Source organism: Corvus moneduloides, chromosome 1, assembly GCF_009650955.1.
Source record: "Corvus moneduloides isolate bCorMon1 chromosome 1, bCorMon1.pri, whole genome shotgun sequence".
In the NCBI taxonomy this organism is placed as follows: domain Eukaryota; kingdom Metazoa; phylum Chordata; class Aves; order Passeriformes; family Corvidae; genus Corvus; species Corvus moneduloides.
Window position 1 is genome coordinate 26,468,303 of NC_045476.1, and position 288,358 is coordinate 26,756,660.

Sequence of the window (288,358 nt, forward strand, 5' to 3'; positions counted from 1 at the left end):
TAATAAAAACCAATCCAACCAATATGTCAGCTCTTAATAATATGATACATCTAATTATAGATAAAATAATAGCATAATGAGATCTGTGCCAAAGGAAAAAAACCTGCTGTTTTAAAGAGAGGCTGCTTTGTTGTCTGAAGTTTTTTATGTGAGATTAATAGGCGCGGACACATCTCTCTGATAATTTTCATGTAATGTATGCACATTCAGAAAATGAGGCAAAATCATCTCTTTATTGCTGGTAATAAATGTTAGTGAGTGCATTTTAAGAATTGTCATTATATCAAACAAGTGTCCAAAGATTAATGAACTCTAATTTTTCCTTCCTTTCACTGAATAGCTCATAGTACATTTATGAAAGCAGACAGTAAAAGTGGCATAAATCATGTTGCACATTATTCTACTTGTCTCTGACCCATCCCAGCAGAGATCTATACCCCTTTCTCTGTATTGCCCTACCTATAAACATAGATTTTAGATCACTGCTTCTGGTAAAGGTATGGGTGCCTATGAATTAATAGAAACAGGAAGCATTTTTGGAAACCGGGAAAGTGACATTGAACTAGATATGCAAGCTGAGATAATGGGCTGAGTGGCTTTTGTGGCATTCTGAAAATGCACATTTTTTATATTGAAGGAGTGCAGAGAAAGATCAGGCAGTGGCCCACCACTACATGTGAAATCACAGATTAATTTTAAAAATCATTTCCCTATATCCAAAACTTAAATTGAAGTTAATTACTTCCATGGTATAAGTTAAATAAAGGTTTTCCCTGTGTAAGGTGACTTAGGGGAGAGGATTTTAAGATATCTTTTATTCACAGGTTTTCCTTATTCACACTTAACAGGTGCTATTGGGAAAGCCATTGCTCTTCCCAGGGTTTTAGTTTATCCATATTAGGAGAAGATTGTTTACCTTTCAGAACGCTGGATTCTTAAAAGCATGATTGATATTTTTCAGTTTGTTCTTGTCTTCTTAAGCTGAGTTGCTAAGGAATAAAGTGCAAAATCATTGCAATTATAAGAATATATCATAAGAAATTCTTCAATCAGAAGCATAGAGAGCAAAGTAATGGTATTGAGAGTGTTTTAACAAAACTGATACACTGGTTTTAGTTCCCTGTAGTTTGGTTTCTTCAGTATCTGAAAAAGACCATAGTCTCTAAGTCTTTCCTCATTCACATATCAATTGACCATAGTGAGACCAGACTTGACTGGATGACTTAGTTCAGTGTGTTTATGGCAAACCTCACTCTTACTTAGTAGTTCTAGCTTATGATTTTCATTAACTTTACCATCAGTACTTGGCTCCAAACAGCATAGACATGGAAAAAAGGAAGGCAGGTTATTTGAAATCCCTTTTTCTTCCTTTTTTTTTTTCTTTTTTTAAAAAAAATCAATTGTTTAACAGAATCTTTCTTTAGACTCTTACTAGCTGCGGCAAACTAATAAGGGGCAACTTAAGGAGGAAATAGTGTTGGAACATTTAGACAGCATTATTTAAAGTACATTGAAGTATGTATGACCTAAGTTTACTCTAACCACTTGCTCACATCTCTGTATTCTGGCTTTTCATTATGTGTGACAAGATTTATAGACCCTGTCTGCTGCCATTAGGCTCTGGCGAATTGTTTTACCAGCTATAACACAAACAGCATATTGATGATTTTTATCTTTGGGTTTTTTTCCTTTATAGTCTGTTATTTTGTAGTTCAAAATCCTGCAAAGAAAAGTAAAATTGCTATCACTAGAGCCTCGCTCAGCAACCACCACTTCAAATCCAGGGAAAACTCAGTGCACTTCATTGTGATTTATATCTGCTAATTTCCATCTATTATACTTTTTCCTTAAAAGGAATGCCTTTCTGAAACACAGGTGCCTCAGATAATATAAAGTAAAGTAATTTTTTGCTTTACTAGCTGGGAGACTCGTATTCCTTTATCACAGGTTTAGCTTGTTTTCTTTTAGCACATACAGCCAAACATTTTTGTTATTCATGAGACACTTCCTGGTTGTTTTCTGTGTTTGCTACCTTTGCAGTTCCAGTGTTTCCTACTCTTTCAAAGTTCAAACCCAGTATTTTTTAAAGGTATAACGCACACTTTCACACAATATCAATGTGTGAAATATCATCACATAATATTTTTTTCTATAACTATGCTGTCATCATAGCTACAATATAGATGATACCTAAGAGGGGGAAGGAAGAAAAAACATCTGTATGCAAAAGCTATTTAGCCACCATTACCAAGGGATGATTGAGCAAATCAAGGAGATTTTGAAAGTGAAACTGTCTCTGCTTTGGTCTGCAGGTGAACTTTGAGCCCTGAGTATTCTGCCTGTCTTTTTCTTGAGTCAGTGAGAAGATGAGGTGGACGATTCAAGCTGTTTATAAGTTGGACAGGAAAACTTTATTATGAGGTAAGAGTACTGTATCAACAGGAAGAACAATCAGAGGAGATAACTCAGCTCTTTGACTTTGACCAAGTAACCCCCTGTAGCAAAGTCAGTTCTAAACGTGAAGGTAATAGAGCAACTAAAAGCTAGGATTTTTCTTCAAGGAGCTGTGAAAAGAAAGCCCAAAATATATTTGCTGAGACAACAGACAAGGTTTTATGTCTGATGGGTGATGATTGCATGGAGATCTGTGTTTTTTCTGAAGAAATCTTTACTTATGTCCTTGTAAGAAATGCAAAAACCGTTTGTGGGTATTTGACACAAAATGCCCATTGTTCTCCTTATCTCCTCAAATTCCACAACACAGTGACCACCAGTCACTCCTGAATGCTACTTACCATCTAGCTGAAGTCTACTTTAGTTAAAAGACGTAATTAAAATACTTTCAGTGATGCAGCTGTCTGCTTTAGGAATAAATTTGACTCCAAATATGTACACAAATGCTTTCAAAAGTCAGAGTATTTTTCCTTGGAATTTCATCTACCAGCCATTAGCACACTGCAAACAGGATCCTCCAGTGTATATATGTATCTATATGAAAAATACTTTTTAATCATATATTCTGGAAGTCAGTAGTGTCCTGTCTTTGATTCTTGTTCCATGGCTTCATACATATTTTACAGAACTGTTTTTCTTGAAATCCCTTTGTTTTCAGAAGAACTTTTTTTCTGCTTTCAATTTCAAACCAATTTTTATTCCAGCTGAGAGAAATCTTTTCCAATGGTTTAAAGTTAACTGTGACTTTCATATCTTTCAAAACTACTCAGTCTTTGTGCATAATTTCTTCCCTAATTCTGAAACCTTTTGGTTAACTTCCTAATGTGCATCCTTCTGATGTTCTGAATTTACTTGAGAAGGTATTGGCCTGCCAACTTCTTTAGATCTTTCTAGAAATCTTTCTAAACTACCGAAAGCATTTCCAAAGAAATCTTCCTGTTCTTCCTGACTTCTTTACAGTTTCATGGAAATTTCAGTTTTGCATAGATTGTGCATGTTTTAGGCCTTGAAGGCTGTCCACCTGTGTTTTAGGCTGTGTTGGTTGCTGGTTTGCTTAGTATTAGAGATATTGAGAAGTTTTTTCATAATTTCTTTGCAAGCCACTTGTTGCTCAAAGGATGAGGACCTTTCTCTTTTCTCTAAAGATAACTAGACCTTGCAAGTACATTTTTCTGTATCAAAATGGCAGAACAACAGATATAAACCTCAGAGATGGGGATTTATGTGCAGTTGAAATTGAAAAATTCAGTGCATTCTTTTCTGACATGGGTGTTAGTACAACTGTTTTTGTCCACGTAGTTATTGCAATAACACTGGCAGTCTCTCAGTTCAAAAGCTACTGAAATGTTGATCTCAAATAAGGCTTTGTGTACCATTTGTGTCAACCTTTCTCAAAGTAGTACTGATAAACTGAAAATAGAAGAAGGTAAATAGATGAGGGTTAAAGTAGAAGAGATAAGCAATTTTAGTATATATTGCAAATAAATCTTTGCTGAAGGGAAAGGTTGGTCTTGGTGAGGGCTGAGCAGTAACAGAAAGAGGTTAAATCAGACCACTTTCAAAAATCCTGTTACTCAATTTTGCTTATGTAGACTTTAAAATCTATGCTTTGAGGATCCACCATACTGCTTCAGTACTGAGTGAGTGTTGGTGCTACATACATTGCTATACTTCTTTCTTTATGTTTATGGGCCATTCACTGTTAGTTGAAAAGTAGTGCTTTTAGATGAGATATAACCGTACCCAGTGCAATAAGCAGGAAAGCTATAAGTAACTACTAACTCAGTCAGTATCTTTTTCAACTGTGATATAGCTATTTCACCAATTAGTACTTCTGATAAATCAAAACTGGATGGCTTCACAACGAGCGCTTAGTCGTCGTATGTGCAGTCTTCCAGGATGCTACTCGTTACCAAGCAGAAGTACAAGAGGTGAAAATGTGTGGTTAAATAGAATGAAAATAAGATTAAATTTGGGATTTTAAAACAGACTGTATAAATGTTCTTATAGTAGACATTTTTTACAATGAGAATGGTGAAACACAGGAACAGGTTTCCCCAAGAGTTGGTAGATGTCCCATCCCTTGAAATATTAGGTTAGGTGGGGCTGTGAGCAACCTCATCTAGCAGAAGACGTCCCTGCTCACTGCAGAGGGAGCGTTGGACTAGATGACCTTTAAAGGTCTCTTCCAACCCAAACCCTCTTCTAATTCTATGATTCTGTGGTATTAATTTTGGTATTACTAAAGTACAAGTAATTAATCTTAAAAATGAATATCTGCAATAATGTCATTGTCTAATGGTAACATTTTTGTATGAGTAAACAGCATTCTACATGATTTTTGTTGAGACTGAAAAATAAAAATCATTATTGCTACATTTCAAACTTCACATCATTCTTATGAAGCTATGACTTTTTTTTTAACCTTTACATTTCATTAGTTCTGGATGTAGACGCTAAGAAGTAAAGGAATGCCACCATTTCACCACTTTGAACTAGTAGCTTATTGTTATGAGTCCTTTGTGTATTTCATATGGGTGACAGTTGCAATGTCTTAAGGTGGATTGTGGAAAGGAATATATGCTTTTACCTGCCTTAAAAAATCTACAAATGAACCTACAAATAGATCCGTGTAAGCAACAAAATAGCCAGGAGGGAGTTTAATGGGCCGTTAAAATATATCTTTTGGTCCCAAACCTAGCTACAAGAAACAGATGCAAGCTCTAGTGATTCACAAATGATTAGCACAATACCATTTAGCAACCACATTAAATATACATAAGGTTGTTTGTTGCAGTGGGGATACTGCAACACGCATATATCAAACCAGGAGTCCCGTGGAAAGGAAATATATATGGACAGACAGATTCTTGCTAGATGTTTCAGAGATGTTTATTTCTCCAGCCGCATGGCCGGGGCTCTGCTGAGGAACTGTTCCAGTCACGGGACCAAGGGTCCTTCTGCCCGCGCAGGGAACACAAACCAACCAATGGGAACGAGGCTGAGCAGGGGCAGGGAAGCCCCGCGCCTGTCCCCTCAGGGCCCCTCTCCCAGGACAACATGGCAGGGGAGGGACCCCAACACCTCACCCGTTTTATTTTAATAAAAGGAGAATGAAAACAACTGGATAAACATTACAAGAACAGTTTCAAGACAAAACAAGCCACCCTCCTGAGTCTTTAAATGTCCAAACAGATTCTGTGGAACATCTTAGGGCTGACAGAAGGGAGACAGAACTCTCTGAGCATGCTTTGTGGGGAAACTGAGGCAGGAGAGGGTTTAACTTCTTCCCTCCCCCTTTTCATCCCCCACTCGGCATTGGAAAGGGATTTCTGGGGAAACAATTGGCAAAAGCATGGTTTTGTGAGGGAAACCATGGATGAAAAAACGGATTGGGAATACACTGGGGGTAATAGGACATAGGGTAAAAGGGAAAGGTGGGATTAGGAAAGGGAAACTGTAGGGGGGGCTTACAATGGAGATATTGTCTAACATGACTACGATTTTTTGCATATATACTGCCTTTCACAGAAACACCATCAGGCCCAGTGACCTGCGATGCTTGTAACCCTTTTCTCCCTAGTACAATATTAAATTCCACCACCTCTCCATCTCCCAAGCTTGGGATGCATTTTTCAGGGTTATTCTTTTTAATAGCAGTTCTATGCACGAATATGTCTTGCTGGTTGTCACACCTTGTTATAAAACCATAATTTTGCTTAACATTATACCATTTTACTATCCCTAAGGTCTTAGTTACTATGATCTTTTTCCGAGTGGCTGCTGTTTTTTGTCTCGCTGCGTCTTTGCTCTCTCCTTCGGTCGCTCCCGTGTTGGAATTGTCGGGGCTGCTCGTGCCTGCGCGCTCTTCCCGGGGTCGCGTTCGGGGCTGCGCGGGCCGGGCCGGGCCGCGCCGCTCAGTTCTCCGTGCGTCGCCTCCTCTGGTCGCAGCTTCGCTGCCAATGCCGGGCGCTGCACCCACGTCTCGGCCGGGCCCCCGAGCGATGACCCCCCCGCGCCCTGCTCCAGCGCGCGTCTCGGCTGGGCGCGGCTCCGCTCCACCGCCATCGCCGCCCGCCGCCGCCCGCGCGCCGCCCCTCTCGGCCGGGCATTCCCGGGGCTCGCTCCACCACGCGCTGCACAGGACCGGGCGGGCACCGCCGGGTCCCACCGCTCCCGCCGCGCCTCGCTCCGCCACCGACATTGCAGCTCGCGTGGCTCCGCCCGCACGCGGGAACTGCCTCGCTGCTGCTCGCAGAGCGCTCGGCGCACGTGGCCTGGGCCGCACAGTCCCTGAGCCAGGCTTCCCTTCGCCAGGACACAGCTGACATTGCTCAGCAGTCTCGGTAACTAAATAATATTCACGAAAATATTCTTCCATCGGCATATATTTTGACTCAAATATTAACTGTGTCCAAACGGTTTTCCAAAAGCCCTTGGTAAGAATTAAATCCCAAGAAACATAGAAAAAGTTCTTAAACAACCATGCCAGGAAGTGTTTCAGTTCTTTCTGAGCTTGAATCAAGCTAAAATTTACAAATCGTTGTTCAAGAATCGTTTTAAGTTTAAGATAAATGTCCATATGCGGCTCTGAGAGCCAAGAGTCTTCCCACGGTTCCTCCATAGTTTAGATACGGAATAGCAAAGCAAAACCAAGAAGAGGAATCCAAAGTTTCCAGGGTTTACTCACACAAATCAGTCGCTTAGGGATCGGGGATCGTTCTGCTCTCAATTCTCCACCATTTGTTGCAGTGGGGATCCTGCAACACGCATATATCAAACCAGGAGTCCCGTGGAAAGGAAATATATATGGACAGACAGATTCTTGCTAGATGTTTCAGAGATGTTTATTTCTCCAGCCGCATGGCCGGGGCTCAGCGGAGGAACTCTTCCAGTCACGGGACCAAGGGTCCTTCTGCCCGCGCAGGGAACACAAACCAACCAATGGGAACGAGGCTGAGCAGGGGCAGGGAAGCCCCGCGCCTGTCCCCTCAGGGCCCCTCTCCCAGGACAACATGGCAGGGGAGGGACCCCAACAGTTGTTCCTCTGGCAAAAGCTCCCAACAGACTATTCTAGTTTCTTATGGGAGACAGCAATGATACCAAAGCAGAAGGTAAAAAAAGAGCTTTGTTTCCTTTATTGACATGTTACATCTTTGTGAATCAAATGTGTTTTTCTGTTCCTGTCCAAGACTATGGAGTTAAGTGAGCAATAAATGGAGACATCTAAGAAGGCAACCAAAAGGCTCCTCAACTTATTTTATCTTGACTCAGGTAAAATTAAATTTTATGATTAATCTAGCCATATGAACTTTATAAACACAAGAAAACTGGAAGAGCAAAGGACAAATAAAAAAGGAAGTGCTTTTGGAGCAATCTACTAGTTTCTATACATGTTTTACATTTCCCTCCACCCAATTCTGCCATGGTTCAGAATACCAATTATACCTATTATTCTCATCTTTGGATACAGGATACCAAGTTTGATATTGTCTGTACTTACTAGAATCATCAGCTGGAACATACAATCAAGAAGTCATAAAATAGTTAGGGTTGGAAGGGACTTTCAAAGATAATCTACCCCCCTGCCATGGGCAGGGACATATTCAGCTAGATCAGGCTGATCAAAGCCATGTCCAAGACTGCACCCTGATTGCAGTCTCCTGGGACATGTAGTATGTATGAATCCTCACATAAATTGCGTCTACACTGTGTCAGAAGAACTTGTTCCACACTGCAGGCAACTAAGCTGATCTAGTTAAATTATGTTTAAAAGGCAGAGAAGAAAAAATTAGCAGGTTTTTTATTCTAGTGATCTTTAAACCTGAGTTTAACCTGATAACTTCAAAATAAAGTCCAAGTGTTGCATGTCCACTTATATTTTAACAAAGTTTATTTAGATGAAGGTCACATAGGTTTTCCCTTTTTTTAATGACTCTACTATAATACTCCTAGCCTACACTGTAGGTGTGCTAGCTTTTAAATATTTATGAAAATAATACCAGCTGATCTGCTTTGTATTATGGCAGGCATAATAGCTTTTACTCATTACCATAAATATATGCATAAAACTCCTTAGGTTAAAAAAAGTTCTCCTGGATGATAAATAGGTTTTTCAAATCTGTTCAAAAGCCACATGATGCCATGAAGATTTTTGCCTTTTCTTTTATACCCCTGTTATACCTTTTACAACTTCTGTATTCCTAGTGCTTTTTGCCTACATTCTTAGACTTGTTTGTCAAGCTAAGAGACTAAACATTTTAGAAGCTTCGTAGTTAGGGATCAGTGTGCCTCAGACCCCAAGAACATATTCTGTAAACCAAGATAAACCATCCAGGGGAAGGTTCCTTGGGGAGGGGGGCTCACTTGAGCCTCTCATTGAGGAATCTTTGATAGATATGCTAATTACTAAAACCTATAATGTTATACCCAATGTTGGGGGGGACACGGAGACACAGAGACACAGAGACACAGGGAAAGACTCAGTGGGGTGCATCTCTGTGCATATGACGTGGACGTGTACACCTAAGGATCCTTAAAAATAAATACCAAGGTAAAATCCCTTTTCCCCTTCTAACCGTGTATGCCTCTTGATTTTAAGACCAAGAAAAGGCATCAACATAGATCCATTTCAAATACTGAAATTTTAGAAGGGCATTTCATCTACTGTGTATAATGGAGATAGTATAAAAGGTGAAAAGAAACATTAAATATAAAGGAGTTTGTGAAAAATTTTACCGAAATCATAGGAACACAGTAATATGAGGTAAAAACAAGGATGTTTACTGAAACAAAAAAAAAATTTGTTCAGACATGGTGAGGGAATATGTCTAAAGTTGTTCACATTTCATTTCTTTTAATTGTTTTCTTAGTTTAATCGTGGGGATGAATAAAGATGGGGGGGAGAAGAAATATTGAAAATCTACAAGTGCCATATATCACAATATATTTAAAAGAGAAATAATACTCACTTCTGTGTAAAATGCAAGGGCTACAAAATAAGATCATTGCACATTAAAACTTTTGAAAGCTATGCCGTGGAATAATTTCCAGGCAGGATATTTCAAAATTCAAGGTTAGCTTGATAGTGCTCAGTTCTATTATTTCTCTGCTCATGAACACAAATTTTCACACTCTAGGTCAGATCCTGTGAGTGATTTGGCAACCAAAGTAACCTAAAAACAAGTTACAGTCCTCAAATCTTCCATTCAACTGATGTGTGAACTTGGAGTGCTAAAGTAGTATTTCCATACCTCTTCTGGCATATTTTCTAGGGACCTGGGGTTTTCACCTGTTTTCTTGGAACTACAGATTCCAAGAAAACCAATTTCGATAGAGTATTTTTCTGTCAGTGAAGCTATGGATATGAATGGCTAGCACCTTTAAAGTTATTGGTACTTTAATTGTTCTTTAATCTCATGAGAAGCTTGTAATACAGATAGCCCTGCAGGATCAGGTGTATTAGAAAATGCAGCTGTACTTCTATATTTTACAATCATTAGTTGTGTTCTTTAGGACAGATCGTGCATTGTCAAGTCTGCTTTTTCTTTAACAGATTGACTTATTTTAATTTTTCTTTTTAATATGATGTAGAAAATATAGGAGACACTTCTTGCGCATACTAATAGCCTACCACTTAAATGGGGCTGCACCAGAGTGATTAACAGTCCCTTCCCCACATACGTCACAGAATTGCGGCATCACAGAAGATTGGAAGGGAATTCTGGAGGTCATACAGTCCAACTTGCTTGTCAAGCAGGGCCACCTAGAGCCAGTTACCCAGTACTATGTCCACATGGCATTTGAATATCTCCAAGGACAGAGATGTCACCATCTCCCAGGGCCATATGTGCCTGTGGTCAGTCATACAGTAAAAAAAGTGTTTCCTGGTGTTCGGAGGGAACCTGTTGTGTTTCAGTTTGTGTCCATTGACTCTAGTCCTGTCAGTGGGCACCACTGGAAGAGCCTGGCTCCCTCTTCTTTGCACCTCCTTTCAGGTATTTATAGACATTGATAAGATACCCCTGGAGCCTTCTCTTCTCAAGGCTGAACAGTCTCAGGTCTCTCAGCCTTTTCTCACAGTCCCTTAACCATCTGTGTGACCCTTCACTAGACTCTCTTCCATACATCCTTGTCTCCCTTGTACTGTGGAGCCCAGAACTGAACACAGGTGTCCAGATGAGACCTCACCAGTGCTGAGAAGAGGGAAAGGATCACCTCCGTTGAACTGCTGACAGAAGTTTTTCCAGTTCATTCCAGGATACTGTTAGCCACCTTTGCCATAAGGCCACATCACTGGCTTATGGACAACTTGGTGTCCAACAGTACTCCCAGGTCCATTTCTGCCAAGCTGCTTTCCATCAGGGGAGTCCCCAGCATATACTGTTTGTGAGATGGTGCATGAAAGCTCTGTACCATCAGGGATGGTACTTGAGTTATCTACATCCTCAGAAAGTGCTATCTTCACTTTTTGGATTATTGCTTCTGCTTCTCCCCATCAGGTCCTTGGAAAAATTCCCCTGGTGCTCTTGCAGAAAAAAAACCCCAAAATCTGCAGGTGAGAATTTTGCTTGGTCAATAGGGCATTTTTCTTCGATGTTTCCATGTTGGGTAAATCTGTCTTTGGACACACAGACCTCTGCAAGCACCTTGCTAACTGCAGGGGGAAATCTCAATGAAGTCCATCAGTCATAAATATACGATGCACAAATGCACAAATACGAATGCAAAGGCCCAAAACTTACAAGCTAGGCATAAAACCCTATAGAGCTTTTTCCATAGAGTTGACGGAAAATATCTAGTCAGCTTCCTTAACCTCTGGATTCAGCCTTGTAGGGTAAGTTACCACTGAAATCAGGGGAATTTTTCTTCAGGCAGTGCAATGAGCAGAGCTGGCCACCATGAGGCCATTCATTGCTGGGCACTGGGGAGCAGCACCTGGGGCTAAAGGAAGTGGCAGTTTCCCATCAGCTTTCAGCTTTGGTGAGTTTGGTGCGAGGCCAAGAGACTATGTCAGTGCTGGGAAAAAAATGTAAAAGGTACTTGCAAAAATAAACACAAGTTTTAATGCTGCAATGGCAGTTGGAAATTTGTAGATATTTTTTATTTTAATGTTAGTTGACTTGCCTTCCCTAAAATCCTTTGGAAACCCTTTAGGAAATCCTTTGGAAAACTGCATTTACCCTTTAGCACCCTGATACCTTTTCAGTAATCTTGCAGTGACCTTTCTCCCACCTAACTGGAATACTTAAACTGTCCAGACTACCCGTTGACTTCCTAAACAGGATTAGGGGAAGAAAAATAGCATTTAACCTTGTTTAGAGAAGTGAGATGTATTTCAGACAATAGGATAAGACCCAATCTATAATGGATGTAGTCAGGCTTGTACTACTCAGTCTTGAGTTAAAAAAACTAGTAAGCTCTCCTTAGAGTAATGCCTCTCTCTGCTTTAAAGTGCTATCAGAGCTGAGGAGAGGAAGCTGTCTCAGGGATTTAGCTGCTAAGGTGCTACAAAATTAGCTTCATTAAATATAAAATTATTTTTTTTAGGCAAGCAGATCTATATTTAAACTGCTGTATTTTTTTACGATTTTTTCAAAAAAAAGTTGTGAGTAAAATGTCTACTTTTAACTAAAATATAAGTATTGTTTTTATTTCCTTATGAGTCCTATCCAACTAGAGATATTCCATATTCAATGAGATTTTTAATTTCACCTCTGGTTTTTTAAAGAAATAACCTAATTTTCAAATATAAACTTGACTGCTAAGCAAACAGATTGTTAAGCAAATAAATGATAACACAAAGAAAAAGCAAGACTGTATGAAATGTATGAGATGTACTGTTAATAACATCAGCACCTGATGACTAGATAACTCTCAACTTGTCTCACAGGAAAATGTAAAATATTTTTTGTCTTTTTTTTTAAAAAAAGAAAAAATCCTGCTTCTCATTTACAATCACACACACTCATGTGCACACACACAGGTATACACACATATACTGGAATTCCTGTGATATTTGGGATTGTTCTTGTGGCTCCTACTCTTGCATCAATTTAGAAAATTTTGTTTCCTCCAATAATTAATAACGACAATAACATTTATAATTTAAAATTCCTTTTGAGTACATGATCTCTCTTTCATACCTTCTTGCACACAAGCATATGCACAGTGTGTAGGCAGGAAGAAAGAAGGGAACAGGAAAATAATTAAGTTGCTTTACTAAGCTGAATTTCCAGTTCATCTATATATAGTAGCAGTGAGGCATAAGCTAAATAGCATTATGCAGGCTTATGCAAATTGTTTAGGATGGAAGGGGAGCACAGGTGATAAGAAAATTAATATAGCACTGAAGTCCACCAGAAATGTCTTAATGTTGAGCTAGCCTCTGACCAAAGGAGTAGTAAACACACCACAACATAAAGTTGTCTTTTTACTTGTAACACCCAGCAGTTGTTACCTTAAAGAGGAGGGTAGCTCCATCTTGAGGATTTAAACTCAAAATAGATCCAGTAACATATGTCCTGTTAATTTGACCTAATTAGTTGCTGCTAGTTGCAGGATTTACGTGAAGAATCTCATTACATAGATTAGAAATAAAATAGAGAGAATCTTGGCCCTTGGTGGAGATCAGCTGGAACAGCAGTTTAATGCCTGATACATGCTGTTTCTGGGTACTCTGTTCTTTGCAAGGGAGTGTTAGAGGAGGTGAATCTCTAATAAGTATCTTCTGTGACTTAGCCTTCTGTAACAAGCTTATCTTTATCTGAAAAGCATCATTAAGAATTTTTTTTTAATTCCACTGGATTTGGGGATGGTTTCCTTGGGCTTATGAAAAACAGCAAAGTGCTATATCTATATTCCATTCAGTGATGAAGTACAAGTATTAACTGGCAGAGAACACTCTGGTTGTCTGTAGTATGCTATGTCTTGAAACTATTGTTAGCTTTATAGTTATCATCAGAAAGCAATAAAACTAGTATAAAGGAGCAATTGTTTCCTCCAGTAGGAACTGACTACAAACTTATTTATTTCTATTGTTATTGTAAAATTCATATTGTCAGTGTACCTTTCACTCTTTGACTGGAGGCTCTGCAAATGAAAATATGCAGGCTTTTAGAACACTTACTCAAGAAAAAATCCCAAATGAAACTAGTGTGAAGTTTTGCCCAAATCAGAAGTCCAGAAGGGAGCCTCATGTCTGGCACTTGAGACAGCTATTTACAGAACTTCTAATGAGTGAACTGTGATGGAAAGTCATAGCAGAGCTATTCTGAATATTACCAATAGTGAAAACTTGACACAATGAAAATATACATGGGATTAAAAAAATCTTGAGCAACTGATAGGCTTCATTAAAAGAAAAAGAAAGAAAAAGAAAAAAAATGTTTACTAAACTTTCAGTTCCTAAATTATAATACCATGCTTTAGCCTAAGTGATTCAAGAATATGTGTGCCACATAACCTAGAGATAAGTAAAATAGGAGGAGAACATATCTGCTGAATATGAATTACTATTTAATATATTTTTTAGAAAATGGATGTAGCAGAAATATGGCTAGGAGTAAAATGTGTATTACAAACAGCTACCATTTCTGTCTTTATTTTTGCATGCATCTTGTCTTTTTCTTTCAAGAGATTCAAGGGATTACACTAACCAAAATGTTTGTCCTCATACACATTCTAAAATACATCTAAACTACATTTCATTAGGAAAACAAGAACACTATAGGCTCTGAACAGAGCCATGCTCTTACCTTAGGCAATGGCAGTATTAATACAAAGAGGAACAGAAGCCTTCCTTGGGAAATAAGCACAGCTATAATACCAGGGCTAATATAGCTGCAGTGAATATCAAAACTTTCTTTGATTTCATGGAACAGGATCAGATTTGTGTAATGTTATTAAACACTGCCAGCACCCTGATGCTAGACATTTGCAGAACTCCTAAAATGAGAATGGAATGTTTGACCTTGATCTGAATTTTACTGAGTTTGTTTTACAGCTAAAGGACTTTTAAGAATGCTTTGGTCAATCAGATCACCTGCATAACAGAAATTTCCATCAAATCTGCTAACTGGTTTGGAAAATCTTCATTGTTCTACTGCAGAGACAAATACTAAAATGTTGGGGAAGAAGGTTCAATTTTGTTTTCTTTTCTTGGTTTTTCTGAAAGGATTTGCAAAAGGAAGTCTCTGGGAACTGAAAAACATTTGTATTTTGGCTGACAACTGGTCCAGCTTCATGTAATTTTGGGGGTTGGGTTTTTTTGTTTGGGTTTTTTTTAATATATTGACTGTGAAGTTGGCTCAGAAAAAGTCTGTTAACCAAGCTGACTGGGGAAAATAAAATAAGAGCCTTACTGGAGGAAATAATCCAACACAACTGTTTGGGTAATTTCTTAGCCTGGGATGGGAATGTGATTCTGAAGATAACCAATATATTGAAAGATCCACCTTACTGAAAGGAAACCAGGGAAAAGGTTGTCAGCTGCTGAAGACTAACTTGATATTTCTAGTGTCCAGACTGCTGTGCAAAGATCCCATGGCAGCCCTGAGCAAGCTGTCTCCAAACCTGGTTACTGCAGAAACATGTAAATATAGTATGAAGCCTGAGCTGTCAAGCTCTGATACAAGTGTGATGGGTTGGCAACATGGGTTTCAGTAACTGAGCTGTTACCGCTCTGCATGGAGTTCCATGGCACCATGAGGGTGTACCAGAACATTCACAGCCAACTGAGAAGCTGCACTATGCCATCTTGCACACTATACTCTGAAAAAGAGTATGCTCTAACTTACACATCTAAAATGGAATAACGAAAGCAGATGCTGTAAGTGCTGTGTAGGTTTTGCACCTGGTTTGTGATTTCTTGTTTTGCTGATGTTTTTTAATCAATATATATCACTATTGTATACCCCTTGGCAAAGTGCACAGCAAATTGTTTTGAAGGAGCTTTGAAACCTTTCCTAAGTAATTTCCATGCTCCTTACCATCCACAGGCTCATGAAGGAAAAGTCCTGACATTTCTCTTGAGGTAGCAGGGAGGATAAAGTAGGAAGTGGTGAGACAGAAGCATGGCCAGATGGGGTGTGGTATTTGGGAAAGCTCCTGAGAACTGTGGCTTACTAGAGAACATAACAGAAACAGTGAATGAGTTCCTCATAAAAATGCATCGACCTTCTTTCCTGAAATTTTGCCTATATAATAGTTATTAGATGACTCTAACTTTAGATGAAGAATAAATAAATCAGAGTTGATACAGTATTGATGGAAAAAAATGAATGACTAGTCAAAAGCTGGAAGGATCTGGCTGACCTGCTATGCGTCCATTTTGGCTGGAAAGCACATTGCTTGCTCACTGAAGAGATTCATTAGTATTAATACAGAAGTTCAGTAGGTCACAGAAGTCTCATGCTCTCCTGGAAGGCTTAAAATAGAAGAGAGAGGTAAAGGATTAAAATGCTCTTAGTGTCGATACTTTCTGCCCAGCAGAGGTCTGGAGAAAACCCATCCCCTTTTTCTGCTGGCAAATTAGCCACTTTAGCCATATTATTTTTTGGTCAAATGTCCTAATTGCTTCAGCAGCAGTCTTGTCTGACAAGTGACTTGAGGCCAAGGCCTTAATGTAATTTTGTTCTCATCTGATTTTTTTTCTCTCCAATAGATTACACAATTAGATAGACTTCTATACAGATAGAATAGTGATTAAAATAATCAGAGTGAAAAAACACTGTGCAGTCCAACGGAAACAGAGTGAACAAAACTGCTATTGTTAGACCTGAGCAGAAGTTAAAACACAGGTTTGTCACTGAGTGATTAGTATTACAGCCTGAGTTTACCCTTGAAGGACTCATCTCTGTTCTCTTAAGACTGGTTCTTGTATGAAGAAGCACAAAGAAAAAGATAAAACCAAAAAGTGATTTTGGAGAACAGTGCTGAGGCTAGAGCCAATGTCTCCTAATAACTGAACTTGTAGGTGTTGCAAGGTTTTCACTTACTGTAGGTGGGCAAAGTTTATTTCAGCTCTGTAGTAGAAGTGCTCTAGTTAGGTGAATTCAAACTTGCAGATAAAGTTGTTTAACTGTGGAAGTGATAGGTATCAGAATGGTGTCTTTTATTTCTTCTCCATCAGAATGCATGTAACATAAATCAAACTTTAAAATCACGAGTTTTAAGGAACAGTCATTATAATGCTTATGAGACCTGCTCAGACAATTTTTCAGCAGCCTCACAGAAATCTATTCTACATTTCTTGAAATAAGACTGTGAATGGAGTCCCCAGATAGATTTCAAATGAAATCTGTGCATAATTTGGAAAAACATACTTTCACTTTTTCAAATCTTTCCTCAAAATCTAGAAGTTGGGAATCTATTTCAGAGATCCATGAGAGAAGGAAAACACTGTTGAATTTTTATATTTAAACCTGGCCATTCCTACCATTTTGTGCTGGACCTTTTCTATCCTGCCGTTTTCTGTCCTGCCTATCACTGCTTTTCTCTCTCTAGATAGATTTCTGTGGTGGCATTAACAAGCTGTGCCTGCTAGAATGAGTCTGCAGAAATTTCTCAACAGCTTTATGCAGAGTCTTTAGTCTTCCTGTCAGAGACAGTGAGAAGAAAAAGTGATTTCTATCCCTGTTTCAGATGATTGAGCATGGCATTCTGTTACAGGTAAGCAATACTAATTATGGATAAAAGATGAAAATCCTTGGAATCCTTACTCAGATAAAAATTACCACAAGAAAAAAAATTCTATTGATGCAAAACTTTCATTATGCTTAATTCTAAAATTGTCATGAATCTGAAGAGCTCTAGCTTTATGAAAGGTATTGCTTTTAAAGATGATCTCCACCCAATGCATCAAGCAGAGAATGCTTGAAACTGTTACAGAAGATGAGATACAAAAAGCAAGTACTGAGTTCAGTAAAGTAAAACAAGATTACAGTGAAAAATAATTACTGAATGGAGAATCTACAAGCACAAAGGAAATAAAAATAGATTAGGGGACTGAGTGGGAACTGAAAGTCTGAGTAGCTTTTTAATTTGAGACTATGCTCCAAGTAAAAAGTAGTGAGACTTGTGCTTAGTGTAACCCAGATCCATAAAGAGCCTGACTCTCCATAAAAATTGTTTTTCACTTCCTTGATTGTTTGAGTGACTCAAACAACCAAGAAAGTTTGCCTCTTAGAAAAAAAAATGAAGAAACAGATAGGTTTTGCAGTTCTAAAGATGATAAAGCTGGGTTCTAATCACTCTTTCCTGTCAATAGTACTTTCATTCCCAGAGTAGTCTCTGATTACAAATGCAAGGGGGCATTCAATAGAAAGAACTGACTTGGTTCTGGCCAACATCCAGAATGTTGGGGGCAATAACTACCAAAACCAACCTCATATCTTTCTTAGAAATGAGCCAGAAGTGTACTACAGTCCACAAAGTGTTGTTTATAGTTCAAAAAAACAGAGAAGACTGTCATTTCCAGCAGATAAGTCAGAAAATATGGTCCTGTGTCAAGTGCATTCCAGCAGTTTTATAGCTGGTTATTTGCTTTAACAATATATTTCTCAGACAAAGGCTTTGAGGTTTCCTCTTTGTGGCATCAGGTGCTAAAAATTGGGCACTTCACTATGGATGGTATGGTGAAGTATTTGCCCTGTGATGTGAAACAGTGTATAAAGGATGGCAGAGTTTCATTAATCACCATGTGGCATTTCCATACTCCTACAGTGTCTAAGAAAGATGAAGTTTCAACAGTTCACTGCTTCCCCTTGACCTAGCAAGAATGAAGATGTATATGTTTCATACGCATCATCTTGCTCTGCTTTATGCATGCACTAACTAACCCAACCTTAGGCCGTAAGAAGCATGAAAATAATCTAAACCACAGGGTGCCTTGTAAGGAATTACCTTCCACTTCCTCAGCAGCAAGCTGAGAGCCAGAAGAAAGAAATGATAACTGCTAGCGTAACAACTCTTCCAGTGAATAGTTCCTAGAGCTGGGCAACTAGGTGCCACCTCTTATGCTTTGTGAGATGTGAAATATTAGTTTATCCCTCAGGATATATGAGCTCAGAATAAAGCTGAGGACAGGTGAAAACTGTGTGTGTTTGTCTAATATACGTGTGACCAAAGTGAATTTATGCACCAAAGTGAATAAGGAGATTAATTTTGTTAAGATTTTCAAACACACTAGAGGTACCACAAAACAAAGGAAGTCTCTTTTTGTTTGTTTGTCAGATTTAATTTCATTTCAGCTAAACATTTCTTCCTGTTTCCAGTGCTCAGGCCAGCAAATCCAACTCCTTTACTTTCTTCTGGAAGGAAGTTGCAGAAGTCTAAATACCAGCTGTATTTACAGTTCTGCAGTGTTTGAGGGTCTAAGTAATAGTCTAGGAAATCACCATGAGCTGCATCCTGTGAACACAGAGTAAGTAATAGCCATTTTCTTAAGTGTGGAATATTTTGAATCTGTAATACACAAACTCCAGCAATGTTGATTAATTCTATTTTCCTGATGAGGTCTGTTCAGATTCAAAAGAATAACTGCATACTGAGTCTGTAGGGCATGGACTAACCACAAATACTAAAATATTAATATAAAAATACGTTGCCTTAGATTATGTATCAGAGAATTTTTTAATGCTCCTTTACTATCCAGAAGGGAAGTATCAACATCATTCACAGCCATAACAAATCTTAAAGAATCCCTGCCTACTGTTGATCTTGACACTCTTCAGCCCAAATCTGGAACCAGAATCTGACATCACTGACACAAAAATCAGTGATTAGATATTCAACCTACCCATGATAGTAGGATTCTGCTTTGATTCTGAAAAGTATCCCTACCCTGCCTTTGAAAAGCCGAATGTTCATAACCTTAGTCTTCTATTTTGACATTTTCCTAGACCTGACTCTTACAAATGCTTGATCCAAACCTAAAAGAAACACTGGAGTCCTTTCCCTAGTCTTTGGTGAGTTTGGAATCAGTCTCATAGTCCCAAAATTAGATGCAGTGGTTACAAAACAGCATACTGCAGTGTATTCTTTTGTGGCAACGTGGTAATAGTGGTATGTGATAGCAGCATTATAGGCAGAACTAGAGGGCTTTTTCTAAAACAACACATCCAAGTTCTTGATGAGGCACCAAGTACAATTTTGAGTGGGATGATATTTAACTCCTGTCACAAGAGTAACCCTCTACAGCCACTGACTGATTTGTACTCCCAGACAGGCAGAACTGCTCACAGAAATGTGTTTTCTTGAAAAATTTCTCATTCACTACACTTTCTCCAACTGCTTCAGAGCTAGGAGGAAAAACAAGTAACATCATAATGTTTATTCAGTCAGATACTACTTTATTTCTGAAAGGAAGCCGGATTCATCTATACAAACATATATATATATTTACTTATTTACAAATATACTTATATTTACATGTATTTCTATGTTTTTATATGTAGATTTTGTGTGTGTGTATATATGTGTATATCTCTCTATATATAGCTATATGTGTACCTATACCTCTCTGTACCTTAATACATATATGAATAGCTGCCAGGGCAGGTGGGCAGCACGGGGCTATCAGCCCTCGGGCGATGCCGGATGCACCTGGAGGGCCGGAGGGCCGGCGGGCCCCGGGTGCCCGGCAGGGGGAACGCGGGGCGCTCTGCAGGGGCGGCGGGTCCCCCCGCCGTTCCCGAGTCGCGGAGCCCCGGCGGGGACGTGTTCGGCTTCCCAAGCGATCGGCGCGCAGGCGCCTCTCAATCCTCAGCTCCGGTGAGATGCTCTCGGACCTGGGAAGGGGATCGCCCTTCCATTCTCTGCCTCCTGCTTTCTTTCCGGCCCCCCTGCCGCACTTTTTCTCCAGACCCCTGGCTCGGATTAATTTTTTTTCCCCCTAATCGCTATTTTATTTTGTAATGTTGCCCACCTCACGGGAGCCCATTTGCTTTCCTCTGTAGCTCCCGCTCCTCCAAATAGCGTTATCTGAAAGGAGACCCGCCTGTTGATTATCCCCGTCTCCCCTAATCTGAGCTTCCACCCATCCTTTGCCCCCATCCCTCCCTCTGTTTGATTCCAAACCTTTGGATCGTGTTTTGGTGTCATTAGGAGATTAACATCCCTGGAGCACCAGGGGAGGAGGAGTAGGAGGAGGAGGAGGAGGGTGGAGGGGAAAGCGAGACTGCAGGCAGGAAGGTTGGCACATTAACACGAGTGAGACTCTCCTCCCGCCGTCCCAGCCACCCCCGGCTCCTGGGTGGCAGCGGAGGGGGCGTTTGCCGGCGCGGCGGGTTGCGGACGGCGGCTGGCGGTCCCGCGGAGCGGCGGGGGCTGCCGGCGGGCGAGCGGCCGCGGCTCCTGCGCGCAGCCCCCCTCTCTTTTATGAGCAGCGAAGCGGCAAAGCGGCAGCGGGGGACACCTGGAGGAGCATTTCTTCTCCGGGTTTATGAATGGCACTGACATGGAGGAAATACCGTTTCAGAAAGTCAAGACCAAAAGGAAGAAGTGCTGCCACTGCTGCTGCTCCCCGCCGGCTGCCGCGGCGTCGGGAGCGGGAGCCGGGTTGGGGGACTCCCCTCCCTTGCTGCTGCTGGATGCCATCGCCTGCGAGGACGAGTTTGACTGCAAGGAGCTGGAGGCTCTCTTCCAGAGCTACAACCTAAAGCTGGAGCAGACGTCCACCCTCAAGGCGCTGGCCGTCCTCATCGTGCTCACGGCCAGCCTAGCCCTGGTGGAGCTCCTCTCCGGCCCCAGCCTGACCATCTCCAAAGGTTCGCACCCGGTGCACTGCATCATCTTCCTCTCCCTCTTCATCGTCACCAATGTCAAGTACCTGCAGGTCACCCAGCTGCAGCAGATTGTCAAGCTCACCTTGCTCTTCAGCTTCACCTTCTCCTTCCTCTGCTGCCCCTTCTCTCTCGGCGCCTACGGCATGGAGCCGCCCAGCGCCCCCGAGCAGGGCATGTGGCAGCTCATGCTGGTAACCTTCGTCTCCTACTCGCTGCTTCCCGTCCGGACGCTGCTGGCCATCGTCTTCGGGCTGGTGGTGTCTGTCTCCCACCTCATCGTCACCGCCACCTCCGTCAGTGCCAAGCGGCAGCGGCTCTGGAGGACGGTGAGAGAGGCCGGGCCGGGCCGGGCACTGCAGCACCTCACAGCCGCGCGGTGCCAGCCCTCCGGGGGGGTGGGTGGGTGGGGGGCGACCGCGGAGAGGCGCGGAGCGGCCCCGGGCGGCGGCGGAGGCTGCGCGCCCCTCGCCCAACCAGCCCGGGAGGCGGCTGAGGAGTGCCCGGGGTATATCCGGCGGGGAAGGGGCCAGCGCGCCCCTGTGCCTCAGGCGGCTGTGTCTGTAGTTCCCGAAAGTTTCCGGGAGACAGAGGGGGATAGGGCGGCTCTGGGGAGACGGAACCTCTCGGCTTTGTCTCTCCAAGGAAAACGGGGGAGAGGGCAGGGAAGCCAGCGCTACCGTGCCCCACGCGTGGGGCAAGTTCAGAGCACCACATGCACAGTGCAATACAGCACCCATCAGTAACACGACCTGGCTCTGTACAAACTTGGCACAGACAATAAGCTGAGTGTGGTAATAACACGTCCACCGAGTTGGTTCGTATCCTCGCTGTCTGTCTCAGCCGTGGGGCCTTCGTGCCTATACACAGCCCACCTGCGGAGGTGCTCTGAGGAAACTATTTGAAATAGGTGTGACACTCAGAGGGAACCCCACGTCGCTGCTCTCCCAGCAAGCGGGGCATTCCCCCTTCAGCTTCCCCAGGGCAGCTGCTGCCCCCTGTCCACAGACATTACCTGCTATGGCAGTGAACTTCCTAGCGGTTCCCTTTCCCCTCTGAATTAATCCTGCAAAACCTCCCTCTGCACCAAGCATCTTTAGAAACGTGCTGCTGCACTCTCCCCTCCTCCCCCGAGGAGCTATTTATATCCCTGCAGGGTTTTCTCCGGCTCCAGTGGCCTGATGGGCCGCACTGACGAGGAGGAGGATGAGGAGATGCACATATAGGAAACGTGTGGGCTGGCAGTCGGGGTTTGCTACTGAAGGCTCTGTTACGTGGTGTGTCTGAACCACTGGGAAAGAGGAATTGAAAAATTTTTGTGTCCTTACTTGCGAGCATTGATTATGCCTGCCCTCGGGAGAAGCACACGGGTTCCGTGGTCCAGATTGGTGTTAAAGAACAATTTAATGCATAATTGAAGTACTTAGTACATCACTTCTGCAAAATCCTGGTGTTATTCTCTATGATTGTGTAAGGCTGTGTTATGGTGCTAGGACATACACAGTTGACATGGGCATAAACACTAGCATAAGCAGGATTGTACACCTTTGTGCCCAGAACTGTGAATTCCTGGATCCTTCTTCCGTGCTCACACAGGCACACACACCCCAGTGTGACATACATGCACAGAATAGAGATACACAGGGACAATCACTGAGTGGGGTTGCTGAGACAAACAGGATTGTTGATGGCTTCATGCTACTGACCTGGTGGACAAAATAAATTATATATTTTGAAGGGGAAGAGAGAGATAAGCTGAGCTTTATGATTTACCCAGATAATCTGATGGTCTATTTTTAAATATGTGATTTAGAGTTTCCATGAGAGGGAGAGCTGATGAAATGCAGGAACACCAAGAGAAGCCTTCCTAAAAAGCATCCAGAAGGATGCAAAAAACACTAGAATATTCTCTTTGAATAGGGCTGAAGATAGCTTTTTTACTGGTGTACCAATTAGTCCTTATGGAAGTCCAGGCTATCCTAACTCCCCTGACACACAGGCAGACTTTCCTTGATGCCAAGCTGCAGTTCAGTGTGGCATCTGCTCTTCTAGATGAATAACATAAAGAAGCTGACAATAACGTCTGCTCGCTAAATAATCTAACCAAGGTCGTGAATGTGAAACATTTTGAAGAGAAAAAATCTGCTAGCTCTCTCCCTTCACACTAGTTTAACTTAGTTATTCAACAGGCAAGAAACTGGCTTAAAAATGCAGAGAAATAGTTGACTAACATCTGATGTAACGTGTATGTTTCTTCTTCATCACCATCTCCCCTCACCAGAGTAATTTCAGTGGTTTGTATGCAGTCCCTAAAGCAGTATGCTTTGCTGATAACAGGAGGCAGAAACCAGCTAAAAGTCAAGCAAAATAACTGGTCTGTGAACTTGTGTCACACAGAAATGCACACTGATTTGTGGCATGTTTGCAAGGAGTAAGTCTTCTGATATGAAGACCATCTCCATGTATGGAAGGGACTTTTCCCTTACCAATAAGTTTTTTTTTTCCTTTTCCAAAGAACAACTTTGCAATGGTTGGAAATTTAAAAATATGTAAAGGCTGCATCATCTGAATTTTATTTGCTTGGCCTGAGAGTAGCTGAGCCTTTTTTGTAAAGGCTAGAATGGACCTTTCCTTGCAACTGGGATCTGTTTCCCAGACACTGGATATTATCAAGATGGCCCCAGTGCTCATAGACACAGCATGCAGTTGGCGTGTCAGGGAAGCAGGACTGCTCTGTGCAGAGCTGCAATAGCATGAAAGGCTCTGTTCTCTCTCCCAACCCCTTGCTCCCTAGCCCCAAGCAAGCAGATGAATTTAAATTTTTAAACAGAAATCTGAAGTATCCAAAAATGCAAACACCTGCATCAATCACTGAGACTGGTATTCTGTTAAAGAACTCTTTGATTTTTTTTTGTGATTCGGGCAGGGAACCACCTTGGGTTTCAATTTTATTTTTGCTTAGCCTGAGCTTTAGGAGACTGCAGATCTAGTAACTTCCATTAAAGTTAAACTGGAAGGGTGTCAGCAAGACCAAGCAGCTCATGTTGTTTCAAGTTCAACCCATTAAAAAAAGAGCTAAGTTAAGGGATTTTTTCTGAAGTGAGCTTTTAGTTGTGCATCTCTATTTCATGCAGTCTGAGGAATCCCCATTTGCAAAAGTCTCACTACCTTCAGTAGTGCCAAATCAGAACCTGAGTGGGCCCCATGGCATGCTTAAGACTTTCTTCCTTTTAAATGTACAAATTCTCTATGTGATAAAACTAACGCACTTTGTGGCAGAAGTTTGTCATGACGTCTATTGAGTAAAGCACATGTAATTTGCAAGTGATAGTTTTTTGACAGCACAGTATTGTCTGTGGAGATCACGCCGTGCCACGCTGTGCCATGCCATGCCATGTCATGGGTGAGACACAGGGAGAGCAGGAAAGCAAGTACAGGGAGGTAATGAGAGTCAGGAGTAATGTGACAGAACTTGAGCTTCATCTTTCCATTCAATAGATGGTTTGTTCATCAAATGAAAGATTCCAATCTACTAGTATGTCCTGCTCAATTCTTAATAGAAATATAGTAATAGATTTTATATATATATATGTGCACTATCAGAAATATGCAAAGTACTTGAGGGCAACCTTGATCCCATTTGGGATCATGTCAAAAGACATGCTGACTTCACAGCTGATATTGCATGTCTTATCTGACATTGTGATAAGGATGTAAATGGTGTATATAACAAATATTGTATTGATCATGTTTGTTGGACTCTCTCCTTTCCTTCGGAATCATGGAACAAAATGCTCCTGCCATATAAGGTGACAAAGTATCCACAGATGGCTGAACCTACAAACGAAGTTTAAAAGCTTGGACTCTTGTCTTTTTATTTCTTTTTCTTTTTTTTCCCTCTAGAGATTCCAGATATATGTTAGGTGTTTCAGAGCCCTTACAAAAATACAGAACTCTGCCTGAAGGAGCTTAGTATAATTTTTGTTGTAATGCAGTGAGTGGGTGTTAGAGACATGAGAACCAGATGGGGTAAGGAAGGCAAAGGCTGCTCACAGAAATTACTCAGTGGTGGCATGTGCACCATTTCATGTCTTACCGTTAAAAAACTTTTTTTGTCTCTCTAAATATTTTTGTCTCCTTTTAAAAAAAGTATGCTTATTTCCAGAAAATTCAAAACCAAATCATACACCAACAAAGTGCCCTCACACATCACAGAAGTCTTTGTGAAAGAGCAAATCTTTCATGAAAACCAGAATTGCAGCATGAGTAACAAAGAGCAGAAGAAAGAATGGTGCTATCACAAACTAGCACAATTTTTTTTTCAGACATGGTGAAACAAATACAGGTTTTGATAGTTTGCTTGGGGTTTTTTTGCCTGCATTTCAAACTGATTTTATGTGTGTATTTATTTATTTGTATGATAGCACTTTTATTGATTCAGCAAGTACCAAAAATTGTAGTTGGGATTAGACAGACTGTGTAAAGGATAATGTGGGGGAAATTGATGTAATTAATTAAAATAATTAATTTATTACCTAAAAGTTTATTTTATCTTAAGTCTTTGCAGGTTAGTGTAATAGTATAGAATATCACAAGGAATTGTCATGCCAAAGATAATCGTATTTCTGCTAGTGTTTAAAAGGTAATTAATGAACATATCACTGACAGAAATGTTAATCTCCACACCTTTGTCTCTCACATAGAAGGCAGAGTCTAATAAAACGGGTTGTAAATCAAAGACAGCTCAGCTCCATTGTCATTATTATTCAGTGCAAAACTCCAGTTTTCTCCTTCATGCATATAAAAAACTGGTGAGGGACTGTACTAGTTCGTTCTTTCTGATGCTTTTCAAATATTAGTATCAAGAATATCTCTAGTATTGCAAACATACCTATGCAGTAGTAATCTGCTTGAATTCACTATTTTCCTCTCTTTCCAAAGATGGGGAACACTGTTTTTAGAGTTTTTCAATATCTGCATGTAACTCTAATTTTCATTTCATATTTAGTCCTTATTGAAAGATTGTTAAAAGTTTGGGGGCTTGGGGTTTTTTTTCGTTCCTAGTCGAGGTGGTATCTTAATTTGTGGCATTAGGCTTTGCCAGGTATTGACCACGGTCCTTTTATCTACGGGCTGAAGTAAAGGATTTTCTATGGAATGTAGACTTCAGGGTCTTTTTTCACATAGAGATTCGTATGCTCTTGGCTTCCTGAGTCTACAGACTGCTGACACTGGCACTCTTCATGGGTTTCCAAAAATTAACAGCATGCTGATGGTTCTGCATCGTTGAGAAACAAGAAGCCTTTGAGAAACTGTCAAGAATCATACGACTTGGAGACATAGTCAATAAAATTTTATCTGAGAAGTTTAGTTGTAATTAATAGGCAAGGTCCCATTATTGCTGAAGAAAAAGAGGGCTTCTATTCAAAAAATGTTTTAATAATAATAAAAAACCAAGTTAATACTGTTATACACTCAGTTTCTACCCACTTTCCTTGATGTTAGGCTGTCCCTTCCCTTGCTTTTCCAAGTTCTAATGGTGGTGGCTTTCATTCTGCTGGTGGCGTTGCCTATATTGGCAGCATCTGGAGTCTTTCACAGGAAGGAAGGGGATGTTCATGTTAATGTTGCTAATATGCATTTCTCTTCTTTTATTGGTCTACAGCTCCATGTTTCATCCAAATTTTTAAAATATGTTTTATGTATATTAGATACTTGTTCTATGTTCTCTTTGTTACAGCTAATACCAGACCTGTGCATCTTCACATTTCTTTAACCGACCATTGGGGAGTCTTTTTATAACTGTGGGTGTTATCTTCAATGCCAAGTCTATGCTGCACCTTTTGTAATCCCATGCTTATACTCTACACCATCTCCTGTGTTTCTATAGGCCTACATTTCTGCATAGCACAGCATTATGTTTTAGTCATAAAACTGTTCTGCTAACATACAAAGCAAAATTAACATAAATTAACTACAGAGATCTGGTCAATTAGGGAAAAAATGTTTAAACCAGGTAAAACAATGTGCACAGAAGTAAAAAAAAAGAAAAGCCCAGAACAAGCCTGACATGGCTCAGTTTGGAGACCTTGCGAAATCAGTGCATAACTTAAGGCTTTCTATATAGCAGTGGCGATACAGTATTACAGGTCTATATGGTTGCATTCCTTTTTAACATTTGTGGTTTAGACTGTCTCCACATGTTTTGTTACTGCTTTTATTTTAATGCTATCAAAGCATTGTTTTCATTTCAAAATGGTAAAATGTTATTGCCTAGACCCTGGTTGACAGCAAAACATTGCATGTAATATTAGTAATTAGGTACTGTATTTAATTTATGTACTTACTCTGTGGAAAAATAATTTTCATGTGTGTTTGTGCAGCTCTACCAATTTGGGTTTAAAGATTTTTGATGGTTCTATGGGATAAGTTCTCAAGGGTTTCTTTTCTTTTCTGCCTTAATTTCTTTCTTTCTGAACATGTAAGTTTGGATATTTTCAGAGCTAAGCCCCCATGAGAAAATGTTGATTATAGGGAGTAGTTGTTCTTAATATGTTTTGCCATTCAGGCTGTTCTGGATTCACGCTTCTAAATATTTTCCCCATCTTTTTTTCCCCACTTATTAGAATAGTGCAGTGCTTTGCTACACAGAACCAGCGTAATACAACAACTAGGTAGTGCAGATTTCAGTTTCTTTTCATCTACTTTAAGCACAGCCCTGAATGTGTGCTTGTGTATACATGGGCCTTACTAACTAGAGCAGAAGTGTTCTTTCCAGCATCTTATTCTGTCAGTTTAGATCCAGTGCATTCCTTCTCTTCTCTTGCCATTCCAGAAAACATTAGCTAGCATAAAATAATGTTTTCTATCATGGTTAGTTATTGTCTTTAACTTTCTCAGATGCAAAAGGCGATATACTCCTGTCTTTACATCTCTTTTCTGTGTTACCATAAAGTGGTATGAACATAACTAAATGCAGGTGGCATGTATGGAAAACCAGAGATGAGACAGAAAGGCATTGTTTCTTGTTGCTTGTAAGCTCTTGGTGGTGCCAAGAGGGAATACTTGTTAGAAAGTCTATTATGAATATGGGAAGGCATGGCTTCACACAGACTTCATGCTCTGATTAATTCATAATGTTATAAGAAAGTTTCATCTAGGACTTGAAATGTTCATGGTTTATGACAGGAAGAAGTCAGACAGACTAGTAAGACTCTTGCTGTTCGGAAGGTGCCAAAGAGTGCAAGCAGAAGAGACTGATTCAAGTTTTGGAGCTGAGCTTTGTCTTTGGCCTGCTATGATGGATGGGTCTGAGGGACTATCAGTGAGTAGAATGTAATAGATTTTTTTTTTCTAAATTGCCAAATTATGTGATTTTCTTTCTTACTTTCTTCCTCTGGCAAACTTTTCATGTTTCAAAAAGAAATTTGCTTTGCTTCAAAATTTTAAGATACATACCTAGAGGAATTTGAGGAAACAACATAGGTACCACTTTGTCCAGCTGTTTTTATTCTGCATGAATTTACCACATGAGCTGATTCCTGAAATAGAATCACCAAGCACATTATATAAACAGAAAATCTGTTTCCTCCATCAGTATTTGAAATAGTGAAAAATCCCAGAAATGTGGATATAGTGTGTGGTTCTAAGGCAAGCAATAAAATGCAGCAAAACCACAAGAAAGATGGTTACTTCTTTAGCTGTGGTTCAGGAACTACAGAAATCCTTTGTCATCCAGAGATGTGTGTTGCAAGAAACCACCTACACGTGGCTAGTATGAAAAATGTTATAGAACAATATTTCACTTTAACAACACCTTTCAGATATTTGTTCTGGAGCAAGATGTTAATTATTGGGTTCAGTTACAAATGGTTGTGCATCCTCCTGTACAGCTTCATAGAAATAAACAAAATTAACTTTTTACAGTGGTTAGCACATAAAATTGCGGAGTGCTAAACTTGGCAGTTGTGGGTTTTTTTCATAGGTTACTCATTCATACACTACAATGTAACAAAGAAATAGTTGTTAATTGCCATAAATCTGCTTATGATTACCTCTTAGAAGATGAAAGCAATTATCCACCCACACAAAATTAGAAAATGAAATAACACTAATAAACCTAGTTTTAAAAAGAGATGTACATAAAGTATATCCTTAATTTGAGCATCATCAGGCTGAGAGCAGAACTTGTGAAATTTTTTCACAAGAAGTTAAAAAGAGGCCTATGCCTTCTAAGGAGTTTCTTTCTTTCTCTTTCTTTCTTTCTTTCTTTCTTTCTCTTTCTTTCTTTCTTTCTTTCTTTCTTTCTTTCTTTCTTTCTTTCTTTCTTTCTTTCTCTCTCTCTCTTTCTTTCTTTCTTTCTTTCTTTCTTTCTCTCTCTCTCTTTCTTTCTTTCTTTCTTTTCTTTTTCTCTCTTTCTCTCTTTCTCTCTTTCTTTCTCTTTCTTTCTCTTTCTTTCTCTTTCTTTCTTCTTAATCTGTATGCAAATACAATGTAGCGAAATGAAGTTCGAGGTAAATTGATCACTGTTCGTTCAAAGGCGGAGGATGTTGGCCTGAGCCTCATTTCACTTTTAAAAGCCAAAAACTATTTTACACGGATTCAGGGATGTGCTAAAAATTATCCTTGCCTTTAATAAATTCTTCCCAGGATGTTTTAGCTAAACAGGTACACCATTTATTGTGAACTATATAGAAAGTCAATATCTGCTTGTTTATGAAATGACATGGGAGTTGTAATGGCAGTGTAAAGTTGTGACCAAGCAAGCAAACAGACAGAAGCCGTACCAGGATCAAATTTCCACTGTTGCAGGTTGTCTCTGGAGTCTGCTCTGCAGACTCCTGGTCACTGCTCTCATGGCTGTCAAAGATTTGAATGCTACTCTCACCTGGTATTATGGATCCCAGAGCTGTGGTGCTGTGCTCTGGAAAGTGAGGATTACCCCTCGTGGATGTCCTGTGTGATTCCTGGTGCTGCACCCTGCAAGCTGTTGTGCTGATCTCTCTGCTGATCCATGCTGGTTTAGTCTAAATCAGCTGTCACTGCAGGGGCTGTGGGAGTTGAAGAAGCCTAATTTTAAGTTCATGGTTGGATTATCTATGATAAATTTTCTGCCATTCCTATATGCTTTGAAATATAAGGAATAATGATGCTTTTCAAAACAGAGGAACAAACTGAGCACTATCTCCATGTTCAGTTTCCTCTTTGTACCGCCAGTTATGTAAATGACAGTGGTGAATGATAGCTGCTTGAGTTCCCCCAGATGGTAAGATTACAGCAGCTTATTTGGCCTTCTCCATGCAGCTCTCTCTATTTTAGGCAGCAGTAGATTGAGGAGATTGCAGCTGAGTTAATTTGCCTCGTCTGTCAGTAAAAATAAACTGCTTTATCAATAGTCCATTTCTTCTTGCTTGCACTATTAAAAAGATTAGTCTGGTTTTTGCCTTTGAAGAGATCACAGCCTGAAGAGGGGTTTCCTATTCTAAACTGCACTCCACAGTACCGATTAATGTTAACACAATGGCTGAAATGGCTTTGGCAGGAGAGCAGTGTGATTTTCTACCTGAGAGTGCATACTTTTCTTATAATAGCTTCTGGAATATCCATCACTGAAAAGGATAGTGATGATTAAGAGGAAAGAGTGGGCTTCATGTGCTGGATTTGCTTAGCTTGCCTGTGGGCAATGAAAAATGCACTTTTCTTACTCTTGAGTCTTAGAAAAATACTCTGAAAAGATTAAGTTTGTATTTTACAGTTAGGATGAACAGAAGTACTGAAATGGGCAATGTCTGCTTGTAAAGCTATGAATTATTCTCTATCCTTAACTGGTATTTTCATAGCAGTGCTAGTGTATCATCAGAGGATGTAATAATTCAAATATTTATTTTGCTTGCTTGCTTTTTTTCTTTTCCTGCTGCTGCTTTTGTGCAACCAGTGCTGTCAGGTTGTTGCTGATTACTGTGGTTCTTGGTGCAGTATCCTCTACTGAATTTCCCTCAAAAAGGAGCATCAACCAGATACAAAAGAGAGAACATTCTTCTGGGGTGGAGATTACTGCAGAAAGGAGGATAATCTTTCCTAATTCCCCTAAGGGTACACAATATTCAGCCCCAAGACTTGGTCACTCTTGTCTGTTAGCGAGTTTGCTGCCATGTATCTTTGTTCCAAATCTCTTTGCCATCATTTGCAAAAGTCCCATTTCTTCAGCACATTTGTATACTGAAAAACTGAGCTTAGCTACTGATCATAAAGATTTTTCATTCTCTTAGGAAAAAATGTAATACCTAAGGTAGGGAGAAATTGTCTTTCCTACAAAATGTCTTACATGTCCCTAAAGATGTCTTTGAAGTTTACTAAGAGTTTTGGATCCTCTGTAAATGTAAGGATTTGACATATAAATAAACCATTATCTAACATTCTCAAAGAAATTCTCTTCACAGGGGTATATCAGCTATCTCAGCTCCTTTTCCCTTGTGTGTGATAGTTGCTGCCATTCCACTCATAAAAATAGAATAAAACTGAAAAATGAAAGATTTACAGCTACTTTGTACAGCTGAAAACCTTTTCCTGAAGTTGTAATTAAAACAAATGCATTTCTAAAGCTGATATGCTGCTGAGTTACAGTGACCTTACTGTGCACAGTCCTAAACAGAGATGGCTGTATTCAACTGTACAAACCTTGGAAAAGAGATTTTTTTCTTCCTTATTGCAAATAAGAGGTTCAAGAGTGGAGGTTTATGAGGGAAAGGTCTTTTCTTCTTTAGAGCCACATTTCATATTTAGGTTTGTAAAGTTCAAGTGTCTTTAATATCTAAAGATGTTTTGATGATCTACCAAAACGTGTAAGCAAGACTGATGCCACTAGTCCAGTTTCTGATATGAGAATGTGAGTTATCTATATGCCATCACTGTTGGTAACTCAGGAAGCCTGGCAAACTTAAAGTTGTTTCCTTGGTCTGTGGGCAAACGTGAATGTTGTTTTGCTAAGATTGCTTATGAGGTAGTATGTATGTCTTATGTGGAATTGTAATGAAAGTTCACAGGGCCTCTGCACCGATGGAATTGGCACATATAACAACAGAAAGCGAGGCAATCCTACTTCAGGGCATTACAGAGTCTGCTGCCATATTTGATTTTTAACAAGTTGGGTAAATACCATTATTTTTACAGTAGCAAAAGTCACATTGACCTTAGAGCAGTCCCGAAGAAGACCCAAGGGCTTTGACTTGTCAACAAATGCCAGCAGTGCAACATGTAAGTAGGTGCTGGGTACAGTATGAGCTAATTCTTTGTAACATGGCAATAAATGCAGAGTATTTTGAGGATGTGGGCTTTTTTCTTCAAGGAATGCTTAAGCTATCTGGAAACTACCAGCTATAGTAGTTCAAAAGTTGGCACGAAGCAGGCTGTATGGGAGTAGATGAAGAAGGGAAAAACCATTAGGAGTCAGATTACTAATCCTCAGGAGAAATATTTCTCTCTCTAGCATCTGAAAATCTCTCAGTTGTTTTCAGAGTTGGTTAAACTATCCAACTGAAAACCTTCTTGGGATCAGTGTAGATGTCAGAGGGCTACTGGTGGCCTGGACATAATACTGTATCACTCAATCACATAGCTGTTGCAATATTAAAAACAATTGTATATGCTGATTGGTATTATCAGTCTGAGCAGTTTCTGGGTTCAGCTTTGGAGAGTTTCATGTGACAAAGGAGTACCATAGGAAAAATAGAATCTAGTTAGCTTTCTCAGTCTTTGTCCAGCAGATAGAATGCTTCATTTCTTACACCTCTCCTGCCCTCTCTGAATGAGTGAATTTCTAGTCCAGTACCCAAAGAATGGAGGAAATTCTTTTCAAGACAAAATTACTGACATGTAAATGGCTAGTCCATTTAACAATTAGTAAACAGCAGAGTCATGGTTCCACTATCCCTTTTAAGGATTAATTTAGTCCTTGGACACATTGGAATGTCAGTGTCAGTCAAACATAATGCCAAAGACAAGAAACAAATTGCATTTTGCACCAGCCTGTTGATGATGCTTTTGGCATCTGAAGCACACTGTACCAATGTTGGGTGCTCCATGTACAAACTGTGCCAGTTTTATAGTGTGTGCAAACAGAACAGGAACTCCAGCTAATACATTTTCTCCTCTGACTCAAGCAAAACTGCAGCACAATCCTTTACGTTCAGAAGAGGAGAGACGTGGTGACAGACCTTGGTGCACTCACTTTCTGCACTGTGGAGTCACTCCTATTCTAGGTCAGTTGTGCCTGTGCCTTTCCGAAGAGTGGGTAGCACTCTGTACTGTCCCACCTAAGGTGTTTCTGGGAATCTGTCAATCAAGCTTAGTTACGTGAGTTTAGAAACTCTGTAATACAGCCAGGTATACTTTGTCAATACAGCCTTCTATATTGTAGTCTCATCTCTGTGTGGATCATAAAGTGTCATTAAAGTGCTAACACACAGATCAGATAAAAGGAGAGGTCATGAAGTTGGTGGTAACTGGTGATGTAGTAAACTTGGAAACCATTAGAAGGTGTGATGACGTGATGCTCAAGTAATGTCCTCTGAATAAGAATCAGAAATCTCTAACATTGAAAGACAGTGTCTAGATTTTGCTTAGACTCCAGGAATATCAGATATCCAGAATCTAGTAGGAAGTCTCATTGGTGAATGATTTGGGTTAAACAATAGTTAAAAGACCAGCTGTTTCTTTATGGGTTTCAAGAAACCAGCTTTTAACGGCCTAATTTTACTCTGTATCCATATTTTAAATCACTAAAACAAGTAGTCTCATGCATGTGGGTACACCTCCTTATTCACCAGTTTTTACCACGCAGTAACAGTTGAATCCCTGCACCAAGTGGAGTGGGAGGCTGCTAATGTGAATTAGAAACAGCCAGGTAGGATGGGCTTCCAGATGGATGCCTTCTCCAGTTGTCTTCACACCTTCATTGGGTTCTGTGCTGGCATGAAGAGACTGGGAATAGTAATGAGCAACCAGTGGAAAAAAAAGGCCGAGAAATGCTTTTTTTTTTCTGTTCTGTCAGTTCATGTTCTCATGTAACAACAGCTATGTTGTATGTACTGCTACATGAACTTCAGCAGGAATAGTGTTAGCCTGATTACATCTTTTGTAAATGCAGCCTAACTTTTCACTTTATACCTAATTATATGTGCCTTAATTTCGATATGGATTTTTGGAAAATACTTAAAACTAGTGTTATAACTAAATGTTGGTTGATTTAGTATAGGTGTTAAAACAGTGGCTTTCATTGATGGATCCTGGAACAGTTTTCATCATATGTTCCAAACATTATTATGCAATCTGAAAACAAATTTCTGTTAAGGATCAAAGGTTATATTTTCTTTTGTTTCAAAAATACTTGAAAAGTAATTCAAGGATCTCCACTGAAACCATGTATATAGAGGGACTAATTTGCTAAATTATACTGAAAAAAAGAGGTTACATTTTAAAATAGAAGCAAATTAAGTTGTGTAAACAATTTGGATTCCTACAAGATGCGATCTTTAAACACCTCAAAACTTCAAAAATTGCATCAGTGTCCATAAAGAAGTGGACCATTTATAACCAGTATGTTGGCCTCAGTGAATGAGTCATGGAATGCATTAGTTCTGGGGCAGGTAATATGCCTGGTATCGAGTACAGAAGATACTATATGGAATTTTGATATGAGAAATCAGTGGGCTTTGCATGTTATCTTGGAAATGTTATGTGAATATGTTGTTTCTTTCAGAATGGACAGAAACTATCTTCTCCACATACAAAATAGGCTGGTTCTGTCTTACACTATTACTTTGGCTATATTTGTTTCTAAATACCTGAGTTACAAAGCCGACCCTCAAAGAAGGCCTTAATTTTGATAGCAAAATGTAGTAATCTATGCTTTTCAGCACTGTTGCATGCAGTGACATCAAGAGCTGAAGATTTACAATCTATTTAAATTTGTCTTTGTGGTGTCTTTCAGGAAGAGGTCTTGCACTGTTTTTGAAGGTATTCAAATAAAGATGTCTTGCAGAAAATTCACTGAAAGCACAAAGGAGTGCTTGCTGAAAATTAGTGATACAATGCTATAAAAAACACTAGTATTGTATTCTGAAACTAGTCTCACTTTGCAGTTGTGTTTCAGGAAAGATCTACTTGCTTAAGTGGCTTCTTTCCCCGGGACTGTTTTCTCATTGCTACTGAGAAAACACTAACACAAAGCAAAAAGGTATTGCTCACACAAGCCTTACGTATCCAATTCTAGGCTGAAATTCACCTTGTCTTATTATTATTTACCACTGATGTTATGGTAATATCTGCAAGTGTCAACTCTGATGAGCTTCTCAACTTACTGCTTGCTGAGTAGAGGCAATTCGTATTTCTCTGCTAGACATAGCAAAGAACAGGAAGAAGTCTAAGAGACAGAGAAGTGAGACGATTTTCCAAAGCTCAGAGGTCAATCAGAATAGGCTGGAAGTGTCCTGACTTCAGCTGCAGTTGACTGGGACAAGAATTTAATAAGTAACGACTTCATCTTAAGCATCATAAAGCCCCAAAGAATAGTTTAAAATATTTCCATTTCCTCTGGGCTAAGCTATACTGTCATGTTTTCTTTTCGATTACTTTGAGATAAACCTTTTCCTCTGGTCTGCATGACTTGGGGCAGGATGTTCATAAAAGAGTGAGGAGTTTCATGTTACAGTTAAATGGAGCATGTTTATGAGCCACTTAATCTTTTTTTTCAATGTATTTGCTTCAGTGACTTTGTTATTAACTGCATAAGATGTAAATGAAAGGTTGAATTTGTTTACCCAAAGAAATGACATGATTGTACATTCATCTGTATATTTTCCAAAAACAATTGAAATTTTTTCATTTAAATTTTTTGTCTCTTGGAAACTACAAATATATTTTTGAATAAATTTCCATCTTAGTTCTAGAACAAAACATCCATAATTTGTACCTTTGAATGGCTATCTATTATAATTCTGCTTACAAGATATGGTGTGATAAAGATGAATTGCATTATGCCAGAGCATATTGTGTTTTAGTTATGATAATGGTAAGAAACTTACATTAAGCAATGGAAAATCAGAATTAAAATGCCCCTTAAAAGCTCATTATTTTATTTTCTGTTTGTCATTTCTAAAGAATTATTAGCAGGCTTTTTGGAGGCAGTACTCTGGTTTGTCTGCAGAGGATTTGGGCTTCATTTTGTTCCACAACATTAAAGAAGTAGATATAAAATGGGTGTACTTGAGAGGAAGCTTGATGGAGTCACTGTTTAGTCAAATACAAAAGAAAAGGCAAACTGTTCTGTAACCCATTGCTAACAGATTATTATTCCCAGGAGCAGCTTCACAAGTCTTGTGAGTTAGAAGAACTTTGCCATGTACGTTATAGACTCTTACCTGTGTCAGTATGCTTGGCAGCACATGGTTGAAGCATACTTTAACACAAAAATCAAAATGATCAAAGAATAGATAAAAAGTTTATGATGTGAGGAATATAAGTGACTTTGTTTTATAAAATATTGTGAAAAAATACCATTTTCCTCTCTTTGTTGGATTTAATTTGTGAAAATTTCACTGTACTTGCTTTTTGCTATTTGAATAATACATTTGAATATTGCAAATGATCTGTAGTGCACAATCGCCTACACAAAGACAAAGCATATTTATTCTGAAAGTTATTGAAAGAAATATCCTGCCTGGTTTTTATCTTTTCTTTCCTCATTCAGTTTTTCCCTCCCGAAGGAAATGAGTCAGAGGACTCTCAATTTCTCATTCTGTCTGTCTCTTTTCCTTGTTAGTGTTCTTGCACAGACTTCATAAAAATTTTCCCTCAACTCATCTCTAAGCATCTCTATGACCAGGGAAAGGTCTCTCTTTTTGATATATTTTTGGATTTTTTATTATGCAAGTCATAAATATAAATTTCTGCATCTTGTCCTCAACTCCTGCTTGTGCAAGACCCTCAAAAGAGGATTTATCTTGGGGCAGCTTCCATTCCTAACAGTTTTCAGGAATAGAAATGGATGCAGAAATGAGAAAAATCAAACTATCTCTCTGACTGTTCCATTTCATTCTTGAACAAGCATTTCACCCAGTGGCTTCAGTGGTGGGTTTGCTTGAGTGTGAGCATCAAGACTCCCTTATAAACTGCTTTTAAGTTCAGAAAACAATAGGAAATGTACTGGCACTTTCTGCAGTGTGTTTTGTACAAGATAAATTTGTGAACCTTTGATAACAACTGAAAGGCTGGGGTTTTTTCATAGTTCTTGGAAAACAAAAAGCTCTTCCTGGGCCTAAAACAAAGATCATTTTGTCACTAAGTATTTGAACTAAACTATTTAATTTTAGCTTTCTACATCTTATATTTTTTCTAAGGATATCTTCTTTAGTCTGTGATTACAGAGTATGTCCTAATCTGATGGAGGTTTCTGGATGCAACCTGAGGGTCATTACTGAACAGCAGTAAACAGAAAATGCTGAAAATATTTAAACTGTTGTTATTCCTTTTAGGAATTCTTTTTGCCTTCTATTTGGTTTGAAGTTCTCTGTGTAACCCTGACCAGCAAGTGCAATATCCTAAGTGTGTTGCTTGTGACTTTCTGTAAACATATCAAACTTCTTGAGTTTTTTGTTTTCCTTCTTGAAAGATCATTTATCATTTGCTGGGGAAAAAAAAAATACACCACTCAACATTCTTAAAGTGAAGTTTGCATTTTTTGTGAATAAATACTCTCTGACAGTTCTTGTCCTCTGAATCTTTGATGCAAATGTTAAAAGCCTCCAGGACAATATAAATTATGGCCCTTTACAAATAGAGTTTCCAAGGCAACTAAAGGGCCTGCTGTCTCATAAACACTGTTCTCTCAAGCAGAAGCATTTGTCTGTCTGCTGGAAGATTATTTTACACTTAAACATATGAATTTCAAAATCATATTCCCCCTGTGAAAAAATACCACTATCATCTTAATTCAAGTCTGGACTATCTGAAAATAAGGCATGAAAGTATATTGTACAACTGCATTTGTAAGTAAGGTTTGGGCTATAAATATGACTGGTGTGATATAAGAAATCTGGCAGAGTTCCTTGTGTGGTGCAGCAGTATCCTTCCTTTACCACCCAGCCAGGGACTGATACACAGCTCCTTCTCAGTACAATGTGCTTTGCCACTCCTGTCTGTTGGGAGATCACTGCTGAATCTCAGATCAGGCTTTTATTGCTGTTCAGTTGTGGAAAGGGGTTAACAGAATGTATCTGGGCTTTGGCTATGAAAAAGTGTATACTTTGAGATTGAATTCAATGTGTATACTTTCTGTGTGAAAAAAGGTGATTGTGGTAATGACCTTTTCTCACAATCGCCGTGTGCACTCGTACACCACTTTACTAACATCCTCTTTGAACAATTTAATTGTTTGCAATAACCAGCAGTGTTTTCAACCTTTGGGCTCTGAATTCTTTATTGTTGTTCTGCCTTTTTGTGACATACTCCTCCATGTAATAACAGCATTACAGGCTTGACTTTTGCATGGCCTAATTAAATATTAATATGGCACCAACAGACAGTGTGTAAATTCTACCGTTCCTATATGGTGCAATCAATGTAGTATATGAGCTGCATATTAATTGACTTGACTGGGCTTTAATGATAGACTAAAGGGCGATAGATTAAAAGTCAAGACCAAAAAAAAGATGAAAGACACTATTTGAGTGACTTTCTAATTGTGCTTTGGGTAACGTACTTCCAGTACTTGCAGAGTGATTAGTCTTGGGAAGATTTAGAGAACATGGTAAAAACTGTGGTAACTTTATTATTTTTCTTGTGCAGAATTTGTGAAATGAAGCAGATCTTGTCCTCGGCTATATTTGTGTAAGTCTTCCTGATTTCTGCACCAAAGGCATTCATGCATATCCAAGTACTATACAAAACAATGACCTAGATTAGAAGGTTGTTTTAATTTTTTATACTTATTAGTACATTTTAAAGAATTACTCTTTTTACTAATTTTGAAATGAGAACTTCTGCTTATTTGTTAAGACAACTGTCTCAAATGAAGTTAGTTCACACAGGTTTAGAGACGCCATTATTTTCTAATTATTTTCTATCTGTCTGTCCATTCATTTCTTGCTTTCTTCAGTTCTTTCCTTTTTTTTTTATCTTTCTTCCTCCTCACTTCTTCTTACTTTGATTCCCCCTTTCCGTATTTATCTTATCTCCTCCCCCTACCCTCACCTGATGATACAAGACAGAAAAAACCCATTAGCTATTGTCTTCATTTATTTTCTTCCCTCAGTACAAATGTTGATTTCAGTCTGTTCATGCAGACTGCTCAGATGATGATTAACACAAGACTAGCACATTGGAAAATCTGTAGAAAAGTGTGCAGGGTCTGTAACCTTCTGTAAGAATGTTTTCTGTGTCATGGATTTTGACTAGAAAAGCCTAAGGAAAAGTAAAGTACAGATTTCAATAATTGCTCTTCTGGCTGCTTGTAGTGTTTCACAGATTAAAGCATTTTCATTTCTGAGGCTTGAAACAAATTCTTTGGTTCTTTTCTCACAGAGAGGCAGTGCCCTGCTCAGGTTTTATCACCAAACTAGTCAGTAAATGTAAAAACATTTAAGCATAAATTTGTAAAAGTATCTTCTACTCACTCTTATGAAGGCTAAATATCCCTTTAGAAATAACTTAAGACATGACAGTGAATTTATCATATACTGAATACTACATTATCCATATATTCAATGAGACTTAGACTACAAGGCACAGGTTAAGGCCCCTACATGCTTTTGGAGACAATTAGGCACCCAAAAGCATGTGTGGTTTTGCACCCAAGTCAGCACATAGCTGACTGCTTTCAGCTGGTTCATACAGCTTCTCCATAATCAGATCTTCACTAGCAGACACTTGAGAAAACCTTGGATACTGAGGGAAACTGGTTCACATGGAAGCAAATGCTAAGAATAGGCAGGAAATAACTTTTTTATCAGAAAAGCTTAGTTTGATAAATGTCAACTCAGGAATCACTTGCTGTTTCTTGGACTTCACATCAGGAGGGACACATAAAAGCTGTGAAGTACGAATGGATGAGGATAGAAATGGTCCAGTGTCCCTATTATAGAGGGCATATAATGGGCACAGCAAAGCAGCAGTGGTTAAACTCTGACAAATGGCTTTCATTGCCTTTCCACTGCAGAAGGAGATCCAACTCTCCCTGTTCCATGCCAAAAGGAAGTTGGGCTTCCTGCTTGCACCTGAGGTGGATACCCATGGATCACTTGTGCCGCAGAAGCTGTGTTACAATAATGCTCCAGCTGTGCCAGGAGCACCTTTCAGCACTGCACACTGAAGATACCTTAGTTGTTGAATTCAATTAGGCCAAAACATCGAAAAGGTACCCCATCATGCGTCTCCCCATCAACTCGGTAGAATTAAGCCTTTAACTTTAGGCATCAGTTCTTGAAATTGGATAGAAAGATCCAGAAGGAACTTTATGAGCCTGAGGTCTTGTTTTGCATAGGAAGTTCATGGCAGCTTCATGGGACTGAGTTCCTGCTGCATTGCCATTTGGGCCACACTGCAGTTCTGCAGGTGTCTCTGTGAGCACCAAAGGCTGGTGATTCCCTTAATGTGAACATGAACACTGGCTGCACACTGCAGAACTAGTGAGTTTGTGTTTGGCCTTGGTTAATTATTAGATTATAGTAAGATGTGTTTCAAAGGTCAAGACAGGAAACACTGGTACCAAACAATCAGACATATATACTAAAATGGTACCAGCATAATTGTGAAACTGTATGCTCAGTCAGTGGCAGTAAAAACATAGTGATAGGTGCTTCAATAATTATGAGACCCAATTGAAACAGGAGAGAAAGGTTTATTTATGCATTCTGTAATGAAGGATTTAACTTTATTCCCTGATCCAGAGTACACTTACCACCATAGCTCCGTGTTTGATTATAACTATTTATCAAATATCCCCAGAATACATTGAATTAGTACACTGAAAATATTTTAAAAGACTTTTTTTTCTGGACATATATTCAGTAGCAAGAATAATATATTTTTCTATGATGAGGTTATACAGAGAGGAAAGAAAGATTTTATCAAACAGAATCACGCAGATAAGTACTATCTTTGCTACCAGGAGGAGTTGTGACTGGGCTATCATGTGGTTGCAACTGTGCAGCTTATGCTTTTGTTCTTAATCACACTGATGAGCACAAGCAATACAGCATCAGGGCCAAGGATTTCCAGAGCATTAGCAACGGACTGAAGACAGAGCATATGAGAAGTACATGCTAAGTTTTCATGCTAAAAATCTGACACTACTGTGGGAACTGAAGGTCTGGATGAGTTAAATTGGTGTGAAGATGTTTTCTCTTTAGAAAAAGAGAAAAATTTATTCGGCTCCACATGGAAGCAGCATTAGAGCCTGTATGCTCCTGAAAGGAGAAGGTTTCTCAAACTGTGATAGAGGAAAGACAACATGGACTGTAGTTTATTTTAAAATAAATAGAGGCTGTTTCTTAGTTGTCTCCCACTCAACTGTATATAGCACCACCCTTATTTAATAACCCCTATGCAAATAAATGCCAGGAGGACAAATAAAGGGGAAGAGAAAGTCAGACTTAATTAAACAAAAGCTTAATTAAACAGAAAAATCAATCCCCAAAAAAACCTTCCACTCTCCTTTTTTCAGTACCTCTTCAGCACTTTTGCCCAGAAAACTAAATTTAATGAAAGAAATTTTTTAAATTCCCCAGCAAAGATTTGCATCAGGATTTTTTTTAACTGGGTTGTGTGTTGGTGAAAACCAGAAACATGGTCCTTGACCTTTCCTAGATATCTCTGCCTCCTCACAGATAAATGTCTTATTCTTGTGCTTAGTGATAAACAGTAATTATTAAGGCTCTGAAGTAGGATAACAAATTATCATGGTAATTGTATCATTAATGCATCCATGTTTCCTTAAGGTACATGTACGCACATTTAGAATGGAACTGACTTCACGGAAGTAAGGAACTGTTCCATCTGTTTAAAAGCTTCCTCTGTCTCCTGGAAATAATCCTTTTTTTATTATTAGTCACCGTGACACCATGTCCCTCACCTTCTTCTGAAGGTATGCTTTTGGTAGTGAGCACTTCAGTGGAGTACTGCTAGTTCTGCTGAAGGGTTTGCTGCATGTGTCTCTCTCCAGCACTGATCTGTGCCAGGAAAAGAACTTCTCTTTGTGGCTCATGGAATGGTCATGGCTGCCTAAGTACCAACATTTATGCAGCAGAAAGTGAGGCAAAATAGAGTGCAGAAGGATTGTAGCAGAAAGAAGGAAAGCTGATCTCAAACTGAGTGGTGTAAGGGAAGCATCCAATAAACCAGCTGATTTAGAGGATGACTGCAGTGCACTGCTGTTTTTCTGTTTGGAATGAAGTGAACTTCACCTCAAGTATTTAAACTGTATGCAACAGCTGAGGGACATCTTTACTGGTGTCTCAGAGAACGGGAAGCTGTACTTTCTCTTTGTGTCAGTATTCTTTGGGTACGTGTCTGGATATCTAGAATTTAATATCACAGTCACCTTCATGGAGATTATGGTTAAGAATATGGTACATTTAACTATCAAAGAAACTCTTACTTTGTGGCCTGTTGCCCACTCACAATTTTGTGCTTGCTTCACTGTGCCTAGTACGGGGTGAATGTTCAATGTTGTTTTCAATAGAGCTTTTTCCTAGGTATTTTACTGATATCCATACTCTCGGTAGCGGGTTTTGGAAATTGCTTCCTACTCCCTTTCTTTTTTTTCTCTTTTCCTCTTCTCTCTACATCATAGTGGGATGATTTGCCAATGAAATTAATTCAGGTCCTTGGAATTATGTCAGGGTGTGGCAAACCTTGCACTTTGATCTACTACAGCAGCAAAAATTAGATGCATTTATGGTTCTGCATATTTAATAGTAAGAAATTAAACTATTAATAGGTTTACTGATAATCTTGCCCATAGTCATCACCAAATGACCACATGCTGTGTATGTATGTATGACTGTATGCACTGGCCATACAGTTCAGTAATTAAAATGAACTGTCATTCTCCTCGCAGACTGGCCACACTGGTGCTGGTAGTGGCAGGGTGAGCAGGGCAGCGCATGCCTATAGAAGGCTGCATCAAAAGCAGTATGGCCAGCATGTCAAGGGAGGTGATTCTGCCCCTCTGCTCTGCTCTGCTCTGGTGAGGCCCCACCTACAGAACAGCATCCAGCTCTGGGGTCCCCAGCACAGGAAGGACATTGGCATGTTGGAGTGAGTCCAGAGGAGGCCACCAAGATGATTAGAAGGATAGAGCATGTCTCCTATGTGGAAAGGCTGAGAAAATTGGGACTAGAGAAGAGAAGGCTTCTGGGTAAACTAATTTCAGCCTTCCAGTTCCTGAGCAGAGCCTACAAGAAAGATGGAGAGAAACTTTTTCCAAGGGCATGTAGTGATAGGACAAGGGGCAATGGCTTTAAACTGAAGAAAGGCAGATTTAGATTAGATGTTAGGAAGAAATTCTTTACTGTGAGGGTGGTAAGACTGGAACAAGATTGCCCAGAGAAGCTGTAGATGCCTGTCATGGTTTAGGAATGGTGCTCTCCAATTTAGTACTCCCACTAAAAAAACCACAAGGTGCTCCCCTCCCACATCCCTCCAATAGGAGGCACATAAAGCAAAGATCACAAGTTGACATAAGAACAAGTTACTGGAAACAGCAATGAGGTAAGAAAACAAACAGCAACAATATTAATAACAAAATGCGTAAGACAAAGAAATAATTTAATGCAAAATAAAACATTACTGAACTGTTCCACCTGCCATGTTTTCTCCTATGAGAAGGAATGCCCTTCTCCTCTGAAGCCAGAGATAAGTCCCTTTCCCCTGCCCCTGGTAATGATGTGAGGCGGTATCAGATAACATCTGGGTCCTGGCCATGCCCCCTCTCCCATGCCCCCCTCCCAGCTACTGCAAAAAATTAACCCTGTCCTGAACAAAACTAGGACAATTCCCAGAAGTGTTCAAAGTCAGTTTTGACGGGGCTCTGACCAACCTGGTCTAGTGAAAGGTCTCCCTGCCCACTGCAGGGCTTGGAAGTAGATGTTGTTTGACGTCCCTTCCAACCCAAGCCATTCTGTGATTCTGTGATTCCATGATTCTGTGATTCCATGATTCTGTGATTCTATGATTAGACCCATGGTGCCACATTGCTCACCACAGTCATTACTGCCCCTGAGATGGGAGGTCAACGGTGGGGTAGATACTGTCTGTGCCCTGTAGTGGTTCAGCTTCAAGGACTATCAAACCAGCTCGTATTTTCAACATTCTGTGAACTTAGGTTTTTGCACTGTGAATTGTATTCTGTTCTAATTCAGAAGTCCTTACAAGGACCAACACCACGTGCAACAACCTCAAACTGGATAGTCCACTGTAGACAATTCTGCAATACTACTATCTTCACCCTGACTAGACATCCTCTGGTTTCTGATGTTAGAAACAAGGGTAGAACTTAAAAGTCATGGTTCATTAGAGTGAGTGGATGGTTGCTGTATAAAAATTGGACTTTATTTAATGATAAATAAATCATAAATCCCTTGGCAATGGGTGTATTTTTGAGTAACTGTTTATAGCAGAATTGTGTAAAAATCGTAGATTTATATTTCTTCTGCTTCTAGTTTGGCAAAAACTGCCATTATTTTGCCTATTTTTTAATTAATACTTAATAAAGAAGCATGTTGACAAAAATGTTAAATCCCTGTTGTAAACATTTCAATCCTTTCTGATTAATACCATCTGCATTTGGAAGCATAGCATATGTATTTCCAGGAAGGTGAGAGTCATTTGCAGGAGTAGAGAATCATGATGTTCACTCACATTAACATATTACATGTGTTCCTACTGCTGCATGGGTTGGCTAAGCACTTAAATAGAAAACCAAATAAAGCATGTCAAGGTATATTGTTTATGAATGCATTAGCATCTCTCACTCGCAAATCTGTGAAACACTGGGTAATGTGGCAGGGCAGCATGAAAATTTGTGTTGAATTGTAATTAAAAATTATTAGAAGTAATCAAGGGCTATTGCACTGATGTTTTGTATTTTACATGTTTTGATTTTATAGTAATATTTGGAATGTCATGCTAAATTGGATTTAGGAACATACATGTATATATATATACATGTATAACACATAGATGTATATATGACATACACAGAACACAGAGTCACACACACATATCACTTTGCAATGGATGACTTTGGGAGTAAGTTTAAATTTAAACTCCTTTAAGTAGGTTAAGATATTCCAGTTATCTGATCAGTGAAATACAGTGACTGACCTACATTTGTGAGGAAATAATTTTTCTGAAAATGCTGTTCTGACTTTAAAAGAATCATTAGTGGAACATATCTGGCAGTCTAATTTCCATTTTAGATAACTCAGAATTATTAATTAACATATTATACCCAGGCAGACTTCTAATTTCTGCAGAGAAGTGTCTAGGCCTTCACAGCTTGAAAGGTGATAGCCAAAACCAACTACGTAACAAGGGACAACTGTACGGGATGAAAGGGATTTGGTCTCCTATTTCCTACTGTGCTATTTCAAATCTCTTGACACGGTTACAGGGCTGGCCTCATTTTTTTCTCCCTGATCTCTTTTTGGTGTTGGTCTTTGTCCTTTCCCATGTAGTATCTCACAGTGGCATTTCAGGATTCTATCATATATTTGTAAATATGAAAACATCAGGTTGGTTGTACAAAACACTGTGAAACCACCCTTGTTTTTTCAGAGGTAGTGTCCCACACCTCTCTGTGCAGTGACACACAGGCCGGATGTGTTCAGCTACCAGTGTGCATCAGCCACTATTGGCATCACCAGATCAGCCAACAGCTTGTGCAATAGCTCTAATGCCACAGTTGATGGACCTGACGTTACCATTCTTAATGGTTCCAAGCCAGGCTCTGTTTCACGACACATCTGAATTTCTCACCAGGTTTGCCAGGGTGCCACTGCAGGGTAAAAATTTACAGAGCAAACTGCTGTTTGACAAAGAAAGCTGGAGATCTGGAAAAAAGTGAGGATTTTTTTTTAATAAAAGTTGTGCAGGAGTTAAATCAAATATTGCTGAATTGGAACTGTGTGACATATCTTTGCAAGAGACATATGATTTTTGTACTCTTCTCCTGGGGTGCAGTATTTAAATAGAAAAATGTCATCAAAATACTGCATGATGCTCATAACCTTCAGCAACTGCTAAAAACATTAATTTTGAGTTTTGATCTTTTGTGAAGAATTACTCCATCTGGGAACTGTGGGTTTGACTGTTTCACTTCTTAACTCTTTGTGTGATCTCTGCAGTGATGAGGCCGCTGTCGAAATGTACTGCAGTTAGCTGGTCTTCTGTTCAGTTCTGTCAGTCCTAGAAAGGGGTGGCTGGCTTGCCCTGTTTCCTAGCTGGCTCATACTAATACTGTTTCCATCATCTACATTGGATGGTTGATTTATGAGTTTTGGATTTTAGTTACCTGATCGGGTTTTTTTTTTCAAATGAACACTATCTAACTGCAGTATCTCTCTTGTCCACCCATCTTTAGATTTAGGAGTAGGCAGGCTGTCTACTGCTTGTCTATCTATGCTTAGAGCATGGACAGGAACATTTTTTGTTTGTAACCATCTCTTTTTTACTTGTGACTTCATGACTGCAGTCTTGATGGTAATCTCTGTAGCTTTCAAATACTTTGGGCCCAACTGTATTCTCCGTTGAAATCCAGTAATAAAATTCCCTTTGCTTTCAGCTAGGGATGAAAGGAAAAAAAAACCAAAAAACCCCTGAACAAACCAACAAAAAAACCCCCACAGACTGAAAACCTAACATTCTTCTCAGAGCTTCTTTCCCAGAAACATCTACGTTTTTGTAAGGAAATACTAAGTTTTTCTCCCTTGTGCCCTTAATTCCATGTCATTTCCCAAAGCTTTCTGCTGTAGCGTTCAGACTGCACCTCTGGTACAAATTGTTCTTTCTCTTTGTAGTTATCTATTTTCTGTTCTGTGATTCCTGTATACTAGGGTCTTTCAGGAGAGCCTTTAGAACTTTTCAGAATGTGGATCCAGTGCAGTGGGTCCAAAACTTTCCCAGTCCACAGACAACATAGTAGCAGGAGAGAGTTACTGCACTTAGTCCATAGCTGGTGTCTCTTTGGAGGCTGGAGGTACCTGCCATACCTTTTTCTACATGGGCAGCATGGATGAGAGCTGTGTGATCAGGGGACCAAATGTTTAAGAAGTCACTGCCGGCTTCAGAATGTAGTTGTATTATTCATTCAAGACACTCTGGACTATTCTGTTGAAGAGGACCTTCTTGAAAGTCGAGGCTTAGCAAAGGCTATTCATTACACCTTTCTGTTTTGCACCTGTACTGTTAAATAAACCAGACATTTGAAGCCCTTTTCTGGGTTCTTTTACAACTTAAATAAACTAAGCATCTTTAAAGTCAGCATCTTCATAACTGTTACCAGCCTCCCTGTGGAAATAATCAGGGCCAACATTTTATGACTTAATAGCAATATCTGTGGCATCTTGCTTAATTCATTTTATTTAGCTGGAACATATTTTCATGCAGTGGTGATTCTCATGTTGCTAAGTGTTGAAAAGCATGTAATCTCTCAAGGGGTACAACTTTAAAAAATAAGATTATTTGTACATAGTAGGTTATTTGTAGTCAGGTGAGTTCCCTGAGCCAGTTAAACTTGTGATTGCTGACTCAGGACAGAAACTAGAGTCAGCAGAAAGTAGCATCAGGGCAGTCTCTGCTTCAGATGGCTCATATTGCCTTTGTGCCTCCCCCCACCCACTCCCCATTTGATGTGTTCATAGCAGCACTAATGAGGATGTAGCAAACAGCTTAAAGAATCTGTTCAAACACTGAAACCAGAAGCAATGTGAGCACGGCATTGCACCTGGAAGGATAAACTCTCATAAGAGTGAGTTTCAAGTCTCTCAGGCAGAGAGACTGCATTTCTGTGGATAAAGAGTTTTTCAGAGCTCAGCAGGTATTGTTTTTGCAGCACTGTGCTGTCCTCAAGAGACATACAAGCACTGGTCAACCTTACGACATGCACCTTTGAAGGGTGTTGGTGACTGGCTCTCTATTGTAACTGTGCAAAGAAGTCATAACTCCCTGAATAAACTGACTCATTTTTGCTAAAATGTTGGTTTGGTAGATCAACTTATTGTTCCACTTATACTTGTATCCTACTTCTATCAGTAGTCTTGTCTTGATTACTCAAAATACTATGCCATACTGTACATTCACTGTTTACTAAAAAACCCTGAAAACTCATGGTCTTCCCTGCCTCAAAGAGTGGCAGTTGTGAGTTGGTGCTGCATAATGTATTACTGGAGGCAGCAACCACTAGGTTTCATTAATTGTGCAATTATACAGGTGATGAGTTAGATATATTGCTCCATTTGAAAGCACTGTAAGACTTAGAGGAATTATTTTGCCAAGTGCATTGCTGAAAAGCTGTTACTTGAGGTGAAACCCAGTAGCTGCTTAACAGCTGGCAGATTCCTACAATCCACTGAACCTACAGGGGTAATTTAGGCAGGCAAAAATGTAATTACTTGGTGGTTTTTTTACACTGAACTCATTACACAGTGCCTTACAGTGGAAATATATCTCACTCAATATCCCTATTAGCACAGGTCTTTAAGGTAAAATTGTATATAATTTATGTAATCTGAACACAATTACAGACATATTAACATGAATAAAGTTATTCGGAGTCCTCTTTAAAATTTGAATCTTAGTTCTTGATTAATTATATCAAAACAGACCCGTTATTTACTCAATATGAAAATTTGCCTTGTTTAAATAAATGTGTTTGGGTTTTTTTTCCAACATGCCAAAGCAAGGTAATATAGCAAATGCAATGTTATAAAAGCCAGAATTTAAAATAACTTTCAAAATATTAGAGACACGTAGATAGCCTGGCAAAAATAACATTGCTATATTAACTTAGTCTTTAGAACACAGTGTGAAAACCTAAACTGTTAAAGCAGAAAGCCTGCTGACATTCTGACTTTCATGTAGATGCAAAAGTGAACCAGATCATGTGAAGCGACTACTGTCAGAATTAGTTTATTATAGATTATTTAATTGATTATAGACGATGCGTTTGAGTTTTTAGTAAAAGTAATTGCACTGGGGCAATTGTTATTTATGTAATGTAAAGAGTAGGGTTATATCTCTAAAGTTGACGGAACTTTTTGTGAACATCATGGATTTAATCTCTGACTAGTGTTTTAGCTGGCATTTGGACTTAATGAAAGATACTGCTACAATTTGCTGGAGACACCTAAAAGTGAACAGAAGTAGTGATCCTGTGATTTGCGCTTGTATTAGTTCAGATTAATTTTTAAATAAAAATACCTACAGAGACAGACTTCATGTTTACAGACACACCTTTCCTTTAAGCATCGAGTTGCCTTTTCCCTGAGTATGCTTTTCCTAGGGATTCTGTTGCTCTTCATAATTTTTTATCACTTTTTCCTATATAAAACCAACAATAATAACCACTTCTGCCTTCTAATATGATCTTTCTTACTCGATTTTAATTCATCCCAGTTCCCCATTCTGTATTAGCATACAAGCACACACCCGTTTGATCTGTCTACCGACTTTCTACACTGTTTAGATGGGACTTGACTGGTTCAAGCTAGTGGTTTTTAATGGTATTGTTTCATTTGCTTCATTGTTTCTCCCTGCAACTGTTCTTACTCTAAGTAATCTGTTTTTAACTTCAGCCGCTAAGGATGTGTACTCTTGAACTGTGTGGTCTTCCACCTTGTCAAAATTCTCCAGTTCTTTTGTTTTGTTTTCAATCATTTTTTATTTCTTTGAAGTTCATCCTGCTTGCAAAAACTCATCCTGTTTCAAAATCACTAAGTCAACACCTCCATTTTTTAAGGGTCTTCACTGAACTTACATTATCACCTCAACTTTCAGGTATCCCATGTTTCAATGTTTGATGCTCTTTTAAGAAGTACTTCAGGTGGCTTCATTGAGGAAATTATGATCAGATCACTGGTACTTAGTTCTGAAGGGAGAAGAACTATCACTAATGAATCTGTGTAAATTAGTAAAAAAGCCAGACAAACTTTTCTTCATGCTACTCAAGACCAGTGTCCTCTGCTCTTGCTGCCACAGAAGCACGCAGAGGAGTAGTGTGACCTTGGAGCACAAACCGCTTTGAAAAGTTCATCTGGCTTCTTTTTTTCTTTCTCCCGCACCCAGTTTTAAAGACGCAGAAAGGCACAGGAATCATGTCTGGGCATAGAGAAGGTGATAGGGGATACACATCATGTTGGGCATTTTTCTTGCTGTTGTAAACATGCACAAATACAATCCTGGATTTATTCTGCAGCTTTGAGATCAGACAACAAGCAGAGCCTGTACCAAAAGAAGGCTAAAGTACAGCGACACTGTAGAGTACATGTCCTGTTATATCCTTGTTATTTCTTTGTTTATTTGTGCAATAAAGAGTGCAATCAGCAAACCCTTAAGAGGCGATTTATGTACAGTTAAGGAAGATATAATATGACATAATACGACATATTACAGTAGTTGCAATTGACTTTTACTATTTTGTTACCAGTAAACATCTTGCTTTGGGGCTTAACATATTGTCTCTCCTTTCTCATTTGTTTTGGAGCAGAAAAAGAAATATTCAGAATACTCAGTAACTCAGTTAAATACCACTCTTGTCTTTTCCAGGGCATAAAATTCTGCTGTTTGCAATCTTTTATAATATGTACGTGGAAATAACACTATTTCTCTTAAGATCGTACAATCTTAATTTGATGGACAACCTTAAGCTACCCAGAACTGAAACGGCATGCAAAGCAGAAAATAGACCCACCAGAGAGTTTTTAGGGAGGAGGAAATTAAATGAAAGTTGAGGTGAGTTTCTAAGTATTTTGGTAGCTATAGAAGCCCAAAAAAACCAAACCAGAAAGGGCATCTTGTTCAGAATTCAAAGTACAGCAGTCCATGATCTTTACGTATCTCTTTCATCTACATGAAAGATATCCCAAACCCCTCTCTTACAAGGCAGACCAAAATATGACATTAGCAAAAAAAGAAAATTAAAATAGGAAAATAATCCACATCAAACAAATGAAAAAGGAATAAAAGATAGCACAGTCTTCAAGACTGTACTAATTTGGCATCATATCTGTCCTTTTAGCCCCCTTATTATTCTTCTACTCTTCTGTTCAGACTAGGCATATTTCAGTTCCACTTCATTGTTTTACTTTTTTCTTTTTTTATTTTGCCTTTTCTCCCATTTAATCCTCCTTTCTCTCAAAAACCACTTCATTTATATCCTGTTACAACTTCAGGTTTTTGAGATAATACTTTAATTTATTTCTGCAGTTCAACTCTGTGTTTTTATATGACTGGCATTCACAATATTGTGACTTTTGTCCAAAATCATTTTTTTTGCATTTAAATGATGTTACATTAAAACAGAACCAGAAAATGTACAAACAACAAGACAATCATGTGATGCAAGAATTTATTACTCTTGTGCCCTTATGATATGTCTTTCAAAGCACTCTGTTGCCTGCAAAGTTGGCATACTGTCATTTCTAAGGTCCTGATCCAGCAGTGAGGTTTGTATGAATCAGTTTGGAATGCTACCCGAATTCCCAACCATGGAACCATACCTCCATTCTTTAGCACACACAGACTATTTTTACTCATTACCATGCATAGGTTCCAGCAATAAACTTGATTTTTAGGGTCAGTAACTGAAAATTAGTTGGATTTGATCCTTTGATCCTAAATCTTTAGAATTTCTTTGGCTTCTCTTGAAAAAAATTGACTGCTTGATTTAATTGTTAATTACAATAATTAAACAGAGGAATATTTTCTTGTGTTCCTAACCAGTCCATCCATCAAGTGCAAATGTGACCAGAATTTGTTTTGTTAAATCTCCTATTAATCTATTGTTTAATCAGTTTCTTAGTGATGTATTGGTTTCTCATTGCAAAAATAATTTTCAAAGTTGAACCAGAAAATGGCTAAGATTCTCCATCTCTTCTTAAGTTGCTCCTTTACAACTCTGACAGTATTAAAGCTCTCAAATGCCAACACTGACAGAAGACACTGTAGCTTAAATGACCCTGCAGAGTGAAAATCTTATTATCTGTAAAGACAGCTCTTGCAAGTTGTAAAGCACAATGGGAGAAAAGTAACTGGGCTCTCTGTAATAGAACATGGTTTCCTCAAGGCAAACACTTTCATCTTTTCAGGACAATTGACCAGAAGTGACATCATTCACCAGCTTCATCAAATGTCTGCATGGAGACCAAGAAAACTGATGCAACAGGACAGTTGTCAGGTCTAGCAGGCAATCTTTTTGGTGGAAGGGGAAACTGACTGAGATCATTTTAGTCCTAATGCAGTCATGTTTTCACCTAACAGTGCACAAACAGCCAGGGCAACAGGACATGCACTTTTTCCTCTCTTTATCTCCATCTGGCTTCATTCATCTGGAAAAGGACCAGGTGTTTCACCAGTGAGGGAGAACCAACTCCTCGCAGTTTAGTCATTCAATTTAATTTTGAGGTGATTTGTTAGAAGACTTCTGTATACTTCTGGACATTTGGGGGGCAAACTGTTTTTAGTGGCATGAAATAAATATGAAGTTCCATACTTGATATGAGAAATGTGTACCTGACACTGCTTGGGTCACCAAAAATTACTTGAATTTACTATATAAGATCTTAAGTAATGCATTTCAGCATGATTTCCTGACCATGAGTTCATTACAGTGTAATATTCTGACAGCTGCTTGAGTTTAATCTGTGTTTATTTTCTCATCTGCAATATGTCTGTGATTATACCTAACTGACACACACTGACTTGGGAACCTGATTGTAACCATGGCTGTCTCCTAGACCTTGAAAAAGTACCATGAAGCTAAATTCAAAAAAGGCACTTAGAGGTTTTAGAGATGGGTGTTGCATTTCCTACGATTTATGCAACCAACTTTCCAGGAGTAAAATTCAAGTCCTCTTTGGAAGTAGCCTGTGTGCAGCACAGAACACCATTTCAGTACCAGATAGATGGTTCAGTGGCTGTGCAGCATGAAGAGTAAGCCTGGGGATAGTATTTCATCCCCAGCAGCACTGTTCCTAGGCTTGACAAGTCCAAGCTTAAACACCTGAGAACAGAGCTCAGACTCAGAAAACCCATGTTTTGTCACTAGTTCTATCACTGGCTGGCAGAATAGCCCTCCGCCCCAGCACTGTTTACTGGCAAAACTTTGTATAGCACTTTTGAGTTTTCACAGAAAACACTTTGACAACTAAAGCCGCTGACTGAGAGGACTTAAGTGAAAAGCTAGAAGCATGTTCCAGTTGTCAGAACATGCAGGAGCTCAACACAACTGTGTCTCTTCGGAAAGCCAGCCCTGGAAGGGGGACATTGTGGAGTAAATTTTGTGCGTATAACCAGATCATGCCACAGCAGCATGAGGCAACAGTGAGTTCACTCCAACTGTGGCTCACAATGGGCTGCAAAAGGTGCATGGCAGGAAGCCTGGGAAAGAGGCTGTTCCACTCAGAGCAGGCACATTTCCTCCTTGGGTTGTTACAGTTGCAGTCTGAAAATGTGTCTGCCCTTGCTGAACTGAAACCATGGCCTCATTCTGCACCTGTAGTCTAAGAGCTGTACTCTAGATAAGAAATGCTTCCTGTCTACAGCAGCCAGGCACCAGACTGAGACCACTACATGCTGTTTCTCAGCCATGCACAGAACTCAAATGAAGAAAAATTGCACTTAAGATCTGAAGGTCCAGTCACCTAGCAACTATGGTTTCAAACTAAAGGTTTCAAACTAGCTTGGATTGTATATCCCCACAATCTTGATGCATTTAATTACTTCAGCTTAAAAAAAAGATATTCAGATTGATTCTTGTGTGGGAAAGGAACCATGTGTTGCATATAGCAAATGTAAATAAATTTTGGACAACAGATTACTGCACTGTGCTCTAATTGCACAACATAGTGTTATACTAACCAATAGAAAAAAGGGAGAAAGCTGTAGAATTCGAGTTGATATAGAATAGCTTCAGAGGCTGATAACCTGGACTCTGTGAAGTTAATAGCATGCACAAATAAATAAAACTGTTGGCCACAGTTGCTATAGAAATTATTTGAAATGGCTTTGGCAATATATTCCAAGTATTTTGTGATAGATAGCAGCTATTCATAATGTTTGGAAGCAATTGCAATGTCCAAAAACCCAAACCCATAGCAAACTACCAAGTGTACAGAAGCGTATACTATTACACTTCCAGTATACTGAAGAAATGAGGGTTTATTTGTTCTGTGATGGCTTAAAATACACTGCAAAAGAATGCAACAGCTAAATCAGAAAAGAAATATAAGTAACTGCCCTGGTTCCAGCTAGGAGAGGGTTAATGTTTGCAGTAGCCACAAGAGGCTTGGCTCAGACCCAGAGGTTATCCTATACCACCTCCCATCATTGCCAGGGGCAGGAGAAGGGCTCCCTCCCCGTGCTCAGGGTATTGCTGGTGGTGAACAATAGCGTGTAAATCATTTCCCTCTCCTGTGCACTCTGTCATTGATATTGTGCTGTTACCTTGCTTATTTCATTGCTGTTTCTGATAAATTGTTCTTATCTCTACCAATGATCTTTGCCTGTTGTGCCTCCATTTCTCCTCTCCAGCTGCTGCAGAAAGACGAGGAGCGGGAGGAGGGAGTGAGTGAGAGAGCTGTGCATGGTTTGGAGTGTTTCTGCATGGACTGGAGTATTTCGGTGACAGTGCTAAATTGGGGAATACCATTCCTAAACCATGTCAGTAACATTTGCCTGTATCTTCTCAGAACTAAGAAATATGTGAGATGTGACGTGTAATGCATTAGCAAGAATATTTTAATGTTTTTCTGGGTAGCTCATTGTGGTGTCTTTCCACAGATGGAAGTGACTGAGACCATATTATTGTGTTGGGTATGTGTTGTGCTGTGAACCTGTTACACACTCTGGAGTGCAGTACACAGAGCAAGAGAAAACTACAGCTGAGGTTTCACATCTGTCATATCTTCTGTGAGAGGCATTTGTAGCCTCTCAGAAAAACTGTGGAAAGCCAGTTCTCCTGTCTACCCAGAAATTAATATGGATGACTGGGAAATTGTTTTTCCTTCACAGGTAATATTTTTCCAATATTCTCTTCTGAATAGCCCCACTTCTGTGGGCTTTGAAGAGAGTTTGTTGCTTTATGTAGAAGTAACCTCTATTCATCCATCTTAAGTTCTAGTTTGATATATGGGAAGATTGTTGATACTAACATCAGTTGGGCTTGTGCATACAAATATGAGACCAAGAGAAATAATTAATATTGTTCACAAGTTGACAACACATGTTGTCAATAACACAGATGTATCAGTAGGTACACATTATGGAAAAAAACAGGCATCAGGTGGAGACAAGTAATACTGTTTTCTTAATTTTTTTTTTTTTTTATATCTGAAGTGCAATAGCCCAGTGCTTACCATTGGCAAGTTTCAAACAGTACTGTTGCAGTTTCACCAACCATTTGTAAAAGAATATTGCTGTGTGTTTTGGTCTTTTTTCTTTTTTTCCCAGAAGTACAGCTTTTATGAAGTCATTCATTATTTGGAAAGGTTTGAAGTGATTTAGAAGTTATGCTTAAAGGTATTTCAGCCTGTGTTTTCCATCCAGTCCTTTATTTCTTTTTTCTAAAATTTCATCTATCAGTGCTCTATCGTAGGTTACCTCTCTTTGTATGGTATTTTTCCTATTCCCTAAAAATTGGCTTTCTTACTTCAGTAAAAAAACAGAAAAGAACAAAAGTTCTTGTGCCTAAGTTCTGCTTTCTGTCTTTCTAACAAGGAAAAAACAAAACAAAAAAACCAACAACAAAAAACAAGCAACAACAACAACAAACCAAAAACAAAACAAAAAAAACCAAAAAGCCCCAAACCCAGTAGTCTTGGTACATCAAAATAAAGACTTAATTTATTGATATTGGGAAAGGTATAAATGATAGATTTGTGAGTTCCTTTCAGAAATTCCCTAAGAAAGGCACAAAAGTTGAGAATCTCAAAAACAGGATCCTGAAATTGATGTCATAGATTCATGTCACATACTTGACTGAGGGTATTGATAAGAAAGCTGCTGCTCTGAAACTTCAGCAAAAGAAATATTTGGTATCTTGCATAATCATAGTTACATTTACCAAAAGTTTTTTAAGTTTCAGTACTACATAAGGTTTAGGATTCCAAATTTATGATTCAATCAGCTCTACTTCTGCTATTCCATCCTAATTCTCTGCTACTTAATCTGAGAGGTAAGTGCTTTGGACAAGATAAATAGCCAACAGTCTATAACATGAGAGGGAGGTGCACTTAGCTTTTCTCCCAGAGCATGCTTCCAAGCTAAAATGGCATATCCTTTGGAGAAAGATGGAAGAAGTGAAATTTCTAAGACTGAGGTGTTTGATGGCTCTCAATGACTCTGCCTTTGTAGAGGGAATTTTTTTACAAAGGTGTATGGCATGTATTTTAAACAGTGTTTATAAATTGTGTCTTTTACTTTGGTCAAACAGGTATGCAAACAAAGGCAGAGACACAGAGTGGATTTCTGCAATTACACATTGTGCATGTACACTTCAGAAAAACTGGCTGTGGTTAGTGGACTTAGCATCCTAGATATTGTAAAAATTTCTCTTTACTTGTATGGTTATAGACATCCCAGTGCTACTGTCTTTTCCTCAACAGTGACATCTGCACTCATCACTGAAATAACTGCTCACTACTCTTCTTTTAGAGTATGCTGTACATTCAGGAGGTTATTAATGAGCACAGAAACCATGGTGAATAGCACAGCAGAACAGCATTTCCTTAGCATATGATATAAGCCAGCTGGAACAAAAACTTTACAAAAATAATAGAGGGATGTTTATTCAAAATGGGAATACATTTATTTGGAGAAAAATTGTTTAGCTGCCTCCTCTGGTAGGAGTGTGTTCTTTTCAGGAGACTGTCAGGAACTAAGAAGAAGTTCTCTTTCCTGTGTTACACTACTTCAGTAATCAGAGGGAGCAGATTTAGTAAATAAGTATGCTCAAAATGTTTCAAAGTGAGTTGACTAAATTAATTACTGAACTTAACAAAACTGTGTCAGAATCAAGAGCTGGTTGTGCATTCTCCTCTGTACTGTCTAGCACTGTAAATAAAGCACTGCTCTAATGGTAATATTTTCCATAACAGGAGAAAATATTTTTGTTTAAACTCTTGTTCATGATACCAAAAATTTTCATAAAGAGCACAGTCTTGCCTTGCTCTTCAAGGGTTTTAATGATAGAAGCACTGACTCATTTTTGTAAGCTGTTCATGACTCCTTCTTTAGAAACATCCCTCACAATAGACATTCATATTTTAAAGTAATGCATTGCATTGCCATATCTCAAAGTATTTTGACAGAATGAGTAAATATTACATTATCTTAACAGGAACAACAATAGTGGCACAGAAATTACTTGCAGTAAAATTCAGTTAATGGAGAAAACTGTAAGTAGAGTTTAGACTCACCATACCTCTCATCAGGTATTTAAGGATTAAGATATACAGGAATTGCATTGATCTTTTCTTTTCCTGCAAATTTCAGTTTTCATATTTAAATGCTGGCCATATCTCCTACATATTCCAATCTACGTTATGGGTTTTCATGAGAACTCATGCTTCTGAGAATAAATCGAATATTGATATTAGCCCCTAAATTATAATTCTGGGAGTGGTAGCTATTGAAGTCCTACTCACACCACAAGTCCACCTTTTAGAAAGCACAATGCAATTCTGAGGGAGTCTCCTGAAATTTCCTTCCTTTATTCTTTAGTCTATGATTATGTATGATTGTTTATCATTTAGTCTATTCAGTTGGGCACTTCAATAACCATCTGTATGAATATCACTTTGTTAAAATGTTTTCTGTGATCCGGAAGTCGCTTACACCTTTGTGAAGTAGCCACATTTTTTCTGAGACAATATTGTAGTACAAACAGAAAGCTACTCCCCAATGAAAACCAGCTTTAAGTTTGAACCATCTACTATCCGACTTTTATCCTGATAACAGAACTAGTCTGCTGAGTAAGCAGAGTCCTCTCAAAAGGAAAATAATAATATGTAGAAGAATTTTTCACCATTTATTTGAGAAAGAGCAACCCATGAATGCACACATGAGCGTCCTTGCTTTGAAAGAAAAAGAAGTAGAGAATAAATCCTATCTGGAATAGAGAAAAAGGTTTCAAAAGACTCTTCAAAGAGTTTCTCAACTAATCCTGTGGGAGACTCAAGAAGAGGGAGATGAATCTGGGGAATAAAAAGGAGATCTTTAATTAAACTCCTCAAGCTCTGTGTATGCATGTGCATGTTACATATGTCTGCTGCTAGAATTACTTTCTCACTCCTTGATGGGTGTTGCTGTATTGCACAGTTTGAGTTCCCTTCCAAAAGTAAATTGAGACCGAAAAAATGCAATGGAGAAATAAACAGGAGAGAGAGCCAGACATTTGGCTGAAATACCTGCTGGAGGTTCCTGACTAGGCAGTGCACAAGGATTAGCTATATTGGAAGTCTGTCTTTGGTAACGCCCTTACACAAGTAACAATGCCAGAATTCATCCACTGACAGGGAGTATAACCACTTAGGACTAGAGAATCTTAAAGCTCAGGATGTTCATACTGAAATGCTGCAATAAGCAGAATGCATGATACAAGATTCAATGACAGTGATAAAAAAACCAAAAAAATTTAGAAAAATGCTTTCATGACCCTGATACCATTTTTTTTTTTTGTTCTGGCTGACCTGTAATCTCATTATGGATTGAAAGAGTAACATTGTTTGAAAGTTTTCAGCATAAAATTGTCTTTGAACCATTTTGTGTTGCATCAAGTAAATTGGTTTTTTTGTAGTTCTATAAATAAAACGGGATGGTGAAACCTTAGGAGCACTCTTTTTCCTACTAAGCAGTAGTATAGTAAATAATGTAGGAATGACCTAAAACGAAAGTCCTTGATATTTCAGCAGTTCTAAATGCCTTAGTACCTCTTCAATGTTCCTTAGTTTTAACATCAAGTCTCACAGTCTTTCCTGGAATTATGGGACATAATGTATGAAATATATGTGTGTGTGTGTGTGTATATATATATATATGTATGTATGTATATGTATATATATGTATGTATGTGTGTAGATATAGAGGTATGTATTAAAATGAAAGGACTGAAAAATGGCACACATTTGAGAAACCTAGAGTGAAAGACTAGTATTTAGTTGCAATTGGGGGAAAAATAATAATTAAGTAGAAATGGGTTGTGGAGGAAAGGAACTTATTCCTCGGGAGACAATCTGCCCTACTTTCTTTTCTCACATTTTGAAATCTATGAATCTTTTACTTGCTTTATCACTTTTCTGATTCCCTGCAGGCCAGAGCTGACAGCTAAGCCTCTGTTTTATCTTAAACTGTTCAAAGCATGTTGGAAAATTACTTACCCTGCTGAGCCTGAAAGTAGCAGGGACCCACCTACCCCAAGTCCAGGTGATCACTGCTGCTTGAGTGAAATCATGATAGCCCCCGAACAGTTGGCAGATTGTTACAATATATGGTCTTTTACTGTTTCCAGTTGAAATACAGAAACAGAGTTGACTTTTTTTATTGTCTGTAGTGGTAATTATTTATGTCTTGAGCCACTCTGATATCAGCACATAAAGATAGTTTCTCACCCTGTGTTATTAACAGCTGTTTTGTGTATGGACAGGGTCAAGCAGTTGCACTGTCTGTAACTGTCAGCTTTGCTCATTCTGTGGGCTCTCTTCACTGTCTTTGAATACAACCTTTAAAAATCCTTTCTATTTTTATTCTATTGCACTTTAAGAATTAGCTTTAAAATACACTGTTGCCACTATACTTCGGCATGACAAAATGCAGAGATACGATGAGTGTGGCCACATTCATGTCTCTAAAAATAGGATTCCACTGGAATTTCTACAGTCATTTCATTTTAGTAGGTGTTAACTTGTGATAAAAAATTGATACACCTCAAACAGTTCTCTGTGATCAAACAAAATAAAGCAGAATAGGAATTGCAGACTGTTTATGCTCAGCCTGTATCATGAAATAATATGCTCATGTACTGCATTTCATCTTCAAAGTTTTACTATCTGTATTATCATCAGAAGTGGCATGTAACTAAGTGGTATATGAGATTGTTAGGTTAAAATTCATTTGAATGCACCTGAACCTGCATTTTGCCATTCTCGGGAGAAAGCTATAACATCATTCTTCACTGCTTTTAGCCTTTGTGAGATAATGGTTTCTTTTTTGATAACTGAGGGGAAAAGTACCACTAATGTTAGGTAGAGCTCCTTTTATTGTGACAGGTTATCTTTGGATTTTGTGCTGGTGAGAATGTTTGCAGGGAATTTGTTGTTGGTGTCCTATTAACTAAAAACAACCAGGTTTGAAGGTAAAAGTTAGAGGACTTATGAATCCATGAAGGTCTGGAAAACTGACCCAGATAGAGTCTTTCAATTCTTCCCACTATTCTGAGGTCACAAGAGGTGTGATATATATTACCTTTAGAATCAGAAATTCTAACACGCATCAGAGATTTCCTTCTTATTTTTGCAGGGTCAAACATTTCCCAAAGTCTTTCCAAAAGCATCAGGGATGCCATTTTGGATCTTTGTTTACCATATCGGCATATTGGCTTACCATAAAACCTTCAACCTTCCTGTTAGGAAGCATTCTCTACAACATCAGTAGCTTTATTTTTCTTAACATTTGATTATGTTGTTCATGTGTGCAGACTTTGACCCATTATACTGTGCAAACAAAAATGGTCTCCTCTCTAATTTACGCTAGTAAACTTGAATTAGGAAACCAATGTCAATTTTATGGTCTTTTTGAAGTATTTTAGGTGCATAGGAACTTAATATGAATTGTTTTACTCGCTGTAATGTCTTTCTTTGCTCTTACTCGCTGTAATGTCTTTCTTTGCTCTTATTATGCTTACACTTGGCCAATTTAAATGCCAGCTTGTTTCTGAATTTTTGGAATTTGTGAGTCCCGTAAATCCTTATCATGATGCTGTGGTAGGCTCTAGGGTATATAAGGATACTGGTACTGAAAATACATTGGGTAAAAAGGCATTATTTCCTCTTTACTAAATACACATTTCATTGCAGAAATTACAATCTGAAGACATGTTTCAGAGACGTGGTGAGAAACTTGGACAGAATTGCCTTAGATTGGGAGGTTGTGTACAAACCACTGTTCAGTTATTTATGTTAGTTAAGTAACTTTATTACATGTTGTTAAAACATTAAAAAAACCCAGAAGGGCAGTTGAGTCATTTTTGTGTCCTTCATAATAACACTGTTTATAGATGTAGTTCCAAAGTAATTCATGGTTGTTGATTATTGCATAAAAATAGCCTTGCATTGTGCTGAGGGCCATCATTTGAAAGGACTCAGCACCTTCTGAGAGATCTGGTGCAAGATAGCATCAATGATATTTTGGATGATTTCTCAAAAAGTACAGTAGGGTTGCTGACAGTAGATAGGGGAAGAGAAGCAGATTTTCCAAATACAAACTACACAATATGAAAGCTTGGGATACCTAGGCACACATTTTTATTTGGTCACAGGTTTGTCAGTGCCTTTCTTCTCCACTATAAAAAAAGGAACAATAATATCCTTACTTTACAAAGGCATAGGAAAACAGTTTCAGTTTTCAGGGTATTTTGAACCAATACTGATGATATTGCTCTCCTTATTAGATGGACACATCTGCCAATGGGCTGATGAAAGAAATTATGATGAACGAAGATGACAAGCTACAGATCATCATAAAAGAAATTAACTTCAGCAGATGTAAAATTCTGTATTGTGCAATATTGCTTGTCTGGATTTGTGGTAGCTGCTGTAATTGTTTCACTGCAAGAGGGGGTATCAGTTACAGGACTAGCAAAGCACAGTTTTCAAACAGGTTTTTTTATATATCTATTTTGCTGAGCAGAAATGTAAAATAAAAATCTGTATTATAAAATATTCATTTATTTTTCTTTCTTTCTTACAGCTTGTGGCCAATGCAATCCTTTTTGTCAGTGTAAATTTGTATGGGGTCTTTGTGAGGATTTTGACAGAAAGGGCTCAGAGGAAGGCATTCCTTCAGGCCAGGAACTGCATTGAGGACAGGCTGAGACTGGAGGATGAAAATGAAAAACAGGTCAGTTTCTAAGCCTTATTTATTTTTCTCGGTTTCTCCTGAGATGACAGTAGTTATGTGAACCACAGGTTAGGACATTGTTGCCAGATACATGCTAGGGCATGTGTGCATTTCCATTGTGAAGGAAGTGCTGCCTTCCCCCCTCTGCTTCAGCTCTTCCTGCCCAGTGCATGCACAGTCTTCACTCTTCATCTGCGGCACTCAGAGAAGGTGCAGGCTGACCCCACAGCTACTGTCAGCTCCAGTGCCAGAGGAGATCTATTTTAGGGCTGAGTCAAAGCTAACGTACTACTGTAATAAAAGATTGTGGTTATTTATCTGCATGGATGTTTTTGGGTGGGTGTTAGATGCACTGTAAATACTTTTCTTCTGGCTGAGTATGCTTTAACCTGTTTGCCTTCACAACGCCTACAAAAAAAGTCAACATTTTGGGCACAAGGAGCTGCGCTGATAACTGCATAAGTATAATTGATAACAAGAATATATTTATTATATTTTTGTACAACTAATAAGAATAACTGTGATAGCAATCAATATCTCTTCTCAAAAATCACCTCAGTTATTTGATAGTTTATTTCACAGAATTTTATCAGCCTTTCAATCATATTTGGAAACTACAGAAAAAACGTGCTATATTGTGGAGCTTCCTGTTACTCACAGATCTGAGGCTTAAACCTGCTATGATCTGTTGGTCTGTAAGGTTTGAACTAGCTTTTTCTTTCTGTATAGGTGATAATAGAGGGTGACACTGGAATACCTAGACTGACCTCTGTGGCAGGGTAGTTACTTATGCCAAACAAGATGTACGTCACACGATTTTACCTCCCCTCATTTGCAATTTCTCTAGCAAGGCTATTCCTATGTGTGGAGTAACACAGGTCCTTAAGTCCTTTTTGTTATGAATTAAGTGAATGCATTTTTATGAGCTGAATATACTCTGTAGTAAGTAGACATCTCTTTGAACACTGCATATCTTTGCTGGCTGTGCAAAAATGGTATTTGGATTAAAGCCTTTAGATTTAATACTGGTCTTTTGTAATCCAAAGCTGCAGATTTTTTAAAGGCATAAATGTGTGATAAGTGAATTTCCATGGGATTTAAACAAACCTGTCATTTGTGCCTTTGAAAAACTACTTCTCAGATCCAACACGAAAACAAAACTGATTTTTGTGTTTCTCTTGTTAACACACTAGCAATCTGTCTTATTTTATATATTTTCTATGCATGTAGAAACACAACGAAAGCAGTAACATTACACATAAATGCCATTATTGTAGATAGTATACCTAGATAATCCTGCAAATGTTTTTTCAATGCAGTGTACAGGTCAGGGAAGAGAATAACTTTTCTCCTACACTTGTGAAATTAACTTTATGCATTACAGTGTAAAACTCAATGCAGTAGTGAAATATGCTAATTAGCTGTCAGAAGTACCACCAAAATACTTTCTGTGGCTGCTTTCGCACTATATTAGCATACCTCTAGAACCAGAGTGAGAATTAAGACACAATTACAGGCTTAAAAATTATTCTGCAGTTGCTGTGGCATAACATGCCCTGAGTTTCCAGCTGGCAACACTCAGGAGTGTTTTGAGAGAAGAAACGCTGCTGACCTAGTTCAAGTTTTGTGATCGGTCCTGTATTTTTGTTCTCTGAGGTATCGACATTACATGTTAAAAAGGACTGAATGTTTCCATCAGACTTTCTTGTCTTATCCAAATATTCTGCCCTAAAAAACATAGCCCTTCAACACTGAGAATTGTAATCCAAAATACTAAAACCTTTCCCTGATATTTCTGTGCAAGTCTCTAACTGCAAAGGAAAGAATATACTCTTGGCTTTTGAATATACACAGCTTTCTGGAGTTAAAGTGTTGATTGTGTGAGACAGATACCACAGCTGAAACTGTAAGTGAGATTTCTACCTCTGTGTCCTACTTACAGTGAATTCTCCTCATGGGATATATTTGTAGTAATAGTCCCACGTGATAATTTTGATAAAACTATTTTTATGAGCAGGAGTAAATATCTCATGTTGTCACATTTTTGGACTCATGCAAGTAAGCTTGAAAGCATTGCTGGGGAGAAGGGGAGCGGACAGATTCTGTTTATTTTAAAATTCCGTGTAATGCTCACCCTCTTATTTATTCTCTGTAGTCACAATGAATACATTGTGACACTGGCCTTGATGGTGGCATCATCCTTTTGTTTTGTTGCTGAATGTTAGACTGCAATTCCACCAGAAGCAAAGGCCAAGAACCAAGTAAGTTTTAGATAATGAGCAAATAATTATAATAATTTGCTTGAGATAAGCTTCTTCTCTTGTTATCTATAAATCTCAGCAGCAAACCATCCTCTGCAGAGAAAACAGCTAAAAATAATTATTGTGAGGAGGGTCCTGTTCCCTGGAATTGTGTTTTTCCTGTTCATGCTCAGTCAGAGCATATGAGCACTTCCCCTCACTCCCACTGCACCATCTCTCTGTGTCCGCTTCCTTAATTCCAGATTATCCTTTGCCCATACAGCAAAAAAAGCATTGTCACCCAGCTCCCTGAAGGACTGCTGGTGTTAAGGCATCCTAACTGATCTTCCAGGCAGTACTTCACCACTTCCCAAGTAAGAAAGAAAAGAGCCAGCAGGGATGGGGAATGGGGGATGTATTCAGCATAGAAAAAGAAGGAGCCTGCTGCTGATTGAACTGATTGCCATCTCAATAAGAAGGGATATGAATAAGGAAGATGTGGCTCACCATGTATTAATTCCAGGCTTAGTGGCCCCTGAAGTGGAGCTGTGCTCCTGCAGTGGAGCTGTGCTCCAAGGGAGAGATACCATTGTTCTTCTGAGGCCACCTTAACTGGAAAAGCAACCAGACCACTGTCTTTAAAGGCCTGTAGACTCCCATTTTCTGAGTGTCTCTTTCAGCATCTGTATAGTTCTGTTGTCCCCACAGTTTTGTGGCCATCACTAACTGTGTAGTAGTTCATATGCTAATTATGCACTGTGAAACAGAACTTCCTCTTATTTGTCATAGACTTGTTGTCTGATGAATTGATTGCGTGCTTTCCAGCTCTTGTTTTGTGACATGGGTAATCATCCTACAGTAACCTCTTCCATGCCACTCACAACACTGTAGACTTTCATAACCCTGCTCATCTCTCTATCCAAGCTGAAGATCTATAGTGTCTTTGGTCTCCTGATGTATGCAAGCTGTATCTTACCCCAATCTTGCCAACCTTGTTACAAATCTTAATCACATTCCCTCCATTCCTTGCCTTGAAAATAAGAATATTTTTATGCATATTCATGCATTGAATTTGGGGATAAAGCATATAATTTACCTTGGTGAAATGCACATGATGTAGCACACATTGATGTGAAAAATGCCTGTTGCTTTCATATAAGGCAGGCTAGAAAAACTTTTGTTTTCATGCAAACCTTCAAAGCCCACAAAACCACCTTAGATATCTATATGGTTAGTTAATTTCATAAATACATGCAAATATGTTTGCAAAATAGAATCCATCTTTCAAGCCGCTTATTTAGATCTTTCCTTCCCTCCTTAATGTTACTTTTGTACGTCCTCACAATTAGAATTGATGGTGGAAAATCAACTGGAAAATAGCAAAGTCTCCAGAATGGGGGATTTGCTACCTTAAAAACTAATTGTGAAATCACATCTAGTTTTTCAAACCATTGGGTCTGGAGAAATGTATTTATTGGTGGCACCTGTCTTTCAAAAAATAGTTGTGTACGTCACTACAATGCATGACATTTATATTCATTTAATATAAGAAAGTGAAAGAAGCACTTAAAAATTATTGGGATTTAGGAAGCATGGGGCTGAGACAGCCAACTCTGTGTCTAGCTTCAGAACCACAAGCCTGCCACTCCAGCTAGACTAATCAGATTTGCTGAGAGAAAGGATTGTTCATCACCATGCTACTGCAGTAACACTGGTTCTGGGAGACAGACTAGCATTTTGGTGGTGGTCTGCAGTTCTTCAATACGTGTTCACCAGATCATGTGCAGCTAGCTAAATTTTCCTTATGCAATGCTGAACTGTGTGTGCAAATGTCTGCATGCATATGTGTTTGCATTCCAAGTGTCTTCTGCAATTTAGGGCAATGTCCTTAACATTGCATGTAGTAACTGGGTCGCCACTGAGTCAGAGATTTGATTAATAACTATTCATAGAAATGGAAAAGGTATCAACAAAAGACACCATGACTCTCACTGCACAATACTTTGAACTACTGCTTAGGATGTCTTGCGTTCAAATTCTCTGCTGCATTCAGATTCCCCTTTAAGACAAATCGAGACATTACACATTTTGGATATGTGTACTACCTCCTGTGCCTTTGAGTAAAAAGATGACACCTACAGAAACCCTCCAGTGGTTTTGTCTGTTGTGTTTAATTTCAAGCACTTATGAAGAAAGGGAAAAAATTACATTAACTTTGAATAAAGAAAATCATGTTGGATTTTGTTTTGGTAATGCATAACAGTTTGCTGAGGTTTTTATCCTTTCAATTCAGCAACTAAACTGAGGAATTAGTTATTTGCACAGCCTGAGGCAGAAGTAATTTCTAGAGTGCCTGACAGCATGCTTATCAGGTTCTCATGTTTCCCATACTTTTTATTCTCAGAATCTTGCAACTTTTTTTCCATTGTGGTGCATAAGAATATATTAAATTTATCATTAAAACACAGGCCTTTTTTCCATAACCGTTCATACTGGCTGAGTGCATCAGCAAATAGCCCCGCAGCAAAAATTTCACCTGGATCATGTATGGATGCAAAAGCATGTTCTTGTCAAATTGTCTAGTGTGCAGCAGGGAAGTGATTCTGATATTGCACAAAGTGCAAGGTGTGTGATGATACCTGATCCTCTGCAAAAGCTAGCCAGTATGAGCTTTGAAAAACATAGGTGGACTAATTTTAGCTAACAGGGTGAGCCTGTACCACATTAGTGCTATGTTCTATGTTACAGGGAAGCTTAAAATTGTATCTATTCTGTCATCAAATCACAGTCTTATACAGGAAATTCTATCTTCAAAAATCTATTTGTTCTTTACTAGGATCAGGAAAAACAGGAAATAAGGAGTGTTTCAGACTGTCAGTTTGAACTACTGGACTTCAGGCCCACTTGTGCAGGCTGACCACCAGTGCCCCTTAGCCAAATAGCAGCATCAGAGATTGGAACTTTTCTTACCTGCTTCGTTTGCTCCATTTGGCTGCTTAGATCCTTACACAGAAAAAAAATGAACTGTTGTCTGCCTTTATCCTGATATGTGGCTTCCTTGGTCCATCTTTCACCTTCCTCAGATAAAAAGAGACATGGAGGCACATTTCTCTCTCCCACACAGCAATAATTGCCCAGAAGCTTTGTACTGACCAGCACCTGCAATAACTGTGCATGTGTCTATCCTTCATAGAGCAAATAATAAAGCTGAGGGCTACTCAGGTGAAATTAAAACCTCCAGGTAGAAGGCTTCAGCTTCAACCTGAAGTCATTAGGAGTTGCTTGTAACCCCCTCCAAGGAAAGGTATAGCAAACAAATAAATATTTTTTAATTTTACAGATCTAGTGCACCTCTTGTTGTGCAGAATAAACATCTCATCTGAATGCAGTTAGTGCAATAATAGTACTTGGCACACCACCAGGACTCCTCTTACCTGACTTTGGCCAAGTAAAAGTGAGGCTTATAATCTAACCTTTTAACCTATAGGCATTAATCCCGAGTAGTAACAGGCACATCCAAGGGTAGTTCAACCCTTCTATCCTGAACTCCTTGTTAAACACAAGGTGAGGTTTTTCTTAGGAGTGGTTACAAGAGGACACCTCAACTTAGGGCTGCACAGCTGTAAGATAAGAGAGGGATGTACCTTGCTACTAGACTTGCAATTCCAAAGTGTGAAAACATACGTAAAGTGGGTCACATACAATAAAAACACACTGTTGTAAATCATATAAAATTTTTATATTTTAATTGCCTTGTAATTTTATTACTCGTAGCTGCATGCCTTTGTTTTACAAAATGAAACATAAGAAAAGTCCATAAAAACATCTTAAAAAACACATATAAGAACAGGCCAGATCATTACTATAACAATTTGGTTTAACTTTATTTCATTCCCTGAAAGCTTTCTGATGTTAGTAAATGTGGTTTAACCCCAGGCAGCAACTGAGCACCAAATAGCCGCTCTCTCTCTCACTCCCTCCCTCCCTCCCTCCCTCCATGGTGGGATGGGAGAGAGAATAGAAAGAGTAAAGGTGAGAAAACTCATGGATTGAGATAAAGACACTTTAATAGCTAAAGCAAAAGCTGTAGATGCAAGCAAAACAAAACAAGAAATTAATTCACTGCTTCCCAACTGGCAGGCTGGTGTTCAGCCATTCCTGGGAAAGCAGAGTTTCATCACGTGTAATAGTCACTTGAGAAGATAAATGCCATGACTCTGAACACCATCTTCCCCCCTTCCTCTTTTTTCCACCAGCTTATATGCTGAGCATGACACCATATGTTATGGAAAATCCCTTTGGTTAGTTGGGGTCAGGTGTCCTGCCTGTGTCCCCTCCCAGCTTCTCGTGTATCTAAAGCCTCCTTGCTGTCAGGGTGCTGTGAGAAGCAGAAAAGCCCCTGGCTCTGAGTAAACTCTGACCAGCAATAACTAAAATATCCCTGTGTTATCAACACTGTTTTGAGCACAAATCCAAACCACAGCACCCTACTAGCCACTGTGAAGAAAATTAAACTCAGTGTAAAAAAAAAGCAAATTAAATATATCAATTAAATTGGTTGACAGCCATTATACTTTATGTCACAAAGTTTCAAAAATTTATAGATTTATTAAGTTAAATACCTCTCTATAAAGATTTGTTATGGATTTATAAAGGTAAAAAGAGGGCATATGAACTCTGTTTTCCAGTACACATGTAGTCACTCATATTCAGGCTAAGCAGGAAGATGTCTTGGACTGTTGTTTGTTGCATTTTTTTTTTCTCATAGATGTATGCATACAGTCATGCCACGCATGTTAAGCTCTTATATGTAATGTATGCTGGCTTACTTTGAGTAGAGTAGATAAACTTTTGGGTGGGAGTATTGATCTGCTAGAGAATAGGAAGGCTCTGCAGCGGGATCTGGACAGGCTGCATTGATGGATCGAGGTTCAACAAGGCCAAGTGCCAGGACCTGCCCTTGCAGTGCTACAGACTTGGGAGAGAGTGGTTGGAAAGCTGCCTGGTGGAAAAGAGCTGGGCTTGCTGGTCAGCAGCTGAACATGAGCCAGAGTGTACCCAGGAGGCCAAAAAGGGCAGTGGCATTCTGGCCTGTATCAGCAATAGTGTGGCCAGCAGGACCAGGGCAGTGATTGTCCCCATGTACTCGGCACTGGTGAGGACACACTGTGAATCCTGTGTTCAGTTTTGGACCCCCCTCTACAAGAAAGACATTGAGATGCTGGAGTGTGTCCAGAGAAGGGCAGTCAAGCCGGGGAAGGGTTTGGAGAGTAAGTCCTGTGAGGAGTTGTTGAGGAAGCTGTGGTTGTTTAGTCTGGAGACAAAGAGGCTCGTGGGGGATCTTATTGATCTCTACAGCTGCCTGAATCCCCTCATCTCTACAACTGGCTTGGTGTCAGCGATTGAGGCACAGACTCAGACCAGCAGGGAATCTGAATCGTTTATTCAAAGAAACAAGCTGGTTCTGTACACTTTTCCAAGGCACAGTATTTCCTTACATGGCAATTCTCACTATGTGACCTATCCCGTGTTGCCACATCAGCAACACACTTTCTCAGTGTCCTTCTATGGGGTGATCACTTGCTGTTCACCCGTCTATCAGCTCCTGGCAGCCTCCTCTCCATAGGGGTCTGCCGTGTGACACCTCCTCCCCCCAGGGTCCGGTGGAGACAAGCTTCTCTGTGCTGCCGTTTGCTCCTTTGTACCGCTATGTGCTCCTTTGTACCGCTATGTGCTCCTTTGTACCGCTATGTGCTCCTTTGTACCGCTATGTGCCTCTGCAGGCACATCCCACAGCTTGCAACCCAATTCTATCTTATCTCTCCCCACAGCCTGGTGTAGACAGGTGGGGGTGTCATAGGTTAGCAAGCATAGTCCCGGAAGGGATGTCCTTGCTAAGGGGTGCTTACAGCTTCCTCTGGGACCTGATAGAACCTATCAGCTGGCCAGTTTGAATATGGACAATTCTTTAAGCCACTTAAAGTTGTGACCGCCTCTGTGACCCACACTTCAGAATAGACACACCCCCCCAGCTCTCTCTCTCGTTTCCGGTGCTGGGACAAGTGGCTGCGGGGCCCGTGCAGGGGCCAGTGGGCCCAGCCCATGGCTCCAGGATGACCCCCCCCAGCAGGGCTGTGGGAAGCCAGAGCGGCTCGGCTCCCTCCCCCGCCCCTCCACTGCGGCCAAGTTTATTATGGAAGTGGTAAACAGACTGAACATCTGAAGGGTTGTCTTTTTGCATTGTCAGGGAGAGAAGGGAGGAAGGTGAGGGGAGGAGGAGAGTTCTGAAGGTATGGTATAATTTTTTTTCCCTTCTTTTAGGTCTGTTAATAAACTTCTTTCTATTCTTTCAAGTTTGGTGCCTGCTTTGCGTTTCTCCTAATTCTTATCTCACAGAAGATAAGCAGTAATGAGTATTTTGGGCCAAACCACTACAGGGGGTCAGTCTCTTGTCCCAGGTAACAAGTGACGAGAGGACATGACCTCAAACTGCACCGAGGAAGGTTCAGGTTGAACATGAGGAAGAATTTCTTCATGATAAGGGTTGTCAAACATTGAGATGGACTGCCCAGGGAGGTGGTGGAGCTGCCATCGTTGGAGGTGTTCAAAAAAACCAACTGGACATGGCACTCAGTGTCATAGTCTAGTTGACAAAGTGGTGTCTGGCCAGAGGTTGGACTTGATGATCTCAGCGGTCTTTTCCAACCTAAATGATCCTGCGATAAATTGATAACTTAAAAATTAGTGGTTATATAATTCTAAACCTGTTAATACTTTGGCTGTTAAGAGTTTTGGAATAAATAATAGAAAATTTATAGTATGTTCTCTTTCAACCGTCAATCAAATATTCTAGTGTTTGACTGAATTTTTCAGTTTATTTTTTCTACTTCCTTTGTGTATTTTCAATTAGAGAGAATGGAGGAGGAGGGATGAACAGGATCACACAAACCTGTCCTTATTAGATGATTAAAAACGCACAACCATACAGCTTTAAGCAGATACCAGTTTTCAGCAGATAACATCATGAATAACAGTTGCCAAGGCAAATTATCATAATTAGGCACACTGGCTATAGCGCATCAGATTCTGAAGTTAAATTGTAAGACAAATAATTCAAAAGAGTTTCTTACAGCTGATTTCTAAATTTAGAGTAATATCCATGACTGCAGCGTTGTGTGAACACTAATGCAATGTTATTATGCATTTTAGTAGGACGCCACGGTGTGAAGTAAAGCAACCTCAGGAGTAAATTCTGATGTTCTTCCCTCGGCAGCAGGAATTTGTAGAAAGCTTTAAAATGTCATTAGAAAAGTCCTCTTATATGTATTTTTATTGCTGTACACAGAATTGTTTTCACTTCTAGAAGAGTCTTAACTGTAACAAAAAGTTAGCTAACACATTACACAACTTTGGCACTTTTCCTGTGCCAGTCTTCAAACACAGGGTGGTTCCGCCATAGACCAACTGTTTTGCAACCAAGGTGTTTCATGTCACAACCGCTGGCACTGCCACATGTGCAGTTTGCCATATGATATGTTACCACTTAAGCACAGATTATCTCCATGAACAGGATACTGAGCTGGGCAGTTTACTTTCATTCCAATATATGAAAGTATATGCTGCTGGCACACATGCTCTTGTGGATTTTTTGCCTGTTTCTTTTGGGCAACTGTCTGTGGAGGAAAAGAGCTAGACTACACCCCATTAACTGGCAAAACAAATACATTCTAAGGTAGTATTTTTGTCAGGTTTGCCATTCTATGAAATGAACTTCTGTCTGTTGTGTGATTTAAATTCTTTCCAAGGTTTCTGTTCCCCATTACCTCTTCGATATAAACTTCTTTCATTTGGAGTTTAGCTCCCCTTCAGGGACATTTGATTAGGAATTTCCCAGTCTGACAAGGAAATAATGAACTAAATCTGAGTCACACTTGCTATTTTAAGTGGGTGAATACACTCTTTGCTTCCTTAGCATATTAGCGATTGGTCCTTTTTCTTCCCCTTTGGAAGGCAGTGAGATTTTCTGCTATGGGTTAGGCTCACTCCTGTGCTCTATGAAGAGACAAAATGAGGACAAATAGCAAAGGACAAAGGCTTTTAGATTTTTCTAATCTAAATTAGAAAAATATCTAGATTTTCAAAGCAAACCATATTTATATCTTAGTCTTTGGAGATTCAGACATCTATTTCATTTTACTGTTTTGTGCCATGATTGTCTTTCCTATTGCTATACTAAAGGCATTTATGGTCCTTGAAAAAGGAAATGCTAACTGTTTGCCCCTTAATATGTCTTTCTTAGGTTCTAAAATTACTTTTTCTGACTTCAGGCTCCTGGGGTTTTTTCATTCCTTAGTCTGCTTACACCCACTAGTGGGCTCAGTTTTTATCACTAGCAATCAAAAAGCTTATCTTTACTCAAGAGTTCATGCTTGTTCTGCACCAGCAAAGATCTGTACTAAAAAAGAGCGTGTGCTGATACTGAGTCACCGCTGCAACTCTAAATAAATGTATGCTGTATCAGACAGTAGCCGTGCTGTGAAGCACTGGTACTAGCACAGCACTGTGTCCTCAAAGTTCCACTGATTCTGGCCTCTCAGCTGCAGCTTGTGTCAGCTCTAGCAGCAGGAAAAGAAGACAGAAGATGCTAGTGGCCTTTCTCCCACTGCTTCCCTATGTTGGCTCCATTTCTCAGGCAGGTGCCAGAGGAGACCACATATATTTGCCACATATCTATGTAGAGTTGGTGGAGATAGCTGGGTTTTGGAGAAGGAATGTGGGGAAGGAGAATGTCATAACTCATGGGCCAGAGGAAAATCAGAGAGTGACACATTCCCAGTATCAACTTGAGCTGTAACATATAGCATGTTCTTCAAGAAAAATCCCGCTAGCTGGGGGCTGAAGCATTAATGAGGGCAGAAGAGATGTGTCTATCTTCCTGAAGGTTGAGCTCTTTGACATTCTCTTCCTGAGGAATATATCCTTGCCTAATCAAGATATTCAATGTTACATCGGTGGAACACAGCAGACATGGCTGTGGATTGGAAAGACATGCACTTGTAACTGTAGAGGAAACAGTACACCATGGGTAAGCCAGTAAAGATCTGTCTGCTCTTCCATTTACCCTGGAAGGGGTAAAGCTGATGCTGCTTGTGACTCCATCTTCCTCACATTTCAGAAGAAGAAATACAATAACAGGATTGTTGACCCAGTCCTGTTCATGATGGAACACAGGACTCTGTGTGGGACTTGAGCCTCTAGCAAATCTGAGCTCACAGATGTCTCATCTGCAGGCTGCCCTAGGAATTGCATTAGCACTTCTGTGTTCCCTCTGATCATGACATTAGCAGATGCTTAGTGCTCTTTGTAATAATTTTAAGACCTCTCTTTATTTGAATCAGAAAATGTTTTTAATTAATAAATTATATTTTTTGAATTTATGCTTAAAGTGTGCCTTTTTTGTTTTTAACATATATACTCAAACTACATATTCATACATTTGGTGCTACCATGAAGGGATCTTTTCACTGAAAGATGAAAACTAGCGTTCCTGACTGTCATAGGTTAGCAAGCATAGTCCCGGAAGGGATGTCCTTGCTAAGGGGGGCTTACAGCTTCCTCTGGGAACTGATAGAACCTATCAGCTGGCCAGTTTGAATATGGACAATTCTTTAAGCCACTTAAAGTTGTGACCGCCTCTGTGATCCACATTTAAGAATAGACAGACTCCCCTCCAGCTCATTCTCTCTTGTTCCCGGCGCTGGCACAGGTGGCTGCGGGCCCCGTGTGGGGGCCAGCGGGCCTGGCCAGGCCCTGCTTGGGCCAGGCCGGACCGGGCCACGGCCATCCTGGAGTCGATGGACCTGTTCCAGCCATGGAACACCCCCCCCCCACTGCCTTGCTGTGGGCAGCCGGAGCGGCTCGGCTCTTCCTCCTCTCCACTGCATTAAGAAAAATTCCAGCTGCAAAGCCGAGGTGAGAGTAACCCTTTTACTGCTGTGAAGAGCTGAAAACCTGAGGGAAGAGAGAGAGGAGATGCTTAAAGCTGAAAGTCTGTTGTGAAGCTATGATATATCCAAGTATCCCGTTGTAATTCCATGAAGATATGGGGGGTGGAGTGTTCAACTCGTAAGCAAAAGCACCTGCGCTGAGATAGGCAGATGCTGACGCAGCTGTAATTTCATGAGAAGTTTGGACAGGGAGAGATGGAAGCAATGAGGACTTTTGCTCCAAATGGGAAAGGAGAAAACCTCAGTCCCTAGAGATGCTCCCAGAGATAGTCCTAACGATGAAGATGAGGAAGACCCTTTGCTCCCAGGGAAGGAGAAGGGCCTCTGTTTCTTGTTTCTGAACAGCTCAACCTTAAAATTGTACCCCAAAAAACTTCAAGAGTGGACCCTCGAAAGCAGCTGCGGGAAAAGCTGCAAGTCGGGGGAAGGGACTCACATATGAACAGAGACTCCTCTTCCTAAATGGACTGAACAATATTTGGAAGTGGGTGGCTGTCTCGTTGTGATAATGTTTTCATTGCATGAGCAAGAAGAGACTGCTCTTTCTAAATGGACTGAACAAGGCTATTACGGAAGTGGTAAACAGACTGAACATCTCAAGGGTTGTCTTTTTACACTGTCAGTGGGAGAAGGGAGGAAGGTGGGGGGAGGAGGAGAGTTCTGAAGGTGGTATAATTTTTCTTTCCTCTTTTAGGTCTGCTAATAAACTTCTTTATATTCTTTCAAGTTTGGTGCCTGCTTTGCATTTCTCCTAATTCTTATCTCACAGAAGATAAACAGTAATGAGTATTTTGAACCAAACCACTACACTGACTCTGCAGGACAGGGGGCGAAATGTTTTCTTTCCACACAGGAAGATTTAGAAAAGTATGTTCAGGGCTCTTCTGTGCAAAACAAAGTTTCATCTTCATTGATATATTCTGAAAAACCTACTTATTAAAATCCTACTGAAGCATGATAGAAACAAAGATATTTATTAAGCTAACACTGCTGGAGTTGAGAAATACCTGTCCCTGGCAACGTACTGCAGAAATGCTCTTCCTTCTTTCCTGCCAAGCATAAGGAAATTTTCAAGTTATCTGCTCTAGAGAATGGTCTGATATATCTGTATGGCTACTTGCCTTCACTAAAGTGAGGCAAATAAATATGCCTGAACTATAAAAGCACTATTTCGTTGTGAGAATTTAGCTTCTTCTCACTCATGTTCACTTTCAGTAGAAAGATTTCCATTAACTGAAACGAGTATGATCTTTTTCCTGTCAATAGTTTCTGTAATAGTTTTGTGGACACATTGTATATTACCAGCGAGGTTTCAGAGGGAGTGAATATTAAAGGCGAAAGTAAAAAGACTAACAGTAGTTTGGATGCTGCATGATTTATTTGTTGCCAGTTTATATCTGGTATCAACTGTTAGCTAGCCTTTCTGATGATTAATCTTTACTGATGTATTTCTAGAGCACTCTGATTTAATAGATATGAGGATAACTAGAAAGACAGGTTATGCTTTTTATGCTTTCAGTTTTCTTGTTTATTCTCATAACTTTTCTCAGCTCTTGTTCCTATCTGAACAAGATTTGTGAAGCTGATCTCAACTTAGCCTACTTTTCTACTCCTTTCAGGAATCACACTTGCCTTTTTAGGATAGTGTCACGTACATATTCCATAGACATTCTGTGATCAGAGGGTATCTGGGGTTTTTTTTACATGTAGAGGTTTCCAACTTATTGTTATGGTCTAGTTATAAAATTATTCAAAATGTCTCTGCCCGAATTAAGGTGCAAAAGAGACCATATGCCAAAGTCAATAGTATGGATTTTATTTGATAGTAAATATGAGAGAGAAAGAGAAAGGAAGAGAAAGAAATAGAAAAGAGGTGGGGGGACAGAAAGGGAGTGACCGAGACAGAATAAAGAAAATATCACCACTCCACAGATCCCACTGTAGTCCAACTGATCCTCTCCATCTGGTCTTCTTGGTGGTTAGGGTCCCCCAAAAAGCATAGAATCCAATGGATTAATATATGCTCAGGCCAGGTGGGAATGCCCAGGTACCTCCCCTGGGGGGGGGGGGATGCAGTTTTACACAGTCTCTTGCAGCAGACTCTGGACCTGTTGCATCACTTTGCATCACATGCAGTCCTGTAGTGCAAGGCCTCGGGAATGAGTCTGGTAAGCACTTCGGGGGTCTTTGATGGATTATGACACCCCCTCAGCTTCCTTCCACAGGATGTGGCCTGTGGGGTTGGGGGTTCACAGCTGAGCCAGTTTATGTCAGGGAGGAGGAGTGTTCAGTGCCTTCTGAGCAGAGGTTATGCCATACACTGGAAACCTCTTCCCCCGCTCCTGCAGTTGTGGGGGGAGTCTGTGTAAACCTGGCCTCTGTGGTCTTCCCCACCCCAAACTCAGACAGAGATGATTCTCTGCGCAGCTGCTGGGTTTGACTTTCTTGTGGATGCATTCTTCTCCTTCAGCCTGAGATGATTGAACAATACTGTTATCTTATCTGGGCAGCTTAACTTACAGTCTAAAATTCCAGTCAGGGATCTTCAAGGAGGGGTGGGCTTCTGTGGTTGTAGCTTCTTTATACAGTTTTTGCTATAATGGGTGAAACTCCTTCATAACAATGTTTAAGGCATGAACCATTTCAGTCCCTGACACTTATTTAGGTCACGTTTTTCTGGATGGTACCTAAAAAGTACAATGTGCTACTGAGTTATTCTTATCATGCTTCTTCTTGAATGCTGTCTTGTGAACTTTACACATTTGAGCAGTTTTATGGTCTCTTTATGCCCACTCTCCATCCCAATGCTTCTGCACTTCATGCAGCCCATTGCCTTCTGTTTTAGCCAAGACTTCATGCTCTCCTAATTCTTTCCCAAGGCCTTACCATCTCCATTGTAACTAACAATGTTCCATGTGGAAACTATCAATGCCTCATTAAACACTATTCTGTTGATACATCCTTCCTTTCCTTTATTTATACAAAAATAACCACTGAACCATAGAAAGATGTCAGAGTGGTCTGGTATAGTTGTATTCAGACTGAATGCATCTTCCAGTTCAACACAGAGTGTATTGATCATCTACCATAACTGTGTTGTTAGCCATTCTCCTAATACTCACAATCTGTGCATTAGGTGTCTGCTCTTTTATGGATGGTCTTTTATGATTATTACTGTAGTAATGACTTGCTGATTAATAGAATTTTCCAAGAAATCTCAGGACTGTTCTGAAACATTGCCACCTTGTGGCATCTGGAAGATCATAATCTTTAACAGCGCTATTACATGTACTTAGTCGGAAAAAAGGGCATAGCATAGTTGAATTTGCAATAATTCATTAACGAAATCTGCTGCCTTTGTTTTCCAGCTTACAAGAAGTATAAATGAATACTAATAGTTGTACACAAAATTGTTCTCCCATGCATTGCATTGGCTTCTTTTCTGTCTCCTTTTTTTTGATTTTTCCTCAAGGGAAATTAAAATGGCTGTGCAGTGTAATATAAGAGTGTCTTGGTTTTGAAAGACAGGTGTCTGCTAAGGAAGGCAGAAGCCTCCCTTGAAGTGGCAGATGTAACCCCTTTCCCTCTAAGTTATTATAATTTTGAAATCAAGGGCCTTTAGGCAAAGATGTGGGAAAATAGGAATAACAGTTCTTTACTATATAGATATAGATATAGATATATATAGATATATAACCAGTCAAACAAAACAACAACAACTATGGCAGTAACAGCAATCACAAACCCAGTCCCAGCCTTCTTGGCTGTCGGGCCCTTTCCCCTCGGGTGCAGTTCCGCTCGCAGCCGGCAGGGGCGCTGGCGGCTCCCGGTGAGCAGGGCAGGTGCGATGGTTCCCCCGCGGCTGCAGGGGGCGCTCCGGAGCGAGCTCGGGGAGCACGCGGCACCGGTGCCCTGGGATCCTGGGAAGGGATGGGACAAAGGCTTCACAAACCCCTGGGCAGCCGATCCCGGACTCTCAGGAGCAGCAGGCTGGAATGGCAGGCTGGAACGGCAGGCTGGAGCGGCAGGCTGGAGCAGCAGGCTGGAGCGGCAGGCACAAACACAAATCCCGGGTGGCAGACGAGATGTATCCAAAAGGGGAACCCCCTGGAGGTCCAGGCAGGGCGAGCAGGGCTACAACGCAGCGAAAGCTCGAAGCAGCAGCGGGGCAGGGCGGCCACAGCCCGGCCTCCAGCAGGGCAGGGAAGGCGGCTTTTGGGATCCCAGCATTGTTTCCAGCAGAAAGAAAAACGGCCGAAAAAAAAGGAACCAGCAGCTCCTTTCTCTCCAGCTTCTCTCTCCAGACGCTGAGAGTGAACTGAACCCACACCCAGGTGAAACAAAAGAGTGGCCAGGCCCTTTTTGTCTTCTCTTAAGCACCCAGTGATTTATCGTCTTAGTAACAGAATGGGGGAAAATTCCTTTAACAGAAAAAAAAAAAAAACCCTAGATCTCTTAAAACCCCAACAAAGAGTGACAGAGATTGTGAACCCACTAACATGTAGCTTTTAAAATTATATAAAATTGAACATGGTATCACGGTTTTATTAGGCAGCAGGTGGTAATATTTAGGATGTACTTTGGAGTCCCTGCTGACTAACTAGGAACTGAATCTCAAAATTATATAGATGACTTGACTCTGAAACAGTCTTATTAATGTTTTACATGCATGTTTTATGCTTGTCTTCTCTAGGGAGAAAAAATTGTTTTAAAATATGGTGGTACTTTCCATTTAAGTATAGCAATAACAAAAGAAGATCTGTGATAGACAGCAAAAATTGTTGGGCTAGATTTCATGTTCCATTTTGTAAAAAAGTTTTGTAGAGTAGATGATCAAAATCTCCTTTCTTTTGTGAGGTCCTTTTCCTGTTTGTCATCATTGTTGGACTGTTACTATAACAAACAAAAATATTCATGTTTTATCCACCAAGAAATAAATATGTCAAACTTGGTTTTGTCATGTTTATTTTTTACTTTCTTCCTTCCTGAAGTCCCTATGATAATGCAAAAAAAAAGGTAACACGGGCATGAAGTCTATCCTGAATAATGTGGTTCAGTGCTAGAGAGGGCAAAAAAGGACCAGGACCTGGAGTGCCATCCAGACTTACTGCTTTCCCCAGCATTAGATTGGGAACATCCAAGTCCCATTTAGAGAAGGTTCCACAAGACAGAGCTCTCTGCCATCCAGGTGTATGGCCCAGACTCCCTGATGGGTGAAGGCAGTGTCAGCGTGCTGGCTGGAAGGAGCAGTTCAGGAGGAATTTAACAAAGCTGGTTGAAAGAGATGGAGCTGTATCCATTACAGCCCCGTTCTCAAGGGATTGAAAATCGTGCAAAGCAGTACAGTTTTCTACATGGCCCTTCCAGACTGTAGCTTCATTCTCAAAATGAATTCCAGCAGATGTGCATGTACAGTAGGATGAGAGGACAATGAGCAATGAGATTCAAGGAACCAGAGAAACACAAGAGCCTACAGCTCTGAGGCAATGCTACAGTTCCCTTGGTTGCTTTTCTCAGCTTGGTTGCTTATCTCAGAAAAAATGACAACTGTTTCCTTTGATAAAGTAGACTGCTCTGACTCTAAATAACATTTCCATTTTGTTTTCTTTGTATCTCACATGATAAACTACAGGAATACAACTTAGCATGGGGAAACAGAGCAAGTGTATCCAGTTTTTGGGTAGAAATTTGTGAGGAGTCTTTCAGCTGCACACTGGACAGCTGGAGAGAAAGAAGAGGATGCTGGCTAGGAACATTTAAGATATTTATGTGCTTTTGAGCCTTCTTTTCTGATGAGGGGAGTGTGGATTCATGAAATTATTTACAGCCTACTAAAAGAATTTGAAAATGTGTCACAGTCATTTCCCATACAGATGTTAAAATGAATCATTTTGTACAATAGGAATAATGGCATAATGCTGTTTGGGGGACTGCATGAAATTATTCTAAATCAAGGTGAAAATTTCAAAGGACTTTGAGTAAATTACAAGTGTTTGGAATGAGCAGTAAAATGAGAAAAGAGTATGATTTTCAAAATGGGAAGGGGACGGGCATCTTCATTTGGAGGCAGGCATGAGAAGTGTATTAGGAACATGCACTGGGGACTCCCATAAAAGCAGAGCCAGGATGCTGGTGGGAGAGGCTGTCCAGGGCAGGAATGGGGATAGAAGAGGGAGTTGTGGTGAGAAACCTCCATACTGGAGAAAGCTGAAGAGAGTGTTCGGGCAGAATAGAGCATGCAGATGATGGGGTTTTTTTCTTCAATAGTCTCTGCTTGCTTCTTTCCTCTCCCTTCTCAGAAATGAGAAATCACACAACTGCTAGAGGGTGCTGAGCCTTGAGCTCCTCTTCCATTTTAGAAGCCTCACTTGTGTGTGGTGAGATAGCAAGATGGCTTCAGGCCTCCCCAGGAGGCTTCAGGCACCCTCCTCTCCTGGTCCATGTGCTGCTGTCTCCTTTGGTACACAATGGTCAAAGCGGACCTCTAGAGATCACCTAGCCCAACCACTCTCTCAAAGCAGGACTGCCAGCAACACCAGGTCTGGTAAACTGTGGCTTTGTCTAGTCAAGTCTTGAATAACTATTAAACCTTTTCTTTGGGTCCAACCCATAATGAAAATTGCAGTCCAGGATCTTGTACTTGTAAATAGGGCTGAGAATGTTCCAAGTAGTAATACAGGGTCTTTTTGTCCATTAACAATGGGAAACACTTTTTCCTATCCATTTTACTGCCTTGGCATATTTTCCTTCTCTGTCATGTGCATAATGGTACTAGTTGTTGAATAGGGCCAAGGTAGCACTGAGCAATTCCTAATTGATTTGGTATGCACATTTTGACTTGCCTTGGGGTCAAAATAAATATTTGTTCCTCCTCTAATTTCCAGTGATGCTGCATTGCTATGGGAGAAAGAAATTTGAATGTTTGTCTAAATTGAGTGTCCTTTTCAAAAACAGCTAAGTCTTCATTAGTAATGCAGAAATCATTATTAATGAGGATGGTACAATTGGCAGAGGCAGCTCAGTTTGGCATTTGAAATCCCAGAACAGGACTGGGAGTGTAAAATATTGTGAATGCAGGAGATCTAGGTCCTCATCTATCATTTTCTTTTTGTAGTGAGATTTCTGCAGGGAATGCAAAATCATTGACTTACAATTACAATCTCTGAAAAGAATCTTTCTTTTCAGCATGTGATTTCACTTTAGACCATTTTAATGATGAGTGAAGATTTACAGCAGGAGAAGAGTATACAAATTCCTAAAATAGGTTAAGTTGGTTGTATAGCCAAATTTTAATGTTCTATGTAGAAAACAGCTGTAATAATCCTAAACAACATTGTGAACCAGTGAGAAAGAATAAAATGTGGAAATATTTTGTTTCTACTAGACCTTGTGTTTAGGAATATATCGCATGTTGAGGCTACCTCAATACAAAATAATTTGTTACCACCTAGAAGGTTTGCAACATGAGTGTTGTTTTATTTTGGTAAAAGTTGTTGCTAATTGATTGGTGCTCACGGTTTTACTCTTTCTATTTTTTCCCGTCATCACCCGACCCTATTAGAGGCAACAATCACTCAAGCATGAATGTCACCATAAATGTGAGTGGTCTTCCATTAGTTTTGTCACTTGTTCCATTCAATGCACTATGCAACCTACACACCTAGTTTTCCTTTTAGCCTGGTTTCCAGATTGTTTTTATAATCAGATCAGCCAGACAGGAGAAAATAAAAAAACTGGACAAAAATCATAGAACTTGCTGAATAGATCCAGGCAGAGCCCTTTCCCAAACCTTCCAAAAGCTATATTTTGTGTATATGTCATAGGTTAGGAAGCATAGTCCTGGAAGGGACGTCCTTGCTAAGGGGTGCTTACAGTTTCCTCTGGGAACTGATAGGACCTATCAGCTGGCCAGTTTGAATATGGACAATTCTCTAAGCCACTTAAAGTTGTGATCACCTCTGTGATCCACATTTAAGAATAGGCAAACTCCCCCTCCAAGCTCTCTCTCGTTTCCGGCGCTGGCACAGGTGGCTGCAGGCCCCGTGTGGGGGCCAGCGGGCCCGGCCCAGGCCCTGCTTGGGCCAGGCCGGGCCGGGCCACGGCCATCCTGGAGCCGATGGACCTGTTCCAGCCATGGAACCCCCCCCCCCCCACTGCCTTGCTGTGGGCAGCCGGAGCGGCTCGGCTCTCCCCCCTCTCCACTGCGATAAGAAAAATTCAACATTCCAGCTGTAAAGCTGCAAGGCCGAGGTGAGAGTAACCCTTTTACTGCTGTGAAGAGCTGAAAACCTGAGGGAAGAGAGAGAGGAGATGCTTAAAGCTGAAATTCTGTTGTGAAGCTATGATATATCAGAGTATCCTGTTGTAATTTCATGAAGATCTGGGGGGTGGAGTGTTCAACTCGTAAGCAAAAGCACCTGCGCTGAGATAGGCAGATGCTGACGCAGCTGTAATTTCATGAGAAGTTTGGACAGGGAGAGATGAACCAGATGAGGACTTTTGCTCCAAACGGGAAAGGAGAAAACCTCAGTCCGTAGAGGTGAACCAGATGAGGACTTTTGCTCCAAATGGGAAAGGAGAAAACCTCAGTTCCTAGAGATGCTCCCAGAGATAGTCCTAAAGATGAAGATGATGAAGACCCTTTGCTCCCAGGGAAGGAGAAGGGCCTCTGTTTTTGTTTCTGAACGGCTCAACCTTAAAATTGTACCCCAAAAAACTTCAAGAGTGGACCCTCGAAAGCAGTTGCGGGAAAAGCTGCAAGTCGGGGGAAAGGACTCACACGCAGGCAGAGAGACTCCTCTTCCTAAATGGACTGAACAATATTTGGAAGTGGGTGGCTGTCTCGTTGTGATAATGTTTTCATTGCATGAGCAAGAAGAGACTTCTCTTTCTAAATGGACTGAACAAGGTTATTATGGCAGTGGTAAACAGACTGAACATCTTAAGGGTTGTCTTTGAACATTGTCAGTGGGAGAAGGGAGGAAGGTGGGGGGAGGAGGAGAGTTCTGAAGGTGGTATAATTTTTTTCGTCTTTTAGGTCTGTTAATAAACTTCTTTATATTCTTTCAAATTTGGTGCCTGTTTTGCATTTCTCCTAATTCTTATCTCACAGCAGATAAACAGTAATGAGTATTTTGGACCAAACCACTACAGTATATGAATTCCCTCTTGCTGCTCCAAAACTCTGAGTCCTTAAGCATTTCTTAGGCTGTCCTGAAGGGCAATACCACTTTGCTTGACAGATGGGATTTGGCCATGAATAGAAGAGACTTTTCTTATATTCTTTCTGGAGAACTGGATGATGTTTTTCATTTATCTTCAGTGTTTTGATACTTTGCATTGCAGGGTTCTTTCTTACATTTTCCAGTCTCCCCTTCAGTGACAAATCCTTACAGTCACGGTGCTGCTTCCCTTCTAGGTCTGAAAGGTCATCATTGGCTGCCCTTTGAGAAAGCCGTAATTGAGTCTTTCCTCACTTGGTGAGTCTGAGGCTTCCAACCCTCTTTGTATAGACTCAACAATTCTTCATCAGTAATTTTTTTTTTTTTTTTCTCATCTCTAATGAAAAAAAGCAAGCCATCACAATTTGATAGAGGATTTTCATATGCTCCTTTCAGGTTTTGTTATAGTCAACCTAACATGTATAGGAATCATTATTTTTGTAGCCTCCCTTAGTACATCTGACATCTGCACATTTCAATGCTGTCAGGTGCTGCATCCCACAGCTCTCCAGTGCTGCCTTCACAGTAATGATTCTTACTACTTCCCTGGATTCCGTGTTATTTGCCATGCACTGCAGACATTATCTGTGAGCTTTTTACATGTACTGTAATTGTGTTTGCAGCCCATAGGAGAACTACTCAGTTAGCACTAGTCTCTGGAAGAGTGTCAGTATAATTTTTGTTTGCTTGTTTGTCTGGTAAAGTCTGAGTTTCTAGGAAGCAAAAGTCCAAAACCCACTCTCTCCATAACAGTTTTGGAATTTACTAATCCATTTCATCAAAATGGCAAAGATCTTATTTAATATGTTCACTGAAAGAGAAGCTAAAGAGAACATTTAGTCCTTATCAGATATAGTAAATTTCTCATCCAGAGCAGTACTTATGAAATTCCAGCATGCATCACTTATGCCATCTTAAGCAGCAGAGAATTTAACCATCAGTCCAAATTCCTGTCTTGTGTGGGTATTGTCTGAGAGGTGGTCAGCTCATTTCATGACCCCAGTATATTTATCTTAACATAATAAATCAACTTTAAGACACAAGTAGCAGTGTGACACAAGAGCTTCATAAGATCCACTGTGGACAAAATACTTGGTTTGGATTGTAACCCAAAATTTGGGTTACCCAAATACAATTCTGCTGCAGAAATATAAGCCTACTTAATTAAATCAACATAAAAATTACAGTGAATAACCATTTTTAGTGATGTTAGATCATTTGGTTAATTGGAAATTTCTATATGTATAAAGTGTCAACAAATATTTAATTCCATCATCTTCTTTGCAATATTCTTGGTGTGCATTGTTACAAATGGAGAGAAGAGCTTTAGGAAGTCGTGCCTTTGACTCAGATTTCTGGCAGTAGCTCTGTTTGGGGCAGCCTGCAACCCAGATCACTCTCAGTCGCAGGTTCTTAATAATGGCCAATTAGGTCTATTACAAAATGAATTATTTGTTTAATAGACACAAATTTAACAGACATAAGACTTTAACAGATTACTTACTACATTCCCAGGAAAGTAACCAAGAATTCGCATCCGAACTTGCGGGAGAAGTCCTGCACATTTCCAGAGTGTGTGTAGGAGGCTTCTGCCTCCATGAAAATTAGTGTAGCTTTTATAGTTAGTAAAGTAACGTGTCTCTCAGTCAGGAATTCCTAGCTTATCTGTCTACATCTCGCTCTCAAGGTGAGATGTTTATTGTCAGCTGGGGATCTCACCTCCTTGGCGCCAGAGATAACTCACTGGTGGACATCTGTCTGGCCTGGGTTGTCTCACCAATTCATGTGAGGGGGGAGAATATTTGGAGCTATGAACCAGCTGCTGGACAGAGTGGATAAGCTCTCCTGTGGCAGGGAGGGATGTCCTGCCACATACATATAAGAAGAGTAGGAAATAGAGTTGGTTAATGATCCTTAGCCTCAAGACAATGTGACCACCACAAACATATGACAGAACTTCAGTCTAAAGATTACCAGGGCAATTCTGCAAAGTTTAACTTAATCCTTCTTTCGATGTGTCTTCCAGAAGAAACCATAAAAAAAAAAAAAAACCAACCTCTGAATAAACTGAATATTATTTGATGGCTTTATCTGGTGAATGTGTGAATGTAAGCAACACAAAGCACTTGCAGATACCCTCTTCTCAGTGTTAATTTTTTCTCCTTATTTATTTAATATCCAGTAAAGAAAAGGAGGATATGGTTGGGCCAAAATATGCGCTTTTTGACATCTTGCACCTGCCATTACAGTGGCTCTTGATCATCAGATAACAGAATCACAGAATGGTTGAGGCAGAAGGGCACTCTGGAAGTCATCTGGTCTAACCACATTCGTTTCCAGGATGAGATGCTTCATCACTTTCCAGGACTCAAGGTGAAACTGGCTGGCCTGCAGTTCTCTGTGTCCTCCTTCTTGCCCTTCTTGGCTAGAGAACTGACATTTTCTTTCTCCAGTCTTGCGTCACTTATCCCAGTCACCACGTTTGACTGTCAAGAGTGGCATTACAGTGACATCTCACAGCTCACTCAGTGCTTGTGGATGTGTCCTGTCAGGGACCATGGACTTAAATCTATTCAGTTTGCTTAATTATTCCCTGACCTAATCCTCTTCCACCAAGGGTACATCTTCATTGCTCTAGCCTCACCCCTCATTGTCTGGAACCTGAGATTCCTGAACCAGATTGGATGTGGTTATGTGAATTCATTCAGACTGTTGCCATGGCTGAAACTAGCAGGTCTGATGGATAAACCTGGAAATGTATTTTAAATGGCAAGCATTTTCTGGGTGCAAACACAACTTGAGTAGGTATCCAAGGTCACCTTACAATACCTAAGAAGAGTAGCTCCAGATTTTCGAGATGGTACCTGTGAATGGCCAGAATATGTGGAAAAACTACATGGGCCTTTATAGTCAATACTGACAAGATCTGTAATATTAGAGACCCTTTTTATGCAGGTCAGTGACCCATGCTAAAAATTTCTCTGTGAGTATAGCAAGAAGGCTTGTTTAGCCAGGGTTTTGTACTGATGCAATTCATTAAAGACATTGCCACACTGGCTAAGATGTCATTAAAACTGGGCTTACTGTTCCACTGAATTTGACAGTAGATAAATCCATCATCTACTCTCACTGCTTAATAACCAGCTGTCATAGCCCCTGTAATGTAACACTTTCATTATATCCAGGAAGAAATAGGACACACAAAAGGATAGCAAATAATCCTGGGAAGTCTTTCCCAGACAGATAAAGGCTACTAAGAATAAAGTAAGTTGTTATTATTAGAACTGTGATGTTAATGAAAAATATGGATAATTATATGCTCTTGAAGCTGATTTTTTCTGTGTAGGTTTTTTTTGTTGTTTTGTAGGTTATTTTTTTAGTGCAGAAGACTTAAAAAAAAGACACCCACACACGTTACAGTGGGGATTACTGCAATAAGCATATTTCAAACCAGGAGTCCTGTGGAAAGGAAATATATATGGACAGATTCGTGGTAGATGTTTCAGAGGTCTTTATTTCTCCAGCCGCATGGCCGGGGCTCTCCTCAGGAATTCCACAGTCACGGGACCCCAGGGTCCTTGGCCACCCCGGGGGAACACAAACCAACCAATGGGAAATGAGACAGACCAGGGGCAGGGAAACCCTGTGTCTTCCCCCCAGGGCCCATCTCCCAGGGCTCCATGGCAGGGGAGGAGACCCCAACACACACAGTTTTCAGGAGTTTGAGATAAATGGTTCATATTATTTATGCAGCAGACATTTTAAGGAAGCAGATTAAGGGAAGATTGTCCAGTTTGCTAGTTTAAAGTTTTTGAAAAATGATCACATACTATACCACAAAACTGATGTTGTTTATGTTTTCTTTTAGGAACGTCTCTTGATGAGCCTTTTGCCCAGGAATGTTGCAATGGAAATGAAGGAAGACTTCCTGAAGCCTCCGGAAAGGATTTTTCACAAGATTTACATTCAAAGGCATGACAATGTTAGGTAGGATTGATGTAGCCCATGAAATAAACTAAAGAAGAGAATATTTAGTACAAGGACAGTGATGTATAATTGCATTCAGGGTTCAGAGAAAAAAAACAAGCAGCATAGTGAAGATTTATCATTTATACAGACTGGAAGAATGGGTGCACTAAGAAGATTTAATAGTCTTCCCAGGAGATAATCCTGAATCAATAAATGTCTTAGAATAGTAGGGGTGGGAGACTGACAAATTTTTCCATATGACTAGTCATTGGTTTTGTACTGTATTATGTTTTGGGTGAATAGGAAGGAGTATTTATTCTGCATGGTAGTTTTTGCACATTTATACTTTCTGATAGTAAGATGAATTACTTCAAAAGTGATAGATTTTCCTGAGTAATAGCATGGAAACACAAAAAGAAAGTGTGATGTAAACTTAAAGAAATTTATATTTGTCCACATCACGTGAGCATTACCCCTCAAAAATTATTGACTACGGCTCAGTTCTACTTCTTGCTCTTTTTAAGTAGCTGACTGTGTGCAAGTGCTGTCATTTATATTGCTTGTTCTTAAAGTGCATTCTCATTTGTTAATCTTCTTTGCCTCCAGAAACAAATTCCTTTAAGTCATTGTATGTGTTTTATCACACTACTGCCAAGTGCCTTGCTTCCACATCAAAAACAGCATTAAAGTTCAGTTTGTATCACTCTTTTACTAAACAAGCTGCAGTGTTAGTAAGTGATGTTCCAGAGCTGCCTTGATTTGCATGGTGTATTCATGTGACAAAGGAGTAAACTTCAGTACATCCTCTTCTCCCTCATCCACTGCTAAGTTTCTTCTCTCAGGGCTTAGTCTACCTCCCATTGAGCTGGCTTTAATATTTGCAAGGACCACTTCCTAGTGAGTAAGTTGCAACTAAAAGCATTTCTGTTGCTAAGGGAATCAGAGATGTCTGTGATGGAAGTGTTCAGAAGACTGCCAGATTAGGTCAGTTTTATGCTGTAAAATTAAGCATTACTGAATTAAAAATTAGTAGTTCACTTCATGCTAATGGTTAAATCTTGCATAATGTTAATCTCATCATTTTGGATACAAAACTCCTGGTCTTTAACAATCAGTTTGAAGTTGGTTCTAAGTGCACACTACCCCAGAGCTGATGCGGCAAAGCTGACAATGTTGTTTACAGTATCTGATGGTTCTCAATTGTTAAAGCCTGACTTGAGAGCTCCTAAAAGACACATTCAAAATCTAAGTGAGCTGTCTCACTCCTTCACTTTTCCTTGTTCATGTCACATGGTTTTATCCTGTTGCACCCCCACCAACACCATTTGTATGTTTTTTCTTGCCAATCTTCAATCTTTGAATGATACCCTGTCTGTTTATTCGCAGTCAGTTGTGATAATCAAGTCTCAGGTATGCCAGATTTTGGTGCTTGGGTGTCTTCTACTTTGACCCTTTGGTGATCACATTTCTTAATATACTTACAAAAATTGTGTCTAAAAATTATGTTCTCATAGTGCTATGAGCTACATGTTGGTTGCCCTTAGGATCAAGGCTAGACAATGATAATTATATCATGATTAGTATATTTATATCTTGTATGTGTCACAAGTCTCTGCATTCATTAGAGTGTGTATAGTCATCTTAAACAGCATTGCTTTGCAGTTGATTATAGTGCTTCTGAGTCCTCCCTTTTGCTAAGATCTTTTTGAAATGTAACCTCAGGAGTAGTCTTTTTTCCTACATGACATGTTTTTTTCACATAAATACTAAAACTCCTGTGGCTTATTCACTGCTTAGATGTGGAGTTCATAAAAGGTTTTGAATCCAGACACCCTGTCTGGAGAAGTGAATTCATTCTCTGACATTAAGAAGGTACTTTTGGGGCAAATGAAGCCCAAGTAAGATGGGGTCATTTTAATGTCACAGGTAAGATCCTCAGGAAAGAGAACTGAAAATAGGAGACCTCCCTTCACCATCTGTACTTGCAAGAAATCATATTGCCTTTTATTTCAGTAATGCAACTAATCTATAATTATAATAATAATAATTTAGAGGACTCCCGATTTATGGGGTGAAATAGTGTCCAGTAAATACCCAGCAATCTGTGGCAAGCAGGTCCGAGTAGGCCAGAGTTTCACCCCGGAAGTTTTGTGACTGTGTAGATCTGTGTAGATCCGAAGGACCAGCAGGTGCCACCCTGACACCAGTGCCTAGCTTTTGGCAGGGCTGCTGATGATCAGTGCCAATAATAAGTGTTTGCTTTACTTTCTTAAGGAGATTAAAACTTTTTTTTTCTTCTGGGTAGTGGCAGTTCAGTGTTATAACAGGTAAACCTGAGAGATCATTCCTGTATTCTTGTGACTTGTCCTCTTCACATCAAGTGTTCTGTAAAGTGCTACTATTAAAACAAACCAACAAAAAGCCCCTCTGTAATTCATATTCCAGGCTTTTTTAACTCCAAAGCTACACAGTGGAAAATAGAAAATGAGCTGCACTTTTACTTTTCCTCTTGCAATGCTTTCTTTTTTGCCCCACAAATACCTGGAAGTATCAGAGCATTATTCTTCAGAAAAGATAGTCTGAAGGAGGCAGGCATGCAATTAGTAAACTATGTGATTTTTCCATTCCTTATCTGTTGAAAAAACCAAAGCAATAAAACCCCCAACAGCAAAAAAATACCCTCATAAGTAACAGAAAGTATCTGCTTCAGTCTTCTAAATAGCTGCCTGAAAAAAAGACAAAGAATATTTAATCTTACGTGTGAAAAATAAGACATTCATACATATACCTTCTTTACCTCCTCCCAGAAAAGCACAGGCAGATACATTACAGTGGAGATGCATACACCTCTGTAAGAAGTGAATGATGGACTGGGAAAAAGTACTGGCACGTTTCATATAACCATGGCAACAGCCCCGGTTTATCAATTAGTTGGTGTCTATTTTGCCAACTACCCAACAGCTGATGAATGACTGCCTGCAACTGTGCCTCTGGAGGGGAATGTGTCATGTTTTGATCATCTCTTCCCAGATGTGTGTAGTACATCTGCTACCTCGTAAAGTTTTTGAACAGATTTGCTGTGCAGTGAGAAATGAGGGCATGTGTTTTAAATGTAGACAAATAACCTAATGCAAATGCAATATGCAAAACAAGATATGCAAATACACACCCAATATAGCATTAGCCCAGTGAGGACATGTAGCGGGTTGGGTTTGTAACCGGGTGGAAACACCAATTTAGTGTAGTGGTTTGGTCTAAAATACTCATTACTGTTTATCTTCTGTGAGATAAGAATTAGGAGAAATGCAAAGCAGGCACCAAACTTGAAAGAATATAAAGAAGTTTATTAGCAGACCTAAAAGAGGAAAAAAATTATACCACCTTCAGAACTCTCCTACTCCCCCCACCTTCCTCCCTTCTCCCACTGACAGTGTAAAAAGACAACCCTTGAGATGTTCAGTCTGTTTACCACTTCCGTAATAGCCTTGTTCAGTCCATTTAGAAAGAGCAGTCTCTTCTTGCTCATGCAATGAAAACATTATCACAACGAGACAGCCACCCACTTCCAAATATTGTTCAGTCCATTTAGGAAGAGGAGTCTCTGTTCATATGTGAGTCCCTTCCCCCGACTTGCAGCTTTTCCTGCAACTGCTTTCAAGGGTCCACTCTTGAAGTTTTTTGGGGTACAATTTTAAGGTTGAGCCATTCAGAAACAAGAAACAGAGGCCCTTCTTCTTCCCTGGGAGCAAAGGGTCTTCCTCATCTTCATCATTAGGACTATCTCTGGGAGCATCTCTAGGGACTGAGGTTTTCTCCTTTCCCATTTGGAGCAAAAGTCCTCATTGCTTCCATCTCTCCCTGTCCAAACTTCTCATGAAATTACAGCTGCGTCAGCATCTGCCTATCTCGGCGCAGGTGCTTTTGCTTACGAGTTGAACACTCCACCCCCCATATCTTCATGTAATTACAACGGGATACTTGGATATATCATAGCTTCACAACAGACTTTCAGCTTTAAGCATCTCCTCTTTCTCTTCCCTCAGGTTTTCAGCTCTTCAGAGCAATAAAAGGGTTAATCTCACCTCGGCCTTGCAGCTGGAATTTTTCTTATCGCAGTGGAGAGAGGGAAGAGCCGAGCCGCTCAGGCTGCCCAGAGCAAGGCAGTGGGGGGGGGGGGTTCCACGGCTGGAACAGGTCCATCGACTCCAGGATGGCCGTGGCCCAGCCCGGCCTGGCCCAAGCAGGGCCTGGCCAGGCCCACTGGCCCCCACACGGGGCCCTGCAGCCACCTGTCCCAGCACCGGGAACAAGAGAGAATGAGCTGGAGGGGAGTCTGTCTATTCTTAAATGTGGATCACAGAGGCGGTCACAACTTTAAGTGGCTTAAAGAATTGTCCATATTCAGACTGGCCAGCTGATAGGTTCTATCAGTTCCCAGAGGAAGCTGTAAGCCCCCCTTAGCAAGGACATCCCTTCCGGGACTATGCTTGCTAACCTATGACATGACAATAAACTCAACAATCAGGAAACTACAATAATTGAAACTAATACAGTATCTGTGGCTTATCAGAAGGAAATAGTCTGTATAGAGTCCTCGAGCTGTTTCAACACAGTACAAGTGTTATTTTACTGGGGTAGTCCCAGACAAGGACATCATGAAAGATGTGAGAACCAGATGTCAAGTTACATATAAAGGCTACCCAACAGACCAGCTCTACTGTGGTGCTCAGAAGTATGTTTTGTAACATGAAGGAGACATGCTTTTCTAAGATTTGGTTAAGAAATTTAAGATTCATATTTTCCTGTTTTCTTATTCCTACAGGGCTGAGGAATTTACAGATCACATATGTAGGTACAGTTGCTATTGTAAAAAGTCGCTAGTCCTGGCTGAATCTCTCCATGGAGCTATAATTCAATGAAGAAAATTTCAAATTTAATTTCAGCTCAAATATATGCCCTGTATGGAAACCTCAACCCATTTTGTTGTTTGTCTCTCTTGGAATGGACATTGGATATTCATGAAACTGTTTCAACACGTGGCTGGATAAGGATATGGGTGACCTGCTATATTAACACACAACTTCTTGCTTCATTCTTTGACTCAAACAATGTTGAAGAGATAAAAAGAAAGTGAACTTTGAACAGCTAAAAATTTCTTGGGCTTCTGGTACAGCAGGTTCATTTAGCCTTATTTTTACAAGCGGGAAATAGAACTGGATGCTTTGTAAGAAGAGATATTAATTTTAGGAAACACACTGCCTGTTTCAAAGCTACTAATAAAGAGATTCCTTGTGGCATATTAGAGGTTCTTGAGACTCAGTGTGAAGCGAGAACACAATCTGCAGATATTAATGTGCAAATATTTCTTGTCTGTTCTGTCTTTCAGAAACCATCAGAACTTAAATAATTTTTAAATTTAACTTACCCATTCCAACATTTTAAAAAGCTGGAATCATGATGCCTATGAACAGAAATATTATATAGTCTTTCTGAACTTGTAAGACTTCGCAGTGAACTAGTTTTCGTAAATTATAATTACGTTAAAAACACACCCTCCCTTTGTTTTTTATTTTTAACAGCCCTCTTTAATTTTAGAGAGCACTTTTTTCTTAAAAATTGAAGTGAATCATACATAAAATTATTAATAAACTTTCCTTATGTTTGACCTTTGAGGCAAAAAGAGTCCTACAGGTTCCTTTCTGAGGCACCATGCACCATTAAAATACCATTTTTACTGTAAGTTGCACTTTAATTAAACAAATGGCCCAAATAGAAATAAAAAACAGGGCATACAATCCCTCCTTATTTTGCAGAGTACTTGTTTATACAAGTGGCTCCATTGAAAACAGCAGGACTATTCAAGTGCACAAAACACATGAATGAGTACTGTTAAAAGTGAACATTTACTACCTACATGCTGTCAAATCTCTTGTGTAACTTGGCATGATTTCTCCTTCTGAATGCCCCATAGAGTGACGTAGAAAAGGGTGGCTCTGTCAATACTCACACTTGGGAAGCAGCTTAAATGTCTTAAACCAAGCCACAGGCTTTCTGCACTCAGTTCTAGCAGGTGCAGCTGCTTCCTGCTGTGCTGCAGGAGGACTGCAGTCACTGTGCAGGTTCTGCCTGCTGGGATCATGGGGGAAGAAAACAGGAATACAGAAGGTCCTGGAGTGATAACTCTGGACTTGTTAACACAGAAATGCTTCAGATGGTCAAGGAGTATGAGATAATGATGTATGTAGCTCATATGCCAGTGCTGAACCAGCTTGGCTCTTTGTGGCAGAGGAGAGAAATGACTGTTTATAGTGTTTCCCTTCCTGAACTTGCTCACTGTACTGCTGCTTTGCTTTTGTTCAGAAGTTTTATACCAGAACAAGTTAGAAATAGCTGTTGGCATTTCAAACCAAATAGTCTAGATAGCTTTAAAAAAAAGTCCTTAGGAAACTTCCATTAAACATTAGAATCATGAAATCATAGAATGGTTTGAGTTGGACAGAGCCTTTAAAGATCATCTAGTCCAGTCTCTGTGTCTGGGTCAGGTTCATACATAAGTATTGCTCAAAAGCCTGACCCACCTGAGCTTGAATACCAAAGATGGGTTATCCACAGCTTCTCTGAGAAACCTGTTCCACCTTCCTAGTGAAGAGTTTCTTCCTTGCATCTAATCTAAACCTACCCAGTTTTAGTGTAAAACCATTCCCGCTTGTCCTATCAGTCCTATCCCTGATAAAAAGTCCATCTCCAGCTCTGTTGTAAACCCCCCTTGGGCTCTGAAAGGCTGCTATAAGGTCTGCCTGGAGCCCTCTCTTTTCCAGGCTGAACAACCACACTCTAACAAAGTCCATGTTTTTCCTGTGCTGAAATTCCAGGTGGGGTCTCATGAGAGGAACAGAATCACCTCCCTCCACCTGCTGGCCACACTTCCTTTTATGTATAACAGGATACATTTGCGTTTTGGGGCTGCAAGCATACAGTACTGACACATGTCCAATATTTCATCCACCAGTACCCCCAAGCCCTCCTTCCAGTGCTGGTCTTTATCTATTAATGCCTCAATTTGTATCCATGTTTGGGATTGCCCCAACCCTGGTGCAGGACCTTGTACATGGCCTTGTTGAACTTCATGGGGCTCGCACAGGCCCACCTCTTTAGCCCGTCCGGGTTGCTTTGGATGGCATCCCTGCCCTCCAGTGTTGTCGACCACACCACATAGCAACGTGTCATTCCCAAACTTGTAGATGGTGTCTGTGTCATTAGTAAGTAAGGAGGGAAATGAACAATCAAAAGAAAAAACTGTTTTTCAATGCTTACAAATCTGTATTTACACATTATCTTCCATATATGCTTTATTGCAGTAGTCCGTGGGGAATGCAGTCATTCAAAATTTATGTCAATTTTAGTTTAGTTTATGTTTTAGTTAGTTTATATGTGTTTTCTTTGTGTAGTGTTTAGCAGGAACCTGTCATCGGTGGGTTTTGTAGTTGTTTGTTACTGTAGATGTAATTCCTTGTAACACTTTACTTGAAAGAGCTGTCTTTACAATCTTTTTTAAAAAAGTAATGTTTTTAGAAATTGAGATGAATTTTATTAAGAAAGAAGGAAGTATCATAAGATCAGAGGGACAGGTGCATTGTAACAAGAAATGTTCTATAGCAAACTAAACTCCTCTGAAGGAACTTATTTGTAACGTCATCAACTTTTGCAGTTGCATAATCCCATTCTTCAGATTATGCGTATTTCAAAATGTTTGGGACATAATTATTTTAAGATCATTTTGTTTTATTGATAACTGAAACAAGATACTTTTGTATAAAATATTATTAATAAAAAAATGGGTAGCTTTCTGTCAAAAATTAGCTAGTTTTCCTATCAAATGTAGAAGTTGACTATGCAAAAACAGGTCATGTTTTCAGTGGGGAGTATTTAAGCTACACTCTAGGTATCAATACATTTTTAAAAAATTTTAGCTAAAATACTATTACACAAATAAAACCTAAAAATTCAAGTAGTTTTCCACTTTTTTAAATATATGAGTGTAAGAGCAGTAAGACTGGAGAGTAAATTTTAGCATTGCTATGGGAATGTGGAAGAAAAAAGCAATACTAATCCATGTGTAGCTGTAACAACAAGTGGTTATTCTGATTATTATCTTTGAGCAGAAGGTGTTAGAAGAGCAATGGAGATTTTAAGCCACAGGAAGAGTAACCATAGGAGTTGTATTTGCCATTTTTTGTAACATATAAGGAGCATTGAGACTTGCTTATGAAGAATGGAAAACAGTAGACTTATTAGGCCTGCTGTACTAGTACTGCTTTTTTATTTAAAGAGTGAAGCTTTGTTGAGGTGAACGGGAGTACATAATGTTTAATTCAACTTACAGTTTGCAAACTAAGTTTTACACTATGTCAAGTATACCTAGGCCATATATCATGGGACAGTTTATTAGTACTTTCAGAAACTGTTTGACATTTCTAGTCTGGATGTTGGAGATAAATGCAGGGGGTTCCTGCAGCTGATTCTGCACTTCTACCAACAGAAGGAATCTAAAGAGTTGAAAGGATCACAGCACCATACTCTCTTGAGTTTCATGATTTACACAAGAATTTCTATTCTCTCAACCAAATGGTACCTGTGCTTATTTCAATTATCTCCCTTGATCAACACTGGCTAGTAGGGATTGTTAAAGCAGATTAAACTGTTGGACATTAAAACCTTGCTAATACTGATGAAAGCTGGACACTTACTTGAGCCAGGCAGCACAGTACAGAGAAGAGAAGCTTGACATTGTGGATTCTAGCTCCTCACAGCTAGAATCCACAAGTTATTAACCTCTATTTTTCGGTACACAGTAAACCTCATGCAAGGTTTATCTGTTTGGCTGTGGAACTCTAGTAGTGCAAAACCATCTCTGAAACCAATTCAGCTGAGGAGATTCCAGCTGCAAAGAGAATAAATTGTCCACCACGCTCCTAGAGTACACATTGAGGACCCTATGAGTGAGGTGCTTTGCCTCATCTGCCAGATAGGTATGTAGGTATTGAAAGCATCTGAGAGTTCTCTACAACAGTTGACAGCACCAGACTAGTGCTTATTTTTCTCAATCTTTGCCCTTTTTTTCCCAACTAGCACTTTATTGGTAATATTTCAGGACTTACTGGAGTTTGTGCTTTGGGTCACATTTGTGCTATGAAAGAGAGTAACGAGAATGTGAAGATATCGTCTCTACTGATTTATCTGTGCTTTTCCTTCTTTACAGCATTTTGTTTGCAGACATTGTGGGGTTCACTAGTCTGGCATCACAGTGTACTGCCCAAGAGCTGGTGAAGCTGCTGAATGAGCTTTTTGGAAAATTTGATGAATTAGCTACAGTAAGTACAACACTGTTACTTCAATTTAATTTACATTTCCTTCTGAAAAATGATGCATGAGTTACACATTAGAAATCTGTAATAGACTGATTTAGCCCCACATGTAATGAATTTCTAAAACTTCAATCTTTTATTAATATTCTAGAGAAAAAACAATCTCTTTTAGTTGTTTAGGAAAGAAGTGTAAGTGCCATTTTTAAGTATGCTTTTCTTCCCCGTTCATGCAGTCCATCAGTGTTCTTCATTGGTTTTGTTTGCACAAAACAAAGAAAATTTTTCAATGTTTACATTTCTATCCTTCATGGGAAAAAAAATCTGAACAATGGAAAACATGAATATTGGCAGTGTGGCATAAAACTTTCTGTGATAATAGGAAGCTAGAGAGTAAAACTCATTCTTCACAGAGAGCACTCCTTAATACAGAAATGATGGTAGCTTTTCAGAGAGGTTATGGTAGGCAAAATAGGATCCATATCATAAACTGATGCCTATGTTTTGGTTGTTGCACTTATATTGTGCTAGATTCCCCAAGGAAGAGAAAATGAGAGAAATGTTCCTTGCCTATAACTCCAAGCAGCCTAATTTGACAAGAACCATTTGATGGGAAATGAGAGGAATTGCTGTGCCAGAAAAAGTCACACATCTTGTTTCAAATTACATTTAACAAGATGCTGAAAATGTGTTTTCCCAGGAACAAAACAGAACTTCATCAAATCTATCTTACTTGCCAGCTGTCCTTAAAAACTTCATAGCTGAGAAGTAACACTTCCACATAAATTATGCTCCTCCACTGTCTAGCTATTTTAGTCTTCAGATTCTGTGCATCAGCCTAAAGAAAATACTTGTTTAGGCCCTCAACTTAAACAGCATCCACATTTTTTCAGTCCAAACTCAATTCTCCTTGATGCAGTCTTCCACATGAGAGATCTAAAGCATGTGGATATTTTGCATCTAAATCTCCCTCTTGGAAACAGCTTTCAAGGACCCCAAGGAGAAAGAAACCTTCTGCTCCACAAGATGCTAGGGTTGAGAAAGATCTATTCTTAGTTAAATGGGTTCTTTGATTGGGTGCTATGTTCTGATTTGCACTAGATGTTCAAGTCATAACAGAAAAAAACTTGTGTGTTTCCTTTTTTCCAAGAAAAGCAGAAGATTAACTTAGATGCTTAGTAGAGATGCAACAGAATTCTACAGGGTTTTGGCACGAATTTGTGTAACTAATTCATTTCTGGAACTACTGACAGTGATTCATAGAGAGCACAGGTCCCCAGTCCAGAGTACTTCATAGATTATGCCTTAGAATTAAAAATGGACTTCCATTAAGATAGTCATTTGCAAGAGCTTAAATGGCTTAAGAAGTTCAAATATCTTCCTTACTTTGATTTCATTTTAATTTCATTACTGAATTTAATCCATTATATGTCAACCAGACATCTAATAAGCTCTTTTAAAACTTATAATGCTGTCGTTTGTGGAGTCTTCATAGCCATGAAATACATAGCCATGTAATAACGTGGAAGTACTGTAATATAACATGAGATAACTTGTGTGCACACAGAAATACATAAGCCTGTGATGTGTCATGGCACTGAAGCCAGGAACATGGCTACCCTACCATGCTTGCTCCCTTAGCTTATGGCTGAGATGGCTACCTAAAAACAGAGACTAGAAAAGAATAAGGGAATAAAGGTAGGTACTTATTTGAAGGGCCTTCAAAGGTACACCCTGGGCAAGCCAAAGGCTACACCCAAGATGGACCCGAGGTCATGAGTTCTTCACACTTTTATAAGTTTGGTTCATTTGCATATCAGGATCAAATCTCCAATTAAAACTTCATTATGTAATTACCCCAAGTTTACCCCCCCCTTCTTAAGATGTGAGTTTACACATTTTGGGCCTAGGACAATCTGGGTATCCTTGGAGAGCAGGCTTGGAGAGGCTTGTTATACCTAACTACCATGAGAGAACAGTAGTTAACAGGCCACAGGAAACTTCAGAGTTACATACTAAGCACTACAGGATTTGAAAAATATAAAAGCTAAAACCTAAGGCATCAAGCAGTGGCCACGTGCTGCCAACTGGAGGTGTCAGTGACACCATAAGGCAGGTACCAGGCAGATGCCAGCCAACCACCTTTAGTGCAAGGTTGGTTGTTGGTCACAGAAGAAGCAGTTTGGAGATAGCAGAAGAACAAAAAGGCCTTAGCTTTTCTTTTCAGCCTGCAAGGATTCTTTTTCCAAATATGAAAAAAACCCTCATGGTTTCTTTCAGCTATGTGAGGAAGATTTGCTACTTAGGGGTACTTCTAGTTGAGATTGCACTTCACTGTGTGTGATCAAGGACAGACATACAAGCTTTCCTTAGTGCCTTGTGATGTGATTAAGGGAGACTTGTAATTGTGTCTCCTGCAGTCAGAGAAATGTGTTGAGAAATACAGTTTTTCAGAAGTATTCTGATCTCTAGGATAAAGCAGCTTCTAAGATATTCATTATTAGGTCAAAACAGAGGACTGGGCTGATTTTAAAACTGCTGTGCTTGAGTCTTCAGAATGATTAAGGAGGAAATTGTAGAGACTTTAAAGAAGAGTGTAACAGTAATAGGTTACTGTGTGACTACTAAATATATAGTAATAGGTTACTGTGACTACTAAAGTGAGTGTGCATGTTGTGTGCTGCTGTTTGTGTGCTGCTGTTTCTTGGGAAGCAATGTCAACTGGAAGGTGCAGTTTATGACTAGCCTTGTTGAAACAATTGCCCTGTCTTAAAAATGTAGTACTTTAAAAGAATCCCTGTCACCACTTTAGAAAATGTAGTAAGTATAAGGCAGCATATATTTGCTGGGAGCCTCAAGATGAACCTTGGTATTTTGGCACATTGACACATTGTAGGAATAGTGAGTCTTTGCTTTTTGATAGTACAGTTCTACTAAAATTTGTCCTTCTGACATTTAGAGGCTGGTTTATGCTTTTTACATTAGTTATTTCTCTTTCCATATGCTGTTTCTTTGGATTCTTTTTTTTTTCTGTAAGGCACATAGTTTTTCTCTCTTTGAAATGCTACATCTTTTTAAAAATCACAATAGCTTCAGATATAGTTACAACTCATGACAGGGAGTTCTGAAGGCGAACCTTAGGTTTCAATATAAAGCTATTCAATTCCTTTCAAAATGTATTTCAGCATTCTTTTAATAGGGGGAAAAATATTCTGATCTTACTACTCCCTCGTAGAATTAACTTGTACTTTTATCATGTCCTTTCATGTCTATTCACCTCCAGAAAAAGTGTTTTTTAAACACTTATCTTGCACACATAATTTTGCCTTGCAAATCACTTTGAGAAGAGTGCTAGTGAAGAGTCGGTCAAATGCAGTATTTAAAATCATAGAATCATAAAATATCTTGAGTTGGCAGGGACCCATAAAAAACCAAAAGCCCTGCTCCTTGCAGTACTACCTGAAAGTAAACCATATGACTAAGAGCATTGTCCAGATGCTCCCTGAAAATGGTGGCATGATTTCTGTTTTCTTTTTCACAATAGCACTGTTTGGTTTCTTAAAGAAACAATCTTAGGTAATCATATTTCATGTAGAATTTTGTGGTCTCCTCAATAACTTTTTGAGTCCTAAGGCCGACTTCAGTCACTTTGAAGAAAGGAATGTGAGTCTCAAAAATATAAATAAAAATGAGTGTCTTATTAGTATCCTTGCAGGAGTGGGACTTCATCCTAGACAGACATCGGAGAATCCACACAGGAAGGTGCTGTTATGAATGCCTTGGGGTTCATTTGTATGTCTGGTTACTGAAGTTTTGTAATGTCACTGTCTTTAGGCACCCCGATATAAGCATTTTGGGTAAGTTTGTCCATGCAAGGGTTCCCTTGGGACATAACAATAACAAGCCACCTTCCTGAACATAACATTGGTGACGTTTCTCGTAAGGCTGATGAATAGTTCAACTCAAAAGGATGGATTTCTATTGTATTTTATCTGCTGCTCAGGCTTAGTTTACCTAGTTCTAGCTGTTACTTTGAAGTTTTTTGGTTTCCTTCCATTAAACAAGAGTAGCTTTGTGCAGTCTCAGATTTAGCCCTGCTGATAGTCATTCTGCATTACATATTATCAATATATGCTTCAAGCAACTGATCTTTGAATGAGGTCTTCAGATGCCTTGAAATCAACCTTTGATACTATAGCTAGATTTCAGTTTGTCATTCTTCAGCTTACTTGTAAGAGTGACAAATTTTAATGAGATATAATCATTTGCATTATGCTGTCATGGTCAAAGTTCTATTATATTTTGAGGCAGTTTAGACATGTCCCAAATATTTTACTTGTAATATGTCATCTTAATAGAAAAGAGAAGGCAATTCTACAGCATCCTGCATTTTAATGAAACAGGTTTGATTTTTAGAGAAGTTTCTATTTTCTTTAATTGCTTTTTCTTTGGTAGATTTTTTTCTCACATACTTCCTGCATCTAATCTACATGGAGAATTAATTATTTTTCTTTAGAGATTCAGATATTTCTCTTTCAGCATCCATCTTTCTTCATCTTGTACTTCAAAGACTTTTCATTTACAAGCTGACAAGGATGAAAGAATTTTAGATGCTTTCCAAAGGACATCACTAGAAGAGGATTTTAATATTCTGAATGAAAGTTCTTATTTTTTCATGCCACTTTTGGTATCTCATCTATTAGGTAGACCAATACGCACCAATTCCTTGTTCTTTCCATTTACAGTTATGTATACCTCCAGGCTTTGTCAGGCTGAGTCTATTATTATTTTTTTTCATTTTAATTTAGTATCCTTCCCTGATTGCCTTCTTAACATTTAACAATTTTTACTTTGCATATTTCGTATTTCAACATTACTGAAGTTGATCCTTCTACCACTTCAAGCTCAAATACACTGAACTAAAAAACATTGTTTCTGAGCCTTAGACAAAGAATCAGTAGATAATATTTTTAATCAGTTTGTGTTTTTTAACTGTGTCAAGAACAGTCAGTTCTTTGCTGAGCTTTGAACTAGATTTTCCTAGAAGTAATCACTCTAAAAAACTGTTTATATTGCATCTATAGAATGCTTTTAGTTTATATTATGATAATTATGATGCATTTTTAAAATATAAAATAAATTAAGTTTTTTTGAATGGTTAACATGGGAAAATTAGTGCTGGAAAACATAGGTATAAACTTACAGCATGTAACCCTTATTTGTGAAAATTGGTGTGCATTGTGGGGATGGATATTTATAAAGGCTAATTTTAAGGAGACTTGTCTCCTCAATTCCCCTTGAGAGTCAGCACAGACACAGGATCTCACTGAGGAAGATCACCACATAAGTTGAAACCCAGTTCTGAACAGCCATTTGGATAGGTCTCCTAGAGAGACCTAAGGAAGTAAACTTTCTTAAATGAAAGTGGTCTGTGACTCTATAGGATCTGGGAATAATGATGTGTGCGTGGAGTGAAGCTAAAGTAAGTGTCTGGGGACAGTTTTCTAGGGAAAAAATTAACACTACACACTTTAAGTATTGTAGGAACATATAAATGGGCAAGTACCCCAGAGAGTAGGTCTTGCCTATTTTACAGCATATTTTAGGTAAGAGGATACTGTGTTTGGTATGCTAATTCTTTGTCACAATTCTTGTCATAATTTGTGGTAAATCACCAAATACTTCCTGAGTTTTCATGCTGCAAATCTGAAGTTTGCATCTTTGTACAGGACTGTATTGGATTGTTCCAATCAGCTTCAGGTTCTTGAAGTGTGGGCCTATGTACTGACACTTGTTGTTTTGACCTGTTGTGCAGTTAGCATAGAGAAAAGTATTTCTGGAATCTGGAAAAATAACCATTTCTTGAAATTTAGAGCTTAATTTTTCGGCATTTTATAGTGTATTTATTTTAGGCTTGGTTCTCCTGGAATAAATCTTCATAAAAAGACAGAATCTGAAAGGATACTTAATAAAACCTAGGAAGGAGACAAGCTTGTGTGTCAATCATGATGATTGTATAAAACATTCTTGCTAAAACCCTTTTACATTTCCAAGTAAATTAATGTATATGACTGTTAAATAGGTTTTCACTCTCTGGAACTAAAATTTTCATGTTCTAGTTTTGTAAAATCACACTCCATATGAAGTAGGGAAAGAATTTATTGTAAGAATGAGAATGTAGAGAAAAGTTAGGCCAAGAAGCAGTAGGTCATTTTAGGTCAGCATATATCATTGCCAATAAAATTGAGGGAAAGCGTTTGAAACAAATGTCATCCTTTTTATTGCTATCCTGAATAATTCTACATTTGTTCATGCATAACATGGCTCCCATGATGGTAGGTAATTTGTAATGAGTTCACAAACACATTACTAAATTAAAAACTTACAAATGCTCATCTGGAGATGGCCGGCTTTCCTCAATCAGAGCCTATCAAGTGATTTTCTGTGGCACTTGCATACTATAACCACCTTTGTTTTCCTTTTGTATTTTCTGCCACTGTAAAAGCTCTTCTTTTTAAGTCTGTACTAACTCTTACTGCAATGTCTCCATTACTCTGCTAAATTGAACTCTATGGAGTATTGCAGTTAGCTCTTTCTCAAGGCTTTTTATGCTGGGACTAGCAGATGTACAAGAGCTAATGTAAGTTATAAAGTTACTATTTGCAGGATTTATTTCATTAAAAGGTTATTAAAATAGTTGTTTCAATTTTTAAATCCACACTTCAAAACCTGGGGAAAAAATTGTGAAATATGTACATAGTAATTGACAGGGTTCAGTGGAATTTTCTAATGGGCTGGACAGTTTTCCTAAGTGTATTGTCACTATTGGCACACTGCAATGTAATAGAGCTGGTGGTAATGGCCATGTCACTTCATTATACTTAGGATTTGACTATGAAGTTTATCTCAGAAGATGGCTTCAATAATTTCTCACATTGTGGCCCACATTCAAAATTTTTATTAAAATAGATTTGGATGCTACACAGAGAAGCCATGTTGGTAGATCTCTTTTGTTTTACTGAAAAGAAAAGCAATATGATAAGTGAAATTATTGTCCACCATTAGTGAAAGCTGCAGGTGGTGTGAGTAAACTGCATCTGGCTTTGGGGCTCTCAGCACAAGAGAGACCTGGATCTCTTAGAGTGGGTCCAGAAGACAGTAACAAAAATGATCAGAGGGCTGGAGCATCTCTCCTGTGAAAAAAGACTGAGGGGGTTGCCTGGAGAAGAAGGCTCCAGGGAGATCTTACTGCAGCCTTTCAGTATATAAAAGGGGGCTTATAAAAAAGTCAGCAAGGACTTTACCAGGGTCTGTGGGACAAAGGGTTTTAAACTGAAAGTTTTAAAGGGGTATTGAGGTAGATTTCTAAAGAGTTTTTCATGTCAATCTAAACCCACATTTTCATCTTTTTCTGCACCTAGCTGTGTCTTTTGGGAATACTGCTACAGTCTAGGGGACATTCACTTGGTTGTACTTTCCATGGAATGCTATCCCTTTTTTTTTTCCTCTAAAGTGCTTTGATGCACAAAACAGCTACAGCTGAGGGAAAAAAATAGGATTTTTTTTATGTTTCACTTAATTTTAGAAGGGACTGAAATATATTAAGAAAGTGTAAATGTCAAAAAATGTAAACTGATTACTTACAAAGAATCTCTTCCTGTCATCATGCACTGAACTTAATAACTTAGTATGGCATTGCTGAGTTACGTTACGCAGTCTTCCAACTAACACAATCCGATTCACCGCCTTTTCTTTTATGACCTTGAAAGAGGGTGATTTGTCCTTCACCATTTCCTTAGCAGCCGAACACTGTAGTATGTTCTTCCAAAGGCACTTGGAGCAGTAAGACAGTCGCTATATCTCTGCTTAAAAGAGGGAGTGGATTTGTAAAGCCACAAATGGGTATCACCAACCAGATATCTTAGACCAGTCTGTATTCAAATCTTTTGAAAAGGGGGCGCTCAAAACTGGTATCTGGCCCACAACTCTCAGGCTGAGCTGCTTTGATTAGTACTGCAGAGAATGAATATTAAAATTTGCCTTTATCCCATATTCTGTGTATATATGCAAGAGGGTGTAGGTAAATTTGCAGAACTGTGTCTCTGCATGTCATACATGCAAATATGCACATATATATGGTTGGAGGCATATAGCTATACAGTACGATAGCTAATATATAGGCTTTTATGACTTTGTTCCAATCTAGTAAACAACTGTAATGAACTTGAATAGAGACATAATTTCATCTTCAGATGATATAGCAGAAGATACAATTCTTTCTGTAAGTCTTTTGCATCTGCACACACATCTGTAGTAAATGATAAATTCTAGAGTGATTCAAAGCTTTCTAATCCAATTTTCTACTGAGATTAATAGCATTTTGGCAGAAAGTGCTATAAATGTTAAGTATGCTGCACACGCTATACACACTGGAAATAAGATGCAGTGGTAATGCATAATGCCATGCTGATTAATATGGACTGAAAATTTGATCCCCTCTGCTTACCTGTTAAAAACAATCCAGAGGATTCCTCCAACAAAGCAAGCTGTTGGATCAGGGCTTTCCAAATGAAAGTGACTGATAATCCAAGAAGAAAGAAAAAGAGAAGACAAATATGAAGGGAAAAAAACCCACAAATACTTCCATGAAGGGTCCTTTCCTGAGACTCACTAATATTCCTTTTGTCTAGTTCAACATCTGTAAGGGAAGGTGACCATGCCCCTGTGTGGCACTGCCTGGTCCCAAAGATGAGGTTCTTGACAGCAGAGCTAGAAGATTAATCTGTGTTCCTTCTTCAGCCCTCATAGTTCACCACTTTGCGCCGGAGTGAATTCTACTTCAGTGAAAACTGAGCCATCAGAAATTTGCATTTAGTGGTTTTCCTCTATCCAAGACTTCTCTTCAATATGTGAATATTGAGCTAACAAATTTTTTTTCAGGAAGTAGTCAATTTTTTCCCCCACAGATTCAGGCAATGAAGGGGTTTTGACCTCCAGAACTGTTTTCTCTGCTGCCAGTGCATCCATCTCATTCCACTCTTCTGCTGCATGCAGTGCTGCTCCTGCACTGATTTGCAGCTATGCCCAGGAAATATCCAGAGATCTCACTATAGCTGAAGGTTGATGTATAATGAGAGTGTCAAAGCCTTGCCCTGAAACCATAAAGCCATCTGTAAGTCCAGGCCTAATAAATCTCCTGCCTTTTGCCCCAACATTTAAATAACTGAACCTGAACATGTATGGGTTTTGGTTTTCTATTTTCCTTTTTTTTTTTCCTATTTTCTTTTTTTTTTTCTCTAAGACTCTAACTTTGCAATAACTAAGTACTGTAGGTAGTGATCAAACTCCTGTTCCCATTTATGTAGGCTAAGCAAAATAAATGTTACTATTTTTAAAGTCCATAGCATTATGAGGGAGTGCAAGACTGGTAGGGTCTGAGTTGGGGGAAATGGGAAACACTACTTATACATTTTTTTGTAGGCCTTATTAATCCTTTCTCTTACTCTGCAAAGTATAACCAAATCCAAGTTGGCTGGATATGGTAAAGAAACTTTTTGAACCTTAGATGATGCAGTTTTTATTAGGAATGGCAAAAATGCGTCTTTCTAATTTATGGATAGTTAAAGTCCTGCCGACTCATAGATGGTGATTCCAGTAGGTTAGGACAATAAAAGTCTGACAAGCACACCTGCAGATCAGGTTGCTTTCAGACTTGCAGACAAAGAAATGGATGAATATAATAAGCATAAAATATATTGCAATTAAATCACACAGGGTCGGACTCAGCCTTGCTGCAATTCCACTGCAGTCAATGGAGTTACAAGAGACAGCTCAATGTTTTAAGTTTTTAAAATCTTGCGTGTTAAAGTTGTAGTCTATCTGAGCTTCTTTTGTGGCTCACTTTTATAGGTACCACATACCATGGTGACACATAACTGTGTACAAATACATGGATCATTGCAGTGACAGAAGGAAGAGCAGGGACTCATTCTGGCATTAGCATCTGCCAACTCCAGAATAAATAAAAGCTTTAAAGGAAGTCTTCTCCTACCAGACAGAGTTGCAAGCAACAAAAGTTGATTCTGATTTTGGATCTATTCACAAAACAATTACTTACTTGGATAGCCTTTTAATAAAAACAAGCAAAGTTCCAGCAGTGACAATAAGGATTGTTGCAATCTGACATGTGAAAAAGATCCTCCTTTAAAAGACTTTGCACTTACTTGGTACAATCTCTTTGTTCTAGAGAGCATCTGACTGTCATTCTTATGGGTTCTGCGGGAGAAGTTTGGCAGCTTCTTTAATATTTCTTTTAGACATCATATATAAGTGTATATATATATATTTATGTATAAAATTTTTTTACGAACCGTAAAATCTTTTCCCTTTTTATTAAAAAATAACCTTATCCTGGGTATATCAAACATTTGTCTTGTATTCTACAAGAATGTGGAGTTAATGCTCTGAATTTTCAGTCTGAGTTGACAGACTTCACTCTTTATGCAAAACGCATTAAATAAAGAACTACAACAACAACAAAATCCCAGAGCTGTTTGAAACAAGTGTCCCCTCCCCCAGTTTTACATAACAGATAGATAGAATAAACTGCTTTATGAAGTGCTTTTCTGAATGTGTGAAGAAAGCTCTTAGTAACTTTGAAGTGTCCTCTGCTTTCTGAGTTGGGCTTCCACTACACACTGACTGACCCTGTTACTGACAGTTGTGCCAGAGGGATTTCTGCAGATCCACTTGGAAACCTCCTAGTAAGGCGCCCCAAGAGGGTGAGCTGCCTGGCTAATGTAGTACTGGCACTCTCTAGTGCTTTTTATCATGTGCATAAAACCAAATTATCTGTTGTTTCTAAACAGACATTTCTTGTATCAGTTGTGACTGGAATTTGTAACTATCACACATGAATTCATCAGTGTCACAAATGTGAAAAATATTGATGAAAGAAGGATTTTTTAGAAGTTGCTGAGGAAACAAAACAAAGAGAAGGGTGTTGTTTTATTAATTTTCTGTTTTATCAGTCCTTAAAAAGATTGCTTTTTCAAAGCTGTACTGTGGGTCTTTCCTGGAAGTCTACCTCACATGTCAAGAAAAATAAAACAAACCATTTTTCTGAAGATTACTGTATATTAATGATAAATAGGACAGTGAGGATAATATCTGATAAGGAATAAACAGACTGGTGATTTCAAAAACAGCAGGCGATTTAGCCATATGTATTCCATCTAGATAAATATCTCTCCAGAAAATACTGTTGTACTTTTTTTTATTCTTCTTTTGTTTTTCTCCTGCACAAATAGGAAATTGACTCAGAATGGAGTAAACTCTGTTTTGTTTTGTTTTGTTTTTCTTTTTTAAGCTGTCTACCAGGCTGTTATCAAGTCATTAGAAATAAGCCATTTTTGAGGTAGACATTAATAGGAGAGATCACTGATTGATTAACACATACGTATTTTTCACCCCAGATTACTGAAATGGCTTTTCTGAATAGTTTTTCTAAGGGTCAAATAGACATTGCTTGGCCACAAATCCTACATAACAAATTTGAAGATGAAGAAGGTCTTATAGGAGATTTTGAAGTGTCAAAACTGAATTTATTTTGGAAAGCAGGCTTCAGCTTTAACTACTGAGAACTCTCTAGTGCTTCAAGATCTGTCCAGAATTGGGGGGGGGGGGGGGGGGGGGGGGGGGGGGGAGGTATTTTTTTGACAGTATAATCTAGTGGTATCTAGTAAAAAACTTTGTGGTTTCCATTAAAAAATGTACTGATTTCTGTCCAAAAACCTTGAATTAAACAGACTGTTCTGTGTCAAGGTCAATTTTGAGATCTGCGTATTACTGTGTGCATCAATAATTATTTTACTTATATAGTAGCATTTAGCCAAGGATTTCAAAAAAGAGTCTGAGTAAAATTGGTGAGGCATTTTTGGCTATAGGCTGTGGGAATACTGTTAGGGCCCTGGTGATAATCCTCCAGAAAGAATTATGCTTGTATTCATGGAAGTATATATTAGCAATGATAATTAGGGGTATATTTAAAATCCTGTGGTACAGTAGACGAAATGTTAAGTTGTTGTGGGGTATGCCCAGCCACTGCCCTGGAGGGATGTCTGCTGAGATAAGAGATTTTGCAACCACCCAGCAGGACTCCCTGGAAAAGACTTTAGAGTCATGGTGAGGAAAAGTAGACCCACAATCCTTTGGGGGGCCCTATGCAGATCATTCTGTAACCCATTGGTCTATCCCAGACCCTCTGTAATCCATTGGTCCCCTTGCTGATCCCCTGTATCCCTATAAAAGAAGACCAGTTCGCCTCTGTGGGGAGAGAGCTCGTCCCTGGCCTTCCCTTCGCCGGAGGGGACCCACAATAAAGCTCCCTTCGTGCGGAACCAGCCATACAGGTCTTCTCGTCTCTCTCTGGTCTGGTTTGGTCTAGAGGCAGCCCTGCAGAGCTGAGCTGAAATCACGAGCTGATATCACTAAAGAGCTGACAGCTTCTGCACGGGCTCCTCTGCCAGCAGCTGAGAGGAAGACACTGAACCTCGGGCAGGCGATTCCTTTCGGGACCATCTTCCCGGACCGGTCATCTCTTCCTGGGTCACAGCCTCGGACCCCATTACCAGCTGTAATAAGTTGTCACAACTATTTAAGCATACCCAAAAAGACAGCTCTCTTGTTTGATTTGAGATCTGAATTTGCTGCTTAATTTATAAAAGGAAGTACACAAACCAACTTTCCCAAATAGTGCCTTCTTCCATGCATGAACAGAGGTAAATCTCATTTTATAGTATTTGTTCAATACTGAGTACCATTTACAAAGAAGAGAGACATGGAAATGCCTGCAGCAGGAAGAGTGTGTAACAACAAGCCCCAAATGCTGGTATAAATGGTGATATGTCAGAGAGAAAAGCATCACCGTAGGCATAATCATTGCTTCTGAATGTGAACTGGATTGTGGGTAATCATGTGGAGAATGTGGTCAACTCAGGAAGGTTTTAATTCTTATAGGCAGGAGACTGGATGAAAACATGCTTGTGTGAGAAGCTGAATAAGTATGATTCTATTATTAGATTTTTTTTTGCAGAAATTTTCAATTCCATCACCACCACCCTCTCTTTTTTTTCCCCTTTCTGTGTTGCTGAAGTCAAGTCTATATTGCACACTGCTGGGGAATTAATCAGACTTTAGTGAATCATCTCCCATCATGTTCACAACAGTTAATTTTTCATGGTGCTTGCTGGCATAATCCCAGCTTTGTAAATTGGATTCATTTAATCAGGTTATTTACTTTTCTGTGCCAAACTCTAAATGGGTAGAAATTGCCATAGTCTAGTTACAAAAGATACCATCATCTCTTTGTGTCTCCTCATAGTTTATTAGTTAAAGGTACTGTTTTTTTAGAGGCATTTTGTTATGTGCTCTCTGTTTAGAAATGAACTTTCTGCTCAGACGGATTTAGCAATTATTGCATGCCATCATTTTGGGGTTTTTTTTAAATGGGAGAGTTTTAGCCAGAACTCTTTGGCTGTAGAAATTAAACTTCATGCAAACAGGAGATAAATTTGATTGTAATGCAAACTGACTAGCTTCTTGTCTGCAAGTCTGTCATACTGATCATGCTGTGATTTATGAATAGGTAATGCAAAATGTGTGTACTTTCACAGATAAATAAGTAATCTTTCCTGGTGAATTGGAACTGAATTTGAAGCAAAAGTTTCTCAGAATGCAAACATTTCCCAATATACAGTAGTGGTTTGGCTTCAGTCTTTTGGTTTGGGTTCATACAGAAATGAAGTCTCATTGTGAATCTTGAATTCATAGTAACCTAGCATGCGGGCAAGGCAATAACATTTGTTCAGGACTACAGCTTTAAGCAGCATTAACCCATGTGTGTTGAGCAATGCAGGGCTGATGTCTAGTATATATGTATATATTTATAAATAAATAAACAAATGTGGTGTCAGCTGTTGTGTACAGGGAACCCAGATTTCATTAACTGTAAATTACCTCATTTGATCAGAGAAAGATTCTCTTTATTGCAATTTAGATATGCAGAAGATTTTACCCTGTTAATATTGGAATATTTATATAAATAGTAAAAATTTTCCTATTCTGTTTTTATGAAAGGAAAATCATTGCAGAAGAATAAAAATCCTAGGGGACTGTTACTACTGTGTATCAGGATTGACCCAGCCCAAAACAGATCATGCCCATTGCTGTGTTGAAATGGGACTGGATATGATTGACACCATCACGTAAGTACCATGCATGGTGAACCCAGACAGGAGTGCTGCAACAACTCCTATGTGGTGTTCCGGAAGTGTGCTCTTAGAGAAACAGCAGTGTCTGCTAGCACTGCTCACCTGGCAAGTCACACTCTTGCATTCAGGCCACAGGACACTGATTTCAGGAACAGCCATTCTAGATAATTGATTTTCCACTCCATTTAATCACTGTAAGGAGTAAGTGTGCAAATTGAGTATGTAGAGGCATACACATGTACTGAATAGGTGGCAGAAAGATAATGGGAAATAACAAAATATACCCTATCACCACAGTGAAAATAGTCAAGTTTCTTGTTTTGCAGTGATAAACACTGCTCATTTCACACACCAGTATGTAAACTCAAAACCAGTCCTGATGTATGCCTGTTGTATATCTCTTTGTAGTCTCAAAATCATAGCCTGCTGATTACTCCTTTTTACTGTAATGTTTAAACCTTTGATTTATTCTACTTTTCAGAAATGTAACGTGGAATTCACTTTGCTGCTCAGATTTTTTTTTTATGCTTGATAGCTCTACATTGATCATTATTTTGCCGAGGCAAAAAATATGGGTATGAGAGAACTGTGAATGAGCTTTTAGCCAAAGCTGGAGATCTATTTCATTACATAGGAGGGAAAGGATAAAGATGGAAAATTTCTTCACTATTGTATTGCTCACTTCTCCTTTTCATTTGCTAAACATACTACAAAATCTCACAGAGTGTGAAGAGTTGGGTAAATTAATTCATTTTCACCCTCTCATTCAATGCAAGTTCATCACGTTTTTAAGCATTGTAAAACTGATAAAATACTTTGTAATCTCTCATTCTATAATTTATGGTAGCCTATGATAATATAAAATCCTAAAAGAATATGTTTATTCTTTCAGCAGTATATGGATACTCCATTTATAAGAAAGCCCTGACCTTTAGAAACATAATTAGATGTACAGGTCCTGTACACATTTTACAAAAGCCTTTTGGTTTGTCTGGTTTGTTTCTTTTTTTTAATTCCTGGATGATGCTCTCATCGTCTTTTAAACCCAGCACTAATCTTTAATTCATTAGTTGTGCTTTATTTCATGTATACAAATAAGGTATTGATATAGCTATTGGAACTTTCCTCTTTAGAATGTTTCAGTTTTACTAAATTAGAAACGAACATGTTCCCTTTTTAGGGTATATTTTATTGGCTTCTGACATGATAATTTAAACTTGAAAAAGGAGTTGAACTAGAAAAGAATGAACTGGGACTGTTCAGCCTGCAGAAGAGAAGGCTCAGAGGGATTCTTATCAATGCAGACAAATACCTAGTGGGAAGGAGTAAAGAGGTCAAAGCCAAACTTTTCTCAGCGACATCCAGTGCCAGCATGAGAGGAAATGGGCACAAACTGAAAATACAAGAAATTCAATTTAAATAGAAGAAAATACTTTTTTTATTGTGGAGGTAGTCAGATACTCAAGAGGTTCCACTGAAAAGTTGTGGTATTTGTGTCCTTGGAGAGATTTAAAACACAGCTGGGCACAGTTCTGGGCAAACTTCTGTAGCTGGCTGTTCTCTGAGCAAGTATATTGGTCTAGATGATTTCCAGAGGCCCCTTGCAGCATCAGCAACTTTGCAATTCTAAGTGGATGAGCTGTAGCGTGTTATCTAGACATGTTTAGTCAGAGGTTGTGGTAGAAGATAACTGGCAATTTCAGAATTTTATTTTTTAAAGAACTCATATATTTTAGGTCTTTTGTGTAGTCAGTGGTAAGAGCATGGTGAGAGGGCAAGATGGGTAAGAGACAAGGCTGTAAGAGAGTTCCAGGTTTATTCAGGATTGTTGGATGGCTAGGGATCTATTCTGCGTTCTTTTTGCGTAAGCACAATTAGTCTCTCTCCTTCACAGAAACAAATTAGAAGATAGACTCCCCAGATTAATTTGTTTTAAGATATATTCAGTAAATTAAAAGAAGAAGTCAGGAGCTTCTGACAGTGAAGTTGGAATGCAGCATTTTATTTTGTATTGGTGTGATTGTTAAGTTTTGTTTATCAGTTCCATGAGATACAAAGTCACTTTTTTTAAACTTCCCCCTTTCATGCAGAGGTGGATGCCAGCTGGTAGTCTTTTTAAAGTCTATTCACTTTACTGTAGAATTCAGGTCTTGGCACTGTAAATTTATGCTTGGAATTTGTCATCCCTAGTGATAGGTTTGTCATGTTACCTGGGATAAATAAGTAAGTAAGTAAGTAAATAAATAAATAAATAAAATCACTTCAGCTGTGATTCAGGTGATAGATTTGTCAAAAGTGTCTGTCCCAGAGCTATGTATCAACAAGATGTGGGGTTTTTTTCCGGAAAATCAAGGAATATAAGCTTCTATGGCTCATTGATGGTTCTGTGATTGGACTGAGTTGAATGTGTTCATATAAACTGATACATTCCGTTCTCTTCATGTTCTGCATAACTATTATTTAAGATTCCTACAGTATGGTGCTGAATGTATCATCTGAGAACATAATTTTCACAGTATTATAAAATAATTATAATTTTCACAATTTCATCCACCTTCCTCAAAGTTTTCTTCAAGGGAACAGAACCAAAATCATTATGGGAGGAGCTTTTTATTCTTAAAACTGATAAAACAGATAGTGTTATATTCTGTTTCTATTCCAAAAGAATTTCTTCAGCTGTTGTGTCAATGCCTCAGTACAGGACAGGTGTTTGTTCTACTTTAGAGTCGCTTAAAGTGCCACGGCAGTAAGTGAAGTGTTCGATATCACCAATGTTGTTCTTACTGTATGAGTTTTGACTGTCAACTTTTTGTTACCAATAAAATTAAAATGATCATATTCATTAGTGCCTCTAATATGTCACGTATTTCTCTAACATGGCTGTTGTCCTCACCTTGGTTATGAACAGTGTGTTAGACCAAGTACTCTCTTCACCTTACTTAAATTGATTCCCACACTTGAAGGTTTCAGTCTCATGTACTACAGTGTTTTACCTTCTAAATAGATATATTTGTTGGCTAATTGCCATGTAGAAAAGTTATGCCCTGCTAACAAAGCTCTTCCCTCCCTCTCTCTTCCAAAAGCTGTCTAGAGTTCTGGTTTAAGCTAGTGTTATGGGGGCAATTTTATACATTCTTAATAGTCTTGTCTTTCCTTAGACAGCGCTTCATCAATGGATATAAATTGTATTAAACAATTCTTTGGCTCAGTCCAGAAACTCCTCTTAGGAGATGAAATGTGGTGAAATGAGGCACTTATTTAACTGCATTCAATAATGTTGCAGAGCAAGAAATAATCTGTAATGTTTCCAATTGGAAATGAGAGATTCTGTGTGAGCAGTATATAAATACTAGATTTTGGACTGGGTCAAAATACTCGGGTTAACATTCACAGACTTATCAACACTTTAATGGAATCCTGTGATCATTCCTGTTGTCACACAGACAGTACATTTTCATGATGCTTCTTCCATTAACACCTTGCCAGGATGCCATTTTAGTACTGACTCAGAGGGAATTGCATCACTAGCTGCATCACTGACAGTGTGTAGTAGCAGGAAGCATGGCACAGTAGGAGCATGACTGCTGCTGACTGCTTTAGTTCACCCTACACATACTGTGGTGAGAAGGGGAAGGGTTACTTTAGAATAAGTCTCATCTGACCTTCTGATTGAAGCTGCATGTGGGCTTTTGAAGAAGTCTGAAGGAAACTGTCCATGAACCCTTGCTTCTTGAGAACTGAGTAACCCAGTGGGGTTTATCTGGTATTTTCTGCGTCGCATAGGTGATTTTATCCCGAATGGATGACTCCACCTAATGTGAATGACTCCATCAGTCATCATGTAAGACCTCACAGATGGAAGCTGGGCTTATTTGCACCTGGGGAGATTTTTGCACTGGGGAGGTTGATGCTTGAACTGTCTCCTTTTGATGGGTTTGGTCATTGGCTGACCAAAGCACCAGGAAAGGGAGAGGAACTACACTAGCCAATTTGAGTAAGTCCAATGGAAATATCAAGTCCTCCTGTGTGATATTTTTCTGAGGAAATATACAGAAGCATTAACTTCCCTGATGTCAACACTGTTGAAGCTTTTCCCTGGTCATCCAAAAGTCCAGGGACTGGAAATGTTTGAACTGGCAGGAGTGAATTGACCTCAAGTTTTGAGAGAACCAGCAGCTGCCTTTTTAAGAGGCTGTCTATCAGTGGTGAAAGCTTCGTCAGCCTGCACCTCTGCCAAAGCAAGCCAACAGCCCTTCACAGCCCTGACTCTCTTCCTAGTGCTCTGCTGCAGCTGACCAATACTCTGAGGAAGTGTATGTAATCGAACCAAAAATCATGTCTATGCCTTTAACCAGGAAACATTTATTTCTGCAGATATTTTTAGATCGAAAGAAAAGACCTAAATAATTAAAAGAAATAGCATGCAGAGCTTTTTTCTTTCCCTCCTCAAATGCCCAGTAGCACAGGTCTGGATCTGTTCTGCAGGTGATCTAAATTACTTTCATGGCTTGTATCAGCGCATGAAATATTTGTAGTTAAGGAGGGAACTAAAATTTAAAGGCTTTATAGGATACTAGAGCTGTCAGGGTAGATGGTTGTCTTATTAGTCACTTGCATAGACTCTGAACACAACTGATTTAAAAAGAAAATTTTTTTTATTTCCATTTTTTTCTGGGCCTACTTTTGTGTTAACAGTTGGAAAACTTAAGTAAGGAACCTTTGAGAGAATAAGTTCTAATGAATAATTTATTTGAGAAGCTTCTTTTTCCTATTCCTGGCTTGTTTGTGAAGTGCTGAAATTTTCTCAGAAATGTATTTAGAATTTAAAATACCTCAGTGGACACTTTTGTGATATTTTATTGTAGAAATGTTGATGTTGTTTGGCAATATGATCATTGTACTGCTCTGAATTTATATTTGAAGCCTGTTCTTTATGTATTACCTAATATTCCCCATTTTTGATAGTTCAGTGGGGTATATTTATGGAAATTATCTGCATAAAGAGCACAAAGGTCTACAAGATAAACTCAAAAAATTTAATGAACTGTTCATGTGCTTTTTTCCCTACTCAAATTTAGTAACGATGAAAGCATCTCTGAAACATGTCATAGCTTCTGGGGAAGATGTAGAAATGCATTCTCAATTTAGATTTTTTACTAAGTGACTACTTATGGAAATTTTTAGTTCAAAACATGAAGTTTTTTCGGATTCTGCTTTATGGTTCATTGGTGCATTTTACAGATCAGCTTATTTAACAAGGAGTATGGTCAGCCATGTTGTATTTCTCTGCTCATCTCTTTTCATCTACTTTTCGTTATTCTACTCAAATTTCTAAAAGGAGATTTAATTTCCTCCAGTCAGACAAAGTAATGTTAAAGCCTGGAGTGGACTTCATCAGTCTCTGAATTTCACCGTCTTTCCACATACATTTAGTCTGAGGTTTTATATACTTTTTTAAACGGAGTAGAAGGGAGGGAGGGAACCAACAACAAAAAAACCCGACTCATTTGTGAACAGAGAAACTCAAACTCTTGTGGGTTCATTAATTAAGATTATTACGTAGGTACTTAATTATGTAGGAGAACATAGGTAGGCATGGTGTAATCCTGAAGGGCTTTGGCTTGCAAGGTATGGTCTTGGTGTAAGGTCAACCTGTAAATGACACAATAACATATGCTCAGGCGAAGATACAAAGTGTGGTCACTTATCACTAGGTGGCTTATGTAATTAGGTCCTTTCATTTCCTCAAAGCTTTGTCAAACAGACAGTGTGCACAACAAAGCTTTGTAACACTAGAATCCTTTTAGGACTCCTTGAAGTCATATTTGAGGCTTGACTGGGCACAGATACTGTATAAGGGAGATCTGACTAGCAGTGAGCAGAAATAGGACAAGGAAATATTTAATCTTTCAGAAAGCTGTGCATAAGCCTGTCTGTGCTATTGCATAAAATATGACTGAAAAATGTGTTATGCCCAGATTCCCTATGGGGAAAAAAGAGGTCTCCATGTTACTCATATTAGTGATGGCTGACATGGTATATACTTCAGCACTTCATAGGTGAAGAGTTTCTTACTTAAATTGAGGCCAGGTATCTTTGATGCACATCCCACATCTTGTTCTATGCTGACCTTTCTGTTAATTGTATTTAAACAAGTATAACTTCTGAAAGAGTTGAAAAGTCTTTCTAAAGGCATCTCAGCAAAATCCAGTGTACCTGGATGATACTTGAAAAAAAAAAAAACGGGTCAATGAATTTAAAGGAAAAATTATAGCCAGCATCTCATTTTAAAGTCTTCTTCTATTAAATGCATTGGAAAATTCAAATTAAGAAAATCTAATGAAAATAAATTCTTACACTGAATAGTCAGTTTCCTTTATTCAGCGATAATATCACTTTTTGGACAGCAAATGGACTGTGGAATGCCAGGTGTTTCCCTAACAGAAAGAGCTGAAAAGATCTATGTACAGTATTATTACATAACATGTAATATTTAAGACTATTCAAGGTACCTTTTCAGTGTTCACAACTTTGTGCAGGGTGCAAGTCATAGCATGCCCTTCATTCACAGAAATGAAGAATCTTTCCTTATTGCAGCACCAAAAAAATGCTTTTAATAACAATTTTGCATATTAATTCATCCTTTACCCACTAAGCAGTGAAAATCTCTGAACATTAGATTTAATTAACAGGTGCAAGACCATAGTTACAAGTTGTTTCTGTGCCACTCTTACATGAGCTTTGGAAAGATATTAGTGTTTATAATCAGTCTGCTGTTCTTACACTGATTTATTACTTTCATTATTTTCTTTGTCCTGTATTCTGGTAACTGGGTAATTGAACCAATTAGAACATAGTAGATTGGGAATAGTTACTTATACATTGGCCTTCTCAACTAGTGCCTCTCCGTACCTCTTTTCTCACAGAAATGTCAAGAAATTTAGAAATATTGAGATTTTGCTTCAACAGTAATTAAAATATAACCAAGAAAAATTTTTGTTTTCAAATTATAATTAGGGCTTTGAAACTAGTGAAAGTAGAGAACAGTACCTGAATATACCGTTTCACATTTTATAAGACCCTTTCTATTCGGTCATGTATATATGTGTGTTTGTGTTAATTTCAGAAGGAGAGAAAATCAAGAGCAGACACTGTCTAAATATTAATATTCTGATGCTGTCCATTACAGATCTGTTGCGGAAGCTACAGAGGTTGATCTCAACATGAGAGTTGGATTGCATACAGGCAGGGTGCTTTGCGGGGTCCTGGGTCTCCGAAAATGGCAATATGATGTCTGGTCAAATGATGTGACATTAGCTAATGTAATGGAAGCTGGAGGACTGCCTGGGTAAGTCTGAAAAAGAACCATAGCAAAAAAAAATAGAAAACTGTATGGGTGAAGAATTTATTTCCTTTTTTGAGGCATTTGCTTCAAAATGTAACTTCTATTGATGAAAAGGATTGTGTTTGGCAAGAGCAATCAATGTATTATGTGATTTATCCTGTGGAATTTTCCAAATGATCTTGATATTTGTGTAAGTAGATTATAAGTAGGTTAGATTAGAAGCAAAACATTTTCAAATAAAATAGTTTTTGGAAGTTGACAAATATTAAAAGTAGGAATGAGGCAATACTAGGAATGTAAGAACGCTAGACTTTGATCCTTTCGTGTTACAAAAGTAAAACCCTACAGCTATTCCTGAAGTTTTTTACTCTTACACACCTCTATGCTTGGAGGGGGGAGGGGGGATGCCTTGCTCCTTTTACGTGACAAGATTTCCAGCACTAGTTGTATGCTATAGAAAAGATATACTTGTTTATGAACTCAGATATTGATGACATTTTCAAATGATACAGTAGCACATAAACCTGCAGCCAATCCATGGGGCATGTCCTGGAACTTTAAGTACTCGTTGCACAGCCTTGGACACAATTTAAATACACACAGTGAACATTTGCAAAGGTGCATGGGTGTTCTATGTGTAGCTCACATTTGGACTAGGACTTGCCATACTCTTTTTGATTTTTACAAGATCTTATTTTGCTATACAGAAGGACAATGGAACCAATTAATTTTTTGTGGTAATGAATTTCTATTTATTGCATACATCTGCTTTAGATAATTTTGGCAGTGTATTTTATGTGTTCGTTATCTTAAAGTTATCCAGTGGAAAAAAATCTGAACGCGCGTTTATTAGAGGAAAGCAGTAAAATCTTTTTTAGATACCTTCTCTGAAGAAATTTCATATATAGGGGGTCTTTCAGGAGAAAATGTGAAGATGTTTTCATTACAAGAAAACTCAGAAATAATATTAAAGATGGGTGTGTTGCCAAAACAAAGTGAATCAGAAAGCTGCCTACAAAACAGACTGGATGAATGATATGAGTCAGAGATGTGAAGTGAAACAGAAGAAGAGGTTTCTCCTTTATACACAAGAGAGGTTTGGAGTGTGATGTTACAAGTTTCAAATAGCAGGATGTTTTTCCAAGCAGCCATTGAGGTAAAAACTTAAGAAAGTCACAGAATGTACAAGAAGATGTGCAGACACTCACTTTCTACAAATCAGCAAATCTGCAAGTGTTTGGATAGTCAACAGTTATCACTCTGTTCACTTTGCCCAAGTTTAGAAAATATATGTAATAGAAATTTTTCTATGTTCAATTTGGCTAAAATTGAAACAAAACAAAACTTTTTTTTCTTTTTTCCCGTCAAACCTGTGGTCTTCCATGTAAATTGAACTCTTTATGAAATTCTGTACCGGAGTGTATTTCAGTAGCAGGTAGCTCATAGTGTATCTTTGCTTTAAACGACATCTAATTTTTCTCTCCAGGAAAGTTCACATTACAAAGACCACCTTAGAGTGCCTAAATGGGGACTACGAGGTAGAACCAGGATATGGTCATGAAAGGAATAGTTTCTTGAAGAAACATAATATTGAAACATATTTTATTGTGCCATCCCATCGTAGGAAGGTAAGCATATTCAGTGATACATTTTCATAATTTAACAAGTGTGCTATTCTGAAAGCAGAGACAATACTAGCTGGGTTTTTTTCCTAAAAGCTGTTCAAACACTCTTGAAGGCCCAGCAGTGCAATGGTAACATTTTGAGTCTCAGCATACAATGAGGTGGTGACAGTGTTTTTCCAACAGGTGTGACTATAGTTACACCTTCCCTCCTCTGGTTACTGAGTGCAGCTTTTTGTTCTACTGAAAAATGTTTCTTGTGACCCCAGTAGGAGTCTTGAAAACATTCCATTTGTTAAACCTTTTCTACATCAGATGAGGCTTATCTTTGAAGTTATCTGTCATAACATGTTTAACAGGCCAAGAGAAACTTTATCCCCTTTTATCTCAGTCAGAGAATTTGGGATACAGATTGATGCACCCATATCTTCTGAAACTCTGTCCAAATAAGATTAGTTCAGGGATTTTACCTTCAAGGGGAAAATTATAATATCAGTTGGTCAGGTTTTAAAGCGATGTCTTTATACACACCAAGTTTTTAAGCTGTCAAAACTCCTTGTTTGAGGGTTTTAACCATCAAGTGTCTGAGAAAACGTAACCACAGAGAAACAGGTCATCTTGAATTTCATACCTGCAATCAGTTTTTTGGTCTTAAATTGATGACTCTGTGAGTTTTTATGGAAATATTGGGAGTCCATTCACCAGGGTAATTTGATTTTGAGATTGAAAACTTCTGTTGTTTTATTCTGGAAAGGCAGCTTCAAGAGTGATTGTGTTGATTTGGCATGGCCTGGTTTTCTGGTAGCGGGGGAGGGCTACGAAAGTGGCTTCTGTGAGAAGTTGCTAGAAGCTTCCACCATGTCTGACAGAGCCAATCTCTGATGGCTCTGAAGATGGACAAGCTGCTGGCCCAGTTAGAGAGGTTGGAAACGCCTCTGTGATGACATATTTAAGAAGAAAATCAAAACAGCGCACACAGTTTTTTCCAGGGCATGGCAAGGCACCGCCACTGGGGCCACCCCGGGCAGCATGCGGTGATGCGCCACAGCTGCCACCATCTCGGTGTGGCCTGTGACGAGCCTTGCCTTCCTGGCCAACCCTAGCCAGCCAGACCACGGGCAGAAGCGCCAGGGCAGTGGCAACAGCTTTTCCTTCCTGGCGCCCCACATGAAGAGAGGCGTTAAATAGCACCAGCGCCCCGGTGGCTGCCACTGCCTGCACAGTGGCAGTGGGGCTGCCTGGTCAGCAGCGGAAACATGGCGAGCGATTCCATGACACGCAACCTAGATGAGATCAACCTCTCCACACTGCGGTATGCTGCAAGAATCTTTGAATTGGTGGAACTTGTTAGCAATGGTACCTATGGGCAGCAGTTTTTCTTCTAGGTAGAGGAGGAAGTGAGGACATGTAAGAGAAAACAACACGGAGGCACTAAGGTCAACAGAGAAGGAGGGGAGGGGAGGAGGTGCTTCAAGGATCAGAGTCTAAATTCCTCTGCAAAGCGTGGTGAGGACTATGGTAAAGTAAGCTGTCCCCCTGTAATCCATGAAGTCCATGGGGGATGCAGAGATCCACTCTCAGCCCGTGAGGGAGGTGCTCACACCAGATCGGGTGGATGCCAGAGAAAGCTGTGATCCAGTGGGAGACCTGAATAGAGAGAGGGGGCCCTTGCGTCCAAGCTAGAGCAGCCTATCCTTAGAGGACTGCACCCTGTGAAGAGTGACCCATGCCTCAACAGTTCTGGGAGAACTGTTTGCCCGTGGGAGGAATTCAGGTTGCAGCAGTTTTGGCAGGACTGCTGCTCATAAGATTGGAGCCACACTGGAGAAGTTCACGGAGAACCGTCTCCTGTGGGAGGGACCCCATGGCATAGCAGAGGAAAAAACTCCTCTCCGTGAGTGAACAGAAGAAGATCTCAAGTGATGAAATGACCAAAACGCCCACACCCTGTCTCCCTGCACTGTCGGTGGGAAGGAGGGAGGGGCTGGGGATAAAAAAGGTGTTTTAAAGGCTTATTTTATTTCTAGTTATCCTCCTCTGACTTTGTTAATAATAAATTTACTTTATACCTTTTAATTTGAACCTGTTTTTCCCTTGGAGTGTTTTCTCCCAGTCCTCATCTCAACACATGAGCCTTTTGTTAATTTTTTTTCCCTCTCCTCTGCTGAGCTGAGAGCAAGAAAAGGGTGAGCGTACAGCTTTTATGGGAGCTTGGCATTTGGCCAGCGTCAAACCATGACAGTGATTTTATGTACTTCCTCTAAAGCATCTTCTTATTAGAGAGATGGAGTTTTCTCATCTGGTGTGAAAATCATGCAGTCTCACATTTTGTTCTTCTGGTACATGTGATTAAATTCAGTTTTAAATAGTATGAAAGAAAACAGGTGGAAAAACAGTGGGTTAAATTCTGTTTTGGCAGTCAGTGAGAGTGTTTTTTGGTGGCTTTCTTGAAATCAGGACTAGGATTTTTTAGGAAATCAGGATTTCATAAATTAATCAATCCCAATAAGGAAGAAAATGCAAGGGAGAGTTTAATTAAGGTAGATGTGTTGCTCATTGCTGCTATATTGTTTGTCTTGGTTTTATGCTGTTTTCACTCCTACAGCATTATGTATAATTTCATTTCTATGTTATTATGTATCAGGTTTCATTTCATATTGAGGAAATAAATAGAAGAATTTCAGGAAACTGTTCCATAGGTTGGTGCAAAAAGACAAGCAGAGACAAAAGGGAATTAGTGTGACTTTTACATAGAGAAACTGTATTGTGTCAATTCTGCTACAAAAACCAGTGATTGAGGAACAGATGCTTGACAATCACATATGGAAGTAAGCCAGGTGAATGCATGTTTAATGTGCAAGAATGAGAGTGTACTGCCGTGCGAGCACACATTTCTTTGTCTTTGCAAGATTGCTGAAAAACGGCTGGTGATTGCTGAGAAAGGACTGCTTGTTTTATCATCACATAGACCAAATGCCATCTTACCCATGAGTGTCCTGAGTGTCTGTGGAAATGGCAGATGCTGCTCTACAGCTTGACTACCAGTCACTCTCCAGCATGTATCAATGGTGTGCCAGCCAGACTGGCAGAAAGAAACACTTCAAGAATTTTACTGGTATTGACCGCTTCTCCACTAGGCTGGCAGGTCAATCAGCATACCACTTTGCTGTTTGTCACAGGCCATCATAGCATCCCCAGTCTTTGTATACTTGCATACTGATCACTTCAGGGCAGTCTTAGGCACACCTACAGGTTGGATAGAGAACTGATTGAGAATAGCCCTGTGGAAAAGAGCTGGAGAGTGGTGGCTGATGAAAACTCAACATGAGCTGGCAATGTGCACTCACAGCCCAGAAAGCCAACTGTGTCCTGGGCTGCCTAAAAAGGAGAGTAGCTAGCAAGTTGAAGGAGATCATTCTGCCTCTCTACTCTACTCTGTAAGACCCCACCTGGAGTGCTGTGTACAGTTATGGTACCCACACCGTAAGTACAAGGAACTGTTGGAGCAAGTCCAAAGGAGGACCATAAGGTTGACGAGGACTGGAGCACCTTCTCTACAAAGACAGGTGGAGAAAATTGGGGCTGTTTAGCCTGGAGAAGAAAAGGTTGTGTGGAGACCTCACAGCAATTTCCAGTATCTGAAGGGGGCCTACAGGGAAGCCAGAGGGAGACTCTTCAGCAGAAGCTGTAGTGATAGGACAAGGAGTAATGGTTTCAAACTGAGAGTTGGTTCAGGTTAATTGTTAGAAAGAAATTCTTTACTGTGAGGGTGGAGAGACACTAGAACAGGTTGCCCAGAGAATCTGTGGTTGCCCCAACCCTGAGAATGTTCAAGGCCAGGTTGGATGGGGCTTTAAACAACCTGGTCTAGTGGAAGGTGTCCCTGCCTATGGCAGGGGTTTGGAACTAGATGATCTTTCAGGTCCCTTCCAACCCAAACCATTCTATGATTCTCTTATTATTATTATTAAGTAATATTTATGCATAATTGACTGGATTACATTCAGCTCCTAAACACACTTAAATAATCTGATTTCCAAAGGCAGAATTATTTAATTAAAATAATCTTTTTTGCTGACCATCATAGTTAAAAACTTATGGAAATATGCTTTTTTAAATACATGTTCCCTGATACATACCCTGATAAAGTTACTAGTTCTTTAAAAGCCATCACATTTCTCTTAAGTTTGATTATATCTGCATGATATTTTATATTGATATTAATACTTACAAGCATGTGACCAAAATACTGTTCTAAGAGAAAATTTGAAAATTTTGATTTATGTAAGTAGACACAAGACCATAGACATGAATGCCTTGAGCTTTTAAAAGAGATTTGAGCCAGATAGAAAACCAGATATATTTCTATTTAATATATAATATTTAGTATATCAAATATTCACAAGATTCATACTCTGTGCTTTAGACACGTGATCATTCTCTTAGTTTCAAAAAATTCTAACTTTATGAAGTATATTAAATATTACTTTATATGGATTTTATTTCAAGAAAAAAAAAATCTAGGCCATATCTCTTAATCTCAGAGCCCGTTATAAGAACTTTATAACTCCGCTAAGACCGGCTGAATAACTTTTTCTGCTAATGATTTCTTGGTAACGCACCTGACAAATCCAGTTACAACTTTCAAACTGTTTGCCTAAAATTTAATTTGTTTCAATTTAATTTTTTAAAAGAGTGTATCTGGCTTTCATCAGAATCCTTTGTTCTTTTGTTGTAAGCACTGACATTAGTCAAAGTATCTTTGCCTCAGTTTTCCTACTGGCATAGCTGACTCCCAGAAGCACAGCAGAGGTAGGGGGCTTAGCTGGACGGTCTGCTTCATTTCTTTGGTTGCTCTAGAAGGTCTGATTCTCCTGCAGTAAAACACCTCTGAGGTTTGGGCCCAACCTCAGTGATAGCTGAGTGGTTTTTTACTGGGCCTCACTTCTTTGTACATGTTGCAGCAATTCACTCTGTGGTGGCACCTCTCTAGTTTTGGAAAGACTCATTATTTCACCAGCTGAGGAAACAGCCCAGCACAGCCAATTATGTAAAATTCCTAAAGGTACTTCTACGGATAGCCAAGCAGTGATCAGAAGTGATCACATTTTCATGAAGGGAAAGATTTCTCAGAATGTGTTAGTTTTTGCCTTTACAAAAGTGGGCCTGCCAGTGCTGTTACCCATTGCCAGCTTAAGGGAACCTGCTTCATGGTGTAACTTTGCCAGCTCCAGTGACAAGGCAAAGACAAATAATGCTGTGTGCCATTAACAGCAATAGAGCTGTGTCCAGGAACGGAGGTCATAAAAATTGCATAAAAATTGTTGTATCAAGCACCATTGATACAACTTACAAATTATTCCTGTATATTCATAAATGTCTCTTGAATTTTAGGTCTACCTCAAACAGAATCAATAATTACCTTCCAGTAGGTTGCAAATCACCATCTGCAAAACTTCTTCTAATGTGCTAGTGAGTTATTCACGAACGAGGTATTCAAATACATTAGTTATCTTTTATTTGTGGCAGTGTAAATCACATGCTGTCTTCATCTACTATTTGAATAGCATGCAATGATGGACAGTCATGAAATATCCATGAAAGTGAGTACCATATCTGTTTGCCCTTTGGAAACTAGCTGTTTCTCTGAAGAGATTGACATTTCTCTTTCCTACCTTACCATGTACATACAAAGCCATGCAAAGCAGTCTCAGAACAGTCTTTCTGTAGCTTGGATAGCCCTGCTTTCTTATATGAAGTCTCTGAGTAATACTATGACCATTCTGAAAATCCAGGTGAATATCAATTTTTTTTCTGAATCCTTATTTAGTTATCCAGCCAGAGGGAAGTGAATGCTGGTTAGAGGTACGGTGCTCTGTGTCCTGTGTGGTTTGCTGTGTTGAATCCTGCCCTAAACATTTCAACACAGGTGGCTAAATCTACAATTTTATTTTTGCCAAAAAAATAATCATAGCAAAAAAAATATCGGTAGTCTATTTGAAAAGAGACATTAAAGCAATGTTTGAGGAAGAGGAAATCACTGTTGTCAGTGTTTTGAATTCAGGAAAAATCAACTAAAAGACTGACGACTCTTGGTAAGCAGATGCAGCTTACGAGCATCCTTTGGAAAATGCTATTTAAAATGTAAAAACCCTTGAAATGTCAAAATTATCTAGAGCAATTATCTACAGTACACACCTGTGGCATAATTTATTGTCAACTGCAGATGGATTTGCAGCTCAAAAGGTTGATCACAATTTCTCTGATTCATGATCAAATAGGGAGAAATTCAGCAACTTGAGATTAACACAGAATCACACAGAATCAACTAGGCTGGAAAAGACCTTTGAGATCATCAAGTCCAACCTATGACCAAGCACCATCATGTCAACTAGACCATGGCATCGAGTGTCTTTTATTAAACACTCCCAGGGATGGTGACTCCACCACCTCTGGGGAGTCCATTCCAATGCCCAATCACCCTTTCTGTCCTTGTTCTAATTTGCATGCCACAGCTGCAAGAAAAGTGGCAAAGGCTGTCACATCACTTTAATATTTTGTTGTTTCATCTAGCATAAACTGATGAGATTTTAAACATCCTGCATTGCAGTCCTTTCACCATAGAGTAACAGGAAAACAAACAAATTTTTCATCACTATTCTGAAAAGGCAGTATTTTTGTCTTGAAGTACAGCCTGCTTTACTGATAATCAACATAACTTTGTTGCATGAAGCAGATTATTCGCCTTCTATATTATAATAAATTACTAGGCTCTATATCTTTCCATCACCAGCCAACAGGTTTTGCCTGCTTTTGTCTTTCCTGTGGCTGATTCAATTTTTTTTTCCCTCCAGCATGGAATGAACATTATGCAATATAGCACAGACAAAACAACATAGATTCATGATGACTTTCTTGCTTTGTATAGATGACATACATAGTAACTACATGTGTTTGTCTTTTGACTTTATCACTGTTATCAACTGGAATGTTTCACAAGTAGAACTGCTTTTGGGGTGCTTTCTATCATGTCTTAATAATACTGTAAATGGGCTTTTAACAGTGAAACAATTTGATATCTATAATCCATGTATTACTAGGAGTTTTTATAGAAATTTGTTGGATTTTGTCTGACCTGATTAAAAGAAGAAAAAGAAGGCTACAGCAGGAAGGAAGTAATTGAGTGATACAATAGGTCTAAAATTGCTGCACTTAATCCTTTTTAATTTATTATTTCCATTCAAAATGAAGTTCCCTCTGCAGTTGTGGGAAATTTCTTTCTCTGCAAATTTAATTTGATCATTCTGGTTAGGTCTGGGGGAACATACCACACTGTTCTTATATTGTCTTCTTTTTCCAATCATGTAAGATTTGTGTTTTCCGCAGAGCACTTATGACCCAGTAAATCCACCCATATGCCTAACAGATCCCTAGGATTTTTTTGGCATCTGACTCTTCTAAAAATATTCCGTTTACTTTGTTTCAAGAAAGTTTTCATAGTTCTTGTAAGTTGTGAATTTTCTGGACAAATAAATTCCGATGATATTTTTACTTAAGTGACTGTATGCTTGCCAGCATTTATGGAGTACTAGAACTCTGACTCTTAAACTGTAAGTAGTGACAGAAGAAGAGAGCTTCACAGTTAATGCAGGGGAGGTAAAAACTTTACCCGCTACCCATAAAAACTCTTTACCAGCACATAGCAAGCAAAAACGTATTTGACAAAATTGCTCTAATTTGAAATGTCACAAGTTAGGCATCTGAGTCCATATCTGGGCACACACTGATGATTTCTTTCAAACTGACAACTATCTGCAGCTGCCACTGCTACCGTGACTTTGAGAGTCCAGGGGTGATCTTTGCTCTCAATGGCTGACAGCTCCTTCCAAGGAATTTAACTAGAGATCTGAATGCATAATTTGGGTGTTTCAGATTTTAACACCCTAGATATACCTTAGCAGACCAAATTTAACAGATAGGCAAACAGCCTTTTAATGATAGCTCTGGCTTGTCCAGATGGACAGGGGCTGTTCTGTGCCTGAGACTTTGCATTGCCCAAGTTATTGGAATATAGAAACCCAAAAACTGGAAATAAATTGCTTGTGTTACCACCCAGCAAACACAAACAGAAGAATGATGTCTGTGTTGTAGAGTGTATTGCTCTACATCTCAGGATTGCTCCTGCAGTACCTATGAAGCTGCTAGTGCATCATCATCAGTGTGGAAGCCTGCCGTTTGGGCTGGCAGTGATAGAATTAGTTATGTGCTCTAATATAGTTCTCCTTTTTTCTTCCTCCATGAATGTGTAATCTGTACAAGGAAAGACATAGGGCACTGGTATGTGATTTTTCTCTGTTATTGATCTCCTAGACATTTGTCTTTACAACTGCTAAAAACTTCTTCTACATCTATGTCAAGAAAGTGGTCACACTATTCTGTATTTAAAAAGTTTGTCTAACAGAAGCTGTATTATTTTCTGGTAAAATACTTAATTTACTTTCCTATTGGATCACTGAGGTGTGATAAGCAACATGTATCATAAGGGAAGTAGAAAAGGATGGAAAAACAAATGCCTGATAATCTTAATTACAGGAAGAAGAAAAAAAATATGAAAAAAATTTACTCATCTGTCTTAGGACAAAATGTCTTGAAGATAGTCATGGAACAAATACTACTGCCAGGAAACATGGTCCTGCCTGCCTGAAGATAGAAAACACAGACAGACACAGTGCTACAGCATTTATGGTTTCTGTAAATGTGTTTTGAATGACATTAGTATCTTCTTTTCCTTGCCACTTTATGCACTGAGGTTGAATATAGTCAGGGAAATAACAGTCTGCCAACATTTCTGAGAATCTCAGATGAGCACTAGTTAAATATCTATCAGAATATTACATGACATTCAAACACTGGGGTGTTTTCCCAGGATTTGAATTAGTGCTTGTTTGTTTTCTGCATTCACAAAGCTGTATATAGTCCTGGGTGCTTCCAGAGAGCTCTGTTAGAAAATCCCAGCTCTTAACCTTATTTGTCAGCTGTGTTGCAGCAAACAACCAACCTTTTCCAAGATAATGAACTAAATGAACAGTGAACAGAATTAGAGATGATGCGAAGGGTCAAAAAGACATGAGAAAGTAAAATGCATTGACAAATGAGCTGGAATGGGAATGCTGCAGTCCAGCTTTCCTGTAATGCTGGCCTGGAGCAAGATCAGAGGAAAAGTAGAGTGAAAGACACTCTGGGGTTGTGTCATAGGTTAGCAAGCATAGTCCTGGAAGGGATGTCCTTGCTAAGGGGTGCTTACAGCTTCCTCTGGGAACTGATAGAACCTATCAGCTGGCCAGTCTGAATATGGACAATTCTTTAAGCCACTTAGAGTTGTGACCGCCTCTGTTATCCACATTTAAGAATAGGCAAACTCCCCCCCCAAGCTCTCTCTCGTTCCCGGTGCTGGGACAGGTGGCTGCGGGCCCCGTATGGGGGCCAGTGGGCCCGGCCAGGCCCTGCTTGGGCCAGGCCGGGCCGGGCCACGGCCATCCTGGAGTCGATGGACCTGTTCCAGCCGTGGAACCCCCCCCCACTGCCTTGCCGTGGGCAGCCAGAGCGGCTCAGCTCTCCCCCCTCTCCACTTCGATAAGAAAAATTCAACATTCCAGCTGCAAAGCTGCAAGGCCGAGGTGAGATTAACCCTTTTATTGCTCTGAAGAGCTGCAAACCCTGGGGAAGAGAGAGAGGAGATGCTTAAAGCTGAAATTCTGTTGTGAAGCTATGATATATCAGAGTATCCCGTTGTAATTCCATGAAGATATGGGGGGTGGAGCGTTCAACTCATAAGCAAAAGCACCTGCGCTGAGATAGGCAGATGCTGACGCAGCTGTAATTTCATGAGAAGTTTGGACAGGGAGAGATGGAAGCAATGAGGACTTTTGCTCCAAACAGGAAAGGAGAAAACCTCAGTCCCTAGAGATGCTCCCAGAGATAGTCCTAACGATGAAGATGAGGAAGACCCTTTGCTCCCAGGGAAGGAGAAGGGCCTCTGTTTTTGTTTCTGAACGGCTCAACCTTAAAATTGTACCCCAAAAAACTTCAAGAGTGGACCCTCGAACACGGGAAAACCAATTGCTATCTGTGTGTGACCTTGAACAAGCTGCAAGTCAGGGAAAGGGACTCACATGCAGGCAGAGAGACTCCTCTTCCTAAATGGACTGAACAATATTTGGAAGTGGGCGGCTGTCTCGTTGTGATGCTGTTTTCATAGCATGAGCAAGAAGAGACTTCTCTTTCTAAATGGACTGAACAAGGTTATTATGGCAGTGGTAAACAGACTGAACATCTCAAGGGTTGTCTTTTCACATTGTCAGTGGGAGAAGGGAGGAAGGTGAGGGGAGGAGGAGAGTTCTGAAGGTGGTATAATTTTTTTTTCTTTCCTCTTTTAGGTCTGTTAATAAACTTCTTTATATTCTTTCAAGTTTGGTGCCTGCTTTGCATTTTTCCTAATTCTTATCTCACAGAAGATAAACAGTAATGAGTATTTTAGACCAAACCACTACACTAAATTGGTGTTTCTGCCCGGTTACAAACCCAACCCGCGACAGGTTGGGTTTTTCATTTGGAGGGGGGTTTTTAAGTCTGTTTTAACAGACTGTATTGCATTTCCTGACTTTATCAGAGCCTTAGAACAGAAGGTGAGATTACTTAAATATTTCACTGAGAAGTTCACTGTGTCAAAACTGTTGTTCTTCTGTAAAAGCAAGAATAAAAAAGGGATATGATTTGTGAGATGAAAGTGAGAGAGAATTCCTTTGTATTTTTGATACTGTGTATATATAGTAGTAGAATGAAAAATCCTCAGTCACAGTGTGGAAACTGTATGTCCTGAAACCATGAGATTAAAAAAAAACCAAAAAAAACAAACCAAAAAAACACCCCCAACCAATCAACCAAAATTATAAATAAAATTATATGGATCTGCTGAAAATTGTCAGTGCATCCAACTAGTGTGTATGCAGCATCCTTTGAGTGATTATATTCTTGGCCAACCATGAAGAACAGTATCTACACAGTAGATGTGTTCACAAATATTCATAGCATTGCACACTAGCTGAATTTGAATGGGATCTTTGGAGGTCAAGTGGTCAACCTTCTTGCTCACAGCAGGGCTGGCTTTGCAGTTAGATCCACCTCTGAGTAAGAGCTGAGTGTTTCCCTGACTGGCAGCCTCTCGAGGCAGCCAGTTCCCGTGCATGATCATCCTCACAGCTAAACTTCTTTGTATCAAATAGGAATTTCCCTAGGTACAGCCTGTATTCTTTGCCTCTTGTGCTTTCTTCTAAGTGATACTCAGGATTAGTCTGGCTCTGTCTTCTCTGCAGTTACTACTTAAGTGGTTAAAGACAGCAAGTAGATCCCTCCTTAGCCTTCTCTTCTTCCAGCTAAATGAACTGAATTCCCTCAGGTTCTTCTTGTATGTCATACATTTGAGAACCCTAATTGTTTTGGTGAATCTTTGCTAAACTCACTTCAGTTTGTCATTGTTTTTGTTCAGCTGAGGGTCTCACACTATACCATTTTTTTCAGTCACCTGAGCTGAAATTTCTATTTAACTCCAGAAGAGCTGGAAAATTTCTCTGTATTTCCAGCACATAAAGGGTGTATACTGTTGATATATTATCTGCCCGTAAGATTTCTAAACTAAAAAAAAGAAGTTGATGGTAAGAGGCAAAAATATTCTGCATACTGATTTGAAGATAAAGTTGGGAAACTGAATGAAAACATGGTTGGAGAAAAGTCACGTTGGTGGCAGGGCCACCTCTGTCTGAGGTGGAGTCCATTCCAAGTTTTCAAGTTGCAGGTTGTTCTCAGAAACACGTCTATTATAAGACATTTGCATGGAGGAAAGTCTAAATTCTTCTCTTTTCATAGGACTTTAAATCTTTGTAGGAGGATATAGTCATGCCCATTTGCTCACCTTTCACAGTCATGCCTTCTTGGTTCTTCCGCTAGTAAGATGCTCTACCTATTCTTTGCCACTCTTCCAGCTATACTGTGGCATTTCCATAATGAAGGCTGCCAGGAAGCTTTTGTGGGTCTCTGAATTTATTTAAAATCATCTTTCTAAGCTAATCTAAGAATGACTTAAGACCAAAATTTTTGACCTAATTAATGCAATATCCACTGTGAAAGGTTTGAGCAAAGAAAGAGCTAATGATCTCTTGAGATATGGTCCACCTGTAAATTTCTGAAAATGAAATGAAATGCAAAACTGGAGAGAATTTCGAGAAAGTTGCTCATTTATGTTGTATCAAAAGGTTGATGGAGAGACTTTGTAAAATATGTAGAATTTCTAGAGGAATTATGGCTACATTAGGAAGATTTGTAAGTGGAATACTTCTCCAAAAAGTATGTTTTAGCTGTTGGGAATTGCAGCTCAAAAGCTGAACATATCTGCCATACTCAAGCCTAACAACTACCTACTTGGTATCTGTAGGAATACCTAAAGGATGATTAGTATATGAATATCCTTGTACAGTATCTTCTATGCCATTCAGTGGTAAGTCTTCTGCCAGAAAGGCCTTGAAAGAAAGGGTTCATATTGGGAATTTCTTCACACAGGCTATAGTTAAAATACCACTTACACAAGTGACTACACACTAGATACACTAATATCCTTTTAGATTTTGGCTGCTGACTGTGCAGTGTAGGGCAGTGCAGTTATGCTAGCTGACTTCAGTCAGTTTTCCAGTCTTGCATATTTGAGGCCTGTCATACGTCGAGAACATGGCTGTCTGCTAAGAAAAAAATAAGACGTGCAACATTTTGGTTATTACTGTATTTCATAGCCAGAATGTAACTGACTAAACAAGGTATTGAAAGTTCAATAATAGATAACCTTGATTCTCCAGAAAATGCAAGTTCATGGCTGTATGTGTTAAACAACAAACCAGTATCTAAGATGCCATTCAGAATATCATCAGTGTCATTTTCCCTGTCCATCTAAATCTACGTGTCCAAGAAAACATGCATTAAACAAATGCTTTCAGTTTCTTCTTCATTCTTTGATCATTGAAGTAATGACGTACATGGCTCTAGTAAATCATACTACTGTGAATAATGCGCAGCAAAATCTCATTGTCATTTGTGGACTTTAAGAGTATTTGAATAAAGTTTCTGGAGAGTTGATTTGCTCTGTCTTTTTTACCTAGGAAAACTAGGGACCATATCCTCTGTGCTTCTTTATTTTGTTGTTCCAGAATAAATTAATTTTACAAGCTTGAATTCCCACACTGAGGAGGCATGGAGTCCTGCCATGTTTCTCGTTAACACTGCTTTACACATTCCACATGCCAGAAGCATGAATAAGTTTGGTATAAATATTGAGGATATAATATCCCAATCTGAGAAAGCATCTGAGCATGTGCTGGGGCTTTATTGAAGTCAGCAGGAGCTAAATACATGCTTAAGAGTTAACCAAGGAAATATTTGTCCTTGTGGATTGGGAGCTCAATGGTAAAAGGAATAGATTATACTTGACCCTTTGAGAGTATTTCACTGTGGTATAACACTTCTTGCTTTGAAGAAATAAGATGTGAGATACAACCTCAATGCCTCACAGCCTCCTTTTAAGGCACATATATATCTATCTTTAAAGCAAAAGTTATTCTCTTCAGATTTTAATGAACTTACCTATGGCTGAAGTAACAAAATAAGGAAAGAAGAAAAAGACTGAAATTATATTTTTTAACATAAATTAATAAAAATGCTAATTTCCTCCTTATTTTTCCTGTATTTTCCCAAAATTCATTTTAATGTTAAAGAAATACAAATATTGCCTCTTTTATGAGTTTGTCATTAATGCACTTTTTTATAGTTCACATTTCTAAGCAGAGAACAGTTCCCAAAATGTTAAGTATGACTTTACATAAAGTCTATTCAATAGATTCTTTACATCACATGTTGAAGATGAAGTAATCTTCATTTGCAAATGTAGGATGTTTATCAAAAAGCATTTCTTCTTGACTAGAATATTGGTTTTTTCTGACCATGAGGGGGTGCAAATGCCTGCAAGTGTGTATGTCTGCATGGGAATGCAATGACATGATTATAAATATTATTTTTCTGACCAACAGATATTTCCTGGACTGATTCTCTCAGACATTAAGCCTGCCAAAAGAATGAAGTTCAAGACAGTCTGCTATCTGCTTGTTCAGCTCATGCACTGTCGCAAGATGTTCAAAGCGGAGATCCCTTTCTCCAATGTCATGACGTGTGAGGATGATGATAAGGTAGTCGATGTGGGCTGAGTGCACGCTTTGGGCATCAGTTCCAGGACTGCATCAAGCAGACCATCTTTGAGAACATAAGGGGTGGTATTACAAACTGATAAAGAAGTTTATGGTGCTCCTGCTGGCACTAGAACAATCTACTTCCCACAGCAAAGTCAAACTTTAAGTATAAAAGGCTTAAAATTTGGAGCTGTTCTTGGAAAAGCCGACATAGGTGTCCTATGTGGCTTCTATTAAGGGCTTTTTTCACAGCAATTGGAATTTCTGAGGTTGTTTCCATCCTTTTAAACATATATTCTTTTGCATCTTTAGTCCATCCCAGTCTGAACCTGATGGTGACAAATGCAAACCAACAGAATAATTTTGTGTCTCTAGATGGTTCTCTGAAATGTGAAAGGTAACTGATTAGCCAAAACCCCTCTTTGTCCATTATAGAGATACAAGACATAAAAGTCCCTGATACGAATATAAATTCCGCTTTCTTGGATGCCTGGTTGTGCCATAAATCAAAATGCTTTACATACTAGTAGCCTGGTTTCCTTAATTTCTGTATGTGAATCTACCTGGAAATTTATGGATAAAAACCGTGAGAGTTTCTCATTCCATTTTCTTTGACAGCAGGTGGCAACATTACCCAGGTCACTCCACCAGTGAGTGGTGGCATGCAAGCTTTGAAACCAATAATTCGGCTTGACTGATTGCTTCACATTTTTTCTATTTTTCATTTATTGAAGATTCAGTATAAATCTTATTTTCAGAAAGCATTTGAACTTTCATATTTTGGGTTTTACATGCACTTGTGTTTCCTCTACAGGAAAAGGGGAGAAAAGTCAATTAGCTCATTTAAAACACAGTTTCAGTAAAGACTTTCAGATACTCCAGATTTGATTTTGAAATTGGCCATGTACAAGGCCTTCCAATTGAGATTTAGTGCTATCTTGGAGTATTTTAAAAAATAACCAACACATTCCTTCAAGCATATGCAGTACTTTACATTGTGTATTGTGTATGTTTGTGTATAAATATGGTAATATACACAGAAAATCCCCATGTGGATTTGTTAGGGATCTTATGAAATTTTTTTCATGCCAAAACATTGGCAGTGAAGCTCTACAATGCTATCAGTAATGGAAACAGTTGTTCTGATGTAACACATCATGGATTTGTATTACATAATACTAATATAAATACACAGTGTTAAAATGTAGGACTTCTTTAGAGTTTTCAGTCCTCAAATCATGTAACAAAAGTAAAACAAGTGGGAATGAAATAAAACAAGTGAGGTCTTTAAAGGCTTTGAAGCTAGTACATTTCTGAGAAATATAAATACTGGATCTTGATCACATATAAGACATAAAGTAAGTCTACATTGCAAAATAATAATAGAGATACAAATAAGAGACCTAGAGGAAATAATTATATGTAAGAAACAGCTATTTTGATTAAGAATAGAAACTTTAACCCTGTTTCAAAATGGCAGAATAGATAATATAATTTATTCCATATATCAAAATAACACACATATTCACCTACCCTCATTTCAGGTTTTAAAGTAAAGAAACATTTATTTAAACACTGTTTTCCTTACCCTTGATGTTAACTATAGGCTTAAATTTGAATTGTAAAAAATCCCTGATGATGTATTTCTGCTGTAACTAAGGCAATACATACGCTAACTAATTATAGTTTATTGAGAGCAAAATTGTGTATTTCTGACAATATTCCTACAAGCACTCAGTTTCCCTACAAATTACGGGTACAAATGTCTTCCTCAAGACAACAAATTTCTCTCTGTTTAGAAACACTGAAAATAGTTATTTGGCTGGAAATTTAGGATGTCTAATCAAAGTATGTCCCCAAGTTTAGTTTTCATGTTGAAACAATTAGCTCTTAAACAGAAGACAATTTACCAGGTAGTGGGATCTGATAGCTTGAGGAAAAATGTAGCCTTATAACTGTTTACTGCTGGTGTAACCTTCTCTCTACGTATAAAGCCAGAAAAGCAACACTGAATTTTTTGCTAGGGTCCATTTTTCTTTACAAACAGAAAACTAAGGTATTAGCCAGCAGATAACCCTTCCCACTATTCATGAGAATTCAGATATAATATACATATAAGTTAAGTAAGCTAATGAACTGCTGTAGTTCACAATTTGTTCACTGATGAGGTACTCATAAGAATTTCTTGTGAAATAAGAAAAGAAACTGCCGTTTCTGCAAGATTACTTAAATAGTGATCACCATCTTTTTTGCCATCTGGATTAAAAGGATATGTTGTTGTATAGTCTCTAGAGTAGGCTATTTAGGAGTGAGTGTTCTGAAGAGAGAAATTTTGTTTTCTTCTTTACCATCTTTCTGGCAGACTCTATTTATTATATAATAATAATAATAAGTAGACTTGTTAGTTCAAAATGTTTTGAATTGTCTTGAACTCTGCAGATGCTAGATAAAAAATATTCCTTTGACTTTACAGAAATAGTAGAACTTGCCTGAGTTTTGTTGTCAAAACTTTTCTGGGAAGTAAGGCTTGACCCTGTCTTGTCATAGAACAGATCTAGCCATAATGGTTTAGATTCAAGTGCCCTCAACTAAAGGTTGCCACCAGTGAGATGCTGCTCACTGTCTCCTGAGTACTCTCTGTGAAAAGTGAGACAGCTTGTCTAAAGTCCCTTCCAGATACGCTCTGTGATAAATCTTTTCCATTGGAAAGAACTATGAGTAATCATCTTGTAGCTGTGCTATCTCAGCTTTGGAGGAGCCAGTTAGGCACAGGTTAGTTCTGATAATCTGTTGGATGGCTCCATCTGGATCTGCAAGTGCACTTGAGGCATACTCAAGAGGTCTTAACAAGAGAGCCAATTGGGTGAGTTAAAGATAGCAACACTTGAAATTTCAGACCCTCTGTAGTCACACGTGGTCATTGTGCAAGACTTTAAGGTAAACTATCATTTTGAAATATGTATTGTTACCTTGACAGTAGGACTTTTCTTGTGTCATGAAGAGCCTGGTTGTCTTGTCTTCAAGATGTCCAGAGCTCCATGTCTTCTGTCAAGGAAAAAAACCAAAATAAAATGATTTTGCAAAGTAAAGTCACCCTGACTGGGAACAAGCTGATTGTTTACTTGGTGGCAGAGGAGTGTCAGGGCCATATGTGAAAAGAACTTCTGGATTAAAATGCTGAAATTAAGTGGGAGTTTTCTCGTTGATTTGAATGAGATCAGTATTTCAGGTAAGGACTTTTAAAAAGGTGATATTCATACTCAGATAAGAGCCCTGTCTTTTGTAGTTGCTCTGTTTAATGAATTCCACATCCTCTCTATGAGCTTGAAGTAATATAAACAGCAGTGAAAATTTTCAGTGCTAGTAAAATCTGTGCTTCTTTCTTCATCCATACTGCAGAGGAGAGCATTGAGGACAGCCTCTGAAAAACTCAGGAATCGCTCCTCTTTTTCTACCAATGTTGTATACAACACTCCAGGAACTCGAGTAAACAGATACATCAGCCGCTTGATAGAGGCCCGGCAAACTGAGTCTGAGATGGCTGATTTGAACTTCATTACCCTGAAGTATAAGCAAATTGAACGTGAAAATAAAGTAAGGGGGTTTAAATTATTTTTACTGATTTCACTGACCATAAGCCAACTAGCATTGGGATTTTTGTTTGGGTTTCATGCAATGTTTAAATACTATTCACTATCTTTAAATACTCCACTGGGCTGTCTCTCCATTAAGAAGGTGACATTATCTCTTCCTTCTATGGAAACGCTTGAAGGGGATAAAAAGAAAGATTGGTATTGTCCTACTTATCAGGATCCTACTCCCTGTTATATATCCTGTGTTTTGGTCTTTCTTTTGATCCTCCAAACTGCCTGAGTCGCTTGTTTAATGCTGTCTCATTGCAATGTGTCTGCCTACTCACTCATCTGCTCTTGAGAAGTGTTAGTGACAAGAAGATGCATAGGTAGCCTGATAAGTATTGATCCAGAAATTCTAGAAAATATTAAAAAAAAAATTAAATCTCTGGACAAGGTTGTAATCTTACACTAGTGTGGCAGTGCTAAAAGCAGGGGATTTATTCCAGACTTACAAGATGCACATTGGCTAACAATTGTTCCTACATTGTAGGGTTTGGGGTTTTTTGTGAATACAAATTATTTGTATTTACAGCCTTTAGTTTATGTGTTTGAAAAAGCAAAATTGTTATGGTTTTGAAGTAATTTGGCAGTAGCATTTATTTTTCCACTGTAAGTCACTTCATAGTTGTCTGAGATTTCATGTCACTACTGTTTCAAGTTAGAAGGCTGTGTGCCATATTGGATCCAAATTTTTTAAGGTTTTAAGCATAAATTTTGATTTCAAATTTCAAAAGTAATTTATTATTTGACTGTAACTTTTTTCTTTCAAAATAAAAAGTCAGAAGACCAGAAGGTGTAAATGAGATTGAACTTTGGATCTTTCTGAGAAAACACTTTTGTGTTTACACCCCTAGAAAGCTTCTTCTCGTTAACACTGTAGCTTAGTGGAATCAAGAGCAGTAGCTTCTCCAAACTGAGCCCATGTATCTCATTAGCAGCTGCCTCCAAGTCCACTCATTAGTGTTCTGTCCTGAGCAGCTGAGGTGACAGGACTTTTTGAAGGCAACACTAAGGCGTGTTTGGCCTTTTTCCATGATGAGTGAGTAAAGGAAGTGCCACCCCCTTCTGGTTCAAAGTGGCTAAACTTTTTTCTCAAAAAGATAAACTTATATCTGAGCCTAACCCAGTTTTGACTAGTTACAGGGTGAAAGAGAAGTTTGTCAAGGAAATTGTTGTGTAGACTTGCCTCATCTGTTTTTTTCATGTGAATTAAGCCATCATGTTTTTAAACTAAGTAGGGGCTTGTTTTATTTTAAGATACAGTTCTTTCTCACTGAGAATGGACAAGTGTGGTGTCTGGGTATATATAAAATATTTACTGTCGTCATTTCTTCCTTTCTTTAACAGTACCACCAGCTTCAGGATGAGTACTTCACCAGTGCTGTAGTTCTCTCACTAATTCTAGCTGCCTTATTTGGCCTTGTCTACCTTCTAATAATACCACAGTAAGTTTCTGTCTTTTGCTGTCATAACTCAAAGTGGAACATTCTCAGACATCTGCACCGGTCAAAAATTAAAGTCTTTGGAACAGGAATGGGCATCTAGGTTGGTATCTTCTCACATGGGTGATTCTCTGTTAGACCCTCAGTTTAATTGTTATCTCTTTCATTTGTCCATGGAAGACACTTTTCACTATCTATTTTTTTTTTCTTTTGTAGAAATATGCATTTAGAGGAAAAAAAACATATTTCAGTGTTTATTTAAACTTTCAGTGGTTATTTTTTACTTATTTAAAGCATTTCTGCAATACAAACAAAGGTGTTACTGCAGCTTTTCTAGATGTGTTTGTGGTACTTTGGATTAAGTATTTCAGGATTGATAGCAACATAAATAAAACTATACGGAGTTTAATGGCAACTAAGTACTTAAAGTACCCATCCATCTGCATTGAGGCCTGCATTTATAGCCTTCATTGAAGTTTTTGGTATCAACACTATCCCTACATTAACTGCCTAGTGCACAGTTTGGCTATGCCCACATAGCTTGCGGTCCGACCTTGACTGCAGTAAAGCAAATATAACAAAATGATGTATTTGGGAGCTGTCCTATGCCTATTGTTGAGTGATTAGTTAGTAATTACCTCAGATTTTGTCAGTTCTATGTGAATGCTTACTGAATAAAAAATACTTAGAGCACTTTCAAATCTAGACATAGATAAAAGAGTGTGTAAGGTATAAAATTATTAATAATGAACTTTTTTTCAGATGAGGATATCAAAACATTAAAAATAAACTTTACTCACTTTTACTAACTATTAGGATTTCAATGGGAATAGAACTGGCCACAGGATAATGCTTTTGAAAATTCCATTTAATTATGGTATTTTCTATTCAGAAATCCCCAGTCATAAAAATACTTCTATATTCTATTATTTCTAGTTGAAAGATTAAAAAACACCTTATTTACTTTAATAAAATACAAATACTAATTTGTAATATAGTACCTTTCATCTAAAGAATTCAAAGTCACTGATAAGAATCATCATTTACATCATCATTTCCAGACTAATGACTCTGCTGACTAATTGGAGTATAATCAAGAAGTCTTTCATGTTCTTCTTCAGTAAGCCACAGCTGCAGTACATAGCAGTTTTGAACAAGGAGAAATAAAGAGTATTAGTGTAGTTGAAGCTAGAATGAATTTCCAAGAATCATATTAATAGCCTTTCCAAAAACTACTGTCACTTAAAAACAGCTGCACGGAGATTCAGTTTAAGTCATGATCTGACAGACACACAAGCTCCAGCAGAATATCACCACTGAAGATCATGAAGATGGACTGGGATAGTTGAAAAAGCCACTCACTGAATGCTCCTAAGTTCTTTCTTCCAGTGTCTTGAGTGGTAGCTTTATACAGCCAAATTGCTGTTTTTCTTGGGCTCTTCCCTTGCTATGACACAAATGCAAACATGAGCTCAATTAAAACTTTGGAAGTATAGGGGAATTTCCCCTCTTTCCAGAATTTGAGCTTTAAGCTGCTGTTTAGATTGCCAAAGTAGTAACAAGTATGGCAAGAGAATGCAAAAGACAGACAAGGCTTGTAATATGTTACTCTAATGGGAGAAGTGATACATCACAATATTTCAAGAAGGAGGTTCATCATCTAGACAAGAAAATGTCATAGGAAAGTCAATTACTGCATAAATATACAGAAATCAATGGGCTTGCCATTCTTACAATTCCTATCATCGTTTGAGCAAAACAGCGTCTCAACTAAAGAACACATTTTATATCCCCAGATGGAATTGGTGAGAGTAAGGCTATGTTCCTGTCAACCTAATCTGTCCAATTATGCAATTATGGAGGTGCATATGCAGTGTAGCCACTAAAAGCCCTGAATATGAACCTTTCTAACGTCTTATTCTGTGTTTATTAAAAAAAAAAACCACGATGTAGCCCTTTTTAGATGCCAACCCAAATGTCTGTCAGCGTCCCAGTCAGCACTACTGTCAGTTGTCAGCTATTGCTGCCTTATAAAATATTGCTGCAGTCATGTCCCCTGCATTCTATTCTAGCATGCTACCATCATGAATACAAGTGAATTCTCTAAAGGCATGAGAGTCTGCCTTGATTAATACTTGTATTTAGAATCCACACTAAGAGCACCCAGGGTCACCTTCCAATTCTGGGTATACATACTACACCACAGAATTCTCCCTGTTCCAGTATCAGTAGGAACTGTTACATGAATTTGAAATCAAAGTTAAATAGTTAGAAATTCTACGGGAGAATCGCACACTTCTGCTGTCAGAAACCCTGTAGAAACAATCTTTCCCCAGTAATTGTCAAGGGCACAGATACATATATGCCTGAATCCATGGCTCACATGATGTCTGAACTGGCTGGTTTGTTCTCACAAGTTAGAAAAGAAGGTGTGAAGGTCATGTTATGCTACTGTCATACAGCTGTAATTCCATGGTTGTCGTGGGGCCAGGCTGCCCCTGAGCAGAAATCAAATGCACCTGCACTGGTGGACTAATTTTTGTCAGCTTGCTCACACCCATAAGGTACTTTTCCAAGAGAAGTTTTCTGGAGAAAGAAAGTTCTTGGTTTGCACCCCTCTTCTCATGAAGAACAAGCCTATTTTGATTGATCAGAAGAGGGAAGATTTAGAGTTTAAAAATTATTACAGCATCTATGTGAAACTTAAAATTTGTCTAACCACTGAGGAAGACTCAAAAGGAGAGAGTTGTTCTACTTCATTAGAAGACAGTCTGGTCTGATTTTATTTGACTTGCTAAGTGTCTGAATTGAATGACCGTTGATTTCTGAATCTTTGAGAAAGAGAAATTAGAAGGAAAAAGCATATGGTAACTGTTAACACAGCTGCCAAGGCCAAGTAATTGAGTTACACACTCCCCTTACAGGAGTCATTATGCTGAATATTCTGCATTAGCCTACAATTAGAAAGTGTCCCTCCTGACTACCATAAATTTGAATTTTTGAGGCGCTTTAATGTCCTTGCTAAGGTCAGAGTGGGGACCATATGCAAGAGCATTTACTAATTTCTTAGTCTTGAGAGCAGTGGACTTCACTGTTAAATTTGTGCTGTGATGGTTAGTATAACAGCAAGGTTGAGGAGGAGATCCTCCACCATTTATTTAAAATACTATTTCAGAAGGAGCCCAAACAGAAGTTTGTTCTCATCTATTACTGAGTTGCATTGCAATACTTCTATTGTGTTTTGATTCTAGGAGTACCATAGTTCTTGTTCTCCTGGTGTTCTGCATATGCTTCCTAGTGGCTTGTATTATGTATCTACATGTCACACGAGTACAAGTAAGTGATTTAAGATTTTGTGACTATTCTTCCTTTTGGTGACCATGCTATGTTTGTCTTTTGGCATATGAAGCCATCAGTGTATGCTTCACAGATTCATAGAGTCTGAAATCTATGTGCTTTAAAGTTCATCGGTAAGTAATGTATTAGACACTTCAAAACTGAAGATGGATCATCTGAAAGTAGATTTTTTACAGGAGGAATCATTACAGCAGTGTAGCATTCAATGCCATTAATTCTATGCTTTCTTTTTTGCCAAATCTTTCCTGAACACCTACCACTAAATACTGTGTTCAGATAAACTGCTTTAACCTGACTTCTACTCCTTTCTGACTACAGAGCACACTATTCTCCCTTTCATTCCAGCTGGTCTGGGTGTAAAGTCCTGCTGACTTCCCTCTGTTTTCAAATTTTTTCCTGCCAAAACAGCAGCTGGTTTGATAGTAAAGCACTATGTTTTGCACACACAATCCTTGGCCTTTTCAAAACCTTCAGTAATGATTAATTCTCCTCCATTATATTTTCACAACAGTAACGATACAGAAGGATATTTGGTTTTTTTAGGGAAGAAATAGGTCTACCAGATCAGAATAAAGCATCTACAGGCTAATCTTCTGATGAAAGAAATCTGTATTTGATTAATCTAAATTTAGTCTTTTCAGACAATTATCAGGAAAAAACACCTACGCAATTAATCAGCTTTGCTGATTAGCACACACAAATTTTAGTTTTAAAAAGTGCCCTTTGGAAGAAGAAAAGCATGTGTTTTCATGGAAACATAAATAGTATATTAGCAGAGTATCAGGTACTGAACAGAACCTTGTTTATAAACTTGAAAAATTATTTGGGAGTAATTTTGATGATCTCTTTTTTTTTATATTAGGGCAGAGTAGTTTATCATCTGTTCTGCTCTCCATAGATGGTAGAAATGCAGATGAAGTTTGTAGGAAGTAACTGCTCTTTATACCATTTCCCTGGGGCTAGTGAAAACTTAAGAAGTGTTCCATCTGTTTTGTCAGTCAAGAAAATTTGTATTTATTCCAGGTTCCTCTAGAGATTCAGTACTATACAGGATCAAATCCAGCATTAGAAAAAGAAAGAAATATAAAACCTTAGAATATCACAATTTAAAACTTTGTGGCAAAAATTCGTCTTATATAATAAATAAAATAGAATTAATATGGTATGGATAATGGATATAGAATTGTAAAAGAATAATTCCCCTATTTTAATCAGTTTTCTGGCACTTACTTGCTGTTTAACACTTCACAAGTGACTCAGCTTCTCCATGCTTTAGCATTAAATGCCTTACTCATAAAACCACTTTGATAATATTTTACTGTACCAGTTACCTAGAATTTTGGGAATCTGACAGTACTTATTTAGTTAATATAAATTCCACAAATAGAAGAAAACAAAGAAAATTAAACCCAAAATTCTATGCTATCATAAAAGTGCAGATGCAATCTTAGAATGTCTTAAACTCAGAAGTATAAATCTTATTAGTGTCAGAATTTTAATTCAGACCTCATCTTTTAAACGTTTCTTTTCCATTTTAAACCAATAGCCTAGCATGTCAACATTTAAAACATATATGCACTACACAGACCAAAAAAAATTGTCTGTGCACGTGTCAGGACATGCGATCTTTGAATTTGTATTTTGCTTTGTCCCTATTAACTATCCAGCACTATCTTCAAACTATGGGTATTACCTCTTTAACAAGCAGTAGATAGCTTATTTGGTTGAAAACTGAATTAATGGACTTTATACACTTTCTTCAAACACAATTATTTTGTGTTTTATTTATATGGATAAAACCACACATGTTCCACCCCATGTGTACATAGGATTTTCATCTAGTTAAGTGGACAGTTTGATGGGTAAAATACTATGGGGATGATCACGTTCAGAGCATGGCAGTTTATGGTTATACTTTACCTGGAAACCAATAATAAGTGGGATACTACAGGAGTTTATCCTGAATTCTGTCCTGTTTGACACTTTTATCAACAGCCTGGAGAAGGACATGGCATATACTTATGTCAAGTTTTCAAATTACTACAGTTACGTAAGAACAGTAGTAAGTAAGTAGTAAGAACAGGCAGGATGACTATTGAGAGGGTCCTAGATAGCTTGACAGAATGGGCCAACAGGAATCTTATAAATACAGAATGGATAATGCAAAGTCCAGGCCCTGAGAAGAAATAATCCCCTGCAATGACACAGGAGGAGTAACCAACTCTGCAAAAGTGGCCCTGACACTCTGGGGATCAAGGCAGACAGTACTTTTGGGCCCCCTGAGGTCCCTTCCAGTCAGAACTGTATGATAGTGATGAACAAAGGCAGAAATAGTCTGTCTTTTTTTCATAGTGTAATTTTGGATGTTACTGTATCTTCTCACTTGAGAAAAAGCTTTTCAATCTCAGATTCCTATAATTTGAGCTATTTGTTCTACAATATGCTCAGTTTTATTAAAGGTGATATACCTCAGGTATCCTAATCTGTTTTATTGATGCTAACAGTTACATTGGTGTAGCAAATTAGCTCAGATCCATAGTACAAATCTACTATTGATACTATATTGATTGCTCAACACCTACGTTTACATGGACTTAACCTATACTGAAGCCAGAATGTATTTGTAGATCATACTTCCTTTTTTTTCTGTAATTGCTTGTATTCTCATGTGTCACAGCCCATATGAAGTTGATTCATCTATAACTGCCTGAAACGTTTAATAACATGGTCATACATACAGGGGAAATGTCTCTATATATGCAAAAGGAAAGGGACACATTTCAATACATGATTTCTGTTTTGCCAAGGCTAAAGTAGCCTCTCTCTTTGAGTGCTTTGCTGCCTGCTGGAAGCTATGCTTTTGAGGTCGGTGATACCCATGAAGTGAATAGCTTTTCTTCAAAATTGTTAATTTTCATCCAAAAATCAGGTGTTTGCTTGCTCTATTTGACCTTAGGTGAAATCGAACCTTGATAAATCTGAGCTTCCTCCTTTTAAACGACACAAGATAATCCCCACTTTAAATCTGACTGTTTCTTGGATTTGATTCTTGACCCTTAAAGTCACTGGAAGAAGTCCTGTGGTCTGAAAGATATATCCAGTAGATAATAGATGCACCAAACATTCTTAGTGCAAAGGGAAAGGAAGAAAAGAAGCTTTACCTGGAAGCAGAGTTGGTCAGAATGACTGGAACGGGCCTAAGTACACAGCCTGACAGACTTACCTTTCCTGTCTCACGTTCTGTCACAGACTTCATAGGAGCAAGAACTTGACGTGTAATAGTGTGATAAATGGAATCACGGTAAAAGTGGAGATAAACAAAATGTTCACAAGACTCCATTTCACCAGATACTTTTGTTCTCTACTGCTGTTTCTGACAAATTCAATGTTTTTATGAGTCACAATAATTAAAACTACCCTGGCATTTAACATGCCTATTATAACAGAAGACATATGTGCCACTCCAAAATTTTATGCTATCAGAGTATGTTCTCTTGGATCACAATTTGGAACTGAAAATTTGCAAGACAAAAGTTGCTTTGGGTATTTTCCCCATGAGAGCAAAATCAAGTGCCGTCCTCATGTATTATTTACATCATGAGTAGACATAAAACTAAAATTTCTAAGAGTTCTAATTATAGTGAGAAATAATGTATAGCAATAATAATTTCACATTTATTATCTCCAAAACTGGAATTACAGTTAAAATACGTCTACAAAAATAACCAAATAACAGTTACTATGCAACAATAACTACAATTTCGTAATTTGCAGTACAGGTTAAATTTCTGTATCCCTTATTCACTTCTCTTTATAGACTACTAAAAAATAACAACCCCACCTTAAAAATATTTTAAATATTTTATCTATAAATCTTTTTTTCTTCTTCCTTAGTGTTTTCCAGGGTGCCTGACCATACAAATTCGTACCATTTTGTGTATTTTTATTGTGATCTTAATATACTCCGTGGCTCAAGGCTGTGTGGTGAGTATTTGAATCAAGTATCACTTAAATTAGCATTCTGTTTAAAGAACAAGCTGGGGCAGGTCCATTAAACACATACCATATTTTCATCTGATGAATTCCTACTTCTTTTATTATTCATACTTGCAGAGCATGCTTCTTCAAAATTAACCCCCTTTGCTGCAATTTGAACTTCCATTGCCCTGAGACAATGTATTGTGTAGGACAGTGTATTGAATTAGGAATGGCAAAGCTATTAGCAAATTACAGATAATACCTATTCAAAACCAATATAAATTTGTATGTCAAACCTTAGCATCATGTGGACTGATGATGTCATGCACTTTGTGGGAAAACTGTTTTTAAATGTTCAACTGCTTGCTAGTTCAATGGCTAATATTTTGTGACAGACAAGGTATGGTGTCAAAACAAGATTGCTATTTCTATGTGGCAACTTATGGAACATATTTCTGTGTAATAACAGGGTGATACTTTTAGTCTAGGCAGATCAGAAAGATAGATTTTAAAATATTGACAGTTTTGTGTAACGAGAAGAGGTGCTTACACTATGCTACTTACATGATCCATTCACGTCTAATGTCTAAAAAGCTTCTGTTGTATGAAGTGAACATGCTCAATACTTCTGAAAATTAAGCTTCCTTTACTGTAGATTAGCAGAGAGTTCAACATGGTGGACTTGAATTCCAATGGTATTCAAACTTCCACCTAAGTATTTGTCAGTCAGTTGCCTTGATGAATTCCTAGTGCTTAATTTCAGCATTTTGGCTGCTAATGCTAATGAACTAAACATATTAGGGTACTCGAAGGAAAGAATCTGCACAAAAATAGCACATAAAACACAATTGGAAATGCTGAGAAGGCAGATGTTTCAAATCATGCCTCTCTGCAGGAATTCAACAATGTGTTCTGACCATTAAGAAAACACGAGCAATTCTCAGTGCTGAGATGCCAAGCCTCGTATTTTGTATTTTGTGTATTCACTCGTCCCTGGACCTGCCCCGAGAACATAATAACTAGCTTATCCCCATGAACTGAATGGGCAGAGGATCCCTTTTCTGTGAATTCCAATGTCCCGAGAGGAGCCAAGAATTACTGATGCTGAGACATTTCTGGGAATTCCTGAACATCATCTGTGTGAGTAACACACAGCTGTAATAGCACACAGACACATATATGGTTCCTAATGTGGACATAAGCACAAAATGCATAGAGCTTTGCAGTGATTCCAGGCTAGCTTCTGAGCAAATTCTGTGTATCTGACTTTGGGATTGAGATTAAAGTTATGACAGCCAAAACTTTTGTGAATCAGCCTCCACAGATCTGACACTTACTTTGACCAAATGAAACAAGCACCATTGTTGCCACTTAAAGATGGTGAGAATGAGAAACAGACATTGTAAGCCCTAATGCAAAGCTGAACAATAGTGTAAGAAGACAGATTAGAATTCAGAAGTTCTGACCTCCAACAAGGCAGTGATCATTCAGTTACAACTTGGAATAGGTCAGAAATATAACTTTATCCTTTCCTGAACAAAAATAACTTGTAACCTAAGGAGAAATGTTTAATCAGTAGAAATTATTAGTTCCTGCAAGGTAATGCCTCTTGAATTCTCAGTTATCAGAAGAGCTAGGTGTTGAGGTTCCACTATTGGTTGTACAGCAGATAATGTTTTCCTGGATAGATTGCTGATCATTGATGAAGCCCTCATGCATGTGTATGTTTTTGGATGAGTTTACAATGAAAGCATTTTTAAGGATATTGAACAAAATCCCATTAAAGGGGTTTTTCATTTCACTCTCTCAATCTCATTTCATAGTGTTATCCATTATGAGTTTAACTCACATTTTATTTATTATTTCTCATCCTTCTAAGTTAATACAACCCCCATAAAATACATGGTTTAATCACCCTTCAGGTTGACTCAGGTCAGTTACTTTACAGCATACTATAAAATTTCATTGTCAACGTTTGGGATGAAATAAAAAGGTCTTATAACACACTTCAAAAGAGAAAGCGTAAGTACAGGGCAGAGCGTATATGATGGTGCCTGTTAAATCAATTTCACACTACCATCCCACTCTCCCCACTTATACTAACTCTTATCCATTTCCTCTGTGAGGGTTGAAGGTTGGACTGCAGTTAAAACTGGAGCTCTAGGGACTTGCACTATGTGCCAGAAATTCCTCTCTTCCTTGTGTAACAGCTCTGAGATATGTACATGACATTGTCTTTAGGATAGGCAGGTTAGGTTTCCCCAAATTTCCGATAAGCAATATACAAAAAAAATTTTATTTCCCAGTCTAAGAAGGAAATGAAACTCCTTGGATAACTGCAATGACAGGAATATTAAAGATGAGTCCTTGTGTTTGAAACATATGTGACAGCAGAAGTCGCTGTGAGATGGAAAAAGATATTATGTTTAGTTTTTAACTCAATTAAAATATGTTTTCCTTTGTATTTAAGTAATTGAAGTTTATATGATTTACATAGTCAATAAAACAAACATTTATTTATATCTCTGCTCTGTACAAGAACCTTTTTCACCTGCATGGCCACATAAAATGTTAACTGAAGTTCCTTAATTTTGCAGGAATATGCTGGCTTGAGAATCTCTTAGCTTTTAGGAGCACTGAGAGGGAAACTATTAAACTAAGCCCACACTTGAATTGGTTGTCCTTGTTGGCCTCTAATTAACAAATTGTGTCTCTCCCCTAAAACTCAGTGGAGCATTGCAGGAAAAGGAGATTTTAATACAGCATTGAGCTGGGTGGGAACTCCACAGCCATAGTTTTCAAAGTAGAAATGAACTACAGTCAGCCTCCATTTCTGCAACTACATTTCTGTTTATTTCGCATTTAACTTTCTCCCCTTCTCACCTCTCCTGTGTTTTCTAGGTTGGCTGCATGCCTTGGGTTTGGAATACCAATTCCAGCAGCTCAATAGTTATAATTTCTCCTGGTGGAACAAATAAAACAATGAATGAACTTCCATGTGACACAGCCCACTATGCTTTCCTTTCCTGCATAGTGGGGACTCTCACCTTGGCAATATTTCTACGTGTATCTTCCTTGCCAAAAATGATTCTCCTGCTTTTTGTTACAATTTTGTACATAGTTATTCTGGAACTCAGTGGTTACAGAAAAGCAGTGGGGTAGGTATCCAGCTAAATTAAACAATGGGTAATTTTCTATAGATAGTCACACATTGACTACTTATTTCTGAATTGTCCTCTAGTGTTCAGTGCTGCCTAGGACTATAGACTCAGTAGAGCGTAAGAAATACTTCAGTCATCCTCTCCCCAGCAATTGTAGGATCTAGTAACATCCATCAACTGGAGATCAGCTTTTGGGAGTTGGCAACTGTTGCCCCATTGTTCTGTAGTTTTATGCTAATGTACCCCAGCTGAACACACTGCAGTCTAACTATCATATGGAATAGAAAAACACAGTTAAAAACTTAACTGCCATGTTTCAGCAGCCCTCAAGCAATCCCAATTTCAGTTAAGCTTTTGAGCTTTTCAATGTTTTTATATTTCCTAATTAAAAATGTGCACACACATTATAATAATGCATAGCATTAAAAAATCCTCAAGAAGTTGCATGTTGGCATGATGCAGTGATCAGATGTACTGCCACCCATCTCTCTGCCCAGATGAGCCTCCTCAAAAAAAGCTAGTGATTAGGAGGTACCCATGTGTTCTAAACTAAAGATCTGATATTAAAAATGTGCAGCCTTAGGTATTAGACCTGGAATAAACCCATTTATTTTCTTCTTATTTTTAAGGGGCGGCTCCTTTTATATGCGTGGTTATGAACCAATACTAGCTATTTTGCTATTTTCTTGTGCTTTGGCCCTGCATTCAAGACAGGTGGACTTGAAACTGCGTCTGGACTACCTCTGGGCAGTGCAGGTAAATCACAGGACTTTACAGTATCCATGCACAAAAAATGATGTCTGACTTTTTGAATTGGTTGGACTCAGATTATAGGACAAATTACTTGGACTCAGACACTCAAATTTTTTCATGTCTTTTGGGGTTCACAGAGAAAGATTATTTTAGAGCTTTCTTTCCACAGACCTGTAAAATTCATCTTTTTCCTGGAGAAGTGACTTTTTTGTTTCTTTGCAGTTGTTCCAGTATATCATTAATCAAATAATATATTTATATCTAAGGTGCATTAGGAATAAACTGTTAACAATAGAAACTTGAGATAAAAAAATCAATTCCATGGGGTTTTTTTATCTGATTATTCAAAAAGGAATGAAAGTAAATAAATATTCAGTTAAACTGAAAAGAAGCAAATCAAACTGATAAAAGGAAATATTTAAACCTATATTATACAAAGAAACTATGGAACTCTTTCTCAGAGGAAGATCAGAAATTTATTTAGATACCAAGTTCAGGGACCTTTTTTGAAAATTTAATTCCTAACTACCATAATCACAGCAAAAACCTACAGAAATTATATTAGCCATAACATGGGCATCAGGATATGTCTACCTCCTGTCACACCTCTCAGCAGTCTAATTCCCACGTCCAAGATGTTTTACACCGGCCCTCAAGGGAAGGAGAAAGTTGAATATGTAAGTTTGTTTGGTGGAATTTGGAAGTTTTCATTACAGTAAAGCTTACATTCCTGTAGTTGACAGAGGTCGTATTCTGTTCTCATCTGCATCCTGTGAACTGTGTTGTGAAGAAGACCATATAAATCATTGTAGCGCTTGCTTTTACACATAACATCAAGACTGAAACACATGGGTTACTGGTTGACTGGAACACATCCCTGGATCCACTGTATTACATAAAGTGGAGAAAGCAGTTATGACTTAGCTCTATTATATTCTGCGTGAGAAGTTTTTCTACCTAGCAGTTAAGCTTTGTTGGGATTTCTTGATTAACTTGATGTCCAAGACTGTGTTCCCCTCTTTTATGCTTTAAGATTATCTTGTTCTATAATTTCCATGAACTCTGTACAGCTCAGCTGAGTGTGATCGTTTATTTCAGTTTTTGTCCTATGACCTGCAGTATTCATAACTGCTGTGCCTGTCAGCCTCAGAAGCTTGTTTTGGATAAAGTGATACTAGTTTCTGTTTGCTATGGTGCCAAATACAATTTTCAGATGGAAAAAAAAAATCACCTGATTTTGAAATTCGGTGCTGCACATGCCTCGCTGGATAGTCACTAACTTTATGTGGGCTGGCACGCGGTGGAAGTATGTGAGTGCCATATGATCCATGAATACAAAACCTTCTGTATGTTATTCCAGGCCCTGATCATCATTCCAGCTACTGCAACTTCCATGGCAAACTGTGCATCCCTAACGCAAGTACTGCTTAAAGATGCTTAGTTTTAAGTTAGCTTTTAATTAACAATTAATTAGTTTAAAAAACTTAAGTACAGGAGTATGGGATGCTTGTCTAATGAAAGACCAGAACTGGACTTGGACAGTGGTAAAGGAAGAAATATGAACTTTTCTGTTTTCTTGGAGACAGGTTATATAAAAATTCCTAGTCATCTATCACTATTATTAAAACCATTGTGCACTTTCTCCAAGGGACAATAAGGGGAGATATGAAATGAAATTTCAGTATTGTCCAGTGGCATTTTCAGGTACCATCTCAAAAAGTGCTTTTCATCTGAGAAGATCAAATGCCATTTTCAGATCTTTTTAGTTGCAAATCAGAGACTTACGTAGTGCCACCTTGTGTGTGAAGTTTGCATGATAATAATGAGAAAGGAAAAAAATCAGTTTAGGTAGAAAATTCAGAATTTACATAACATCAACGTAACTACCATTCTTTGAAATCAGTACACTATTCTTGGTCTCTTAGATTATCTGGGCATATACATTTCATCTTCTCAATTCCAAGTGGAAGATCTATTCCCTGTGCAATAAGTAATAGTGGATAACATGTTGAAAGAAATGCTGTTCTGCTTCCCACTCTGTGTATTGGTTGTAAATGATATTGATTCCAAGGACTAATTAACGTAACATGCAGAAGTACTGTCCATGATGGATGTTACAGAAGTGCTTATTGTACTGATATATTCAAATGGATAAGCAAAAAAACCCCCAAAACATTGTCTTTGAACTTACTAGGTTCTACAGCACAGTAAAAATCTGAGTATTAAAGGCTTGGGGAACACGGTTTGTTGGAAATATCTATATGTTAACGCTGCCTTTGAATAGTTAGCAAGCTGCAGGCTATTAATTGTTTAACAGCCTTTAAGAGGAGACAAGTAAGAGCCGTTTTTCTCTAGCTGCTGGACTGCAGGAGCCTTCTATAAGGCTAAAAGCAGTATTGGTCGTGTTTCTCTAAAGCCATAATACTACTTACCATTAAACCATATTGGCTTAACTTGGTTATAATTCTGGTAACAGAAGTTTTAGAAAGTCCGTCAACTTAGTGCTCAGGGCCTATGGAGATTTTCTGGTTTGCAAAGGGAGTGTGCTGATTCTTTGTGCAAACATTGAATTGCATGAACCAAATGCTAAAGCTAGATTCACATCTCCCAGTAGCCAGCCCCTACTGTGTGAAGATACTCCAGCATGGTTCAGCATGTCATTTTAGGAGGCTTTTTAATTGCTGGCTTACATCTGGGGGAATTTCAGACTCAAGGGCTATTCTGGAAGCTTCAAGCACTTTGCATACTTTTAGTAACGTTCGTTGTTGGGCTAATCCTGTAAAAATGTTCTCAGATGAATAAAAGCGTTTGTGGCATAGGCTGCAATAAAAAGGATTTCATAGATAATTTCTTTTATTTCGTCATGAACAACAGTCTAGTACTACTAAATTATATTTTAAACAGTGAAAGTATCCTGAAATTAATCAGTAGGAATACATAGATACATACTCAGTGGTCTATGCTAAGGTCTGAGGAAAACATACTTCCACACATTTTTTCCACCCTATCAGGGAAAAATGTTCTTTGAAGAAGAGCAGTTTCAAACAAGAAAAACTGACTTAGAATAAACACACAGTTTCAAGATAAGTTAATCTAATTTCCACTCATCGAGGTTGCATAACCAGAACAGTGATAATACAGTAGAATTTATGTACATCATGTGGAAAGAATACATTTTCTATGGATGATATGTTGTTAAAACATTTATATTTGTACTTACTGTTCACACGTTAGTGGTGTTATAGGCTCTTGTTGATTTGCTAGGGTATATTTCTGTGCCAGATTTAACCTTTCTGAATATCACAGTATTTTCAGAAAACGTCTGTTGGTTGTTTTCTTGATATTTTTAATAGGCATTTGGAGGAGAATTTTGTTTTCTGCATAACATTGTTGAGTAACTGTGTGCCTCATATGACAATAACTATGAATAGCAAATATAGGAGCATTTTACTTATTTGTGACTGGTAATCACTTTTGATCATGCAAATTATTTAATAAAACTGGGAGAGAAAAAAAAGAATGGACAAATAAATACAAGTAATAAATTCATGAAGATCCTAAAGCTGCCAAAAAATGTAGTTGCTCCCTCACCCAGGATTTGTCACAGGAGGAAAACAAGAATAATAAAATGATATGACTTCATTTGATGCATTTGATTGATGCATTTAGGGAGTACTAGAATATCATTCTGCTGTCTCTTCTAGTCCATTACACTTGTAAGAAGTATCAGTTTTACAGTCTGCAGGCAAGACTTGCCAGGTGTCTTCGCACTTCCACTCAAAAATCTGGCTCTACAAAAGCAGTGTGATGGGTTTGTTCCCTGTGGATGTAGTGCCATCTTCAGGTAAACAAAATGAGATTTCCATGGCGCTGGTGCCTAGCTTCTTTTTAACTGAATCTTGAAACGGTATTTTCATGTGGTATCTATTTAGTCGGTGACTTTTCTACAGTATTTTTAGGTTTATTAAACTGTCAGGTGATACAACTGTTCAGACCACTTTCCAGATAGAGGATGGGTAATCACTTACCAGCATTGTAAAAACTGTGGGATCATGTGTAACTATGTAAAATGCAGTAGATGTTAATTAGATTGATATAAAAAGTCATAGTACCAAAAACATTTTAAATTCTGCCACCATGTCCCGTGCAAAAATAAAGCCTGCTTTTAAATACTGCAGCTCTACAAGTACAGTTGGGTTCCACAAAATGACCTAGCTGTCACAAATACCAAACAGGTATAAACAAACAGCAGAATGTGAAAAATTATGTTGGTGCATTTTCTTTCTTGTTTATTTTCACAATAATCTGCCTTGTTTTTTGAGCTAGTAGCTATTGCATAAATATGCTGGCAGCTTTCCTTAATTAGCCAATGGCAATAGGGACAAATAGATTAAGGTTTAAATGCCATTTAGCTGTTTGGATAATATTCCCACCAGAAATGTAAATACCTGTGATCTGTGCAATTTTAATCTTTCAGCCCCAAGTACTCCTTCTCCCTTCCCAGTGTCTGTTTTTCCTGAGAAAGAATGATGCCTATGCATCCTTTAATCTCAGCTGCTCAAAGAGCACTAGAAGGTCATGAGTCACAAGGAGGAAGGACAGTTTTCATTGCACTTCCCTGAAGGGCAGAAAGCAGGAAGCTGGAAAAAGGTACAGAAAATACCAGTGATTGGCTTACTTCCCTCCCATATTATCTGTGTGATGGGATAGTTTTAGTTTGTTGGACATGACTAAGTCTTTTTTTACCTCACCTTCACTCCTTTATCTTCCCTTGTGAGAGATGCAATGACATTTTTGCTCTTTCCCCAAGCAGCTTCTGAGGAATTGAATAAATGAGAGCTGTCTTAGGCAGTGCAAGACAAGAGGATAGATACTCAAGCTCCTTGCAGTAGTAGCAGATGAGGTACACTTCAGTTCATATTCCTAATGGATCACTTCAATAATAAAGCAGGATGTTAGGCATGATCTGTGGATGGGTTTAGGGCAGTCCATGCAGAGACTCTGTCTAGGGTACCAGCAACAATACAGCAGTATTGACCAGTGTGTGTTCTAAGATAATATGCCTTTGCTTTTCAGCATGAGAAAGTAATGCAGAAGGAATGCTGTGCTAATTCCATGAATGTTCTGTTTCTAGTTCTGTGGCTAGGTCAGGCAGAGCTAACACAGCTTAGTTTCAGGGCACTGCATTGGCCCACATGGGTATTGTCAGGGCTAATTTCTCCCAGAACACACGGAGATAGTGCACTCCTCTCTCTCTCTCTGTTAGCTAGGAGGTGCTTGACCTCAAATAGGTCAGGGGACAAAAAAGTAAGAGCACTCCCCTTGTTCTGCTGTTTACATAATTCGCCCCTATTTTAGGTTTGCTGCCATTATCCACCATGGTATTATTCAAGGGCTTTCCATGATGTTAGGGGTTTTTTCATGTGAAAATGAAGATTTTCTCAAATGCTTAGTGTTTGATTAGTCTGACCGTGCCCCAGGAAAGCCGAGACCCTTGTGCTCAAGCAGTCTTCCAGCACTGCCTGCTATGGGGACCCTTCAAGGAGTCGTCTGCTAGATCAGAGTGCAGTTCAACTGATTTGCTCAGGGTCACATGCCAAAAGAGAGACCTCCTGCTGGGTCTCCACACCTTTACCCACTGCCATTGACTGCTAGCTGCCTTGAAGAACCTACATTACCAGTTTGTAGTTAACACTCTTTATTAATTAAAAAAAATGGTGAGAAGTTAAGGTTTTAGGATTGCTGGTAATAGTATCTGACTGCAAAAATGTATTCAAAGCAATATGCAGACAAGCTCTAACCCCCAGTGAAAGCTAGCTCGAGGTAATCAGTCAGCATGGATAGAGTACAATTCTTACCCCATAGGTGTCCATATGGGGGAGAAGAGAGGTTCAGCCTGCCAACTAATCCCAGAAGATATGATGGAGTCTTCTTCCCTTTCTTAACTCTTCTTTATGTTTGTAGCGGGTTGAGTTCGATAACCGGGCGGAAACACCAATTAAATGTAGTGGTTTTGGTTCAAAATATTCATTACTTACTTATTTTCCTTCTGTGAGATAAGAATTAGGAGAAAAGCAAAGCAGGCACAAACCTTAAACAGTTGCAGTACAATGAAAAGAGTTTTATTACTAATAGAATTAAAAGTAAAGAGAAAATAACAAAACAAAATTAAAGCAAATCCCACCCCCCCCCCCCCCCGCCCCCAGAACTTCTCTCCTTTTACCCAGCTCACACAAGGGATAACAGAACATGGGATGTTAGTCAGTGTTCCAGTTCTTGAAAAGTCTCTCTCTTATGCTTAAGGAAAAAGGGGTTTTCCTTCAGTTGCACGTGGTTCCCAAACTGCCACTAACAGCAGACCCGCCCGGAAACAAACAATCTGCTGTGTGTAGAACATCTCTCCCATGAAAAATCTCACAGTTCCTTCACACTACAAAACATGGGCCATCACATGGGGTTATTCATTTTTTTTTAAGGATAAGTTATTTTGGCCTGCACACAAAGGCTTTTCTTCGCCACAAGTCTCTAACAGCCTCTTACTACTTCTATATAGCCTGGCATAGGCACTCTTCACAATCTTCACAGGCACACGAAGATACTCCATCCCCCCATGTTCTTCAAATGGATTAAAGAGACAAACAGTTTGTGGTATTACAGTTTCTTACCACGGCATGCAAGAAGGTTTTTAAGCTACGCGCCAGAATCGTGGCACCGCCCTCTTTTCTCCCGTCGCCATGCTCAGCTCCGTCCCACGTGACTCACTTCTCTTCCTCTCTGACTCTGACGCTGCCATGTTGAAGGGTGTTCTTGTTCAGGCTTTACGGTGGAGAAAGCCTCGCTCCCTTTGTGCTGCTGGCTGCATGGTGTCCTCTTCAGTTCAGCACGAAGTGTGCTGGCTGCAGACAGGAGGCTCTGCCGGCTCCCGTTGACTCCGCCGGCTCCGCATGGAGAGGAGAGGGACCCGCCTGTCCCCAGGAGCCGCGCTGGATGGGTTTAGCTGTGAGCAGTCCATGGCTGGTTTTAGCTGCCTGCGGCTCTGGGACAGTCCCCCCGCAGTGATCCAGGGTCCGTGCCACAGCGTTGGGAAAGGGGGAAAGGGGCAGTGGCCCCGGCCCGGCCCGGTGGGGCCGAGAGGCTCGGAGCCCCCCCACCTCCCAGCAAGCGAGCTCCAACAAAAGGGGAAGTCCCGCCTTTCTGTGCGGTTTAAATATGTAAATTGTGAGAAGCGTAATTGGTCTTAAAGACTGTCCATCAACTCAGGGTCAACCCAATACAATGTTTATGCAAAGCCTGAGTGACATTAGTCATGCATCTTACTCAGTGGGGGGTGGTCATGCCTTGGAGGCAGGTAACATGTAGTATGTGAGATAACCTTGGGATGGGGATATATGTCAATCCAAAGAGGGTAATTTTGCCATGGTTGCTGATTCAACAGCAGGACATCTTCCTTTATCTCCCTTGGCTTCCAGCTGCTGTGTGGCTTACCAACTAAAAAGTACTGCCGAGCACTGTCCTCTGCAAGGGTTTCAGCAGAGCCTGGTTGCAGTGTCTCCACTCCGCTCCACTCCACTCCACTCCACTCCACTCCACTCCGCTCTGCTCCGCTCCCCTCTGCTCGACTCCACTCCACTCTCCATTTAGTCCCCCCTAGATAATACCATGTGTGGAAAGTTGGGTGTGCTGACTGTGTTCCATCCAGGGAGTAGCAACCATGCTTCCCCCTATATTATACTGTTATCTTTAATTCTACTTCAAATCTTTTCCCCACAATTTCATTTTTAGCAACTGAACCCTCTCAGAGTCAAAATTGTAGTTAACAGTTTTGTATCCAAAAAGGGAAGAGACACTTGTTAGGTGTATTAAACATGTAGCATTCTATCATTAGCAATGGTGACATCATTAGTGCCTTTCCCTGCTCTTATATATGATTTTGCCACCACTTCAGACATGACTCTGATAGTTTGATTTAAGCCATTAGCTCTTCACTCAAGAGCCCAGTTCTCTACTTCTTAGTCATGGGTGTTCCATGCTCTGAAACCTTTGTTGTGATTCATACATAATGATGGATGTACTGAAGAATCTTTTCAATCATTTCTTCCAAAATGAACACTTTGGGCCACAACTGGGCAAGGCAGAGGAATTTGATCACATATTTCCAGATCAGAAATGAACAGCCGCTGCCAGTGATTGATCAACATCACTACTCATACAGTGTATCAAACTGATTACTCCACTTACCTACCCCTACTTGATTCCCTTGATTAGTCCAGAAATCTTCACACCCTGACTCAAAAGAGTTTTGTTCTTTACGATGGTATTCTGCCCCATATTGTATTGGTAGGTTAACAGAGAACCCTAATATTCCTAGGAAGAAAATAACAACAAAATTTCTTGTTGAAAAAATAGAGGAATGGATAAGGAAGCCCCGAATGGATATTTTATTAAGATCATCAATTCAGTCAACAAATCTCTTTGCTGTTGTCAGAATAAATTTTCCCATATTCTAGTGGGATATAAAATGGAGTTGCAAGATTGGTTTGGATTTTCAGCTGAAGAACCTTTTGTTTTTCCTATTAAAACATTTAAATTCCAACAGTAAAACTAAATGCCAGAGGCCATTTCACATGTTTATAGAAAACAGTAAGTTTTCTTGTAAGTAAAACATACCACCAAAATAGGCGAAGGATATTTTAAGAAAATAGCATATGAAATTTAAACAGTGAAAGAAGTGTCAAGCAAACAGCTCACAAACAGAAAATAGATGCTTAGAATAAAAGCTTCAGGTGTATTTCTTGCAACTTAATTGCTGTTTAAAGTTTACTGATATTTCCCTCTGGAACAAGTTCTCTTTCTTATTATACAAATTAGATTAGGAGCTGAGAATTTATTTAAAAAGACAACAATTCCTGAAGAATTTAAGTTTATAAAATCAGTTCTCTTTCAGAATTCTTTCTACTTGTAAAGAAATTTAAAAATATAGAATAAACTGCAGGGCAAAGCAGACTGTGTAATTTGAATAGAAAAGTTGTTTCCTAAGTTTTGTCATGGAAAATAAAACTTAGCTTCCTGAAAAAAAACATATGAAATAATATTGTTAGACTATACAAAGGCAAGAGGTGACTGGTTTTCTCCTACTTCCATAGGAATGGATACTGAGAAATTATGTGGACTTTGTAGTAGATCAGGACACCAAATTCCAGATATAAATGGGACACCAACAAAGATTAGAACAGGTTCATCAATGGTTTATGTGATTTTGTTTTCTCAGCAATGCCTGACAATTTGGCCTTCCGGTCTTCTACTGACTGTAATTAGATAAACAAAATCACATTGGGATCACAGCAGAAGATTTGTGAGTGTGATTGAGGAACAAAGAATAAGCTGAGATTTCTGTGAGATGAATTATATGACACTGATCAAGTGTTTTCTAACTGAAATCAGTGCAAGGCCAGAAGTCGCTCTAAGAACAAGGAGCAAATTCCAGAGAAGTAATTTTGCAGATGAATCTGTGAAGGACTAGGCTGGAATATGCAAACCTAGGAGTCCCAAACACAATTCCTAGATATTCAATATTTTTCAAATAAGAGGTCTGATTTTTAAAATAGTTTCCTATTGTATGACTTGCAGTAAGTCCTGTGAGTCAAGCACTTGTAATAAGATGCCAGTATCTTGGGTTAGGGACCTAAGATGTGTTAACTCCTAAGCACTCTTTCTGAATGCTGTCATTCACATGAGTAACAGAATTTCTGTTGTGAAGGAACTATATATGTTTTCATGACAAACACCAGCATAATTAAAACAATCTCTAGAAATGTTAACTATCTTTATATCACTTTTTAAAAATTGTAGTTCATTCTTAAGGATGCTCAATTTTAAAATCTTTTTATCTGTTGAAATTATTGTCTTACCAGATTTGTTTCAATTTACTGGAAGTTTTAAAGGTTTGCTTTAAGCACTGGTGATTCTCACTGGCTTCTCTTGTTTGAAAGATGAATCGAATACTTCTGCCACTGCGTTGAACTACATGGGAAGTAATTGGCCTCCAAGGCCAATGTGACTTAAATGGGATTATTCTGGCTTACTCTGTAAACATATTGACCATCTATTTAAAAGAACAGAGAACTACAGAAGATACCAATACACTTAGCTATCAAACCATGAAAACAGCTGAGAGACTTTTGCTTGAATTACTAAGGACTTAAAGGGATTTTGCCTAATGTAGAAGCATGGTACAGGAGAACTGCTCTCATTCTACATTTGTACTCTATATTTGTTCATTTAATCCCAAAGGATGAATTAATAGAAGGTATGGATGAATTAATAGAAGCTATTTGATAGGCTCAGCTAGTTTTTTGCTTTTTGGAAAGGTTTTTCTTTTCCTCTATCCCAACAGGCAGAAGAAGAGAGAGATGATATGGAGAGAGTCAAGCTGGATAATAAAAGAATTCTTTTCAACCTGTTGCCGGCCCATGTTGCACAGCACTTTCTTATGTCTAATCCAAGAAATATGGTAAACCCAGATAAAATTTAAATACATGCCATATGGATGTGTCCCTGTGTTGCTTGGGCCACCTTCCACCTGTATGTCTTCAAGAAAGGCTTGGAAAAAACTTTACCCATGTAAAAATAGTAGCTTTGTAAAAACTTCTGTTCAAGAATTACTTTGAGATTATTTCTTTTCCTGTATGGTCCTCCTTCTCTGAAGAGTTTTAATAAAATTCAGGATAAGGGAACGTTGTCATTCAACATCAATATAGCCAAGTACCTCCATGTAAATCACTTTTTTTTTTCATTTTCCAATCAATGTAGGATATTGGGATTTATCACAGTATTGCTTGAGCTCAGTTTGGTTCTGAATGGTGAAGTGTATGAACTGCTAGACACTTCTGTATTAGGCACTCTAGTTCTGGAAAGTATGCTACCATTACCAAAACCATCTATTTAAAAACACAGAATTGTACATACTCAGGGAAGACACAGATTAAAATAAAAGGCTGCAGTGACTAAATAAATTGGTTCAGGAAGGCCTTACGAGAGTCCTTCTGGTCATCTGAAAACCTTCAGCACTGGAGTAGCCATGATGTCCATGATATGGCTCTTGAGAGTGTGGGTCAAAGTATTAGAACCACAGCTGAGTGATTTTGCTTTCTTTGAGCCTTACAAAGTTTTAAGCAGAAACCTTATCATACAGAGCAGCATCCTATTATATAGGATTCCACAATACATGGAAAGACTTGAATGAGTGAGGCCAGTTTTGTACCGCAGGATAAAATTGGTCCATCTCCTATTTTGCTTATAAAACAAAATTGAGAAAATTATTTTTCTCATACAATAGAAGTTCTATAACTGTTAAGACTCTCTCCAAATTTTGGCTCACTGCTTCTATGTCTAAACAGAAAAAAACCCTAAGTTGTTTTAAATGGGTTTAATACCTTAGGTGTTAATTTTCTATTGTGGCCTTGAGTGAAGACCTCTTTCAACATTATTTTAAGAAGTCTGGTTTTCTCTCTAGAAAAACTGATGGCCTTTGTCCTAGCTATTGCTTAGCAGTAGAATAAGTACTGCAATAATGATGTTTAGTTTAGATTAATCTTCTAAAATAAAAATTATATCTGCTTATGAACTACAGGACCTCTATTACCAGTCATATTCACAAGTTGGAGTGATGTTTGCTTCCATCCCAAATTTCAATGATTTCTACATCGAACTGGATGGCAATAATATGGGAGTGGAATGTTTACGCCTGTTAAATGAAATTATTGCTGATTTTGATGAGGTAAGGTCTAAACACTTTGTCTTTTGACCATATCAGTTCTACCAAATAACTATCAATGAGATTATCTGTAGTAAATCATTGTATCTTGAACTGTTTAATAAAACAGTACTGTGAACTTCCTAGTTAATCATAGTTGGTATCCACTGGGCTTCTCCAAAGTGCCAAATTTGTATTTTTGGGCACATGACTCTGACCTAAAATTTCTCTAATATAGGAAGAGCATCAAAATGGAAGTTAATGGCCGATTTTTCAATGACCTCAAAGTGGGCAAGCCTCAACTCAACAAATATAATATGGTTTAATGAACTTGCACATATTGTCTGATAACTATGGTTGCTTGTCTAAAATATTATGTAATATTTAACAGTTTTATGTTTTAAACAAAGCTTATGGACAAAGAATATTATAAGGACATTGAAAAGATCAAGACAATTGGAAGTACATATATGGCAGCTGTGGGACTTGTACCTACTTCAGGAACTAAGGTGAGAAGATTTTACACAACAGTCTTACATGAAGGAACCATTTTCCTTCAATTTCCAGAGGAACATCAGAAACACAACTAATTCTGTGTGATTATTGATAACTTCTTTACAACATTTTGAATCTGAAATTCAAAGAACAGTTGAAGCCTGAAAAGGAAAACTGCCACGCTTGCTTATGCGGCTTCACTTGTGATTTCATTGTCTGCAGCTTTGAATTTCTTGCAAATTGGTGTATAAAAGCCTCTAAATCAGAGTGGTAGTGGTAAAACCTCGTTCTTAGATGGCCTTGTAAGATGCAGGGAAAGGGAGACTCTAGGTGTAATGAATTACTGCAAAACTAGCAGAAGAATATTAAAATGCAACTTTTACATATATATTTTTAGTATTGAAATCTAGATGTAACCTACAACTAAAATAAACATAATCTCCCAACCCCCAGCATGGACAGGAACTTTGTGCTAGGTACAATGCTGCACTGGACCTGGTCCCTCCAAATCAGCTCTTCTTTGTCTCTACTGTTAGCATCCTATTTACCGCTTTAATTACTCAGCAATTTAAAAAAGTCAAAGTCATTTCAAACCCACTAACTCTGGGGCACAGTTCTTCTGTATCCTCATTACTACCCTTGAGTGTTATTCTTACCTTAAGTTACTGTCTTGGAACAGAGATTTCCTAGATTTCCAAGCAGTATCTGGAAAGTCAGAAAACCCTGTGGGCATTATATTAAATGTATTGTGTACAGAGTACTATGTACGTTAGTAATTACACTAATAAAACTAAATAATGAAAATTTTATAAAATTAATAGTATAAGAATAGCATGAAAATTAAAGCAATCCATTCACCTCATCTGCCCAGAGTTTCCAGACAGCGCTCCCTTGTTCTGATATGTATGAACATATGTCATAGACATATGTTGAATACATTGGTGCATATGATTTAGCATTGCAAAATAAAACAAAATTAGAAGGCAAAAGCAAAAAATGCCAGAAGATGCCCTGTGGACTCTTTAGCAACAATTTTCCCTATTAAGTAAATAAAAAACAAGACCACATTGAAATCAACAGTTAGAATCATGTTGGACTATGTCATGTCACTAACCTTCTGGTCTGCAAAGTATTTCCAGCTGATGCCTTCCTTTGTATCACTCCTAGAAATCTATACATTAAAAAAAAAAAGGTATTTTTAAAAATCTGTTTATCCTGAAATGTTTGACTCATGGGTTCTGGGACAGGCAAAAAACATTGATCTTTCGAATTTTTTCAGTGTGTGATCTGAGGCAAACAGGCAATGACATACGTTTGTGTCTGCTATAAATGCTCTTTGAACTATAATCCTCAAAACAAGTGTGTTATTGGGTAACTTTGGCAGCATATGTTCCTAAACCTAAACATGTTTGTCTCTTGTATTTTATAGTTGTTGAGTGAAGGGTCAGCTGAGTTAGTCCAGTACTGAAGATACTATTCTGAGCTTATGATAGTGATGCATTTTAAATCACTGCAGAAGATCTTGTACAGTACTCTGTCTTCCTTTTAAATATTGGGGCAAATTTTGATCTTTTCTGTACATGCAGAATTTATTTGAAATTCTGTATTCCAGAAAGAAAGATCTTGTATGAAACAGACAATAATTTTTACTTTAACTTAGGGTTTCAGCTCTTCTCCTCTTCTGGTAGTGATCTCTCCCTACTGTTCATGTAATGCAAATGAACAGAAATTAATCACACCCTCTTGCCAATTTCCAATAGTTCTTCAGCATACACCTGTATACTAGAAGTCTGATAATCTTGGCTGGCCTGTCATGCACAGACACTCACTGCCAGCTTCACACAGTCCCTGGGCTGTCCTATGGAGTCGTATGTGTCCATGGGAGCCATAAGACACTCAAGTGCCTCTGGTCTGCCATCTGCCAGGAGTCTCCCAGCTTCAACAGAAAGTCTGGCACAGCCTCTGATTGTGAATCACTAATTTCATACTAGGATTTGGACATGAACAGAAAGCAGTGGATGGGGTTAATTGGGCTCTTAACTGAGGATATTTATACACTTAAGAGCCCAGTACCCTGAGGAAGTTAAATATTTAAATCCCATATTTTACTGGACTCTTGCTTCTGCACCTTGACTTCATCCAGTGACTACAGTAAATGCACATTGCCTCTATCACAGTGACTTTGCTGTGATGCTCTTGGCAGTCTTTCCAGTAACAACTCCAATGTTTAAATAAATAATTGCTTGCCAGTTATATCAGCAGGGCAGCACACAAACCAAGCTCTTGTAGATCTTTTGCACAATTTAAATTCATTTGGTCTGTATTTCACCAGGATCCTGACTTCACCAGGGTCCTAACTTTGCAGTGTTCTTCAGTGGAGGTTCAAAAGAGTTTGCCCTGATCCTATTGAGACGCATCTGTCACCTGCAGTGCACTCAGTAATTGTCACCAGTCCTTTCCCCACCACCCCTGAAGGGCATTGCAGGAAAACAGAGCATTTGTCAGACAGCAAAGAAATGGAAGATAGGAAACATAAAGAAGATTAGAAATCAAATAAAACTATGCACTACTCCCTCCCTGCTCCAGAAATTGAATATTTTTTCCTTCTCTGTTGGAAATGTATCCATCAGCTCTTTAAGCTTTGTTTTGGTGATTCTGGAAAAGAGTAGAGCTAGCTAGTTCACATTGCAAGAAGCAGAATGCCAGATATTCAGGCAGGTAAATAAAATATCTTTCCCAAAAATTGGGACTGACACAAGGATGACTTTCATAATTTTTTGTAAATTTCCTAGCCACATGAAGCAACCATTTCAAACTGAGGTGAATAAAGTGAATAGCATCCTGTTTCTCAGCTTTTTCAGCCACTGTTAAGCACTGAATTTATAAAATCTCTCTATCATGGCAAAAACTCAGCAAGCTTTCATCTCATGCCAGCTTGCATAGTCCTGTTGTGTAACACCCTACTGAAGCTGCCACTGACCCTGCATTTCTTTCACCATATCCTACCTTTAGCCCACTTTCACTTTGCAAATTCGTTCAAAAATTCGTATTTCTTATTCGAATAAGAGCAGAAGATAAGAGCAGTCATACTGAGTTGAGTCAAAGGTTTATTCTAGTAACCTGTCTTTAACTCACCAAAGTTATATCCTGGAGGGAGGGCATGAGTTACAGAACAAATATGCATGCCTCACTTTTCCACTTTCTAATAATATGCTCCTTAGGTTTTTACTACTTTGTAGCAAATATTTCTTTCATGATCTTGAGAATTATGTTAGAATCTTGCTAAGTTTTGGAATCCACAATATCCTCTGAAAATTAGTTGCACAGTTTAATTAGACTGAAGTTGTAAAAATTATTTTCTCATGTTTGGGGTTTTATTTGCAAGTTAATACTTCACCATTTCATTTGATCGCTTTGGGGCTTTTTGCTTTGGTTGATTTAGGTACATTTGATAACAACTCCCTTCAAATTTCCTGGAAAGGAAGAACATAGGGGTGTTCTGCATCTCGCAGGATTAAACCTTACAGGAATTTTGTCAATGGGAACAGCATGCACCCCATGGGAGCTGGGAGCTAGCAAAGCCCCAAAGGGAGAAGAGGGCAGAAACTATAGTTATTATTAATCCTCAGGCAAAGTAGTTTTGTAAGAAAGCAGGTTATATTCCCTGCCACACTCAAAACAAACATCTGCAGCTCTCTAGCAACAGAACCACTTTACCACGGGAACTTTGCATTCCATTATTCCCAGAAATAAAAAGGGAGAGAGAGAAGAAAAAAATAGCAGAAAAAAGAATGCATATGTTGTAGCTACTGTGAAAAGTTTCCTTTCACAAACAGAAAAATTGGTTAGATTCTTTTCCTAAGCCATCTGAGCTTCTCATTATTTTTCACTTTGGTATTTAACCTGCATCTCAGTACCATACAAATCTAATGTGGAACACTATTTTGTTTCTAGGCTAAAAAATCAATTTATTCCCATCTGAGTACACTGGCGGATTTTGCAATAGAGATGTTTGACGTTCTTGATGAAATCAACTATCAGTCTTATAATGACTTTGTCCTACGAGTTGGTAAGTCACGTTTCTACAACTATCACACAAGCAGAAGATTGTTTTTCATTGGTTTTTCCTGTGCTGTCAGCAAAGGATTACCTCTCCTGCACTCATGATTAAAACTGAAAATTCTCTGTCAGGGAGAGAGTCACATCCATGTAGAAGGTCAGCAGTCTGGATCGTGTGCATTAGTATTAAGAAATTGTAATTGCCTCCAATTCCAGTGTGTTTACTTAATCTATGCACCCCTAAAAGGAAACTGCACCATTAATTTTATACAATATTATGAGTGTACCCAGTTTTGTGGCTTACACTGCTTTGCATTGCTAAGCTGCTGAAAATTGGGTTTTACTGTATTAAGTTGCATCTGCAAAAGCTTTGTCGGCATCAAAAGTGCAATGGAAACTTTTGGTCCACAGATGCCAAATCACCTTAACCAGTCCTGTTTTCTCCAACAAATCTAATCCTCTGGTTTTGAGGACAACACAACCCTTTCCATGCAATCCTTTACATGTTATTACATATCTTACCACTCAGAATCCTTTCAGCCTTCTTAGAGATCAAGTTCCCTGCTTCCCTTTCTTCATGTATCCTGCTCCTCTCCAGTGGTACTTCCACTGCTGTTCTCCTTTTATTGCATATTCTAATACTGATAGTTTTCTCCAGCTTCTTTCTCTATATATTTTCATGGCTGACTTGTGAGAATGAGCTGGACAAGGGGAAAACTGAGGTTTCTAGCAGTGGAAGATTGAGAAAGACCAAAGACATCAAAGGCAACAATAGGAAAGTTATACATCTTTGACCTCCTATACATCCTAATAATTATAAACACCAAATTCTCTTTGAACTCTGTTACAACTTGTCTTTCCAGGTTCACAAAGGATCAAATATCTAACCCTCATTCTTCTGCATAAATTACTTAGAAAAGCCCTTGCACAGAATCTCATGCAGGGTTTAGTATCTGCAGCTCTTCAGGGCACACTTTTATCTTCCAAACAAGGTGTTGAAATCAGTCAGAAATGTAGAACTGATCTCTGCAGTTTCCAAAAAAATATGCTTGAGCCATTTTCAGATACTTTTGTCTTCTTCCAGTCTCTCCAGAATCTGAGTTGTCTAGTTAACAACCAACCTGACATACGTCCCTTACCCCAGTCCTTGTGTATTCCAGGCCATTATTTCTGTTCCACTTGGAAAACCTCCATTAAAAGGTTTTATATGTGCAACTGCAGTGGAAGTTGTAGGAAACAATTAAAGATCTTTAACAGTTTGTCCCATTTTCAGCTAAACTCTGCACTACCACTGCTTTTCTTCTTTTCTTTAGACAAACAACATCCACAGAAGAATCAAATTTTTATGTTGCCTACATATTGCATTTCCAGTAAGATATCTCAAGGAATGTCTTTGTCGTGTTTCTAAGCCTTTTACAAATGCAGAAGTCCACTTGGTATCAATTTAATCATAGAATCATAGAATATGCCAAGGGATCATAGATTATGTAAGGGACCCATCAGGATCATCAAGCCCAACTCCTGACCCTGCACAGGACAGCCGAACAGTCCAAATGTCCAAATGCTTCTTGAATTCTGTCAGGCTTGTTGCTGTGACCATTTCCCTGGACAGCCTGCTCCAGTGCTCAGTCACCCTTTAGGTGAAAAACTTTTTCCTGACATCTAACCTAAACCTCCCCTGACTTGGCTTTATGATGTTAACATGTATTACCCTATTACAAAAAAAAAATTCTAAGACACTTGTGTCAAATCTGTTTTGCAGGATTCATGTTTCCCTTGGATAATATACTGTAGTGAAAACCAAATTCATTGTTTAATTTTAGGTATTAATGTTGGGCCTGTAGTGGCAGGAGTCATCGGAGCCAGAAGACCACAGTATGATATCTGGGGGAACACTGTGAATGTTGCCAGCCGGATGGATAGTACTGGAGTACAGGGAAAGATTCAGGTGAGTGCATTCTAAGACAATTTTGCAAACTCTACATACCTCCTGTTTTATATGTGGTTACGTTTTCAAGAACACTTAGAAAATGCAGCCTCACTTTTTTCTTATGGAGACGGCAACTCTCTCCAGATTACTCACCATCAGAGGTATAGTTGTTTTCCATCTTATACACTTCTTAGAGACAATGAAATCCTCAAATAAATCATTTCCCATCAGAAGAAACAAGAGTTCTCTGCTTCATTGCACAGTTGGAGGCAAGCCTGGGAATGCAGACACTGCCAGTCTTTCTGCTGTAGAAATTTTGCCTAAACAGGACCTACAAGGAAAGGATCTATGTCCATTTGCATCTTCCTAAATTTTATGTAGCTCTAAAAATTGCTTGGATACTTTGGATTGGAGAGTCAATGCAGACAGAGAACATTGTTGTTTTACTATGGCTTGACTAGAACCTATGGTGTTCTTCTCAAAAGCTCAATGAACACTTTTAGTCATTTATCCAAAATACCTGTCTGATCTCCAGGGATCAAAAGGTCTTCTGCAATAAATTAACATCACTGGAACTGATCCAGCCTACAATTTGGTTATATATTTCTGTTGGATGGAGTTTAATCTATCTGTGTATTTATTTAACTCAAGACCAGAAATTCTGCTTCTCAGATTCCAGGTTGATCTTTATCCCAAAGAAAATTCTAAGGGAGCCTGAGAGCAGCTGTAGGTGCTAATCCATTCTGCTTATGCATATTTCATGACAGAGTAGTAAAATGGAGAGGGGTGAGCAATTACATGAACAGAAAAAAGTAACAGGTTTGGTTTTTTTTTTCTGTCTTCAGGTGACAGAAGAAGTTCAGCGGATATTAAAAAGGTGCAGTTATGAATTCGTGTGCAGGGGTAAAGTCAGTGTAAAGGGAAAAGGTGAAATGCTGACCTATTTCCTGGAAGGAAAGGCTGATGGAAATAATTCCCAAACAAGGTCTTTAAACTTAGAGCGGAAAATGTACCCTTATGGGAGAGCAAACATTCAAACAAAACTGGGCACCAGCTGTCCATCGGTGTCCTCAGTTGCTAGCTTTACAGTAAAACCTGGGCTTGGAGCAGGTCAAGCGTCTGCCAGTCACACAAACCAAACACTGCATTATCTTCCTTCTGTGCCAGCTGTGAAGGAGACATAGAACAAAGGAGATTTGGTTGTGCCACTTGCAGTGAACTTGGAGAGCAATGGTTGCCTGAATTTTTACTAAGAAGTCAGAGGTCATAGGCCATGGCATTAACCAAGGACCACTACAACCCAACCAAAGAGAACTTGGGGACTGTGTAATGAACTCTTGGGATAGAACATATAAGGGCTAGCAATTCTGTTATGAAAAGTCAAAACGGGATTTTCTGGAAATGAGGAATATTTTCTTGGCATTTTTAAACAGTAAATAAAAAAAATTAGATAAATGTGAAAGCAATTATTTATGTGTGTGTGTATATATATGTTTTAATCTATATATGCACATATACAAACAGTTCTGTGTAGACTTAACAGAGATTTATAGGGATGAAAATAAAAATGTGTATTTATTTACACATCCACCTGCAGTAACATAGCAAAGAGATTTCTCTTTGCTGTCATAGCCAGAATTGTTTGGCCTGGGATTAGCAAAGCTGCATTTAACCATCAAATGTGGGATGCCTGGAGATTCTCCAGGGCTACAGCAAGACTTTTAGAAACTGTGCTCCCAGTGCATGAATTAATGCAATGAAAACAGTGTTTATTGTGTTGTCAATGGCAGATTAATGAAGACTGGATTCAGCTAATTATAGAACCCTACATATTTTTTTAAACTCTCCTTGCATGCTCCAAAAACTTCCAAAAACTTTCAATCAAACCATTACACTAGGATATAAGGTAGATAAACCACAGAGCTTAAAGTTTAGGCAGAAGAACAATATATATTCTTTCCATTAAAAAAAATACAAGAGTGTTAGAGCTTAGAATTTGCTGCCTCTTTGTAGGTTATTTGACTCTGTGCAAGACAGAGGAGCCACCCTGCAAGCACAGCAATATGCTTATGCAATATAGAAACATTCCTTTATGTACAGTGCTGATTTTACTGAGGAGCAGAAGGATGGTATTATTTCAGGCTTTTAGAAATAGCACAAGTCCTGTGGCTCAAGTTCAGTATTTAGCTTTGACATTCTAAACAGCTCAAAGAATAGTCCTGTACTGGTGACAAACATGCTGTTGCTAGTTTTGCGACATTTGTATGTTTGCCAACATAGTTTTATATATTAATCGATTTTTAAATTTATGCCACAGTTTTATTATATCTTGATTCTATCCAGACTCACTCTTCAAAGCTGTACAATTATAGAAAGCTATAATTCTGAGAAACAAGCACAGTCAAACTTTGTCAAATGAGGAGCACTGGTAAATGTGCCAGGAGAGCAAGGCCTGCTCTTAATCTGCATAAAAAGAAATATATTTTGGCTGCTTTTTTTCTTCATGGCAGCCCACATCATATTGTTTATGGTTTCATCCTAAAATGATGATCTGGATGTGAAATGTGGAGTGCAACTCCATACTCAAGGTACAAGTAGTTGAAGGTCATCCTGCTGAGGGACGTGTACTCCATGGAACTGTGCCATAGTGTCCTGATGGGGATTCACAGGCTAACTAACCTCACTGCTTTCCAAAAGAGAAGCAAAACTTTACATTGTCTAAAAACATGAAAAGCTTTCTTTTAACCAGCAAAAACATCTGCCCGCCCCCCAAAAAAAAAAGATCAAAAACCAACAACAACAACAAAAAGGTCAAAAAAGCCAACAAAACCAACAAAAACAACCCACAAACCTAAAAACCCCACTCCAGAACACAGAAGTTGTACAGATTGTACAATAGAAAACTTTCACATACTAGATGTCACATTTCCCTTCAGTGGGCCTATTTTGTTACAGATTTCAGTGGAAAAAAAGTTCTGAGAGATTCCCCTCTAATCAGCTTTTGCTTTGGAGCAGTAATTTTTTGTGTTAAAAGTATATGACAGCACTATGTCAGCAGATGCAAATGGCTAAAGAAATGTTGCAGGAATTTCTGTTCTCCGTATCAGGATACTGTGGGACTCCAGTGTTTTTCAGCAGAGTCCTAAATTAATTTTAAATTAATTTTTCAGCAGAGTCCTAAACCCTGTCTCCTAGGTGCTTCATTACAAAGCTGGGAAAGTTAGTCTTAAGATTAAAGTGACTATAAAAACCTGAGAACTGTTTCCTAATTGTACTGCACCGGGTATATGCATCCTTATTGAGCTGAAGAAAGTCACTGCATTTCTTTATCTCCCTAAGAGCTACCCAGTTCACAGCTATTCTTCTAGAATAATTTATTTTTTGCTTTTGAGGCATTCGAATAGTTTTAAAAATATACATGTAGAGAATACAGATTTAAAAGAACAAATATTTACATAACTAAACTGAATAAGTGGCATTCATGTAAAGCACACTGCATAGTTATGTTTTCTAACAGGTTTATAGGAACTAAATCATCATGTGGGTAAGTTAAATATTTAACCAAGTTGGAAAGCATTATGTGCAATAGCATTAATCACTCAGTTCCACTCTCAAAGAGCCCATGCTTACACAATTTTTGAATCAGTGAATTTGGTATAATTTCACTGATAATAATAAAATAAAAGCATCTTCAGATCCTAGCAGTAGATCTGGTAGTATGTGAACACATCAACAAAATACTCGCATTGACCCACCCCAAAGCTTTCAATGAAATTACTTATTTGTTACTCTTTTTACTAGGCTCAAGATATAGGCATCTTGCCACTGTTTCTTTGATCACTAAATGGACAGTGAGCACAAATGAATTGTCACCTCTGCTGATATTTTTTGTGACTGTTCTCCTTCCCAGACCCATTCCCAGCTTGGTAATGTCAGTGGAAGATCATGTAGCAAGGTAAATTTAGATTATTCATGTTAACATTTTAAATGATTAGCAGGTGCTAATTAAGTAGAATTGGTCCAAAGATTTTCAAAGCCTGATCCTCTTTTCCAACAGCCAAATAAGGCATGTGACTTTTTGTAAGAATGTTTTCCATGTTGAATGGAAAGTACAAGACAGGCACAGTCCATCATTGGCTTCTCATTCTGCAATTTTGGAGGAGGTCTCTGCCTCCCAGAGCAGGTTGAGTGGTCCAGGATGGCTTCTTGGTACTGCAGGCAAGCTGGTGTGTATGTCCTAGCTTACATAATCAACGATGGTATATTTGGAGTTAGTTTCCAGACTTTAAGTCACAGATTTATAGAATGCTTTTGGGTTGGAAGGGACCTTAAAGATCATCTAGTTCCAACCCTGTTGCCATAGGCAGGGACACCTTCCAATAGACCAGATTAACATCACTCTCATTAAGTTCATCATCATTAACATCATTATCCTATCATTAGTGTTTTTCGTGGTTTTGTTATTGTTGCTGGTTTTACTGTAGGGAAAAATACATATTACTTTGTAGTCTTGGACTGAGCAGTATAAATTTATTAAGAGAGTTTAGCTAAGGCACAAATTAGTCAAATACCATGTACTCTTATCTTTATGCTTTCCCTCCCTACTCATACAGTTTTTTCCCATTTTCCTGTTCTGTCTACATTTGTTTAATTTCAGCTCTTGTGTGACAGCTTTAAATGACATATTTAAACTCTCCGCTCTTCTGCATTCTTTGACACGTTTAATAAGTTCTATATATGGAAAGAGGGGGAAATACACATGGAAGCAATACTTCTGAAAACCTCATAAATGCACATTTTCTGCCAAATTAGAGAAGATTGTAATCAATTTTTTTATTGGCAATTGACCTAAGATGGTATGTGGCCCACTCCAGTATCCCTGAAAATCATCAGAAGAATTTCCTTAGATTTCTGTGGCATTTGTGTTGTGTCCGTCTTATTGCATGCAGTTGTATTTCCTGTCTTGCATATATTAATTTTCATGTGCTGTAACTCTTGCCTCATCAAGAATTCTGCCCCACAGCAACCAAAAGTCCCTAGTGTTTATTTGAGGATAGTAACTTGTTGATTCGTGGGCAGAATAGCCTCCTGTAGCTCTGTTCACTGTTTTGTGCAGCTGTTAGCTTGAAACAATTAACAGATACAAGCCCTACAACAAAGTGATGCCATTTGGCATGTCAATGTCTGTCAGTAGCAAGCACAATATTTAACATCAGTTTGCATGTTTTCTCTTTCAGATAATATTAACAATTGAAGTCTTTCATTCTTTATATAAGCATATAAGTATCAGAGATCTTTTAGTCTTGGGAGCTTATTTCTAGGTGTTCCTATACTACCTTTATCTTCAAATTATTTTTTAATTATTATTCTCTGCTGAGATTGCAAACTGGCATTCCACTGAATTACTGGCTAGATATTTCCAAACATATTCTATTTACATTGACTAGAAAGCTATTTTACCCAGACTGTAAAATGCATAGGTTTTTGTAGCTGCATCATGCTGTGGCAAGTGACACTCCCTTATCTTCACCAAAACAAACACAAATTTTCCCTTACTTTCCTTTAGTGAGACTGAGAGCCAAAAGTTTCAGCTTGTAAGGGCTGAATCTGCATCCCTTATGTGTCCACAAGGCCTGCAGCAATCACCAGTTTAGTACGCTTGTGAGGGTCAGGAGCTGGGCTTCTGTAGGCCAAGTTCTGCTTTGGGTTGTAGCGGTGTCTCATGTCAATATTGAACTGAATATTTTACAACACTGCAACCAAGAGTAGGTCATGCACCTAAATCTCTTTCATATTTATACCTGTAATTTATCTGTCAGGCAAAATAAAGTAGCTGGGTGCCACTGTTTGAAGGGAAACAGTATACGACCTGTGCCATTTCAGTGCTTTGAAGAGTCTTAACACATTAGTAAGTAGCGTGAATCATTTTCCTGTGTTGGATTCCTGCTTGTAGCAGAAAGAATGCATTTTGTTTACATCAGCAAGTCCAGATTGTGTATGTGTTCTGCCCAGGCAGGAGGACTATTTAGCCATAATGTTCTTTCAAGTTAGAGTTTTGTATTACAGTGAAAACAACATTTTTTTAATTTGTGATAAACCTGTATTATAATGCCTTATTTTTAATCTTGTACAGTGTTACAAAACAACAGAAAACATTGGCCTTTCATGTATTATTCACTTTAAAAGATGTATTGTACTATGAAATTTTGTAAATAGTTTTTGCTTGGACAGGTAGTTGCATGTACACTTGTATAAAAAGAGGCAAAAAGGCACACTTTTAACAAAAATTAATGATTTTTGTAAGAGACATTTTACATGTGCATGGAGATTATATATCCTTTTAAAATGGATGTCTTTTTGGTTTTCCTTTCAATCTACTGCATGCCATTCATGCCTGACTTCAGTAAAACAAAACAGTAAGTTTTCCTAAGTGTTTTTGACATACCACTTCTGGCACAGTTAAATCACTAGTTGCATGTGCATTCAGCAAATCAAAATACAAACAGCAAATAAAGAAGAAAAATAACTAATGATTGTGATCTGCCAACCTCCATGTTTCAAGGTCCATAACACAGTATATGAAAAGTGTTATCAACATCTAAGCTGTCTTCATAAGCTACCTTCTGGTCATTAGAAGCAATAAACTACTTTCTGTAATATAAAAAACAAACCAATACTCTAGTTCAAAATGGTGTAACATCTGACATTCAATGACATTCAACTCTGATACTGCATTTGATGTAGTATTGTCATCAAGAAGGACCAGGTGTCAAATCCATCTTTGCTGTATGCAGGTGCAACACTATGGAAGGCAAAGAAGGTGAATTCGGCCCATCAGTGTTACCCAGAGTATACTTCTAATGTGATAATGAGTTATTGTATATGAAAAGTACATAATGCAAATAGGTTCTTTTCCTGGATACATACATACATATATACATATGTATGTATGTATGTGTGTATATATATATATATATATAAATTAATTTTGTTGCCTTATTTCTGTCAGGTTTTTTGACTTATTTTCCAAATAGTTTCTATTGCTAAGCAGAACGTATTTAACAGAACTATCTGGAGAACGTTCATTGGATTTTTCTGGGTGCTTTGAGCCATCTGGATTCTGTGCTTACAGGGTAATCACGATTCTATGCTTGCAGGGATGCCTCCCATAGGCATCACAGCCTAACACACAGCTTGAGGCCCATGTCAACTAGTGATATAGGAATAAGAAATCAATATCCAATCCTCTAACTGATTTTTCCCATAACACTGAGAATAAAACGTAAAATTCTGAAGGTATTTTGTACACCTCATTTTTAAAGTTGTCATATCCATGTCACTACAACTCAGGATTATTCTTCAAATTACTTATATAATTGTTGTATGATAAATAAGGAGTATTGGAGGAGCATAACACTGAGTCTTGTGGCAAAGGGAAAAGCATATCGACTGTGAATACTTTCTGCTTTGGATAAGGACTTGCGGTTTACAATTTGAGCTAGTTTTATAATAGGACTCAGAAATCATTTAATTTGTTCGTTTAATCAGGTGACTGTAGGGTTAATTAAGCTGTACAGCTTCTGCAGGTACTTTTGTCATCCTAAGTTAAGAGGCAGGTTCATACCATATATCCCTGTTGCCTGCATAGAAAAGCTGCTACCTTGTACTGATGATTGTCTTCATTATAGTAGTTAAGCCTTTCTAACAGTTATAAACTAACTCGTCTCAAATTCAGTGGGTTTTACATCTCAGTGTAGTGTAATTGTTGTGAATAATGACAATCTGGACACTGCTTGTGCACCCCAATGTTGTTTATGACTGGCTTTTTCCGGAACTCTATATAGGCAATTTTTAGATCATTGTTCCTTTTAATCCTATCTCTTATTGAGTTTTCAGGCCAAATCTAAATAATTAATAAATATATTAATGTAAATAATGGAAAAAGTACATATAAGGGAGTGGCTGCCTGTTGCGCTTTAATTCCTCTTGAAAATATCACAGTGCTTGCGTGGCCTGATGTGATTTGCAATCTGTTCGGTGCAAGGATAAAAAGAAGGAAAGGAGGAAAAAAAAAAATGGGCAAAGTTAGCAAGAGTACAAAACAACAAAAAAAGAAGCCTGTGAGATAGCAGTTGCTGAAGGGAAAAGGTGAAAAGCCAGTACTCTTCTGAAGTTGGTGGTAAAATTCAGTGACACAGAACACAGTATCTGAGCTGGGAGTACTTAACCAGATTTGTAGTTCAGCAAAAATAAAGCTTGTGTTTAATTGCATGGTCAAATCAGTTTCTGAGGTTTCGTGTCAGTTCAAATTTACAAAAGTGTTCAAGATCTCCTGGTGAGCTACTTTCAAAATTTCAGAAGGAATTATTAGAAATTGTTGGGGGTTGTAGCCTTTAATGCCTATTTTTTGATCATGAGGAGGCACCTTGGAATTTGAATTAGCATTAATTCATGGTTAATGTACACAGTGTATGTGCTGGAAGGACTTGGTTTTGCTTGTGCCTTACAGCATGCTGGAGGATCTACTTCTTTATATTAGGATCCCCATTTTATGCCTTCTGTGGCATCAGACATGACACACCTGCATAAAACTGAAGGAACAAAAAGTGCTGCATCACTGTGAAGATTTTTTATTAATTCCTTTCCTTCTTTGGTTTACTACCAGTACATTTATGTGGATGCAAGGAGTGATCCATTTGTTTGTGGAAGGAGGCCATACACAGGTATACGTGGGTCCAAGCTAAAGAAGAATAGGTTTCCTAGAAAGCTCAGCACTTACAGTGAGCTGAGTTCTAGAGGAAGTATTTTCAGATAGTTTGGGGCTCCTTTTAAAAAGCTGGCTGCTCTCCTCTTCAGAACAGGCTTATATAGCACAACTAAAACCATCCAGAGCACCTTGTAACTGCGCTGTCAGGTTTGCTAGATGTAGGTTAGCCTGCTGGTGGTGAAACAGCTAACACACAGTTCTTTTTGTGGGCTAAAGTGGGGTTAAATTACTGTGGTTGTGTGCACTATCATGTATTACTTTCAAGTGCCTGACCTTCTGCTTTAATCCTAGACCTGTCTGTAGTGGCATTAGTTATGAAAACCTTCAGCTGGCACATTGAAGTTACTTAGATGATTTCTCATGTCTTTTGCTCCTTAGTACACAAGGGTGCAAAGGTTGTCTGTTCTTACATTTCAAATGCCATTCGAGCAATAATTCAAGAATTTTCGATTAAATGTAAATGAAAATTTATTACCTGTGCCATCCAAATTTCTTCATGATAATTATAGTTTTAATTGCTATGGTAGGTAGAGATTCTTCTTCACTTAGAATTCCAGCTTTTTTTACAGTAACATTACTAGGGCTCAATAAGGAAAAACAGAGAAGAAAGGTGATTGCATAACTTGCTCCCATTTACAAGTATAATTGTCTGCACAAAAGTGAACTTAGACAAAGCAAACAGAGAGTTTCTTTTCTGCATTCAAACAGCTGGTTATTACAGAGAAGTAGCTTTGAAAAATATTAGAGAATACCATAAGAATGAAAGCAATGCTTACTGGTCTAAAAAACTAGAATCCAAGAACAACTAACTTTTCTAGCATAATTAACTCAATACAGAGAATCTTAGAGCAGTGATATTGTTTTCTCTGAAATTCTGACAGAGGTTAAATTCTGACACACATTTCACAGTTTCAAGCAAATTCAATCAAATTTGACCCATCTGTTAAAACCCCTGTCTTTAAAACTTGTGTCACAAGTAACATCTGTCTGGATTTTATCCTGCTGGTAAGTCCTTGTACTCTCTGCTGTCTCAAGGTTAACTTCTGCCCTGCTGGCATGTGTACATAGGTTCTCCTTGGAAATAAGATGCTAAGCATTTTTCCAATCTGTTAATTGAAAATATTTAAAAGTCTTTTATAATTAATGTTCAGCAGGCTAAGGTAGGAAGCAAAAGACCACACAGAGCATGTGTTCTACAAACAAAATTAGTCTGCCTACATGATGACAGAGAGTCCATTATAGCCTTATCCATAATTTTAAGCATCCTATAAATATTTAAATGTAATAAATGCCATAGCAATAAGAAGAGATGAAGCTAGACATACCTACCTGCCTCTCAACACCACGTAAGTCTTCTTTGGATGTAAAAATGTGACCTACAGCTCATAAAATACTGCTTCTTCAGAAACTGATACCCCTTCTACCCTTAACTCACCTTCAGTTGTTCAGTGCTGTCATATTTTTGTTGAGGTGTTTACTGTCCACTCAGGCCTGCTTTACCATCTCCCTCTGTAGGTCCTCTGTCATATGGTTGTCAAGCTTCTTTTTTGAAAAGAAAATATATTTCCAAAAAGTTGATTTTTCATATAATAGATGCTTAGGGGGAAAGAAATACATTTAACATAATCTCGTTAGGAAGCAGTACATGTGACAGCAAACCTGAAAGGGAACATAAACATACCCTGTGGTGGGAGTGCAGGCGCAAGCAGCTGGCAGCAAGCTGGGTAATAAGGCTTCAGCCTGCCATCAGCAAGCAGAGCAGCATCTCTGTTCAAGGGTCCGAAGAAGAGAATAGATAAGTAAGAGTGGTGTAGCCTAATTCATGTTCCCTAGCAGTTTAACAAAAACATGCAAACCCATTTCAAGAGCAGTCATGTTGTCTGTCTGGATACCACTCTTTACTAAAATATTAGAGAGGAAAGATACAGGCTTGGAGTATTATAAGGCTGGTTGAACTGAAACATTCAGCAAGAAGACTGTGCAAGAGGAATCTTATCAGCTACTTAACCTGCTGATGTTTGCAGCAAATTCTGCATTGTTTCTGAACTAACTTGAATATTTGCTTAGACTTTGGGAAAAAAAGAATTATTTGCATCAGGTAGACATATGGGAAAACCAAGTGTATTCTTCTCTGTATTTATTGGCATAAAAGTTTTCAGTAGAAATTTTAGTCTTGTTTACAGCCCAGTAAAATTAATGAAAATATTAACTTCAACAATTATTGAATTTTTAGATCAGGCCTTATTCTAGTGTCTATTCAAGGCCTTATTCTATTCCTCTGCCATGTCAAATGGTGTGTCACCAGTGACTTCAAAGGGACCAGGAGGAGGCCTACTATATCACAAAAGAAACATCTACATAGGTAAAATGAAGAATCCTAACTTTAAGGAGTGAACTAGTAAGTCAAGATGTCATTATTCCAACTGCTATAGCCCACTGAACCTATAATCTTTTTATCTTTATAGCTATACACTATATATATATATATATGTATATACATAGTACAATACAATAACTTAACACTGGGTAACTTCTAATGATAGATTTTCATTAATAATACGGGTCTATTTTTATGTAAATATATTATTGTAGAGTATCTTCCAGTCTTTTTCAAGATTGTTAAATTGAGAAGAGCAATTGAATATTTGTCCTATTTTTATGTTAAAAAGTGAATGGACTGAAATGTTAAATGTGAATGTAAATTTCTTATTGCAACTTTTATACTGAGTGTTTGCACTATTATAATTTCTGGAATCTAATTAAAAATAAAGGAAAAAATTGCTTGAATAAACAGTTGTTTGAAATTGGTTTTGTTTTGGTTTGGCTTTTTTTGGGGGGGGAGGTTGTTTGGGATTTTTTGTTCATTTGTTTTTTAAATCAAGCTGCATTAATTATTATATCCCAAGTGGTCTCTCAGAGGGTCCAGCTACAGCTTCTCAGTTTTCAGGCTATGAACATGCCTCTAGAAATGCTGTAATTCTGCTTTCAGAATTGCTCTGAACTAAAGAATCTCATGGGAACAATTCAGCTCCCTTGTGAGTCTCACTGATTTTCTGCATTGACCACAGTGTAAGCCAGCTTGGGCCAAGTGTACCATTCACTGTGCAAGCAGAGGAAAGTAAACATGCAATGACCAGCAAAATACCAGCCACACAGACCAGAAGACAGTGAGGGGAAGCTTATCTCTCCCTTTCCACAAAGCAGAAATTGGACAATTTGGGCCAAGTGTAGATTTTGTAGGCAGTTTATATTGTGCAAGATATAGAGCCAACCTGAGTGCAAAATTGTATAGATTAACATAAAATTGATTTAAAAACTGATAAAGTTTTATCAGGTAACATGCCTCGCAAGAGAGTCACTAAGGTTGGGTAGTTCAAAGTAATTTCATTGTACCACTTGGAAATGACAGCAGACTCTCATCTGGCCAGCTCAGAGCAGCAGCAGAGGTGCTCAGGTGCCTCATTCCTGTCCATGAAGATATGCCCTGAGATAACTTGGAAATTCAGAGTCCCCTGTGAGGTATAACAGCCTGGCCTCAGATGCAAGGGGTTTTAGTCCAAATGCTAGACAAAGTCTCCCCAGCTGTTTTTCTTGCAGGTTAGAGAGCACAGTGTGAGTTGTACAGAATTACAGTGTTGACAGTAATTGGAGTGTGACGGAACTTTTATTGCTTTGCCCTTACATTAGTGAGAAGTGTTTGAGGCCTTATGTAGCCATTTGTTGCCTTGTCCTTCCCTTCTGAAAGGCAACGTGCTAGACCTTCCTAAGTGTAAATCAGAATGACTCCACTATAGCCGAATGGACATAAATAAACTGAAAATCTGTCCTTCACCTTTCATTGTGCCTGTTCTGCCCCATTGGTATTTTAAGGCTTTCTCTTAATATTAAAATGTGTAACCCTTCCAGTGTTATTTTGGGGAATTTTATGTACATAAATGCACACAGAGCTATTTATACTTGTGTATAAAATATGTATACTCACCAGACATATGTTAACAAGATTGTGTGTGTTCTGGATTGTTGACTCAGGTCATGACTTGGAAACATTTTTCTGCTATGTCCCATTACACAGCCAAATCACTTCAGAGAAGTATGAGAATTCATTTTGCTTAAAGAATGAAGCAGTATCAGCATTAGATTGCTTATATGCTCTGGTAACACTTTTGGACATGAGGAATTCAAGACAGCATTTCCATAGCATAAACCACCCAGGACTGAAATCGAGGTTTTTGTCCAAAAATATTACCAGAGGATGTTGTCAATTTCAAACAGGCAGAAGGGAAGAATAGAAAATGAGAACATTGTGTACATTGTCCATTGTGTACCTTGGTGCATTGCCATTGTATCTATGTCAAATTCTTCCAGTTTTGCAGCCATTCCCTAGAGCAGTGGGTCACCTAATGCTGTTTCTGCTGGCAGAACATGATGTCCAATGGAAGGAAAAAATTATACAGGTATCAAATCATGGATTGTATTCTTGTTTGGGCCATTCTCATTTGGGCCATTAATGATGGAAAAAAAAGAGTCATAGCTGTAAAGTGTGCCACATATTAGAGATTGTCTGTGACATTTTTGGCTCTCATGAAACCCTCTAAACTGTCAAGAGTGCATTTAAGGATGAGGATCTTGAGGTATAGTCAGGCTGCTGAGGAGTGCTGGTATGATCCTAAATATCCAGTTCTGTGAAGATTATTTCTGCTGTCAAGTTCAGCAGTAGTTTGCATAGATTTCCAGGCTCAAAGCTCAGAGAATAGATACTGGTTTTTAATATTACATTAATATGAGTCTCCCAGGTTTACACTGTTCCTGTATTTATAATCAGACATTGATTAACCGTTATTATATTTAGCCATAGAGAGCTAGAAAGGAAGAAGCTAGGATGAAGTAGTCATTATTATCAAGAACATTTACCTTTTCATTTACAAGGCACACTCTGAAGATGCAAATGATGGCTTTCATAGAGGCAGTGTAACATATAAATTACTACACCATCACAGTTGAAGCAGATGAGCTTGCCTATCAGAAGTGCTCTGCTTCACTAATTCAGTGGGACTCTGATGAATTAATTAGCTTTCCCTGAACTTAGACCACCTGGGGACTGATCTTCACAATTCTAATGCAACGAAAAAGAGCTACTTATATTCACCTGGCCTTACTTCCTGCACAGGACTACACTCAGTCTGGCCATGTGACTGCACTGCATAAACACAGCACTTTTAGTTTATTATTGGATGAAATAAAGTAAAATAAATCCATCATTTTCTGGTTGCTGGGAGATTTGAAGCTAGACATTTGTTTGGCATTGGCCAAACTGGGCTCATACTATTGCCAAAGGTCGTGAAAGCAGCACCGACTGTTTTCCCCCAAACTCTATAGTTACTCTGTATGTTTATTGAACTTTGGCAGTACTGTTATGTGCTCCTCAGCAGCTCTGCCAACATAATTAAAAAGGAGCAGTTGTATCAGAAAAGACACAGCAAGTTACTGAGGAAAGGTCCCAGTTGAACATTAACTCAGATTGACTTGTGGGATGTAGAAACACGTAGAATGTGTATAGGACCCCGACTAGTGAATAAACAACATGCAGACAGAACATTGTGGCATTCTGGTAATACAAGAGTGTATAAGCATATAATGAAGTGGAATCACTGACGCAATTACAAAGGCAGTGGTAACATTGATTTTATCAAGGTCAATGACCTCTGCTGCTAGTAAAGAATACCTGACTTCTTACTACTGAGGTAATTAGATTTTTTGAAGTCAAATAGGGATCCTCCAGACTTCTATATAAAAAAGCTAATTTTTCTCAATTTGACATCCGCCGCAATGGTTTTAGACTGGCTACTTGTGTATTATAACCTCATTTAACAAAGAAAAACAACAATTTTTAATGCTTTAAGCTTTTATAATTTATCTTAATATTGTAGCATCTTTATATGTGTACAAACAAATCTTCCTTTCACATAGACACCAAACACTGAGGGCAGAGCTGGTCTAAGCTGAGGGAGGATGTGGCACTGAACTTGCCTATAAGGTACAAGTTCCTTAAGGAACTTGTTTCTTCAGTCCTACTATTACACTAAAGCAGAAAAAAAAATTGGCTGTTAGAATACTACTTCCAATTGCCTGCAATTGGTGGACCTTGGCGAAAAATTTATAACACCAACACCCATATTAAAAGCTTTCAAGACTATTTGAAATGGTTCAGAGACAAAGAGCCAAGTCTTATTGTTCCTCAAACTCTTATTGAAATGAATCATATGGAAGATGATTTAGACATTTAAATAAGGGTTTGACTTTCTGAGCAGCCATGAAACCCATTAAGTATTTCAAGATTGTGGTTTTAAATGCACAAAATTGGATTTGTTGTCCAGTTGGACAGGTCCAGTCATAGCAGTCATAAGCAAAACCTGTAGAAATGTATAACCTGAAGCACACATCATGACCCAGTGTATTGCTACTTCAAAGCCCTTTTTTTTCTGACCAGTTATGAAATCGCTAAACCTATTTATCCAGGATTCCCTAAAGTCTTACTCTCAGGCTCCTTGAGATGCTCCTATGATCAGATTGGAGTGAAAATTATGCCATACATAGGTCTGTTCCTGGACACTGTAGACAAAGACATTGATCTTGCTTCTGGCCAGGAAAAAAGTCATTGCCACACTGAAAAATGGGAACCTCCAACACTTGCAAAGGTACCACTTTCACATTACCACCATAAATAACATGAAGAAAGGCTAAAATTGCTGAAGAGGAAGATTGTATATAATGTTTTTCAGGCACTGAAAAGTTTGATTAACAGACTACAAAGGATTCATATTTTCCTTGGTTTCTGGGGGTTTCAGCAAAGGTTTTGCTGGTGAAGGGGCTGGCAGACATGCTAGCTGAGGACACTGGTTTTGTCTAGTTTGGAGAGAAGGAGCCTGAGGAGTGATCTCACTGCTCCCTACAGCTTCCTGAGGAGGGGAAGGGGAGAGAGAGGTGCCAATCTCTTCTCCCTGGTAACCAGTGCCAGGGCATGTGGGAATGGCTCAAAGCCACATTCATTGGGGGAGGTTTAGACTGGACATTAGGAAGCATTTCTTTACCAAGAACGTGGTCACACATTGGAAAAGGCTTCCTGGAGATGTGGTTGATGCCCCTTACCTGTCAGCATTTAAGAGTTGTTCAGACAACACCCTTAATTACATCGTTTAGCTTTTGGGCAGTCTGAAGTGTCAGGCGATTGGACTGGATGAACATTAAAGATCCCTTCCAACTGAAAAATTCTATTCCTTTCTATTCTAATCTGTTCTTTTCTATTCTACACTAAAGTGTCTTCCAAACACATATATAAAATGCCTGTCCCCACTGTTAACCTTGTCACAAAACTCAGGACTCTCAGTGGTGTCCAGACATGTAATTCCCACTAAAGTAAGTGGAAATAGTGCTGAGGTGCTTTCGAAAAGTTCCACTGGCTTCCTCTGTGCAGCTTTATGCACCTGAAGAGATTAAGCCCACAGAAAGTCTTGCAGTGTTTCCATTTCAATGTCTGGCTGCCCAAGAAGCTTACTGGGACAGAATCAATTCTCCTTTTGCCCACTGTATCATAATGCTTTCCTGTACCAAAGGAGGCACTATTCTGCAGAGGTTACTTCATGATGAGGCTCTCTGCTCATTTTAGGCTTAACATTAGCAAATAAAATGTTTCACTCCTATTTTCACTAAGGAGCTTGGTCTGATCAGCAGCCTTAGAGCACTCCTGATTGACTTGCCTATATACAAAACTCAGACACAGGAAGAATAGTTTATGTGAATTTGAATCAAATCTGTGTTTTTATGGAGTTTCATCCATAAACAACTTGTAGTTTGGGCCCAAGTCTTCTAAATCACTTAGGAAACAATTTAATTTCCTTTCTTTTCTAATTGTTTCTTTTGTTTTGCCGACTCCTTTTATCTTTCTTCTAATTTATTCTTTCTACCTGAGTCTAAATTTAGGGAAGCATTTTCACATTTGTGTCCTCTTAATTTCTTCTTTTGCTCTCCGTTTGCTCCTCACCACCATTTCCATGCTTTCTCTGGCTCTTCCTTCTTCCTTCTAAATGCTTTGAACAAGGGTTTTCCCACCACAGGTGATCAGACAGAGTAGAATACTGAGCTCTACTTACCAGCTCCTCTTTCTTATTACGTACTCCTTTGTGGAATCACCCTCTATGCCTGAAAACATCAGACAAGTTGCAAGAGCAGAGAGAGGGCCTCTTAGTGTTCCACCCAGGAAAGACTGCACCTAGCTCTTGCAGAGCACCTAGCTTAGAGAATTACGCAAGATTGGTGACTTCACAAACTAGAATTACATATCCAATTCAAGAAAATATGTTAGGGAAGCATATGAGCTAAGGATTAGTTCAGAACACAAGCTCTTTTCGGGAGAACTGTTTAGTGACATCCTCAGAGTGGAAAATGAAGAGATTAAAAGAGCAGCAATTGAAGAATTGCAGTCTCTCAAAACAAACCAGAAGACAAAGGGAGAAAAGTGTCCATTTTTGTCCCCGTATGTCTATTATTCTTAGTAAACTGAAAAATAATTCCAGTTTTTCCCTTTTCCAGATGAAGCCTTCTCAAAATTCCATGTCTTTGAAGTGAATTCAGGTATTTGAACTAGAATGAAAGGGCCGAAATTTGAACAAAACACTGTGTGCTGTTATTGTATTCCCCACTTTTGCTGGTTTTGGAAGTAAAAATTTTAAGAATTAATGTTTCATTTACAGGAATGCAGTAACCTATGTAGGTTTTGTATTTTTGGAACAAATTTAGAAAGAAGATGAAATTATCTCCTAAAATGAGATCAACAAAAGAATCTTTCAAGATATAAATCTAAAGCAGTGGGAGGTTTGATATAATATATATGGAGATATATAATAACATTGCTAGAACTGAGTGCCATCTTGCATTATGCAACAAATGAGAGGAATAGTGTGCAAATATTGGCCAAAATGCTGTATCCAAATCTTTGAAGTTATTGCTCAAAATATCAAGTAGGCAATTCTAAGGATGAAGATGATTATTCCAAGGAATGTAAATTTAGTGAAGGAATTATTCTGAGTGCAGGACACAGTATGTGCCATTCTTTGAAAGATGCAAGAAGCTTTCAAGGTGTCACTCAAGTCAGAGTTTGGCTGTTTCCTGTTCAGATACAGAACATGGCTACAGATACACTGAGACCAAGATAATATCATCACTGCAGATGTTCTGCTGAGCTCTGATTCTTCCATTAATTTTGGACTCTTTTCTGTCTTATCTCTGCACAGTTATGTATTTCCTATTCTCTGTAACATCCTGTCACCACCTGATAAATAGATGAATCTGTAGGACATAAGATAAACATTATTAACAGCAAGAACAATTTGCAAAATCTCCTAATTTGTATCTTGAGAACATTTAGCAAGGTTCTAGAGAAACAGAACGTAAAGGCTTTTTAGAAAAGGGAAAGGTTGTTTTTTAGGAGTTTTGCAGAAAAGGCTATGGAGGGTAGACATAAAGATGATGAAGCTACAGATAGCACTTGCAGACTGTGAGATACGAGTGAAAAGGACATAAAATGTAAGGGCAAGCACAGCAAGGAGCGCCAAGCACCAGCTGGGAGGCAAAGCCATGAGTTTTTGAAGGGGTCCAGTGAAATTATGTCCGTTTTCTCAGCACCCCAAAAAGCTTCTCACTCAGGTTCCTGCTGCTCATTTTTGTTTGCACCACTGCCTTGCTGGGAGAGGTGATATTATGTCCCACAATACAGCAGGACAGCACAAACATTGCGACACCATGTCAAGACATCATTCTGTGCTCTGTACTATATAAGGAACTGGCTTGCTGGGCCCTGCGAGACACATCATGGCTGACCTGGTGGGTTTGGTCACCAAGCCACAAGGTATGAAAACTAACTACAAATACTCAAAATGAGGTAAAGGTTGGTCTATGTTTGTAAAGGACTAAGAATTTTTTTTTTTTTTTGCCCAGCCACAAGTATCTCAAAATAGTTTTTGTTTAATTCTCAAAATATTCCGGTAGGAACTACCCCTGGGAATTCAGAAAATAAATAGCTTATCCTGGACAGACTATTTATTTCCAAAATGTTTACTCGCGCAATCCATGTGATTGTAATGTGCCTCCATTTCTCAAGCTCTCTTTCAGCTCCTTAGGGGCACATAACTTAAGCCTAGCAACTTTACCCATATACTGACAGACTGTTACTTCTAAATATTGAACTGGTAGCTCCAATTCTCTATTCATAGTGCAACTATTAATGTGGCAAGAGAGAGTGGTTTATGATTAAGTTCGAAATGCCCAGACTCCCTGGAACCAAAAGTTCAAATCCCTGCGAGATCAGTGCTTTGCCCCTCTGTCTGCAGTAGATGCACTCTACAACCCCAGGTCATTCCCATTAATCCCTGAAATTAGGTCTGTCTGATCAGCTTAAGGTCCACAGGTCATGCTTTGTCAAAAGGGGCTACCCCAATATTTGTGCACATGCTCCCTCACACCTGTTCTTGCTGTACAGCTTTGTGATAACAGCTGTTTACTGTCAGCTACCACAGAGATGACTTACAATTCAGCAGGACTGGTGTAGTCCAGCTGCTTTTCTGTTGATAAAAATTACAGTCCTCCACCTAAAGCATACCATTTCAAACCAATGAAATTCTAATCTAAGAGCTGATACTTTGAAAACACATGTTTCAAGATAAAATGCTGTCATTAGCTGTTAGCTGCAAACACCATGAAATTCACACTGAAATTTACAGTTTTTCAGTTTATTCTCACTATTTTCCTAAAAGAAGAGCCTTTTCATGGTAGATTTAACATTAATTTCCAATTTATTTTTTGAACAAGGAAAGCAGTGAGAAAATAAAATCAGGATGGCAATATACTTCATCAACATACATCCATCTTGCAACAGATCCTCAATGTGCCTTAAGCAGCCATGTGAAGCCAATTAACCACTAGAGTATTTTTGTGATTGAAATAGGCAGCAAGCAGCAGAGATTAAATAGCAATAAACATAGTACATAGATAAGTTGGCTAGCCCATTTTCCTATGATTAATTAATCCTAGATTTCTATTTATTTATTTATTTATTTATTCAGTTAGAAGCACTGCTGATACTCCCAAATAATGCTAAATGTGATAATTAGGGAGTGTCTGCAGCAAAGGATGGCCAGGATGAACAGGTCTATAAGAAGGGTAGTAGCAGCTGAAGTTAGATTGCTTAAAAGAGGAGAGAAGGAAGATATCAGCTAGAACCTGGTAGGTCTGGTAAGCCTGCTATATTTTGTCAAGTTTCCTGCAAAATGTATTCTCTGTGGTAACTTTGATATTCTCAGATAGTTTATATTTTTCTTTTGTTTTTAAACTTCTCTCTTTTATCTATAGTGGTGTTAGAGCAGAAGAAAATCTGTTGCTTATATGTATTTATCTTTCTAAAGCATAAAGAAATATGAAAGAAAAAAAATTGTTGCTTTCCACAAAAGCTTTGGTTTGAAACATGTGTTAAAAACAAATTTAAATAAGAAATACCTTTTAATTTGTCATGTAATGGTGAAGGGGAAAGCTTTAAAATAAATAGCTGAGGATAGATTTGGGGGAGGAGCAATGGCTGCAAACTCCTTCTTCTTCCCTTTCTAAGCTCAATCATGTAAGCTTACTGCCAGTAAGCTTCTATGATAAAGACTAAAGAAGTCAATCTGTCTAAACAAGAAAGGAAAAAGGCAGTGTCTGTAGATTGAGTGCTGCTTATGTGTCAAGTTCACATGGTTAAAAAGTGAGAGAAGAAATGTGTATCCAAAGAAAAATTATTATGGAGTACTCCTCCCTCTTTCTAACGAGAAAAAAAAACCACAAAATACCTGACTTCAGCTGTATTGAAGAGTCAGTGCTCTGTCTCTTGCTGCCTTTGTGTTTAGAAACACAAAGTGGATGTGAAACTCTACTGGAAAACTTAGATGCTACACAGGTGCAAAACGCTGGCAAGGAATAGAGAGCTAATGCCTTTTACTTCAGAAAATATACCTCCCGGTCTTCTTGTGCCCTGCTTCATCGTAGCCCTGTTGTTTTGCCCCTCCAAGGCCTTGATCTATATACAGCTTAGAATATGGGGCAATCAACCTGCATGAAATATCTCAACCACCTCATGAAAGCAAAGAGTTCAGCAATTACTAGAAGTACTTAACTGCTCACCTAATTGAGATGTTTATCTTAAATTGGATATCTTTATCTTGGGCTTTTCTGCCCAAGAAGTAGTAAGTGTAAGAAGTAGTGTTTCTTTTTGTTGGGGGTTTGCAAATGGATAGGGATAATGCTACTAGGAAAAGTAACCTTGCCATTGTAAATTCAGTTGAAAATAGACTTGCACAGAACATATTTTTTTTAGAATCGAAGCTTAGGATCAGCTGAAGTAAGACAAATGTCAAGTAAATAGGAGGGAATTAGAGGTTTGTGAGCCCCCTTTAAAGGAATTAAGGGAAATAAAATTCCAATTTGACTAAGAGACGATTGGTGAATCCAGAAATTCTCTGCCCATCTCTTTAGAGAATTTGATTTTTTGCTACTCTATGGTAGTCCCTCTAACATCTAATAGTTTTCAGCTACATACAGTTGAACAGTTAGCAGCTGAAACCCCAAAAATATATTATTTATATGCTGGGAGGGAGAAAACACTATCTTAATGATGTTGCAGTTAATGAAAGATCTTTTAAAATTCTGGCATACTTGGACCTCCTCATGCAGAAGGCTGGGAGAGGAGTAAGTGTTGGATGTGTGACCAGCTGTGTTCTCACGGTCTGTTTCCAACATGGCTCTTCCAAATGCTTGAACACTGATCTACATAAAGGATAAATTCCATGTCAAGACAGAATGTAGACAAGAAAATAGGAACGCTTTGGATTTGATCTATCAGCTTGCTGCTAAAAAGCAGCTTCCATCGCATCTCTCACAATGTGAACAATGACACAATCTTCTTCTTTTCTTAAGGCGGTAAACCTGATTTCAACATGTCGGAGGAAGATGATTCTTTTCTGAATGTTAAAAGATCTCTGAAGAAGACAATGGTGAAACACAGCACCCCAGTGGACTCAATGCTTTCAAGAACAATTCCATCTCTTACAGATCTGACAAATCAGTCAATCAAGGACCAAGATGCCACAAAGAGGGTTTATGGATCTCCGATGCCAAAGCCAAATCTAAGCAGATCATTATCTCAAGTATCATCAGTGTGTATTGATGCATACTTCCCTCATATGTCCCCAAAAAGGCTTTCAACAGCATTTGATTTGCAAGAACTAAATAAGGAGAAAAGCCAAAGCTCTCGGCTTGTATTTTCTAGAAGGAGGCTTTCCACTGTGTTGGCCTCTGATGAATCAAATCAAGAGCCAGCTTACAATGTTGTCCCAAGCACAGAAACTCAAGCTACCACCAGAGCATCTGTGGATGCTGCAGTAACTCCTAAGAGTAGACCTTCATGGCTTGTTTCTGGAATTCCAGGGATAAAAGATCTCCCAGAAGCAAAATCAAGAAAGAAGAAAATTGATAAAGCTCTTCAGGTAAAGGCTTTCATTTAGTATGCAATAGCTAAGTTACACAAACTTCTACCAATGCTGAATATATACAGATCTTTCTAGTAAAGTGGGAATAGTTTACTAATAGAACATTTCCACAACTTTAGCTGTGAGGACATCTGTTTATGAATTGGGTCATAACCTGGTAGACTCTGTGACACCATTCCTAATCACAGGCAGAATGCCATGCAAACTTCCAAACTAGCTATTTGCTTCAGCTTGTGAGCTGGTATGACTCATTGTGTTCCCTAGTGGGAAAGTATATTTTTTAAAATACATCTTTATTTAGAAGTTATTTAATAGGAAGAAATCAGTAATTTAAATTCTAAAGTTTCTTAATGCTAGCAAGTAAACTCAAACTAGAGAAATAAATAATCTACTCCTTTCTCTGTTTAATCCAAATTGTATTGCTTTATAAAAAGAATGCCAGTCATTGCAAATGGGATCTTGTGAGCAGTCCTTTTGACTGATGTAGGGTTTCCTGGGGAAAGCTTAGATTAATAGATGTTCTGCAAGTGTTGGTTGTCTGTGAAGCACAAGAACTCAATTTTCTGAAGCTTTAATTATTAGCAAAGGGCCTGTGGAAAGCCCACAGAAAGGATAGGAAGGCAGCAGTTAGACTCTGAAGGTTGTCATGTCAGAGTGAAGCAATCAGGTTCCATTCTAGTTTGGTTTTTCCTCTGTACCATATTGTTCTTGAGTGTGTTAAAAACTCAAGAAAACTTGCCATCTTTGAAACTAAAAGCTTCTTTGCTTAAAACAAATGGAAAATTTCAGCCAAAATCAAGTTGGATCATAAGTCCTTTGTGTATGTTGGGTTTTTTTGAAAGCAGGTGGCATCTAAATGGATTAGCTTGATTAAATAATATTTTCTCTTCTATAACAGAGAAAGAAAGAAAGAGAATGGCTGCTTCGTCAACTTAGAAACATTGAAGAGGCAGCTAAACACGAGCTGACAATTGAAGAAGCTTGACTGGGCTACCTGTGGGTAGTGCTGTTGCATCCATCATGTGGGAATGGCTAGTTCCAATAAATCACACTCTTCATTAAAGTGTCTGTTAGACTTCCTCTTTCCTTCCAAAATGTTCTTTTTCTGTTGTTTATTTGTTTTATCATTCTTTCCTCTTAAATCTAAGAGAAGTCAGGTATAAATTAAGAAGAGTCAATGTTTACTCATAATGGCAGAAAGGCCTATGACAAAGAAGGGAGGAAACACTTTCTGTAAGAATCATTCTTCACCCTGCCACAGCTTTTCCTGTCTTACATGCAGCATTCAAGTCTTATAGGGTTGCTGATGTTTCTTAAGTGACAAAGTCCTAGTGGTCACATAGAGTGTAATCCTGGTTAGCCAAAGGAGAAGCTCTTCATCTTAAGGGTAATCAAAGCTGATGCAACCTGGAATGTTTTTGCTGCTACCTGGCGAGATGAGGAAATACTGAGAGGCAACAAGGAGGGAGGCCATTCTTTAGGGATTACTAATTAATGACAGCTTATTTTGAAGTTTTGGTTCAAAATCAGTTTGTCCTAGCCTCAGATTGTAAATGCAACTCACTGGGGTATTTGAGATACTTAATGCTTGGCTGTGTGTTTTGAGCAAGTATGGGTTTTCTATTTGTTTCTTTCCTCTGGAGCGGCTGCATGGAGGTCAAGAAGGGTGTCTTACCTGACAGCTGTATTGTCAAAATAGTAATTTGGCTCAAAGGAACTTTCTGAAGCATCAGTCAAGAATTTATGCAAAAGGCACAATAGTCAAGTTAGTTCCTACTGCTGTCTGTTATTTAATCTTTATACAGGCAGTGTTATCACTTCTAAGTGATATGTGGAGTGTCAACAGCTGGAATCCACAATAGATTTACCACCTACATACACACATTTCTGCACTTGTGTGGCTCTAGCATATGTGCTTTCCTGGCTTATACTGGTTTTTCAGCTGTTCCAGGCACTCATTACCCCAAAGAGGAGAGGTCACATTCAAAAGAAGCTGCCATTAAGAATGGAGGCAGGGGACACTTTTGCATTTCCTTCCCAGACACTGTAAATTGTAATCTCTCACATCCAAGGTGGAAGAGGAGAAGTATGTCCCATGCCAACATTATGAGGCAGGCCAATCAATAGCATCTCTGTTACACTTCAAAATGTAAGAGCGGAGTTGTGGTTTTACAACCTCTCTCAGGATTTCAAAGGAATTAGGATGTTTTTGCTAATGATTCTTGAAGTGAAATTCTTCAGAATTCCTCAGGAGAACAGCCTTATCCACAGACGTGGATTTCTGTTTAGCCAGGCAGTGGGGTGATGCTGTCCTTCAGGTCATGAGCCAAGTCACGCTCACTTGGTTTCATGTTTAGTTAATGTTCTGGAATTTGTTTGTGTGTGTTACCCAGGCTGCTTGTCTGGCCTCCACAGGTTCCTCTGGCAACCAGAGAGCTCCTGGCTGGTGTAGATCCCAAGCTGCTTTTGAGATAAAATAGGCATGGTTGCAGATGTGCTGCTATTCCCCTTGAGCCTGCAGGCATTTCATCAGTATCTGTGATTTGTGCCAGGAGCTGAACTAAGATCAGGCAAGTGCAAGGTTAGTGTAAAACCCTCCTCTACCCCTGGGACAAGCACAGATTAGTCTGGCTGCATGACCCAATGCTTAATCCAAATGACCCAGTTCTGCCTCTTGTTTATTTGTACCTTCCGAGATAGTCAGTTCCAGTTGTTCTTTCTTCACGCTTCTCATCCTAGTCTCAGGAAGTCTTGATGCTGCTTTTGCTTTCCTTTCTCACAGTTGCCTCTCAAGTCACTCTTGGCTCCTGCTTATTGAGTTTCTTGGTCTTCAAATGTCTTCTTCTAATGTCTTCTCCAATTTGGCCTCTAGTTGTTTCCTTCCTTATAAGACGTAGAGGTCTTTTGTCTTTAGTGCCTGGTCTTCACTGCTGGATTCCTTGCCCATCTGATACCCTCTGATATCTGACACTGGTCTTCTGCCAAAACTCAGGCTCTGTTGTCATACCCCAAAGTGCCTTTGTCTACTTAGGCTGATGCCCTCCATGATGCTAGGCCAAGTGGGAAGGTCATGTGGGACAAGTTCCAGACATTAGGAGGCCAGGGGTGTAGTTGCTGCAAAATTCCTTCTAAGGCCCTGCTTTGGGCTACGTTCAATGCAAAAGGAATCCAGGGACTATGGCTACTTAACATATAAGACATCTTTGGCTTCATTCCAAGTGCAATGCAAAACTTCTGAAATTCAGAGCACAGTAAATGATGGGAAAGTCTTTCAGGGAGCAAGGTGCCACCCTGTCAGGTTCATGGAAAGAGTTGGTGTCAATAAAATCACAAAGACTTTCCTCAGTGAAGGAAAACAAATTGTAATGAGAGATAACACAGAACTGACTTTGGGTCTTTCCAAGTTTTCAAGCTATATCAGGCAGACAGATGCAAAAACCAAGGGTTCTCATGATTTTGAAAACTACTTCTATTTTCTCTCTAGAATGGTTAAATACAAAAGACTCTATAGCATTTGTTTTGGAATAATTTAGGTGTTCATGAGTTTGCAAAAGTTATTAAACTGCTTATAGTATTTCATGAAAATATTAATACAATCAACTGGTTCTTCAGCGGTTTTTCAACATATGTCTTGACATTCTACAACCACAGTATCAACAGTTAATTGCATGTAACAATCCCAAGGGACTTCAACCAGGCCTCTATAGTACAGACCTTAGTGAAAGGTGTTCCCAAAGAAAGGTTTGTCTCTAATTTATAAAATCAGGATGTTAGAAAATGTGAAACTATATGTATCAAATTGCACGCACAAAACTAAGCTGCTGTTATTATACTTCATGTGTAAGTATATCCATAGGGCAAAAATAAATTTAAAAAACAACCACCAAAAAACTAGTATTCCTTTTGTTTACGGAGCTTCAACTTCCTTTCATGTCTCCATTTAAGTTTAAATGATACAGCTAGTTTTTTGTTATACTATGTATGTATACTTTGAAAGGAATAGCCTTTGGGAGGAGCACTAGTAGTATGCAGTTTCACTCTTGTTTAATGCTCATCCTCTAGTGGCAACAATGGCAAATTACTTTTTAGTTAGTGCTTCTCTTCATGCACAAAATTCCCTTATGAATATTTATATTACAATATTACAGTGTGGAAAAAAAAGAATTCTTAAAGGGAGCTGTAGAGTCCAACCCCTCTAAAAAAGAAGTCTTTCTAATTATTAGAGACCTTAAGGATGGATTTCGGGTGCTGAGGCTGAAAAAGGTTGGGGACTACAGACACCAGATCCTTACGAAAAGATAATTCCCAAGATGTGCTGTTCTGTAAAATAAAAAGCCCTTTTCCTGCATGAATGAATGTGAATCAGAGTTGCAACAAGCTCTTGAGCCTTGGTGTTGTTCTGACTTTCAAATGCAACATGGACTCATTTGTAAGTTCAGAACAGCCTTCCCACTGAGAGTGTTCTTTTAGGGCAGTATTTTTCCTTTTGGAGTGAAGCTATGACCTTGACCTATGGAACTGTTTTCAGTACACTTGTCCCTGAATAGATATTACACAACCTACCTGCTGACAGTGACTAAGCATGATGTTGGAGGGAGAAGAACAAAAACATTACCAAGAACAGAGGGAAGAGACAGAAATGTCTTCACCCTGGATTTATGAGCTCAGCCTTGTTCCCACTGAAGCAATGGTAATACTCCTGTTGACAGAGCTGGGAATGCTCTGCCCAGCTGCAGTACTTCTGTAGGAGGCCACTTTGAAGAGAAAAATGCTTAGCACATATATTTAACATATTTCAAATTTATGTAACAGACAAATGGAAACTAAGTCCTTCCTTTGCTGATCACAGCTGAACAATTTTAGAATAACTAGGAAAAGTGGAAAACTTTTAAATAAAAACAGGTATTTTTTTCCTCTGAGTTACAACATCGTTACATTCCTGCTATGGACAAGACCCTGAGTAATAAATCACACAACAGTGTCGCTGACCTGTACTTGGTTGTGTTTTGTACTATAAGATGTACAAGCACAAAAGTCTCCCTTAGCTCCAACTGTTGATGCATTCCACCATGCCTATTAAAATAGCTCATTCCTCAATATTTCCAACTTATAAGAAAAAAATGAACAAACACTGAGCCTAGCAGCGCCTAGAAAAGTTAGACCAGTTGAAGCAATTGGGTAACATTTTCAAATGTTGCCAAAAACTTGAACTAGGCACAGCTCTTACCACCTCCTTTAGTTTGTAGACCTGAGCTGCCCACCCTCACCCTGCCCAAACCTTGCTCAGGCTTTTGTGCTACTGCGTAGGTACCTAATGCTCCTATGCAATTAAATGGTGCTTAACAGTGCAGTCAGTCCCAATAGGCACGCAAATCCTGTAGAGCTTGACAGTCGCCAGTCTCTTGGGTCTACTCATACATGTGGCTTCACAGCACTCACAACAGCCCACCCCTCCAACCTGAAATGGTACACGTGCATGGAGATGGGCAGCAGACAGCAGTGAGATAAGAGTTATATCTATCTGATTTTAATTCCAGCAGCCCACAGGATAAAACTCTGGGAAGTACAGACTGCATTTCAAATCCCCTACTCACCTGAGATAGGAGCTTGAAACCAAATGTCCTAACTCACAAGGCAGTAACCATTGTCTCTAGGCTTACTATGAAGTCAGTGCTTTTAAGTGTTACCTGTCAAAGTAGCTCCACTTTGCCTAAGCTTTTATTAAAAGTAAGATTGAACTTGCATAATTGTTCTGTCACTCACTGTCCTTCATCTGTGGTTTTTCATTTCTTGGCAGGTTTGTGGGAGGTTTTTTTTCCTGTTTTTCTTCCTTTTTATAGCAGAAATGGAAAGAAGAAAGGGGACAAATATCCTCCGTATCTTTTCTGCTTCTTACTGTTGCTGCCATTTTGAACCCTTTTGTTGTCCTCTACTTCATACTTTTGGCCTTTCCGTGCTCTACATGTCCTACTATAACTGTCTTCTGCTTTCAGCTCTTCATATTATTGCAGGTTTGTCCCTTGTAGCGACCTTCTTCTACAAGCAGATACCATAACCCTCCTAAAGCTTAGATCTTCTCCTAAAGAGGAAGTGCCAGCAATGATAGGGGAAAAGAAGGTTCTCTTCCTAGAAATGGAATATTTCCATTTTATAGTATGGAAAGCTGATGTGAATTCAAATATAGGAAAGAAAGTATGTGCAGGATTGCTGACAAATTTACTCGGAAAGGAACTGAATCCAAAAAAATAGCACTTACAAGATGCCCAGGTAAAATTGGTTTCAAAGTATACTTCCCAGCTGAGAGAACACAAGCAATTCATTGCATCATACGGCATGCACTTAAATCAAATTGGTGTTGTGTGAGAGTATTCAAACAAAGGTCATGGATGTTTTAGTGTTTGTTACTCCTCTCAAAGAAAAAGAAACACACAAAGCCCCGAAACCTGCACAAACCATAGCTCAGCAACAGCAAGAAGCTTTGCCACCACGAGAGGGAAGACATTGCAATTAGATGGAAGGCTTGCAATTGTAATCAAAAGATTTATTTGCAACACATGCTAATGTGGATATATGTTAAAATTATAACTGTGCTAGAAGGAAGAAAGAAGGGGTGGAATTGGAATGGTGGAGAAAGAAGTATGGCATCCTGAATGCCTCTGGGTAGCTGAGAAAAAGTTCACTAAGACTGTAGGATTGGCAATTATACCACAAAGGTTATGATGCAAGCATGCAAATCAACAGTGTATCCTGACCTTTACTAGTATATTCAGTAGCAGATGGGTTTTTTTGGCCACAGCTGGGAGATGATAAAAATTGATTAAAGAAAACAAATCACAGAGCAAATTCCTTGTGTAAGACCAGCAAAATGAAAAGTCTATGATAACCAAATTTGGAGAAGAGATGAATAAGAGAAGCAAAAACACTATAGCAGACTTATGACACCTAAAATGTCTGTTGGCTATTACAGTTTCTCAGAAATCAAAATCAGTGAATTAAAGGAAAATAAATCTTGAACTTCATATTTAAAACGTGTCCTTTTTTTGCATATACTTAATAAATCTGTAAAACAGGTTTTTACACAAGATGGATATCTTTGAGAAAAACATCAAATCATAGTGGAAATGTACTATACATGAAAATGTAGAAAATAACATTATAAAGAAGGAGGTGCTGAGGGGGTTGTTTATTTTTGTTATGTTGACCATTTCATGGTCACCCAGTCATTGATTGTAATAACAGCAGCAACAAAAATAAAATTTAAGTCCTACTTTTATAGTTATCCATATTCTAAAACAGCTTGATTAATCAGATTTCTCAAGAGAAAATCTTTTGACACATATAATAATTCCTCTCTGTGTCTATCTTAGTTTTTGCAACTGCTCCATCATCACCAAGCTATGGGCCACTAGAAGTTTCATTTTCTTCCATGTGACTTTGTTATGGAAGGCAAAATCACAGTGATTTACCACAGGTAGTCAAATCTTATTTGTAAATAGAGGCACTCTGCTTTCATCTGTAACAATATGCTTTAACAGTCTAATCTTAGCTTTTTGCTTTGTTTCATTCTACATTAATTAAATTGATTTTTTTTTTTTAATACAGCAACTCTGTGTGATCTTTGTGTTTGATGGCAGAGATTATTTATACAGTAGGTAGGCAAATATTCATGCGACATTCAATCTTATCTCCAGTGTGATTTTGATATAATAACAAGTTGGATTAACCCCTTCACATCTCTAGTTGTCCTTCAAGGAGCCCTAAAACTGCTGACCAGTACAGCTAGAAGCTTCAGTTTTCTGTAAAACGCTTGTTGAGCTGTATTCAGTAAAGAGTAGGTGTTGCATGGGGTGACCCGTCTAACTGAGGGTGTTGTGCCACACACTTACTTTGTCTTTATGCTGTTCTCCTACCTCTTCCCACAGAAAGTAAGCTCTGCCCCACTCACACCAAAAAGATCAGGGTTCCCAAGCAGAGTCTAACTTCTTCGGAGAATTTTTGATCCTCTGGACAGTGTGAACTTCTCAATAGCTCACTGTGGATCCCCTGCAAAGAATTTTAAATACTAGATGCTTTTAGGTTAAGGCAGCAGTGAGTATCAAAAGCTTTCACACTTGATAACTATCTGTGCTGGTTTTGCACAGCCTGGTTTTTGGTAGCGGGGGTGTCACAGAGGTGGTTTCTGTGAGAAGCTGCTAGAAGCTTCCACCACGTCTGGCAGAGCCAATCCCTGATGGCTCTGAAGATGGACATGCCACTGGCCAAAGCTGGGCCAATTAGAGAGGCTGGTAACACCTCTGTGATAACATACTTAAGAAGAAAATCAAAACAAAGGGACGCAGTTTTAATTCCAGCTAGAGAAGAGGAGGAGGTGAGAACATGTGAGGGAAACAACATGGGGACACCAAGGTCAATGAAGAAGAATGGGGAGGAGGTGCTCCAGGAGCTAGAGTTGAGATTCCTCTGCATGCCATGGGGGATGCAGAGATCCACCGGCAGCCCGTGGGGGAGGTGCTCACACCGGAGTGTGTGGATGCCTGGAGGAGGCTGTGATCCAGTGGAACACCCAGTGGAGAGAGGGGGCCCCTGCTTCCAGGCTGGAGCAGCCTGTCCTTGGAGGACTGCACCCCGTGAAGAGTGACCCACGCCACAGCAGTTTTGGGAGGACTGTTTGCCCGTGGGAGGGACTCACACTGCAGCAGTTTTGGGGGGACTGCTGCTTGTGAGATTGGAGCCACGCTGGAGAAGTTCACAGAGAACTGTCTCCCGTGGGAGGGACTCCACGGTCTCAAAGGGGAAGGACTCCTCTCCCTCAGCAGCAGCAGAAGATCTCGGGTGACGAACTGACCAAAAAACCCCATGCCCTGTCTCCCTGTACTGTCAGTGGGAAGGAGGGAGGGGCTGGGGGAAGAAAAGGTGTTTTTAAGGGCTTATTTTACTTCTTGTTATCCACCTCTGATTTTGTTAGTAATAAATTCACTTTATACATCTAAGTCAAGCCTGTTTTGCCCTTGGAGTGTTATCTCAATTCATGAACCCTTTGTTAATTTTTTCTTTCCTCTGAGCAACTTTCGTGAGTGTCTGGCATTTGGCCAGTGTCAAACCATGACACTATCAGACACTAAAGCTCAGGCAAACCTGATTCCCAGCAGCAGCTTACCTGGTTTCAGCTCTCTGTGCAAACCTCAGGCTTTCTAGAACTGACTGAAGTCCCAGAGTCTAGTGTCTTGACCTCTGAGAAAAGAGTAGAGGCTCTGAAACCTGAAAAAAGTACTCTTGGTATTACTGTCAACAGTATAATAATAATAATTATTAATACAAATAATACTGCTGAAATTAGAAATGCCCCAGGACAAAAGGCAAGGACAGATTTCCTGACAAAAGCATCTGGGCAAACTTTTTATTTTTGTAAGAACCAGTGCAAATTGAATAACCTAAATGTGAAAAACAATTTTAATTGATAGAGAGAAATGTGTCCTCCTGTTTTAACAGCATTTATTACTTTGCTGTCAGTAACAACCCTCTTGCTCTCTTGCTAAGTATTCCAGTCTGCTGTCTTCTGCTCTGCCTGCAGCCCAGGCCGTGTTCATGTAGCAAGCACAGTTCTGGCATGTTTGTACCCCAGCTTTGGCTTTCCACTTATGGGACAGACGACCAGAGAAAACAGACCTCTTGACTTACTCTGGTCTGAATCCTATGACTATTCCTATTTTTATTAGCATTTTAAAAAAGATAAAAAGATTAATGAATGGCACTTTAGATTCAAGTATTAAGAGCCAAATACATGCATGGAGGTTAAAAATCTCTGTAAAACCTCACCAGACAAGATCAGGAATTTGAAACATCAGGAGCTCCTCCAGTTTTGGGTTAGCAGTAAGTTTCTTTCAACATCCAGTCTATCTACTGTCAAAGAGAATATCTGCTGTTGCACTTAATAAGGTAGAATCCAATATAAATGAAGTATTGCTGGCTGTTGTCCTCTGGGCACTTTTCCTCTAATTTTTGCGACTGGTTGTAACTATGAAGGCCCTGGTCTGGGTCTGGATCACCCTTTTTCTCAGTTAGAACTGCCTACTCTTCTCCCTACTACATGTGGAAATGCTTGTGCCTAGAAAGCCATGTATTATTGTTATTAGTTCAGGGAGAAAGGGAAGCTTCATGTGAATCCTGGCATTTAACCCCTGTGACAGACCCAGACATTAAAGTAAGTGGTAGTCTTTTGTTACTGTCTCAAACTTCACATGAGATGCTTTAATATGTATTTGAAAGTCCTATTATGTTTAAATTGCTTTCAGATTAAATCTCTGGGGAATTTACCTTTTCCTTTATCAGCATGAGATAGCAACAACTTCAGCAAGTAAACCTAATGGTGGTGAGCACTGGAGTCTCACTCCATCAGTGCCTACAGCCCTCAGGGACTGCAGTAAAGGGCATATCACATGGTTAGTGGTGTTCTTTTCTGTTTCTGGGCTCCGAGAGACACAGTGGCTGAAGAATACAAAGAGATTTAAACAGCTTATCCTGGTTTAGATGCCTGGAGCCAGCACTAAGGGGGTAATTTACATTTTTCAAAGTCCCTTCTAAGCTATAGCTCACTGTGGTAGGCACTGAAAAGCCTTTATTTCCATGGTTGGTCATAGAAATACCCCTACCTGAGTTTAGTAATGCTGACTACAGCAGAAGCAGTGAAGCAGAAGCTTTTTTTATATTAACTGTCCACACAGGAACTCATACTCCACAACATGCTTTCAGCTTTGTCATACCACAGTAAGTCAAAGGGTTTCTGTATTATTTCTCCAGCTAGGCAAACTGAGAGCGCAGCTGCCGCATGGAAGGATAGCTAAAGGACTTTAACCTCTCTTGCCAGAAGAGTGCAAGAGTTTGTAGAAAATAGTTTTCTGGCTGGTCTATGTATGCACAACATTGCAAACAAGGTGTTTTACTCAGTGCCCAGACACTTTGGGTGCCACCAAGGATATAAACTACTTCTTTCTCTGTTTTTTTCATGACCCATGATTTAATGCAGAAAGTCCATAGAAGCCTTCCCTTGCTAGACTTGCCATGAGACAGCCTCTCACTAGAGTTTCTGCAGATTAAGTTTTAGGTATTCATGAACTATTTTCCACATTTTAGCAAAATTAATTGCTGGGGGAAAATAGCAAAAGTCAGTCTGCATCCAAAAGTTAGTGCAACACAAACTTGGAACATCTTCTCTGCATCCAAAATTTAATTCTAAAAGTCATATTTGTCCAACCAGAATACATAAATAATACCAAATGGCTTACATGTCACTGCCACGAAGTGACAACTGTCAACAAATGTGTGAATCAAATGATTCATTAATAACCTAAGTACAATCAATTGACTAACATTCCCAATAATCCACACACCTGAAATAAAACATTTTTTGATATGGAATAAATGCAGAGAAGAAACTAGGGGTTTTTTTTATTTCTGTCATAGCTGTTTCTCTTCATATACTTGATGCCATGTGCATGTGGTGTGTGTGTGTTCATGCATCATAGTGGTTTTGGATATTAAGCTTAAAATTCAGAATTATTTTCTTACCTAAAAAAAGATACTGAAGCTATGCCACTGGTTATTTGGGGTTTTTTTTAAACATATCCAGAGAAGCAGTCCCAGTAGAAAATTATTTGGCAAGTCACTTGCATTTTTGGTAATTAGTGGATAAAGATCACTTGTACCCAAATGTATACAAAACTTTACATTCTATGAATCCCTCCATATGACTTTAAAGAAAAAGAATTTAAAAATGCCAAACTTTATTTATCATTCAAAGTGAGGTCATTGACTAAGAATTATTGAGAAGCCAATGGGAAAATCTTGCAGAAAAAGTAACCCTTGCCTAGGATTCATGTGGTGTCTTTTGACAAGTGGTTCAAATTAGGAGTCAACAGTTGGAACACCAAAAAATTACTGTCAAAAGTCTTTAGTAAACACAACTTTACATCATGAATGTTTTTAACCTCCTGACTCTTATCTGTTTGTGTTCTTTAAAGCAATGTCAGGGTCAGAGATGGAGATTGGTAGATGAGTTGTAGTATTACATCAAACAGAGTCTACATAAACATATACACTACTTTCACTTCATTGATGTCCCATGGCCTATATAAAAGAATTGCCTGGTTGATTGATACTGCCCTAAGTTACTATAACCTGTTCTAACACATGTTCATTACATTTACATAAATGAAATATGAAGGGACTGATTTTTTATGGGTCTACCTTTTGTACAGAAGAACATCTCACAAAGTCTGCTTTAGCAAACTTCTAGGTTTCCTCAATTTGAATGCACAAAAGATAGCAAGGAAAAAAAGGTCTGGGCCATCATTTCAAGTTGACCTGGAACTATAAAGGAAACAAACCAAAACCACTTTCAAAATGTTTTATAATCAATGGGGAGGAGTGTTGTTTATCTTTTGTTTATCTTACTGGGTACACTGAAAAGATCTGACTTCTAAAAGGCTACAAGTTGTTAGGAATTGCCTGAGCAGTTCAGATACTGCCAGCTGCCTGACAGGAAAGAAAAACTTGCCAAAGATCTGAATACATGATGGTGCATGGGAAGAATGAGATTTTTTTTAAACTAATGGAAGTTTTGTTATGTAGGCCTGTACATTATACAAGTACGCTGTTCTTGCATTAAGTGTCTTTATCTGGTTACTTAAAAATGATGGTGATGCGTTAAAAAAACCTTTTTAAAAATAATTTCACATATATCACCGAAAGATATTTACTCAGTTCACCTCAGTTTTCTTAGACAGAAAAACTCAGGCAGGACAGTGGCAGTGTAGAGTAATTTGAGAGGCAAGTAGCTTATGTTAAGCAGTCGGTCAATGATCCTCAATTCTGCTCATAAAAAGCTGTCTAAACAGCAAAATCCATAAATAGATAACTGAAGGAATGCATGCATACACATATACAAATGCATATGCGTTCTTTGAGTCTTTGTCATTTTAAAACTTGGTCCACTTTCCATTCGTAATTCTTTTTCATGTTTCGTCATGAATGGGACTTTGTTTTGCATTGTTTCCTTTTTCTCTTTGGGAGAGGAAACAGACATATTTCTGTATATTTTTCACTTCATTTTGAATGGTAAGAGAGTCGTAGTTTTCTAAGACAGATGTACAAGAAAAAGTAGAAATTAAAGGGGGGAAAGAGCTTGAAAAGTCTAATTGCAATGTTCTGCAGAAATTGTTGTGCCCTAAATTTTCAGCTAAATTTTACTCCCAGACATGTGAAGTCCAGAGAATTGTTTTAAAATCTGTAAAATCAGATTTCTTTAAAGTACTTAAAAATACTAATGAGTTTCAACTTTGGTGTATCTAGATAGAGATCTCCAAAACTATCTGAATTTTTAAAAAAAAAAAGTAAAGTGAAGATGTGTCAAGTCTGTAATCAATGAGAATGCTTTTGAGAACTGACTTATGATATGAGGGGTAAAAGATCACTATATTATAAATAAAACCTTTGGCATCAATATCAGAAAACAGAGTGAATAACGACATTAAACATGCTCTGCAGTTCTGCTTCACTTTCTTTCACATAAATGATGTATTTACAAAAGAAGATAAATAAATGTAAAAAGAACCAAAGAAACAACTAAATGAAAAATCATGCTGCATTAGATGACTTTGCAGTGGAATGTGCTATTTCAAGCTTGGTACATACTGTGCATACCAGAATAAAATGATCTGTTCAGCACAGTGAAGTCTGAGTACTTTTTCTCTTACTGGAGTGGCAACTGTTGCAGGCAAAGGAGGAAAGGAAAGATTTCCCACCTACACCTCCCTAGGTGATACGGGAGTAGATGGAGAGGGTTAAAAGGACAGACAGGTATCTCATTTATTTTTGGACTGTTTGACAAATACTGGTTTCCCTGAAGTGTGTGTTTTGAGGACTGATCCTCCTCTCATCCCAGGAGCAGTAGTAAAACTGAGCCCAGGCACAGGAGATCCTGCTTCAGCTGCACAGCCCCTCCCGGAGGTTAATGTAAGGACTCGTACGTGCATGTGTGCAGTAGTTACAATATCCTGATGGCTTTATTACCCTTGAGGCCTCCTCTTTGGCATGTCAGTGTACTTCTAAGTTGCAGCCACACGACGAAAATTAAACAAGGGGTTTTTTATTTTTTTGCTGTGGAAATATGAATTCAGTTGCTTCAGTTTCAATGGGATTTCCCTCCTCTCTCCCCCTGCCCTTGTTTTTTGAACATTTACATTTTTAGGAAATGTCAAGAACAGGAGACATTTGTGACAGGGAAAAGGGGAGGGAATAGCCCCTGTTCATCCATTCCCCTCCTCCAATTTCACCTCCAGCCCCCACCACATTTTTCCTTGTTAACTGTGTTAGAGCAAAGAGGTGGGAGTGAGGGAATAAAAGCATTCCTGCATGTCTGGAGGAAAGAAAATAGATAAAGGGGGAAAGTGAAAAGGGAGGGGAAGAGTGACCAGGGACTTGAACTGCCAGTGAAACGATGCTTCTCCGGCCCTCCTGTTCAGATAATAGTTAACTCGGGGTTAAAGATTAATACCCGGGCAAAGCAGTGTATAAATGGCCCGGGCAAGCGGAATGTATGTAAAGTGCCTCCTGCTCCCCAGGCCGCCGAGCTGCCCTCCCCCGGCCCCTGCTCAGCGGCATGAGTGGCCCGCGGTGCGCGCTGTGCCACGGCTGGCTCCCCGCGCTGCTGCTGCTGGCGCTGCTGATGCTGCCGGCCCTGCCCGGCGCCCGCCTCGTCCGCGGAGCGCAGCCCGTGCTCTGCGCCCCATGCACCCCGGAGAGGCTCGCTCTGTGCCCGCCCGTCGCGGCCGACTGCCTGGAGGCTGCCCGGCAGCCCGGCTGCGGCTGCTGCCAGACCTGCGCCCTCGGGCCGGGGCAGCCCTGTGGGGTCTACACCGCCCGCTGCCGCCTGGGGCTCCGCTGCCACGTCCCCGCCGGGGAGCCCCGGCCCCTCTCCTCCCTCATCCAGGGGAACGGGAGGTGCTTGCCCGCCAGCGAGGTCGGAGGGATGCGCGCGGAAGAGCCAGCAGGTACCGCGCCATCGCGCCCCCGCTCCGCGCCGCCGGGCGGGCCGGGTCGGGAGCTGTGCCCGGACGCTGCGGCATAGCCCCGGCCGAGGGCAGCCGGGGGGATTGGTAGGCGAGATGCACCGCAGCTGGAAACGGCGCTGCGGGCTCTGGGAGACAGAGGCTGGGAACAATGAGCGAAGTTAGGCAGGCGTTTGAAAAATAAGGAAGCTGGAATGCACTTTCCAGGGAAACGTGCTGTTCGAGGTGAGGTGCATCCTGGAGCCGGGCATAGGATGTTCGCAGCAAGCTGGTATGCTACAGTCTTGAGAGCACGAAAACCCTAAAGCACAGTGATGGGACAATGCAGAATAACCAGAATAAAGTATCTGGGAGGCTGCAGACAGTTTTTCTTTAGTACTAGACAGTAGCTACAGTAGGACAAACATTTTATAGGCTTTGCTTATGTCCTTCTCTAGAAGCCATGAAAGAGAGTGAAAAGACTAAACGGGCTTTGTGCCTCGTTTCATTTCAGGAATAAAATGTATCTGGAGTAGTGGAGTGCTAGTCAAACTATCTTGAGGCAAAATGGCATCTCAAGCGTCTTAGACTATATGATGGGCAGGAATTTCTTCAGTGTTATTTCTTTATTTTTCAATTTATTATGATTATTATTATTATTTTCATCATCATTACTGCTATGTCCATGAAGTGATGATGAAGGTAACTTGGTAGCATTACAAAAATAATCATTGTTGACTCAAAATAACAATAGCCATCAGTAGACGTAAGTGGAGTTTCTCTTGTGCTTGAGGGGGTGAGGAAGGGAGAGAACAGTGACTAAACTGAGTATGTAAACTACCTGTATTCGATTTGATTCTTTCCAGAGTTTGCTTGCTTGCTTGCTTCGTTCCTTTCTTTCTTCTTTTCTTTCCCTCCTCAATTTCTCATCTCCATTTTTTGTTTAAAATTTTCAAAGGGTGCTTTTTAGTCCATTGTCCGTTTACAGCCTTGATCCAGCAAGTAATTTAGACACATAAAAATTTTATCCTATATCCTATCACCTGCAATTGCAAAGAGCTTCTGTTGCTTTCAGTGGAACAGTTCACACATGCTGATTTAGGCACCGGCAAGCAGACCATGATCTGGCAGATCCAAATATTTTCTGCCAGTCCTTTGCTATTTGGTCTACTGCAGGCCAGCATGAGCTACTGCTGTCTCCTGTGAATTGCTACCCCATCTTATTTGTGAGGCAAGAACAAAGTACAGGATACCACGGGATGAGGTCTGGAGCAGTTTGTCTCATGAATAAAACCAGAAATACATCACACTGACAAAAATCTAAATTCATTACAAGTTTAGCTTCAGTCTTTTTTCATTTAGCCAAGTTTCTACAAACCACTGTGATCAAGAAGGTTTTTTAATTTCTAACAGACTGGCTGCAGCTTCATCTTTGGTATTCAAGTAATTTTGATGGATCATAAAATACCTAACATGTTAGAGAACATCTGCTGAGCCCTTCTATGAATTTATGACCAAAGTATAATTTGCTGTGCTGCACATGTAATTTATTCCTACAAGATCTACTCTAATGGATCTGTCTTAGATACTACTTTATTTTTTTTTCTTTTGGTTGATCTTTTTCTTCATCTTTTTAACTTCGACAAATAAATGCAAAATTTCACTGAAATTTCACAAAATTTCACGATTCGTTTCCAGATTCTATTGAACGTGATGGTATGCCTTTGGAAAGCACTGAAATAACACAGGATCAGCTGCTGAACTATCAGTTGATGTTTCCCATAGACCAGGATAAATCCATCCCCTGGAATTCCATCACTGCATATGAAAACATGAAAACAAAGAGAATATCTGAACTCAAGAAATGGAAAGAGCAGGTGGGTTGGTTTTTTTTTTTTCAGAGATGATTTCAGTAGATCCTTGCAAAAAATTCTAGCAGCAACATTGAGATGTCAGTATTTTGGGTAGCTGGCAAACCAACTTTTGGAATGTCCTCATCAGATGCTTGAGGAACAGGCAAAATGTCTGGAGCAATAATAACAGGCGTGCATCAGGTATGTCCTACACAGACTTCATCCAGAGGCTGAATGTTTCACCACATTTACAATCATATTATAACCTGGTCCCTTAATTTACAGGAATTCTTGGACTCCTTTTTTGTTTTAGTTAAGAAAAGGCATTTGTCACTGGTCTGACACACAGCGAAATAAAAGGGAATCCTTCCATGTAGTTATTGATGAAACACCAATGCAAACCAAAACTTGATTCTCTCTGATCACAAGGAAACACTTTTAAGTACATTCATGTAGAAAGACAAAATGCTCAACAATTAAAGTGGTGTTCGACATTGCAAAATCCCAGCGGGTAGTTGGGGTGTAGCGCCTTTGCAAGCAGGTTTCTGTTCCACTGGAGGGCACCAGAGAACCACGCTTAGACCCCCCCCAGGCAGCAGCACCTGTGCATTACGGAGCTGGGTTAGTCGGGCAGCACAGAAGTCTGGGTTCGTAATGGTCACAGACAAAAAAATGGAAAAGAAAAAGCGAAAATACAATAAGCACCACCCTACCTTAGGAAGCCTCATTCCATATCCAGAACAGGACTTAATCACTGATTTAGTTTGAACTGTTATGCACATGCGCCGTTAACTTCAGTTCTGATTTTAGGGCTTCTGCTTTTCTCACTCAGAGCCACAGATAAACCCACAGACTGGAATGTGACAACTTATATGAGGGGAGATCTTTCAAAAGCAGAGGCTATGTTTATTTTCACTCTAAAGTAGAAATATTTGTTCTGTGACTTTTCCTTTCTTGCACTGATTCAAGGTACTGTTGATGTACAGAAATTGTGACTTTGAAAAAGAGAGACAGCAAATTGTGAAAACAGTGAATATTGCAAACAGTTCTTCATTCCCAGTTCCAAGAACTTTGGGGTTTGGTCCCAGAGCTACAGAATAGCTCCATGTTACTTTGGCAACGGTTCTGTCCTGTGCAAAAGATAACAAACATTCAGATGTTTGTTCTTGCACCATCTATATATGTCTTGCACCTATCCTCCATATATCAACACAGCAGAAGGCCATGGCAACCCAGAAAAACGTGGCCAATCTCACATACCAGTCTTCTAATGTCCATCTCCCCATAATAGGCTAGATTGTACCCTCTGAGCAGTAATGTGTTTACTTACTACAGGTTAAATTTCCGTGTGTGGCAATTTAAGGACTAAAATCCCCATGTTTATGAGGACAGAAAATACCTCAAAGAATTAAAAACAAAGGTCTGAATGCAACACCAGAGTATTCTGGCTTTGCTCCTACTGAAACCAGAAAAACACATACTGGTGTAGATTTTATGCCTAATAAGTATTTTCAGCTTTTTACTGTCTATATTCTGGTCACCTTGTGTGTAGCTGATTTCCTTGTGATTTTGGTATCCACTACCTGTGCATGGTATTCTTGCAGGGTCCTTGTCAGAAGGAGCTCTACAGAGCCCTGTATAAATTGGTGAAGGCTCAGCAGAGAAGCAGAGGGGAGATTTACAAATTTTACTTGCCCAACTGCAACAAGAATGGATTTTACCACAGTAAACAGGTGTGTGTGCCTTTTTCCCCTTCTCTGCTCCCAGCAGTGCTGCAACTAGCCTGATACAGCCAACCCTTTCACAGCCCTCTGCTCCCAAACTTACAAGTTTGTGAAAACAGGGATACTTAGTAGTGAGAGCAGATGGTTTGTCCTTCTCCTCAAGGTGATCCACATGCTGGGAGCTGTCAGCAATAGAGGCAGGAGTCTTTTCCCTTTGCAGAACAGGTGCACTCAAAGCCTCTTCCAAAATATTTTAACCCTGTCTGCTCCCATGCACTTGATTTGTTAGCATACTTTCAGTTGACATTAATTCATAATATTTGCCATACTACCTGACAAAGCCCACTGAATATATAATAATCACTTATTAAAAAGTGGGCTCTCAGCTCACAGGCAGTGGAAAACCTACATAGGCAGTGAAAGAAAACTTTTTGGAGCAAAATTAACCTTCTGAAAGTCAAACAAAAAAACTGATTTGTGCCACCTGTGGATTAGGTTATTTGTTCATTTCCATTATACTGTCAAAAAAATCTGTTGCAAGTTACAGTGAGAGTAATCTGCAGAACTAACTAAAGCTCTGAACCTTAAGCCACACCCTGCAACCACAGGTTATGCACAAAAATTTAGTAGGTCTACGCAAATCTGTGTCACCAAGACTCCTTGGTTTTGGGCATAGCATCACGGTGTGACTCACAAACACTGTGACCTGGGACCTAAATCTGTTTAAGCCCCTCTCCAAGAAAAAAACCCAAAACATACCAACTTATTTGTCTCCTTGTGTGAAGAGGCAGACAATTCAGTCACTGCTCTCACCCTACCAGATTGTATATTCTCCCATCCTTCCATTTCTCACATTGGCACTGGAAGATATTGCTGCTTTCTACTGCAGTTTACCAAGGACTGGACAGTTCTAAATCTGAAGTTGCTCTTGTGATAGCTGAGCTTAGGTCTTGGGTCCCTAACTAAGTGTGTTGTTTAGAGGCTCTGTAGACCACTGCATTCAAAACAAGCCTGTGCATGGTGGGTCCCCACCTTCTGATCCTTATTCTGTCCAACACCTCTACTTGCAGTACCTCACAGGTAATCTTACAGTTACTTATTGTGGTTTTTTTTTTTTTTTTGCTAATAATATTCCAGTGTGAAACTTTACTGGATGGAGAATCTGCTGCATGTTGGTGTGTCTATCCAAAAAATGGTAGAAGAATTCCTGGATCTCCAGAAATTAAAGGAGACCCAGAGTGCCAACAGTATCTCAGCTCACAAGAATAAAACTAAACACCAAGGTTTTTCACACCCGGTTTTCTGTGGGGCCTGTTCTTGTCAGGAGCCATTCCAGTCAGGAGCCATTTCACTAAAGTAGTCTTGTGCACCTGATTTTCAGTGTATGAGTAACCCCATAAAGTAACATTTTTACTGCACTGAGATTGCCTAGATGTTTAAGTGACAAATATGAGCAACTGCAAGATCAAATCCTGTAATTTTGTATATTTTGTTTGTATAATATTATATATATCCTCAAATGTAAAGCTGATGAATTATTTATTTTACAGTGCATGTATTTTTGTCTCTATGTGTTGTTACTAATTTATATTCTCAAACACTTCATAACTTTATATTTAAATACTTAATATTATTGCGCTTAAATGTATGCATCATGTTGGAGGAATGTTGCTACTTAAGACTTCAAATGGCATAGATATTGGGAAAAATGGCTTGTAAACTTGCATTTTTGTACTACATATTTCTAGATGTAAAACTGAATTTTAAAAAATAGATTTTAGTAGAAAGCATGCTTAGAAACTTATTTAAAACCTGTTTTGTGTACATATTATGTTACTTTTGCACTTCTGTTTCAGTGCCAAGCTGTTTCTTAAAAAGCAAAGATTATATACTGAAGCTCCTGATGGGACAGTATTTGTATCTATTATTTAAATATTTGCACTGGATAAACGGCAAAACATAATATGATATTCTGCACCACATTGGACAGGTGTAAGTCATTCATATGTTGACAATGGCATATTATTTAAAATGAGCTATTAAAGTCTTCTACTCTGCCCTTGTCTTTTGTTTTCTGCTTGCTTCCCTTCAACAGGAAAACAGGCAAAAGTCTTACAAATCTGCCTCCTGAATTCTGCACCTTTTTCCTTCAGTGAGTTTCCTTCTTTTGGTCTCCCTGCCCTGTTCCCATAGTCCTGTCCTCTCTAGTCCCAGCTGTGCCATGCAGCTTCCAAGGGAAGTTATTAAAAGATTTTCTGGATAGGAAAGCTGGATGCTTTTCTCCACTTAAAAGCCCAAGACAGAAGTATTAGTACACTTAAAAGATAACATCAAGACTAGAAACAGCCATTTCCTGCACAGAACATCAGAGGTTATAAAAAGGAGGCTGGGAAAAACCCAGCCTTACACTTTTTTCTGAAAGCAGAGAAGACGGTACTCTTGGCTTGGGATATGGTCCATTTCCCTCCCCTACAAGTTCCTTTGACTTAGTGATTGTAGAGAAAAAGAGAATGCAAGTGACTGCCATTGCAGCTTCAAGCTGATTTTGTCCATGGAGAAACTGATGTGGGAGTAAGTCCCACAGCTGAAAACAGTCTGCACCAATCCTTCCTATGAAAACAGCCTGAGAGTGATAACATTTTCTAAGAGTCTGGCAGAAGTGAAAGCCTAAAATCCTCCTGACTTTTGTTGGTACAAGATTTGCATTTTAAATGGGAGAGGGAAGCAGCTTGTAGAAACTGCAAAACCAAAGCCTGTAGATCTCTGCTCTCCCTGTCACATTTCTGTGGCATCATATGTTGCACTTGCTGACTGTGTTGGCTGTATCTGCATGCCAATGTCTGCCGATCTGATGGGGGTCTATTAAACTGCTCTAGATTTAAAAGTATGGATATACTACTGACCTCCTTTGTGAAGTCTTTTGAGATCTTTCCAAGGAAAGCACTGCAAAAAATCTGTTGATGGTATTGGTATTGTAAGTAACTAATTACAAACATCCCTGTAATGAGTTACTGTGAGACCTGGCTAAAACTGTGTCACAGCACCACATTCACTATCTCCAAATGCTTGGCAATCACTGTATCAAAATAATGAAGAAGCAGCAAATTTGGGCATAATTTTGGAGCCCTTTTCAGGGAGTCTACTCAGCACTGAACAATTGTCATGGCATTGCCATGGGAAAATGGTGAAGAGAGGAAATCAGTCTCTCAGCTACAGCACACTCTTAAGAGCACTCTGACTTCTCTCACTCCATAGACCTTGTGTAAAGTTTTATCTCTAAAGAGCAGAAATTGATTCTTTTTGTTGGGATAATTATATATAGGGGAAACATTCATAGCATTAATAATAGTCTATTTGCAGAATAGCAATCCAGTGGACAGCTACTTCCGACGTTTTGCAGGGTGGAAGGTACCCATCCTAGCTGTAAGAAATTGGAATTTTCAGTAGGGACAGGGATTTAGGAGACACTCTTTCCTCTAACTGTTAAGTACCAGAAGCAGAAGTTACTTAGCACAACATTCAGGCATGACAGGCCAATTTCTTAGAAGGGTTTAGCCCCTTACATCCCACTGAAAGTTGCAGGGGAGGGGTGCCTCTTTATCTGCAATCTGGCCTCCTGTGACATCTTGCCAGGACTCACCAGGACAGACATTTGCTGAGCTGCTCTGGGATGAGCTGTCTGAATTGGACCAGACTCTTCCATATACTGGGATTAGGACTAATGCAAGGAGGCAAAGCAGGCAAATGTTATCTCCCCTATGAAAATGCTGCCAGAATCTTGGACTACATTTACACCATAGGTGACATATATCATCCTTTGTCCTAATTCTTATATCAGCCTCAAACATCAGGGTGAAAAATCAAAGGTCTGCAGTTTTCCTTTGTTTTATTTTTTCTGTTTGTGGAGGATTTTGGTTTTGCTTTTTTTTTTTTTTTTTTTTGGCATGTCTCAGCTGGCAGTCCTGGCTTCACTGTGTGCCTGCTGCAATGGCTCCTCCTGTGCTGGCAAGCCAAGCCTGGCAGGAATGAGTAGGCAAACAAGGAAGGTGCCACAGGATACTCTTAGTAGCTCAGGTCACCTAGCATGTAGCTGGATGTTTAAAGGGAATGTACTGATCCTTGTTATTTCCCTCCCTTCATACTCACTTGCATTCCTCCTACTCTACCTAAAAAGAAGTTAGTTGGTGGGAAGGTCTTAGATGAGCATCTCTAATGTTTGGTTCATGTCATCTGAGACCCTTACCTACCCAGTTTGTGCTTCTTCTTGCCAAAACCTTGTGAGGTTTGCTGCAGCAGGGTTTCTTCCAGCCATGCCTCCTCCTGCCCATGGCCTACAGCCAGCTGCAAAATGCTCATAGCACAGAAATGAGGTCACTGCCCTCTGCACTTAATTTTCTACCTAACATTTCCCCTAAAGGTGTCCAAGATAACCAAAAATCACCTGGTATTGGGCTCTGCTCATACTGAGTCAGTTCTGCTCATTGTTTTGGTGTACAGCAGAGACACATTTGTGTCAACGAGAGCAGGCAGAAAGTGAGGGGAGAGAAAGGAGTAAAGAAAATGGTGGTGAAGGGCAGCCAACCCCAACACTGAAAGCTCGTCAGCATTTCTGTCACTTCTCTACCATAAGAACATATGGTTTGGAAAAGCAAAACTTAGCCAGGGAACAACTTCCTGCAGACCCAGTCCAAAATGCAATTAGATATTAAGCACAAAAAAATTTAGCCTTTTACTTTACAAACATATTCCTTTGATCTTGCACTTGTTAATGTGAGTCTTAAACACAGAAAAAAATTAAAAGGTAATCAGAAAATGCATCATATATAGCTTTCTTTCCTCAGGGAGAAGAAAAGTGGGATGAAAAAGAATGGGACATGGCAAAGACTCATCACAGGATTTACTGCATTTCTGGAAAGCACTCAGTTCCCACAGCTTTAGATATTACAAGGAAACCCTAACAAAATGCTAATACAGAGCAGGTTTTTTGCTGCAAAGTCAGAAGTAAAGATGTTTGTGCTTTGCCAGTAGTCAAGCAGCACTGACTTTTCAGAACTATGTTATTTTTCTACACACATCATTGCTTTGCTATTGCAGAACAACACCAATATCTAACCCCTGCTCAACCCATAATAATAATAATTTTTTTTAAAAAATAATACACTAAAATAATAAAGAAAAAATGCCTTTAAAAAAAAAAGATCCAAGTGACTCACTCCAAGCTAGACTCTCCGATCATGCTGCAAATTGAGTGGTCAAGTCCTATGTGTATCTTTAGACAACACTTTTGAAGTTGGTCTACTTTTCCTCGGCTGTCACTCCACTGATAAACCACTATCCTAAACAGTCTCTCCAGGCTGCACTGAAAACAGGTCTCATGTTTTCTGTTTGCAAACACATTTCACATTTTTGGACCAATTGTTGCTGTACATTGCATCGAGAATTGGGCAGGTATCCAGACTACAGAGGAAAGTGGGGTATGAGCATCTTAATAAACATCTAATTGTGTTTATTTGATTCTTTGAGATTTGGGTAGGTGGTATTATTGAGTAACAGTAGCAGAGTTGGTGCAAGTGGAAGGCTTCTCTTACTGACATACAACCCTATATTACCTAGTAATTCTTAGGTCTAAGGTGGGAGGGGACAAAGAAGAAGATGATCTGTTAGGAATACAGCCCCTTCATTCTGTATTACCAGTAAGTACCAAAAACAGCAGTGGAGCAGGAACCCAGACATACCAGCACTTGCACTCTGAATAATGAAAATAGCTCTGCCAGTGAAGGCTTTATCTTCCCACTTTTTCTCCTCCCTTGACTTACATCCTCCCCCACAGTGTAAAGTACATCTGCAAGGAAACTACTGTGAGGGTTCAGGAAGAGGGGAAGCATCCCATGAGAGAGATGTGGGAGTAAGGGTGCTCGTGGATGTTGCAGTAAGGTCAAATGAATAAATTTAAACTTAGTCTATTCCAGATCATGGCTGTTTTATTTTGAAAAAGTTTCTGCTCATCTTTTCAGACTCCCTCTTGGATTATCAAGTCTGAGTGGCAGCATGGGCAGCCCAGCAGAGACAAGGGCACACAAAGGAATGCAATGTTGGGCACATGCTTACCTCCTTGGTGCTTTCTTACCAGCCACATTTCCCATCAGGGACAGTGCCTGACGAACAGACACAGCTCTTCTAGTGGAGTCTTTGTGCTGCAGTTATGTTATGCTGAACACAGCATAGGCAGTCTTCCTCTTGTTCTCAGTCTTCTCCAATGGCTGTTAAGCTAACAAAAAGCCTATTTGTGCCTATACTGAGGCTTTTAGTTGTGTAATTATGTGAATGGTGACAGGTGATTTTTCCTCTTTCTCACTGACAGTGCTTTGTAGTTCACCAGACTGATGTGGAGATGCTGAAGTTCTTTGGAAAAGCATCTTAGTGTGGGACATCTGTGGAGGCATAGAGCAAATAATGGCTACATCATCATCTTCTTTCATATTTTTTCTTTGCCTATGGTTTCTGCTTATTGCTGCTTTGGCAGCTGAGCCCTTACCATTTAGCCCCAGCAAGGGAACAAAGATCAGCAATGTGTTACTGGTTGCTTGATAATAGCAGTGTAGAAATGTATGGCAGGATCTGGGGGCTGAAGGTTGCATGCATTACTCCTGTGATAAAACAATAATCAACTTTCCAAGCTCAGTCTGTTAGGTCTTTTTTACTGAGTGCAAGTTACATGACACAGCAGACATAGGAAACATGTTTCACCTTGAATATTCTCTATATGGCATAAGCAGGAAAAAATAGCCTCTGCTCTCCAGTTGCAAGGAGTGACGGAAATGCACTCTCAACCTGGCTCTTGTAAGCAAGTCCCTTCACTACTCCACTTTTGGAAGGAATTACCACAAATGGCTGTGGGAAGCAGTCCTTCTCGGTGACATTTTCTTTTGAGTTTTTCAGGTTAGGTGATTTTTCTGGATGAAACCTCAGCTTCCCTCTGCAAGGATAATCTTGCTGCCGTTCTTTCCATCCCAGCTCATGGAGGGAGCAGTGGGGTGAAATTAGCCTTGACGGAGAAATGCTCTTAAGGAATTTGGATAGGTCAGCAGAAGTGGAAAGCCAGGATGCATACAGCAGCAGGACACACATTCTGCAAGGTTAAACTGAGATTTGCAGCATTACCCTCTGCTTTTGCTAATACCTCGTCTCCATTTTTTTTTGTGCAGCAACATTCTGCCTTGAAGTCATTTACATTTTTTAACATACGTACAAGGTAAAAGCAAAAGGAAAGTTTCTTTCAATGGGATTTTCTCTAAGGCTGGTATATATACTTCTATCTCTCCAAAATTTGAACTGGAAGAAGTAAATAAAATGCAGAGTTTTAAAACTAAAGCTTCTTCTGGGGAACAACAAATTTGTACTACTTGGCATTTTACCAGAAAATTTTCTTTTGGGAAAAAAAAGTTGTAACATCTTCTCAATCAATTCATTGCATAATGTAGACAATCTCACGTGCTGGATCTTCGGACACCAAACTGCTACATCTTGATAGGCTCATAGGCTCAAAGGATGCTTGGGATTGGAAGGGATCTCTGGGGATGACCTGGTCCACCCTGCTCTGCTCAAGCAGGGCCACCAGGGAATGGTTGCCTGGGATTGTGTCCAGATGGCTTTTGAGCATCTCCAAGGATGGAGACTCCAAAACCAAATGCCTAAATATGTTCTAGTTAGAAGATACTCAGGTCCACTGGACATACCCGAAGACTTCTCTTCTAAAAGCCTTGAACCTATTTAGCATGCTTGCTGATGAAGCCATTACTGATACCGATCACAGAAATCTTGTCCTTGGAATACTCTGATATCCTTTTTGGATCTTATTTTTGGATCTCTCAGAAAAAAAGAAAAAAAAAGTGGGAGTTGGGAAAGAAAAAGGAGTCCTTTCTAATGTGGAAGCAAGCATATTTTTTTGGTAGAAATTAATAGAAGTGAAGGATTTCTAAAGGCACAGTAGGACCACATAGAAAAGAGCTACCTATGTAAACATTTCATTTTGTATACTAATATGCTTCGGCATCCAGGAAAATTGCTCAGTACTTTTCATCTTTTAAATAAAATTCCTATTGCTGATACGTGAAATCTCTGTGAAGCCATCCTTGCTTACACAGTTTTAGAGTGACTAGAGATGCACAATTCCTAAGAAGTTTGAAAAACCAATACTTAACTTCAGGGCTCAGTTCAATAAGGAATTATGCTGTGTAGGGTTTCTATGGAATTTAGTCATAAAAAGTTCAGACTGTACTAAAAATTAATTCCATGGTTTTGGTATTCAGTGAAGTATCCTTCTCTTGTGCACAAATAGCTAATACTATGCCGTGAAAGGCGGGCGTGCCAAAAAGGTGCAAAAGGACATTCTGGGCTCCAAAAACTATAGCACAGTATATCTATTAAAAAAGGGAACTTTCTCAGTTTGTATGATAATAGAGCTGCCTGCAGGCAGCTTTAACTTGTATTCTGGTCAACTATAGGGATTTATGCAGCTATTTACCACCCTTGTTAAAATAAATACTTACAACATTCATCTGGGTTACATATATACATACTCATGTACCATCTAGAGACAAAATATGCTCAAGAAGAAATCAGCAAGTTTTGCAATACAAACCTTGATCTTTTGTAGTGCCTTGCCATGCTAATATTTGAGGTGTAAATAATATCATCAGTTACAAATTTTTTTCTGAGGCTTCTTAATATTAACTCAGACTACCTTAGTTTCTTGAAAGAGCTTATTAAAAACTAGAAAACAGCTGCAGATGTTAACTTAATAAAATACACCACTTGAGCTGAAGACAGTGAAAGCACCAAGACATAAGGGATTTTCTAATGCATTGGTTTCATTTCTGTCACCAAACCCAAAGTTCTCCACTCACTGCAGCTCTTAGCAGGAATTATTTCTAACCTGTACCTGGAGAGAACTCACCTTCCTCTTAACTGATACTGACCCATACATTTGCTTCATGCTGCCCACATTCTGCTGCTTGGGTGCAGACCACAAACACATATATTTGTTTGAATTGAAGTCTGGCTCCCTTAGGCAGGAGAAAAATGTTTGAATGACAAGTACTTTTGTCTATTGAATTGGACTTCTGTCTTCACAGAAATAGGAATGCTAAAAAAAAAAAAAAAAAGAAAAAGCCACCACTGATTCTTTCATTTTAAAGTTATATTTTTGAAGAGGGATAATAATATTATTTTGCATTTCATACCAATGTCAACTGACAGGGACATCAGATTAATGGCAAGTATCCAATACTAGTGCAAGCAACTGTGCTTGTAAAAAATATTTAAAAGGCAACTTCTGAAAAGGATGAAGCTTTAAATTACAGGTGAGACTTTATTTATGGGGGCTATTTTTAAACATGATTTCTGTTATAATGACGTCTGTTGGAAGCAAAATAACAAAACGGACTTACACACAGATCTTTTTTTTTCCCCTTATGACTGTATGTTTTCTCTGTTACATTACTAAATACCATTAGTACTAATAAGGGAGCTGAATGCCATTTCTTAAATATTCATGTGACAGAGTGCATGCTTGAGTCAGGTTAACTCCTTGAGATGTAGGGGTTTTGGGTTTTTTTTATAAAATATATGACTTAAGGACTTCTACTAGCCAGCTTCTTCTAGATGTATTTGTTTTTAATGGTAGAAAAAAACATTTAAAAGTTTAAATACTTGACAAAATACCCAAATCATAAAGCCTGTCACAGGCTGTTAAAACATCTTACATTCTTGCAAAATGTGTCTTGCAAAGCAGCTATCAGTTTTGGCAAGAAACTGATTTTTGTTTTCAGAACACTCCCCAGATTGTTAATAAAAAAAAAAGGAGGCAAAATAATAACTCACTTTAATGAATCCAAACCTTATTTTCTTAACTATGAATATGTGCCCAAATATTGGTGTATATATAACGTTCTCTCTGTGAAATTATTTGAAAATAACTAGTTTACAACTCTTAAAAAACCCCAAAAAAACAGCCCAGCATTTAATATTTTGCCAACAAATCTTTGCAGGCGTTAGATTTGCTTTAGCAATAAAAATATTGCAATAAACCTTCACCTCACAAAGCTTTCTGTAACCATGTGTCAGGAAATCTGTATTAGCCTGGAATAAGCATCAATTCAAGTACAATTATTTCTTACTGTGAGATTATAAAATTTCAGTTTTAATGATGATATGAACTCATTTCATTAGACAGAAATTGGAAAGATGTGCAGAACACACATAGTGCTGTTCAGCTAATACATTTCAGGGTAAGGCTTTAAACATCTGATTTATGGTGATGGGCTGCCTCAATCCTGGCAAGCTGCATATCCAAATCTTTCCATGCCAGAGTTTCTCGATATTTGCCATTGCTGGCAAGAACAAGGATGGTTGTAATTCACGCAGTAGGAGAGGAACAGGCTCCTCAGCACCACAGTCTCTCCTCCATCAACCCCTGGCTGAAAGCCTACTGTCCTTAGTCTTCATGGAGTTCCCAACCCAACAAGAAATTACAGTGTTGATGGTTTCTTTTTTCTACAGTGACATCAAATATTTATAGTGACACATATAAGAATATATATATTTATATAAATATATAAAATATTTATATAAAATATATAAATAAATACATATACAAAATACGGCATTATTTTCCAGAGAGATTATACATTTCACAGGCCACCTTTCCTTATCCAGACTTCATTGTCATACAGAACTTTTCACAAAGTACATTAAACAATCAGCCTCAAAAAAAAAAGTTGCCAAAGCCCTCCTTATGTGAAAGTATCACATACCACAACAAAACCAAATCACTTCTCTTCCAATTAAAAAGACATATAACACCATGGCAGACAGTGAGTTTAACTATTTTAACCCAATGGTTCTTATTATATGCTTAGATGCAGGCAAATGACTTCTACCATAGTCAAAACAAGCAACAATTCTGTATAGCATAAATGAAACATGTGGGTCTCAACACCCAGGGTCCACAATCCCCCCATCTTGTCAACACTGTTTTCAAAAGGAGTTCCTCACACAGAGTATGTGCTTTAGTAGAATGCATCAAGACAACACAGAATAGATACACCTTTTCAAAATAAATAAGCAAATACAAAGGGTAGTAATGTAATGGCAATTTTTTGTCCATGAATATTCTGTATTAGTGTGAGCAGTAAATGGAGGAAATGTAAGCCCTGCTGCATGAACTGAAGCAAAGGACAGACAGAAGAAAGCTTTACCAAGAGCTTCAGTGCGACTGTTACCCTTTCCAGTGGCATAATTCAGTGATGGGTACATTACAATTATCAATAAAACAATTTAAAAAAATATTATCTTGGTATTTGTAGTTATATCAAATAACAAAACTCAATCCCTTCTGGAAACACTTCCTTTGCATCCCAAATTCATTTCTCTTACCTAGAACAGGTCAGTGTGTATGCATACAGACTTATATATATTTGTAAATCATTCTCTTTGCACACAGATGTATACACTAGAATTACTGTGTAATATTTGGTATTCACATGTTACATTTAAATAAGGTTTATTAAAAAACAATTATATTAAATACAAACTAGCAGAATATTCATAATATATTTTACAGAAAAAATAGCTATGTCTTTATTTTAGAAATACATTTCTTTAAAAAGTTCTTTGAGATTTTTATAAAACTTTTTACCCGTGAAGACAGGTTTCCCATCAGACCTGTAAAAAAAGCTTTACCTTTAAATCATTGTGGATTTGTTTGGATTTGTTTTTCTTTTTAATATTTTTACAAGCTTAACATCTACAAATTCTTTAAAATAAAAAACCCAGTATCTTTTGGGATCAAATTGGTCACAGGCCATTCTGACCATAAAAAGTCAGTGGAGACTCCCTGAATCCATTCCGAAGTGCCTTTTGTTTTTGTCTCTCTGGATATCAATAGTGCAGGTTTACATGGGAATTCAGAGCTCCTTACACATCCCATAGGAAGCTCAATGTGTGTCAGCGGCAGGGTGCAGCTGCAGCAGCATCCACAGAGGCTGCGACTCCCCATCTGCTGCAGGAGGCAGAGCTTGTTATTCCATGCACGGTGCAGTCCACAGCGTTTGCCCAGCCCCTCCAAGGTCTCTGTGAGGTCCAGTGGCCATGCACAGATGCCAGAAGAGCTGGCACCCAGCCCTCATTTGCTTTCCAAGTTATAGCAGTGGACATCTCCTTTTCCCTTCCCATCATACCCAGGAAGTGGCTGTCCATATTTATCCACGCACCAGCAATAACCTCTTTTTCGGCCTTTGGATGGGCGACACTGAAACAGAATAAAAGACCCAGTTAGCATGATTTTCGTTTTCTGCACCTGTAGTGTTAGCAGGGATTCCTGCTCATTTGATAGCTGCACTTCAATATCCTGACCATATCTGACAGAATCTAACAGAGTATTTGTTACCACTACAAAGTATTTCAATAAAAACTTACCTCCTCTCCCCATCAATCCCTCTGGGTCTAACTACTCTATAATAAAACTGCACTGAGAACTACCAGAAAATAGGCTTATGAAGTGCTCCCTATTATATTTGGCAGCACACCTGCCCCCTTTGAATACAACACAACAGTATGGGCTAGTGACTGGGACCCATCTTTAGAAAAAAAATTTAGCAGATATGTTCTACACTAAAGCACAGGTCTAGCAAAGACAACCATTGCAGCAATAAACACACTTGGTTTGCATCTGTTTACTGAAGGAAATTCAACAATGTAGCTGACATTTATTAACAGATACATAATCCTTCTGCAGTGTAGTTATCATTGAAAAAACTGCTAGGTGGACTAGAACTTTACATGTTTTTTCCTATTAAAAAGTTTGTGTATCTACTGGTCTATAACATGTTATCTTTAAGTTAACTGCTGGAATTTGTCAACAATGCTGACCAACCTGAAACTATCACAGACAAGAACACTGAACCTCTTTAGAAGCAGTAACGCAGTAAATATGTTAGTAAGTAAGGCTCCTCCCAAGGAACCAAGAATAGCAAAAAGTAGACTAAAGGAGGTAACATGCTGCAGGCTGAATTCAGTATGCAACTGCACACAGTTGCATACCATGAACTTCTGTGACCTCTCAAGGTTTTTACCCACTCAAAAGACATCTCCAGAATCTCACTAGGTTTGCAATGGTCAGCCTTACTGTCAAGACACAGCCTTCCAATCAGCTCATATTTTGAGATTTGCTGACACAGGATTTGCTTCAAATGCAAACAAAGGTGGCTGTTTACTTGGGACATATTGACAAAAGAGGCAGTGATACAAGTATACCCAGTTTCCTGAGGTTTCACCTGTTGCATTACCAATATGAAGGAAGATTTGCTAGACAGGTGCTACTTATGGCCCTCAGGTAAACTTCTCCACTACCCCTCAACTTCTTGTTCTCCAGAGTCTCATAGGCATGGCCCGATGTCTCAGGAGGCTGCGGCAGTGGTTCATGTTAAGTATCTTTTCCATGCGCAGGTACACAAGAAAACATGAAGCAAGTGTTGGGCTCCACATGCTGCTCAACGTGACTCATCCTTTCCATGTCTAGTTTAGTATCTCAGGTGCTATTTTGGACAGAACTGGGAATACAGACCACTCTGGGACAACCTGCACCAGCACACTGGCCCAGGAGCCAACTAATTTGTGGCAGCATGGAGTAGGGTAGACAGTCTTCACTAAGACCTTGTGAAAGAGAGATGGAAGCAGGTCACACATTAGATACAAATTTTTCAAACAAGTCTTCATCTTGTTTATTTTATTTTACAGTAAATTAATAATGTTATTCAGCAAAACCGCAAAATAATCCCACCATAATTTTGTTTTTGAGACAAAACTTCAGGAGGAAACACTCCAGAATAAATGTCTCCTCCGAAGGGAAAAAGGCCTCCCCTTTTCCTCCATCAATGAGACAAACAGGTCACAAGAAGTAAAAGTGGGAAAAAGAAACCAAACTGTTTATTAACACACAAACAAAACAGGGTAGAACAGGATTAAAAAACCCTCAGAGAGAGAACAGACACATGGGCTCGGACCAGCCGGGGCTACCCCGCGGGCCCGCTGGGGCCACCCGCAGGCTCCCCGGACCGGCGAGGAGGGAAGGGAGGCAGTGAGGCAAGGGGAAGGAAAGGGAAAAAAGAACAAGAAAAAAAACCCAACAGAACGTTTCCCCAGCTAGCTCGAACACAAAGGAAACCAAAAAGCAGCACAGCGCTCCCGGCGCACTCCCTCCCGAGCCCTTGGGCCGAGCCGTTCAACTGGCCCCTTGGTCCGTGGCTCTGGGCCCGTCCCCAGGTCCATCTTAAAGGCACAGCGTCCTTGGGCATTGAGCGGACGGTTAAGGAATAAAGCGGCTTCATAACGTCACCCCAGGACAGGTCACACATTAGATACAAATTTTTCAAACAAGTCTTCATCTTGTTTATTTTATTTTACAGAAAATTAAGTAATGTTATTCAGCATAACTGCAAAATAATCCACCCTTCTGATACATTATTGAATAAACAGCCCAATGCAGAAATAATGCAATGTTTTCTCTTCTACAAATCTGCAGTCCTTCTGCATTAGCCTTATGAAAATGGACAGCAGCAGGATGACAAGATCCAGCTTAATGTACATAACCACTTACTTTTAGAAGAGGGTGAAGAAGTTCAAACCTACTGAGAGAACAGCTACATTAATAATTCACTAAACTAAATGATTACCCACGCTTCAGTTTTTATCTTTACTAAATCTTTAAACATAAGTCCTACAACTTATATTTATTGTCTCAAAAGCCTGACTAGAATTTACATGTATTCTCCAGGATTTCCATGGATGGCAGCTCAATGTCCACTAATATCAAGGGAAATTTTTCATCAATTTTGGTGGTGAATGGACTGGACTCTAGCTTAGGTATTATGAACATTTAATGACTTAAATTCTTCATGCTCAAAACAGAGGAATTAATAAACAACAGCCTTTGCACAATTTAATTTTACAAAAAAGGAAACTGAGGCAGCACTTCTAGAGTTGTTGTTCCCAACAAAGTAGGCACAGATGGAGCCCAAAGAGCATAGGGTTTCTGGCTGCCAGCCTGGTGCTCTGGCAATGAAACTACATTTCTGCTATTAATAGTAACATAGCCCCCCCTTTTAGAAGTACTATATGAAGTATGTTACACAACTCTCGCTGATTCATAGGCTTGCATCACTCTGAAAACAAATGATCAATTAAAGTTCTCATGTTGTTGGAGGGTTTGGTTGCTTTTAACAGTTGCACAACCAATTTTCACATAAAGTTAATCTGCAGAAACACCTTTTCTACCAGTAGTATATATTTTTTAATTCTTCTGGACAATCCATTTTAAAAGCAACATCCTTAGATCATTCTACAGCTGAAAAATGACACTCTATGAGAAAAAAACTTATCTTTTCCAAACTGTGATTTTTTTCACCCACTCAGCCATACTGTCAATCACAAAGCACTTCTGATTGAAAAGCAATGCTTTTATCCTGAAACAGCCAGCATGCATTCCCTATAGAAGTGGTAGACAGGTCACATGGAAAACCATATATATCTAAATATCTGCTCTTATGAATTTGGTATTCCACGTACATTTCTAGGTTCTGCCCAGCTATTCTGTATGACTTCATAAGTTAAAAAAGTTGGAAAACTGCTCAAGCAGTGGAAACAGTAATAACTTCTGATAGAAACACCAGCTGCCAGCTTCCATGCCACCTGCCCCTCTCCCTTCCACAAAGAAATGCCGCAGAGGCATTTGTGGGGCACAGCAAAGCATATGGTATCCCACTGAATTCCTGGTCAGTCCAGAGGGCTCCATGGAGCTACAACCATGGTGTTCAGGAACAGACTGCAGACAACATATACCTCAGGCCATTTTGGCTCCTGGCAAGTGCAGCTATGTTTTCAGTGGAATGATGCCAGCTCACATTTAGGTGAGTATCTGGCTCCAGTATACAAACAAGGGGCAATTCTAGTAATTGCCCCATATAATAATTCTAATTTCATCAAAACCTTTTTTCCCATGTTTGAGGTAGAAATGTGCCTGTATCAACTAATTATGCATAAATATGCTTATATATCACAGCTGAATAGTACAACCTTACGTGTGTGATTTATTAAGACAAAGAATTATAAATTTTAATAGGTCTGATTTTAAAGTTTATATATAAACACAAGGTGTGAAACATTTTTCATGTTATAGCCTAACAGATAAATTTATGTTCTTAGAAGTGTTCCACATAGGCAAATTTTTCTCCATGGTTGTTCCTGAGAAGTCAGTTTCTAGGTATCCACAAATGTCATGAAAAATAAGTGCTTTCAAGTGGACTGGAAAAGCAGATGACCAGGAACGCAGAATATGAGTGCCTCCTGAATGAGTTTTAATGGTGCCAGGGTGATCATAATTTATCAGATTCTTACCATCCCAAACCTAATACAGTCTCATCCTAGACAGTGGTTTTGGCAACTGTTTCCAGAACTCAAGATGTCTAGCTTGCATTCATTTTTTAATGGATTTACTGTCTAATTCACAGCCTATTACTCTGAATTTTGTGAGAATAGAATATAATTTAATTACAGATTGAACATGGCTGATAATGGCCTGCAGGGACTTAATTAAACAGCATAGCATTCTGTTAATGAGATTAGACACCCATATCATCACAGTATCTAAAATACCAGACCTATATGTTGATTCTTCAAAAAGAAAACCAAAAAACCACAATTGTCACAATTCCTTGCTGACAGTTAATTTGATCTGGACAGGACTCGCTCACTTCTCAAACTGATGTCTTTTTCCTAGGAGTTAATTCTATGAGGGCAACTATCATTTTTGGTTTGTATTTTGTTGGTGAGAGAAGCAAGCTGCCTCTGTAAATCCCATCTCTGAGGTCTTGTTCCCAGGGTTGATCAAGGTTCATCTACAGAATCAGCAACCCAAGTGAATTTCATGTAGAATGTTTAGTCATGTGGGCTCCATTTGTGGGCATTGCCTGCAAGACCCTTAGTCATCTCAAACTACCATAGAAGCTACTGGACCTGTGTAAATGGGCACAGTGCTTGACAAGGCTGGCTAGGTATGAAAGTGTCCCATCATTCTCTATGTATGCTGACCAGATGGGCTATTGCACATATGGCAGGAACCTTTCCTAAAGAAGTTTTAAAAGTCTCCAGGCAGCACAGACAATACACAGAGGACAAAAGTGCATATTTGTTTTGTACCAACACCTTATTCTTGTAAATCAGCTTCTAGGAACAAAGGCTAGGTAAGATTATTATCTGTCTTTCCTATTTTTTTGCCTTTGTATTTTTTTTTTTTTTTTGCCTTGGTGATAGAACTATGACTGCACTTTAAAGTACAGACCTCCTTTCAAGTAAGCTGCTTTAATACGTGCTTACTGCAGATCTGATTTACTACACACAATGCCAGAGATTACTTGCAAACCACCACATTTTTGCAGACAATGCAAGAACCTCGGAGTCTGAAGAGAGATGAAAGGAAGATCTACTCAACAAAGTAAATACCAATCTGCAGTCTTCTATAATACATAGAGAAGGAAAAGGGCTACGGCACACTTGAGTGTCTTGATGTGCTGTTATAGAGCAGCTAAGAAAATACTTTTATGGCACAGGCACAAAACACAGTCCTAGCCTCACTCTGCATAGCAGTCCAATGCATTTTCTGAAAACAAGCAGATTGAGATGTGAGCATTGCTCTTCGCTAGTTTACACAGCACAACATGGCTGACACTGGCTTCTCAAAGCTCCAGGCAACAAAAAGAAACTTCCCCTGCTTGGGAGTTGCCACCACCTGCTCAGGAAAAGCTGGGAAGCATAGATAAGCTCAGCAGCACATACCAAAGGTCAAACAGCACTGTCAATGTTGGACTGATGGCAAAAAGGAAGGCTGGAAATCTCACCCCTGTTACAAATGCCTCACCTGACACTGACAGCTTATTGCAGAGCTCAAGGGAATACTAGAAAGGGAAAGACTGTTTCTAAGAAAGCTGGAAGCCAAAAAATAGAGACACCATTCCTAAAATAAGGTTGCCTGGTCAGAGGTTGGCCTCTCACTTCCAACCAATGAACTGCATTAGCTAGCAAGAGAGAGTTAACCACTCCTTCAGTTACCAGAGATAGAGAGGCTGATTCGTGTAAACCCAAAGGGAAAGACATGATGGTCCACAAACAAAATCTGTCCTTGAGAAAAGTCTTAAAGAAACCTTTGAATTCAGGAAATTTTTTAATTATACCAAGAAATATATATTTGTAGGCAGGCCACTAACTAAACACTGAAATTAGATGGGATGTGTGCACTAAACAAAGAACCTGGCACAACTTGCACTTCCCCAAGTTGTGAACGAGCTTCAGCGGCAGCATTGAATGGAGAATGCGGCTGTAGCTCAATCCAACACAACTAAAGCATAAATACCTGCAGTTTTGGTTGGCATTTGTCAAGAAAGGTCACAACCCCAGAACCAGAAAGGGCTGAGAAGCCATCCTTGCTGCAGAGTAACTACTGAAAGTATCACTTTCACGATAACATGACTTGGATTTTGGAAGCGATCTGTGTAGCACATAAAGGACAGATACATACCTTTCTCAAGTTGCTTTTTGTAATATGATCCGGTATAGTTCTTCTAGGAACTCTCAAGCAGCTATTTACAATTCAAAGCATTGATCTATTGCAGTCATATGGTGACTGCAACTTTAGCTCTGTGGGTTATTGTAGAGGCACTGCTTTTTTTAAACCAAAGGGCATTAGTATCTAGGACACCAGTCAACCCATGTGTGACTAGGTATGAAGTTTCTCAAATGAATCTGTTGTCATGATCAACAGAAAATAAAAATACTATCCCCATTTGACGAGCTTCAGCACTATCGGATCAGGTTCTAAAACTGGAAATAAACTAGTTCCTCTGCAAAATGATATATAATGCACCTTGCTGGGAAGATCCTTCAACAAAGATGCAGAAAAGGTGAAATGCATTCATTGAAATGACCAAAACTCTGTACTTACTTGCTTTTTCTTGTAGAATCCCTTCTTGTCACAATTTGGAATATGAAAGCCTCTGGGACTCAAGACATTCAGGATCTTTAGGTGGTTTAAAGTGTCTTCCATTTCTCTACGACATGGACCCTGTTAACAAGCATGTTTTAGAAAACACAGGTGAAACTTCACTCCCAAATTCCATCTTTCACTCAAGAGTTAGTAAATCTTTAAAGGGCAAAAAAGCACAAACCCAAACAAATCCATTAAAACTAAGAGATGGCTGAACATGTCAAAGGGCAGACCATTTGCAAAAAAAAATCTGATTTTCTGATCTATTCAACATAAACTGATTTCTAAACCTTGACGGCCCTATGCTATGCTGAGGCACATATTGGCATTTCCAGTTGAAATCACAGTCACATATACCTTTGGGAAGGCTTAACCAGTATGTAAATCTGTCACATATAACATAACTTAAGTTTGGAAAAGCCGGCCTTGCACCAAGTGGGAAAAGAAGAAAGTAGGCCAGTGGAAATACACTACTAGATAGGCCTTCCCCAGTGACATTTGATTTTTGTGATTCTGCTGGATTTGAAAGATTAAATGAAATTTATTCAATTGAAAACAAGTGGTTTGGCATAATGCATGTATAAAATTCCTCAACTTTGAACAACAATTCCCAATTTCAATTGAATCAAATAGATGCAGTCATACAGCATCAGTATCACACAATAGTCTCATTAGATAAGTATGTCACTTTTTTCCTCAGTTTCTTCATCTGCAAAAGGCTGACAACAATGTAGTGAGGATTAGCTCTAGGACAATGAGCCAAAAACAGCTTCCAGAAGCACTTACAAGAGCATGTCTCAAACACCAACTAATTATATCTCACAGCAGCCCTTCGGGGTAGGGAATAAAGCATTATGAGCCCCACTTTGCAGTCAGAAAATCAACAGCAGAGGAGTTCACATTTTGCCAGAGGCCAAGAAGGCAGTCAGCAGGGGGATCAGGATTCAAGAGTCACAGCCTACAAACTTTGTGCTTAGCTACACTCCTGTCTGGGTAGATCACTGACTTGGTCCACCAGCCCACTTCTTTAGCAAAGCCATAAAAAAATTTCTTTGCATGGTTTAATGGTTTAAAAATGTTTAAGTTGCTGAATTGACACAAAGACTCATTTGGTGCTGGTTCTAATTAGTGAAGTAATGACATGTATACTTTCAAGTGGTAATATTAATAGTTTGCTCATGTAAGGTACCTTTTATTTGAGTGTCTGAAAGCATACAATCTCCATAGTACCACTGGAGATTAAAACGGAGTTTTTTGGTCAGTAAAGACCTTCCTTGTTGCCTTCAAGTTTTCTTTCTGTATTGACCTCACAAGCTCTAAACACAGGCTTTAAATGTCTCCTCTTACTGCTCAAACACACTGAATGCAAGTGACAGACATTGAGAGATTTGGTCCCAAATTAGGCCTACACAAAGATCAACAGCTTTTTTAAAATTTTTATTTTGAAGCAAGCTTCCAAAGTCAGCCAGGCCAGTATCAAAAGCTAACATGCAGACACAGCTAGAAGAGCATTTGCTGACAAAGGCACCTGTCCCTGATGGACTTATTTCAGGTTTTTAAAGACATCAGCAGCCTTGGTAAACTGGTATACATTTGATCATGGACCCAACTATCACTACTCATCCTAATTAAGAATCTATTTCCTCAGAGTGACCAACCTTCATTCTTTTAGTGTTGGCACTTTAACTTCACATTTTTGGGAGGAGGACACACTGGAAGGCAGATACTGAGGTGATATTACCAGATGGCTGGACATCAGTGACAAACTAAAAATGAAGTTTCTCTTGGAAGGCATGCTCTCTTCAGGCAGAGGTTTTCACCTCATACAAGTTTCAAAACCTTCTTTTGAAGATGAGAATCCATATCTGCTTTTACCATGCCTGTTTTGGTGAAACACCAAAGTATATACAGATGCATTTTTCAGGCAATCTGGCCTCAGGCACAGGTTATCAGCTGGATGTCCAGGAAGAGAATTATTCTTGCCATCAGATTCACCACACTCTGACTGCCCTGCAAATTCACTGGGCGCAGTCACTAGGAAGCAACGGCAGCTCATGTGACCATGAGACTTTGCTCTTAGGCAGTAGCACCAAACAGCAACTGCAAGTGCAGGCGGTGCTCAGCATGTCATACAGTGACTGACTAGTCAAGATCCTAATTCTCAGCTCAGCCTAAATTCATCTTGCTGGATTTGCACCAGGAAGTATATGAACACAGTGCCACTACACACAATGTGAAACATCTTTTTTCCATTATTGCAACTCAATTACACTGTTTGCAACCAAGTTTAATGATGACACTATTAAACCTGTCCCAAGTCCACTCACACAAGAGTGTGACAATTACAGGGGGACACAAGAATTTTTGACCTCTAAGAAACTTCAGTGAAAGTCATGCTTGTATTGATGTAAACATCATTATGTTAGTCCTATGTGTTTCCTGAACACAATCTTCTTGGTCTGCTGATTGTGTATGCATTTGCAGAATCAATAGATCTACCAGTTAAACTGCCAGAATGTCCTAAAAGGCTGCAACAATTACCACTCTTTAGCTATTTAGTACAATTATTTATCTTGTCATATGCACAACAAGCATATATATATATATATACACACACACATTCACATGCTGGCAAATGCCTGCCTATTTACAAAAATACTTACATATTCAGTCTCTTGTTTGGATTCAGAAGAGAAATTCAATGTATCTGTACTCTGCGAATCATATTCCACTTTATAGCGTTGTGTATCTTTGGCTTGCACTTTCCTGATTATATCTATTTTGATGTGTGGTGGTTGCAATTTGGAATCTGGCACCCTGTGAGAATTTGCAATGGCCTGATTTTCTATGCTGCTGGTACTCCTGTCTTCTTCTGAATCACTGAAATTGCCTTCAAAAAGAAAAAATGCAGAAGAAACAATGTTACTTGGCTGCCAGTAACAAGTGTCTGCAAGGGCATAGAAACGTAGAATCATAGAATATCCTGAGCTGGAAGAAACCCACAAGGCTCATCAAGTCCAACTCCTGGACCTGCACAGGACAGCACCAAGAATCAAACCATGTGACTGACAGTATTGTCCAAACACTTCTTCAATGCTGTCAGTCTTGCTGCTGCAACCACTTCCCTGGGGAGCCCACCCACCCTCTGAGTGAAGAACCTTTTCTCAATATCTAACTTCTACCTCCCCTGATGCAGCTTCATGCCACTCCCTCAGATCCTATCACTGGTCACAAGCAAGAAGAGATTAGCTCCTGCCCTTCTGCCTCCTCTTATAAGGAAGCTGTAGACCACAATGAAGTCGCCCCTCAATCAACAAGCCACTAGATTAGTGTATGTGTTTAATTTTCCTTTTTACAAAATAGCAATATACAAAAAGATGAACGATGTAGCATTCCACATGTGTCAGCACCGTTGTTGCCAAGCGATGTTTTGAAGCATTCCTACGCTCAGCACGGCCTCGCAAAGTGCGCAGCTGCAGCGCCTGTGCAGGCTGTACCCGGGACGTGGAAACCAGCCACGGCCACGGCCCTGGGAAGCACGGCCGCGCCGGCCACTCGCCCCTGGCTTCCCGCTGCAGCGCCGCCCGCCGGCGGCAGGGGGCAGGCCTGCACCGCAGGAGCGGAGCCCTCCGCAGCCCCACCGGCGCCGGGGCGCGGATCCCTGCCCTCCGCCACTGCTGACTTCATCAACCCCTGATAAACGCGGCCGGCTGTGGGCACTTAGGGGCTGCGGTGTGGCTCTGCCTGTCCCAGGGCCGTAATTTCGTAATTTTTTTTTTTTTTTTTTAAAGAGACATTAATACTATCAACTCTAGCCCGCTGAGTTTCCTGGTTCTAATTAGCCATTTCTTTTTTTTTCCTTAACTTTATTCAACACACAGAACAGGAAAGAAAAACAGCACGCTTTCATTTCTCTGCTATTAAAATGAAAAACGTTTATTGGTGTACAAAACACATTTTAATGGTCAAAAAACGCCATTCATTCTGTAATGGTTCCAAGGACAAACACTGTTTTCAGCTTGAGCTTCAAAAATATTTTCTCTTTAAACTACCACCCAAAAAAAGCCAGGAGAAGTAGATTTTTCTAACATACTCCATAAGTTCAGTGTTCCTGTACCTTCTAAGGTATTTGTCTATGCTGCATTTCGCTCTGTTAGGAGACTCCTGCAGTGCAACTGTAACTACATGCATTTCCTCCAGGGAATTTTTCCAGTTAAGGTATTCCTAACAGCTAAGTAACAGCTAAGCCCCACTAGTTGTTGTCTTAGCTGCTGACCACCTTCTTTTTTCTTTTTTTTTTTTTAAGGAAATCCTACTGGGAGTGCACAATGACAACATCCAATGCCAAAATTATACTTGATGACTCACTAAAAAAAAAAAAAAAAATCACAAAAGCTGAGAAATTCAGTGCTAGAACTCCATGTTCACATAGTTCATTGATGCTAAATATTTCAACACAGGGAGTACAGTGGCACTGCCAATACACAGGAATGGGGAAAGGAACATAAGAGGAAGAGGGTTCTAAGTTAACTTTTTGGTACTGGTGGTTTTAGTGCAGCCACGGCTGGCAATGGACTTAATTGACCAGGAAAATCCAAATCACAGTGCAAATGGATTAAGGCAGTTTAAGTCCTAAGTCCAAATTTCCTGGCTTTTGTGGGTTTAACTCAGATTCTCAGTGGTATTTAAACATATTTCTGGTAGTTTAATGTCCTGTTTTGAAACAGTAGTATTTTTTCCCCCCCACTCTCAATGAAATTCACAAGAAATGAGTCACTAAAATGTTATAAACCTGAATCTAGGTTCTCGGCAATCAGTCCAGTTCATTAGTTTTTCTCTTCTGCCAAAAAATAAGTAGAAAATATTCTCAACGTGCATTGAGTATCCATGACGATGTCTGGTCATTTCAGTTTAGATAGGCCATCATAGTTCAATAGCACTTCTTACACTTCAGATTAAAATGGTCATATTGCCACATTTTAAACTGTAAAGTATATTTGACTAACTCAGTTTCACGAAACTTGGTGCCACACTAGCTTTACATCCTCATAAGAGAAACAGAACTGCCATGAGAGTTACCCATTCTCTCTTTTTTAAAGAGATTAAACAAGTTGCAAATGCACACTACTATTTAACACTTTTGTGCCCAATAAAAACAACTGGAAAGTCAGTGGCCTACTACAGTTTCTGTTACAATGCTACTGTAACATACTCTACCCTATATCAGCTTCTAGCAATTTCTGTGAACCAGGAATGACCAACAGCATAGCACATGATGCAGGACGTAGCTGTGTGTAAAGGAGCTGATGTGATCCTGCCCGGAGAGGGTGTATACCAGTGACTGTTGGCTTTAGAGCTAGAAGTGAAGTGGTCCTCATGAGAAGGTAGGCACTATGTGTCATATAGGTTCTGGGTACTTCTTTCTTGCACACCAGGTTTGCAACCTTCACTCCTTGAATGTGAACTGTAAGGGTCCCACTATGCATTTTTTAAGGTATCAAAAGTTCCTACTGATTTCAAAATTAGAGTCCTTTCTCAGCCAAGAACGCAGAAATAAGAATTCAGATGAAAATGGAAAGATTTTCAGCTAAGTACAACTCTGTCTTTCCCTTTCTCCTCTCTAACAGTCACTGTTGAAAGCACTACCCCTAGATTAAATACCACCAACGCCTAAGTACTGAGGAGATGCCTCATTTCCAGTGTTACTCCAAGGATGAATACGATGAACCAGGCTCATGTAATAAAGGAAGCTGCTCAATGTTCCAAAGAGATTAAAAACTTCAGTAAACCTCAAACTCTCATTCAAATTGTCACAGCTTGGAAGCAGCACATAAATAATTATTATAAGGCATCTCCTATTCTTCTAACAGGCAGTTAACTGGAGCACTGGTGCCACTTTCTCAGCTAAGGAATGGCTACTCAGAGCTCCCACAATCTAGCAGAAAATCTTATGGCTTTTTAAAAATGCAAACAGTGGAAAGCCTTTTGACACGCTTTTCTATTAAATAAATGTTAACATACTTGCTGTTGGTTAGCAAACAGTTTAATTAAATGCTTGCATAGAGGGACTGTGCTCTCTCGATCTGAATCCCAACTTTCCCTAAGTTTCAAAATGTGCATCCTAACAGAACTTTTTCCAACCATCCCTTCCTTTTCAAACAAAACCCGTTCTGTGAACATCTCACTTACAAGACATGCAAGAGGCACAGGAAATCTTCGTTTGACCGAAGATTTACTTGCAGTGCAGACAAAAAAACAACGTCCTCTTAAACACTGTTGTGCAACGCTTTGTTCTGAACAACCACCTTTCCAGGCCAAAGGGATATTTAAATTTAAATTGTGTTTTGCTTGTTTGGAGTTTTATTTGTTTGGTGGGTTTTTTTGTTTTCTTTTTTTGGTCTTTTCTTTCTTTTCCTCTCTGTGTTTAGACTTCCCTGACTTACCCACGCTGCTATGCAGGAGTTAGAGCCCACTCTCTCAAGTTTTTTGCTCACTCTCTTTCCAGGCACACCGGGGACAAACGGCGAAGATTTCACCCTCTCTCTCTCTCCATCCAGGCTCTGTAGTCTAGCAGTCCCATGCACCCGCAGAAGTCACATGCAATCCCTCCCCCAGTCCCTTTTTTTTTTTTTTTTTTTTAAACTCTGCCTCTTTTGCGAGGAGCACGGGTTGAAGAAAATCAGTATATACATAAATAAGGTGGAAGAGGTAAATTGTCCTTTCGTTAGGCCAAAGCACACCTCTTTCAAAATGATCCCAGGCTCGGCTACGTGGCTGCCAGCAGAGCCCCCCGCCCACGGGCCGGCAACAGGCGGACAGCGAGTGAGGGTCGTTTCCGGAGACAGAGTTCTGCCGCGAGCAAGCCCACGTTCCCCCACTCATGCTGCTCCCTTTGTAACTTAAAACAAAAGAAAGCGACACAAAAAACAAACAAACAAAAAACCCACAAAAACAAAAAAAAAAAAAAAACCAACAAGAAAGCAGCGAAGAGGGAGAGCGGCGAGCAGGAAAGCCACCCCTTCGCCTCCCACCCCGCAGCCCCTTACCTGCAGCATGCGGTCCCGGCAGCAGGAAGGCCCGCAGTTTGCCGCCCGCCGTAGCGTTGGTGCAGAGCCCGCGGCCCTCGAGCAGCGCCTGCAGCGGCCGCGCCTCTTGCCGCCGCGGCTGGCAACTGAGCCCCGCGCCGCAGCGCTCCGTGTAGATGCCGCAGGGCTGCCCCAGGCGCAGGGCGCAGGTGAGGCAGCAGCCGCAGCCCGGCTCCCGCACCCGTTCGGCGCAGTCGGGCTGCAGGGGCTTGCACTGCTGCAGCGCCCGCGAGTCGCAAGGCTCGCAGCGGACCACCGGCCCCGCCAGCACCGCCGCCGCCCGCCGGACCAGCAGCGCCAGTGCCGCCGCCGCCACTGCCCACAGCACGCCGGGCCGCGGCACCATAGCAACCGGCGGAGGGGGCCGCCGGGAGCCGCCCCCGCGCACCCCGGCCGGGCTCAGGACGGGCAGAGCTCCGCGCGGGCGCTCACACGCCGCCGCGGGCGGAGGGTGTCGAGCGGAGCGGCGCAGCCCGAGCCGCCTCCGAGGGGGCTGCGGGGAGCGGAGCTGCCCGCTGCTCGCAAGCCTGCGGCGCGAGGAGGCGGGAAGCCGCGCTGCCGGCACTCGCGCTCCGGCCTTCTGCAGTCGCTTGCCCGCAGTCACATCAAGGCAGCAAAAGCCCGCTAGCAACAAAGGCAACCTTTTTCCTTCTCTTCTCCCCTCTCCTCCCTGCAGAGCGCCTGAATTACTTGGCTCGACAGTAACTTTTTTCTTTTTTTGCCACACACAACACTCAGGAAAAAAAAAAAAAAAACAACTCTTTGCAAAAGTTAAAAGAAAAAAAAGCCAAGCCCAGACGGTCTGAAGAAAACTTAGTCCAAAAACGTTTCAGAAAAGAAGGAGAAAGTACCGAGAAGGGAAAAATAGAGATGGGGTGAAAGAAAAAGCGAGGTTTCCTTCGTTTTATTCCCCGTGCCGCCTGCCAGCCGCTCTCCCCTGCTCCACTCTCCGCCACTCCACACCCAGCTGTCTCCCGTGCTGTCCGTCCGCCCTATATAGTGCCGCGGTCGCCAGCCCGCCCCGCGCCATGAATAACGCGCGGCGCGGCAGGGAGCGCTGGCCCTCGCCGGATCCAGGGCTCGGTCACGCAGGGCTGTGAGGGCGGTGCGGTGCGGTGCGGTGCGGTGGTAGTAGGCGGGGGCCGCGGCGATGCCGGGGGTTTTTGGGTACTTCTTAGGAATCAGCTGTGGTGTGGCCCTGGCAAGAGGGCCACGTCGTATGCCTCTAGTTTCGAGAAAAAGTTGTCTCTCTGTGCGTGTGCGCGTCCCCGTGTCCGTGCGTGTTTCCTTGGCACCGAGAGAGGCGAGAGAAGCCCTCGGAGAGTGCCCTTTTTTGGACTCCTGGCTACAATCCTGTCCACTTTGAGGCTCAGAGCCACGACCCTGGAGAAGGCGCGCATGTGCTCGCGCTCACACACGCCCGCCCGTCAGCCTGCCCGCAGGCTCGGGGCATACCTTGAGACCGGTTTACAGCTCAAATGGCAGCTGCGTTTCCAAGGAAGACTGGGGGGAAATGTATGTGCATGACCACACCCACACACGCACCCACCCACGTTTGCCCAGATGTTGCTGTCTGGCCCAGGACTCAGTCCGTATCTTGCCCCATCTTCGTGGATGTGCCTCCCTTAACATTTTTTTTTTAAGTGCTCTCTGAACTCTTAAAACTTTTCCTTCCATCTATAAGAAAACGGTTTCCATTGCAATGTCCTCGCAAATCTAGGAAAAAAAAAACCCAAACAACCCATCCCCCCAAACCCCAACATCGAGATTCTACATGGATTTTGCACAGTTCATGTATTTGTGTTCAGGCCACTGCAAATTCTGTTCCCATTTTGCTAGGCATATTTTGGTACTCCTGTTAACTTGGCTTAACTTTGATTGAGAAAATCTGAATTGGCAATGCCAAAATTTATGACCATTCTTTCTGAAGCTCTACTGCACTCTCAAGAGGAAGAGGATGGTGAGATGTATATATAGACAAATATATGGTGTTTCAGTCAGAGATGCTTACTCCTCATGAAAAATAAAACCAGTGATGCTCACAGATACTGGCTTATACAAATATGTTCTGCCATAGGAATGATAAGAGCCAGATTCATGTTCTACTTTCAACCCCTTCATCATTAACACTGAAGCTCATCTTCCGGTAATTCATCAGCTGTTCAAATGTGTCAAAATTCAAGTGGAAGAGAGAAGTATATATTTTATTGCTCAAGGTACTGGCCATGATACTGTTAATCTTGAAAACTGCACTTTTTACAAGTCATATTTTTATATAATTAAAATCACCTATTCAGTTTCTCTATTCTTAATTCAATACTTAAACCTTTCAAATAGCATCTTGAAAGGAGCATCATACATAGCAGGATAAAAAGGAATGATTTTATCTGTGAATAATATAGTGTAACAGTACACACTCTTCGTTGGGAAATAGAAGATTATTTAGAAGAGAGATCAGCCTTGCTTAACTCCCCAATGGGTGACTACCAAGGCTTTTCAGTCTTCTTTTGTCTTTGTGATCATTTTATTAATTGACTAAAAGAGGTCGCAGGTTGTCCAGGACTGAATTACAGACTGCACGAGCCCATCTACAAAGCAGGAATTGATCAAGCCCAGTATACTGCATGTTTGGTTTCATGGTGGGTTTTTTGTTGGATTTTTTCTGAGGTTTTGTTTCAGATTGGTTTTGGTTTGGTTTGGTTTGGTTTGGTTTGGTTTGGTTTGGTTTTTCCTCAGACTATTGCAGGAAATCTTGCTGTTACTTTGTCGTAAATTTTGGTTTTAATAATTGTTTGTACATTATGAAGTACAAAAATCCTTGGGATTGTCTGGCAGCATGTATCAGATTAGGTCTAGCAGAAAGAAGAGGCCTTCCTCTTTTCACACTCTATGTATACAGGTAGCTTTTCAGTTGGGGTGAGCATTTATAGCATGCTTTCAAAACTGAAATGAAAATGCATAGGAAATGCTGTGAGAAATTAAGTAAAATGAGGCAAAGGGAACCAGGGGACTGAATGAATAAAAGAGAACAAGTTTTTCCTTCATCAGAGTTGTACACCTCTCACACACCAGTCTAAGATGTATTTCAGACTGTGGCAAGAGCATTTTCATCAAGCTGAATTTTGATTCTCACAATCAGAAAGACTTTTTTTTCCTTTCTCTTCTTTCTTTTATAATGTTACACAAGATATGGTACACCATTTTGAACTCCTGTTAATACAAGGAGATATCTGCAATGTCACGAAATAGAAGTAATCACCCTTTTTTTAAATACACAGTTCTTGAACTTAGTATTTATTTTTAAATAGCATCAATCAAGATTAATTCAACATCAAGGCACTTTGACCAAAAGCACTGTAAATGAAAAATTAACACCAACAAAGATGTAGTTGGATCACCTTTGCAAGTAGAAAGCCAGTGATGTGTCGAAGGTCAGGTTGGTCTAACAGTTTTTGCTAAAAACATAGCAGTCTGCACTGTCTTAACCAATAGGCACCACATGAAAATACAGTTATATGAATGACAGAATTTGGTTCAGAGCTGTACTGGACAATCACAAGATGGATACCAATGTATCTGGAAAGCCACATCAGAAATTTAATAAGAAAAAAAACAAAACTAAAAACCTCAACATGCACCTGTAGCTAACAGCTGAATTACACTTACATCCCAAACTTTAGTATTATTGATGCAACTGTTCTACTTGGATAAGACCAAGTGCTAAATATGCAAAGTAGCAATGTTTGCAAAGCTGTACCAAATCTGAATTTTCACATTTAAATGAACTGTTTATTCTAGAGCTTTAGCGTTTTTTTCCTGTTTATTCAGTTTTACTGGGAGGAGAGGGAGAGACAGAAGTCATATACTGAATCTCTACAGTCAGTTCTAAACAATAGAAAACAGAAGAGAAACATCTGAGAGGCACTGTGCTTCAGAGAATCCCATGTCTTCCCATATTATGGAAGCAGAAAAAGAATATATTTTATTTCCCCTTCCACTTCATCATCCCACCTTCTTCATATTCAGCTCTCTTCTCTAGTGCCTTAGCTGAATTCATACCTTTTGGTATGTTGTTGTGGTGGCTGTGTTTGGTACAGGGACAAGACATGAGAAATAGCGTTGTCGTTGAAGTAGCTATACTTTCAGCTTCATGGTCACTTAATGAAACAATCCCAACATTTTAGTGTAATTCCTTGTAATACATGTGGTTATATTACCCAAAATATAACTGTCAAGAATGTGAGCTTCCCTTATAATCCCATTTTAAAACTTGTGTTACTTCACAACACTTTTCCTTCTTCAGAAAAAAAAATCCTCCAAACAACCAAATGAAAAAACCTTCACAGAAAATCTAGAGATACATAGCTCATCTTGGGTTGAGGGCTAAATCCTCATTTACAAAGCATCCCTTAATTTTGGTGTCTCTGCTCTTTTTGCCAACCTTGAAATTTTATGTACAACAAACTTCTGAAGTAAAGAAAAAGTTGAATTTCCTCAATATGTTCTTGTTTTTTAGAGGAGGAATTCTCAGATTTACAATGAAGTCAGTTGATATAATACTTAATTGAAAAGAAACTTTGTAAGATCCCTGCTTTCTCAAAGGCAGGTATTAAGGTCAGCATTATATGTCAGCTGTCTGTAAAAACATAGTTTAATGAAAATTTCCTGCAGACTTCCTTCTGATTTGGGGATAGACATGAACATTTCAGATGTTTTCCAGCTCTTTAGACTCTTATTCCAGGTGTTCAGGCTTACAAAGAACAAAATTCTACTGGATTCCTCACAAATGCCACCCTGTGCTGCTTGTCTGAAGATGCAATCTGAACTGAGCGTGACAGAACAAACTGAATTTGAAAGCAGATAAAATTAGGAAACCAAAGCAGAAATAACTAATGTTTTTTTGAGAAGTCAACTGAAATGAGACATTTCATTGCTATCAGAGACATGCATAATGAAAGGACATATACTGACAGTATTACAGAAACAGTTACCAAACACTTCCCTTTACTAATTAAGACATCTTGTTAAACATAATAGAGGAAGGGTAGATAGCTGATAGGTTCCCTTTTACAAAGCTCTTACCCAGAGATGTGTTCTTGTCTTTTATGTACTAGTTAGACATTATATAGTGGTCTGGCAATAAAAATCTTATGGAATTTAAAGAGAACAGGGGGATTAGAGGGAGGAGGAAATGAAGGAAAAATCTAGCTCCCAGGACTTCTTCATAAAAAGAGAAGAGATTGCTACTTGACCGGATGTTCTCCACACCCACACTGCAGTCAACAATCTGGGTAGTGTGTATGTTCCAAAATGCAGGTGTCAAAGACATGAAAGGAGAAATGCAGTGTACAGTCATCTTGAGATTGACTTCCTGACACAGTTGAACTTTTGTCCACAAGTATTAAAAAAAAAAACAACCCCAAAACCAAAACCAACCTTAATAAAAAATCATATCCTACCTTAAAATCTCAGTGAGGTGTTGAAGTGGAAAGGTTTTAGATTACTGAAAGAAGGAGACACATAAGACTGTAGTCAATGGAGAACTGACCTTTATGCATATTTGATTTTGAATAAATCCATTATGGTTTAGGTCATTCTAAAAATTAGCAGGTCATGAACACACCTTAAGGTCGATTTACATACAATCAAAGTCAGAAGACAAAAAGTATAAGAAAAGATGTGAGAAATTAATTTAGCACAAGCTGATTCTTTTCTCTATTCAACAATCTCACGGCTTCATGACACTGTTACAGTAGAACAATATCTCATGTTTATAAAATGCCACCTATATTATATATGTTATAGAAAAAAAGGCAGTAATTTTAATATCTGTAAATCTAGATGCTTTTTTACCATATGGCCTTCAGAATAAAACACAAAAACACTCTTAAAAACTTTGCAGGATGTTAGTTGAGCAAGAAAAATACCAAGTTGTAAAATTGTCTGTCACAGACTGGTGTTAGAGCTAAAAGCATATGCTGTGAGTTGTGTTGAGAAGTTTCCTCCTACAAAAAGGATGAAGTATTCTGGGACAATCTGTGTGCAAAAAAAAAGATCGTTTGAAGTCCATTTTATTATTTACACAAGTTAAAATCACATATCTCAACAATTTCCAGGTGAGAATGGTGTTTCTAACACCCTATATATTGCCCTAGCTGATGAATTATTGATTGTAAATTGTCCATATTTGTCATACCTTCTCTCTTTTCAATTCTACTGTTTTGTTTTATCTTGGATGTCAGACTATGCATCTTAGTCCAGCATTGGGCAGCATGGAATACCCAAAGCCTCTTTGGTCTCACAGGAGTTAAGGTCCATCCTTCTGTTGATCACACTGGGCAGGTCTCAGGTCCATTTGAATGCCTACTGTTATGTATCTCAATCCTCTGGCTGCTAATGCCTAAGAAGGTTATAGGTTACAATCTTTAAATAACCAATTATTACACACATAATTTTTACAAGTAACTGAGATACACCAATAATACCAGGAAACCCACTCATATTATTTGCCATCAGTTCCCACTCTACTTCAATTTACTTCCCTATTGCATTTCTTTGACTTGGATTTTAACTTCTAGGAAGACTGCAGTACTCATACTTTCCATTTTATAAGTCATTCATAATTTTGAGTACCTCTACTAATTAGTTAAATAATATTGATGTCCATCATGGATACACTGACAGAGAACAAGTAATAAATATTTTCTGATTAGGAAACCCTTTTTAAAATATCTCAAATATTTACTCTAAATTGACAGTCTATTTTTTTTTTCACAATGTAGGCCCATATTTTTAAGAAGACTTCAGAAATAATATTGTTCTCTTGGACATGCAGGGCATAATTTCAACAAAATATACTAATTTGTATATGCTGAAGCTTTATGCACTTCGTAGTGTGTATTGCACAATACATGACCAACCAGCCTGTTAGGTTTTCAGTCTGAAATCTATTTTCTTTATAATAGCTTGCAACAAGAGTTGTGCAGGATCATGCACAGAATTATAAAGGAGCAAAATCAGAGTACAAAACTGTAGCTTCCTGTAGAAAATTAAGTTTCCTATACTTATTAGGATTAGTGTAGATATTTTAAAATGTAAGATAAAGTCTTATGGATAAAAGGTGCTTAATTGCTTGTCTCACAAGCAAGTTTTGTTTGATAGATGGTTTGATAGGTTGTTTTGCAAATATGTCTTCGGTGGGAATTTCTACCTATTCCCAAAGCAGAACAGGAATAAAAAAATCAAACCATAGCTAAGTTCAATACCTGCTGGAAAATTCAAATGATTTCACAACAGTACAATATCTCTTGATGACAGAAGATTGGTGCAATGCAGTAGCACCGCTGTGAGTAATCTGATCCTAAATCCATGAAGTATAATGGGGATCTCTGTCCTTCCAGAAGCCATTAGTTAGGGTCTCTAGCTGGAGCATAGCTATGGGCATGAATCTGGCCTCTGGATATGGAGACTGCAGAAAAGTATCCTCAGATTTGCTACAGACTGAAAGGAAGACTTATACAGTAAAATGACAGAAAAACACTGGTTTTTTATTTCAAAAAACCCATACCTAGAAAGAGAACAGAAACACATATGACATATTTGATAACGCATGCTTAGTATCATGTGCTGTCTGATGATTCTTCTTGTTTTTCTGTTTTTCAAAATTCCATCTCCCTGAGGGTTAGTCAGAAATTAGTGCGCGTTTTTAAACATCTTAAATAAGGCTGGTTACAAATTCCAGCACAGTTATCATTGCACAAATCCTATCTCTGCAATTCACAAGAGTGTTGTATATCTTGGTTTTGGCTCTGAGTCACAAACTCAATCAGTTCTTAGGAGAATCTTGAAAGTCAAATCATAGCATATAAACAAACATTCTGCTTCTTCTGTGCACGGTACTTTCTCAGAAGGATAAATGTCACAAATGATGCTGGAAAGATATGTACATCTCCTTGTTATACATATGGGTGTGACCAGAAAACAAAGGGACTAAATCAAATCCCATTCTTGCTGCTGAAGTCATTGACAGTATTCCTGATGACCTGGAAGCATTTGGGTCTGAACTAATGAGTGGCCATTTGTCATTAGGTTCAGCAGACTAGTACAAAACAGAGCTTTGAAGTGCACCCAGTGCAGAAACAGGAGCTTCTGTACTCACTACTTCAATTTACTGATCTAATATCACTACAACAAACTATTTGATCATGCAGATTTTTATAAGCACCTGGAGTAACAACACAATCCCTGGAAATTTTCTGTGGTTTACTAGAGGAAAAGGACTGTGGTCTATTTACTACTGAACATCATATTTAAAGTAATTTGAAAATGTGGGCATTTGAGGCTCACCTCAAAATTTAGGATGATATGACAAGGCCCCAAGTTGTGCTAGGGGAGATTTAAATTGGATATTAGGAAAAATTTCTTCACCAAAAGGGTTCTCAAGCACTGGAACAGGCTGCCCAGAGAAGTGGTTGAATCACCATGGAGGCATTTAAAAAATGTGTAGATGTAGCACTTAGGGACATGGTTTAGTAGTGAACTTTGCAGTATTAGGTTTATGGTTGGAGTCAATGATCTTAAGGGTGTTTTCCAACATAAATGATTCTATTATTCTATGATATCTTGTCAGAGACTGAAATAGCTCATGCCTCACACATCGATATAAGGTTTTAAACTGTATAAAGAAGACCATCCCCCCTAAAGGATGCCTGACTGGAACTCCGGACTGATACACTCCTCAATCACCAGGCCTAGGAAAAAACAAACAAGACTGGGGAAAAGGAATGCATCCAGAAGAGAACCAAACCCAGCACCCATGCTGAGAGTCACCTCTGGCTGGATTTGGGGTTGGGGGAGACCACAGCTGGCAGAAGACAGGTTTACACAGACTCCCCCCTGAAACGAGGGTGGGGAGGAGGAGGTTTTGCATGTGACCTCTGGTCAGGGGCACTGAACACCCATCCTCCCTTTCACAAACTGGCCCAACCCCACAGGGAACATCCATGGGACATTCATGTGGGAAGCAGCTGAGGGAGTGTCATAATCCATCAAAGACCCCCCAAAGCGCTCCCCAGAGGCCTTGCACCACAGGACTGCACAGTGATATAACACATCCAGTCTGTTGCAAGAGACTGCCCCCTGCCCCAGCCCGGGGGAGGTACCTGGACGTTGCCACCTGGCCTGAGCATATATTAACCCATCAGGTTCTATGCTTTTTTGGGCACCTTCACCATCAAGAAGACCAGAAGAAGAGGATCAACAGGACACCATAGGGATCTACGGAGTGGTGATACTTTATACCTAGTCTGTCTCCACCTCACTCTCTCCCCCTGCCACATCCCCCAAGCTCCTCTTTCCCTATTTCTTTTTCTCCCCTTTTTCTTCCCTCATATTTATTATCAAATAAAATCCATACTATTTTCACTGCCATATGGTCTCATTTGTACCTTAATTCAGGCTGAGGAATTCCTCAACAACTTTAATAACCAGACCTTAAGATATCTGAATGGAAGTCATTGTGGAGAATGTCTACAAGAAACACTACTAGCTTTCAATTAAACAAAATAATCTCTCACTGGGAGTTAGTTTTAGGAAGGTACTCTATGACAATCATATAACTTGTGGAATCCATTTCACCTTGTGCTCCCACTGGTTTGATTGTCCTTTCGTAGCATTGATATGAAGAATTAATGGAGCTAGAATGTTGAAAAGTTGGCAGGAAGGGAAGGAGAATGAAATCCTGCATATCAGACTTCACTTGGCAGTAAATTTTGGCACATAACACTTCACTAGGAGATTAAGAGAATGAATACATCTCTCACCTCACTAGATAGAAAATGTAAAGGGCATTAGGCATTATTATTATTATATGTTGGTATACAAAGTGTAACCTGTTCAAGAATTTGATATGTATGGGATGTTGGGTTTGAAACCAGAATTCAATTCTGAAGGAAGACTTCTGAAGTCTGCCTTAGAAAACTACTGAATTATGATGAAAACTGACAGAATCTGATGTAACTTCTTGCACTGCACAGCAGTTCCTCCTCCCAAAAACAAGAAAAGTTTCCCAGGCTTGCAGAAAGATGAGTATATCCCTGTCCTTATTGGCTTCTATATCTTAGTCTACACTTTAGACTATTTCTGCACTAAAAATCTTCATTGAATCCAGCCAGATTGGTCAGAAGTATGATGATGACAGTAGTTTTTACTGATTTATATATATATATATATATATATATATATATATACTCATGTATAGTTTTATTATCACAGGAGGACACGGAAAGGGTTGTACTGACAAAGACAACAGTCGCATTTCTGCAGCCGTGTCCCTTCTATGTGCATTTTGTACAATATACAACTGTTTCATCCTACTAGAAAAGTGATTTCAAGCAGATGCTTCCTGAGCTTTCTGGTCTCATCTACAATCAAATTTCCTAGCAAGAACTTTTGTTATTCCACACAGAAGGTAAAGATAAAGGCCATCTCTTTTCATGCTCCCATTTAAAGTGTTACTCTTCATTTTAACCAATTTAAGTAAGTTCCTTAAATTGCTTCTAGCTCATAAATGACTCTCTAAGGAAAGCACGGCATGACAATTATAGTCACTGTCTTCTATGGACCACATATACAATTGCATATTTTATCCCTATTCGTTTGATTTTTAAAAGAACAACCCATGCAGCATTTTATAATTAAAACAAATGATACTTGTTTATTGACAGACGAGGCCTCTCAAACCCCAAATTATGAGAACAATAAGTTCAAGAAAAACCTACTGCAGTTTGATTTTTAAAAGAACAACCCATGCAGCATTTTATAATTAAAACAAATGATACTTGTTTATTGACAGACGAGGCCTCTCAAACCCCAAATTATGAGAACAATAAGTTCAAGAAAAACCTACTGCAGTCTTGCTGTTGGTAACACATACCAACATAGCTTAAGACTTTCACTGACACTACTAGTTTCATCCAGCATATACTCTCCTGTAAATCTTCATTGCTCCTCCAAATTCTTAGCATTGCAGAAAATCAGCTCATCAGAATGTGGTGCATGAGTTTAATCTCTTTTTCTTCTTTCCCACTGACATTTTTCTTGTTTAGAATTTTAAGCTAAATCTGCTTAAGGACTGAAATGCCTTATAACAATCTACACTGAGAATTCACTTTGATGAGAAGCTAAAATTCATTTTGGAGAGAGACTAGGTCATGTTTTCTAAGCTAGGTTACCTCTCTATAAATCTAAGGACTTGACCCACAAAATATTTATTATTATGAGAATAGCATATTATTATATATAATACAATAATAACAATATATAATAGAATAATCCATATTGATAAATGTATGCCAGCATAAACCAATATATTAAACTTGCCATCAGAAAGTGTGGGTCACACAGTTAGTCCCACATCCATATGTGTGACCAAAAGAAGGAACTCAGTGGAATGCTATTAAAAACTATTTTTTTCATTATTCTCTGTTAGATGTAAGCAAAAAGTGAAAATATACCTCAACAAAATGGAGCAATTTTGCTTTAATAATCTAACCAGAGGTCCAAAACCATCTTTGACTGAAAAAGATGAATAATAGTCATTAGATTTTTTTTCCAGACAACTGAACAGACAAAAATCTGGAAATTATTAAACATATAAATACCACTTGGCTGCTTCCTTGGGATGTTAAAAATACTAAAAACAATAAAGAATCATTTGAACTAAGTCATCTGTTGTCCTATGTTGTGGGATCTACAAGATGTGGCAATAACAGACAATACAAAAACACAAAGTTCTTAGAAAAATCTGCATTTGGAAAGAATTTGTTAAACTGTGAATTTTGCACTTTAAAAAGCAACAGCACCATGATTTTCAACCATGCATTAAAAATATGCTAGTAGTAGTAGGATGAAGGCAATATTTTATGTCTTCTGGATACATTATTATTTCCATATGGTGCAATACCTTCACTCAATTATAATATACTATAATACTGATTGCTACAATAACTCTGCCTTCCTTAATTTATTGTATTACAGCCCTCTAAATAATATACAACTTTAAATAGCAAAGATTAGATACTATAAGTACTGTATATACACTGCAATAGTTCAGTACAGAATAGAGAGGCTTATAGTACTCCAAACAAGTGGGAGCTGGATTAAATTTTTAGTATCATTTAATTCCATTGTTGTAAAAGACTAACAACAAGCTGAAGCATTAGAAATCAAATAATCCTTGCAATACTTGCAATGGAAAATACTGTTAACACCGAATGAAATGTCACTGAAGCTGCTGAGTGCAGCAGTTTCCCTCTGTAAGGGCATGCACCAGGAGTAGTTAAATTTCCTTATTCAACAAAACTGTTGTAGTAATAGGGAGCCACCGCCCAACACACAGGCCACATGCATGGCTGGTCAGATGCTTAGCTGCGTGGGTGGAGGGATTTCTCTGGGAGCTTAACACAAACACATGGGTTGGGCATTGCTGGAGTAGGGTTGTGCATGTGCTCAGAAGCGAAACAAGCAACCTAAATGACAGACAACAATTTCCGGAGACAGCTGTATGGAAACACTAGGTGCAATGAGTGGAAGGACAGACTCTTTCAAAATTGTATTTTCTGCTTCTTTTCAGGAGTGTATGCAAAAATCCAAAAGAATAAAAGACTTAGTTCCATGGGCCTCAAAAATAAGAATCGTCAGCCAGCCAAAAAACCACTAGCCCACAAATCCAATTAACCTTGTACCAAATAGTCAGCTACTCAAGAGTGGCTAATTTTCAGGTCTTAAAGACTGTAAGCCTTTTTCCTAGAGCCCATTATCTCCTTTTATGAAATCAGCCCCCTCCCTGCCACAATGCATCAGTACTTAAACATTTGTTTGATGGGGGATCAGGCTTTGCTAGGTTAGTGCTAAGCTGTGCCTTTCCCCTTTCTCTTAGTCAATGAAAGTGGTTAGTTCTGAGCCCTTGTCAATGTTTCTAAATACAGAATGATATTTAGAAAGACTTCTGATTAAACTGACACAGGTCTGAAATTCATGCAAGTTAGTGGTTTTAGACTAGGTATCAATAGAAGAATATGGCACAAATAGAGGTGAGTGGACAATTTTATGGCCACATTACATAAATTTTAAAAAGTTTCACCCTGAATTGGCCCACTAACGTCCAATTTTAATCTCTCTGTGGCTTAAGCCTATAAAGAGTTGGCAAAATACTGAATTCTTTAGAAATTCTTTAATGTTAAGGCCACTTGTTTCATACATTTTGAATTTGATGATGGCTATTGGACTTCGGATACGACTGCATATGACATTTCTGGAGAGAATAACAATATTTTGTTAAGAAAAAAACACACGAACTTCTAACTCAATGTGTAGATTAAATCAGTTAGTAACCCCCATTACCTACATTATGTTTGAAACTACCACTCCATAAAAAAAAAAGCCATGATAAATCAGCATTCGCTGTTTAGACCAGCTTATTTCTGATCAATGTAATAAAGATGAAACTGTCACAGTTTCTTGTCCATGGATTCTTTAAAATAGGACAAAAAAAGGCATTTGGAAAACTACCTTTTTCACGCTTTATTGTTGCAGCCACCACAACCTCCAGAGCTCCTGCCCACAAACATCATTAGAAAAAGACAATTGACTCCATGGGCACCACTTTGTTTTCATACTTGCACCAAAATTTGGACCATTGGATCTTTTATTTAAAAATTGCATAATCTTAAATATAAGATTATTTTAACAAGGGTCTGTCATGACTTCCATGTAAACAAGAGTAAGTTTTCAAAGGAGGGCAATTCGCTCAACGTAATCTTACCATCCCACATACATGATATTGTAATAGTGGCATCATTATTATTCCCATAAAAGTAACAGTGAGTTCTGAAATTGAACCAGGCAGCCTGGTTGTGTTGGGTGCATGTATAAACATAAGAAAAGAGACAATCCTCGCCATGAGCTTCCTACAAATAGCAGAAGGAAGAGAAATTAAAGAGGTTGCCTGTGGTACACTATATTTTTAGAGTCCTCCAAACTCTAAATCAGAGGGTAAATTTTGTGTACAGTTGTACAAAGGTTTTCTTACTTATATGAAAATTGACTTATTTCTTAGCAAGGCATTGTTTCTATACAAGCAGAGCAGTTTATCAGCTGGTCAGAAGCACAGATGTGATTTTTTGTTCACACTGCAAAATGGATTAGTGAAATTATCTTGCTCGACTAGATTGGGGACATTAGACTATCTAGGCACTCAGCCTCAGGCAAAGCAGCTGTACCGTTTACATGGTGGGCTGCCATCATTTTCAGTAGCACAGCTGAGAGGGGAAGCAAACTCTGCTGGGGGTGCTGGGGTAGGAACTTCATAAAGAGGTTTTGTTGCCAGGGGGACTGCAATGTTAAACTGCATCTTCAGTCTGTACATATATAAATATAGGTAGATAGGTATATATACATCTTTTTTAAAGAGCCTCAACACAGAACAGAATTTTTCTGCTACTGACACTAGCTCTCTCAAAGACTTAACCTGAATTGACAAAAGCTGCCTTCTGTCAGCATGGCTGTGACCAGAGCAGGGGTTTTCTTTAGCAAAACTGTGTCAGCCACAATGTGTGAAATTTTTCTATTAAACAAAAATACTGTCTTCTTACACTAGCACAGTGTCATAGGCTGGCTTCTGTTTGCAGGCAGTATTTGATGGCAGCATGAAGCCAGATGGGCTATGAGTTGCTAGTCAACAAGGTTCAGATTTTAGTTAAGAAACATCTATGTAGCAAAAAGCTGACTGGCATCTTTGTTGGCACATTGTAACATTGATCAAACAATGCATGCATATGGTAAGGTTTTTTCTCACTCTTGATGTGATCTCATGTTAAAGAAAAAGCCATTTAGTAAAGCAGAGCTGCTACCATATGTGGTACTTACTCTATGCCACCAGGATCCCAGGTTCCTACAGGATCCTTCCTGTACCACCCAGAGAAAAGTGCTGTGATGGTTCCTTTCTTTTGTAAAGAGCCTCCACCCACAGTCTCAATCTCTCCAAGATGTGAAGTATTTTATTAACATTAGGTTAATAAAACAATAAAAAAACCCAACAGGAAAGCTGAGTGATTACTTCTCTAACACCCCTATTTGGGGACCCACACAGAGGACTGCAAGAATAAAGTTAAGGGGCTTGGAGGCTGAGATGCTAAGTATTATTGCAAGGAGAAGCACTAACAAAGCTGAGCAGGATACCTCACTCCTTCCTTGCACTAGAGCCCATGACAATTTCACTTCATTATTTAACAGGAAGGGCTTGTTACTTAAGATTAAGAAATTATTCTTATTTACCTTAATGAATCAAGAGAACTGGCATCTGGGATATAGTGAAAACTTCTGGGATGTTCGTAATACATGTGTTCTTTCAAGACAAAATATCCTACTCCTGGCTCTAGGGCAATAGAGCTTCTAAGCACCTTTGTGGCCCAAAAGATGATGCCAGTGCTAGAAAGTAAAACCATTCTCTGGCCCTGGGATTAACTAATATGACAAGACTTACATCTGCAGTGCTAAGCTTTCCTATCCCCTCAAGCAGAGCCACATCCAAACTGTTGAATATATCTCCTTCAGATCACCACGTAACCACAGAGCCTCACTGAGATTACAGTTTCAGGAATGGTCCCAGTGGGCAATTGCCTTGCTGGCCCAGAGCAGTGTTCTGTGTGCTGATGCTTCAGACTACCTAGTCTTTGGGAGGAGTAACAATCAACGTGTGTAGTGCCACAGCACTTACTAACAATTTGACAGTATCAAGAACCACAGGACAAGGCTTGTACTTGTGAACTGGCTCTGTTTAGTTTAACAGTATAAACACAGACTCTTCTGCATGAAAAAGGGTTACATGGGTTCAAGGACAGATCAGACAAGCACTTGGAAGTTAGGTCTACTGAGGGTTGCTAAACAGCCAAACCACATGAGCTATAGAAAATCCCCTGAGCTAAAAACAGCCAGAGATTAGAAGAACAGTCAGGACATGTGTCATATATGGTTGTTCTGTTCTCACTCTTTCCTGGGAATCAACCCAATTTCTAGTCTTAAAAACCACACAGACAGACCTTTGGTCCTCATCAGTAAGGATATTCTCATGCTCTCAGGAGTCACAGAAGCTGTAAGTCCAGCACTGAGCTCAGTTGTCCAAGACTATCTTTACACATGTATGTAGACACATACAAATGCATTTGCTTTGAGGATTTTTTTCCAAGATCTTCTCCACCACACTAATGATACCATGAAATGTCAGGAGAGTTGTGCTGTCACTGCAGCCTCTGTGGCGGTCTCAGAGGAAAATACCAGAGCAGACATTTTGTATCCAGCTGCAGCCTGGTGTCCAAAATTTGAGCCTGAATTTCCTACACATTAATTATGTAGAGATCGGGGTGTTTCACTTCTTTGCAATACAAGCTTTAGTTTGCAGGGTGACTGATAAAATAACTTTAAGTTGAGATTAAGGTAGGGAATTACATGTTTTGGTAACACTCAGAAACATGATATGAAAGTGGAGAGAGTGGACGAATGAGGATCCACTTGAAAAATTTCATGGTTTAGTTTTATTTAATTTGTCAGAATGCTATTCTTCCAGTCATTTCCCAAAGCAAAACTTCATAACTATCTGATAACACGGGATTCATGCACCTTTCCCACTTTTAGTACCACGTAGGAGTTTTCAGAGACCCTTTCTCCCCTCAGAGGGAAAATCACTCTCAGGGGAAAGACTATCAGCCGTATTACCAGACGCCAGGTGCTTTCTCTCCCAGCAGTGACAGTGCGAGGGAGAGGGCCCATCTGGGGAGGCTCCGGAAGCACCGCAGACGAGCGAAGCGGCACCGCGGGCGGGGAGGGTGCGTGTCCGGACCTGTTGTGCCGAGCTGCGCTGCGCCGAGCGGGGCAGCGCCGGCACCCCAAGGCCCCGACCTTCCCCTTCTGTGCTCTTGCCCGGCTGCGGGCGGGCGCGGCAAGCCCGTCCTCCTCATCCTCCTCCTCCATCTCCTTCTCCTTCTCCTTCTCCTTCTCCTTCTCCTTCTCCTTCTCCTTCTCCTTCTCCTTCTCCTTCTCCTTCTCCTTCTCCTTCTCCTCCTCCTCCTCCTGCTGGCCGGGCGCAGGGGGTTACCGGGGAACCACAGGAGTGTCCGGTCACCGTCCAGCCCGGGCAGAGGGCACAGAGGGCAGCGGGGCCTGGGGCGCTCCACCGGCCCGTGGCCACCACCCACCGTGCTTGCTGGTGTCCCTTGTGGTCCAGCCCTGCCTGTTTCCACTGTTCCAGTTTGCCCATAAACCTGGAGTCCCCTGCACCGAAGTGACCAATAATTAAGCAGACCCAGTGAAAAACAATCAGCGCTTGACTTCCCACACGCACATCTTATGTTGCTCCACTTTAGAGTTCTAACACAGAAGGGGCAACTTTCTTCAGGAAACGTGCTGCATCTTGCCACAATTTGAGCTGTGGTGCAACCATCATGCCAAGCCACGTGATTTTTCAGGATGTGTTTTTTAGACCAAAAGGTCCTGGTTAATCTTCCATTTACACTACTGGAAGCCTTTTGCTGTCAATGGAGCTACTATGATTTATAATGTGCCCTTGGATAGAGAGGAGCAAGGCCACACACTGCCTTTCTGCATGAGGTTCTGTGGCCATTGTCCTGTGCAGATGCAGCATGAGTTCACCCACAGGCTGGATAAAACATGCACCTTTTATTTCCATATGCCCACTAAACAATGTGCACCTTTTATTTCTTTAGCTGTGACCACTAAACTATCTGAATGGTGATTAAAAAACAAGTCTGAGTTTTGTGGGAGGTGTGAAGATGGTTTTGTTCTTCAACACACCACTACTTAATGAATAAACTGGCAATCCTGGAAGAAATATCAATACTTGTTCTATATGTTAGTACTTAACCTGGTCATGAAATGAAATGCATGATGATCACATGTACTTGACTGGCCACAGAAAGCTGAAGGTCAGAGTCCATCTCACAGTCTGGAACCTCTGTGTCCAGAGAGTCAATGTATTTCTAGCCTGAAATTTATCCCATGAAGGCTGTCTTTCTTAAGGATAGGAGTAATAAAACTAATAACAAAATCCTTGTAAGCCATCAATTGCGCTGTGTACAGTGGGTTCTGGAAACTTGTCTGGGACTGTTAATCAGGTTTCTGAGAATGACATTAATGCAGGATCTAGAAAAATGGCAGTGCAGTGTAATTCTTTAATTTCTGCCTTTGATAAAATGCTCTGAAGGTAAGGGCCAGAAATTTCTTAATAACACCAGAGTTTAATACAATGACATTAACACACATGGGTGAGGAATGTCTCACAGAGCTCTATTTGCCATTAGCTATGAAAACACTGTGTGCAAGGTAAATTAATAGTTATTTCAATGGAATAGTTAACTAGAAAATGAGACTGGAGTTCCTAAACTGCTTCTGAGATACTGAGATGGAGCCTGACTTCTGCTTTATGTAGATAGGCTGTTCACTTCATTATTTGATTAGCAAAATGTCCCCAGACATATAAAATTTTTTCTGTTGCTGCCTCCCTGACATGACTATACTTCTCACTGGCAGGAGCAGAATGCAGAATTCATCTTCTCAAACTTTTGTGATACTTCAGCTGACAACAAGGTAGCAACAATAAAATAATAACCATGGATATTTAAGTCTGCTACAGTGGGGAGAAATAAATTGAATGAGATCAAAAAAATAACAAATGACTTCCATAAAAGCATTATGTTCATGAACAAAACTGAAACACATTAAGGACTTGCAAGACACAAAAATATTAATATTTACCTTTCAGAATTTAGATCTATCATTGTTTTATTTTAGTATATTGTAATTGATAAAGGTCACATTCTGTCTCATATTTTAACATGCAAATATATGCACGCTTAAGTAACAGCTTTTGCAATATTTTCAGAAGTTGTTTTGTTTTGTTTAAAGTCCATGTACATCCCTTTCATGTGAACAATATTCTTACTCTTCAGTGAAAGAACAATTTCAAAGCTACAAAGAACTGCCCAGCAGCCAGCTCTCAAGCTGCTTTCTGGGCATCCTTGCCACCCAGCTCACTGACCTGGTAAGGAGGGCTGTAAACTAACAGCGATGGGGAGGGAGAAAATTACCAGAAGCCCTGGTGGAAGTGATGGAAAGGGCTGAAGTGAAGTGAAAGGACCTGGAGTGATGTGACAGATAGTGATAACAAAATTAGGAAAACAGGGCTGAAGAAAGGCCACCTCTAGCACTTGCATGGGAGAAAGGAAGTGTCTACAAGGCACCATTATGGGGAAGTCCCTAAAATTCTTTCTGGGAAATCAGCATGCTGGGGTGCCTCTCTAAAGTACCTGTGCACTCATGCACATAGCATGGGTAATAAACAAAATTAATTATAGATCTCTGTGCAGCTGCAGGACCTTAATATTCTTGGGATCATGGAGATGTGGTGGGATGGCTCTCATGACTGGAGTGTTGCAATGGAGGAATGCAAACTTCCTGGAGGCCAAGCAGATGAGGAAGGGGAGGTTTCCCTTTGTGTGAGAGAGCAGCTGGAGAGCATAGAGCTTTCCCTGAGGATGGATGCTGAACAAACAGAAAGCTTCCGGTAAGGATTGAAAAACAGACTGGCATTAATGGCACTGTAGTGGGTGTTTGCTATAGGCAGACATACTAATGGGAAAAGGAAAAGCTCATTGTGGGTGTGAAGGCTGACAGGAGTGTTGAATGCAGGGACCATGAGATGTTGGAGATCAGGCCTTGAGAAAAGGAAACTGAGCAAAAAGCAAGATCACAGTTCTGGATTTTAAGAGAGCAGAATTTGGCTTCTTTAGGGATCTGCCTGGTACAGTCCTGCAGGATAAGGGCTTGGGGAGAAAAGGGGACCAAGAATGCTGCTTTATAGCCAAGAGTATCCTTGTCCAAGCTCAACAGCAGTCCCTCCTAATGATGCAAGCTCAACAGCAGTCCCTCCTAATGATGAACAACATGCTCCTGACAAAACAAAACAGACCAAAAAAAAAAAAAGAAAACCATAGAAGGTGAAAGCAGGGTCCGGTAGCCTGGGAATAATACAGAGATGCTGTCTGAGCATACAAAAATGTGGCTAGGACAGTCAAAGCCAAACTGACATTGAAACTGACATTGGATATGGCCAGGAATGTCAAAAGCAACAAGAAGGGATTTTGTAAGCACATAGATGACAAAAGGAAGATTTGGGAAAATGTGGGCACATTGATGGATGGAACAGGGGTCCTCATTACACAGGTACTCCATGCATTCTTTGTCTCCGCCTTTATTAGGAAGATTGATCTTCAGGGATCCCTGGCCCCAGAGACCAATGAAGACTGGAGCAAGGACAACATACTTTTGGTGAAAGAGTATCACATCAGAGAATAAAACTAGACATACAAAAGTCCATGGACTGTGAGGGAAAGCATCTACAAGCACTGAGGGAGCTGACTGTAATTGTGAGGCCACTCTTGATAATGTTAGATTGATTGTGGTAACTCTGAGCGCTGGGGAAAACAGCAAATATCACTCCTATCTTCAAGTAGGCCAAACAAGAGGACCCAGGGAACTACAGGCCAGTCCATCTTACTTTGAGCCTTGGAAAGGCTATGGAGCAGATAATCCTGGAAATTATTTCCAGGCCCTTGAAGGACAAGACAGTTGTCAGGGGTAGTCAGTATGGCTTCACCAACGAAAAGTCATGCTTGGTCAACCTGACAACCTTCTACAGTAAAAGGAGTGGCCTTGTAGGTGAGAAAAAAGCAGTGAATGTTTCTTACCTGGATCCAGCAAGACTTTTGACACTGTCTCCCATAAGACCCTTATACAGAAGCTGTTAAGTAGGGATTAGATAGGCAGATGGTGAGGTGGATCGAAAACTGGATGAATGTCTATGCCCTGAGCATGGTAACTAGTGTCACGAGCCTGAGTTGGGGCCAGTAACTAGCAGTGTACCCCAGTCGTCTCTACTGGATCCAGTCCTGTTTAATATCTTCATTAATGACCTGTATGCTAGGGCAGAGCATAGTCTCAGCAAGTTTGCTGGTGACACAAAAGTGGGAGGAGCAGCTGATAGACCAGAGGGTTTTGCTGCTGTGTGCAGGGACCTTGACAGGCTGACCTTAAGAAATTCAACAATAGGAAGTACAAAGTCCTGCATTTGGCAGAAAACAACCCCTCATGCCAGTACGTGCTGGGGTCCACCCAGATGGAAAGGAGATTGGCAAAAAAGGACTTAGGAGTCCTGATGGACACCATGTTGGACATGAGCCAGTGGTGTACCCTTGTGGCAAAGAAGGCTAATGGCATCCTCATCTGACTTAGGCCTAGAAGTGCCAGCAGGTCGAGGGAGGTGCTGCTTCCCCTTCACTCAGCACTGGTAAGACCACATCTGGATTACTGTGTTCGGTTCTGGGCTCCATACTGCAAAGACTCTAGTAAAGGGCCATAGATATGACTAAGGGGCTGAAGCATCTCTCCTATGAGGAAAGGATGAAAGAGATGGGACTGTTCAGCCTGGAGAAAAGGAGGCTCAGAGAGAATCTTATAAATATATATAAATACCTGACAGGAGAGTGCAAAGAGGTTGGAGCCAGGCTTACAGGAACCAGGCTCAGTGGTGCCTACTGACAGGCCCATAGGCAATGAGCACAAAGTGGAACACAAGAAGTTCCTTCTGAACATCAGGAAGCACTGTGAGCATGACTGCGAACTGCCACAGATTGCTCAGGGAGAATGTGAGGTCTCTTGTTTTGGAGATATTTAAAAGCTACATGGACTTGGTCTTGGGCAACCAGCTCTAGGTGGTCCTGCTTGAGCAGGAGGTTTGGACCAGATGACCTCCAGAACTCCATTCCAATCTCAACCATTCTGTGATTCTGTGTGAGCCCTGTGAACACTAGAGACAGATTTCTTCTGAAAACAGAGATGTTTTCCATATGAGCACTTGGCCTTTATAGTCTATGAAAACAAAATCCTATTTTATTTTTCATGTCTAGTAATGGTCAGTAGCATTTCTTTTTGTTTCTTCTGAACTTTTATTCTTTGACAAATAGTCAACAATTTTTCCCTTCACACGTCCTGAACCCTAGCGCCATCTGGACCAAAGTATTCACACAATTGCTTTCTTATCCTGCACAGAACACTTCTGCCTATGCATTAAAGGTGTATGCTTTACTGCATACCCTATTTATTTTGTTAAATCTGAGTAAATTAATTCCAGCATAGCTTTAACCCTTGCATGACACTGTCATCAAAACTAAAGACTGCCAACTGCAAGCAACTCTTCTCATCTGTCAGAGTTAATAAAAGAATGCATTGTACTTTTATGGGCCAGAACACTATTTAGTCACTCCAGAAAACAGTAAATAAAAACCACATCTTTATTAATTTTGAAGACAAGACATTTAATTCCTCTTTGAGTCATATCTGAGATTTATGGTTTTCAAAATATTAAATAAAACTAAACAGAACATCCAAAACCTCAGCAGCTAATTTACTGATTTCATAACAGTAAGTCAGAGGGAAAAGTGAAAATAGGTAAAATATAATTGATACATCCTAGCTCTTAACAGCCCAGAAGGTATGCAAAGCAGAGGGGTATTCAAGGAGTCAACAAAAAAAATTAAAGGAGAATGTGCCAAGATAATCTGATTGAAAGGTGCATAAGCGCATATCTTTCTATATACAACATATATTCTGCCTTCTTTATGTGAAGGCTTTGAAATTGAATTGAATTGAAATTTGAGTTGAATTTAAATTTAGTGAAAGAGGAGAAATATTTCCATCTCTTTGAGGGGTGGAACAGGGTGAGACAGGAATATCTAATTTTTATCCACTCTTTAGCTGGCAGAAGAGTGTAGTCTTATTGATTACAATCAAAACAGAAAAAAAAATCCTTCTCTTTGCTCACCTCCTAAGGCACTTGTTTTAAGCAGTTTGTAAATACATTGCTAGGTTTTAGATCTCTAATAGGTCTTTAAGCACTAGCTGAAACATTCCTGTAGTGATAAGGGGGATTACATACCAGTGTTCTAATTTTGCACCACTTTTATATGGCAATGACTCCACTAACTCAACTGCCATATTTAGAGAGGGTAGATTCAAAGGTATTTTTCTTGGAGGAAAAAGATATACTAAATATGATCCCAAATTCTGTCAGGAATATTTAATTTATAACAGTAAATGTGGTACGCATTTGCCTTTTTCTCTCTAAATTCTAAACTAATGGTATTTTTTTGGCATATTGACTTTGGCTGTCAATAGATGTCTTTCTGGGCATAGTTCCTTCATGCAGAAGTAAGTTACATGTCACTGAAAACACTAACTCTTACATCTGGAAGGGAAACTGCACTTACTGAGAAATTCACTTTAGTTGACATGAGCCAGAGCGAAGATGTATAACATACAGGTTAGTTGAACTAACTGGGCTCATTTTGGCAAAAGTGAATTAAGAAACACTTAGGTGTTCCTCCTCCAGGAGCTGAGGAATCAGTGAACTACTTGAAAACAACACTTAAAAGCAGATGGAGAGAAATTATTGGAAGTAATCTCATCTACCAATACCACCGTGGCATCCTGTGAAGATGCCTACAGCCTTAAGTGAGACTTTTCAAAGAAGCGTTAAGCGAGTTGGCCATCTGCTGCCCCATACAGCCCCTTGACTGTTCTGCAGCAATAACTGCTCACCATGCTCACAGTGCTCAACTGCTTCACAGTGGAGGTGATATCTCTCCATAATATTGTACTAATGAAGAGAGAAGAGAAATTTAAATGTTTAAGGAACTGGAATGATCTTAAGGGATTTTAATTATACCAGTAAAACTGAAGTATGACTTTAAGATTGTACACTGTAATCTCTTTTCATTTTTACTGTGCTGTACTTTTAATACTCTATTCAGTGTGCCATGATTGTTCAAAGCAGAAAAAGATTTATGTAATTATCACAAACTTTGTTTAGACAAGCCAATAAGGCAACTTTCACATAATATGACACTGCACAAAAACTACACCCTAAACAAAAGCATTCTCCCTGATGAGCATGTGTGAATATGTGTGCATGTCTACAGATCAGACTGCAATATTTGCAAACTTGGGTACTTAAATTTAAGCTCCTGAGAAAGAAGTCACATTTAAAAAAGTTCCCACCTCCTATTCCTTGACAAATATGTAAGTCAGGCTTTTAAGTAATACAGGTAACTGAATCTGATGTTCAGAGTTTTGAACATAGGCAGGTAAAGGTGCAAATATGCAGTTTGTGAATTTTTCTTGTGGACTGTCCAAATCTAAAGGTTTTTAAAAAAATCTAATTTTGGGACATCATCACATGCCAAACATGCAATTAAGTCCTGCACTTAATCGCTTGATGGAGCAAGTTTCCTTGGGAGCAAGATGATCCTGCATCCTTGGTGGATTACAAATTCTTAAATACCAGTGTAGCAACTTGCATTCTTATGAAGTGCAAGATCACTCCATATTTTCATCTGGGTTTCCTGTTCCCTTTTCAAACTACAGCTCCCTGATTTTATGTGTGCCATATTATCAGATCTAATTAAAAGGCCCATTTCCGCTGCTCCCTCAAAAAAATGAAACAAAGACAGCAAATGCACATGCTCACTCTTTTTGAAAACTTTCAGTGATCAATTCAGAGTCTAGGTTGAGAGCTACAATGATCTATCTAATAGGAAAAACTGGGAATGGGTGTTGGGGTCTCCTCCCCTGCCATGTAGCCCTGGGAGAGGGGCCCTGAGGGCACAGACACGGGGTTTCCCTGTCCCTGCTCAGCCTCGTTCCCATTGGTTGGTTTGTGTTTCCCTGCGTCGGCAGAAGGACCCTTGGTCCCGTGACTGAAACAGTTCCTCGTCAGAGCCCTGGCCATGTGGCTGGAGAAATAAACATCTCTCTGAAACAGCTATCAAGAATCTGTCTGTCCATATATATTTCCTTTCCACGGGACTCCTGGTTTGATATATGTATGTTGCAGTATCCCCGCTGCAACATAATGGTGGGGAATTGAGAGCAGAACGATCCCTGATCCCTAAGTGACTGATTTGTGTGAGTAAACCCTGGAAACTTTGGATTCCTCTCCTTGGTTTTGCTTTGCTATTCCATATCTAAACTATGGAGGAACCGTGGGAAGACTCTTGGCTCTCAGAGCCACATATGGACATTTATCTTAAACTTAAAATGATTCTTGAACAACGATTTGTAAATTTTAGCTTGATTCAAGCTCAAAAAGAACTGAAACACTTCCTGGCATGGTTGTTTAAGAACTTTTTCTATGTTTCTTGGGTTTTAATTATTACCAAGGGCTTTTGGAAAACCATTTGGACACAGTTAATATTGGAGTCAAAATATATGCCGATGGAAGAATATTTTCGTGAATATTATTTAATTACCGAGAGTGTTGAGCAATGTCAGCTGTGTCCTGGTGAAGGGAAGCCTGGCACAGGGACCGTGCGACCCAGGCCACGTGCGCCGAGTGCTCTGCGAGCAGCAGTGAGGCAGTTCCCGCGTGCGGGTGGAGCCACGCGAGCTGCAGTGTCGGTGGCGGAGCGAGGCATGGCAGGAGCGGCGCGACCCAGTGGTGCCCGCCCGGCCCCGTGCAGCGCGTGGTGAAGCGAGCCCCGTGAACGCCCAACTGAGAGGGGCGGAGCGCAGGCAGCAGCTGGCGGCGGTGGCGGTAGAACAGAGCCGCGCCCAGCCGAGACGCGCACTGGAGCAGGGCGCGGGGGAATCGTCGCTCGGGGGCCCGGCCGAGATGTGGGTACAGCGCCTGGCAGCAGCAGCAAAGCTGCAACCAGAGGAGGCCACGCACGGAGAACTGAGCGGCGCGGCCCGGCCCGGCCCGCACGGCCCCGAATGCGACCCCGGGAAGAGCACGCAGGCACCAGCAGCCCCGACAATTCCAACACGGGAGCGACCAAAGGAGAGAGCAAAGATGCAGTGAGACAGAAAACAGCAGCTACTCAGAAAAAGGAAAAGATCATAGTAGCTAAGATCTTAGGGATAGTAAAATGGTATAATGTTAAGCAAAATTATGGTTTTATAACAAGGTGTGACAACCAGCAAGACATATTCGTGCATAGAACTGCTATTAAAAAGAATAACCCTGAAAAATGCATCCCAAGCTTGGGAGATGGAGAGGTGGTGGAATTCAAAATTACACGAGGTAGAAAAGGGTTACAAGCATCGCAGGTCACTGGGCCTGATGGTGTTCCTGTAAAAGGCAGTAAATATGCAAAAAATCGTAGTCATGTTAGACATTGTAAGCCCCCCCTACAGTCTCCCATTCCTAATCCCACCTTTCCCTTTTACCCTATGTCCTATTACCCCCAGTGTATTCCTAATCCGTTTTTTCATCCATGGTTTCCCTCACAAAACCATGCTTTTGCCAATTGTTTCCCCAAAAATCCCTTTCCAATGCCGAGTGGGGGATGAAAAGGGGGAGGGAAGAAGTTAAACCCTCTCCTGCCTCAGTTTCCCCACAAAGCATGCTCAGAGAGTTCTGTCTCCCTTCTGTCAGCCCTAAGATGTTCCACAGAATCTGATTGGACATTTAAAGACTCAGGAGGGTGGCTTGTTTTGTTTTGAAACTGTTCTTGTTATGTTTATCCAGTTGTTTTCATTCTCCTTTTATTAAAATAAAACGGGTGAGGTGTTGGGGTCTCCTCCCCTGCCGTGTAGCCCTGGGAGAGGGGCCCTGAGGGCACAGACACGGGGTTTCCCTGCCCCTGCTCAGCCTCGTTCCCATTGGTTGGTTTGTGTTTCCCTGCGTCGGCAGAAGGACCCTTGGTCCCGTGACTGAAACAGTTCCTCGTCAGAGCCCTGGCCATGCGGCTGGAGAAATAAACATCTCTCTGAAACAGCTATCAAGAATCTGTCTGTCCATATATATTTCCTTTCCACGGGACTCCTGGTTTGATATATGTATGTTGCAGTATCCCCGCTGCAACAAATGGGGACTTCAATGGAATTTGAGTAAGTTAGTATGTTTCTCTTCAGCTTTATACACTTCCCCTTGACACCTTATCTTAATCTAAACAAATTAGAACATTTTAGTCAAACTGTATTTTCAATTAGCAAGTATTTGCCATTTTTAGGTACAGGTCTACCAGCTGACATGATTGGGATGAGCTGGCATAGAAATTTACATTAGTGGTTGGTAACATTCTTCCTAACTGTTTTCTTTGGAACACTGACCAGGAAATCAGAAAATTGGCCTTTTTTCCTATGATTTATATGTGAAATTTACAGGGTGTGGAGAAACCACAGAAAGGTCTCGAAATTTCAAAATAAAGCAAATAGCATGATGTGTCATATTTTACAAATGATCATGTAAACCACACAAAAACATAAGAAGATTTTTTAAAATATGTTGCTTGTATGTAAACTTAGGAAACACTTAGAGTCAAGTTGGGGCGACTAGAACGAATGTTTATTGTATTGAAAATGGACAGTAGAACATATACAGCCTTTTTGGTGGATAAAGCAATAAGAGAGAATGTGTAGCTATCCCTAGTCAATTTTTATCAATCTCTTTCAGACATCCTATGCTTTCTTAATTAATCTTCTGCAAACATGAATATGAACCTTCTGCCTTTGTTGCCTAGCCTCCCACATGGTGGTGAGAATCCAGTGAATACCTGTCCATGCAATCAAACCTGTCAATCAGTGGCTGGTGAGTAACAGTCATACTTCCACTATCCAGAGACATTAGATGGCAAGCTTTATATCCCCCCCATCTTAATCTGTGAAGCAGCAGGTTGTACAGTCTATTCTCTGTTCCTACGAATCCCCAAAACCTTTGCAATTCAATAGCCCAAAATTTAGAAATGTATGTAAATGAAACTTATTAGTCATAAGTGCTTACAACACTGTCTTTATTTTCTAAGGGAAATAAAACAGCTTACTAGATATTTAGCACGAATTAGCATTAGACCTTAGTGAAATCTTATTTTTAAATTCCTAATAGTTTATTTACTGAAGTTACCCAAAGGAAATCTACTTTTCTGAAACTTGTTAATACTTTTGCGTCCACACATTTCACTTCTGGCATTATAAATTTCTTTTAATTAACCCTTGCTCCTAATTCTGAAAAATTAATCATTAAAATATGGGAATGACACTGAGATAAGGATGGACACTTGCATAAGGATACCTAAAAAGTGTGAAACTGTCTTTCTGTTCCTTTGGTGGATAAAACTGAAATATATGTAAGTCCAGAAAGTCAATTGAATACAATATCAAGGTAATTCAGTTATATAGTTAAAAATATATTAGTGATCTAGCAAAGATCAATCTTACAGCCATATTAGTTCTCAAGACAACTGAAACTAGTTGGATAATATGATCATTTAAAATCATTCTGCAGAAAAAAAAATGGGATAAGATTTAGATCATTTGTAGTAGAAAAACTGAAGACCTGGTGATAGGGTACTTGATCCTCAGTGGCAGTGCATAAAAAATAGTGTTGCGATTGCAGAGTTGTGTAAGTAAAGATCATTCATTCATATTAATATAGTTTTATACTAATTTGTTGTTGATACATTTTATATATCTTCTCCAAAAAAATTCAGTAGGCAATAGAAATATTTGAGTGTAAAAGATAAGTGTTTTAACAGAAGATATGTAACTTCATATATGTAACTCCTTATTCAGCTGATACGGGATTGCTCACTTTACATCAGTCCCATTTTTCACGAAAAATTGAATACCCAGTTTATTGATATTACAGTTTTAAAAGAAAAGCTGCTTCAGTTCTCTGTGGAAAGATACAAGTGATGGCAAATGTCAAGAAATTTAGAGACTTGGTTTGAATAATGTTACATTTGACTGATGGGAAGCCTACTTCAGAGACTGGGGTAAAAGTTATCGTGAGATGTGTCATTTATGCTGTAATAATATCCACAGTATACTTATAACACCATAAATACTTTGAAACAGGGAGAAATTTCCATCAGTAAAAAAATTAAAAGTTTTGCCTACACAGAGGAGGATAAATGTCACTTTCACCTCTTTACCTGGCCTTTACAAAAGGTTGCCATTAAAGGGAAATGTGCACAACTTGTGCATATCAATGCCAACCCACAGAAGCAGTGATTGAAATCACAGATGAGGAAAACTTTAGGGTGTGCAAGCTTAAAATGGGGGTCTCCACACCCCCTGCTCCCCTTGTGTAGCCTTCAGCTGGCTGCCAAAGTAGGAAGGGAAAAAGTATGGATGTGGCTTTGCTCTGCTTTCCTGGAGCCTGTCATCTTAGGCGAGTTGCTTCTACTCTTTTCCCTGTTACCCTCTAGGGTCACAAGGGTGACTTAAATGCTTCTGCTTTCTGCCTTTGCTCTTCTGTTTGAAAATATCAGAATATTTAGGTTGGCTGCACCACCTTTTGCAGTTTGATCTGGAAATATCCCAGTACTAATGCTCTATTTGAAACTGTCCATTCCTCCAGACTAGTGATTAAACAAGACTCTATTTTTATTAAAAAGAGGAGAAAGGCAAAAATAGACCTATAGCTTTCTGGTCTTGGTGTTGTGTCCTGGAAGAATTCCAGAGGCTCTGAAACTGAAGGCAAACATCTCCAGGCTCTTCTTTCGGTTTTTCACTTGCTTTAATCCCAATATATGTCTTAAGAGCTTGGCTTACAAGTTTTAAACATTGAAAAAAAAGCAATGTGGATAAACATTTGTACAGAACATGTAGAATGGATAGCAAAAAGACAGTCAAGCTGTAACACTTAGCAAGATACTATGTGATAAAAAAGTCTTCAGTGACTTTTCCCTGCAGCAGCCACAGAAGGAATTTCTGCAACATGTATCAAACCCAAAGGCAAGATGAAGAACAGGCTAAAACATGCCTGTTTCTTCCTCCACTGAAAGATGGAACAGGGAAATCTATGACTTCTTGCACTGTCTGGTCAAAAAGTGGGCAGACAGAACACAGCTGATACAGAGTAGAAGAAATCTGCGCATCTTTCAGATGTTCATGTTCCAAATGTTCCTGGAGGCCCAAGGAAGGATTGTTATAACCAGGATGCAAAGATGCTCATGAAAGCAAAGATAAATAGAAAAGGATATGAAGTTGATATGCTTACAGTGTTTACAGATCTGGTGGTGAATTAAAGCAACTCAGATTAAAGCACTTTCATTCTGTGTCTATATAGTTGTTGAACATAAATGTGCATAGACATTGCAACCCAGCTTGCTCCCTTTTATATTTCTTGCATGTCCCTCTCTCTCACCTATACATGCACCTAAGCCCTCTGCCTGTCCTAGCCCCACTTATGGAAATAGGAAAGTACACTAGCAAATATTGACGCTGACTGAATGTGAGCCAGTATGGGTCCAGATGTAGTTTAACTATTATCTTAGCCCAAATGCCCTGAGCACTAGAGTTTTTAATAACTTTATGGTGCCATTGTGTCAAGAACTTCCTAGGAAGGTACTGACTTGGCTGACCCATTTCTGTGTCTAAATTCACTCTCTACTGTCACATAGAGCTCTTCAAGTTTCTATAGTTCCTGCTGGATCCAGTACAGTTTTTTTCCACCCCCGCTGTTTGAAAAGACATTTGTGATTAGAAAATTACTAGTATTCCAGCTTTTACGCTCATATTTATATATGTATGTATTCGTTTTTTAATTTTAAATACCCCTTTTCCAGGTTTCTATTCTTCCCATAAAATGGATTCTTCATTATTTATATTATTCCATAGCCCTTTTTTTGTTTCCCTTTCAGTTTAAGATATATTTCTGTGAATACAAATGACTAGAAATACGTCAGCTATTGTACCCTAGCTCATAATGGTGCCTTGTGTAATATAGAAGGCAGGATCATTTCCTTGTATTCAGTGAAAATTGTAGAGACTGGACTTATTTTTTCCTCTTTCTACTGGTTTGTCACATTGGCAAGCTTCCTGTCATCCTTTGGTTGGCTATTTTATTCTGTTTCATATTGCTTCTCTTTCACCTCTAGCTGACAAAAATCTACTTTTTAGGAAATGCTTTCGTCAACAATTACTTGTGCTATGCAAATCCATTGCTGTGGCTCTATCTTAGAGGTGTCAGAGGTCAGGCTTTTTGTGTAGTAAGCAGTACCTTAATTAACAATCAGCTACAATCTCACACACCTTGTTCTCTCACTAATGACAACACTGTGCAGTATCAGTCCCTAAGACTGATGGGTGTGCAATGTCACTGATGATAATTGCATCTTGGGGACTTTCTTTTCAATGTGTGCTCATTTTAGCCTTCTGCTTAGTTTTTGATTTACCTATCATTCAGTTCATATATTAACACCCTTCCTGAATTCCTTAACAGTAATTTCCTGTGTGGTAAAGTACTGAATGATTTACCATAATCTGTACTCTTGGGACATGATGTTTACTCTTATCTTACAAGAAAGTTATCTTGTTGAATGTAAATTATGTCAGTCTAACCTAGTATGCACTTCTGATTAAGAAAACCACATTACAGTTTAGCTCTCCTTCCACTGGCCTTCACAGCTTGTTGTTCTTGACTTTGAAAATCTGTGCTAAGGGCTCCAGTAGGAGTGACCAAACTGATGGGAATGCAGCCACCTAGATCACTTCACCAATTCCTGCCCAAAAAACTTTCTATAATTAGATATGCTATCTGTAGTCCAAGGGCAGGCTCTCTCATCTTTGCACTACATATTTCCAAACTGATAAAGTCATTACAAATGTCTGCTACTGAACTTGCATTTTCATGTTTAATTCTTGTAGTGTTTTAGCTGGTCTCTTTTTCCCTCCCTCTCCTTCTTTCTTTCTTTCTTTCACTGCAGTCTGCAGCCCAAACTCTGCTGTTACTTTGAGTGTGGTAATTGAAATACCATTCCTACTTTCATTCCTGATTAGATATCCTGTTATTACCCGCATGATCTTAATTTCTACTGAGAACTAAAGTATTAATTTAGAAAGTAGGAGAGCCACTTTTTCACCTTTAGTCATCCTTCTCAGCCTGTCTTTTATGCCTTGTTTCTCCCTTGTATAGCAGATGAGTAGATCATTAGTATGTGCATTTGTTTTCCTTCCAAGATAAAACTTAGTTAGACTAATTGAATTTTTTTTCCTAACCTGCAAGATAGAGCCCTCTTATTTTATCATGCTCTCTTTGTGGTCGAATTCTATCTGTCCTTTTAACATCCTGTCTGAGGTTTTCATTTATTTTAGTAGGTCTGTAGCCCATTCTTACCAATCTTTTTCTCCTTACTTGCAAGTCTGTCTCTGTGTAGCAGTGGCACCCATGTACTTCTGATTCTACTAGAAACTAAAAGCTGTTCTTCCTAGTAAATCTACCCTTTGTACCCAGTTTCTCAAAACTTCTGCCTGCTGTAAACTCGATTTTGTATGTCATATATAATCCAAAGTGATTTGATTCAGCTGCTTCAGTCCAGTCTTGTCTTTTAGAAACAGGTCTTTTATAAGGTACACATTGCTTTCCAAAATAAAATTCAGTGTGAAATCCTATTAGATCAACCAGCAGCTAAGCATCCACCCACTCACCATTATGAATGGTAAGGAATATGCCTTTGGCCATTTTGTGTCAGCTGTGTTGGCTGTATCCCCTCCCAGCTTCGTGCCTATCTCTTGCCCTACTCACTCGTGCATGCAGAGCACAAAAAAAACCCCTTGACACTCTGCAAGGCCTGCTCAGCAATAGACAAAACACTGGTGTGTTACCAACATTGGTTTAGACACAACGCCAAAACAGCACCACATGGGCTCTTATGAAGAAAATTACCTCTATCCCAGCTAGAACCATTATATTCATTAACAGAGAAATCAATCAGCCATCACATTCAAAATTTGTGATCATAGCATGTTCATAACTTTTCAGAATTTCCATATCCCAGATCTGTCTGTTATGTGATGCTCATGACCTCTGTTTTTGTAAGTTATATATTCGGTACGGATAATGAAGAAGAATAGAAAGAAGTAAAATCCTAAATGCCCCAAATCCTAAGGCAAATGTTAAAAATCAATATCTGGGGAGTTTTTAATATGTCATTTTTCAAACCCATCTCATGTTGTGGGTCCTTGAATTTTAGGCATACGACACTGCACAGGGGTCCGTCTAGTCCCGCATCATTTCACATTTTATTTTCCTATACTGCAATCTGTATAAGACTATTCTATTGGACAGCAGCTTCTCCTTTTGATTCTTCAACAAAAGCAGGTGGTGTAGGATTGGACATAACTGTGATCATGGTGACATGCCTTTCCCTTATCATGAGCCAAGGCAGATGTGCTTTGCAGCATTATGCTAAGAGCAGAATGGATATTTACACTCTTCTGTTCCCTCGGATGAATATTTAAGCATTAGACCAACAAGTTGTCAGTATTATTTTGGTAGTAAAAAGAATAAGGAGGATACCTATCTACAATAACAAACTTGACAGTAACAACTATGTTAAGAAATGCATCTTTTTACAGCTAAGAAGGACAGGACATGTCACTCACTTTGCACCATAATTTAAAAATCTTTTCTTTTGCTTTGTATCACTGTAACTCAGCATTGTATATGCTGATTCATAAAAGTTTCCTCTGTGTTACAAGTTTTTATCTTGTTTCCCTTTGTGATATATTATGTTGTCTTTTTTCAAGGACATTACTCATACCTTGAAGGCCAAGGTTATCTGTACCATCTGGATGATCAGAATTATCAGTAAATTTCTATGTTTCTCTGCTGTTCAGGGCCCTGAACATGCTCCTGAATTGTGTAGGGCCAAGAAAATTCCCTATAGTTTTTCAGGCTGAACCATTTCTGTAATGGTTAAAGAGATACCTTTTTTATACTTATATTAATGAATCATAGAATCATTAAGGTTGGAAAAGACCTTCAAGATCATTGAGTCCAACTTTTGGCCAAACACTTAACATCCACGTCAGTTAAACCATAGCACTAAGTGCCATATCCAGTCATTTCTTGAGCACTTCCAGGGATGGTGGCTCCCCCACCTCCCTGGTCAGGCTTTCAATGCTTGGCAACCCTTTCACTAAAGAAGTTCTTTGCAATGTCTAATCTGAAGGTGCCCTGGTGCATCTTGAGGCCATTTCCTCTTGTCCTGTTGCTAGTTGCCTGGGAGAAGAGGACAATCCCCAACCAGGGGCCTTTTTGCCCTTTAATTTATCATTAAATTCTATCATAATTTGTAAAGTTGAATCTTAGGCATTTTTTAGATCTCCCTGATAATAATGTGGAAATTTTCCAGATCTTTATAGCATCCTTTTGTCTCCATCACATGCACTCACACATGCACACAGACTTATTAATGCTTCAAATATCCTCAGCAGAACTAAAACCAAATAGCAGTGGTGCATATACTGTTTTTCTTAGCTGTTCCTGTAGAAGAAATAATACTGAAAAATAGACATTGAGCTCAGAATAGCAAATGAAGATGGTACAATGGCAAATGGTAGAATGCCGGCATAAGCTTGTGAGAAATAAAAAAAAAGTATCAATCTTAAGACATCTGATGGGAGTTCTGTGTTCTGTTGTCCTTAATTGCATGGAGTCTTAATGGCACTTGTGAGCTTAATCACATTTCTCTTACTCCAACTCACCCCACTCATTTCAACAAGACTGCTTTGGGATTCATTACTGTTCCGTATAAGGAGTATTACAACTTTTCTGTAATTCAATAACCATTTCGTTACAAGCATACATTTTGAATGATAGCTATGGATCTTTTCTAAATTAACAGCAAGAGTATTTCATTTCACAGTGATAATTTTATTTCTTTATAATATTAATTTTGGCCATATTAATTTGATAATATCCACTAGCAAAGCCATTCATGCTGTGGAATTAAAATAAAGTGAAGTGGAAAAATAAAGATTGATTTGAATCAATGAGCTATACATTCTTAATGTCTATTATTTCATTTACCTGCTTTGGCAACCTCTTGTCTACTAGTCAGAACCAGGATCTGAGTTTAAATATAAAGAGACTGATGTTTTTTCCTACTGCCACAGAGATAGTAAGTCCTGTCCTGCCACTGATTTTGAAGTAGACCTCTCCAATAAATATATTATGTGAAAATCAGTACTGTATATATGAGAAGAAAGAGATATTCTTATAGACTCCAGTCTTGTAATTGTGACTTGCCACATGAACTTTATCTTTGAACTTCGTGCCAGCTTCACTTGATTTACAAGAACAACCAAAAGAAGGTATAATCCATCACAGATGATAGCTATTTGTTTCAAATCAAATTTCTCTAATTTTAGAAGTAAGCCTAAATGTTGAAATAAATGAAAACAGTGATATTTTTGCTTAAAAGTGGTTAAGATTCTGCAAAGCTACTAAGTTCACAATTTTTTTCAGTTTCTGGAATACTGATTTCAAAAAAAAGATGAGGCCAGTGACTTTATGTAATTCTCAGTGAAAGAATTTATTAAGGTCAAGATATCACACTTGTTTCACAGCCAGTTCAGATGTAGAATTATGATGACTTAATGCTCTCTATGTCACTATTTATCTACTCACTTCAGAGAGCATAACAAGGAAATAAATTCACAGGCAATCTGGGTGAATAAATAATTCATCATGCTGCCATGCATTTTGAAAAGAAATTATAACTCCTTTAGAGTTTCCTAGCTATGATTTCATGTTGTCATTTATTGATACTTTTCTTCTAGGATAATCCATATGCAAATGAAACAGTAGACAACCTTCTCTTCCACAGGAATATATTAAAGTAAATCCTCAGAGAGTCATGTTCTACTGCTTGAGAAAGCAGCCCTGAGTCAGCATTCCCTCCTCTCCTTTCCCCCTACCTCCCCTTGTTCATGCTGGCAGGAAATGAAAACTATTTCAGCATATTACACAAAATGTGTAGAATTTATCTGATTATTTCAGTCTTGCTGTATATCAGCCATGAAAGCTTATTGATAGTGTCCCAGATATTTCCTAAGCTATTCAAAAATTATCACCTCTTTTTCCCACTTTCAATCTGAGGAGAAGTCAGGCTAGGCTTGGGGGAAAAAAAAAAAGGACTGTGTTTTCCAGAAAGACAGGTTTGTCTGGTTTGGTTCTCTGAGAGTTCCCCATTAGGTTATCTTACGTGCTCCCTTAGGGTGCTTTTCTGTTAGAGTATCTTCTGTATCCCAGAAGGAAGGAGAGTAAAGCAGATAGCATCTACTTTTGACTCAATGGTCAAATTGAGAGGCAACATATAAGTGGATGCAAGATCTGTATCAGTGAGTGGATGCAAGGCATAGGGGTTCTTACCCATCCCAAGCAAGTTTAAGCTAGTTTAATTTAAATGCTGAATGTGGCAGAAGAAGGTGCTATATCAGGTAAGATTCCCTAGGATTAATTGAGGCCTGATCGAAAATTCAAAGGCTTTGAAGCAGATCTTGGATTCCCACCTGACTCTAGTGATGTGGTTAACTGCCAAAACTGTTATGCTGTCATTGCTGGGTGATATTTTAAGATGTGGTCAAGTAAATAGCTTAACTTGTATAAGTGTTCAGTACTTATTGCCCCTAAAGTCTTAGTGAATATACCTATAAATATATATATATATGCATGCTGTTCCAGCTTGGCACTTAAGCTTTAAAATATGATTCACACTGCATACTGTGTTCTGCCAAAAATAAGCAATGCTCAAGTATATGAATGAATTTTATACATAAGATTTATACTCACAATAACTCATTCAAACCTTTTCCTCTTCTCTTTTTGCTTTCTCCTCTCACTGTGCCACTGTTTGTTTTGGAGGTGGAAGATTTTTCCACAGAAGTGAAGACTAGCATGGATGACAGAACTTACAGCTTTCCACATGTCTCTCCCAAGATATCACATTCTTGTGATAAAAGCCAGGTTCCTCTTCCCATGGCACCTGGAACCGTTCCTAAGATTTTAAGTTCCTCTACCCATGTTACCTGGAGCCATTCTGAAGATTTTCAGCAAGGTTGCCAATTAGAAGCAATTGTGACATTTTGTTCGTGTGTGTGGTACAAGACCTGCTGACTAGGCGTTGCTGAAGCCACCGCCTCATTTCACAATATTTAAACAGTAAATTACCATACTTAGTATTTTTGTCAGCAAGCTGAAGAATTGATTGATTGATTGATTGATTGGGTGTGTACCTTCTGCATAGTGATTATGTCAGCCATAATTGTTCAACCTGTTAGGGAGTGAAAGTTGCTTTTAATTTACAAGGATGTCAAGACATTTATAGCCAAAGTGTTCAGGTAAAACTGTCCATGCTCACCTTGAGTGGTCTACTTGTACTCTCTCAGACGTCCTGGGTACAATGATTAATGCACAGGCTGTGTGAAAACAAAAGGCATGGCAGGAAGGAATAGGGAACAAAATGAAGAAAAGTGCTGTCAGAAATAAAAGTGAGAATGAAAAACTCTGGAACCTGACTTGTGCTCTGCATGAAAAACATTTTTACCCTTTATTGCACCTATGAAAATGCAAGAAGATGGCAACAATGCTACAAGGTGAAGGGTTAGTGCTCATGAAATAGAAGGTGGTCTTACGGGGAGCAGATAGGCGTATCAAAGTATATGTAAGAGTAGAGCATTCCCCAAATCACTTGATGCCGAGTTCTCACTGATGATGTATACACATTAAAATCACTTAACATATGGCATATGTTATACTGATGATGCAGAAAAGTAGAGTCTACAATTGGGAGAGTTCTTTCTCAATCATTTGCTCTGTGGCTCTCTGCCAGTGGCCTCATTGCTGACCAAACCCCATCATCCCTAAGGGTATTTTCAATATTGGTGGCTTCTTCTCCTCAGTACTGCCCTGGATGAAAGTGGCAAACACATACATTCATTTCTACTGTTTTGTTGTTTGTTTTTTTTCTTCTCTCTTCCTATGCCACTAATTTTCTTTCAGTAAAGAACCCACCTGCAACCCTGGTTTTTTCTCTCTTAGCTGCAATGAGAAGAACTTTTAAGGCTTGTTTTTAACACATTTATCCTCAAAATATGCTCATCTCTTACCACATATTAGTAAGAATTGCTTGATTTTGCAACTCTTCACATCAGAAAACATGCCACCTCCAGTTCCTTCCATATTTTGTTTATTTCAGTATAAATTACACAACTTTCTCTACAATGCATGGGCATCTTCTCCAAAATTTTCCTATTCAATTTTCACTTTTCTGCATTTTTTTGGTAGCTCTTATGATTGCCCACAGGGATTCACCACAGCCACCACATCCTTCTGGAGAAAACTGAGATCACAGCATTGCACTTGAAACACTAGAGGTTGCTAAAGCCTGTGTTTGTTCATTGAGTTTTGTCAAATGAAATAACATTATAGACCTAACTGAATTGAAATCATGAAAATAAAATTCCTCCTACTCTCATACCTAAAGTAGCACAAGACAATTCATTCTCAGAATTCTCTAGCTCCTTGATTGTTAACAAAAGGCACAAGAAAAGATCCTGTTCCTGTGCATAAAAGGCATCTATGATACATACAGAGTATCTGGGACACAGAAAATTGAGGATAAATGCAGGATCAAGGATTTCACATTTAGGGTCTACTTACACTTTGTCAGACATGAAAGTTTCTAGCTTAAGAATAGTTGGTTGCCTCATTTTAAAATACATGTTATAAGAACATTGCCAGAGGAAAAAAAAAAAAAAAGCAAATCTAAGTTTTTAAAAGTAATGTGGTGTAAATTAATTTTTGTAAGAATAGATACACATATTGTATACATGAGATTGTGCCCCATATCAGGCACATGATACTTCTCCGGATGACTTTTTGAATCTTCTATTGTAGGCTTTTCATTGGGTTGAAGAGTAGCTGCTCTAAAAAATTGGGCTATTTAGTGGCGATTTAAATATGTCTACTACTCTCATACATGCAAGACCTTAGGTAAAAGAGGGCAGTCAGTCATTTCCTGTTACTGTTCTTCTGATTAGCAAAATCAGTACTAATAGGTTGCCTGGCAAAGGGAGACTGTACTGAAGCACTAGCCATGACTATAGTAATCAATTTTTACAGCCCTGTGAGAAACCTAACTGGAATAGTGTTGCTTTTTAATATCTCACCTTCTGGAGTCAAGTTATTAGGCAAGGAACTCATATTGTTTTCTTTCAAAAAAAAGACTGCTTAGCCAAAATAATTGTAAATTTGACACCTACCTGCCATGGCCCCCAAAATGAAAAACCAATAGAGAGATGCCCAGATGGGTTATTTCTAGTAACTGTATGGTTTCATATGCTTAATTTACAAGTAGTGAACACTTGGGACCACCAATCTGTGAATAGACTTCGGAGGAATTGCTTGGGCCCCTTTCCAGCCTCTCTTCCTGACAGGAATTTCTGTGAGGGGGGTAGGGAGTTTATAATGAACGTGCCCTGACATGTGGGCTGGGAAAGCTAAGAGACCGCTTTTGTTCTCAACAGTTCCAGTGGTTTCCAGTACAGTCCAACGTCCCTTGGAATACTCCTATTTCAGGAAGGGAAAGAAAAATCATGAGAAGAGATCCTGAATATGATAGCAAAAGCTGCCCCCTACCTTCAGGAGGGTATACATAGGGGAATGGAAGGGCCAGCTGGCATCAAATGGATCGTTGTCTAGCTTGTGTGAGCCCATCACATAGCTTCTGAGCAATAGGAGGTTCTATGTTTAGAGAGGGAGAATAATAGAGGAGACATGGTGCCCGATTCTCCTTCAAACCCAAGTTTACTTGCATACGTGAACAGACTACCATTGATTTCAATAGATAAGACTCGGCCATTTCAGCCCCAGTAGCATGGCTGACTTCACAATGCTAAGGGAAGTGCAGTTTAGCCAAAGTGAAAAGCACGGGCTTTGTTCTGTGTGCAATGGATGCTTTTAAAATAGCAGAGATAAGAACAACTGTCTCAACTCTTCTCTTCCTACAAAGGCCTGTTAACATATTGTTTGCCTTTCCTGCTTGACTAAGACCACTGAACTTTTTCAACAAAATTCATTTTGCAAATAAACTTTGTTACTATGGTAGGTCAGAGTTGAGTCTCTGGTCAGAGACTAAAGCAAAGTCCTTTTGAAGGGTTTTTCATTCTTTGCACTTTAAACCTATAGAGTTGGGGAAAGAAAAGTTGAAAGTCTCTTGGGCTGAGCCAAATTTCTTGTGTTACAAGAGCTATGGAGAGAAGTGCAAACGAAAATCAGTTCGTGCCTGCTCCTTGGCCATTATGTGAAACAGATCCTGCCTTGTAATTCTGCTGATCTCTGTGTAGTCACAAAACAGAGATTTACTTGCTTCTCATCTCCAAAAATTAACTGCTACAGATGTCAGACAATTATGCTGAATGAGTGTGCTGCGCCTTCATTAGGTTCTTTTTCTGAGTTGCAAATTTTGAAAGCTGCCCAGTTATTTAAACTCCACTTAAAGTGCCTAAGATCAGAACCAGGCCCAGGGCAGCAACACAGTATGACACTAGAATAAATAAAGCATTTGTTGACTCATGACCCATCTGCATCAGAAGCCCTCAAGAATGTTTTATGCTAAAATAAATAAATAGATCTCTGAAGTTAACTGATTGCTCCATGCAGAGCAGACTCAATACTTAGTGTAACTTTTGCCTGAACAGCAGAAAAGCAGGCAGAGAGCTGCCCTGCAGCTCTGCTCTTCCAGACAGAAGATAACTCAAGCACAGCTATGCCTACTCCCTCCCACCTGCTCTCTTCACCTTCTCTGAAGAAAACATGTCAGCACAGGGCAGAAAGCACAGCCTTAGGCTTCTTTGAATTATAGAGATGACTAAACAGTCCCCAGCTGGCTCAAGATTAGAGGGATGGACTCAGGTTGCTTAAAACCACCTTTCTAATTACTTAAATATTTTTCAGTTGTGCAGAGGGCAAAATAGATTCAGTAGAGAAACTATCTCTAGGCAAAATAGATTCAGAAGAGAAATTATCTATAAGCACAGCTCAGGATTCTTCCCCTGGTTCCTTATGTCATGATGTACATTCTGTGACCTAACTGATAAGGAAATCTGGTGGTACTGTACGTGTCTTAATATCTTCCCTTGCTAAGGCTTCAACTGCTCTTCAATTCATGCTGCACTGATACCAATGCTCAACTAAAACAGAGTGACCCCAACATTCATAGTAGTGATTTTAATTTAACAAGAGATAGGATTTTGGTTGCTTTAGGGCACCGTTAATATGTTCTTAATTTGGAAGACACCAAGCATTGACTACGTACATCTGAAGCAAACAATGACAAGCCATTATCATCAAGCATAGCCACAACAAAGTGGCCTTGTTTATCTTGAAGTTCCCCACACTCATACATTTGACCTATTGAAGATTTGACATGAACACTACATTTCAATGACAGGATGAGTCTCAGACAAGAAATCACATTTCTAGACACTAATTTCTGAACAATGGTATAAAATATCTTATTTGAAGTCCTTCAGGGGTGTACTAGCTGTGGTGTACACCACAGGGTGTGTTCCTGTGGTGGCTCTAAGGAAAATGCAATGATTTTAGTAGTTCATAATAGTTTCACCCACTTTGATAGTGGTAAATATGTGAGGTCAACTTTTTAGACTATGGTGAATTACTGATTAAGTAATTTGGACAGATCCTCATGTTGGATTCTGTTGCATGAAATGCAAACTGAAAATTCAATACAGAGCCACGATCATGGTGTAAAGTTATTTTAAAATTCTGAATCTGCTCCATGGAGTCCATCAGAATTGATTTCTGAGAGGGCATGGCACTTCTTCATTGCTCTATGAGTAAGCATTTATCTCATTTTTTCCAAGATGGTCTAGTCTTTTTAATGTTATTGCTATTAAGACCACTGTCCTTAGATGTCACTTCCTTTCCTGATGGAGAGGCTTGGGACAATATACTTTTTGTTTGGTCAGATCTCTCTTCCATCTTGGATCTTTCTTTCTATATATGCAGATCTCAAAAAAAATCTGAAACATTGTTGCATTTAAGTTAGCACAACATCACCGATCAGTCAGAAATGTCCCCAAAGCGATTTTTTTACCATTTTCTTCAGACACTGTTTGCCATGATCTCGACTGGCCTGCACAAAGACACTGGGCCTACTCTGATTCTGCAGAAAGCATGCATGCAGGGGGCCTCAGTGAAAAGCGACAATTCCATCTATCACAAACTCATTACCAAGAACAAAGAAAGAATCTGAGATCTGTCAAGAGTGCAGTGGGCAGTGCCCTTTGCCTCCCAGGGAGCCTAGCTGCAGCCTGAGCTGGGAGATTTCAGATAGCAGGTAGATTTCTGGGTAGTATCTGGGATTATGTTTTGTATAATGACAATACACTCCTCCTAGAAATGTGGAAAACACGAGTACAGTGACCAGACCACTGCATCTGAGTGGGCCAAAGTCAGAAAGTGGGTGTGTGATGCGTAATTTTATGGGAACACACAATTCTTGAATTGCTGGAAACTGCTCCATTTGGTGCAGCACTTACCCTGAAAAGGCTGACACACGTAGCCCACCTCATCATGGCAAACTATTCTCTGGAATTTGATGCATCTTCCAAACTTATACTTGGACTGGATGGTAGCAATTTTCAGAATGAAGATGATGGCACTGATGATGAATCTGACATTTGCTACTCCAAAAAGATTTTAATGAAAAGTTCAATGACCTCAGTCCATTTCCCTGGCAACTTCCAGAAAACAGGTAAGCATGAATCATCCTTCTAACCTCAACTGTTGCATTAGGGATTAAAGAACTAAACATGGGCAAGGAAAATAGCACTCCGTTTATGTTGTAACTGCACAAGTCTGTGACTCCACTGCATCCACAAATATCATGTGCAATAAAAGCATTGGACTGTGCTTGTTTGGGGGTCCCTTGGCTTGAAGGGGAAATTTCTTTGACTGGAAATGGGGTGGATTGGTTTCTCACTATCCAGCATAATAGTAGTCAGCAAAGAATGATCATCTTAACCTGATCAACTCACCCTCTCAAGGAGCATGTCTACACATCTTGTCAACTCCAGTCACATGCCTTCTCCACCTTGTAAATTCTTATTTGCCAGGCACAGTGGCAGATCCCAGTAACCTTTTAAAACCAGAAAGCCATCTACCTTGGAAATCACTACCACAAGGCAACAGTACTTACATTCCTATGCATAAACATAAGCAGCCAACAAAATAAATGAACTAAAGTGGAAAAAATATACTCTAGGATATGAGACATTAGTCCCTTGATGAATGCTGGTTTGCACCCAAATTGTCATGCTAATTTGGAAAGGGTATGATTGGGAGTTCCCATGAAGTCGAGGTCAAACTTGCACTGCTACAGATGTCAGAAGTACTTAGATCCAGTACTAAAGATCATGGAGCCACGGTCTCATTGACAGTTCTTTGGAAATATGGAAATCTTGGGAGCTAAACAGAACACAGATGTCTTCATGTTGCAAGCAAAAACAAAAAAAAATATTTTAATAGTCTGATTTTTTAAAAAGAATGACTGTGAGTTCACATATACAGCATATACAGACAAACCTGCACACATAAGCATGTCTTCACATGCTCATCATTGCTAACAGAGATATCTTTAAGACTCTGTCCTGAAGGTGCTGCAGCATTTACAGCATATCTGACAGCTGGACTTGGGCCAATCGAACTCACCTGGTGTATAAATAATACACTTTACAAGACTAAACAGCTGTAAAAAATGTTCCTCTCTTCTTGACAATAGGTACATAAAATTTCTAAGTCTGTGGCAGTGCTGTTCTTCAGTGTTCCTGATATGTAATTAAATTAAGCAAATTGTTAAATGTATCGTTTGCTATGGCAGTATACCTAGACAGAGTATTTTAGCAGGTTAATTAGATGTATGATAGGAGTGTTATGTACATTTGTTACATAGGAATACTTTATTCAAAACTACATAAAAGCTTAATGCGTAGATTTTAATCTGGCATTTCAAATTCGCTCTTCTCAAAAGGGCAAAATTATGATATTCTCCAATAGATGAAAAGGAAAGTAATGTGAAAGAGAGCATAGAAGTTGGGAACCTAAGTAAGTCAGTGATATTCAAGTAGCTATGGACAAACCTTCAAGGCCTGTTTGGTACGAGACCAAATAAAATATCCAGACCTTAAAATTCTTGCTTTATGGCAATTCTCTTTTTTCCACAGCAGTATCTCCCACTCCTTCCTATACCATCTTGCCTTTCTCATTCTCCTTGAACTTAAGTAAAGCAACCAGCATCAGAGAGCTTGAGCAAGAGGTAACTGCCTAGATGTGGCATAGACACAGTCAAAGGAGGCTCTGTAAGGCCCCTAAGCAAACCATGAGAGAGGTATGCTGACAATATCCTCTTGAGATTTCTATGGGTCCTCTCAATACAGTTTAGGAACTCATAAATGCTTTTAAGTGTTTTTAATTTGTATGGGTAAAAATAGCACCTCCCTGGGCCAGACTCAATCTGTTTTCAATAAGAGAATGGTTATTTGAGAACAGAGCTGCCTGCATGGTAGGGTTCCTCAAATTGTAGGAATTCCTCACCTGGACAGGTAAAAAGCATTGAGGGGTAAAAATCTGCTAATTTTGAGTAAGTTTTTATCAGAAGCTGAGAAGCAGAAAAATGAGTCTGTGTCCTTGTTCCTAATGTTTTCTATGCAATTCAAAGTAGTGTAGGCCTCCAAAATAATCCTTTGAAATAATTTTTATAAAGCCCCTGTGGTCTTTACAGAACGCATCAGAAAACACTATTAAGAGGTTGGATTACCATGAACACCCTATCTCAAGCTAGGCAACCTGTTGCCATGTGTTGTCTCCCATACCTGTACCACAAGAGCCTACAAAGTAGCACGTCCAAATTCAGGCCTGTGCGCCAAAATAAAATCTTCACCTTGCAAAAAAATATACGACTTCCACTCTGCACTTTCATGCATGTCATGGCAACTTGGGGAGGTAGTAATGAGCTCTAATAGGCACTCCCCAAAACTTCTACATGCTTTGTCTTTAGCCAAGGAGCATTGAGAAAATGTGGCATTCTTTTCCTCCCCTGGAAAACATAATAGAATGTCAGAGAACTTACTCTCCATCTGATCCTCCTAATATCAGTAATCTTCTCGTTTGACATCATAAGACAAGGATCTCTGTCAAAGACAGCTGTATCCCCAATATGAGGAGTGCAGCCTGCAAGTCAGCACAATGTCTATGGTGCAGAGCACAGCAGAGCTGGGTGAGCACAGCACTCAGGCATGGACCCTGAAAGCTTAAATGCTGCATGGAGCTGGTGGGCCCTATGGACCTCTAAAGTGAGGAGGAAGGGGCTAACAGAAGATTTTTAGGAAGCTTTTTTTGCTTTTTTTTGTTGCTGTTGTTGGTTTTGTTTTGATTTGGTTTGGTTTGGTTTTGTGTTGGGTTTTCTTTTTTTGTTTATTTGTCATCCCCCAAGGCAACTGGACAACCCAGAGAAAGACGCAAACTTGGTTGTGTGTGTGAAGGGTGAAAAAGGAGCAGATAAAGAATGGGCTTCTGCCTCAGGTAGAAAAGGTGTTTGCACCCTGGGGAATATGAGAGAAGAAATGTAACAAAAGGCACAGTTGTGCAAAGCCTTGGAACTGAAACAAGCATGTAGCTTATCTTTGATGCCCCAGGTAAGTGAAAACTAGTTCAAATTCTTAGTGCAATAATGCCTTGCTCATGTTATGCATTCTGGCCCTGTCTTACAGCCACACAGTCGCACCCAGATAGACACTGTGCTCTTTTGCTTCTGGGAAGCCCATTAATTTTATGAAATGATTTATATACTGAGCATCTATATATGTAAATAACTGCTCACTCACAAATGCCACGTCAGAGAACTATGCTCATTATTAACTAAGCAAGCATGGGTGGGCTTGGCAGCTAGAAGGAGGACAAAGTTTTTTCATTGTGTTATATCACAAAAGGAGCATATTTCTCCAAAATTACTATCTATAGTTCTTAGCAACAGAATCCTTTTGAAAAATATACCAACAAAACTACAAGCTTGTCAGATATTACCTTTAAGCAAATTACTGTCTGGCATGAAATCTGCTTTTTTGTTCTTGGCTACCTTAATGATGGGGTCTTCAAACAGCCAATGCAATGATTATTCAGAGTTGTCTATGTAACTGTAGTTAAAGCTTAAAAAATAGTAATTCCTTTCATTCTCATGTTTTTGACTGAAATTTTATCTTTCAGGGAAAGCTGAAATTAACCTTCAGAAAATGTCACAAAGAATTACTCTCTTCTTAAACTCATCAGTGGATCCTACACCTATTTTGGCAATAACACTACCTAGTACAGTTTAAAAGTCATCATTTACTCTAAATCTGGCTTATTCCAATCCATTTAGGTAAGGCATTTTTGAAAAAAAAATTAGTTTGATTTTATTTCAGTAGAACAAGTGACAGTCATAAAAAACCCAAAAAGTCTAAGCTAAGTAATTACTTGCAAAACTCAACAGACCTACTGTACATTAAAAAATGGGCTAAAGACAAATGAAACATTGTTTTATGAGGAATAGTTAAGGAAATAAGCTTCCATATTTGAAAATAATCTGAGTAAAAAGAAGAAAAAAAAAGCATTTATAGTCTATAGTAAAATTATTTTTAAAGTCACATTTTCTTAGAACCATAAATGAAAAGCTGTCATAATCATCCATTTCTTTTATTATGTTGCTTCAAAGCAGAATATAGTTTCCAATACATTGTACATTGTTAATGTACATTCTTCATGTACATTTAAATCTGAATTCAGGGCACTTAATCCTACATTTGTGAATAACCTGATGAATATATCTTAAGCTACAATAAAAATTGCAAATAATTTTTATGGGGAAGTATATTCCCAAAGGCTTTAAAGGAAAGTAACTCATAATTGCTACATGATGTCACTAGTACTGAATAATAGAAAGTGGAATACATTTCCCAGTTTTCTGTGCACAGTACTTGTAGCTGTAGGCTTGAATCAGAGGCCAAAGGCAAATTTTTTTCAATCTTCAAAAACATGTCAAAGAGAAAGATCCTAGCCTGCTATAGACTGCTCTGATATTTTCCTGGTAACTTAATTTCTAACTGGAAAAACCATAGTCTGTAGCGCTGATTTGTACAAAATATTTTGTATCTCTATTTCTGCTAAATAAGAATCAGGAATAAAACTATTTATATTACATCCTATTGCAGGAGACTACTTACTGTCTTTTTAGAAATATAAAAAAGATAGATGACATCTAGTTAGGTCAATTAAGCACTTACATTTGATGGCAGATATTTATAAAAACAAGTAATTTGAAACACTACCTTTTATTATAAACAGAAACCCTTCAAACAAGAAAGTCGTGGCCATCTGTTTTCCTTCAATATCTGGCTAGGGCAATACCTGAGTCTATGAAGATCCACATATTAAACAGCCCAAACCAAGAGTTGCCAATATTTGTAATTCACTTATTACCATCAGTTCCAGTCATAGCATTCAGAATTTAGTAAGCTAATATTTTTTTCTTATCTAAAATTTGTTTAGATCTCAATTTGCATCAAATAATAAAGGCAGGAATTTTAAAATGTCACACATGAACCAGAATTGTTTGATAATATTTAGAACTACCTGAAAATTAGTCCATAATTGTCAGGGTCTAAGGACCAGAGCTTTAAAACTATTAGTCCAACTACTTTCCATCAGAAATTATTAAGGCTTTGTCATTCTGTCTTCCAAATAAAGGCAACATTGCTTCATAATTATCAATATCAATGTTTAGAGGAAGATTTACATACGAATTTAATTCACATGCCAGTATTAAATTTTGTTATATTTTTTGCCAGAATGGCATGTTAGCTCTATTAAAAAAGATCTGTTATACAAAAGAATCTATCCTCTTTTTATCTTCCTATGGACCTCTCAAGGTTACTGATTTACAAATTCAGAGTGACAAATTTTCAAAATTTACAAAATTACAATTTTCATTCTAAAAATGGGCAACTTGACAATATAATTCTTGCCAAACTTTTTAAACATTTTGTTTCTGTTCCAGCATGGAGTAGAAACATCGGGAAACCTTGAAAGCAGCCACAAATTTGTATTTGCATCTAAGAGGGAGATATCCTGTCAGTGCAGAACTTTCTGGAAGCTGCTTTTTTAGAGCCGTTAGTTCTTACTGTTTGTAGGCTACACTAGGCATTCATTCAACAAGATAGGTCCTCAAGGAACAAAAAAATGCACTTTAGTTGCATTTTGCTTGCCCATGTGACATTTTGAACTAGTACAACTATGAGTCTCTGGAAGAGAAGTTGGCTAAGATTTGCATGTTTCTGGAAGGGTTTCATTTATTAGTATATAAACAAAAATTAAGTATTTTCAAACTTTTGGGGAAAAAATCTTTAAGAGCTCAGTAATTGAGAACTCTCTGTAACTTCAGGATTATCAGAAATACAAATCTGTCAGTGGCTATTATTTCTGAAAAATTTGAGGAAAAGTTCAATGAGCAGAGCATATATTTGCTGTTCTACCAGGAAGCTTAGACCAAAGTAAACAAACCTTGGGAAAGACACAGCAAATAAACCACAGACAAGTTGTGTAAAAATTGGTAAAACGATAATGTGTGACTCCAAGGATGATAAAGAGGTGTAGGAAGAACAAAAGACAGACACCAATTACAGTCTTCTACAATCATACTCTACTTTGAGAAGAAACAAAACAGAAAAAAAAAAAACCCAACAAATCCCTGAGGAGTGCAAAGTAGGTCATCAGCTCAATTACATGTATGAACTGAGAAGTGGAAGGGAGTTGCTAGAAATAAAGATTAAGTAGTTCTGATGGTGACTCAAGGGGTGGAAACTGTAACCTAGTTATAGACAAAAGGATGGGATGAGGCTTCTCTGATGGTTTTGATAAGGATATTCTAAAACCTCAGGGGAAATCAACCTATTTGTAGTTAATACTTTGTAGTACATAAACAAAACAATGCAATGCTATGAAAACAAATGAGTTCACAGCCATGAAATGGAAAAGTAAGACAGAATGAATACAGGTAAAATTTTCAATAATATGCAGAGCATAAGATATAGGGAAATATTGATGTTTCTAGTACAAACCTGTGGACATACAGGTAAGTTAGGAAACAGATTCCACAGAACATCTGGATTTCCTTTGTGACAAGCATTAAATGGACTTGATTTCTTGTATAAGGAAAGTCTCATGGTTCCCAAATTGTTGGACATTGCTGGAAATTATTAGATAAACTTCAGCCAAAGGCAGTGAAGGAATGCAGCCTTTGATAACAAAATAACTGCTGAGGTTGATCAAGACCTCAGCAAGGCATAATTATTGAATTTTGCCTGAAATTCAGAACTACAGTGAGACATGGACATTTAAGAACAGAACAACAAACAGGAAACATAAATGTCACAATCAAACTATTAGGCTTTTATGCCCAGCCATATAGTCAGATTACCTGTGGATGTCAACCAAAATTCAGTTTCCTCTAAATTCTGAATCTTCACCAAAAGTTAAATTTGTGATTATTCAGGAAGCCTGATTTTGCTTTTTCAAATCATTACAAAGCATCAAATTCAGTGTAATTATCTTAAAGTTTTTGCAAATTAAAATCTTACTGCAGTCTTGGGAGTCCCTTTGATGATCCAGAAAAGCTGGAGACAATTACATTGTCTTAGAATACCAGCTTTTGTAATGACCAATCCTGGCTGTACACAAGCCAGCAGAAAAAACTTGGGGTCTATGGGGAAGGATCCCACGTTTCTACATTTTGCCTTTGACCTTTTTTACTCTTGATATCCTCTCTGAAAGCATGTCTCCTGTTAATCATTGCTAGTTATTAATCAGTGCTTAGTTCTGAAGGCATATTTGAATTAAAATTTCTTTGTCCAGCAGGAAGTTTCAAAGTCAACCCCGCCAAAATGTTTTGGGAAGTGTTTCTCTGCACAGGGAGGGTTTGAAAATTACCATCCACTGCACTTGCCGTAAAGTTGGACTGTACACAATTACTTCATGTCTCTTTATAGAAGAAATCAAACTTGGACTTTCTGTTTCATGGGATACCAACATTTAGGAACTGTCTTCCGAGTTCCAACTTGAGTATTTCTTGCAAAGAGGAGCTTTGGCAAAAAAGGGTGTAATTTGTAATGTTTCAGTTTAGAAAAGACCTTTAAAATACAAAAATGCAATTTTCATTTCTATCAATGTGTTGATTATATATACTGTGTCTTAAGTGTCTTGGCATATAACAGATGTCAAGCAGTATGTTTTAGTATTCAATTAATTCTACTTACTTTATAGTACTTCTACTTTGGAAAATGTTCTTAACACTACATAATATTAAAACAACTTACATATTTTATTAAATGAGATTTTTTGTTATTTGTGTTGTAACTAAACAGTTCTATATGTGTAATTTAAATGAAAAACAACAGGCACAAGGCTTGTTATATCACCATACATTATCACTGGGTAAACACAGGAGAAAAATAAAGTCAAAGTAAAATTGATTTTGCAACACAGCATCATAGAAATGTGATTTAACATTTTTTCCAAAGCAAAAGAATCAAATGTATATGTTTCACCAAAATAGTTGTGAATGCCCTTTGAAAAATATCTCTTCTAAAAGTCCTGGCTGGTAGAAAATTTTCATAAAAATTTTCTAACCACCTCCAGTTGCTGACCCTTGTAGCTTTCCAGCATTCCGGTTTTCCAGACCAAGTATAAAATGGAAAGGCTTGTGTCTTTTTAAAAGGAGGACAAATTTAATGTGACTAACACTGTAGTTTACTGACATTACTTATTGTGAAACAGATTTTTGTGCTTGCAGTCAAACTCATGGTTTTGTGCATGTTTATTTTGTAAGCACGTGTAGTTTTGTTTGGGGTTTTTTTTTAATAATAGAGATGCTCTTTTTAATAGAGGGAAAAGGTTGACTACAATGCAAGTAGGAAGACAATTTTTGGGAACAGTGTTTATGTCAGTGACAATATATGTTAAATTTTCAATTTAAATTTTTAATTTAATTTAGTATTTATTTTAAATTCTCACTTGTTTGGGAAACCCAGAGTAAAAATATATTTGAAATGGGGATTTCACTGAAATGGAAAGGAGATTTTTGATGGCCTGCAATGTGGGTTTACAATTTCTCCTAGGTCTCTGTGTCTTTGGGTGAAACAAATAAACCCTACAGTGCCAAGAGTACTCTATATCATGCTGAATGGCCCCAAGGACAGTGCCAGTGGAAAGGAAGAATTCCCACTGCAAACTGAGGGAAACCTTTCATCAGAAATTCAGAAAACTTGGGAAAGAGTCTGAACTGCAACTAATGGGTTGGCAGAAGTTATTTTGCCAGGGTGTTATGGTTTAACTCCAGCCAGCAACCAAGTCCCATGCAGCTGCCCACTCATTACCCCACTAACAGGACAGAGGAGAGAATTGAAAGACTAAAATCTAGTAAACTCATGTATTGACATAAAGAAAGTTTAATAGGTAAAGCAAAAGCCACACATGCAAGCAGAGCAAATCAAGGAATTAATTTACTACTTTCTATAGGAAGGCCAGTGTTCAGCCATCTCCAGAAGAGCAGGGCTCCATCACATGTAGTAGTGCCACCAGTCCAAACATCTTCCTCTTCCTCCTTTTTTCCCCCACTTTATATACTGAGCATGACATCACATGGACTGGAATATCCCTTTGGTCATTTAGGGTCACATGTCCCACCTCTGTCTCCCCCCAGC

At 39.1% G+C, this 288,358-nt stretch overlaps 4 protein-coding genes across 9 annotated transcripts; 3 read left to right on the forward strand and 1 right to left on the reverse strand.

The window, feature by feature from the left end:
- The first annotated feature begins 20,118 nt into the window (after positions 1 to 20,118).
- Positions 20,119 to 181,073, forward strand: ADCY1 (adenylate cyclase 1). Of its 4 annotated transcripts, XM_032102857.1 has the most exons (20): positions 20,119 to 21,565; positions 62,469 to 62,618; positions 87,955 to 88,073; positions 97,315 to 97,426; positions 111,554 to 111,681; positions 118,877 to 119,035; positions 120,519 to 120,660; positions 134,781 to 134,936; positions 138,336 to 138,530; positions 139,919 to 140,016; positions 143,265 to 143,349; positions 147,265 to 147,354; positions 150,250 to 150,506; positions 151,139 to 151,265; positions 161,656 to 161,772; positions 162,892 to 163,038; positions 163,425 to 163,523; positions 167,464 to 167,578; positions 169,392 to 169,516; positions 170,344 to 181,073. In XM_032102857.1, exons 1-20 carry the CDS (start codon positions 20,897 to 20,899, stop codon positions 170,680 to 170,682), a joined length of 3,429 nt encoding a protein of 1,142 aa, XP_031958748.1. In that variant the 5' UTR covers positions 20,119 to 20,896; the 3' UTR covers positions 170,683 to 181,073. The 4 variants fall into 4 exon arrangements, with proteins under 4 accessions (XP_031958748.1, XP_031958749.1, XP_031958753.1 ...); XM_032102858.1 differs by lacking the exon at positions 62,469 to 62,618; XM_032102862.1 differs by lacking the exons at positions 167,464 to 167,578; positions 169,392 to 169,516; positions 170,344 to 181,073 and having other exon boundaries at positions 163,406 to 163,518.
- A 10,208-nt stretch (positions 181,074 to 191,281) lies between these two features.
- Positions 191,282 to 192,818, forward strand: LOC116441310 (coiled-coil domain-containing protein 201-like). The gene is made up of 2 exons (XM_032103085.1): positions 191,282 to 191,830; positions 192,732 to 192,818. The coding sequence occupies exons 1-2, from the start codon at positions 191,282 to 191,284 to the stop codon at positions 192,816 to 192,818; spliced, it is 636 nt and encodes a 211-aa protein (XP_031958976.1).
- A 13,625-nt stretch (positions 192,819 to 206,443) lies between these two features.
- IGFBP1 (insulin like growth factor binding protein 1) lies at positions 206,444 to 217,653 on the forward strand. Of its 3 annotated transcripts, XM_032102891.1 has the most exons (4): positions 206,444 to 206,880; positions 208,576 to 208,754; positions 210,335 to 210,463; positions 211,592 to 212,517. In XM_032102891.1, exons 1-4 carry the CDS (start codon positions 206,490 to 206,492, stop codon positions 211,721 to 211,723), a joined length of 831 nt encoding a protein of 276 aa, XP_031958782.1. In that variant the 5' UTR covers positions 206,444 to 206,489; the 3' UTR covers positions 211,724 to 212,517. The 3 variants fall into 3 exon arrangements, with proteins under 3 accessions (XP_031958782.1, XP_031958801.1, XP_031958792.1); XM_032102910.1 differs by lacking the exons at positions 210,335 to 210,463; positions 211,592 to 212,517 and adding an exon at positions 215,296 to 217,653; XM_032102901.1 differs by lacking the exon at positions 210,335 to 210,463.
- Positions 217,654 to 219,810: 2,157 nt separating this feature from the next.
- IGFBP3 (insulin like growth factor binding protein 3) lies at positions 219,811 to 237,720 on the reverse strand. The gene is made up of 4 exons (XM_032102878.1): positions 236,594 to 237,720; positions 232,211 to 232,437; positions 229,506 to 229,625; positions 219,811 to 222,764 (listed from the first exon to the last, which is right to left on the reverse strand). The coding sequence occupies exons 1-4, from the start codon at positions 236,976 to 236,978 to the stop codon at positions 222,639 to 222,641; spliced, it is 858 nt and encodes a 285-aa protein (XP_031958769.1). The 5' UTR covers positions 236,979 to 237,720; the 3' UTR covers positions 219,811 to 222,638.
- Between the last annotated feature and the right edge of the window lie 50,638 nt (positions 237,721 to 288,358).

Excerpts from the sequence above, each read along its gene's own strand:
- ADCY1 (XM_032102857.1), top strand. The coding sequence starts at position 20,897 with ATGAATGGCACTGACATGGAGGAAATACCGTTTCAGAAAGTCAAGACC. Across the intron at positions 88,074-97,314 it reads CAAAGGCATGACAATGTTAG|CATTTTGTTTGCAGACATTG; the intron begins GTAGGATTGATG and ends CCTTCTTTACAG. Across the intron at positions 140,017-143,264 it reads TACCTTCTAATAATACCACA|GAGTACCATAGTTCTTGTTC; the intron begins GTAAGTTTCTGT and ends TTTTGATTCTAG.
- LOC116441310 (XM_032103085.1), top strand. The coding sequence starts at position 191,282 with ATGTCGGAGGAAGATGATTCTTTTCTGAATGTTAAAAGATCTCTGAAG. Across the intron at positions 191,831-192,731 it reads AAATTGATAAAGCTCTTCAG|AGAAAGAAAGAAAGAGAATG; the intron begins GTAAAGGCTTTC and ends CTTCTATAACAG.
- IGFBP1 (XM_032102891.1), top strand. The coding sequence starts at position 206,490 with ATGAGTGGCCCGCGGTGCGCGCTGTGCCACGGCTGGCTCCCCGCGCTG. Across the intron at positions 208,755-210,334 it reads TCAAGAAATGGAAAGAGCAG|GGTCCTTGTCAGAAGGAGCT; the intron begins GTGGGTTGGTTT and ends GTATTCTTGCAG. Across the intron at positions 210,464-211,591 it reads GATTTTACCACAGTAAACAG|TGTGAAACTTTACTGGATGG; the intron begins GTGTGTGTGCCT and ends ATAATATTCCAG.
- IGFBP3 (XM_032102878.1), bottom strand. The coding sequence starts at position 236,978 with ATGGTGCCGCGGCCCGGCGTGCTGTGGGCAGTGGCGGCGGCGGCACTG. Across the intron at positions 229,626-232,210 it reads CCAAACAAGAGACTGAATAT|GGTCCATGTCGTAGAGAAAT; the intron begins GTAAGTATTTTT and ends GCTTGTTAACAG. Across the intron at positions 222,765-229,505 it reads GATTCTACAAGAAAAAGCAA|TGTCGCCCATCCAAAGGCCG; the intron begins GTAAGTACAGAG and ends ATTCTGTTTCAG.